This window comes from Motacilla alba, chromosome 11 (genome assembly GCF_015832195.1).
Source record: "Motacilla alba alba isolate MOTALB_02 chromosome 11, Motacilla_alba_V1.0_pri, whole genome shotgun sequence".
NCBI classification, from domain to species: domain Eukaryota; kingdom Metazoa; phylum Chordata; class Aves; order Passeriformes; family Motacillidae; genus Motacilla; species Motacilla alba.
In genome coordinates, this window is record NC_052026.1 from 13237353 (window position 1) to 13513806 (window position 276454).

The window sequence follows — 276454 nt, forward strand, 5'->3', positions numbered from 1 at the left end:
AGGGGTTGCGGGGCCGCTGAGAGGTGGCGGGGTCCCCTGAAAGGCTGCGGGACCGCCGAGGGGCTGCGGGGCCGCTTAGGAGGTGCTGGAGGCCGGAGGGGCGGCGAGGGCCGTGGGGGCCGCAGAGCCGCGGTGGTCCCTGAGGTAGCGCCTCGTCCTCCTGAGGCGACAACGGCCGAGGCGGGGCCACCGCGCGTGCCGGAGGAGGGGCCAGAACGGGCCACGCCCCCTCGCCAGGAAAGGGGCGCGTCCCGCTGGGGCGACGTCACGGGCGTGCTGATTTGCATACGCCGTGCGTGCCGCGGGGTGGGCGGGCGGACGCCGGAGGTGGCGGATCCAAGATGGCGCCGTGCGGACGTGTCCGGAGCCGCTGCCCGGGCCCGGCGCTGCTCCTGCTGCTGGCGCTGGCGGCGCGGCCGGCGGCGCCCAGCCCTGCTGCCGGCATTCCCGGTCCCGGCGGTGCTCCGCCCGCAGCGGGGCAGCCGGGGGGGCCGGCCGCGGCTGCCCCGCGGAGCGCCCGCGGCGGCGGGTCGGGCAGCGGGTGGAAGCTGTCGGAGGAGGCGGTGTGCCGGGAGGACGTGGTGCGGCTCTGCTCCAAGCACAGCTGGGCCAACAACCTCGCCGTGCTCGAGTGCCTGCAGGATGTCCGCGAGGTGAGGGTCGGGCCCGGGGCCGGGCCGGGCCTGCCCGCGGCGGCGAACAAAGAGCCGGGTCCGCGCCCCGCCGCGCCGCCGCCCCGCGTTCCCCTCACGGTTTGTGTTTAAAAATCGGAGTTTGCGCTGCGGAGCTCCGTGAGAGGAGCGAGCTGCCGGCGGGGTGGCCGTGAGGGCTCCGGAGAGCAGCTCCTCTTCGTCTGCACCTCGGGGCTCCGCGCTGCCGCCCGCGCAGCGCCCTCCGGGCAGGGAGAGCTCTCGGGGGATGGCTTTGTGTTCCGCCTCTGGTGCCTTGCGGGGTTATTCGTTCCCGGAGCTGTGGGGGAGCCCAGCCCGCGCCGTGCTCGCAGCAGCAGTGACCTGAGATGTTTTTTTCGCGTTCAGGTTCACACCTTCGCCTAGAACTCGGCTGCAGAGGCAGCTGCTTTCCCGTCCTCGGTTGTGCATGTATGAAACTCGATGTATAATCGGTAGACTTAGCTGACTTTAGGGGGAGGTTAACGGGGCAATCTGTGTTGTTCCCAAACACCTGTCGTGAGCAGTTTTAAGTCCAGTTCAAGAAAAAACTGAGTTGTCTCCTCCGAGTTTTCCAGCTCCATCTTTTCATTCATTGCTGGGCTCATTTTGAAGCAGCCTTTAGGGGACGTGCCTTTAGTGAGCTGTCCTGGTCTCGAGGTCTGTGAATTCTTGGCTTCTCTGCTGTAGAGTCCGGGAATGCCAGGCTGGGTCAGTTTTAATGGTGTTTTGCACAATAGGGAATGTGATTAGGAAAAGCCTGGGCTCGTTTCTCTTCCGTTTTTATGGGGACAGCAGATGGCAGTGGCAATGGCTACTCTAATCAAAGGGAGTCTTGAACCAGTGAGTGTCAGTGATTACTTCTGGCTTAAAATGCAAAGCTAATTTCGATTTTAATCTAACTTCACGTTTTAATTTTGGGTGGGTAGTTAGTAAGACACTGTAGTAGGTGTTTTCAGTAAGTCCTGCTGCAACATCTGTCACAGGTGTGAAACGCTCCCGTATGTGCTTTATGAATAACTCGCCTCTTGCTGTTCCTTTTTCCTGTCTGGGATCTTTTGGCCCCCTTTTAGGTAGGCATCCTGTCTGAGAGGATCTGACCTCACAGGCAGTGGCTCACAGGCTGCCAGCCTGCCAAAAAGGCAAGCTCTTGTTGTTCCTTTCTCTCCAGTTGCATAGCCCCTCCCTACTCTTTTCACTGTTCCAGTGCTTGTTGGTTTTCTGCCATTTTAGCGAGGTGAACCCTTTTTGGTCTAATTTACCGGTTTTCTGCTGGAATAGTTTTGTCATTTTCCTGAGTTAAAGCACAGAGGGGGGTGAGTGCAGGGCTGGTACACAGGGCTGTGCAGGGAGAGGGATAAGATCAAATCGAAGGTGAAGGAATGTTTTGCATCACGCTTTATTTTCAGCAAGTACAAACCCTTATGTTGGCTCTGCATATCTCCTGAGAACTTTGAATGTTATGTCTACTTGTGGTTTTCCTTTTCCCGTTCCTAAGCCTGCCTCGATGTCAGCAGTTTGCTGGCTGTTGGTCTTGTCTAGCTGTAGTGCTGCCTGATGCCCAGTGCTGAAGGTGAGTTTTTTCCTGGGTGGCATCCACAGGACATCTCAGGGCTCTTTTGGATTGATTTTTTTTCTCTGCAGGTGCCACTCTGTGGCCTTGTCCTTATTTGTCTGTCAGCCTGCAAGGAGCACTGTCAGCTGGTCTTAACTCTCAGCAGTTTGCCCCCAGTAACACCGATGTGATGGGCTGCATCCTGACGTAAAAATGACTTCACAGGGTGCTGCTCTGAGAAATCAATTAAAATAGCTGACTTCTGTGTGTCCCTACTGTTGAACACTTGATATTTGGACTGTGAATAAAAGTCATGAGTTGTGAACATTGGGTAGTATTTCAGCTGAGTGGGAATGGGGTCAGATGTTGTCTCAGACGTTTCCTTGGCATTGGAGGTGATGGCAGAGTGAATAAGTGAGGTATTGGCTGTTGTTGATATAACTTTTACTTTTGACTCTAGAGCATCTGACCGCTTGTTTGGACAATACCAGAAAAGGGACAATTACGTTTTAAAATGGGTGAGGATCTAGTCTGAGTCATACAGCCCACTTAAAACCAGTCGGGCTACAGTAAGTGGAGATTTGGGGGAGTTGTTTTTTGTGTGATACTCTCAGTGAGGACAGTGTGTGGACGCTGCTCCAAGGAGCAGGTAAGAGTTTTAGATGCAGTTAGGCTGCAGAAGCAGCCTTTTTTTTTTCTCTGGGTGTTTAAGGTAATCTTACTTTTCTCCTAAGAAATGTTTCTCTAAAGTGGAGAAAATTCAGTTTGAAACTAAGAGTGTTATTATGAGGATTATCCATTGATTTTTCTTAGTGTGATACAAGCAGGCTAGGACACTTCAAAATATGAATAACAGGAGAAACAACTACCTGAAATGTTCTTTTTCAGTCCATAAAATACAGAGAAAAGAGAAGGTGTGCTTGTTTTGTTAGTCAGTGTGAGTGCAATCACATGGTTTTGGTATCTGCTGGTTTCTAGGAGTGGATGTCTTTGAAGTACATCTTCCCTTGCTTTCATTGGGTAGTTCTGAATCTGAAGGAGAAGGAGTGTTGAGTCAGTGGTTGACTGGTACAGGAGCCCAGCTTGTAAGCAAATGTTGAAAGAAGCAGTTTAACACAATTATTCAGTAAAGAACAGTCTGACACAAAGAAAATAGTAAAAAACACCCCAAACTCCCCACCCAAAACCCTACACAAATGAAAAAACCCACCCAAACCAAACCCCCAAATAGTAAATTTTAAAGTTTTGGTTTTGGGAGGTTATTGTTTGACTGTCAGTTTAAATTACTATCAAAAGAGTTATTTAAGCCCTATGTATTTTTAGAAATCTTGAAGAAAAAATAGTCAGATCCCCAGACTGATATAAAATACTTTTTACCACTGATTTTTCCACTGAGTCAAAGAAATGTTTAATTAATGTAGTGCAGAGTCCTCTTTGCTTTTGTAGTACAAGGATGCTCCTTGATTGGAGAAGGAAATGGTCCTAGTCAGAGCTACTCAGCTTAAGCATTTTTGACCATAATCAGAAAATAGAGTAAATCCCATTTTTTTTTGGTGCACTTTGCAGATGAATTAACTTCCTTGTAGTTAGAACTATTAATGCACTGGATATATTACAGTTTTGAGTGACTTAAATTCTGTCATCAAGATTTTAATTATTATTCACATCATTCTATGTCACGATGTAAGAAGAATAGAAAGGGGTAGGGTATATGTATATTTTTAAAAATTGTGTTCCAAAGTACTTTTTTCCTGAAAGGATTCAGGTTGCGAGCCTGTTTCTGGAAAGACTTCAGAGCTTGCATTTCACTGAACATAGGCTGCAGCCTTTAAGCCCTTTTGTTGTGGGTTGCCTGTTAAACTGATTTGCATGATGGTTAAAGCATAAATAAAGCCATGAAATATTAATATATTTGCTAGGTAACGATTTTTGCTTGATTAATGATGATTTGCATTTGATGCATGACCAAGTTGTTGAATTTGAGGTGGGAAACATTAAAAGGGATGAAAATAATCTTATCCAATGTGGGTCTCTTATCTGGTTTACTAGTGGAGCATAATTTTACTTTTAGAACCTACATTACATCTGGTTAATTGGTGAGTGAATTTGATACCATAATCGTTGAGCATTGCCCTTATAAAGATTGTGCAATATTTATAGCATGATATTGTTCTGTATAATGTTAATGCATTAAAGGCTAAGTATGTTTTCTAGATCAAACAGTTGTGGTTAAGATGGGATTAGAGATCAAAGTTTTAGCCTCCTGCTACTTTCTTCATCCTGAGTGGTTCCGTTTCTTTGGTAACACCTTTATGGCAAAGACAGTGTAATTGAGCCTTAATGCTCTGCCTTCTGGAAAAAATAGGACTCTCCTAGTGTTGCAGATTGGATTAAGAACAAAACAAGTTATCATGAAGGCTGTGTATTTCAAGAACAGTATTTTTTTCTGCTATTTCAGTATTGTAGTTGGTGTAAAAGGCCAGAAAATTCATTTGATGTGATTTAATGGGCTGGGGAGCGTGTACCATTTGACAGGCTGGGAACTGTCATATTTCTTCCATTTAAATGTTTTATTCCTCACTCTGTGTGTACCTGAACTCCTTAAGTGATCTGATAAAATAGTGTCAGTGAAATTACTTGCTTTAAAATTATAGATGGAGAATAGAAACCAGACAGTAATGCGTGCTTGGGGTCTTCATCTCTTTGGGTTATACTGTAATTGTAGGAAAAAACTGTGTGTTCCCAGTCCTCGTTCTGGTTCTCTAGTGTTCCTGCCTTTTTGGTAAATGGATTGGAAATGTAAAGGCTTCCCTTAATCTTTTTGCTTGCACTGAGGTAGATGACTGTGATCTGTCACAGTAGCTCATTTTACTTTATTTTTCCTCTTTATCTCCCTAATTTATTGAGTTCAAGGTCAAAGGTTTTGTTTGACTCAACGTGTGGCATTATGTTATATTTGAGCGTGTACTCCTGTTATTCCATCTCTCTCAGTTTTCCTGTGCACTGGTGGAGGCTGGCATTTAAAATTCCCTTTTTGAGATGTCTCATTTGTGGCAGCAAATGACTGGTTACCTGTCCAGAGCTCTAATTGAGGGCTGTGGATTAAACATAGCGTGAAATGCGTGGTGAAGGCACTCCTGGCAGGGTTGACCATCTCTTTCAGCACTTATGGGCTTTTTCCCCAAAATCTCCAGGCATTCTCCCTGGCCTTCAGGTGAGCTGTTTTAAGAGCCTGCCTGTTCCTCGGGTTGATAAGTCTGTGGTTGTGGGATGGAGGCTGTTCTGCTTCTCTGATCATTACTATTGCAAAGGAGCAGGCTGTTAGTATTCCAGTGGTACTCTTGCAGTGCCTACAGCATTATCATCTGGTTCAGATACCAACGCTCAAAGGGTTGGGTTTTTTTAAAAGCAATGATCAGAAACCTGAAAGATGTACCTTAAGCCTTGCCAAGGGCTTTGCTTACATTTTCCCTCCTTTCTAAAGGATATTGACCTGGTGATCATTCACAATCTGAAAAGGACACGGGAGTTTAAGAACTGCTACTTTGCTGAGAAAAATAAAAGAGTTCTTACCAATATAGTTGGAGTTGAGCTAACTTAAAGGAAAAATGTGTTGCAATTTTAAGAGATTGAGTTAATTATTGATCTGTAACTTGGCTTTATGGGTTGAAGCCTGTGACATCTGAATTAGAAATTTTCAAATACAGTTCTGTCTTAAACGGAATTTAATGAAGAATTTACAATGCTTTGTGGTATATGCAAATTAATTTGAATTGTGAATATAGTCCCTCCTGCTTTTAAAATTCATGAAATGGAAGGTGGACTATCCAAATCAATGGAAGAGAATGGCTGGACCTAGGAGAAAGGATTGAGATGATTAAGTTTTGAAAAACACATGAGCAACAGGAAGGCAAGGAGCACTGAAGGTTTTTCTCCTGAGGCTTGGCTTCTTACCCGAGATTAGCTGCATTTTTGTTCTGAGGTTCTCTTTTTCCCTTGTGTTTGGATAGTGTAAGCCCAGTTTCCTCCTGGCTTTTGTAGTTAAGTCTTAAAGTAAAATACTAAATATACTTTAAAAGTTTGATTTGTTTTTAGGTTGGTTACTTTGGCATCAGCCGTTGGCTTCATCTCAGGATATAGCAATATTTAAAAGTACTCTTTTTTTCTTGCTGAAGCCATGTGTGAGCTGAATAGAGGGGAAGATGGTCTCTCTCATTCCAGGCGCTGGACTGAATGTCTTGTGAGCAGAGCATTGAGCACAGGTTCTTAGTCCTCCATATCCTTTTTCTTATCAAAGAGAGTTATTTTTGTGGGGTTTTTTTGGGGGGGTGGATTTGTTTTTCTTAGTTCTGTGCTGTTCTTGGCAGGCTGGTGTTTGTGGTAGCTGGTTGTCTATCAGTTTGGCCTGGGATATTTGGCTCAGTAAAAGAGATTATCTTACAGGTCTACTTCCTCCAGCAAGCTGGCACTGCTGGCCTGTTGCAGCTCTGCATACCAAGGAGAAAAGGAGTGGAAATACAAGGGAAGAAATAAAGTTTGATGCAGGCTGTGCAGCCTGGGCTTGGCTCAGGGTGCAGTGAGAAAGCCATGCTGGGGGAGGTGATTTCCTGAGCCAAATAGCTGAATATATTGAAAAGCAAAGACTTGGTCAGTTGTAGCAGTAGAGACAGGTACAGCTAGGCTGTGTTTTGCATGCACTCTCTCCTTCCCTTGTACTGGAGGAAAGGAGATCTCTCTGGTGCTGCTTTGGGTTGTCATGGTTGGAACAGAATGTTTTGAAGAGGGATTATTTGTGGCCAATAAAGTCCTGTATTTGTTTTCTAGTACAGAGATGACTAGGTGTTCTTTATAGTGTAGCTTTCCTGCATGCATGCACCACTTTTCCAGTGGATTCTGGTTCTTTGGTCTTGGGAAAATGCACACTTGCTTTGGAAAAAGCTTTGCAATTATTCTTCCTAATAATATACCCCAAAGAATTAGTTGAATAAAAGGGCTAGGTAATTGCCTTTTTATTTGAAATCTTGCTTTAATATAGTTTTTTTCTTTTTGATCTTCTGACTAATTCAGTTTTAAAGTCTGTGAAGTTGGTTGCTATGGCACTAAAATTTTTCAATTCTATTAGCTGATAATTTTCTCTTATCATGGGATACCTTGATTTTCTGGATGCTCAGTTTATCAGTATCCATCACAGTGGATTAGGTGAAGAGCAGAGATCCTATTTTCCCTATTTTTATGCCAGCTTGTGGCATAATTGCAACCTTTTTTCATCAAGATGAGATGAAAACCAATCCTGTTCCACTTCTGAGCAGGGGTGACATTCATAAAAACTGTCCTGGAATGCTGGTGTCTGAATGTCTGCAGCTCTGAGCTGAGGAGTCTCCTTCAGGAGTTAGAGGTGTCTTTTTTCTCTGTGCTGTCATGTTTTGTGCATGAGTTTATTTAATTTTTTTTTCCTTTACATAAGTGTGTCTTGTAGATCTTACAGCTTTGTGAGCTTAGATTTCACCTTTTAGCATTAGAGTGCATTTCTTGTTTGTAATGTCTACAATTTTGCCTTAAACTGAGCATCTGATGCCTTTAGTGACAGTAGCTTAGGGACTAGTGGTACACATGGAAGTCCCTTTTGCCAAGTAACACCATAGGGAAAAATGACCATCATCATGCAGGACAGAAATGACTGTATGCTGCATTTGGGGTGTTTTTTGCATCTTTACCTGAAGCAATGCATTGCTGAGAATTGCTGATGTGGCAAAAGGTAGTGAATGTAATATGTTTTTCTGGTTTCTCTATATACCTGGAGCATTTTACCCCTTTCCTTGCAGTAGAACTGTGTGTTCTTTTGTGTAGTTTCCTTAGTTGATTCTCAGGAGTTTTGAATCTCTTTTAGAGAATGCAAGTGGTTATGCTGATGTAATTAAGTACTTATATGTAACAGTGTGGGTTAATACCAAATAGCTCTTACAGCCCTTCTGTGCAAAATCAATCAGGCAAATGTGCTGTCTTTTGTTTAAAAAATAATGACTAGCTTAATCTGGTAGCAAGTTTGCTGTCTAGATCTTTTGAATCTTAATAGGAAGCTCACCAGCCTTCATCATGCTCAGTAGTTTGCTAATTGAGGCTTTCTTTTCTACACTGTTCTGTTATTGCAGGGTAAAATACTTTGCACCAAGTGAACTGCAAAACAAACTCAGCAGAGCATGCATTCTTCTAAGTGTTGAAGTAATTGCCCTACAAAAAGGTTTTGATGGAATTAAACAAAAGACAACAAACCCAAACCTGCTTGGCTTATAGACTTTCTGTGACAGTCCAGACTTGATTTGAGCTGAGTCAACTTCTGTTAGGCTGTTCTCAGCTGAGTTGAAATAACATCTGGAAGAAACTTGCAGTAAAGCTCTTTCCGTAGCAAGTTGATTTTTGGGATTATATCTGTCTCTGTGGCCTATGTATGTTGCAAAATCAGAAAAATTAGCTACTTTCAAAGAAAATCACTGCAACACTGCAGTTGTTATAATTTGCAACAGGAATTGTTCATGAGACTGCAGTTCTTCAGCTGTCTTCGTGGTGGTGATCTAAACAAATCGATATTAATGTGATCCTCTTGTAAAATTCAGGCTAGTCAAAGTTGTCTCCATCTCTACAAGGCCCTGATTAACTGCAGGTTAACAGCAGAGAGCTGACAACTCTAGTTTTATTTGTCAAGCATTTTATTTTGTTATTCACTTACGACATTGTGTTGACTTGGATGCTTTTTTGGTCATAGAATTACAGAACCATAGGGTGATTGGAAGGGAGCTTGTCTCATGGACATGGACACCTTCCACCAGATCAGGTTGCTCCAAGTCCCTGCATGATTCCAGGGATGAGGCAACCACAAATTCCCTTCAACCAACAGCCCCAATTCCTTTCTTGACTTTTCCTTTAGAACTGCTTCTAGGAACACACTATGCTTTTTGCTTCAACATCTGAGATGTGTGAGGGGTGGATCTCTGTGTGACACAGGTATTCAAATTTGTGTTGACATCTGTCTTAACTTTCTGAAGCCTATAGAGCTGACTCTGCAGCAGAGGTCAAAGATTTTGTGAATGCAGTAACATTGCTTACTTTTTAACAGAAGGCTTCCAGGCAGTGATCGACAGCCGTCTTCAATTGTTTCTGATCAGTTGTGTTGAAACAACACCAGGTTTTAAAGCTAAAGAAAAAAAAAAAAAGCTGGAACAGTTTTTTATGTTGTAAATCTTTCCTGCATTTTTATGAAACAGAGTACTGGAATGGGACTCCCATGGTGAATGCTTGTCCTGTCTCTAGGAATCACGTGGGAAGGGATGCTTCTAGGGAGCATTTCCCTCAACTGATTCACATCTCTAAAGATGTACCCTCATTTTAATGTTACTGTCAATAGCCTTAATTAGATGTATATGTCCTACTAGCTGTAGGAATGATGGGGTTCTGTACTTCCCTCACAGAACACAAAGCTTTGCAGTGTTTCATGTTTTTGCTTTGAGGTCTGTGCTGTAGCAGGCATACACATATGGTGAACTATCACTGATGATGCTCTCACCTCTGACTCCAGAAATAGCAGCACTGTGTTGGGCAGAGTTGCCTGGACTAATGCAGGGTTTGTTGCAGCTCAGGCACTCAGCAGTGTGGCTTGAGCTTGTCCACATCAAATCCTTCTCACGTGCTCTGAGGCTATGTTGGCTTCCTTTCCATGAGCAACTCACAGGTAACGCTTACACAAAGTGGAAAAACATACAGCAAACCACAAACTACAGGGCTTTTGGTTTCCCTCCCCTCCTCCAGGCATTTGTGAAGACTTCCAGCATCCTCTTGTATAAAACCATAGTCTAAACTTGTTCTGCCGGGGAGGGTGCTGATGGAATTTAAATGCTTCTCTTTGTATGTCAGGTCTTCCCAAAGTAATTTCCCCAAATACTTTCCTCCCTTGAGGCATTCCAGTGAAACCCATCAAAACTTTGTGATGCTCTCCAAGATTATTTAGTAAATGTTATCCTCTAATGTCAGTTTTACTCACTGGGGTTCACAGTATATTAGTCTTAGAATACTTGAAGAAGACATTTTCTGAAAACTTTCTAAGAATGCTGGAGAGCTCAGGTAGGCTGTGTGGTGCTGGTATGAAGCCGGGAGGAGGATTCAACTTGAATTTCTCTGTTGTATAGTTGGAAGAGAAGATGAGAATCATATCATTCAAAGCAGCAATCCAAAGCTATGCTAGTCAAGTCATCTAATTAATACTTTCCAGAGCAAAGTATGGGAACAATCATTCCAGCTTGTTCTTGTCTGGAAAGTACACATTTTCACAGAAGTAGATTGTAATATTTCTGATAACACTGATAAAATCACAGAATTGGTGGTGATGGTAAAAGCAGTAACTAGAAAAAAAATTGTTTTGCAGAGAAACAAACAAGAGGCTTTGATTAGAATTTCATGGATCTCATAGCATATTGCTGAGATTTTGACCGTGGAAGGATTTATCTTGAAGTTCCAAGGTTTTAAGTTGGACATAGTTACAACAGAAGGATGTTGCCTTTCCTTGGAAGAGGTACACGATCAGGTGAAACTTCCAGAATAACAGTGAGAGTATAGGAAATCCTTTCTGTCCTGGTGTTCCAGGCAGTGCTGGTTGTTAGCTGCTCCCTTCCTACAGCACATCTTGCACCTTGCTCTGAGGATTGCCACAGCTCTGGTGTGAGCAGGAGAACAACGTCCACATCAGTTACCATTTCTGTGGAGTTTCCTGTCGAGCCATCCAGTTTGCCTGGATGAGAAGTGTGTTAGGATCCTGCGACACTTTGGGAGCTGCTGGTTCAAATAGCTGTGCTTTGGTTTCCTGAGCTACAGCACTTGGCAGCAGTGGAATGGTGTACAGGCTGAGAGCGTGGGCTGGCAGCGAGTCTGTCTCCCTGCCGTGAGCAGAGGTGAGGTTTGGTTGAGTGTGTTGTTTTTGCTTTACAGCATGATATGTTCTGAAACAGTTGAGCTTTGCCCTGCAGTCTTGGGAATGAGTAGCGTCTCTTCTTAATTGTGAGCAGATTGCATTGTTTTTTTTAATTAGTCTCTCACCTGAATGATTCTATAATTCTTTGTTTGTTCTTCCTTACAATAAAAGATATGAACACGTTTAACGTTCGCTTGCAAGACTTGCTGTATCAAAAGATAACAGGACACTGTGTGTCAGTCTGAGTAACTCAGTGTTCCACATCCTTTCTTACAGTCTGTTGCTAGCTTTAATCCACGGAAGTGCTTTGTAAAAATATGGAACGATTTCTTTTCCCTGTAGCATCTTAGAGGCTTAAAAACATTGGGGAATGAAATGGTGCTTCATCCTTCTTTTAGAGCAAATGTGCTGCATATTTTAGCCCAAAAGGAATTTTAGGACTAAAAGAGTAGTAATATGCTATTTCTGTGCGAAAATGCCCAAGGCTCTCATGAAACAGCAATGTGGAGGAATGTGTTTGTTCTTAGTTTTGATACTCACATGCCTGGTAAATATTTAGGATTTGATTTCCATAGGCATTCTTCTTTCCAGAAAACTGCAACTCCTTTTAATGCGACAGAGATACCCTGGGAATAGTTGTGGAGGAGGGAAGGGGCACAGGCAGCTTGTCCTCAAATTCTCTAGACGATGTGTCTTGCCAAGTTTCTGGCAAATGTTTATGAAGTTGCATATAACCTGCAGCAGTTGAAGGATCTACTTGGGAGTGTAAGAGCCTGAGGTTCATGTGTGATGAATACTGCTCATGACTTCGGGAATTCTGCAGTGCTCCCTTGGCTGTAACACTGTGGATACATTTGGGTAGTTTTATCAATGAAACTCCCTGTTGAGAAGAAAGTGCTTGCTGAAGCAAACAACAGATAAAGTTACCAAAATAACCCTTGCTCCCTGGAGAGCAGCTGGAGGAGGGAAGAGTCTTGTCAGTCACACTTGGATTTGAATAACATGACATAACATCCTATCAAATGGTTTAGGGTGAATGGAGCAGGGGGGCTGCACTTCCAGTCCCTCAGGCTTGCTTTGTGTTCAGAGCTTGGTTGCTTGGGTAGGATGCGTGGGATGGGAATGTTAAATTAAGTGTAATAGTTTTAAATCTTGGCATGTGTCAGCCTTGTCCAAGATTAAATAAATTGAGTGCAGAACTAAGATGATGTACATCTCTTATGTGGATGTGCTGTAGTTGAGTAATTGGTACATATGTGAGTGGGGCCCAATTTTACATAAGGTGTTTGATTTTTTGCAGAATACCCTTGTGAACCTGAGTATATTTTCTTCCTCTGAGTTATTAAACAAGTTGTGAGTTATCTGTTCCTTTTTATTTCTTGAAAACAAAAAGACTACCCAGTTGACTTTATTTATGCTGTTTGACCATTTACTTTTTTTTTTTTTTTTTTGAGGAATGTGTGTCCTAAATGGTGATTTTGGTGGGTGTTTCCAATAGTTTATACTGTAAATCTGAGGCAGTACTCTTGTAGAGAGCAGAGGCAGTGATTCTGTCTGCAGAATGAAATGAAGGGCCATATTGGTCCATCCAGTTCAGCTGTGAGTTCTGTGGCAGGTGGGGAATATATTCTAGAGATGTGTCAGCAGTTACAGCTAAAATTGGCCTTTGAGGATTTGGGATTTCCCTATTCCCAGAAGGAGAAACAGCTTTAGCTAGGATATCTTTAGTAACAGTCTTTCTTTTGTTTGTTTAGGGAGCGAGCTGACCTGTCTGGTCACTCATCCAGAAATGTTTCAACATAAGTTTCTGAATGAGGTGATCAGCTCTTCTCCTGGGAGTGATTCCTCTGGATAAAATGGCGCGTGTTTGGTACAGCTTTCAAGTATTAGATGCAGCTCTTGCAGCCTAAGATCTTGCTGCAGTGGTTTGGAAACAAATGAGGCAAATCTGTTTGGTCACAGAGCTTTTCTCTGTTCTAATGCTTATTCTTGAAGAAGGGGTGGTCTCAAAGAGGTATTTTGCTGGTTTGGGGAAGGAGTGGATAGTGCTGTGTTTCAGCTGACAGAAAATGTAGATTTTCCTCTTCTAACACTGCACACCGTGTCATTCAGTAGTGCCAGTAATAATATGGTCCAATTGCAATTTTTCCTTTCTGAACCAAGTATTTTGTTTATCCTATATCAGGGCAAGATGATTAAAAGCTTCTAATGAACTTCTGGAGTTTTTTTCTGCTTTTACTAGTGCCTTGTTTGTAAGGTCAGCATTCCCTGGAGGTTTGCATGTCTGAGCCAGCCCTTGATACAGGTTTGTTGCTCTTGTCCTGCTTTTTATGCTGTCTTTGTGATGTGTTAAAACCTCTGCAGAGTGCTTTGAGAGAGCATTCCTGGGAAAGCCATGTCTGGCTTTATTCTGTCATGCCTTGTGACACTTCTAGGAAGAGTGTTTTTGGGAGAAGCTGAAGTGTGATGGCTTACTGGCTAAGTCAGGCTGCTTCAGGTGTTCACCTCTCTTAAGGTGAGGTTAAGAGTCTTGGAGCTGAGTGGATAGAGCAAAATCCTCTAAAAAAAGCGTGTTAGCATGAGCACCCATACTCTGGAGGGGAAAGGAGGCATGGTGTTAGGATCAGGCATTGCATGTTACCATCATAAACCATGGTGATGGGTAACAGTTGGATGCCTGGGCACCTGATGGAGTGAGCACTGATCTGACTCAGAAGCAGATTAAATCCAGGAGTAATAAATTTCTAACAGTTTTCTGCTTCACTGCTAAAGGCTGCTGCTCCCCTGGCCAGGGCAGCTGAACAAAACAACAGCTTTTGTTCAGGGAAAATAGGAGGGGGTTCCAGCGCACTTGAATGTGGGTGCCAGTGCTTAAGAGCAGCTTCAGGTGTTTCAGTAGTCCCTGCTCCAGATAAGCTCATCCTTGGAGAGATTTGAACATCCAGGTAAATAAAACCTGGGTGGCTGAAGTTGCAAGTCAAGACCTTGTGGGAGGAATGTGGTAGTAAAGTCAAGGAGATGTTTCATTTCCATGGAATGAAAACAGGGCAAAGACTTGGTGAAGCCTTGATGGGAAAAGATGTCCATATTATAGGAAACTGGGCTTAAAGGGGTTAAATTTTTTACCTGGGGCACGTGTCTGGGTAAATTAATTCAGATTAAATATCTAGGGAAGCTAATGAAAACATGTTTTAATGAACCCTGGATAATTACTCTATTTAAAGTTCTTGATCAATACCCAGGAGATCTCACACTGCTTGCAGATTGTTTTTTAAAAAAAAAACAACTGCACATATATGTATTTTAAATCTTCTGCATAAAATCAAAACAACTGGAGTCACTTGCTTTGTAGAATTCTGGTTCACCAGGGCTCTCTAATATTTGGAGGTGGTCTGTAAATCAAAGCTGAAGTCTTCAGCATTTTCAAAAGTATTAATTGTGGATTTTCAGTGGGAAGTGGAAAAGAATAAACAGGCTTAAGGGAGCAGATACTAGGACAGAACAGAATTTCTGGAATAATCAGTGGTGTAAGAGTGTGGCAAGGCAGCTGGGTGTGGTTTCTAAGAGAGGAAGGAGTTCTTGGAGATACTTGCTGGTGCAAGTGACCTAAATAAAGGCCACCTCTTAATCAGAACCTTCATTTTCTTTAGAATACTGTATATGAATTTCAGTGGACTCAACATTAATATTAACTAGAAATGTCAGGCAGGCAGCCTTACCCTGAAGGGATAAACTACTGTCTTTAAATTGGTTCATATTAAGGAAGTAAGAACATGTTTAGTCTTTTCTGATTGAGCTAATTAGCAAAACTGCATTGTGTGTTCATAGTTAATACATCCCTGCGTGTGCAAATGGATAATGAATGCATAACCGAGCTTAGGAAAGGTAACTCTTCAGCAAACAACCTGCAGCACTGTCTCCTTGAGGCTTGTGCAGTCTCCTGGTGTTCTGTGACAACTGCCAAATCTGTCAGACAGAAGGATTTTATTCCTGTCTGTATTCAACCCGGTGCAGCTTTTGGTCTCCTCTTGGTAGCAACACTGATTGTATCAATGGAAACTGTCTTTGCACCCTGCTTTGAGTGGCGTGGTGAGGGACTGGCTGTGCACGGGAAGGCTTCAGCAGCTGTCAGATGCACTGATGCTGAACCGCTTAAAGCCTCACCCTCTTCTGAGCTTTGGTTGCAGAGGGGTCCAAGGAGCAGCATGATCCTTGAAAAAGGAAGTTGGGAGTGATCCCATTAAGGGAATCCCAGGTAGCGTTCTCTGTATTGATGAAGGTCAGGTCACACTAACTTAAAACCACCCACAAACTCCACATTGTAGGCTTTGATGAAGACTGTAAACCCTCACAGGCTCCCACTGAAATGATTTAGTGGTTATTGGGCCGACTGAATGGATTCTTTGCCTGGGAGCTTTTCAGAACTGAAACTGGCAATTAATTTGAGGAGCCATTTCTGAGGTATGAACAGTCTGCTCAAGAGTTTTTTAATTACATCCCAAAATTTGTTATATGGTAGAAAACTTAAGATGGAAGTTGTCACTTGCAGCCGGAGAAACCAGAGCTCAGCTGGGTCTTTATCTTTGCAAGAGGGAAATTCCTGCAACAGGCAGTGAGCAAACAGGGGCAAGGGATAACACAGAAATCATGGGACTTTGTGGCAGAATCCTGTTTTTCCCCCTTTTACAGAAAACCAAACACACCCTTCTCATAAATTTCAGATTCCCCATTCTGTGCTATCTGAAAGCTGCAGTTGTGTAATGATGTGTTAGCATACTGTTTCCTTGAAGTTCTTGGAAAGATCACAAGATTGAAAAATAGCCAATAAACATGGTTCTCCATATTTCTCAAGAAGAGAGTGGGATAGTTGGAATACTTCAGTGTCATTGTAGAGTTGGTTTTCTGTGTTCTCTTATCTGCATTTAATGTTGTTTTTGTGCCTAACTCTTGTCTTTGTTTCATCGCTGATACATCTCCTGTTTAAATAAGGAAAAAACCCCTGTTACTTTATCGAGAGATTGCTCAAGCATGACTAGAGATAAAATTAACTAACAAGTCAGTTCTCTGCGCTTTGAGGAGTGGCTTCAGATGATGGCTCACATTCCTGTGCTGAAAATGACCTGAGGCAGTGATATAAAAAGACGAGGGGTGGGCATGGGATATCAACTGGAGTGAAACCTTTCATCCAGTGGTGGACACGAAGGTGGATATCTAACCTTAACCAGAAGATGTCTTTCTTTGTATGCAGAAGTTTAACAATTCTGTGACAATTACCATTCTTCTGGGCTTTCTGTGCTCATGTAATTGAAAGCCGGCTATGGCCTTTATGGGGCCTTTATGAACAGCCTCAGTAAATGATTGTAACCACAGTGATTGTTTCCTGCAGTCTTGTTAGTCTCAAGCAGGAAGGTGGGGATCAGATACAGACTGGGTTCTAGCTGCTGGGATTACTGATTTTCTTTTTTTTTTTAATACCCTTTTCACCTCAATTCTCCTGGAATTTCTGAAGGCAAAGAAGCTGCTGTGCAGCTGTGATCACATCAAAGCCTTCAAATATACCAACAAATCTTTTGAGAACAGGCAAATCCATTCAGTAGTTTTAGTGCAGTGAGTTCCTATTGTAGATCCCAAGTACTGGCTGAAGGATTTTCTCTCTGTGTGATTTGGTGTCTGCTTGGATTTCCAATGGCAACTACTGTGCTGGTAAAAAATCATGTGTCTACTTGATGTCTTCCTAGGAAACATGTAGAAAAGGCCATAGCCATTCAGACTTCCTAGGAACAAAAGTGATGAGTTAGCATAGTAATAGTATCTGTTTTTTATCCTTTACTGCTTAATTTTCTGTAGATCTGTGACTAATAATAGTACAGAATTGTACATTTTTCCTCAACCTCTTAGGTAGTTGAAACAAATGTTTGTTTGTTTTTTTTAAATGGGTCATCTACTGGCAATTGTATTCATTGATGTAAGTATTATTAAAGAGGCAACACAGCTGGTGGTCCACAGGTTGGTATACTGATGGTTGTGTTCAAATATCCGCTTAATTCAGTGTTAAAACCAGATGTCTGGATGTGTCCCTCTATGCAGACTACTTTGCAGGTTGTCTGCAAGTAGTTCAAAAATTGGTGCTTCTTAAAATCAAAGAATCTTGCAGTCTGCTCAGGTGGTATAAGATTTTCTTGAATTCCACAGCAGCTTTACATTCTCTTGCAAGGTTATTGTGGATCACATCTTTGAGCTTTAGTTCATTCAACTAGTTTGCCTTTGCATGCAATAGTTCCTTTGCTAGTTTTTGAGGTTCTAGTGCCATGTCTTGTTGCTGTGCTTAGTTCAGCCAGTTTAGCTGCTGGCCGGACCATACTTTGAACTGAACTCCTGATGGAGCAGAAGGTTTCAGGGTGGACCCAAAACTTTGACTGACCTTTAACTTGAGCAGCCCAGCTCCTCAGGCAGTGGCCCTGGTGATGGTGTTCAGGATGAACAAAGATGGGGATGTGTAAAGAAAGGAGCAGAGTGGATCCTAGAGCCTGGTTTGAACTGCTGTGCTTCAGTGTGTTTGGTCTCCAGAGCAGCATCCGAGCCCCACAGGCAAAATGAGCAAGGAGCTGGGAAAGACTTCTTAGATGAATCTTAAACACTTCAGAGTGCCTGTTAGAAGCACAAAAGTTGTACATGAACCTCAATATCTGGAAGTCTTTATTCAAGTCCATCAGCTTATGGATATACTGAAAATTGAAGATAACAGTGCAGTGTTAAAATGAGGTAGAGCCTTGTAGTAGTATTTCTGTCTGTTTTGAAATAATTTGAAAGTTATTGTCTGTTAATGTCAAGTGATCAGTCTTGGAAGTTCTGGAGAAAATTAAATGATTTCTCAGAAGCTGAGGTGCCAGTGAGTCTAATGTATGACAAACAGCAGCCGTAATTCAGTTTTATTAGGCTTGGCAACATAGCACCTCTACAACTAAGCTGAAGGGGCATTTGATTTAAGCATAATACTCTAAGTATTAGCATATAAAAGAAGATTCAAAGAGAGAGGATGCTGCAGAGTGTTTCTAGGAAGTTAAAATGTCCATAACACCTTCTTTGCTTACTGCCTCCTGTGTTAATCCTGCCACTGCCATTGAACGTGACCGCTGAGCAGAACTGGATGAACGTGCAGACTTGAGAGCTGCACAGACCTAACCAGTTGCTAAGCTTTCTCTCTGGCATACTCTAACAATGCTTTTCTTTCAGGCTTAGTCTGTTTAATTTTGTACTGTGGTAAAAGGAGGCTTTCTGGTTAGACTAATTTACCATTATTTTCTCTAGCATTGTACAGACTTGCATATTGGTTTTGCTCATCTCAAAATGTCTGCTATTAAACCAGTTTTATTTTTTCCAGATCTGAGGTAGGCATGTGTTGAAATGCGTGCTCAGTCAGTGAAGGGATCACCCTGAAATACTGTAAACTTCTGGATGGGAAAATGTCCTTAAAGGAAGGATATAGACTTCATGGAAATGTGTCGTTTTCCTTTCCAGTCAGTACAGAAAGGTTGTCTGGTGCAATTTTCTGGTGACCTGTTTCTAATTAACATGCAAATGAACTGCTGGAAATCAGGATTGCAAATCCAGAGTGCTAATATGCGTTAGGCTGGGAAATCCCCGGCATCTGTTCGGGCTCCAGCACTGTCTGTCTGCCTTGGGTTTGCCGCTGCCTGCAGAGCGGTTCCCTCTGGAGAAAGAGCTACTGCAACCTGCTGTCAGACGGCTCCTTTGTCTCACTTGAAAGAGAACAGGTTTTAATTTTATGATGTTGATGCTTATTGCCTCACGTAGGGAGTCGTTTGAGTGTACTTACAGCCGTGGTTCACCAGAACTGGCTGTCGTGAAAACAAGTCAAGATGAGCTACTTCAGTTATTTCCCCAGAGGAATTGCAGTGTTTAATGAAATAACTTACTTCTTTGTACTAGTGTTACAAGTGCCAACTAAATGAAGAAATTAGCATATTTATTAGTGCTGTCATCACTTAAAATTTGGGTTTTTATTAAATACAGCTGTATGATTTTGTATCTAGAAAGTGACTTTGATCTAACAGGTAGAGATGATTAATTTAGTAAAGGTCTGGTCAAAAGTAGGGTTAAAAGGTGAAAAGTACATTTCTCCTTGAAGCATCTGTTTATTTTCATGCTGCAAAACATCTTATTTTTCCTCTTCAGCATTTTTGTGCCAACATTACCTACTACCAATGATTGTAACAGCTGATTTAGTAACACATTTTGGCACAAGCTGTTTAAGGTACAATAAAACTCCACTTGATTTTTGCATCACAGCTTGTTTCTAGCGCTGGCAGTTGAGAGAAACCTTTTGTGCAAAGTGGGCAAATTTCAAGTGGAAAGAAAATGAAACAAGTGCTTAAAACACTTTTTCTTCATCAAAATGCAGCTGAAACTTGAGCTTTGTAAGAGAATTATGTTGAAACATCAAACTGTCCGTAAAATTTGGTCTGTTTTTAAGTGGAGGAAAAATCACTTTTAGTTGTGTAAGTCAGTTCAAAGAGTTAACAAATGTTTTGTTTGCAGACTCAGCTCTCTGAATTCTCCTAAAGCATGTTGTTATCCTGTTTCCTGCGAGCTGGCTCTGGCAGAAACAGTGGGAGTGTGTGTAGTCAGTCCTAATCTGCCCCATCCCAAGTATCACTGAACTGTGCCAGTAAAGGTGTCTGGAAGTCAATCTGTCTGAAATTTTGTATTAACAAGGTGGGGCGAAGTAGTAACAAAATTACTTCTGTAAAAAAAATGCAGCTCAGATTAGCGTGGAGGCTGTTAATGAGCCTAAGTAAAAGGAAAGACTTCTGAAAAAACCAGCATGAATTACTTTTTAATTCAGGGGTGTTCTTGCCTAGACTGTGCTTTTTTTCAGGAGATGCTATAAATCTGCCCGAGAAGAATGAAAGCATTTCAGCAAACAGCCTGTCTGCACTTTGCACTGTGCTGCAGCTGTGTAAAGCCTGAACACCATGCACCTTTTTGGCTCTCCTGTCTTTACAGTGCAAAGCCTCACTCTGCTAATCCTGCTTCCTCTGAAACTTTAAATAGAAGATGAGGAAGAGGGATCAAGTCTTCAGTTCGAATAATTATGGATTAACTCCGATTTGCTTATCTCAGAGGGCAGTAAGAACTGGCTTCCAGTGGTGAGCCCCACCTGCGTTAGTGGGATCTTGCTTGTCCTGACAAGGTTTCCTGCTGCACAGTCATTGAAGGAGGCAGGCTTCCAGAAATGTGTGGGAAACTACCTAGGAGTTTTAGATGGTGTCTTACTCCAAAAAGTCAGCAAACTTAGTGCCAGGTATGTGCAATTGGTTTTGTAGGGAAATTTCCTCTTCCAGATGTGTGATAATTCCATGCTGAATCTTGTCCTCCAGTTCTGAAATTGAACGGAGTACTTGTGATAACTTGCTGAGTTAAAAATACACAGCTAGTATTTCCCCTTAGACCAGGCAAGGCATCTTGCATCCACCTCTCCCTTTCCTAAAAGCAAGCCACAATTAATCTTGGTTTCCAGAAGCAATTTTTATTTATGGAGTTGCAGAGCTCTCATTTGCCTACTGCTGGTTGCATGTTCATCAGGTTATCCTTGTTCAGCACTTCACTAGGAGTGGGAGGCCGTGCGTCAGTGAAGGACAGATCACTGGAAAACATGAGAGAAAAATATATGTTTCAATTATTCTTTATCTTCCCAATTTTTTATGTGCAGTAGCAGCTGGTTACTTGAGGAAATAGGACCACAGATTCTGCAACAGGGTAGCACTGCTTGTACTCAGAGGAGCAGCTTTGCAAGTTGCAATGAGCTGAATCCTCAGATATCTTGAATTACTTGCAAATGTGTGAATCTGTGGGAAACTACAGATCTAGTGCTTGTGGTAACAAGCCTGGGAGCTTAGTCAGAGCAGAACTGCCTTTCTGGCAGTGGTTTAAGTTGGATTTGGTGTAGGGTCTCCCTTGTGGTTTTTGCATGTTTTTTACAACTTGGTGGTTGCCTGCAAAATGTTGGGTTTGCAAGTCTTATGTCCTAAAATGTAATGACAAACATAACTGATGAGGAACAAACCAGCTTTTTGGCCACGTAGTACATTTAGCACAGGAAGGTGTGTGCAGAGCAGTGAAGACTTCAGAATAAATCCTGAAACACATTAATCCACAATTCACACTCATTTCTCATCCAATTTGCCTGAAGAATTGGCAGTCACTTTGGCACGCTGGGCCTTTTTTTTTTTCTTTAATTAATTAATTTATTTATAAAAATGACTCTGTTTAGAGTCAGACAAGCTGTTCTGTCAGTTTGCAAGTGTAACTTCCTCGCAGGTTTGTGATCTTTGGTTTCTTATGGTAAGAGCTGCTCTCAGGACTTGAGATGGATAATAAAGAGATTTCTCTTGCTAGATTCTAGCCTGCTTTCAGGTTGAGCTGGGCCTGGGGATTGTTTTTGAGGGCGCAGGTTCATGATGGCTCAGGCTGATCCAAGTTAATACTGTACTTACCCTGTGTCATCCTTTCCCCCAGCAGCACTGACCCTGGAGGCTGTTGTGTGTGAAATCATCTCAGTGGAAAGCAGGAAACCAGCAGAAAACTCCTTACAGAAGTTTCTAAGGAGAAGCAAGGAGAGTGGTTTGAGGATTTTTTTGGATCCTCCCTCACCAACTTCTGCATATTAAAATTCACCAACTATTAATTTGTTTCCTGAGTTCTGACAGACTTCACTTAAGTATGTGTAAAGCCCCAGAGACCTTTTGCTTTGTAACACAGATGCAGTGGAGAGCTCTGTGTCACTGGACAGGACTAGATGGACATTTAATTGTGTTGCACCTTTGTGCATTGTGAACCTTCTGTTGCTGCTTGCCAAATGTGGGTGACAGTGGGATGTCAGTGCTTCAGCAGCTTGAGAGGTGTGAAGATTATGGGCTTGTCAAGTGCTCTGCCAAGCAGTTGTACCACCTTAGTTGTGTAATACTCTTGAGTGGTTTATTTTGAATTTAATTGTTTTGAGGTTTGTCTGGGGGAAAAAGAAAAGATCATTTCTTGTGCATAAATAGATGAGAATCAAAGTTATTTCACAGGATTCTGTTCTTGACCTCAGTGTTTAGGCTGGTTTGTTAATTTCCTAGATTATCCATTATAAAAATATCCTTGTTAATCTGGCTGCCTCAGGTAATCTGGTAGATGCTACGTGATAGTCAGAAATGTAAACCTGAATCTCCTAAATTCAATTTTGCAGGCTTCAGGAAACCTGAAAATGTTACTTTTGGAATGCCTGGGTTGTGATTAAATGAAAATTATCTGATCATGGCAGTTCTTAATTTGCTCTAAGGCTTTTCTGTCCTTGCCTCTTGTTTTGGAGGGCAAAGAGGATGGAGGTAATTTGTTGCTATGTGCTGTAGTCTGGGCAAAGAGCACTGAACCACGCGTGTTGATGCCAAGCCTGGCACTCACCAGGAGCTGCATATTTGAAAATGTAGCTGATAAAAATGCATACATAGGAAAAGAAAAATCTTTAAATGACCTTTCCAAGTCCAGACAATTCCGTGATTCTATGATCTTGCTCTCACTGTGTAAGTCATCTCTCTTCCTTATTGTGCCATGTGAGTTCAAAGTGAGTTTGTATAAGATTCTGTGTGATAACTCTGTAATTATTGGAGGATTGGAAAACCCCTAAGAGCTGTCTCTGAATGCTGAATAGGTACTGGAGACAATTTTGCTCTTGAATTCCTTCTCCATCTGCTCTTGTTTTTTTTAGAAGCCTCAAACTCTTGTTGCTTCTCGTTGGGATTCTTACCCAAGTGATTCCATTGGACCGGTAAATGCTCACTTTTAGTATATATTTTGCTAAGACTTAATTTTCACTAAAAACATAAAAGTAAAATCATCAATGTCTCCTAAGAGGTAGTATCTGTTCTTGTTGTGCCAGGTATTCTTTCTTCATACACATTTATCAGGCATGCTCCTACTTCTTAATGTCATTTGGAAATAATCTGACTTCTTCCTGAAGGAGATCTTTTTGATAAATCTCATACCTGTGGTGCTCTGGGGTTTATCTCTCCTTAAAAACTGCCTTGGAGAAATTGTATGTCCATCCTCTACTCAGTATCGTGTGATAATCCTAAAATGCAGAGATAAGTTAATAATCTGACAAGTACATTTTAAAGTTTAGTTTAGCTTTTGCAGGGAGATTGACTATGTTTTTCAGGCAGACAGATTTGATTCTCACCCTGAACAAGAACTCCTAAAGGCTGTTAAAAGACATCTCAAGGAGACCAAAGCAGGTGGTTTTTGTTGCAATGTTGGCCTGTGCTGACAGCATTCAGATCTCACCTTGCTCTGAAAGTTGTGCTATCCCAACATTTTTTCTTGTCATGCAGATAGGAATCTGCATGCAAGAGGTTGGAAGGCTCACATGGGGTGGAAAACTGCTTACCTGAGAGTACTGTTGTTACCTCTTCCCCTGAATGTCTCCAGAAGTATGCCAGTGCCTTTTTGTGGACGTGCAAACCACATCAACTCCACGTGCCACATGGATAAGAACAGATTAAAAATTTGAAGTCCCGTTCTCAAGCATTATCTGTTGGGGAAAGATCTTTATTCTGCTCATTGGTTAGGACAAAATAATTTTCCCACATTACCAGGTTCTTCAGTGAGGATTGTCTGAGCTTTACCACCGGCTTACTGGAACTAATCCTGAAAACTCAGTATTGCCTGTTGGGCATTTCTCTGCCTTTAGAGATCAGAGATTTGCAGTCATGTTTATTTCTTCAGCCACCAACCAGGCCTCAGAAGTTCTGTACCTTGCTTGGGTGTGTATCTTCAGGTAGTTAAACAGTGTGTGACTATTGAAACCATCACCATTGACCAGAGTCTAGAATGAAGTGTTTTAATACTATTAAGTGTTAATTGTTGCTGACTGAATCCTTAAACTTTGAAGTTCTCTTTTGGACAGAACAGAGAACTCTGTTATAGCAAGACAGCATAGTACTGCCTCAGTACTCGCCTGCAGCCCTTCCAGCCTGCCCCAGATTTTAGGTCTTTATTCCTGAGCCTTGTAATTGATTTTATTGTTTGTCAGGAATAATGGTGAGAGAGAATAACCAGCTGTTTCTAGAGCAGTTGAATTGTTGATTTAATTCGTGTGTTTTGACAGGTGAGAATTGTTCAGCAGTGATGTTGGTGGTGGTCCTGTGCAGAGCGTTGTGCCTTGTGTTGGTACAGAGCTGTGGCAGTGATGAGCTTATTGCTGTTCTCCCCTCTGCCTCTCTCCCCCATTATTTTCTTTCTGTCGTTATTAGCAGAAAAGCTGTAGGTGTGCTCAGTCTTTTTAATTGCAGCTTGTCTTTATTCATAGCTTTTAAAGTAGGAGTTATGGAAACAGTAATTGGGAGGATTTGCAGGCAGGTGTCTGGCTCTCCTGCATCCCAGTAAGACATTTTTCTACTAACGTTGCTTTCCGGAAAGCTCTTCAAGCTCACTTCTAAAATCCAGCATCAATTGTGGCTTTTTTTTTTTTTTTTTTTTTTTTTTTTTTTTTTTTTTTTTTTTTTTTTTTAAAGTTGCTCATCTGTGCAAAGCTAGTCAGCTGTAATTTCTTTGGCTTGAGGGGAACTGATACTGACCTGGCTGCTTACCATGGTATCATTTTAAATCCCTTGAATTACCATTACAGTTCAGAATTTTCAAGCAAAATGCTTGGTTTTATGGCTCTATCAAACTATTGAGTTGAGCAGTTCAAGCTGAAAAACCCTAGTGCTTTTTGGAAAGGAGCTCTCAAAACCACAAAATACATTTAAAACCAAGCTTCTATGGCAGAGTAGACCAGTACCTATGGAGAAGTGTGCTGCAGCTCAGTGCTCTGGGCTTCTTCTGGGAACAAGGTTAACAACTTAAACATGTATCTAACTTTGTGAGGAACTGCAAAGCTTTAAATAAGAAGATTTATGTACAATTTTCTTTATTTTTATCCTTTATTCTGTGTTGAGAACTGAAGAGAGGTACTTGGTTTGGTCCTGTAACAGGGCATATTCTGAAGGCAAGCAGAATTTTTATTTATATTTTAGACTATTTTAGAATATTTGATTTTATATTTTAGAATATTTTATTTTTATTTAATCCCATGGAAACCTTGCCCTAGCACTGGCTGTAAAGACTTATTCATCTTCATTTTTCTGTTGAACAAATTCGAAGCAATTTTATCCAGGGTTTGCTTTTCTTCTAGTTATATAAAGAAAATATTATGATTTATCCAGGTGAAAAGTTCTGCGGCTGTGTACAGCACCCTGCTGGTCCTTTGCTTTTGAGGAAATTATACTCAAGCAAAGGTGGGAAAAAAATACATTTACTTGGCATTTCAAAAGTAGTCTCTTAAAATGACTCGTGGCTTGCATCTGCCTTTCCCCTGTATTCCATGCACAGATTCCTGAATAGCCAAAGTGTGCCATGTGCTATGAATCAGGCCTGCCAGTGGGTTGATGACTCATTTCCTTATTGGTGCAGATGTGTATAGTAAATGTTTCTGGAAAACTCTTTTCATATGAAATGTATCTCCTCTGTGGGAAATGAACACACAGCAATGGCTTTCATCAGGTGTGGACAGAAACTTCATCCTAAAAAAAAAGCTCAAATGGCTTTTCTTGGTGAAGAAAAGGTTATCTTGGAGCAGTGGTTGAATCTTGGAAACTGCTGTGTGATCCCACTTGAGGGTTTTTTCTTTTTTTTTAATCTTGCTTCTCTATCCATCTTCAAAACAAGCTGCCTTTTATACCAGCACAATTCTTTAGGTAAATGCTGTAAGTATTTATTTCAGTTTCAATAAGACTCCTTTTGAGTGGCATGTTCTACCTTTTGGCCAAGAAGGAATGAAGCACTACTATATTTTTCATGTCAGTAAAGGCATTAGCACAGCAGGTTGGCTGAAAATTGTTTTAGATAAAATCTAGGTGTGTATTGCTGAAGTATAGCAGAAATTAGGTAGTAAAGTAAAATAAAGTGCATTAGCCATGTGGCACTGCTGGAGTCTCCAAGAAGAAAAATGGCATTTCTGTTTTGGTGCTGGTGCTGAAGTCTGTGACTGAGCACTGCACCTGGCAGCCCTGCTGTGAGTCACTGAGCCTGGCCGCCTTCACTCTCCAAGTCATTTATAACTTGGTCTGATGTTGTGATGTATAATCTGTCTGAATGCAGAATGCCTAATGATGTTGTGAATCAGCTGGTTTCATCTTGTCTTTCTGGTCTTTTTCTTGTCATGGCTCATGTGAAAGGAGAACCAGACACTAGGGAAATCAATTTACCACAACAATTTGTGTGGCTCCCAGGCAGATTGATTTAAATAAGCAAGAAGCTTAGATTTGAATAATTTCAGTCTTGCTTGAACACTCTAGTAATCTTTCTAGAGCTTTCTAGTTTGGTGATACTATTTTGCAGCTAATCTTAGCTTTTATTGCTAAGCGTGGTATGTTTCCTGAGTAAATTGATATGATCTGTAATTATTTAAATGCTTGCATGTTAATGTTTCTATCTTTTTAAATAATGTTTTAAACTGGCAAGCCATTATCTACTGAATTACTTCTCCATGTGTTAAGCTGCTTTTGGATAGAAATGGAAAACTTAATTAAAATGCAGAAGATGAGTATTGTTGAAGTAGAACTAAAAGTACTCAAATACTGGATCAGAACAGTTGTTTTACATGGAAAAATCCTTAATACATCAGTCTAGCTTTCCTGGTCATTGTGACCTTTGAGACTTGGGAACAAGGAATTAAAAAAAATTCTTAATTATTAATTATTAGAAAAAATTACTCTGTTAATTCCTGTTCAGAGTCTTATCTTCAAGGCATTGATGTGAGTGCAGTTGTAATTTGGGGTCTGTTTTGTCTGTAGCTGTGGAAAGGGCTCACTCATTTGTCCGAAGCTGGCAATGAGCTCACGGAGCAGGAGAAGGGTTGCCCTGGAAGTGTGTTAGCAGGTTCCCAAGTGGTGTATTTATGGCTTCAAGAGCAGAAACACCCTCTGTGAGTCCCTTGTCACAGAGCAGTCCTCCAGGATCCTCATGAATTTTCATTTTGGTACACCTTGCCCAGTCTAGTGGATTGATGGTACCATCCTTCAGGTAGTTTTGGTTCTCCACTGCAAGGAGAAATGACTCCAATTCTGGTTGCTTGTGAATCCTTGAATTTCTTCTGTTTCTTGGTCAGAGGCAGGTGGCAGGTACCTCTGTATGACTAAGGCTTCAGTTGGCTTGTCCTCACCAGTGTTTTTTTGCCTGATCCAGAATACATGTATCTAAAATTCCTTTTACTGAAGACAATGGTAAAAATGGTAACTAGAACTGTTAAATTGTGTGTACAACAGGATGGACATTCTGCCTGATTGCCTTAAAAAGAGTTTCAAAACTTTCTGTTGAGTGCCTTCTAATTTTATTTATAAAGGATGGTAAATTTTAAAATTGATGGTAGGTTGTTTTCAGCTATTATATGGGAAATGCAGCTCCGTAGTGCCTTCTGAAGTGCAGGATAGCATAGGGAGCAGGGTTTATTTTGGATGTGCATCTCATGGGCAGCTCTTCCTGTATGGGAAGAACTTGAAGTGGAAGCGGGGCATTGTGCTCTTTCTAGGACTCCCTAAAAATAGCCTTCAGATCTTTCCTGCTGAGTACAGCAGGCAATGGTGAGAATCCAGCAAAACAGATCTCATGGGGGAAACTCATCCAGGGTTGGAGAAATCCTCTGGACTGCTGAGGCAATGTCCTAATTCTCTGTTGCAGGAGTGATGCTGCTCGCAAGCTGCTGTTGTAGGCTGTGCTGTGGACCTTAATATATGTTAGCCCTTTGTGCTTATTTGCTTATTCCCACTGTGTACAAGTACAGTGTTGTTCCTTAAGTGAATTTATCTTGGCCCCTCTAGTTTAATGGACTGCTTTCTTTTGAATAGCCAGAAAGTTCTCAGCGGAGAAGTTGCTTTGGAAGAATTGGAGAATGAATAACAGAGCAAGTCAGGCTTTTTCCTGGTATGGGGTGGTCTCTTAAAGTATTTTAAAATCCTGACTTCTGGCCGTTATTAGTTATGTCAAGTCAAGAGCTTGTGTGGCTTTTGACTTGGCGTGGCTCTTCTCAGCTCCCATGTTATGTTTGTCATAATGAACTTACGCTGGGACGTGTCCTATCAGCGTTTTCATTGCTGTCACCATAGCCCTCAAGTTGCCACTGGATTCTCTCGGCAGCTGTGCAATACCTGCGGCTTTTCCTGTGAGCTTGTGAATGTTGTAATAAAGGATGGGCTCAGCTGAGGAAGGGTGGTGGCTGGCCCTGGTCCTTGAGCATGTGTCAGGTTTTTTTTGGTGTTTGAATAGCACTGTGATCAAATTGACACATACAGGCGATGATAAAGTCAGTGATTGTAGTTAGCATTTAAGTGAGAGGAGAACGGAAACAGTTTATTTTAACAGCAGGGAGTTTCCCTGCTCGGGACTCATGTTCTTCACCTGCTTCTCACTGCAGCAAAGAAGCCAGTGATGTGCTGGGCCCCTGCAGATCTTCTGAGGAAAATTCCAGTGTTGTATTTCAAATCCAGCTGATAGGAGTGTCTGCACTGGCTGTACTCAGGGTGCTCCTGCTTTTGAGGGAGACTTCCCCATCACATTTCCTTTCACAGGCAGGGTCCAGGAGACTTTGTACTTTCAGGAAATCTCTTGCAGTGTAATAGCACTGGAAAGCTGGTATGTGGGGTCCCTTGTAAATCCTGTCCCTCTTGTTGGCATTGCCAGATAACAAAACTGATGTTGAATACTGCATGGGAATTCTGGGCGACATACACCATGCAGAAGATTAAAATAGTCCTGTTCTTGTGACAGCCAAAGACTAGTGCTGGGTGTTGTGTAAGAACCTCTATAGGCCTGTTCATCCATGTGTAATGTAATATCCGTCATGTTTTGGAAGTAGTGATGTTAAATGTAATTGTTCCTCTCACCACTGTCCTGAAGGAAGAAGGGAAGACTTCAAAATAAAATTATTCTTCTTGTGGTTTGTGGTTAAGGCTGAAGTGGCTTCTCTGAGGCGTTTGATTTTTATTGCCTCTAAACAGAATAGCTGGCAGGAATTAAAAATAGCAGAGTCTGCTTCCCACCTGTTTGGATGCTTGTCTTATTTTGGTTTGGAGGTGGAATGCATGAATGTAAATCGTTTGGATTAAAGCAGTGCTGCTCATGCCCCTGAGCACGGGCAGGAGATGCTTATTGCGCCTTGCTGAGGATGGGCGCCTGATTGATGTGACACATGTGCCTTGCTGGAAGAGGGGGAGGAAAATGCTCCTGGGGAGGGATCCTTGGGAGCGCTGTATGGCTTTCAGTGTGGAAAATTGGAGTCATGAGCCGGCTTGTTGAATAACAAAGATAGATATGAATATTGGCTGGTGGAGAGTTTAGAGCATTGTTCATTCTGCTGAATGAAGCAATAGCCCTTGGCAGGGGAGCCTGCTTCTGGTTAGAGGTGCTCTCCAGCAGTGATGGTGTAATGGAGCTGCCAGCAAAGGGGGGGATGTCAGTGCTTCTTGGCTTTGCTCTGCAGCACAGCACCCCCTCCGCTGGGTTGGGGGAGTGGGGTGATGAGTAAGCAGCCTTTGCTCTGAAACCTGCACTTCTCTGCTTTGGTACATGGAGCTTTTGGTGTGCACTGTTTTCTTAGCTCCTGTACAAAGCTAAATTATAAAGGATTTCTCTGGTTCCAGGCCATGTGCAGCCAAAACATGGTTCTCTGAAAAACAAAGCATGGTTAGAACACAGTTTTCATCTTAGGAGGCAGGGGCTTTACCACTGCATGTACAACAGCCTTCTATTTTGTGTAAAACTGAATATTGCTTGTGAACTCCTAGCAGCTTTTTGGAAGCTTTCTATAAAGTTAAGCTCAGCTTGGGGTACTATGGGATGTATACTGTCAAAAGCTGTGGGGTCTCTGTATTGAGAATAAGTCACAGAATTTGACTTTAAAATATTATTAATGTAATTGATAAAAGCTCTTCATTGGCTGCTGCACTAGAATTATGTTTTGAGACCTCCATTTCTTTCTTGGCTCATTTGTCCTCTGCATCACCAGCGGATGCTGTGCAGTACTGCCAATACGTATGCTATTGATTTTGCCTCTTTACTGGAATACTCTAAAGTTTATCTGGGATGTATCTGGTTGCGTTTAAGGCAGAATGCCATCCAAAAAGGTAGTTGAAAGTAAAGTTGTCTCAGCATAGCTTGTGAGCTGCTTAATGCTGCAGGTGGAGATACCACTGTGTGTTCCAGTAAACTCAGTGATGCTCTGAGGATTCTTCCATAACCCCATTTGTACTAACCTGGCAGAAAACTCTAAAATGACAGTTTTCTGTTGGTTTGCTGAGTTTTGGATGGCGTGATGGGCTCGAGTCAGCTACAGAGGTGAGGAGGACAGCAGTCTCCCTGTCACAGCTCTCCTTCCCTTCTCCTTTTATCCTCTCTTGTGACTCTACCAGCATCCTTGCATGCCTTTTGGTCTCTGAAGCTTTTTGCTGGCATTGTGAGAGAGCTTTCCAGGAGCAAATCCTGAAACCTCCTGGCAGGATCTGCAGCTCAGTGTCGGTGCTATGCTTAGCAGCAGAGCTCTGTTGTGGAGGAGTGTTGTGGGAAACATTATATCTGGTAGCAGTGCTGCCAAACTTAGGTGGCAAACCCATAATTTCAAGGTCTGTCTTGTTCCACAACTCTTTGGGACTGCCTGGAAAGCCTTTGAGAGGAGGAAGAGAGGGGACTAAGAGAAGAACAACCAAACATCTGGGGCTAATTTGCTTTGATTCTGCTGACTGTTGGAATATGCTCTGATGTGTGGATCTGTGTTAAAAAGAGAAAGGCTGAGAGAGCTCAGGGGCTTTAGAGTCCCCTATGCAGGGAGGCAGAAGCAGCAGGGACAAGAATAGCGGGTGTGAGAAGGCTGTGGCACTTCCAGCATGGAGCAGCTGTGCAGCCTCTGAGCACCCACCCTGCAGCTTTGCACGGGTGGCAACAGGCAGCTCAGAGAAAATGATTTGCTGATAAGAGCCAGCAAAGGTACTTGCCCAGTCAGGCAAATGGAATCTGTGTTTCCTTAAAATTGCACCTTGGTCTGCGGTCACTTCTGATGCCCTGGAATTAAAACTTGAACATTTTTGTTGCTTTTCCTGCCTTTGGTGTTTGGCCATGGAGGGGTCTCTGCTGTGCAGGAAAGGTACACAGCCTGTTGAGGACCTTGCTTAACGTCAAACGTGAAACAAGCAAAACCACTTTTGACTTCCTATCAAAGCTACAACGGAAAGAGTAGGACTTGCTGGGCTTTCTTGATGTTTGAAGCAGATACAGAACAGTGGATCCACAGAGTGTCAGGGGACAAGGTCTGCTTCATCCTTGTCTCCTTTCTACGTGGCTGCTGAGCCAGAAGGACGTGCATGTTGTGCTGGGGTTTTTTGATGTTGCTTTGTGCTATTTTTTTCTGAATAAGCATACTTACCTTAATAGTGTCATACCCCTGGAGGATATAAAATGTCAGCAAAGGTGGAAAAGTTTGTATGAATGTAGAATTCAGTTAAAACAGTTTTTAAAAGTAGCAGAATTTGATGTTTGGGGTGATGTGCCGCTTCTGCTGTGTGTGTGCCAGGTGACTAAAGAAATTGCTGCTGGTCCTGACAGTTTGTTTTTCATGCACAAAGTTCTGTGTATGTTTTGGTGTTTGTGTGTAACTTGGGCTAATACATCTACATAAACTAGGAACACCTGACCAATGTGGGCATAATTATTCGGTAAATGATTTGCTGCATTGCAGACTTTAGCTCTGTTTGTAACTGAGAAAAAATATTTAAATGAAATAAGCAAAGTATATGGAAACTAGGAGCGAATAGCTTTGGTGCATGATATATCCACAGTTACCATGCTTTAAAGTGGCTCTTTTCAAAGCATGGATGGTAAAGATAAAGTGTTTTTGCTGACATGGCAACATGAGGTTTGTTTTTAGTACTAAGAGTTCACTGGCATTAGAGAGTATTTCAAGCTTGGCTTAACAAGTTTAACTTTTCATTGCTCACTAAATGTGTAATTGAGATACAACATCTTCTCATCTGTTTTGAACCTAAATTATCACTGGTTTTAACTTTCCTATCACACATGACTTTTTCAGGATTGCAGGATGTGTGAAAATGGTTTACTGTAGCCATATGCTTCTTGGCCCAGAACTCTGCGATGTTTCAGTAGGTTTGAAGCATGGGTGGTTGTGTGATGTGTGGTTTTTCTTTTACAAAAGCTGTGTTGATTCTTGCCTAGACTACTCTATCTCCTCATGTTTCCAGAAATTCTTGTGCGGAATATTTTCTAGTGGTTGCATTGGAAAGGGATCAGGTTTGCAGGAGGGTGACTCACCAGATGTCTCCTTGATCCCTACCTTGCATCTGGCCTGTGCTGTTTCCAGGTGTCCAGCAAGTCTACCTAGCTTGATACCTGAGGATTTAATTGCTTTATTGTGAGTTTGCTGTCCTGGCTGGGTATTTTTGCTGTGAAGAGATGGCTGTTACCTGTGGGAAGGACACAGCTAAGAAGCCAGTTGTCCCTTTATCAGCTCTCTGGCCTCCTCCTTAGATGCTTCTTGGTCAGCAGGCCCACTCTACTATTTCTCTACAGATCCTGGTGATAAATGTGTTTGTTTAGATCAAAGTGTAAAAACCGAAACATGAGCTGCGTGCACTGTGTGTCTGTGTGCACCATCCTCTGTAGTGTAATTGGTGAACTGGGGACCCCCTGCAGTACCCTCTCTTTCATAGGAATGTAGCTGCTTTCAGTAACATCTTTTCCTAATTGACTTGTGTGAGGTTTTTGCAATCTTCCTGAGTTTAGGAAGAGAACATCTACTGGGTTCTTCCCATCCATAAGCCAATTGCTTTTTTTATTTTGCTGTTTTGCTCCATGTTGGTTCTCGATGGCTTTTGCCTGAGCAGGTCCAAAGTCTGTTGTCTTCAATGTCTGAAGATTATCCATAGTTAGTATTTGAGATATGCCTGGTTCTTGGTTTTCAACAAGTTCACTGTTATTCTTGCCTTAAAAGAATATTGGAAATGTCTGCCATCATCCCCACAAGAACAGTGGAAATGTCTGCTGTTATCCCATCTTCTGCTCTCAGGAGGGATTGAATTCTGGGAATCAAGGCACTTGAGCAGTTGACTTCAGACTCTTTCATTTACATGACTTTTGCAAGGAAGCAAAGGAAACTTAATGCTGGATATCTAAAATAATTCCTGCAGAGTTTTCCCAAGACCTTGACTTTCACAGAGCTGTAGAACAGTTTGGGTTGGAAGGGACCTTAAAGGTCATCTCATTTCAACCTCCTGTCATGGGAAGGGACACTTTCTACTAGACCAGGTTGCTCCAAGCCTCATCCAACCTGGGCTTGAGCTCTTCCAGGGACAGGTCATCCTTAGCTTCTTTGGGCAGCCAGCCTCACCATTCTCATCCACATCAGTTGGTCAGGATACTTCATTTGCTTCTCAAAATCCCATGGTGTGAGTTATTTTTCCTTAGGATGTGATGCAGTTAAGACCAAATCAAGTGTGTTTTGTATACCCAGCTGGAAGGGGCTCTGACTGTCACTGAGGGAGTGGCTGTAAGTGCACCCCAGGCCGTGTGCTGTGCACTGGATGGTGATGCATGACACTGGTCAGTCACCATTTCCTGTTCCTTTGGCTCCCAGCATGATGATGGTCCATTTCTGCTGCTAAAGCACCAACACCTGGTGGCCCTTTGGGCCTGGGTAGTGGTGGTGGGCTGCTCACCTTGCTGTATAGTTTTGACCTAGTTTTATACTGCTGCCAAAGCAGTATAAAGAGAGATTTAGAGAGGGATGGATGACTGTCATGGTTTTCTTCAGTGAGTTGAGATCTGGTGGATGGGAAAGGCACTTTTAAACACAGCGGTGTTGACGACTTCAGTTTGGTGGTGACAGGGCTTCAAACAAACCTTTGAATTTTTCTGTGGAGTTCATAACACTAATGCAATGTGACTTGTGGCTGTTGTTTGTGGTTGTATGGAAGAAAATGCTTTTTCTGTTCAGGTTTTCTTATATGTGGTACTTGTTCTAAACTCTGCTTTCCCAGGGAGGTGGGAAGTGGTGCTTGTACTCTGGAATGTGAGTGTTAGCGTGTGAAGGAGTTTGGAGAACTTCTTAGAGAACTGTAAAGGGAGGCAATATATTCCCACTGAAGCTGCTAAACAGCAAAAGCTTCTGTGAGCCCAGAGGCACACACATTTTCTGTAAAGGCTGTTTTTAATCCTGCAGTTTGGAGATGCATGAGGAGTCCTGCTCTCTTGCTAATTGGTGGAATGTCCTTGCCATCAGCTTTCTCTCCTAAAATGCCTTGACTAGCATGTGGTGCTGGTCTAGGCTGCTCTCTTCCTTCCCCTTGCCCTGGGGGTCTTCTGAGCATCTGTGTTCCACAAGCTCACCATGTGGGACTGACACAATGCAGCTTTTCTTGCTCTTCCACTTCCCTTAGTGGTGATTTGAAACTTACTTTTTTTTCATGACTTACCGCATGTAGTTCTGAAAGTGCTTGCTCGGAAGGTTTCTGGGGTGGATGTAGTGCACAGAGGGCCACAGGCAGAACCTGTGTGGGTTGCACTGGGCGTGTTTTTCTTCCCCTTCTTCAAACTCAGTCCTTCAGTTTATCAGACAGAAACTGAAAGGATTGTTTTTCTCATGTCGCTTCACTCAAATAGGAAGAAGCAGGTCAGCATTGCATGGACCCACCTCTCCAACACTTCCAGTGGAAAGAAGGAAGAAGGTTCACAGCTCTTAGCTAGCAAGGGGTCATCTTGTTCCACATTGAAAGGATTATTGGCTAGATAATAGACTTTGCATGTTTAAGTACTGAGCTGTGAATGAATGCAGTACTAAAGCTTAGTTAAGGTCCCAGTTAAGTTCCATTACTCTTCTCTGAAGAATAAGGCTAGATTTTGTTTCACAGAGCTGAGTTCTGCTACAGAGCACAGGAAAATCTGGTATTTCAATGTGTAACATTTTATTGTTGTGTATTTCAAGAAAAGCTTGTTTAAGCTTCTCAGGTCAGTGAGAGCAGGTATGTTATATTTTTGGGCTCATCTTTCCAGAAAAAAACCCTGAGCTTTAATCTTTGGAGGATCTGAAGCAAAGGTTAACCAGGTTGGAGGGTGCAAAAATAATTGAAGTGACCCTGAACAGTTTTGTGGGAGTGCTCTCTGACCCTTACAAATTCTCCTGCCTGCAAATGTGTTAGGAAGTCCTGTCCTCTAGAGCAGAATTCCAGTGCTAGCCTATATATTTTTATAGAGAAACTATCCTTGACTAAAAGACTGAGACAGCAGTTTCAGTGGGGGGCACTCTGCCTCCCAGCTTTTGAAAGTTGTCTAAAACCTTCATCTGTTGCTGAAGGATGTGGGATGAGTGCAGAAAATTAAGGAAAGTACACTTTGTAAGTCACAATACTGTTGGTCTTAAAGGCTGTTGTAAAATAAAACAATTTGGGTGGCATCTTAGTTTTCAGTTGAAAGAATCAGTTCTGCAGTCTGAGGATAACTAGCAGACATCTGCTTGTCTTTTTAAAAAAAATTGATATCCAAATTTTCCAATTCATAATTACTTTGGGAGATACAGTTTTAGATCATGTCAGTCTGACCAAACTGCAATTAATTACTGTAATCCTTCAGGTACCATTTTTTATGTTCAAAGTGGAGAGGTGATTTCTGCCACTTACTGCTATGAAAAACAAAAGTGCTTTAGTTAATAATGACTGTAATTAAGAGCTTCAAAACGTTTTCCAGGCTTGCTTTTTTTCTTCATAAACTTGTGTTCATGTTCCCCAAAGCACCAATGGTACAAGTGTTGGTGTAGCAGATTGTGCAGCAGCAAATGTTGCACTGAAAAGCTCTGCTTGCTTCAAAACTGCTGAAATGCTGGTTCTCTGATGTCAGATCCCTGAGGTCTGACATTGTAATGTCAATGATGTGTTTAAGCTTAGAGTGGTTTTGTGTCTTGTGGCTCTTAAAGCGTGTCTGGCATTTTAAGTATCAGTAGAAGCAGAGACTTTGTGAGTCAGGGTTGACTTTCCTGTGGGTGTGACAGCCAGGTGATTTTGTCCTGCCTTTGTGATGTTCTGCTGTGGAGAAGAGATAGGAGTTTGTGTGATTAACTTTTTTCAAGGAACTCTTCATTGTGAGAGCTACTCAGGCTGAAAGGAGAATGGGATGGTTTGCACTCAGAGTTCTTTCCAAAGGAACTCCCCAGGAGAATATAGTGAATATTTTGAAATGATGTATGAATATTGGATGTCATCAGTTCTCACAGTTGAAAGTATAAATCCTGGGGCTGCTTTGAACCAGCTCTTTTATGTACGACTGAAAGAAAAGATGTTACTTCTCAAACGGGGAATATGAACATTTCAGTCTGGGGGAATGGAGTGAGTCCTACCATTCTCCTTCAGTTGTATGCACCAAACTAATTTTTCTTTAAAATCCTGCTCATACTTACTTGTTTTCCCAGAGGTGCTTTTTTGCCTTCTTATTTTGGACAGTTGTGGCAGATGCCAGTGCATTCATTATGTTTTGTAATGTCTACAGAAATGCTGCTACTCTTGTGCTTTTGTTCTGTTAATACACCATAGTGCCTAAGCTACCTGTTCGATTTTTGGTAATTAGATATCATCACTCTTGTGATTCAGCTTTTAAAATTTCCTGTCAATTGTGTCAAGTTGTTTATTACAGTGGAAAAGAGTTGACAGTATTTTAGTTTCAAAAGTTTAGACTCTTTTCTGTTAAATGCATCACATTGGTAGTAAACTGACACTCCTTTTCTTTCTTCTTTCAGCCAGATAATGAAATCTCTTCAGACTGCAATCATGTAAGTATTGTTTTGTTTATTCACTCTTTAGCTCCTATCCCTTGTGAACCTGAGGTATTTTGCGTGTGTGGTACTTGCAAAGGCTGTTAATCACAGCACATTTGGGTTTCTGTACTGGCCTTTGGAGGAAGAACACAAGGTGACTTCTTTAACCCAGTATAACCACACTGGTCTTAATGGAGACTTGAGAGTGGAACATTTTTAAGAACTTTATAAACTGTTCTTCTGTATCAGGGGAGGATAGCAGACGTCTTTCCTGTTTTATATTTGGGGGGTGGTTCCCGTGAGTTACTGGGAGCAGTGTGCTGTGTTCCTTTTGGGAAAGATGTGAGCAGTACTGAATTTAAACTCTTAATTTCAGCTGTTGACACCTTCTGTATTACTTTCACAGCTGCTAAATTCTTAGACTCGTTTGAAAATGCTGTGGGGGTGTGATATTTAGAGGCAGTTTGAGACACTTGGCTGGTTTTAGAACAGATTTCCTCTCAGAACTGTGTTTAACTGTGAGCAAACTATTAGCCAGTTTTTGGGCTGTCAAGCTGACTCTTCAAATCCCAAGACTCTCAAAAAAAGGATAAAATTCATTGCTGAGGTTGGTCTTAGGTTTCTTTTGGTTTTTCTCATTTCTATTCTGTCAGCGTACACCGTATCAAGATCCTTAATTGCTTGGTTAGCCCTGAACACAGACAGACAAGTGCATGCCTCAGTGACAGTCTTGATTTTGGATGCTTGAGGAGCTGTATTTTGTTTTATTATTGGAAGATATATTCCAGAGATGAAGCCCAGTCATGCTGTACAACCAGTAATTTCCAACTGTGTTTATAAATTAACCTTTAGCACTGCCTGACTTCATTGGCAGCTGTAATTCTCTGTTGTGCAGGGTTGGATCAGATGAAGGGCACAACATGTTTCTGTTTAAGTCCTTTTGAAAAAGAGAAAACTCCAGTAATTGAAATGTATCTGCCTGACATTTAAATGTGCCACCAAAAATTACCTGAAAGAAGAAGAAAATTAGAATTTTAGAAGTCAAAGTTGGATCTTTCTTCTGATGGATTAAGTGATGGCATCTCTGCTTCAAATGTTGGGTGGATGTGGATTATGGAAGCCATTCACAAATAGGAACTGTGGGCTAAGTCTCATTTTCCCAGGCAGAAATTGAAGGAAGGTGATAAAAAAACTAGACCACAGAGAGATTGTCCAAATGTTTTCTCTGCCTCTCTCTGCAATACAGTTGCTGATTATCCCCTGGAAAAGACTGCCTAGTGCTAAAATCAGGAGTTTTAAGCTGCAAGTTTAACCTTCTTTGTGTTTGTGGGGAGGTTCATTTGGAGAGCATCAGGTTTTGAGACTCTCCAATGTGTGAGATTGCAAATGCAGAGATGTATTCTCATCTTGTGTCCTCTTTGCAAGGACAGGTTCCCCATTCATTCACTTTTACCTACTAAACCTCATGTTTACAATTTACTCCATCTGTAACACCCTAGTTTACCCTCACCTCCTTTTTTAACTTTTCACAGCTCCAAAACCATAAGAGGTGTGGAAGGTGGTGCAGTTATGCTGATTCTGATTTTGGTTCTCTCTCTTTGCTTCCGCCCTCCTGGAGTGGGTGTGAAACTCATGTAGAGCACGTGATTGTTTTGTGTACAATTGAAATGTCAAAGTAAAAGTTTGACCAAATTTTATCTTTTTGATATTAATTTATCACAAAGGCAGAGTTTTTGAAATGAATTTTTACAACTTCTTGGTCTTTAAATTAATGAAAAATGTTTAAATGCAACTTAAGTTCCTGGAAAAACAGATGATCTAATAGAGCAATCAGGAAAGACTTCAGCTGTTTGTTGAGGTTTCACGACCCTATGCTGTATTTTTACTTTATGGTGCCTCAGGAGGACATCTGGGATGTGTGTATGTATCTACCGGGTGTGACTTGCCCAAGACTGATTCTTGCACAACGATCCTGTGCATTGAGGCTCCTTCATGAGCTCATTGCTGGCTCCTGAAGAACAGTTGTCCTTTCAGAGGCATTTTTGCAGTCTAAGTTCTAATGTATCGTTTTGCTTAGCAAGAGTGAACCCCCTGTAGATTTGAAATATATCTGCATCCAAAAAGTTGTCTGGTCACAGCCCCCACAGAAAGATCAAGCTACTTTGTCTCCTGCCTTTTTTGCTAGGTTTTTATAAGGTTTTCAGCATGACATCTGCTCATTTTGAGGATCTAATTTCTTCAGTTCACTTGCATCAGGCAGGCACACCATGGCACACAAAGGTGTGGTGGGCTAAAGGTGTTGCTAAGTATGCGGCAGGTAGCAAGATAAACCTCTCATTGTTTTATCCTCTCAGTTATGAAATATTCTTCATTTGTTGTCTTTGCTTTTAATGAGTCAGCTCATGACCTTGCAGAGATTTCTGACAGCCTGAATTTGTTCAGTATGAGAAAATTATTGCAGAAATGAAGGGACAAAGATGTTGTCAAGGAGTTGTTATTGATCATTTGTTTGAATGTTGTTATTATTAATCATTTCACTGTAGAAGGATGATGATAGAGATTGGGTATAAATGATGTTTCATTGTTTTCTGAAGCAAAATATTTGTTATTTTCCACGGAAAACTCTTAAACTCCCTATCTGCAAATGCTTTCTCTATAGCTCTTGTGGAACTACAAGCTGAACCTGACTACAGATCCAAAGTTTGAATCCGTGGCCAGAGAAGTCTGCAAGTCCACTATTGCTGAGGTAAGCCAGGAGGAAGGCATGGCTGCTCTTGTGGCACTGAGACTTTTCTGTTTCTTTGTGAATTAATAGCTAATTCACTAATTAATAGCAAAATAATATATGAATAATGATTTGGGAAAGCTCTAGGATCATATACCAAATTTGTACTGTAATTAATTCAATCTCCTTGCTGAAGAAGCCAGGTTCCTTACTGGTACGAGGCAAAGGGATGGGAGAAAGAAATGCTGAACTAACAACCCACCAGCTCCTCCCAGACCTTTTGTTAGAAATCTGTTGTGCATTGGATTTGTCCCCTCTTTATCATGTGTTTTACATTTAGAAGTGTGTTGTTGGAGCAGGCCTTCTGCTAAATTTAACGTAAGGCTGGTTTTGGACTGTGTCTTGCTAGCAGAAGGGGTAAGCACGCATACATCAAATGGTAATCAACTTGAGGTTTTTTTTCAAGTTTTAAAGGGTAGTTACTCCAAGGAGAGCATGTTAAGAACTTCTTTTTAGGTTGTGCTCAGAGTTCATGCTCTGTGTCTCAGGCATCCACTCACTTTGGTACAGCTTCAAAGATGACTTGATCAATCATTTCTTTCCTTGTGCTCATGCTCGAGCTCTTGAGGCTGTGAGTTTATGCAGGAGCTAGCTGAGCTGAGGTCTCTTCCCCTGTTTGTGGTGGTTTTCAGCTAGACTTTGGGCTAGCAGTGGAACCAAGGCTCTCTGCAGCTGTACAGGCTTCAGCTGACTTAATTTAGTCACTGAGCCATGCTCTCAAAAACATGGTTTGTATCCACCAATATAATGGGACCTAGCCATAAACTTGCCATTTAAAAAACATTTAGTCTGCTCTAGTGTAAGTTGTTTAGTGTAAGGAGAGATCACAAAAATACTTATTAGAAGAAGGCTAGAAGATCAAAGAGTGGAGGACAGCTTGCATCAAAAGATTGTGTTGTAGTTGGAGTTTGCTACCTCCTGAAAGCAAACACTGCCAAATCTGTTGAATCCCACTTTTTTTCGGTTATAGAAAGGAAAATGTTTTTCTGGTTTTTGTCATATGGTGCAGCACAATTTTTACATCCGAGGCATTCTTGAAAATGCTCTTTTAATAGTCTGTTAATTACCATTTTTATACAGTGGCAGTCTGGCATTGCTGTAAACGATGCCCTTTTGATCTCGGATATTACATTTAAAAGCAGAGGAAAGAGTATACATAATTTCAGAATTTTGCCATTTGGTGAGTGGTTTTTAATTAAAGAAAAAGGTTCAATAAGGAACACTAATCTCATGTTTGATCTTCTGATGTTTAATACTGAGGCAGGCACATAAACCATTCCTCTGATATTTTTTAAAGGTAGTTCTACAAAACTCTTTTAAACAGATATATAGTGGGCATATACTCTTCCCATACAATATTAGCCTGTTCATATATTCTTTAAATTGCCACTAACGGGTATAGGTGACTTTTTGGGTGAATCAGCACTGTCTAAAGTATTGCTCTGCACTAAGAACAAAATACAACTAGAAGAGCAATTCTTAGAATAAGTCATTTGGGAAATGGTGTCTGACCCAGCTGGGTATGGGTATGTTCTGAAAAGTGCACCTTTAATTTTATCAGCTAAATACAGTTTAAAATTCCAATTTATTTTCTTCTCAGCTGTTGTGGCTTTTATGAGTTCTGGCAAGAGCTTTAACCTAGAATTATAGTTGGCCACCAGATAACAGTGGTTGCTTTAGAAGTGGCCTGGCAGTAACATGTTCATTTGGTCTTTTCTGCAGTTCAGGGGCTCATGCCATGGAGCTCTGGGGCAGTTTCCAAAGCCAGGCTCTTCCAAAACCAGCATGTTGCTGTTGTGTGCTGGTTTGGCTCACGGTGCTTGAGCTGAAGTAGGGCCAAACCAAAGATGCAGCTTTCTCAGAGAGCACTTGCTCAACTCTGTCGTGTTCACCCTGCAAGGATCCTATGTATTTTCACTTTAAAATGTATTTTGCACCTTATCTGTAACAATTACATTGACTTTAGTAACTGTTTTTCTAGTAGCTATTTAGATTAAATATAAACTGTTTCACCAGCCCACATCTGCCTTCATATAATGATGTTTAAAATGTTGAATGTTTTATTTGTCACACAGAATTAATGGCCTCATAAGCTGAGGCAGAGATGTGTTTTATTCATCTAGTCAGACCTGTGTGAGTCTGTCACAGGGTGCCCTGAGTTATTCTTGTTTGAATTAGAATATATCTTCCTAGAGACAGCTCTCCATTTTTTAAAATTTCCAGTATAAATATTCCAACTTGGTATTTGAGAACTGATAAAATGGTTTCCTGCCTGTTCCCTTAGCACTGCCCTTGCTTGTTATCTGAAACTGCCAGAATTATTGATTGCCATAGATCTTCCTTGAGATTGATGAGCCCTTCAGTATTTTTACAGGGACAAATCTTTGATGCAATCAAGTCAGCCCATGTATCTATTCCTTGCAAACCTGTCAGCACTAAACTTTAGTGTCTGCCTGCCAGGGGTTCTTTCTGCAGCATTATGACTGCAGTTTTCAGCACACTCCTGAGCAGGGGCCACCAGAACTGTGCAAGTATTTCAACACGGGCTTGCCAGGGTTAAAGAGTTGTGCAGTCTGTGCTCCTTGGAGTGAGGCACTGCGCTGCTCCTGTTGAGTGATTCCTCCAGGGACCATCCTAAACTGTGAAGTAACCATGTTTTCCCCTTCTCTTGGAAAGACACTGTCAAAACTGCCTGCATCTTTTACTTCCAGAGGTGGTGGGTCTGGCCTGTCTGCTTCCCTGAGCAGTGCAGGCTGTGATTTATATTGGGGACCTGTCTGTCCTTGTACGCTGCTTTTCCAATCCCCACACAGCTTTCAGCTTTGGTTAGCTGTGATTTTTACTTTTTTTAAACCACTGAGTAAAAAGGTTTTAGGACCAACAATCAGTTAATGCAAGAGCCTCATAGAAAAGAATTTGATGAGAATTTTCCTTTATAGTATTTTTCATCTCCTAGCAAGTTATAAACAGTTCCATAAATAGTGATGACTTTTGAATCAGTCTCACTTGTGACCAAAATCTTATATTGTACGAGGTCAGGTGGCTAATGGGGGTCTAAGTGTGATTTAGAGATGTTGTAATATGCTCAGCTCTCTAAATAAAGGTTTGTCAAACTAGCATTTTTCCTACAAGTCTACTTGATTGCAGGGGTTCAGTGTAATTATAAAAGACGATTATGGAGCAATAGAATTTATAATCCTCAAGGTCGCTGTGTTTGCTTTTTTTGGATGCTGGCGCACATGAGATTTCTCATTTCTGAAATATTTTCAATTATTCTGACTTACTGGAAATCAAACTAAAGCCTAGAGGGTTTCTTTGCTAGCAGATTTTGAAGCTACAGATTCAAGTTTCTTTGAGGATTTTCTTATAAGGTTAAATTTGTAAGCTGCAGCCACTGTAATTTTTTTTTTTTTTTTTTTTTTAACAGATAAAGGAGTGTGCAGATGAACCAGTTGGTAAAGGGTTCTTGGTGTCATGTTTGGTGGATCACAGAGGCAATATCACTGAGTACCAGTGCCATCAGTACATCACTAAAATGACAGCCATTATCTTCAGTGATTATCGGTTGATCTGTGGCTTCATGGATGACTGCAAAGCTGACATCAATCTCCTGAAATGTGGCAGCATTCGACCTGGAGAAAAGGTATCTGGAGAGCATGTAGATTGCCAGTAGACTTGTAAAAGTTATTCACTTCAGGAAACTGATGTGGAGGCTCTGCAATAGTATTACTGTCTTACTTGCAACTGAGAAAATACATGGTGTATCTCATCTGTCTGAAAAGGGTGATGTCCTGATTGTTTGCAGTTCCTTTTTAATAAATGTGCATTCGTTCCTCTGTGAGGAACTGCTATGCAGAGACTTTCATTTGTCTTTCCACACCCCACCACAGGTGATCTGGCAGGTAGTTGTCTCTTTGATAAGGCCTTCTAGTGCTTGACTCACTACACTGAATCCAGACAGTAAATTTAAGCAGGCCTATTACTTGGCTTATTTCAGAGTCTGGTTGGGTCTGGCATGAAGGTTATCAAGGTGGTGATGCCTGTGCTAAACCCTTTCTGCTTTCTCAGGCTGTAGTTGATAGACTGGATCAACAACTTCTAGCTGTTTGATTCTCCTTTCCTCTGCCCCTGCAAAATCAGCGGAAGGGCACAGGGTGTGGGGTATCACATTTTAGTAGCACACACTTACCAGTACTGTCCTGGTTTTACTAAATCAGTGTTCTTTTGCCTGTGAGACTGAAGCAGATCAACAGTTTATAGTGACTGGATGTGGGATTCATTTCAAGGGACTCTCTTTCCCTGTCTACTTCAGCATAGCTAATGCAGGCAGCAAATGTGTAGTGCTGCAGGAATGAGTGACTTTTTCTATGATAAGTTTTTATGTTTAGGGATAAAGTTAAAATTAGCCTATCAGCTTTTTACAGTGCCTTTTAAATTATAGCCTTTATGCTTATAACAATTAGTCTCATAAATGAGCTATTAGTGAGGGGGTTTGCAATAAGATACACGTTTTTTGGTTAAACAAAGAAGCTTTCCTAGTTGTTTGAGATATTCACAGCTATTAGCAGCTAGTACCTTAAATTTAATTTCTAGTGTATTCCAGAAAACTTAGCTGAGCCACAGAAAGCACAAAAATAAGGACTCATTTCTGGAAACAAGAACAAAAGCAACCACAAGCAGCAGGACCTTGGGTGCACTATAGGTTCAGACTGGTAACAACTGAGTAACTTGCTTTCTCCATTAAAGGCTCTTTTCTAATACTGGGCTGAAAGACCTCATGAAATGAGAATGAGAAATTGCTTTTAGCAATCAGTATGGAACCAGAAGTGTAACATGAATCCTGCGTCTCAGGTCTGCATTATTACCTGTGGCTTGACCAAATTTAAATAAATTAAAATACTTATGGCAGCACTGAAGGGATACAGCAGAGGGGATTTTGTAAGCACAAACCAAATCTCAAATGGTGGGAGTGAAGCCAGTGTGGGCAGGCCTGTGTGGGTAACTGTGCATAACCCACTGCACTGGTCGGTTCAGGCAGGTGAAGGGAGAGGATGGCCAGGGTGGCTGAGGTCACAAGGCACCAGAGAAAGGGAAACTTTGGGTCACCAATTTTCTACGGGCTAGCAAAGTGATCACTAACCTAACTTCTATGGGTTTTACTATGGCTCATGCATATCCCTCTCTTTTTTGGTACCCAACCCAGAATATTGTGCCTTGGTTTGAAAAAGCATTGCAGCCTGTCATATATCTTTTGTTATGCTGTCATCCTTGGCACTTGGAGCAATTGAAGTACTCTATACTGCTATGGAAACAGCTATAAATGGCTATGCAAGCATTTCTTTTGTTGGTGTTCTGTTCTATCCCTTTGCTGCTTCAGAGAAATCTAATTTGCTTCCATCAGATGCTGGTTAAGGTTTTATTTCCGCGCTGTAGCTTCTGAGAGTTACCTGTCGAGAAACAGTCATTACCCTTTTGTATGACTGAAGGTAACTATGAATTTCATAAATAGGACCTGGACACTTGAGGAGGAGGATGGGGAAAGAGATTCTCTCTCTTCTTTTGTGGAAATAAGCACAGCTAGACCATGAACTCCATCAGGCAGCTAGGGGATTGCAGTGTGATAGCTTCATCAGAGTAACTGGGATAAACTGGCATTTTTAACTGTGAAAGGCACTTAGGTTGGTAATCTGGAATTACCGTGCCCCTTGAAGCTCCTCTGCTAGCTAACCATGTTCCTTTTCTATGCTTCCTTTTTTTGTTAAAACTTGCTTGATACTTCCTACAATTAGTATTCTGTTCTTACCGAGTTCGTTGCTTCTGATGTGGTGGTTTCTGTGCTTTCTTCTCACACATTTCTAGTTGGGTTTCTGCTCTGTAAGAGCAATAAAGTTCAGTTTAGAAGTCTTGATCTGACCCTAGACTTCATTTTGCTATATGTAACAGAAAGGCTGTAGATGTGTCATTTTGAAGGCATTAAGTTTTCTAACATGCCAGTGTTGGGGGGGTAGGGTATGTCTTCACCTTCTCCCAACTAGTGGAGAAACATTTAATGGTAGTTTCAGTCACCTCTCCATGTGGCTGTTGTGTTTCATAATGAATTTGGTCTCCTGGTATTTTAAAGTTGTTTTATCTCCATGCAATAGGGATCTAATGTGAAATTGAAATGGGTAATTGCAGCAGAGCTTCTCTCCTTCAGCTGCTGATTGAAATGAGCTATTTTCCCAATCCTGGGAAAGGACCAGGATTGCATCAAACTCTCGTGGGTAGTGTGTAGTTGCCAGGGTGCTATTTAGCTGTGATGTCCAAGCTGTAGCTGATTATTTGCCATAATGAAGGCTACATAAGTGTCAGTTGCACATCTCTTGTAGTACTTTATCCGTTAACAATATTTTTCCTAAGGGAGGACACCTTAGGATACCATTGTTTTCTTGGTTTTGTTTTGTTTTTTACCTCTAAATGCTTTGAGTACAGTTGCTCTTTTTCCTTAGTTTGACAAAAGTACTGGACACAGAGGGAGCTGAGTCTAGATGGGAAGAGATAACATTCAGCTCAGTCTTTGTTTACTCGGTGTAGTAGTGTAGCAGTGTACTATTATCTGAAGTACTGGGAATTAGCTAATCCAAAAGGCATCCCAGCATCCCTGGTGTGTGGGTTAGCCAGGTGGAATGCTGAACTGGAGCTCCCAGGAGATCTCTTGGGTGCTTTACCATAGCCTGGGTGCTCTGGCTCCAGTGGTTTGGCACAACTGTCCAGTGCAGGGTGCTGTGCTGATGAGACAGGTTATATTTTACTTTCCTGCCTGCTGCTGCTTTTTACTCTTCATTCTCTTTTGGTCACTTTTCTAGCTTCTCTCTGCAAGGCTGCAGCTGGAACAGATGTGTACTTGAGGCATGTCAGGTTTCAGACAGGGTAAAATCCATTCTGAGAAACGTCTGAAAAATGACAAAAATCCCCAGCAGTTGCAAAGCCTAAACTATATTGGGGGGAAAGTGAAACTCTAATGGAAAATGAATAGTAAACCTAATGTTTTTAAAATTCTGTTTTGGCCCAAAGCTGAATGCCTGGAGTTTGAATTTTAGTCATAGGAATTAAAATCCCCCAGTGTTGTGCTGAAGGGGATTTGCTTGGGCACATACATTTAGAAATAAGTTTCATTCCTCTGTGGCTCAAAGTGCTGTGGGTCAGTACTGGAAAGCTGCTTGTATCTTTTGTGGATGTAGGTATATCCTTTCATAAAGCTATGAAGAGTTTCAGGGCTCTCCAGACTAGATAATGATCTAGTATGTTTTACAGATATTTGCAACTTTCAGTTAAAATCCTACATTTAGCACTTGATAGTGGTGGTAAAGCTATGTTCCAAGAATCACGTGTGGTTTTGAGATATAATCTCTTGTATTTCAGTGTATTGCTCCAGAAAAATGAGGCCTAGACTTTGTCAACAGGCAACAGTTTTGTGGGAGGCCTGACTTCTGGAGTGGGCTTAGAGGTTTTCAACTCTGCAGTGGGGTTTTTCTGAGAATGGGTCCTGGATAGAGGAAAATGGTTTTTAGGATTCATTCCACAGCAGAGCTGCAGCAGGTGTTTCACCCTTGTACACACCAGGCAGCTGGTGCTGGAGCAGGACTGGGAGAGCTCATGCTGTGGGATGTTGACCCTTGACTTTGGTACCTCTGAAGCTGAGCTGACCACCCAGGACTGTTGGCACATGGGATGCAGCTGGGAGCAGGCATCTCTTGAGGTGGAGAGCTGGGTGGTGATGCAGGTACCACCAACGTGTGTCAAAGTTGTCCTTGGGATGAGCCTTGGGCCATCCTTGAGCCTTGATTGCCAGCTGCTTTAGGGTGGCTGAGTGCAGCTGTACACATTTGTTTTCCCTTCCAGTCTGCAATAAGGGATTGTACAATATTAAATACAGTAGGTGTTACCCTATAATTAAAGCTTGAAGTGATATTTCTCTAAACCATGTTTGTAGAGTCCCATGCTCTGTTTGGCAGTAGTGTGGGTGTCTTCCTGCACTTTTGAGGAAATGAAGAGTCAGGCTCTCCTTAAAATTGCTTAACTAGTCAGCACTAGCACTCCAAGGACCTGATCTGCATGAAAATGAACCCCGGATTAGGCCAGTAAATCTTCCAAACAGTGTCATGTGGGAACAAGAGCCTTAAGGGCACCACAAGGAGGTGTGTAAATGCTTGATGGTTGGAGGAAAGGGCGTGTTACAGGGGCCAGATGGATTTGTTTGTGTGTGTTTCTACTGAGTCTGACATGTTTTAAAATTGCTCTAACACAGAGCAGCAGAGTAGCCAGCACTTCAGGATGATCTGCCCAAATATGAAAGCTCCATTACCAAAGGAATGCAATAAATGAGCCATTTCAGGTTGTGTCCTTAAAGTGTAGCAGCAAACATTCAGAATTCAGCAGATGGAAACTGCTTTCCAGATTTCCTATTAAAAATAGGTTACTTACATATATGACTCTGACCAGGAGTCTAAACCCACACTGCAATAAACCAGGAAACTTCTGATTTTCCTAGAAGGAAAAGTTTGCCTTCTGCCCTTCTTGCTAGCTTGCAAGGGAAAGCTGCAGATGAGTGAAAGTAACCTTGTTCTGCCTTGCCTCCCAGCTGCCACTTCACTTAGGCAGGAGCAAAAATGTGCCACAGGAGCTTAAAATGGTTGTTTTCAATCATTCACACTTGACATCTTCTCAGCTGTAGTTAGCACCTGTGACTGACCATGAATTGGCAGAACAGTGTTTGTGTTTGATGTGGTTATGGATAAATGGCAATTTAAAGTGACGTGGCAAACTTACTTCTGAGTACTATTCCTCAGAATCCAGATTTGAGGATCAGTCCTAAAGGGACTGTTGATATATAATTATATTTCTTCAAAGATACCCACTCAGCATATGGGATTGGCCAGTTCTCACTCAAAGGAGCAAACCAAAATAAGGAATTTTGGGAGGTGTGGGTTTTAGGTTTTCTGCTTTCTTTTTTTTTTCTTTTTTTTTTTTTTTCTTCTTCTTGTAGGGGAAAATTGCTTTTAGCCTTTTTAAACTGGTGATATTTCTGGGTTGTGTTTACAAGTTAACAAGTAATTAACTAATTCTACTTGTGCTCCAAGCGTAGCAGAACTAAGACAGGAATCAAAGGCTGCCTGTGTCTGCAGACAGGTCAGAACAAAAAGACTGGGGAGAGTTGGGTGGCTTTGTGTAGTCATGGGCATGTTTTCTGGAGACTGCTCTCTTACTCATGCTCCTGTAGCAGCAGTGGATGATCTGCTTGACAGAGCAAGCTGAAGGGATGGCTCCTAAATGGTGACTGCAAATGCCAGGCTGGGTGATTCAGCTGAATGTGAGCATGCATGCCTTGTTGCATACTCAGACAGTGTAAGTTTAGTGGCAATATCCTCTCACAGCAAAGCAGGGTAAATTAAGGTGGCCTTCACATGAAAAACTGGCAGAAGCCTTGAGAAATTTGTACCTGTAGAGTCCTTTAGAGGAAACAGACCTTCTACAGAGGTATGGAGGGGGCATGGTTCTCTTTCTAAACACATAATGAGGATATAGGAAATTAAGTGGAGCTTTGCTGAGCTTTGCCCTGTCTCTTCCAAGCTTTTGATCAAAGCACAGGCTCTCTGTGTTTATTGGCAGTGACTGCTCGTAGTCCAGTATTGTCTCCAGGCCTGCAGGACAGTGGATGTGGTGCACAGCACTGGGTCAGAGCTGCTTTGTCAGAGACCTCTGTCTAGTCTTGAATACTTTGCATTTTTTTATTCTCTTAGGGGAGGGATTGAGAAGCCTAGATTGGTCAAAGCTCCTTTGCGGCTTTTTTTTACTTCACAAATTTTCACCACCCAAACTGAATGCCTGTCTCGGCATGGCAAAACTATGATTTTTCTCTCCCCAAGCATTTTCTTAATGTGATGCTGATCCTTGCTGTTGCCATGGTGCCAAGAAAGCTGTGTCAGATTAAAGATAATTTGGCTGTTTTGGTAAACTGCTCTGAGCAGTGTGACTAAGTAGTGATAATCTCATTAAGTCACATTAAAACAAGCCCAGAGCATTGGAGGGGGGAATTTCATGGTGACCATCAGTGGGATGGTGATGCATAAAGTGTGGTTAGTACAGGTCTTAAATGTTGCCTCCTCTGAATTTAAATGGAGTTTAGGCTGAATGTTGGGAAGTCTCTATGTAGACAGTTTGTTGCTTAATTAATGTGGTGTTTAGCCAGAATCACAGCTCACTTGATTATGTAAAAGCTTGGTTACAGGTGTCTTATTCTCCCGTAGGATGCTCACTCACAAGGAGAGGTGGTGGCATGCCTGGAAAAAGGCCTGGTGAAAGAGGCAGAAGAGACTGATCCTCGAATCCAGGTTTCTGACCAGTGTAAGAAAGCAATTCTTCGTGTAGCTGAGCTCTCTTCTGATGACTTCCACCTGGACCGCCATCTCTACTTTGCGTGCCGAGATGACAGAGAGCGATTCTGTGAAAATGTGAGTGCTTTCCTCTTCCTTTCTACAGTAATCCATTAAAAAACCCCAAAACCTCCCTGGAAAGAGCAGTGAAGGGAACTGTGGACTGGAGCCTGAGTGATATTGTATGATACTAAAAATAGACACCCTGTAACTGTCATTTTGCAGTAATTCCAGCATGAATTCATTCACCCAACAAACACACATTGTTCCCAATGGGTTAATGAACTGAATTGGCATAAATGGTTTAAGGGGCATGAGAGCTGGTGTGGCAGGGAGTGGGGGAGGAAAGGCAGAGGTGAGTGACCACTCCTTTCTGCAGCTGTGAGCTGTTGCACAAAGTAAGCCTGGTCTGACTGTACTTGCAGCACTTTTTATGCCTAGCATGAGCTGCATTGTTCAGTCTCAGTTAGCCTGTATTAGCTGAGAATTGTTACACTGAAAGAAAGGGTGATGAACATGACCAGATTTTTTTTATGCAATAAAATTTAAAGAATTTTTATTGCATAGAAGCTATTGCTGTAATTTTAAATATTAACTCGAATGTATTATTAGTTTAAAAAAATTCTCTTTAGGTGTAGTACAAGTATTATCTTTAAAGGTAACTGTTACTGTTCTGTTTCACAGACTCAGGCTGGGGAAGGCCGAGTATACAAGTGCCTCTTTAATCACAAGTTTGAAGAATCAATGAGTGAAAAGGTAAGTATCCTGGTGAGGCAAATCCTTACTGCAGAAATCCTCAGATCACTCCTCAGTCCAGACTGCATTATTCTTTTCCAGTGTTAAGGAAAATGTCATCTTCCTAGCCAGATAATCAGCTAGTTTAACAAATGCTTTTACTTTGATATTTTTTGTGTTTCAAGTTTCAGTCTTTCAAGTAAAGGATTTAAATAAATCAAAGCTTTTGGGTGGGTAATTTGGAGAGGCGAGACATGGAGCTCAAGTGGTAGCATTGTGATTGACTGTTTAAAGTAGCAGTCACAGCATGCTGGGGTAAGCCTTGGATAAATGGTGTTCTAATTGTACAGATGAAAAACAAAAAGAAGCCGTGTTTCTTTCACTTGTGTTTTTAAGGCTGGTTTCAAGCATCACATACTGTGTGGGAAGGATGCACGGTTCAGTGACTGAACAGAAGTTTTCCTTCTGGTTTTCTTGAAGATGTGGTTTTCAACAACAGCAAAAAAAATTGTTCTAGAAAGCTAGTTCTGAAAAGGTTGTATTGGTGTAGGTGCTTTGTTAAGGCAGCGATGCCTTCAGTGATTTTGGAAGCAGCATCATAGTGTTTGGGATTATACAGAATTGTAATCTGTTGGGAAGGATGTGAAGATGAGTATCTGCAAAGATCTCCTCAAAGAAGATCTCCTGAAGGGATCAGACTAATTTCTTTTTTGTTAATTGCATTAGCTGTCTGACAGCTTGGTTCCAATTAACAAATTCAAATCTGAGCAAGTGATCTCTGAGGGCTTTATAAACAAAGCTCCATTTTGTAGAAGTGTGTAACTGAAATGAACTGCTGCTGTTGCTTAACCTCTTTAGTTATACAGAGACACTGGTAGTTTTTGAAGGGTGTTTTCCATGATCAGCTGACTGAGGTATGAATGCAAGATGCAGAGAGGTTACACCAAGCTGCAGCAGATGACTTCATAGAGAGAGAGAGGGGTGGATGCTCTGAGGATGCAGTTTGCAGAGCAGAAGGAGCACTAAATGTAGTTCTCACTCTTGTAGCTGCCAAGGTTGGACCATCTGCAAAGTTGCTGGTTTTGTAGAAGCTGTTACCCAGCAAAGAGTCCCTCCTTGCTGGCTGCTGCATACACATGTAGCCAGCAATAGCTGCTGGTGGGTGGCTTGCTTTGTGTCATCCAAAACTGGCTCCTGGGCTGTATCGAGCCTTTCCCTACTTCAGGTGATGAGCTATCTGCAAGCCTGTATCTCCCTGTGTCCAGAGTTGTAAATTTGTCCAGTCCCAGGGTCTGGGGCTGCACAGGAGGATGAAAGACAGAGTGGGAATATCTTGGAGTAGGGCTTTCCAGGTCCTCAGGTAGGTGTGGGAAGGAGGGGGCAAAGTCAAAAACCTGATGTTAGAAAGTAAGGGAGCAGGTTCTAGGACTTTCCTGTTCCTTGTGCCAAGATTGCTCCCTCTTTCCCCTACTCTACATATTCACTGTTTTCCTTCCTTTCAAGTGGGCTGGGAATGGACAAATTTGCTTGAGCTATTCTGAGTTATCTGCTGCCCTCAGATTTAATTTTCACATCATTTAAACCAAAAGCTATGAAGTGTAGCTGTGTTTTTACAGGTCCTTTTTTGGTTGAAGTTTAGAGCGTTGTTCTTGCAGCTGCTGGGTTCAGGTTTGGCTGCAGCGCATCCTCATGAACCTCATCAGTTGTGGAAAATGGCTAGAAATTCCCACGGTTAGACAGTTTTATCTGCTATCATCTGCTCAGCGCCTTGCGGAACAAATCCAGGAAACGCATTATTTTGTAAATGCAACTGGAAAAAGTTATTTCTTGAGGGCACGGGGTGAGCATGTACCACAGCTGGGATAAATGTCAGCAACTGCTCCTAGTTACCACGAATGAGTCACGCTCTTCACAAAAAGCTGGATGAATGTGCAGTTCTGAGAACTGCTCTGCAGAGAGCTGCTCCCTTTGAAACCCCTGATCTGTTGACCTCGGTGTGCATTGTTAACTGCGTGGTTTCTATGAGACAAATGAAATTTAGCTGCAGTCCAGTTTAAATGCATGAATTTAAAAGTTATCGGTTGTTTTCTGAGATGCAACTCGAAAACCTGACAGCAGCTGGTCTCATTCCACCCCCCCACTGTGTCTCCTGCAGTGTCGTGATGCACTGACCACCCGCCAGAAGCTCATTGCCCAGGACTACAAGGTCAGCTACTCGCTGGCCAAGTCCTGTAAAAGCGACCTGAAGAAATACCGCTGCAACGTGGAGAACCTGCCCCGCTCGCGGGAGGCCCGGCTCTCCTATCTGCTGATGTGCTTAGAGTCTGCTGTGCACAGAGGTAAGGGCAATTCAAGACTTGCTGGGACCTTCATTTTAGAGACCTTCAGCTTCGATGTGTATTTACAGTCCCCTTCTCTTTCCAGACTTTGTTTCCAAGGCAAATTTCCTCATCGTGGTGCTTTCATCGCTGTTGTTTTGATGATCAGAATAGCTGAGTAAACTCCTCTGCCACTGACTCCTTTTGTGCAGACAAGAAGTTTAAAATGCAAAATAGCAAATCCCACTTGGACTGCTGATGTGTAGTTGCAAATCCTTCTATTCACTGTGAATTCAAGCAGCTCTTTTCCTCCATTGTGTAGTAAGCATTAAATATGCTACAAGGTTAAAACACAGAATAGAGAACCTGTTTATCCTCACTCAGGGAAAACCAGGGATACTAAGTCCTCTGCCTGTTGTAAATAATGTCTTTTCTTGCTGTTCAGAGGCTTGAGTAAATGCCTTAATTTCTCTGACTCTGATTTTTCCCTATATAGAAAGAAAGTGTGAGAATATTATTTTTGGTCATTTAAGTTAATGTAAGCTGGAGGTGTGCTAACATCAGCTTTTGTCTCCGAAGGCATTAGAAGGTTCAGTGCAGCTGTACCCTGCTAAAGGTTCTCTGTGAAATTGCCATAATGTGAAACAATGTGTTACATCCTCTAGATCTGCAATGGAGAACTGCTTGTTTTTCCTCCTGGCTTGCAGCTGGGTGGTTTCAGAGTGAGCAGCAGGGGTGCATGCTGCAGTGCCTCTGGCATGGGATGGAATGGCTGCCGTAATTCCATAAGCAGTCTGCATTTGTTTGAGTTTGAATAACTCTTTGCTTCTGATTGATGTGGAAATGATGTGCTCTGTTTGTAGAAAAGTTGTGGTTTGGGGTGTTGGGTTTTGGGTTTTTTTTTTCACTTTTCCCTGAAGTAGGACAGGTGGTTTCCTGAATTGCATGCAGAAAACTGCTGTTCAGCTATTCAATTTCATGGTGGAACAGGTTCTGCAGTGTCTCATGCATGAGGCATAGCCCAGGAGGAACACTAATTACTCCACACAGCACCATGTACATGTGTTAGAATGCCTGGCAGCCCCTGTTGGGGTGCCCTCTGTTCCATGGGATGTTGTGCACATACAAATAGGTTGTGATGGGGACTTCAGGAAAGCTTATAGCAGATCTAAGCATTTACTACAGCAAAATTTCTGTGCAGCTGCAGTGCTTTGTTGGACGCTCCATATACACTCTCGTTTAAGTCTGAGTTTTGGCTTCCTGAGCATTTATGTGCTATTGCCCTGGAGAACCTTTTCATTGGAGAAAAGGTTTAACCTGCTGTCCAAACAAATTCCTCTCCCAGGTTCATACCAAGCTGGTGAGCCTATCAAAGGTGACTTCTGCAGTGGAAAAAGGAACCCTTGAGCATATGGGGAAAAGCTGACTTGTTCTACAGAACTGCAGATCCATGAGTGCTTTCAGCTGTTCTTCAGAAGCCACTCCTGTAATGTGAAATCCAAAATCAGATCCTGCTAATCTTTCAGGCATTCTTTTTCAAAAACTTGTGTAAATTCATAGACTGGCTATATTTTATAGGGTTGTTTAAATGACAGGAGCTACCACAACCACTGGTTTATTCCCCAGCACGAATGCTCCAGCACATTTCTCTTAGTCTGGTGTCGTTCAGAGTGTGGACATTGTCCCCGCTCTTCCAACACGCTGGTAGCGCAGGTCAAGAAGGGCTCTGCTAAGCATTGAAACTAAATCACATCATCTTCTCTTGGTTCAGGTCGACAAGTGAGCAGTGAGTGCCAGGGTGAAATGCTGGATTACCGGCGCATGCTGATGGAAGACTTCTCTCTGAGCCCCGAAATCATCCTGAGCTGCCGCGGGGAGATCGAGCACCACTGCTCCGGCCTCCATCGCAAGGGCCGCACCCTGCACTGCCTGATGAAAGTCGTCCGCGGCGAGAAGGGCAACGTGGGGCTCAACTGTCAGCAGGCAGTAAGGAGCTTTCTATCACTTCACTTACAGTTTGCTCACTTGGTAGAAGCACTGATTTCTGTCAACGTTTTGCCTCGCGATGGAGGTTCTGCTGAAGTCAGCCTGGCTCTGCTGGGTGCACTGAGTGCTGGAAGCAGTTGTGTAATTGCCATGCTGTGAACTTGGTGTGTAGCAAGGGTAAGGGTGGTGTTTTTCCCCTCAAAAAAATACATTTTGGATTGTTGTGCTCTAGGCTTTTTATTGGATCTTCCGTAGTTCTTCTCCACCAGTAATGGAGTTTGAAGTAATGGAATTCCATTTCAAGTAATGGAATTCTCTCCTGGGGGCAAGGTGTAGGGAAACTTGCCTTTTATAATTCTTAAACATTCCTTGTTCTTCCTTTTTCTCTCTCTCCTTCTCTTTTCCCCCTGTGCCCTGTCCTTGGAAGTGCACAAAACCTTTCAAAGCACCTTCCCACTCAGTTTTACTTTTGCTATTTCATTCAGCTTTAATGATGGAAATGGAACTTGGGGACAGGGAGGTACAGCAGACTGCTGTGTGTTGATGTACTTCAGCCACTGAAGGAAATGCCATTTTCCTCCAAACTACCTCTGTAAAACAGGATATTTCTTTTTGCCTTTTTTAAACTCCATTTTGGCCCAAATACATCCTGCTTATCATTTCTTTAAATTGAAAACAATTTAATTTTTATACAAACTCATTAGTGTTTTTTTTAATATGAAATTACATTTTTGTACTTAATACTTGCTTTTAATGACCCATGAGCCCAAAAAAGTGACATCAATGATAAAAATGGCAAGGGAGTGTTGTGCTGATGTTGGAATTTGGGGAGATGTGTGCTCTTGACTTCTTTTAATAAACAGACCCACTGTTCTGTACATTTTTGTTTTAAATGTAACTTAAAACTTGAGCCTCAAATGATGCCAGTTTGTGTGTATTATCAAAGATAAATTAATAGCTGTTAAATTTTTGTAAGTCATAGAGTGCTTTTATGATGAAGCTTATTTCTGCATAAATACCAGGTGTACTGGTGCAGCAGCTTTACAGTTTGAGTCATTCCTGCAGGGATCTGTACTGCATGACTTAGACTTCGCAGCCTTTGTGTGAAAAACTGAATATTTGTTTCTGTTTACATATGAAATTGAGACTGCTGCTTCAGAATTTCATTACTTGCAAATATTCTTAAGATCAGTTAATATTGGATATAACTTTTAGATCATGACATGCAGGTTCAAAACAAGTCATTAATCAAAACAGGAGGACCCCAAAAGTGATACGGGATTTGAAACTTTCAGAGAAAAATATCTTTAGAAATTTAGGGCAAGTTTAGAGGTTTTTTTAGTTCTCTTATACTTAAGCTACTGCTTTATTTTTTTTACAGTAAGTTGATGCAGTAGTAAATAGGATTGTCCCTGAGTCCACTTCAAGTTAAATGTGTTTTATTCTCTTGGCAAAGGACAGGAGAAAGCAAATTAAGTGTTGATTTTATACCTACATTTAGCTTGTCTGGATTTTTATGGGCAGGAGGAAACAGATGATTGCAAGAACAGGATAAACATTCCAATGTTCTGAGTTTCTGAAGACTGACACAGTACTACTATATAGCTGCCTACATCTTTTGAAGTACTAAATAATTTATTGTTCTTAATCTTTGTATTTGAATGGTAAGGGTTGTCTCGGCTGTCAGAGGCTTTGTTGTGTTTTGACTTAATGTGTTTGAGTGAGCTTTCTGCTTCTACATTTAAAGGTAGATAAATCATCTTTGCAAGGAAGGGAATATTGTGTGAAACTCTTACAGATACTGTGCAACTTGGGCTAGAGGCTTCAACTGCTTGTCACATGAGGTTGGCCCGTGTGGCAAGGCCTGAAGAAGGGAAGTTAGAGATCCATCCTTCAGAGTAAGCTGGGAACATTTCAGTTCTTTTTGGGTACCTAGAGAGCACCTTTGGTGTGTGATTCTGGTGTGGCTCTTGATGGTGGAGCAGTTGTCTGTGGTGCCTCTTCATTTTCACTTGCAGAAAGAGAGGAAAACAGCATAGGTGCTCTGGGATGGTCCCAGCAGAGCTTGCTGCAGTGCTTTGGGTCCATCTCCAGATGTTGTCTTGAAGAGTCAAAAACTCACATCCTTGTGCTTTTAGCAGTATCATTAGCTAATGCTAATACAGCACCTTGATTTTTTGTCTAACTCAAAGCAAGAGGTGTTGTCCTGAAATTCTTCCTTGTAGAAGCTCTTTGACCAGACACACCTGCCTAGGAAGTTTGCCAGAGGCAATGGGAAGGGGAAACATCTGTTTTGCATCTGGTTTTACTTCCTGTCCCGTCTGTGAAGGTTTGCTCTGATTCTGCTTGTCCTATGAAAGGAAGACATTAGCCCATCTGCCAGAAACAATATGAAAACTCCTAAAACAAGAAAACACAACAAAGAACCTCCATTTCATTTTCCTGCAAGAGCATTGACTAGTACCCTTTCCTGCAGGTGGATTATGAGTGATTATTTGTATTTAAAATTTTGAACAAAACGCACTGTTAGGCATTCTCAAACCCCAGTATTTTAATTTGAGAAGTTCCATTTCTTGTGAGACACCTCAGCCAGAGTGATCTCGCCTGTGGGAGTCTGTGCTCACACCTAACTGCTGTTGTGCAGGAAGCACATCTAGACCCAAATGTCAGAGCTGTGTGGGGGTTTAGTCTCAGTTTGGATAGTGAACTTGCCAAAATGCTAAAGCTCTGTGAATGGTAGAGGAACAATGGCTTTCTGTAAGTTTACAAGTTTCACAGTTAGAAAGAGAACCCCTGGGTGTGTGCTGAGCCTCATAAAGGATCCTGCCCACAGGGAGGGTGTGTGTGCTGTGGTAAGTCATCAGATAGGAGATAACACTTAAGTGTGAGCATCAGCCCTTCAAAGGTCTGCAGCTGTACTGGCAGGGTCTAGCATCTCTGGTGTTGCTTGGTGGAAGCAATATTTTATATTAGACCTGTTGATAAATCATTTTTCAAATATGTGGCTTTTATGTTGCCCTGGTCTTACGTTTGGGGTTTTAGTTCAGACATTTGAGTGTATAAAACTCCAATCCCTGCTTAAAGGGCACATAGTTCTTGCTTCCAACTTCTAATACAGCTGTTGGATTGGTAGTTCTTTGTAAATTTAGTTCCATGCCCAGGACAAAAGTTCAGAGCATTGTAAAGTTTATCCAGCTGCTTTTCAGCTGAAAAGGTTTGTTGTGTGAGGGAAGAAAAATCCTCTACAACCTTCACTTCTATCATTGGTGCCAAATTGTTCCTTCTTCCCTGCAGTTAGGGCACCTGGCTTGGTGCTGCACGTTGTGCGTGTGGTTGAGACTTAAGGTCAGGAATTCTGCAGTAGTGCCCAAAATAGGGAGGAGGGATAAGGACAGGCTTCAGTGATTCTGAGCCGTTGTACCTGGTGTGCTTTGGCCTCTTCCACTTGATAGCAATAAAAATATCAATTACCTGAAACCTGAGAAAGTATCCTGCCTACTTAATGCACTGGGCAGTTTATTTAATCTGTGTGTATAAGAAAGTGTTGGGTTTGAGGTTCTGTTCACCCATCTTTCTGATAGGCAAGTCACCTGACTTGAAGTAATCCCAGAAGTTTACACACAGAGAATATTCCCCATACATGCAGGCTGCGTGAGTTTCTGCACCTGCAAAACCATAATATTCTTCTTCCTCTTGCAGTGACTCTTACAAAGTTTGTAAAGAACACATCCAGTTATGGTATGACCTTAAGGCTCTGTTAGACCACTGTCAGAGATGTATAAAAGGCTTAAAAGGCTTCTTTTTTTTTTTTTTTTTAAATGAAAATATCGCAATAATTTTTGATAAATAGTGCTCTTCTCAGCTGCCTGTATCCCTTAGAAGCTGAGGCTGGGCATAATTAAGAGCAAGACGCAGGAAATCCTGTCTTCCTCCCAGGCAATCTATGGTCTCTCCTCATGACTGCAAATTTCCTATTGGATAAATAGTGCTAGCTTGTATTTTCTCCAGGTCTCTGATGCTTTTTCCTTGCCTGTGTTTTGTGACATTAGGGTTTTGCCCCTGAGAGTTTCCTGGATGGTGTTTAGGTGCGGACTTTGAAAGGTGGAGGATAAAATTGTAACTGTCCTTTTGATTTAGTTGGGCTGAGGGCCAGTGACAAAAATCATTAACTAAGTGCCAAGATGTTAAGAGCGTATAGACCATTTGATGGTGGCATGCAGTTGCCTTCTCCGCAACCTCTCTTTTTTTTCCCCCCTTCAAATTTGTCAGCTGAAAATGTTTGCCTGCTAAATGATGACACCAGTCTGCCTTCCATCAGTCTTTGGAAATCCATAGCTTGATGGAAAATGAAGTGGGGCATGGGGATCCTTGGCTGAGTTAAGGTCCAGAAGCTACCCTTGTCCCAAAACTGAGATTTACCCAAATTCTCTTCCTCTGGCTCAGCAGACACCTCCCAAATTAATGTTCAGATGATATGGACTGTATCCACATTTGATTTGTAACAGAGTGTTAAATATGCTAAGTGATGTGTCCTTATTAATAAGAGAATTGTTTTTCTGCAGCTTTTGTCAGAATACTTGTTTCACAAGAAGAAAAGACTTGATGGAACTGTTCATACTGTATTTACCTATGACAGCTGAAAGTATTTAGAAGTCATAAAGGGAGTGCTGGGATATCAGCTTTGGGTTGCCACACCTCATCTCTAAATCTTTGAAATATTTTTGTTTTCATCTTTCACTTACACTATGACTTCTCCTGAGTAGTTAAAACACGGTGTCCTAGATTTATTTTGTATCTTGGACAGACACACACACACACACACACACACACACACTAAAAAAATGTGTTCTACAGACCCTGACTTCCAAAACCTTGTGCAGGCATCCCTGAGGAAATGTTACTTCATGGGACATCAGAACAGGACATTTTATCCTGTATTTCAATAAAACTTTTTGTCCTCTCCAGGCAATTAAAAAACTGGTATATACTTTGTAGATAGGCACACAATCTTTAGACATTGATTCAGGTTTCAGTTGTAAATAATATTTGTGAAAATACAAAAAATTTGTGTGTTTGGTATTGTCAGCCTTACGGAATGAGGCTACCATCAAAGCTTAAGATAGATCAAAAATACAGTAAGCAAATCAAATTTTACCTGTCCTGTTCTGTAAATTGATATGTAAGTAGTCCAAGTTCACAGCTGACCTTCAGTGTGTAACTGGTCTCATACAATGTTCCTGGGCTACTTCATAATGATAATTAGGGTCCAGCAGTGCTGGAGTTGGCAGCACAAGCTCTTAAAATAAAACACTGCAGAGCAGAGTTCATACATCATGGTGTTGTTACTGGCATAGAATTACCACACTGAGAGATTGTAAGTAGTCTCATTTATGTCTTTAACATTTGTTTTCCTGTCCACAATTCCTTTCTTCAGCTTCAAACCCTGATTCAGGAAACGGACCCCGGTGCCGATTATCGCATCGACCGCGCGCTGAATGAGGCCTGCGAGTCGGTGATACAGACAGCCTGCAAGCACATACGGTCTGGAGACCCCATGTAGGTACCTCTCAGTCAGAACTTGGGCTTTTTTTCCTGTTGGGCATTAAGGTTGTGTGGCTGACCAGTAGAGACACTAAAACCTATCCAGACTAGTTACTCCAGACCAGTCATACAGAGCTGCACTGAGATGTCTCTGTTCTTGCTGTACAAGCAGGCCAGTATTTTTATAGGAGGACTGGTTTAGCACTGGTGAAGGATGTAGCTTTCACAGGCACTTAGCCTTAAGTTTGTAACATTTGATTTGCTAATTTCTTTAACCATATAAGTCTCAAGCAATATCACAAAGTGACAAACCTGGGAAGGCCAGATGAGCAAATGCATTCTGCAGAGAAGGGTGTCTCCTTTGTCTTCAGTCTGATAATGTATTCTCCCCTGGGCCAGATTTTCCATGGAATACTCCTTATGATTTTGTTATATATCAGACTTGCTGAGATAACTAAAACAATGGAACATAACAAATACAAATCTGATACACACTTGTTTTAGATGTAATCTTTTTGAAGGAAGAGAAAGATCTTCACCAAGTTTCAACATCTTATCTCTGGTTCACTGGATGACTGATTTGGCAACACCAGCTGTTACAGGGAAGCTCAGCATGATTTTAAATCTGTGGCCTGACTTTTTCTTGTTTGCAGGATTCTGTCTTGCCTGATGGAGCACTTGTATACTGAGAAAATGGTAGAAGACTGTGAGCATAGGCTCCTGGAGCTCCAGTATTTTATATCTCGTGACTGGAAGTGAGTACTGTAAAACAAGATTGATCTTCACTTGATGTTTGTATTAAGTGTTTGTATGCATTAGCAGTTTCTTGTAAAATAGTATAGCTTGTGGTTGTTCAGAAGAGGACTTTCAAGTATGCCAGGTCAGTAGGGTGTTAATGCTTGTGTAGAACACTAAAAGAAAAAGCTGCTTAGAAAAGGTGTGATGCCTCTTAAATCAGGTACTCTTTTAGAAGTGATGCAGCCTTAAAAATTTCTCAAGTTTGAGCTTTAAAATTCGTTGCATCTTTAATTAAACAATTCTGTCTGACCATATTGAAGCTGGAGGTCACTTTCTCTGCAGGTGGCAGCCAGTTGTATCTACTCCAAGTGCTACAGTACGGAATTTAAGGAAACCAAGTTTTTTAAGTATAACAAAGACTCACTGTGTGAGAAGCTTCCTGCCTCCATTTCTGCCTTTTTTCAAATTCTCCTAGTGTGATTACAGCCTGTAGAGCAGATGTAATACCCTTCAGAGCACTGCTTTTCCATCTTTCTCATCCAGAGATGGCAGTGCTTTATTTTAAATACATACAAAGCCCCTTGTGTCAGTGTTGGTTAGGATGAGGAGAGAATAAATTTGATAAACGTGACCAGTGAGGAAAGAATAAGTGTTTGGCTTGTCTTCTAAAGAAGATTGAGAGGTGAGGAAATAGAGTACATTAAATGGGGTTGCTGCAAGGAATTGAATAATTGTTCTCAGTGGCCACAAAGAGTGTAAGGCAAGAAGTCCTGGGCTTTTGATTTGAACACTCCTTGCAGTAACCAATGTTGAGAAAATCTTGACTCACAGCAAGTCACGTATTTAGGGACAGCATTGTCAGTAGCTGAGAGCTGATGTGCTCTGTGAACCTTCTGCTTTTAAAGATGGGGCTTTATGGACCAGAGAGTTTTAGGCTTTTTGGCTGTTCATTTAGTCATCTCAGTAATTATCTCCATAGGTAGACAAGAATACCTAATTTTTCCCCCCTTCCTGTTTGTCTTCATTGCTGGGTCTCCTGCCTGTACTGTTTCCAGCAGGTAATCCATTGTTTGAGTCAAACTTAAATGATTGGAAGAAGGAAGACTGATTTTTTGCATTTTCCTGGGAGTAAGAATAATTCTAATTCATAATGCAGGCTGGGCAGCATTTGCTTATCTTCATTTAACCACTGTTCCCCAGAACTGGCTTATGAATCTGTTGCACTGACTGTGTGCCTCAGACAGATACACAGAGTAGAAGGAATTTTGTTGATACCTTTATCATTATCTATATAATTGTGTCCAGTGAAATCACTTGATTTTTTCTTTGCTCTAGTGTTTTATAAATACGAAATTTGCATTTTGGAAGGCGAGCAATATCTCACTTAGCTTTCATGTAATTAGGCATCATCTTAAGAGATCTGCACTTATATGCAAAGCAGGGGGCACTGAGTTTGCAGTTGGCTCAAATCCAGGGCAGACAGAATCAATGCAACTCAGATTTTTATGGAATGGGTATTTCAGAATGGCAGCAGTACAAAGTAAGCATAAGATATGACACAAGCAAAATGTGGCATGTACCTGCCTTTCTGCTGCTTCAGGGCATCAGGGAGATGATTTCTTTTCTTATGTGTCAGCATTTGGCTGGCATACTGCAGAAGAAAATGGGAGATGCTTTAAGAAGTGTTGAAAATTTGATCTGTAATTAAATATTTTGGTGTTATTTAGGGAGTTGATTCCAAACTGAGTTAAGGCCACCTGTTGGTTCAGTTGGTCAGACAGTGCTGCTGAATGGTGTCCTGGTGGTGCCTGAAACTTGAAGTGGGTTTTCTGCCTCCGAAGCATATTTTGGGATATGAAAAACATTCCGTGTTTGAATGAAGTGCCAATGATAACTCTTGTTTGCAGGTTGGACACAGTCCTTTACCGCAAGTGTCAGGGGGATGCTTCCCGCCTCTGCCATACCCATGGCTGGAATGAGACCAGTGAGCTGATGCCTCCAGGAGCTGTTTTCTCCTGCTTGTACAGGCATGCATATCGCACAGAGGAGCAGGGAAGGAGGGTGAGTGCTAATGGTCATCTTGTTGCTTGTTGATCTGTGGTAGAAGGGTTGCAGATGTGTTTGGAGGTTCGACATGCAATGCTTTTTAAAACTGCCAGAACTCAGACAAGCTACTTTAAATCATTTACTATAGGTGGAAGTTGCACTGCTTTGGGTGCCCAGCTCCTCCTCAAGGATGCCCTGAAGGTCTAGGTGATTGTTCTGGTAAGGCAAAGTAGGCCCAGCAGAATGACTGGCCCATGTCACAGGCCCGTGGAGAGAACTGTGTGCTAACTTACATTTCTGTTCAAATCCAGAACAAGTCCTCCCTCATGTCTTTCCAAAGAGGAATGTGATTCCTTGGAGATAGCCAGCATAGATGCAAAATGGGTTTTATGCAAAGAGGAGTTTCAAGATCAGCTTTCCTTGGCTGTTGCTACTTAAGTTTTGATTTTTGCCCAGCTTCAGATTATATTCCATTTAGTTCTTCCTATTGATATAATGCATCCTTCCAGTTCTTTGGAGCATGCTGTACTGGTAAATGTGCTTATGCTGTCTTCAAAGATGACAGTGGGGATCTGACTTGCTGCCCTGCAGTCTGGAGATCCACCTAATCACATTTGTGGTTGAGAGCTTCTCTTTTCAAGTTTGCTGCCCTCTCGTGCCTTTAGCAGGGCACTCAGATGAAAGCACCTGGGTACTCAGTTCTATTTCTTTTGGCACTGTAGTGTACAGAGTCCCTAGGAGTTGATGGGTTTACACAATGGCCCAGTTTAAAAATTAATTTCCACAGCTTGATTTAGAAGGTCTTTTGTGGCAGAGGTCAAGTATTGATTGAAAGCATCTCTTTTAGGAATAATTTTTTTTAATGCAGTTTCTTAGTCTGCTGAGTTGAGACTTTTTCATTCCATTTTATATTAGTGCTGACCAAAGAAATCAATAGCCACCCTGCAAATAATCTATCAGAGAGAGAAAAGGTTTTTTAATGTGTTTTTCTTTTGGAAAGTAGGCTAAGGGAGCAACTGTCATTTTGAAATGTAGTCTTGGAAGCAAACCCATGGGAGGTTAGACCTGTGTTTGTTCCCAGTGCTGCTGACAGAATGCTGGGCAACTTCCAGTGGTTTGGTTTTTTAAATGTATGAAGCTTTAAGCTTCAACTGGTGCATTTTAGTCAGATAAACACCACACCAGTATCCCTTGGTTTTCTACAGTTTGTTTCTTCCTTCTTGCAAGTGCTGACTCTGATGTGCTGCGGTGGGAATTGCTGAGCAGAAATTACAGCTGGACTACGTTGCCTTATTCTGGGCTTCCCATTTGGCATTAAGGGCATGAGCTACTTTGACTCTCTTCTCCACAATCAGTCTGTAGCCTTGAGTGAAGGTGTAGCAGATAGCCTGGGGACCTGGTCTGACATCTCTTTCATAAAGCGAAATAGAGGTTGAAAAATATAAAATTTAACTTAGTGGAATGAGAGGAGCATTTATCTCAACTAAATGACAGAGCTTTAAGCTCTTTGGGAGCCCTCTTTTCTTGTGGGGGCCGTGGCAGGCCTATGCTGAGCAGTGCAGGACTTCTGTGCCCTCTGGGACTGATGATGGCATTTGTGGTCACTCTCAGAACCTTACCTGACAGCATCCTTTTTGCCCTGTGTGGATTTAGGGACCTCATATGCCAAACACTCCCTGTTCTCTTTGCAGCTATCACGAGAATGTAGAGCAGAGGTCCAGAGAATCCTTCATCAGCGAGCCATGGATGTGAAGCTGGACCCAGCCCTCCAGGACAAGTGCATGATTGACTTGGGGAAGTGGTGCAGTGAAAAAACAGAGACAGGGCAGGTACTGTGCACAAAATCATTGCTACTTTGTTTGCAAAGCTGGATGAGTGGGAAAGACATAAAGGGGATAAAAGGATATCTTGCTGCCTCTTGATAGTGGAAAACGTGTTAAAAAATAGTGCAGTTTGAAAGACAATCTGCACCAGACTGAGACAGGTGGTGCAAAAAAGCTTTGCATGTTCAGATGTTAGTGGAATGAGAAGGGAGAAGGGGATAGTTTGCAAAAAGGGCTTTGAAGAAGCAACCCTACCTCCCTCAACCATCTTATTTATAATATTCTATTACAAGCTTGATATTTCCCACATAAACTTTATCCCATTTCCATTTGGCAAATACTGACATGCTTCCTGTGTTTAAACAGAACTGAACTAACATCTGCAGCTACTTAACAAAGTTTCAGCAGATACTTTCATGCCAAACTGCTGTGCCTGGAGGGCTGTAGTGAAGGGACCATTGCGCAGCAGATGCTGTAGACACCACTGTCTTTCTGAAGTGCCCATCATAGGCTGGGTAACTAACCTCTCTTTAAGGTTACGGAAAGGGCACATTAAAAGCACATCATGTAACTTTTGAGAACAAGTGGTAAGGTAACATCCTAGGCCAGCATTTTCAGTCATTACTATGTATGTGTGTTCTGGGAGTGCTAGTAAAGAAGTGGGATTAAATGAGATTTAGGACTTTAAAAAAAAAAAGGAGGGCAGTTTTACATGTGTAACAATGTTTTAAGCCCAGAATTTCAGCTTGGGTTCTTGGATCACACATTAAAATGTCTGCTTCTGTAGGAGCTGGAATGCCTTCAGGACCATCTTGATGATTTGGTGTCTGATTGCAGAGACATAGTGGGAAACCTCACTGAGCTGGAGTCTGAGGTGAGTGTATTTCAGCCTGGGGTAAAGGGAATAGATGAGCATGTCTAGGTAGGCATGCCATTTTAATAATGATGAAGAAACCTGAGGTTAGAGGAGATGTAGAAATGCAGCTAGGATCTGGCATCAAAATACATCCTTTTTACCCCGTACAGTGGAAGTTTCCTGGAGGTTCTTAAGGGAGAGAAATGAACAACAGTTCAGGGTTTTAGGCTGTTGTTGGCATATCTCCTGCTTTAAAGGTCACTTACGGTACTAAAACTAAGATTTGCACAGGAACCCAGTTAACTTTAACACAAGTCATGATATGTGATGGGACTTGAGATTTTGGTCTTGCTTGCAAGTGGTTGTGAGTACTGTATTGCAGCTTCCCTCCCAGTCACAAAAATTTGGCAAGCAATAACCACCAAGTACATCAGTAGAGATTTCCAGTGACTTTGGCAGCTTTGCTTCTTTTATGAAGCTGCATATTTGACTGTCAAGACCCAGACTGTTCCCCATATCTCTTAAAATTTACACTGCCCTAGGGAAAGATGTCTTCCACTGGTTAGAAACTTGGTTTTCTCAGAACTATGCCAAATCTTTAACTCCTGCCATGGTGTAAGGTGATTTCTAATACTCTAGCACCTAGTTTGGAGGAGAATGACTGAATTATCCAAGCCAGGACTTTCTGTGGAGACCAGGCTCTTCCCTTAAGCTGGAAGGCTTGTCTTGCATTTGCCATGTTGGCAAGAGTGAACCCCAGGATTTCCAGAGCTAAAGGAAAAAGCTGTCTGGATTGCAATTTTCAAAACCATGTAAACTGGGTTGAGTTTGAGTGGTTATCACAGTTTTTTCCAGAGTATTTTTCTCTTGTGCATTCACTATGAAAATGAAAAACTGTATTGTCTGCAGGACATTCAAATTGAAGCCTTGCTGATGAGAGCATGTGAGCCCATTATCCAGACATTCTGTCATGTGAGTACACTGTAATGTCATGTGAATATCTCTGAGCAAAAACTCAGTGGGAAAGGTTAGAGAGTTTTAATATTAGTTCTTGCTACACCTCAAAAGTACAATCAGAGGTAATCATTTCCAAAAGTCTTCAATTAAAATATCACCCTGAAATATAAATTCTTCATTCTACCTAATGTTTCTGCTGTTGTCAGAGCCTTGGCATAAAAGCTAGTTTGAAGATGAAAATTGCTCTGTAGTTGGCAAAAATCACTCTTTACAGTGAGTTAAATACTAGACTTTTTCCCTTCTCCTTTACATGCAGGCATGTCTAACCATTGTACTCTGTGCAGGTGCTCAGCACTGCTGAAATAACTTCACTGGTGTAGGGCTGAATAGTTGAGGAGCAGTGAAGGCACCTGATTATGTCATATAAGCACCGAGTCTTTGCGCTGTGTTCTCCTGAGTCTCAAGTGTGTGTGTTTCTGAGATGGTTCTTTCCTGAACTGTATAAACATAGCTGTGTGCTGGAGTTGTGTGGTGCATCTTGAGAGTGGTCAGTTAATAGTGAGCTCACCATGGAGAGTGGGACTGGAAGTTCCATAATTCCTGGTCACAATAGGCTAAAAGAGTATAAAACCCCTGACTTGTAAAAGCAGTTTATTTTTATGCCCTTCATCTCTTCTTCAGGAGGTTGCAGATAACCAGATTGATTCTGGGGACCTGATGGAGTGTCTAATACAGAACAAGCACCAGAAGGAAATGAATGAAAAATGTGCAATCGGTGTTACTCATTTCCAGCTGGTGAGCAACGCTTTTTTCTGCTATCAGTGGAAGCCTGTTCTGTTCTTTCAGAGTGTTGCTGGGAATTAGCTAATTATGAAATTAACTCCTTCTTTGAAATTGATTTTTCACTGTATTTATGTGAATTCAGACAGTTGTATTTGCATGCCTGGTCATAAACAGTCACTTCTGGAGATGATTTGTTTTCAGCCCTTCCTTCCTCTCTGGCATTTGGTATACAGGATCCCAACTTCTTCAGCAGTCCAGCATTCCCTTTGCTTCCATATTACTAAGTTTGAACAAAAGTATGTGCTAATTGTTAGATTCAACAAGTGTTCTTTTGGCCAGCACTTTGCTTTTTTTTTTTTTTTTAAACTCTGGATGACCGAAGTTGTTTTTCTCTTCATTTCTCTCTTTCAGGTTCAAATGAAAGATTTTAGGTTCTCGTACAAGTTCAAAATGGCTTGCAAGGAGGATGTGCTGAAACTGTGCCCCAACATCAAAAAAAAGTATGCAGTTCCTGCCCAAACAGCAGTCTGGTTGTATAAATATGTAATTAAGTGACAGGGTATTTCATGATAGGACCAAAAACTTCCTTTAAAGGCTGGTTAGTTTGTATGTGTTCCCTTAGTCACTGTGTTCTGCAGATGCTTAAGGTAGGAGGCATGCCTCTTAAAATTACTTCTGCTTTACTCCTGGATAGAATCCTGTCCTCTTTATTTTACTTGCTGTGAAATTAGCTAATAATTACAATTACTGGATTGCATGTCCCAGAATGTCTTATATCCTTGCTAGATTCATTGTCTTCTAAGAGGCAGACTACTGTCGTTCTGGTTGCTGATCTGGGAAGGGAAAATATCCCTCTTGTTTTATCAGGATTATTCACTGCAGTCTAAGGGATTTTTTTAAAAGTCCTCCTGCAATAATGTAAGGCTAAATTGCACACAAGGTCAATCCTATTCGTGGATAGCAAGACTATTTGCATTTTATGAGGTAAATGCCCTTCCCATAGTGTAAAAGGATTCCTTGCAATGCTATGTTGGTATTCACCATCATCTATTTCTGAGATGAAGCAAAGCTTTTCTGAAGTGCTGACATGACTTAAGAGCAGAAGTCTTGCTGGGCAGAGGGGTTGGTGGCATTTTGAACGTCTTCCTGTCTGCTGATCTAGACTCCAGTTTAGGTTTTAATCGTGATATAGTTACTCTACATAGAACTGTACCCAAAAGTAAGCACAGATGTGCAAGAATTTTATGCTGTGTTTGGATTATTGGAGTCAGTTTCTCTGGTGTGGTAATCCAATATCAACCTTGGCTGGTCTTAGTGAAGGGTGTATGAATAAAAAGCTGTTTTCTTTTCTGCAGGGTGGATGTGGTGATCTGTCTGAGCACAACTGTGCGCAATGATACTTTGCAGGATGCCAAGGAGCACAGGGTCTCTCTGAAGTGCCGCAAACAGCTGCGTGTTGAGGAGCTGGAGATGGTAAACATGTCTGAAACTCTTGTCCTCCCCACTCTTGTAGTGAGGTCCTTCAATTAAAGCTTCCTGGTTTGTCCACCTTTGGGGGGAAAAAAGGGAAGCTTGTTTGTAAGATGTATCTTATTTTTTTTCCCCCTTTTCTTACAAGGGTTCAGTTGCCCTTCATGGTGAAAGTACTGATGGTCTGCTTTAATGCCTTAAATATAGTCTCATGAAGGCTAAGGCAAGCTAAATGGTCATTGGAATTTCAGCTAGAAGTGATTATGTTTAGTGTTAGACAGCAACGTGCTACACATTCTGATGTCCTTAACATCCTCTAGGAGAGAACAAAAGCTCCATTTTACAGACTGAGGAAACAAGCACAGATGAAGCAACTCGACTCCAGCTGCTTCAAGTTGCTCAATGGATAAATAGGAGTAGTGTTTGTTCTGGTAGGCAAAGCTGGCTCTCAACTTCCTGCTGCAGTGCTTGCAGTAATAAACTCTTAAGGTCTTTGTCCTGTAGATACTGTTTAAGTGTCAAAGCTTCACCTTAAGTAGATCCATATCGGGAGAGGCAGCACTCTTGCCTTTGTGTGGAAGAATTCAGATGTTGGGAATCACCAAAAGCAGGAAACTTCATTCATGTCCTCCAGATCACCTATTAGATGGGTGGCTCTTAATATGTCCTTTAGCTTTCATGTGGAAAGATCTTAGTTGTCTTGGACAGTTGTGATGATGCCCTTCTTGGAGAAGCATTGGAAACAACTTGCTAGCTCTATAATTTGATTTAAACTCTTTCTTCAGTCTAAAAAGCTGAGGAATTGTTGCAGAGAATTCCAAAGTTGATTTCCTAACACCACTTCTCACATCCAAGACCCTTATATTCAAAGAAACTCAATGCCTGTTGTGAGGGTTGCTTACTTTTTGTGAGTAGAGGTCTTCAGTTAAGAGGTTAAAAAAGTGAAATAGTCTCAAGTCCTACTTTAAGGCTCATGTTGTAATTTTTCCTGCAGACTGAGGATATCAGACTTGAACCAGAACTGTATGAGGCTTGTAAAAGTGACATCAAGAACTACTGCCAGAACGTGCCCTATGGCAATGCTCAGGTAATGGAATTTATTAATAATTTACAATTTAATTTGTACTTTCATTTCAGAAAACTTTTGAAGAACACTTTTGCCCGTGTAAGTGCAGCTTGAGATTTTCATTTTGATATCAGTCAAATATTTTCGTAGTACTTCGGAATGTTGTTTCTTTTCCTCTGGCCCACTTGCATTAATACTGGGTGAATGCAATGCTGTGAGCCCTTCATTCTTCAGTTTATGCTGGTGTCAAGCTATTAGCAGCTGTTTACTGCAAATGTTGCTAAAGATTTTGTAGGCATAATGTCTGCAGGATGGGATTTGTGGTTCTGGAATAAGTCCAAAAGACCCTCTTCATCTCATTAAATCTTTGTGATAAAAGGTGAGCTTAAAGCACGGCCTGGAAATAAGCATTGGTAATGACTTGGGTAAAATCTAGGCATTGGGAACTTAACTGCCCAAATGAGATAAAGGTGGTCATTAGGGGAGCACGTGGCTGTGTTTGACAGAATTATATCAACAGTGTGTCCATTATGCCTGCAATATTGCATTGCAGATTATTGAATGCCTGAAAGAAATCAAGAAGCAATTGAGCACACGGTGCCACCAGAAGGTGTTTAAACTGCAGGAGACAGAGATGATGGACCCAGAACTGGACTACACACTCATGAGGGTCTGCAAGCAGATGATCAAGGTAATGGTAGTGTGGTCATTTAAGAGGGTGAGTTGGGATATAAGAGCTCTATCAGCTTTGAGCTTCCCATAAAGGCTTGTTACAACATTGCTGTGCTTTTTTCAGAAATATGATTGTATTTTTGCAAAGTAATCGGTTTCTTAACTCAGAATCAGGCTGAGGTTTCTTCAGGGCTCTTCTCTTTCAACTTCCTGATCAAAGCATGTGCATTAATAAATTTGTCTTCCCAACTGCCACAAGAATTGGTGAAGGAAACTGTGCTGAGGCTCCTAATACAGTTCTCGTCCAGTCAGTTTGGATTTGGATTGGCTTTTAGCAAGGGTGAAAAAGTTATGATTACAGAGAAGAGTAAAATCTTCGGTTTACTGTTGACCTGGTGCACACAGACTTGTATTGAACTGATAGGGCAGGCAAAATCATGTATAACTTCAAATTGGAAATGAAAGCTGGAAGTGGCACCATGTAGAAAGCAGCAGTGAATGTTCATATAAGACACTCTTTCACAGTAGCAAGAATTCCAGGCCCTGGAACACTAGTATTTGTGGTCTGTATGCAGTGACTCCATATTTTGGCTGATGAAGAACATCCTTAGAGTTATTTGCTTTCCAGTTCAGACACATGTTTTTAAAAAGAGATCTGTGTGATCTCATCAAAATCATGAGGATTTGAAAATGCTAAAGCTTTATCTTACACTCACAGAATTAGTTTCTAACAAAAGAAATTAGTACCTTGGTCTGAATTTTGGGTAAGCTGGTTCACTTTTGACTATCTGATTCAAGGTGGGAATGGGCTGATTATTGTCAATGAGCTCCTCTCTGCTTTCTCCTTGTGTGTGGTCTCAGTTTGTCTTCAGTGGTACTAATAAAGTCTTTACTGTTGCATTGTCCAAGCAGCATTCACACAGCAGTATGTGTATAGACTTAAAAGATTGGTTTTTTAGTTTCTAAAAGAAATGGGAACAAAAGTAGCTGAGTATGAGACCTAATTTGGTGGGTATTTCTTTCCAAGTGTACTGTTTTTGAAGACTAGAAAATAAAGGCAATTTGCTTTTGATAAGGCCAGTCAGGACTGTACAGCTCAGAGCTCAGTCCATAAGCAGACATTAATGCCCATAGTCAATTCAGAGAATAGCACTGAGATGTTGGAGCTAGGCAGGGTGGCTGTATACCTCTCTGTTAGGCAGGTGATTGTTCCCTTCCATGAATTGGAAGCTGGTGGTTGGGTTTGGGTTTTGTTTTTTCAAGTGCTTTTAGTGATGCAGCTTGTTGGGGTTTGGGGATTTTTTTGTAGCGGTTTTGTCCAGAGGCGGATTCAAAAAACATGTTGCAGTGCTTGAAACAAAACAAGAACAGTGAAGTGATGGATCCTAAATGCAAGCAGATGATTACCAAGCGCCAGATTACACAGAACACAGGTATCTTCTTCTGAAATAAAACCAGAACTTGCTTGCCAGAGGTGTTCTGCATGGCTGGAAGAGTATCAGTTTTGTTTTATTCTCCTTTGGTGTTTTCTGCGTACACACTGACCTTAGTCAAGTTCTTGAGGGTCAGCATATGTTGTTGAATCCTCCTTATTCCTTAAGCTCTTACCTCACAATTTGAAATTCTGTTATGAAAAAGTACTATTTTCCCTAAACATTTTGTTCCTTGATGGTATAATATCATCCAGGAGATTTCTGTCCCATCTCTTTTGGAGTGCTATGCTCTGTAATCTGAAGAGATGTGTGCTCTAATGAAGTTCTGTCATCTCTCCTGGTTAGATTACCGCCTAAACCCCGTGCTCAGGAAGGCATGCAAAGCAGACATACCAAAATTCTGCCAAAATATCCTGAATCGGGCCAAGGATGATACAGAGCTGGAAGGTCAAGTCATCTCCTGCCTGAAGTTGAAATATGCAGACCAGGTGAGTAGAACTGGTGCTTGATTGTGCTGATCAAGTCATTGAATAACAAATAAAACTTGGGCTTGTGGGGTGTTCAACGTATATAACAGGCTAAAGGGGCTTTTTATGTTCCTATAGAAATATTAGAGAATACAGGTTAATGTACAGGGTGGTTGATTTCCAAAGGTCATTGAATGAGTTAATGACTTTCTCCTCCAAACAGCGTCTCTCTCCAGACTGCGAGGACCAAATTCGAGTGATAATCCAGGAATCAGCCCTTGATTATCGGCTGGATCCCCAGCTTCAGATGCACTGTTCTGATGAGGTAGGAGAGTAACTCCAGAACTACTTTTTCAGGATGAAAGCTCCCTTTGTGTAACAGGTTTTTGTTTCTCAGAACATGCTTTCCTAATAAGTAAAACAAAAAAATCCCTTTGAGCTTCTAGCTAGTCAGATTCTTTGCTGTGATTTTTGTCCAGTGCACAAGAATTGCAGTTTCCTGTGCAGTGCTAATATGAAGTTAATAATTTCATCTGGGATCTTATACTTGTGGCTATGGAAAAATACTTCTTTCCAGTTGTCAAAAAGAAGTCAGTTCTCTGGTCTTGTCAGCCTTAACTGGAATACAGTCAGGCTTTTTGAGTTTTCACTTTTGGTAACAGAGTTGGTCATGCTTCAAGTGTTACTTATTTCATACTTTCACATTCTTTCCATGCTGTTTTTTTCCCTGCCCTCCTCCTCAGTACAGTGATATTGACTTCTTGCTGCTGGCTTTCAAAGGGTTATGCATATTGCATGAGCCAGGCTGCATTTGGCTTTGGGGATTTTGGGGGGGGAAGGAATCTCATCATGTATTCTTCATCTGCACCCTGTGATGAACTAACATATTGAGATATAAAAGCGCTAAAAGGCAAGGATGATTGTTGTGAACTGCTTATGTTAAAACACCTCTTTCAAAATAGATTTCCAGCTTGTGTGCAGAAGAAGCAGCAGCTCAGGAGCAGACTGGGCAGGTGGAAGAATGTCTGAAAGTGAATCTTCTGAAAATAAAAACTGAGATGTGCAAGAAGGTAAAGAAAATAAATTGGATGTTCTAAAAAGCTTCCATCCCTGTAGAAGTCTGTGATTTTTCCAGATCACAGCCTAGGTTATGTTCTAGCTAGTATGAGGCCAGAGTGCTGAAATTTCCCTATACATCTCGGTTCTGGCCTGCAGTGATTCAATTCAATTTCAATTTGCCAGCGAAAATTATGTTGAAAGTTTCTCCTTTGCAACTCCAGACTTGAATCCTTTCTTGATTATGGTTGCCAAAGGTTCTTGTTACTAACCTGTTTCTTGATGCTGTCTCCATTGCAGGCTTTCCTAGGCCCAGGCTGTGTGCTTGAGGGCTATATGAATTGTGCCATGACTATGGCACCTGATTTCAGCTCTAACTGAAGTAGTCCTGGCACACTGACTTTGTCTTTTAGATTAATATGAGTATTTTAAGGAATGTTACAAACCAGGACACTTAATTAATCCTAAACCAGCATTGATATTATGTTCTTATCCAAGGACAGTGGTGGGTTTTCTCACGATGCTGCATTTGAAAAGATGATACCCCTTTCAGAGACATTGATCGGCTTGAGTTTTGTTCTGTCTCCTTTTTCTGAGACATACTTGTAATTCCCTCCTCTGCAGGAAGTGCTCAACATGCTGAAGGAAAGCAAAGCAGATATCTTTGTTGATCCAGTGCTCCACACGGCCTGTGCCCTAGACATCAAACACCACTGTGCTGCCATCCCGCCAGGGAGAGGACGCCGTAAGTGCTCGTGCTGTACTTGTGTAACCTCTCAGTCTTGAGATACATAACCTGCCTTTCTTACCAGTGTAATCTTCCATACAAGATATTTCCACCAGTCATTTGTAGACAACAGGATGGGACGGCAGCAAAAGTGGTAGGTGAATGGGTGTCAAGAAGTCTTTCCTTGTGTCCAAGCCTGTAGCTTAGAGAGCGCTCTGCCTGCAAGTGCTTGAATTGACAGTTGTGCATTTAAAGTCTGGAGTTGGTTTAACTAAGTCTGTGGTCTGTTTGCTATGAGCTAAGTAATTCTTCACTGCAAAGCACAAAACATCTAATTAGGGGTTAGTCAAGTATAAAATAAATAAAAAATAGAAAATTTTATGTCTTGTGTCTTACATGGGCATTTAAACGAGCTTATGAGTTAGTTGGCCAAGCCCTCTGTAGGCACCAGAACACTGTGATCCCATTTCCTTTTCACAAAACTGTGTGAAAAGTCAGGAAGTTAAACCTTTCAAAATGTATTGTTGTTCAAAAGAAACGCCTAACAAGCCTAAGGAGGTAAGGCTGTGTTTTTTCTGAACAGAATTTGATCTTAGCTCTTTCTAAAGGCTGGTGGCATGGAGTTCAGAGTGTACAGCTCATTGAAGATGCAGATTTATAAGACTTCATAAAATCTCATGTAAACTACATGAATTATATATTGGATACCTACTGTAGTTTCTGTTTGGAAGTCAAAATTCCTCACATCTCCAAATGCAATACTGATCGTGAATCTTGGTGGAATTGGTAGCCTCAGGCGTTGTCTGCCGGGTCTGTTTAGAAAGCCTTGTAACCATCAGCCTCCATGAGAATGGAAGAGCCTCTCTCTGCACTATATTATCAAAGCCACTGTTTCTGTTTTATAACACCATCTTCTGCACATTACAGAAATGTCATGCTTAATGGAAGCTCTGGAAGATAAGCGTGTGAGGTTGCAGCCTGAATGCAAGAAACGCCTTAATGATCGTATTGAAATGTGGAGCTATGCTGCAAAGGTGAATATGTAAATGATTGCCATTTTTTAATGCCTTAGATCTCTCTGTTGCAAGGTATTTATGAAAAACTTCAACTGTAATGAAATTCTTGTTTCCAAATGAAGTTTAGTATTTTAAGTTTGGTCTGGAAAAACTGAAATCAGGTTGTCTTCTTGGAACTTACATCTTATTTTCTCTCGGATGTGTCCCTAACAATGCAGAATTAAACTGTCTTTTCTGCACACAGGGCTTAGTCTCCTGCAGAGAAGGTGTGGGGCAATGAAATAGGGGCAGGAAAACTTGCTGTTATAAAGGTGCCTCCTGAACAGCAGTTCCTTCAGGTGAATCATTGCAGGCCTGCTTTTTTTCTGCTTCAGGCCGGTTCTAGCAACAACAGGATGCCGCAGTACCAGTACCGGACACTAAAGCTGGTAAATGTCATGGCTGAGGGTTGCATGGAAAGCACAGCTTGGCTCATTTATTCCCTTTTCACCTCCAGGTTGCCCCAGCAGAAGGCTTTTCTGACCTTGCCATGCAAGTTATGACCTCTCCATCCAAGAATTACATCCTGTCTGTGATCACGGTTGGCATCTGTGTACTCTTCCTCATCGGCCTGATGTGTGGACGCATCACCAAGCGGGTGACAAGAGAGCTCAAGGACAGGTAGAGCCTGGATTGCCTGCTGAAGAAATGCCTGCCCAGTGCCCAGTTTTGTACAGCCCTCCTCTGTATAGTCTACCCACCCCCTCTTGTGAGAGGAGAATATAAAAAAAAAAAAAATTAGAAAAAAAAATTAGAAAAGCAGCAGGTGTTGGCTCAGTTTTCCCATCCTGGATCTCATCCATGGCATCTTCATCCTATGAAAGTTTGTGTGCAACATTGGCAGCCCAGCCAGCAGCTTTTGTTACCCCTTTGTTAGCAGACTCTCGTTTACCTGCCTGTAGACAAGTCTCTGTTGTACTGTTGGAACTGCCTTCACTCTCCAAATCAGACTGATATGACCTGCAGCTCAAGCAGTTTTTAAGTAAATTTTTAAAGACAGACATATTCTGCATACCGACTACATGATTTAGGTAATGGTTCATACTGAAATCTAGTCATCCTCTGTGGCTGGGTGAAGTTGAGGCAGGAAATTAAAGGGTAAATTGCATCTTACACCACAGCTGGCCTTGTTTTGGACATCTTGCTCGTCTGTGTAAAGCATCTTCAGAGCATAGTCTTGGACAACCTAAGGACACCAATCACTGGTGTCATCTCCTAGTGAATATCCTGCTTATGTGACTGTGGATTTTTTTGGCTGAAAAGATGTCCTTCCTTTCTTCCTCTGCTGCTCGCAAGATAGAATAAAATACTGACCAGGATTGAATACTCATGTGAGCTATACAACTTGTATTTCAATAGATCAAAGACACCATGTAGACACGAGGTTTGTAGAGCCTGTCAGTAGCGAACAGTGTCAGTGGGCAGGAAGTGCTCTGAGCAGTTACTCAGTCAACTTTTTTATTAGCAATGATGCAGTAAAATTCTAACACTCCTTTTATTTTACTTTGCTAAGCTGTTACCCTCCCTTAACTGCATGTAGATGGTACTGACACACTGGCAGTGCAGTGCTCCGTCAGTGATGCAGAAAGCACCAGAACACCCAGCATCCTCTCTCTCTGTGTAACGGCTACTCATGGGTTAGCACAGCGGTTTGTAACCACACTCTGGGTCTTAATGGTTTGCATGGTAGCACTGAAGAGTGGTTTTCATCTCCACAACTGCAACTGACGGTGATAACACCTGGCATTTTCCTGGGATGTAGGACACAGGTGCTGGTCCTGCCAAGCAGAAGCAGACTTAAGAATGGTAGTGTGGTATGAAAGGCAGAAACATCTGGATCTTTAAGAGAAGTACCTTTTAGCTCTTGCGTAGTTACCATCAACGTGTGCATTTGTTCTATGTATAGTTATACTTCCAGAACCTGACACACCCAAGAGCCCAGAGAAGGTGTTTTGGAAAAGCTGCACCAGTAGTTGTGGCCTCTTCTTACCATCATGTGTTCCTCAAGTACAAGGAGGTGGGGAGCTCGTCAGACAGGTGCTTTGACTGAAACATGGGGTCTGTTGATGCAATCTAGAAGAGGCTGCACAAGAGTCAGTGTGTACAGGAGGATATGTTTTATTCACCTTTAGGACATGCTCACCCATGGGTGCTGTGGTAAAAACCATGTGCCTGAAACTCTCCAACTTAGGCTGATGTTTGAACCATAACTTTATTTTCCCACTTAGCACACTCCTATGTAAGACTTGGCATTTCCAGTTCTCCCCATTGTTCTCTAGAAGAACAGTGGAGGTGGTTTTGAGACACTCTGGAGTGTGGACACCTGATTCTGCTGATGCTGTACACACAGAATGGCATATACAAAATACTGTGAGCTTTAGCTATGACTTTTTGCTGAGGCTTTTTTGCATACATACCTTCATCCTGCTCTGAGGATGGTGGCAAACTAGTATGGGTTCAGACTTGCTGTGCTAGTGAGTCTCACAAACACTTCTGGTTTTTTAGTAAAGTACTGTGAACACATACAAGCAGCAGTGAAAGCCTGAGCGATGAAGTTTCAGTGGAGAGTTAGTGTATGGTAGGATTGCAGTTAAGTGGTGAGGTAAAACTGAATTTAAGCCTGAATTCTTTCTCTTGCCCCTCCTCCCTGATGCTACGGGAGCTTGCCTGGCTGTCTGTCAGCATGAAGTGGAGCAGAAGAGAAACAATTAATTGGGTTATTTGAGGTAGCACAGGTGTGCAACCCCACAAATATTAGTTTGGCAATTAGAAGTGTGTGTTGTATCACTTGAGTGAGTGTTGAAATGACTGCTGTCAGGATGGGTGTGCTCACAGAGCTGCCAGCAAGGGAAGTGGGATCTCAGTGCAGCCTTGCTTGCTGGCACGAGTCCTACTTCTCCAAAATGTCTATCTAGCGTTATTAAATTGCCATTGGAGGGCTTTTTTTAAACTGTTGTGACTTTTTGAGAAGGCATTTTGTAACTTGATTAGCTTGAAAAGCCTAATTAGATGGTTTATTGTCTAGAAGTAGCATCTTCCACTAAATTCCACAAGACATTGCAGTGAAAATTGTAGGTTTGTAGCCATAGTTCCAAATGTAAACCCTGTTCAGCTCTGAAGGTGACTTTCTTTACTTTCAGATATAAGGCTTTCTGGGTTTTTTTTCCTTTTTAATTTGGAGGAGGTTATGGTAAGGGTGCCTGAAGCATGGCATTGGGAGTCCGTGCTCTGCGGTGTGTTAGTCTGTGCTTGGTGGTGTTTCTGCCTGTGTCAGGCTCACAGTTTGTGTGAGTGCGCTGTAACGGTGTTACAGGTTTGTGGCCTGAGGCCTTTGGAAGAAAAAGTAGGATACTAAATAAACCTTTTGTCACAGTAGACACAGACCCACCTTTTAAAGGTTGGCAAGGGGTCCAGGCCATTTTGTCATTGAGTATATTATCTTCTCATGTTTTAAAAAGGGGTCTTCTACCACTGGTGATGACCAAATCTGCTTTTTTCCCAACTAAAAATATACCAGTCAGTCTTGAAACATTCTCCTCCTTTTCATGCATACCTAAAAATCTAGAGGTTTTGCAAGCAGAGAAACCCACAGGAGTACTCTTCCAAAAATAACCTGGTTGTGCTGTTGCCAACACATCATCTTGCCTGCAGGTCATCATTTTCCACTGCAGGGAAAGAAGGAAAGAAAGAATCATAGAGTCATAGAACGCTTTTGAGTTGGGACCTTAACACACATCTCATTCCAACCCCTGCCGTGGGCACCTTCCACACTAGACCAGGGTGCTCACAGTCCCATCCAGTCTGGTCTTGAACACTCCAGGGATGGGGAGTCCACAACCTCTCAGAGCAACCTGTGCCATTATCTCAGCACCCTTGTAGGAAGCTGCAAGCAGTGGTTGTAAGAAACACTGCTGTTGCCTTGAATTCGAGAAAGCCTTTTTAACTTCTCTGTTTAACAGAGTGTTAGCAGTAGCTGCAGTCAGCCAGGACAAGTGGATTAGTGTGGAAGAGCCTGTGGTAGTCTTTCCTCTTCATGACCTTTACCTCTCCCTGGAGAAATCTGCCTCCCACTGAATGCAGTTTAGGAGATGGTTGTTGGTTGGGTTTGGTTTTTTTTTCTCCTGATCATCACAAAACCTCTTGGAGAGCTTATTCTAGACCTGGCGATGCTGGTGCTCAGGGCGTGGATGGAAGAGCAGGATGTTTGGGATCTGGCAAGGCATGCAGCTCTCCATTTGCTTGTTGCTGCTGCTTTGAGGGTAAACAAGGCTTCCTAAATGATGGCATGTGTGTGCACGTGTCAGGAACCGTGCATGATGTGCACCTCTGTACTCCACTCCTGCTAGCCTGTTACAGTTCATTCTCATTCACAGTAATAAGCTTATTTATTGTTTACCTAGTGAGTCTAATCAAATCCTTTTGAGAATTTCAGCTTGGGATTCTCCTGCCTCACTTTCGTCATTAGGCTACTGGAGTAACTAGTTTGGGTGGGAACAAAATTCCTGGCACCCGAAGTACTGCCCACCCAATTGGGTTGAGTATCCGTGTGTCTGTGTCACTGCAAAGGGCTGGAAAGACCCTAGTGAAGGTTGAATAATTCTGTAGCAAAATGTTAGCATTTCCTCCAGAATCTGACACTGTGATATAATCAGTGCTGCTCTGAGAGAATCCACAGTTAAGTGCATTGTATGGAAAATAACGGTTGTGACTGTCTCAAGTGCAGAAACTAACTGCAGGTAGGTACAGAGGGAAGAAATGTGGTGAGCTAGAGGGACTGCTGGAATCCCACAATGTTGTAGTGGAATTGTGTTGAAGCTGGATGGCGATTTCTGTTAAAACACAACGTTATTACTTAGTGAAAGAAGATTGTAGGGTTTTTTACTTTATCAGTTTTGTTTGAGGAAAAAAAAAGGTAGTTTTGAGGTATGTATGAGTGCACGAGTGTGGTATATGAAACCAGAATATTTCAGCTAACACTTCTGTCCCTATTCAAAGTACAGCTCTGTGGACTTAAATAACTATAGTGTGGGTTTGTGTAAGAGCACATTCCTCGTTCTGGGGTCAGATCCTCCAGGCAGCTCCCAGGTTCTGATCTTTGTGCAGTGTCTTTGTTTGGGAGCCAAGTCTGCCATTTTGCTTCCACGGATAAGTCGTGGTTAGGGGAGACCCAAATCACACATGTGCCAGAGAGAATTCAGCTGGCACTGCGCATTGTCCTGTGCTGGTGGAATCTGCTCCATTGAGTTCCTGAACGCTGCCTGGGATAGGGAGGAGTAAGTCTTTGCTCTTCACTAGCCAGAGGCAAGATTTTCCCCTTGCACAGCACCCAGCTTTGATTCAAAGATCCCTGCCAGGGTGAATCGCTGCACCCTGAGATCCCAGCCCTGCTGCCCCTGCGTTGACTGAGTTAGATAGAAGCGCTCACCTGGCTCTCGCCGTGGGAAATGCTGAACTAGGAGAAAAGGGAAAGGTTGCGTGCCGCCCTCGGGAGGGGGTCCGTGGCTGTGAGCAGCGGGAGCGCCGCACGGGCGGGGGCACGGGAAGGGGCTCCCCAGCCCCCCGCAGCGTACCAAGCAGACCCAGCGCATTCCTGTTGTACAGCAGATGCTGTTTGAACGTAGTCTCTTTTTTTATTATTATAATTATTTTTAAATGTGACATTAACGAGACTTTTTTTTTTTTTTGTAAATTAAATTGTTTACCCTTTCTGTGTATAAATCCTGGCCGCTCCTTGTTTCAGTTGAGGTTTTTTTTGTTTGTTTGGGTTTTTTTTTTTTACATGTCCATGCTGTGTAATTTTGAGATGTTACTGAACTTCTGAACATAATAATGTGCATTTTTTTTTCTGTACAGATGAAATGGGAGAATTTAATAAAAAGAGTCTGCAGGTTTGTACTTGTGGCGGTTTATTTCTGAGGGGACGCGCGGGGGGGAGGGGCCTCGCTTGGCCACGCCCCCGGGGCTGGTCGGGGCGGGTGGCGCACGCGCAGGGGCGGCTGTCGCGCGGCGGCCGCGGCCGTAAAGCGCGGAAGGTCAGGCCGGCCTCCCTCTGCCCCAGGTGAGGCGGCGCGGCCCCGCCGAGCCCGGCCCCGCTCCGCGACCCCGGCCCCGCCGCCGGCCCCGCTCCGCGCCCTCAGCCTCCTCCCGGCCGCCCCGCAGCGCGGGGTCGGGGGCGCCGGCGGGGGCGAGCAGGCCGAAGCGCGGGCCCCCCGGCCCGGGGCTCCCTGACACCCCCGTCCCTCAGGCTCCCGGCACGGACCGGAGTCTGCGGGTGGGGGGAAGCTCCGGTGCTGCTGCTCGGGGGGCTGCCGCAGCAAGGCCCTGGGGTAAAGCTTGTGGTAGAGCTGTTCCCGGAGGGGCCTCTCCAGTGCCCTGTGCCAGTTACTGTGACCACAGACTTCGTTTCCTTCTTCAGGTAAAGGCCTGGCAGCGTTAATAATCGAGCTTATTTGTGCCCTGATTACTTCTGGCTTTCGGAAACATTCCAGAGCATGATTTGTGCCTGATGGCCGTTTCAGCTCTCCTTGTCACTGGTGTGAGAGCTTTTCCACCTTTCGTGTGTTTTTTTGCTCATTGTCAGGTTGCACTGTGTCAAAACCAATGCTCTGTTCCTATTTCATGATCTAAGTTTAAATCTTAACGGCAAGGTTGTTGTTTCAGGAGTAACTGCCCTCCTGTTTGTTTGCTCATCAGCTTTCTCATGTCCACTTATACCCAGCACACCACGTGATGTTTCCTGCTGCCAGCCTTGTGTGTAATAAGATAAGTGGTGATGTGAGTCTCATCTTTTCCTTCCTAGAAGGAGTGGTACTGAGGTAACATCTGAACACATCTAGGTGGTGCTTTAGGAAAAGTGGCAAAGAGCAGCCAGGATGTTTCTCCGACTGCTGTCCGATATCCAGTGGCGGGCAGCTCACCCGAAATGGAGGAGGATGACCGGCTCCCAGCGAAGCACCTCCACCACAGCAGAGCCTCACCCGGTTTCCCTGCCAGCGCAGGCACAGGTTGTCATCTGTGGTGGTGGAATCATGGGCACCTCTGTGGCCTATCACCTTTCCAAGATGGGCTTTAAGGATATAGTCTTACTTGAGCAGGGCAGGTAAGGATTTCTGGTTAAAAACCCAACAAATTGAGACTTCTGTGCAGAACAATATCTGCTGTAATGTGTTATTTCTGTCTGTTCACCTGAACTAAAGTGAAGACCCGGAAATAGCCTTTTCCCTGGGGGAAATAAGGTTATCAGAACATTACTAACAACACTTAGTGCCCCTTCCCAAGCACAGGGCTGCTCTGCAAGGTGAAGAGTATCCCTTGTGTGATTGTGGTGGAGTAGCTGTGGCTCAAGACTCCCATGCAGCCATGTCATTTCCTTCTGCAAGACAGAGAGAAATTAAGCTGAGAGAACTTGTGGATCAGGATAAAGATATGGAGGTTGTACTGCCATGGGCAAAACACGCTTATCCTAGGGAGAATTGATGTAAAATAATGGCTTTGTTTGGTGACAGTGACAATAGATTCAGGTAGTGAGGAACAAAAAGCAAGCATTAAAGCACCACTTTTTTTTTTTTTTTGTCACCTTCACTCCTGCACTCCAGGACAGTGGAGTCTACCTCCCCACAGTGCCCTGAGCAGCATGGGGGTGACACAGTGGGGTGTGATCAGTACTGGGCTCCAGTGAATGTCCTGCATGTGCTGCAGTTCCCATCAGGAGAACTCTGCTCTGGTGTGGGTTTTCCATGCACCACAGTTCCTTTGGGAGATCTCTAGCTGCTCTGCTGTAATCACAGGTGATCATGTAAAACAATGCAGCTGGCAAAGATGATGGACCATTTTAAAAGAACTAAAAATCCACGTTATTCCTCAGCCCCTGTTGACCTCTCAGAGCAGGATGCTGTGTGTGTCTAAAGCATTACACAGCCAGCAAAGCTCCAGAGATTGCAAGAGGTTATAAGCAGGCATCACTGAAACGTTGCCCTGTAAGCTGGTTAAATGCTCAGATTATCCACTTTGGTGGAGGATTTAGTGCCTCTCTGTAAAATAGCCAAGGCTGTTATGGTTTGGCTGAGCAGAAGTGCCCTCAGTGAGTTTGGTCAGCTCTCTGTAGCAGAGCACAGAGTTCCTGTTGAAAGCTGCATCCCAGCATTTCCCCTGTTGTTTTAGATGTCCATTTCTGAGGGTCAGTCGTGGTGTTTTCATTAAGCAGTTTGGGGATCCTGGGCATGAGACCCCACTCAGACTTTATGGTTTGAAGAGGTGTTTATTGTAGCAGCTTCTAATGCCCTAAAGTGCTGGCCTGTATATTTATCATCTACTTTGGAGCTTCCCACCTGATCCTGCCTTCAGGAATAATTAACTGTGGTTCCTGGAGCCTGTGTGGCTGGGAAGCAGCAGGCTCTTTCTAGCTGCAAAGAAAAAGAAATTGAGTATTCCTATCTGAGGCCCTGTGAGTGGGGTCTTTCTGAGCCAAGCAGGATGCTGGGCTGTGTTTGCAAGGGAATATAATTTTTGCTAGCTTGGAGCAGGGTTTGAACAGCCCATTAAAGATCTGCAGTGAATTAAGATGCTGTGTAGGCTCAGTCTGTGCATGCTAAAGGAGAAGGAGGAATATTGCAGTAGCAGAAATGTCTTACAAGGAGCACAGCATGGTGAGACTGTGCCTCGGCTCTTTGGGTTGTCGTTGAGTAGGGGTGTAGCAAATGTTCCTTACCCAACTGAGTCTAGGTCGAATAACTGAGAGAATATAGACATGCTAGGCTGAAAGCAGTTGTGTCAAATGGAGACATGCAGGATGGCTTCAGCAGCAGCAAAGGTAACTTGGAATTGTTGTGGAAGCAGGCTGCAAGGGAGATGCTTAAATCTGATTGCCTTGTCTTCCCCTGTCCATGCTGCATGGAGTTGTGTAGGTTTCTGTCTCTAGAGCAGCTCTTCACCAAATAGCTCCATGGTTAAGAGACCAGAAACATGTCCCTTAGCAGTTGTTACAGGGTGAGAGGGACTTGCTCATACTATAGTCTTCAAAGATGCAAGACTGAAAACCAAAGTAATTTTGATTTGAGGGAAATCCTGCTTTGGAGAAGGAAAGAATCAGGCAGTTCAACTTAAGTGTAAGATTTTATTTTTTTTTTACAAAAAGTGCTTTCTTTAAAAATGTCAGTTTTTAGGACTTGTTAAAGAGAAATTGTCTTGGAATGCAGTGTGTTTTCAAAAAGTCAGCAAAAGGAGTATCATTCTAGAGGTCGTGTCAGCCCTGTATCATCCAGCTTAATGTTGTTCTGATGTGTTTGGGGGAGAAGTTGCTGTGTGGTTTGTGCTGCTAGTGGAGCTGCTGGAGCAGCCTGGTGTGGAGAGTGTACCTGGCAGCTGTATGAGGCCCTTCTCTGCCCCTTCTCCTGCAGGTTGGCTGCTGGCACCACTCGCTTCTGTGCTGGCATTGTGAGCACAGCCAGGCCCGTGTCCATAGAGCTGAAGATGGCACACTATTCAAACAAGCTCTACCAGCAGCTGGAACAGGAGACAGGAGTGCAAACAGGTACTTCAAATGTCATCATGGAGGAATCTTTGGGAAACTGAAGTAGACACTGAAATATGTGTGAATAAGTAACAAAACCACACTGACTGTGGATTTACAGTATCTTAAGGCTTGAAAGTCCTGTTCAAAAACAAGTCATATGGACCTAATCAGGTGCAAAGTGATGTCACTAGTGTAATCAGAATGGGGAGAAGAATATCAGATGGGCAAACTGAAGCAGACTACCTGCAAATTGTGACCGTTTGCGTGTTGCTTGTAACTTAGGCAGACACAGGAATTTTCACAAGGGCATGAAAAATACATTGCAGTGAACTGGAGCAAGTTGGCCTGTTCTGTGCACTGATTCACCTCTCAAAAAGAAAATGTGGTTAAAAGGAGCACTGAAGCATAGGCAAAGCTGTATCTCTTACTGCAGTCTAGCTCTGGAAATAACAAAAAACATTGTGTTTAAAGTCTCCTTCTCCCTCTAAAATGTCTTGGCATGTACCTGATAGGAAGAACTTGATCACTAAAAGTTTTCTTCTGATAAGAACTTGTCATGTATGTCAGATAAATGAGTACCTCAATAGAGGTTCATAACTATGCCTGCAATTAAGATGAATACTAATTTAGTGCAGGTGTTGGAGTGATATAATATCTGCTTTTAGTTGTTGAAGTTTTATTCTTCTGAGTAGTCATTAGATCACTTTTAACTTCTCTCTCTTTTAATAGCTACCATGTGTGAAATTCAGGGTTTTTTTTTATAAACAGGAGTATATGAAGTAGAAAGAGAACACAATTAAAAATTAAATTGCTTTTTTTAAAAAAGTTCTCTCATGCACTTTTTAATTACTAGCTCATAAATGTTTAAAGTTATTTGAGGATGTGGGATTTCCAGGCTCCTGAGTAGTGGAAGAAACAAGTCTGCAATTATACTAAAGCAGTGAGTCTGAGATGGAAAGAAATTCAAGATCCTGTCCAAATCTGACTTGACTTTGGTCATTGTCATAGGGTACATGAAGACAGGCTCTATTTCACTGGCTCAGACTCAGGACCGACTGATCTCTCTGAAGCGCATTGCTTCATCGCTGAAGTACGTATGAGCAGGAAATGCAACTCAGCTTCTGTGTGCCCCAGCTCTCCTGCAAGACCAATGACACCGTGTTTCCTCTGTTCTGTGGCAGTGTAATGGGAATACCGTGCGAAATTATCAGCCCAAAGAAAGTCTTGCAGCTCCACCCACTGATCAACATCCATGACCTTGTGGGGGCCATGTATGTGCCAGAAGATGCACTCGTGTCGTCTGCCAATGTGAGTCTGGCTCTGGCAACCGCTGCCTCACGGAACGGTAGGAGCTTTTTTTATCTGTAGAGTGCTCTCCTGCATGGTAGCTATGTTCTGCATCTCTTTTGATATTCTAACTGAGCACTGAAAACCAAAATTCTGTTATTTCCGTGAAGTTCAGATTCTTTAAACCTGTTTATTTCTGAAAAAGCAGGCTGATTTTTTTATGTGCTGAATGTTTACAGGTTTCCTGGGATAGTTCAAGCACCTGTTTGCTGTCCATAGTGCTTACATATTTACACCTGTTTGTTGTCCTTAGTGGTTACATATTTCTCTGAAAAAGCACACATTCTTTCCTTCCTAGAATTGACTCATAATTACACATCCACATAGTTAATTACCTACAAATGAAAAAAGAGTGGCTGAGCCTTGTGGAGTATTTAATTGAGCACATATGCTTTGGAAATAGGTTTGGAAGTGTATTAATAAGTGCTGTTTGACCAGTGTGTGGTTTAAAAGTAGGGGGAAAGGTTAAATAAGATAACAGGAAATAAAGGTCATTAAGGGTGAAAGTCCATCAGATCAGAAGAAGCTGCTTAGGAAGATACCTCTCAGTTTCTTTTAGCCCAGCTTGATTGCATTCTGCTTATTGATTTTTTTTTTCCCACAAAATTACTTATTTCCCATAAGAGAACCAGTCATGCCATCTGAAACTACAAATTTGTTGCATGAAGGAATTGTAATAGAAAGTAGTCCATAGCTAAGACTCTTTTTTCTCTTTTTTTTTTTTTTTTTTTTTATGTTGTTGATGCTGGGGGTCTGTTTATCACCCACGTTGTCACATGGGAAGAAAAACTAGCTCTTCACAGCCTCAGCCTGGACAAATTGTACATGTGATGTTTTACAAATGATAGGGTTTTGCTTAAGAATTACTGGGTCAAGAATAGAAATTTTGTCTCCAAGAGAAAATAACCATTTTGGTTGAGCGTAAGGGTTTCAGGCTAACAGTCTGACACATTAGAAAGAAGGCTCATGGCATACTGACTTTCTGACCCACTCCAGGTGTCCAGATTCATGAGCGGACGAGTGTCAGTCATGTCACAATCCAGAAGGGTCGAGTGACTGGAGTCGAGACTGACAGAGGGCGAATTCAATGCGAGTACTTTGTCAACTGTGCTGGCCAGGTAGAGTTATTTAAATTTTTTCTTTCTTATTTCTGTTGCTTAACAATACGTGCACTTCCCTCTGGTTCTTTGTTTTTGTTTTGTTTTCCTTTTGGGTTTTGTAGTGGTTTGTGCTTTGGCTTAGTTTGCTGGAGTAGATCAAATCATGTTACTTATCAGCTTATCCCAGCAGGATGAGTGAAGGAGGAAAAGCAGTGCTTGTCATTTGCTGTGTGCCAAAGGCTGGGTGTTAACCTGCTGAGCAGTACCTGCAGCTTGTTGGTACAGCTCTGTTCATGGTCTCTCTGCTGGGAGGTTCACCCTTCTAACAGGAAGAACTTTGCTTTGGCTGTTAGGGAGACAGCCCCTTCTCTCTCACTTCCCTCCCGAAAAATTTGTTTGCTTTTACTCCTAGTGTCGTGTCTTTTCTGCTGGAAAATACACCTGACAATGGCAGTTTCTCAGCTAGCAGCTCTCCCCCTTGTTAGTAAAGGGTCGTAGTTCAGGCACCTAAATGCTGACTATTCTGCTTCTAGGTGCTGAATCTAGTACTGACTGTGGTCTACACATCTTAGTTTGCTTTTGTTTTGTAAACTGGTACTTCCTAGTTTTGAGTTGGGGCCCCACTTTTCTGGTTATCATGTTAGGAACAGAAAAACAGTTCTAATTCTAAGAAAAGAGAAAAAAATCATGTCTGTTTAATGTCCCGGGCTCTGAACCAAATCTTGGTCTTTTATGAAAGCAAAATCAGAGAGGTGTTTATGTCCTGCTCTTTTCCTGAAGCTGCTTTTCTTTTCTTTTCCATTCTGACCTGCACTTTTTTGATTTCAGTGGGCCTATGAGTTGGGCCACTCTGGGGAGGAACCAGTCCATATCCCAGTCCATGCCTGCGAACACTTCTACCTCCTGACACATCCTTTGCAGGAGCCTCTCTCAAGCAGCTTACCAAGTAAGGATTCTTCAGCTCTTCTCACTTTTCTTGGTGAATTATACCTGCCTTTCCAAGGTGACCTGTATTTTGTGACAGAAAGGCCAACCTCGGGCTATCAGTCCTCAGCTCATTTGGGATTGTGAAGTCCTTCTCTCTGAATTGCTTTGAATATCCTTTTTCAGTGGTAGAAAGAATATCTTTCTTTACTCTTGGGGAAGTTTTTCCTGCAGAAAATGACTTTGAGAGTTCATCAGCTTAGCAGGAGAATGACCTTGGCTCTAGCTCAAGTAGTAGTTGTGTCTGAGTCTTGGATTGTTGCATTTCTGGGCTGGAGAGTGTGCTAGCCTTGGCACTATGTTTTCCTTGCAGGCTGCTGGCCCCAAATGGCCCATCTATTCCTTTCCTCCAACTGAAGCTAAGGCTTTACAATGGCATTTACATGTCTATGAGCTGTAGGGGCAACCAAACACTTGAGGTAATTGCTCCTCCCCCATGTTCTGGCTTTTGGATCTCTTAAAAAAAAGCCTTTGTGTTTGAAAACTATGGTTGAGATGTAGAAAGCTTTACTTATTTACTCTCAGTTGTTACCAAGATTTTCTGCTTCTTGTGAGTAATGTATACACTGTCCAGGGGATTGAGATCTCTGGATGGAGTCCAAGTGCTTCACTTTTATTTGACGAATTAAAACCTCTCTGTGTAGATATACACAGAGATATATAGATATATATATAGATGTAGATATATATATATATGTCTATATGTATGTATGTATGTATGTATATACTCACATATATGTATTCTCAGCTTTTCTGAACATGGTAAAAATTGCTGTGGAGCCTGTCAGGTGGAGTAGCATAAACACTTCAAGTTGGCACACTACCAGTGGAAGGAGCAATCCAGTCCTGACTGCTTGTCCTTACTGTGTGCTACCCACCTTCTTTGTCCTGGTGGCCTTCAGTAAGCTGGATCTGTTACAATTCAGCTGTTCTTAGAATAGGGAGAGAAAGAGGGTCAGTGCAGGCCATGTCTTGGTGGAAGGTCTGGTCTTGGGTGCAATTTCAGTGGAACTAAGGCAGTATAATAGCTTCTCAGTGCCACAAGGATTCTGAATCCCTCTTGTGTCCTCTCACTCCTGGGAGGAGTGTCCTGCTGGCTTGAGGTTTAATTCAGTTTACTGTGCTGTCCAGAAGTTAACATCATGCATGGCTGTGGTGGGAGCTAATGGTTTAATCTAAAGTGGCTCACCAGGGTGTTACATGAGAGCCAGAACGGTGTGACAACGTGGGGCTGGGGAACTGAGACTGTCCCGTCTCATGTTGGGAGGCTGCTGACTTGGCCTGGCGTGTCACTAGCCCTCCATCATTGGTGTTTGTGGGACAACAGCCTGAGACAGACATCCCTTCTCTCAATTCCCTTCTCACCTCTTCTCTTCCCTCTGCAGCTATTGTTGACCCCGACGGCAGGATCTACATACGCAACTGGCAGGGTGGCATCCTCTCAGGAGGCTTTGAGAAAAACCCCAAACCTCTCTTCACAGAGGGACGGAACCAGCTGGAGATCCAGAACCTTCAGGAAGACTGGGATCATTACGGTATGTTAGGGGAAAAAGGTTCCCACAGCAGTGAAACACGTGCCTTTAGCAGAAGGCAGAGTTCATGGCATGCCAGCTGTCATTGATCTATGGGAAAGATGAACGTTCTTTCAAATTCACTTATCTCTTCATTTGTCAGTAATTTGCTGAAAAACACTTTAACAAGGGGAGAGGGACTTTTGACAGAGAGTGCTAGAACAGGGAGGAACGGCTTCCAAATGACAGAGGACAGAATTAGATAAGATATTAGGAAGAAATTTTTCCCTGTGAGAGTGATGAGGCACTGGCACAAGTTGCTCAGTGTTTAAGGTCAGGTTGGATGGGACTTGAAGCAACCTGGTCTAGTGGAAGGTGTCCCGACCATGCTGGTTTGGAATGAGATGAGCTTTAAAATCATTCCAGGATTCTGTGATATCTGTGTAATGTTTAAAAACACCCTCTAATCTTCAGCCTGTATTACCTTCCTCTAGAGCAGCAAGGTACTACATCAGCTTCCCAGCACTGCTCTTCCATTTCAGTTGTTGACTGTCAGTGCCACATGCTGCTCCTCTTGTGACACAGTAGATCAACACTGTTGACCTGCCACATAGCTGTGGTATTTTGTTTCTGCAGCTCTCTTCTTCAGGGACTGACAAGTGCATTTCTATCAGTGGCAGTTGCTTTGTGGACAGAAGTTGGTATTGTGATTTTCCAGACTTCATCCCACCATTGACAGTGGTTTATTATATTCCAACTCTTCTGTCTTTCTTCTCATTTTATTTGATTCTGATTTTATATTCCACATTTATTTTTACATGGAGGGCTCTTTCTCTAGCAAAGAGCATAGCATGGTCTGTGAGTCCCTTTCTTCCCCAACCACTCCTGCCTCTTTGATACCTGGTAGGTTGGTATGTGTCCTCTCATCTTCAAATTTGCCTTATATTCAGGAATCCAGCTTTCCCTTCTATCAGAGCTCTCTGCATCCCTTGTGAATACACATACCTCTGTGACCCTAGGCACGGATGGAATTTCACTGATTTCTTTCTGCAGTCATAATATGTACTTCCAGCTGTGCTTCAAGTTAAATTGAATAATTTTACTTTGATTTCTGAGAGACACCATACTGGTACTGGAAAAGTTTGAACTCCAAGGGGCGAAGCCAGGATGGGGTGCTGTTTTGTGCTGGCATATGCTAAAGGTTTTTAGATCCCTAGATGCTTAAAGACTTGCTTGAAGATATTAGCTTCGGTAATGGGTTCCTCAAGCTCTGCACCCACTTCATTTTTGGTTTTCATTTGGATTAAATGAAAAGGCACTGCTCGCTGGCACCCCCAGATTGCCCAAGCTTCTGAAGCAGCTGCATGCTATGTTCCAGCTTTGCCCTTTTATCCATTCAAATGTGCTGAACAGTTGAGCAGAGTCAGAGCTAACTCAGGCAGTATTTGATCCTTTTCTAGGACCGCTGTTCCTGGGGTTTGAGCTCTTGTATTACTGCTTTGATCTTTGTCGTTGGAACACCTTTTGATTTTAAAATAGTCTGTGGAGTTGCTTAAATTGGACTGGGTATGAGAATAAATCTAGCACTGATCTCTCTTTTTATCAATAGAAAAATAGCCTGGAACACCAGGCTCTCTGGAATTCTAATGCTTGAGAGAGGGAAGAGAAAGAATGGGTCAGTTCTGTTTGTAGCTTCTTAGGTAATGTGAAATCTGATTATTTTTCTGCTTGTGCATAAAGCTCAGGAGTGTTCTTAGGGCTGAATCTTGAGGGCTTTTATCTGGAGTACTAAGCAGAGGTAACTTTTGGGCAACAAAAGCCGAGTAGATACCTTACCCATTTATTAATGCTCTCAAATGTCAAACTGTGAAGAGTTGCCGAAGGACTTTTCCAGCGTGACTGGGCAATGAAGCAGTGAGGAAATTCAACGAGGATAAATGTGAAGTGACGCAAATGCATGGGTGTGTGTGGGGATGGTCTTGTTTTCACCATGTGATGTGATGGGCTTTGAACAGACCTTGGGGGGTTGTATGAGTTCTGTTAGTTCTGTGAGGACGTCAGTGCAGCAGCAGTCAAAGCAAAAGACAAGTTAGGAATTACTGGGAAAGAAGCAGAAAACACAGTTCATTATGCAACACTAAATCCTTGTTTTGCCAGATGCTAGTTCTTGTTCTAGGCTCCCTGTTTCCAGAGGGTATCATAGGACTGAAGAAGGTCTGGTGGAAGAGCAGCAAGAGACTGATCAAAGCTTGGAATAGTTTCCAGGAATGGAGTGACTGGGCTGGGGAAAGGAGATGACAGAAGGGAAATAAACAGAGATCTATAGAATCTGGAATGAGATGGAAGGGGATTCCTGACCACTGTCTCTTCTAATGCTGGGAGACATAAAAAGAAATTGAGTGTGAGCTTTAAAAGAAAAGGCAGTGATTCCTCAAACAACAGATTTTAACACATGAGACTCCTTGTCTGTGTCTGTTGGATTTTTTTCACAAGGCTGGGAAAGACTGGTCTAGTACTTGAAAGAGTGACCAATTTATGGGTTTCTAAATGCAGAAACATATACCAAATTTTTAGGAAATCCTCTGAGCTGATGATAGGTTGAGGCTTGCAGAGTGCATGTGATGAGCGTCCTATACATTTGCCTGTTCATACTCCTCACTATGTATCTATTTGATGTCTGTTCCTGTTTCCCAAACAAAACTGAATAGTGCTTTTGTACTGTTGAAAATAATACTGAGCTCTTGGGCTGGATCAATATGGCTGCTTTTACTCTATGCTGTGTGATCCATTTTAAGTAGTGTGATTCCAGCAAGTAAACCATTTCTCCTGTGACTGTATCAAAACATGGAAGCACTTTCCACCTGAAGCAGCCGAAATGTGTTGAGACTATTTTTCTCTTTATTGTCTTGGGTCCTAGGGCCACTTCTGAGTGCCCTCCTGCGCAGGATGCCAGGTTTGGAGGCTCTGCAGATCATGCAGTTGGTGAACTGCCCAGAGTCCTTCACCCCAGACATGCGATGCATCATGGGAGAGTCGCCCACTGCACGAGGCTACTTCGTTCTGGCTGGCATGAACTCAGCTGGCATCTCCTATGGTGGGGGAGCAGGCAAGTAAGTGGTCTGTCACTGGTGTGTGTGTAAGTAAGGCTTTAGCCAAGAGACTGCTCAGATGATCCTCCTGTATAGAATGTTCTGGTTGGTATTTGTCATCTCCTCTGACAAAGACTCCTCTTTCATTTCTGACTTGAGTGAAGGAGAGGAGCAGTTGCTGTTTTCTGATTATGTTCTCCAGTGTGTCTTTAAAATCTGTGTTGGATTCTCCTCCTGTCCTGCACATCTCTCCTCTGGCATCACATCTCATTGAGCAGCTGGGGATCAAGTAAGCTTCATTAAAGCTATGTCAGAGGAGGTTTAGGCTGGATGTTAGGAAAAGGTTCTTCACCCAGAGGGTGTTTGGATACTGGAACAGGCTCCCCAGGGAAGTGGTCACAGCATCAAACCTGCCAGAGTTTAAGAAGCATTTGGTCAATGGTCTCAGGCACCTGGTGTGATTCTTGGAGTTATCCTGTCCAGGGCCAGGAGTTGGGCTCAGTGATCCTTGTGCATCCGTTCCAACTCAGGATATTCTGTGATTCTATGGTTCTATAACTGGTATGATTTTTTTTAAACTACCACAAAGAGATAAAAGCTTAGCAAAGCATATATTCCCTCATCTCCTGTGCTTCATGATCCCCTTTATCATTTGATTGAAGCCTTTAGATCATTGAAGTTGATACAGCAGTTAATTCCCCTGAAAGCAGTGTGAATCTGTTGCTGATGAAACACCATGTATGTGATGCCAGTGCTGACAGCAGTTTCAGACTGTCCCCTACAGTAAGCTAGGGGTGTAATAATTTCCCAGTAAAATCCAGTTCCTGTGTTAGTGCAGATTCTTAGACAGGCATTTAAGTGTGATCTCAGCAGCAAAGTTGCTGAACGATCATTTCTCCCTCTGATTGCCATTTAATTTTGGTGACTGAGCATTCCTTCTGCCACACAGCCTTCTAAAAAAACTGCTTGTTTTTCATGCTGGTGTTAGTATCTGCATTTGTCTTCACTAGTTTATGTCTGTTGTCTAATAATTTAACTCACCAGAGAAACAACTCTTTTTTTGTTGTTGTTGTTGTCACATGAAATACAGAGAATATTTTCAGTGAGGTTCTCTTGATAATCAAAGTAATTTCTGAAGATAAAAGCACTGTTTGTTCATTTGTTGCTACAGCCCCAAAAAAAACAGCTTAGCTTGCTAATGTAACTTTTCATGATCAGTTTCAAACCCCTTTGTTTCGTTGTCTACTGGCTGTGAACAGAACCTTCTGTTCTGCTAAATTCTGAGTTGCCTGTGTCCATTAGGTCTGGAGAATGCCTTCCTCCTTCACTGCTGGAGGTGTAGCTAAACATAACTTGGTTGGCACCTCATGCTAAATGAATGCTGTCACTGGTAGTTTGTGTTTGAGCCCACACCAGGCAATGAGAAAGCAGAAGCATTAAACTCCATCTGAAATGTATTTGCACCTCCTTTTGTATCAGAACCCAAGCATTTGATACAGTGTCAGCCAGGTTACCTGTCCAGGCTCTGGACAGGTAACCTGCTGCCCTGTATGCTTGATCCTAATGGGCAATTAGTAATTTGGAAATCTGGTGAATTAATTTTATAAAGGGATAAATAAATAAATAAAATAAAACTCTCCAGATTCTGCTGGTGTTTAGAATACCGTGTTAGATGTCTTCTCTCTTGCTATTGTAAGGAATTCTCAAGTCCAAACTGCTTTCCTTCTGATTTCAAAGCTACACTTTTTCCCTTAAGAACATTGGCTGATATCTGAGTCTGTCTTTATTTCTTCCATCAGGTACCTGGCAGAGTGGATAGTAAATGGGTATCCGTCGGAAAATGTCTGGCCCTTGGATCTGAAACGTTTTGGAACCCTTCAGAGCAGTCGCACTTTCCTCCGTCACCGTGTGATGGAAGTCATGCGTAAGTGAGGTCTCTGCGTTTAGCTCTGGCCAGGCTGTCCAAGATTTTGCCCTTTGCTACACTGTTTCTCCTCTGCTGTCACTCTGAGAAACATTTTCCTTCTTCCTGACCACCTTCCTGGCAATCCAGCACCTTCCCAGGAGAAAGGAAAAAATGAGGGGGTTTTTTGTAACTTATTAACTTTTCTAAAAAAATTATGTTGGTACCTTGCTCTCTGCTATTTCTGTGCTTTGCCTCTGACACAGGAAAATTTGTATGTATCTCTGTAGGACTCCAGCCTCAAAAAAGCAATGCCAAGGTCTTAACTGGGAATGTTACACTGTCTCAAAGATTGTTATTCTTTGCACATCATTACTGTGTGGCAATACCTTCACTTCCAACTTATGGCTGGGTGACCCAGTTATCTTGCATAATTCAGGAGGTCTTCGTAGACATACTGCTTTCTCCTGTCAAAGTTTGTGATAAATACCTTGCAGAATAGATTAGAGATGCCATTTTTCTTGTCTAAAGCCATGCTTTGTTTCCTCCTGTTGTTTGAATATCTGTCATATTGTCTGAATATTGTGGATGACTTTTTTTCAAGTTCAAAATAGAAGTACGAAGTGCTCCACAAGTTGCATAACAGGAACAATTACTTGAATACTAAAAGTATTCAAACTTTTAATACTTTGAATTAAAAGTATTAAAACTAAATACTTTTAGTTTTAATAAAGTATTAAAAGTCTAAACTAAAAACATATGTTCAGGTGAAAGCAGAGAAGCTGGGTAAAACTCAAGCCCTGCTATATCTGGGGAATAAAAACCTTATGCTGCTTTGACCTTCTTCCCAGAAAAAAATCACTTTATACTCTGGGCATTATTCTGCAGTTGCTTTCCAGTACAAACCTCAGTTCTGATAGCTGCAGAATCCCTCTAGTTTTTACAGAGTGAGCAATGTATTCTCTTTTTGAAGTGTTACGTTCCCATTCTAATCTAGTAGTAATCTAATCCAATACCCTCTCTTCAGGAGTACCAATTTGAGATGTTGCCAATAAATTCATTAAATTGTTAACTGTGAGACAGAAATTATGAAAATGTTCAGTAAGAGTTAGTTGGTTTATCTTCAATTTTAAGCAGTTTCTGACCTAGGTAGAATCTTAATATTTATAAAGTAGTATTCAAGCATCCTTAAGGTATTACTCTCCACTGATAACTAAAAAGAGGATGCTTAATGTTTATTAGGGTAACTTATTTTCTAAATAAAAATACTCTATACCAGCTGAACAGATAGGAAGCCATTTGGAAAAGCTTCAGTGATTACAAAAGACTGAATTGCCGGTATTTAAGAAGGCAAATGGGATGGTCCCTGTAGCTATAGGCTCTCTACCCCAGCATTAGCATTGTCAAAATATCTGATATAGTGCACTGCCAGGGAAGAGTCCTGCATAATTAATGCTAGTCAGCATGACTTCATGAAAAATAGAGTTTTTGTTATCTTGCAGAATTGTCATGAGACCATGAGTATCTATAAATATAAGTGTTCTGTGCAAATACTCTTACTCTGATTTTGAAGAGCTATAAATGGATCAGAATGGATTAGTGGATTTCCAAAAGTAGGAAAAGGAAGGTTGGAGCTTTATTAATGAGGGAGTTTTATTAATGGTTCACATATTAATTAGTACTGATAATCTGGAAGAAACGTTTAGATAAAGCCAATCACTTTGCCTAATAAAGGATCTTTATGACCATTGCAGCCCTCATGTATGATCTGAAAGTTCCCCGCTGGGACTTCCAGACTGGCAGGCAGCTGCGCACTTCCCCGCTGTACGACCGCCTGGATGCGCAGGGAGCCAGGTGGATGGAGAAGCATGGATTTGAGAGAGTCAAGTATTTTGTCCCACCTGGGAGTGGTGAGATCGTATTTTCCTCTGCCTAGTGCTTCCCGATTGGTCTATGTAAGGTCTTAATTAATCCAGTTTTATTAATTTTTCCTTCAATTTTTCATTGTATTAGATCTGCTGGATTTGGATCACAGCAAAACCTTCTACAAACCAGACTGGTTTGATATTGTGGGTTCTGAAGTCAAGTGCTGTAAGGAAGCAGTTTGTGTTATTGACATGTCATCTTTTACCAAGTTTGAAATAAGTGTAAGTACCTAGGAAGGGACCACCTGGTAAAGGTGACCTTTAGTTTATTATTGCCTGCTTTTGCAAAAAACTCTGTGTCCTATTGAGGATAGATAGAGGAAGTCACACTGTATGGCTAAATTCAGGTTGTACCACAGTATTTAGCACAGGTTGGGTTTTTGTCTGTCAAGGGCCCAGTTTGTAGAAATATCAGCTTAGTCTATACATAGAATTTGACCTCCGGCACTGTGGCGCTGCTGTATCCTGTTACGCTCGAGACGTCAGTGTCACAATCATCACAAATTGAAATAATTTAGGCCAGGATGTTGATGCGATCTTAAGCTGCCCCAGTGGATTTGTTTTACTCAGGCAGCTTGTCTGACTTTCTCTTCCTTTTGATTCATGTAGTCCACCGGAGACCAGGCCCTGGAGAATCTGCAGTATCTCTTCTCAAATGACCTGGATGTGCCAGTTGGGCATGTTGTGCATACAGGAATGCTTAATGAGAAAGGAGGGTATGAGAATGACTGCAGCATAGCCCGACTCAGCAAGCGCAGGTGGGTGTGCAGACAGCATCTTTAGCCGTCGTCCTTTTGGTGTTTGAGCATTAAAGGACTTCTTCATGATGACCATAAACTTTCGTCACCACCTTGAACTAAAAAGTCTCACTTTTCCACTAGTATTCCTAATTCAGTAACTCAAGTGAAAGGGAGCTTCTGAACTTAAAAACATTGGGGAAAATAAGCCTTTTTCCAGGATTACAGATGAACATAGATTTCCTCAAAATGTTAGACCTTTAGATGCTTAATTTCTTAATTGACATACAAACTGGTTTTAGCAGTCACTGGAGTTTATTAATTTAGGTAACCGTTTAAAGTGCAAACTAACTCCTGACCAATGTCCTTACTGGAATTGTGCATTTAAAATACTGCTTTTTGTTTATTTCAATTTTCATTGCAGTATATGTACTCTAATTCTCTAGTTCTGCAGTCTTTTATCATTCTTTTGTGCTCTCTCATGCAAGCTGACATGATCACAGGATTTTACCCTTATACTCACCAGTTTGGGCTCTCTTTGGCATCCGATGAAAAGCTTTCTGGTTTTTAAGAACTTCATAGCCTTGTCCCAGCTGAGTGTTGGATTTATTTTTCTGGATGGTTTTCTATGTGTGTTTTCACTGTATTGGCATAAAAGCATTTTGTTGCTTCTCTTTCAATTAGAAACAGCTTTTCTTTCTCTTCCACTTCTGTCTGCATTCATGTATTGCTTGAAAGTATTGTCCTCTCTGTGAAACCAGTAGCTTCCCTCCTTGCCTAATGATTTCTACAGATGTTGATGTACTTTAACTCACAGTTTGTATCAGACACACACACAAGCAGCTCATTTTCCCATATCAAGTGGAGTTCTGTTTTTGGAAACTGTTAATAATAACCACTATTGTGTGTGAAAAGACTTCTGCTAAAACAAGAAATTGCTGTGTGAACATCTCTACTCTGACTGTCAGAGTAAAGAGAATCACTGCTGGTGAAGAACCGCAAATCCCTTCTGCAAATCCGCTGTGACCTTTGAGATAGTCTGTCAACTTCCTGCAGAATTCCCTGTGTTCCACATCTAGTCACTTCTTGTTGCCAGACCACTGGTAATGCTTGAAGTGGGGGATTTCTTTTCATGACAGATGTAATGGCATTGATCCAGAGACTTGAGCTGTGGTTTTCACAAACTAGCTTGTTTTGATATCTTCTGTTAGCTTGGAAACTGCTGAATGGCTCGAGTAGTTGATGAATCAAGAATGAGCTGATTCACTTTGTGGTTGTTCTTTCATTGTTTCTTGGGTTTAATTTGTCTGTTCCAGCTTCTTCATGATTTCCCCTACTGACCAGCAAGTTCATTGCTGGGCCTGGCTGAAGAACCGCCTGCCTGACGACAGCAACCTGGTCCTAGAGGATGTGACCTGGAAGTACACAGGTAAGAAATCACTAAAAGCAGACCTCCTCAGACAGCTCAAAATCACAAATGGTGTCTCCTGATGCGTGCCAGTTAATTGTTTAAAGTGCCTGGAGATGCGATTTAGTCTCCTTTCCAAACATTTGGATGAAAACAGCAGTTCAAAGACTCCTTTTTGGCAAGCCGTGAGCTAGAAGACAGCATTCTTTTACTGTGGGCTGTTAGGAGAGAGTTTAATGACTCTCTCCTCTATTCATAGATCTAAACACACCTTTTGGTTCAATAAGACTTCAGAATTGGAGCAACACGTCAGACACCAGGCAAGACTTCTCCAGTCTCATCCTAATGCTGTCTTGTTCCCCTCTTTAGCTCTCAATCTGATTGGCCCCCGTGCTGTGGATGTCTTGTCAGAGTTGTCCTATGCCCCGATGACTGCAGAACATTTCCCCTCTCTGTTTTGCAAGGTGAGTGACTGTGCTTCTGTTCTCACTCTGCTAGGTTTTTCAAAGCATGCATGGAAGGAGAGGAAAAATGTTTTGGATAATTGGAGGAGAATTAAGATTTACAGGAAGGTTTACTGCAGTTACTGAGCTACGTTGGTAAAGAACTCTCTAGGCTCACTTGTCTTTGGGTTGTGTTTGCTAAATATATAGGTGAATATGCATTTGTTTTCAGTATTCCTCTCACTGTAGACTTCTCACCATTTGATATCTTGACGTGTTTCATATAATCAGTTGTGAAACTGTCAGAGGGACAGCTGGGATCGAGGACTCTGACATCATTGTCTCCTATCAGCCTGTTAAAAGGCTAAGCAGATAGTTGCTATTCAACTTGTGTCTTGTATCTAGAATACAGCCTGTGTCCTGACCTAGTTCCAGGGCTTATTACCAAGTGTCAAGGAATGACTAACAAGTCTGGATAATGTGACATCGCTATTTGAATTTGGAAATTTAAATTTGTTGCAAGTATGTGCAGGTGGCAAAGGGGAGAGAGAGCTGGGCAGTGTGGATGTGTTATGCATTGTGCTCCTTCTGGATCTCTGTGCTGTGTTCCAGTTTGGATGATTTCACCCCCTCTGATTCTGCAGGAGATGAGCGTGGGCTATGCTAATGGCATCCGTGTGATGAGTATCACTCACACAGGAGAACCTGGCTTCGTGCTTTATATCCCCATAGAGGTAAGAGTGCACTGCAGCCTGAGCTAATTAAAGCAGTTGCTTGCATGCATAAATCGGAAACATTTTCCACGTTGACTCCAGGTGATGAGATGTCTGATTTGCACCACAGGAAAGCTGCCTGCAGGCACCAGGGGGAGTTTTTCTGCTTAATATTGCATTCCAGTGGAGCAGAGCTCTCGTGCTTCAGTGGCAGGGGACAGCGACATTCCTGGTGGTACCAGATGCTGCTGCTCTCTCCCGGTGCCAGCGTGTTTCACCCTTCCATTGCAGTACGCCCTTCACGTGTACAACGAGGTGATGAACATGGGACAGAAGTACGGCATTCGGAATGCCGGTTACTACGCGCTCCGCAGCCTGCGCATTGAGAAGTTCTTTGCGTTCTGGGGCCAGGATCTGGATGCTTTTACTACTCCTATGGAGTGTGGACGCGAGTTCCAGGTCAAGCTGGACAAGGTACACCGCCTTCTGCGCTGGGGTTTGGTGGGAGAGCAGAGCTGGATTGAAAGGCTACCAGCCAAGCAGGTGGATGTGTTTTTATGGAGCTGTGTGCAGTAGCTGGAACATATATTCTTGTACTTCAGAAGGCTGCTAGAAATACAAAAATGCTCTGTTTTCCTTCTTCCTGGGCAGCATTCCCAGTGACCTGTGCCTGATGCTGCTTATGTGTGCAGTGCCCAGTGTGGCAGAGGTGCTCTGTACCTTACAGATGCTCTGAATTATTGCTTCTCTAAACTGTTTTCCCAATCTGATGAAGCAAAAGCCAGCCTGTGCACCCGGTGTCATTTAATGATGTTAAGTATGAGGCTAGGCACCAATAGCTTGTGTTCTCTATTTTTAATAAAACATGGGAGTTTGTAGAACAGTGTAGAGTTATATCACGCTTTTGTGGTAGCAGGTGTTGTTGCTATCACTGTCTTGTTTCCTTTCTTCCATCTTTGCATGAGCCAAAATAATTGCTTCTGTTGATTCAAGAAAAGAATGTAGTGACTAAGGATATAAATTTCATATTAGTTACAGTTTCCCTCTGGTTTTTAAAGAAGGGTAGACTTCTGGAACAAGAAAAATTAAAAAAACTGTAATGGAGACATGGTTTTCACTAGAGTGAAAATTAGAATGAGTTTTTCTAAAGATCAGCTTCACAAACATTTCTGTGTGTTTTAACATCTGGAGCAACAAACATGACAGAAAAGCTATCTGAGCTGGATTTCTTGTATATGGAGGCAGCCCATTTTGATAGGGCACAATTTCCAAGCATAAACTGCCCTTGTCGGCAGCCTGTTCTGCTGCAGCTCAGCAGCTGCCACGCTTCGTGTCCCTCACATCAGCTGATGCTCCCTTTTCCCCACAGGGAATGGAGTTTCTTGGCCAGGAAGTGCTGCTGGAACAGAAGCAGAACGGGGTGTACAAGCGCTTTACCATGTTCATTCTCGAGGACCATGACACGGATATGGACCTCTGGCCCTGGTGGGGGGAGCCCATTTTCCGCAACGGCCGCTATGTGGGCAAGACCACCAGCAGTGCCTACAGCTACACGCTGGAGCGCCACGTCTGCCTGGGCTTTGTGCACCACTTCGACGAGAAGACGGGAGAGGAGCTGGTGGTGACCACTGACTTCATCAACCAGGGAGAGTACGAGATCGACATTGCCGGGCAGCGCTTCCAGGCCAAAGCCAAGCTCTATCCCTTCAGCTCCCTCTTCGCACAGCGGCGCCGCAAGGATGAGGTGGAACTGAGTGGCTACCAGAGGGAGTAGTGCTGAGTAGACTAGACCTGCCCCTTGTCCCAAGCTGGAGTCTTCTCCCACCATCTTCCAGCCCTTTCTCCTCACCTCATATATTTCTTTCTTTTCCTTTCTTGTCTTGCAACTTTTAAACTTTTTCCAGTGTGTTACATTTTGTATATTTTAAAACTTTAATTTTCAAGCTTCCCCACCCCTGTCTGTCTCCCTCCTTCAACCCTTGCCAGGCTTCCCCATGCCCCAGTGGATGAAGCACAGTGCTGAACATGCAGGGATGCCTGTGTAGGAGTGAGTCCCACCAAAGGCCCTGGCCTTCTAGTGATGGGAAGGGTTGGGGTGAATCCCTGAAGACTGCACCCTTCCTCTCTCCTCTCCAGCATAAGGCATGGGACAGCAGGTCTTTGCTGCCTGTGGTTCAGGTGATGGCTGACCTCACCCTGCTCTCCACATACCATGTGTTAGAGGGGTTGGTGTGTCGATGCACACGGCAATAGAACGATCAGCTACCTCACTGGCACCAGACAAAGCATTGTGTGAGCACAGCCCAGAGACAGGTTTTGGTGTTGTCCAGCCTGTCACTGCCCTCCTTTGTCCACCACTTTGGTTTTTCCCTAGCAGGGAGTAGATTTAACATCAGAGTATTGAGATGACAGTAGTGTTGGTAAGTGCATTGTTGGTGGGATTGAATTTTTTGTGTGGGGTCACTGAAAGTAAATGGCCTTCTATAAATATAGTCAAAGATCAACATGTGCATTTCACTTCTATAAAGGAATGTTGTTTTTTTCTTTTTTATTAGCAAGAATACGGATTTCTAACAAGGATAGATGTTAGTGTTTAATGTTAAATAGCAATGTTGAAATGCTGCTTATGTTTAAGCTGCACAATATACAGTCTCTTTCTCTTTGGGGATTGTCTTTCACTTTGTTTATGTGACTTGGTAAAACTCATCTGGCAAGGTTCATGGAGAACTTGTGTTGGTTTGGGGAATTGAGCAGCAGGAGGGGGTATTATCTTGTCGTTTTAGCTGCCTGTGGTTATTTTGAAATTGTAGGAAAAGACACAGCATTTGTCTCACCGTGGTGTGAGAAACACTGGGTTTTCTGTTGGTGGTGAGAAAATGCTCAGCAGCTCCTGCTGGACTCAAGAATTTGTCTTCTGTTTTCCTCCTCAAATCTGTTGCACTTCTTTGTCTCTCAGTAGTACCTCAGCTGAAGGGATTGAATAAGGGAGTGAAGGGTGCATGGTATTGGGATTATGAAGTGCTTTTCTTCAGCACTGCTCTTTGCATCTGGCTTCTCATACAGATACTCCAGATGGTGCAGCTGGAAATTCACCCCTTCTTCAGGTGTCAAAATATGCCAGTTCAATCACTGATGGTAAATGGTAAAGAAATGGGGGAATGCTGAATTGCCTTGTGCACATTTGCATCATCTTTGTATTTTGAGCACAATCAAAAACCAAGATGCTTTTCATTTACTTGAAAAATATCTGTTAAATGTTTTCCCTGCCTCTGATACCGCATACTTCTCATGGTCTTTCTGCTTCACATCTGTTTTGGACTTCAGACACAACCTTGCACTGTTGTCTGCCCCGTTAGCTATGGTGAACATTTTCTCTATGGTCTAGAACCACTTTTGGACACTTTATTTTCCAGTTAAATGGTGAGCATCAGTAATGTAAATATGAGCTCAAAAGCTCCTCTGGTTCTTGTTTTAAGTTTGCCTTCTGCTGCTTTAGTTGCTTTAAGCTGTGCCTTCAGTTGGGTCTGTGGCTGCCAGTTCAGGCAACTGTAAGGGAATTTAGGATTTGAGCATGTTGGTATAGTAGGTTGAATGTAGATATCACTTCTCTGAGCATGCGTTCCTTTGTGGTGAGTTCCACTGAAATGTGTGGCTTCTTCCAGGAATTCAAACCTAGTTCTGAATTGACATGCAGAATTTTCTAGTTTCTGAAAAGGAATAACCACACTGGGGCAGCTTTTTGAGATCTGGCAGCCCAGAGTACTCTCTGCAGCTGCTGTAGGCGAGATTCCGCCTGCTTGTCATTTCTGCCAAATTCCCCTATTATTGCTCTCTGAACTGAAATTTTGCCTGGTATGTTAGAATTAATCACTTAAATGAAAGGTTCATAAAGCATCTAATAGCAGTTTAAATTCTGTAATTACTTCTTGCATATCTTTGCTGCTTAGAGAGATACCATGATCCCATTGTTCCCATGCTGGATGTGTGTACCAGGGAGGACCTTGGTCCTTCTGCGTTGGTTTTATGGGACACTGCTTCGCCTTCCTTATCCATGGAAACAGGCATTCAACCAAAGAAAGAGTTTTGTATGTGATATTTAGGATGTGGAGTAGCCCTTCTGTTTAGGGTTCTTAGAGCTTCTTAGAGCAGCCCTTCTGCTTTGGGTTTATTGACCATCTGTTGTGGCTGAGTAAGGCATGATACTCCTTCAGGAGAAGGCAAAGTATAGGGCCAAGGTGTGCTGAAGTTTGTATTGAAACTGCTGAAGAGAGATTGTAGCTTGAGCTGTTCAGTTCTGTACAGAGTTACAATTAGTTAAGACCAAACTGGAAAGCTAGGAGTATGCTGTCCTTTACCAACCACTCATTCCAGCTGCATTATATTCTTCCTGTGATTATTTTTCCTTTTCCCTAATTTAATGGTGCCTGCTAGTTCCTCAGGCAACTTTTCATACATGGATGTCTCTTCTCTAGCAGTTCTGACAGTAAAATTGTGTTTTATGAGCTACTTTTGTCATTATGTCTGCTAAGGTTTATTTTGTGTCTGAAAGGTTTATTTTATGTCTAGATCTATTGACTTTTCCATACCAAAAATAGAGAGTGGAAATAGTTTTCCACCATGATGGTAGATATAGCAACACTTCGGGTATCGCTGTGTTTGCTGTTTGAGACTTGGGTGGTTTGGTAATTGTCAGTCTTACAGCTCATTAACGCCTACTCCGACCTTCCCTGCCATGAATTCTCTTCTTGTTTTATATCAGAACCTGAGAGGCCTTTAACTGCTGTTCAGGCTTAGTCGATTTAATTTCTGGTGTAGCTATTTTTAAACTTACAATGCAAAGAGTAGTTTGCCTTTACCAACTTGAACACCCGTCAAGAGGACAATGGGATCACGTTTTAAAATAGTGATACCGAGTTGGAGGAAGATCCTTCTAGTGTAGTGTTTTCATCTTGAGGTGTTAAGCAGTGATGTAAGACTCTAATCCCTTTATCTGATGATTAAAGTAGAGTGCCTAAAAAAAGAACAACTAAATCTGTTGAAGAGTTACTACCTTTAGTATACCTTCAAATTAGAAAATTAAAAATCAGATTTTCAAAGCTGCTGTAGCATAGTCTTTACATCTAAGATGGTAAATAATAGGGACTATAAAATTCTACATCCCGATTCTCATCATTAAAACTACCTTAAAATGCTTTTTGCTAAAAAAGGTAGTTTGTTCTCATTCTGCACAGTAAGACTATGAACCTTGGATTGGGAAACGCAAAAATAGCATCTCTCTCTGTGGCAGTAGAAGGGGAAATGGCCTCATTCTGTGCTGAAGTCGCAGCTGCAGGTCTGCTCTGTGCACCTCGTGTGTATCAGTCACAGGGTTGTTACCAGTTCTCTGAGCCTTGCTGTCCAGAATGGGAACAGCTCTGTAGGTTGTATTAATGGAGGCATCTTTGCAGGGAAGGTAGCCAGTGAATCCATCTAAGTGTGCATCCATGGGAAGGGCTGGCATGCCCAAATGTCCTCAGGGAATCTTAGGGAAGACATAGCAATTCCTTCCATTAAATGATTTTCACAGAGATATCATATTGTCTCAACCTTGCTGTGTCCCTTCCTAAGTTATCCTGTTCTGTTAGTCCTTGAGTAAGTTATGCGAGACTTGAGTAAAACTGGTACTAGAAAAGCGGGAGTATATTGTTCATATTTAACAATCTGAGGATAAAATTAATAGTCTATTTCTAGAATTATGTTTTCTGTTTCAGGAGGATGTGTACAGTCATTTTCACATCTGTCTTTGCCAGATTTAATTTCTATTTCTTTTCTCCAGTATCTAGATTTGATAAACCTTGTTGGACAGTTTCTTATTTTGTGGCAAAGAAGGGAGGTTGTGTAAAACTTCCACTGCATCTCCATATCTTGGTGTAAGCTTGGATTCCTCCTTTCTACTCTTGCATGTGAGTTGCCATCAATCATGTTGCTTTTCCTATAGCACCTCCAAACTCTGCTGCTGTAGAATTTCTCATGCGCAAGGTTCTTCTCTTCCTTCTACCTGATGCGTTGTCATCGGAGCCAGGTTGGCTCTAGATCTGTGTCTCTGCATCAACTTAACTTATTCAACTTTTAGATGGTGCTGATACCAACATCAGAACTCCAGGCAGGTTTGTGGCTGCTGTAAATCCCACCATATAACCCTCCCTTTCCCTGTACCAGGATTTTCCCACTGTCCTTAACACTTCTTTAGTCTCCTTCCTCAGGTGGCTGAGTGCATTAGTCCTTTTGCCATCAGAGAGTGAGGTACAGCAAAATAAAAACTGGTGGAGGGATGATGGAGTGGCTGAGCTGAGGTGGAAGTAGAGGTGCAGTGAAGGTTTGATCCTTTGCTCATTATTCATCTCCTTAAGCCCAGCCTTGGAGGGGTGATCAGCTTTGATTCCCAGCTCAGGGAGCATCTTCCTCTGCAGCCTTGATGCTGGACAAGTGAGAGCCCTGGCTCTAGGCAGTCTTGGGACAGCATTAGCACTTGTTTCCCAGCACACATTTGCCCCTCTCATTGGAATAAAGGAAATGGTTCCACACAGGAGAAGTGGAGACTGTGTGCACTTGATTGCCTGGAGCACTTTTGTCTCTTTGGCACATTCTTGTAGCTGTAGAGATAAAGCACTGACATCACCAACCTGATCCTTCCAGCAGGTTTGAACAGAATGGTGACATTTTGGGAAGAGAGCTGTAAAAATGAGGTAGTTCCTGTGTCAGGGGAATGGGGAGTGGCTTGCAAGGGCAGAAGTAATTTTTATTTAAAACACAGCTCTTGGCTGCTGATAATGGTGAGCAAAATGTTCACAACCTTCACATTTGTCTTCCTAAATGAGTTTATTATAATACTGGGTCAGAATAATTTCTGCCTATTTTGGGATGCTTTCCTGTTTTAAACTAACTTTTCCTTAATTGGTTGTTTGGATTTCTATTTTAAAAAAAGGCAGTCATGGAACAAAACTCAAGAAGGGTGGAGATGGGTGTCATCTGATGACTTTAAGCTGTCACTAAAAAGCATTTGAAAATTTTCTTTGCACTTTAAACTTTCCTTAAGTATTATGGCTGTAGCAGTATGCTTATAGCCCTTGGCATGAGCAGTGCTTGCATTTGAGAGAGGAAAAAAGAATGAATATTTATAAATGCCTTAAAGCTTTAGGTGAGGTGTTTGGGCACTAGCTGTGCCTGCCATTTGATTTCCTTCCTGGAAAGCTGTGTGCTGTGGGCCCAGAGATGGTAATTTTGAGCAAGCACTGGAGGATGGTGGAAGCTGCTATTGCAGTATGAGACTGGAATTTGTATGGAGCTGGGAGCCCTTGTGCCTGTCCAGCTGCTGGGCTGACACTTTCCAGTTTGTTCCCCCCCCTCCCCCAAAATAGATTTATTCACTTTTTTAATGGGTTTCTTCTTTCTCTAAAGAAGCCTGGGCTGGTATAGAGTACTCTGTGGGTGTCCCGTTGCATTAAAGGAAAGAAAATTCTCTGCCTGAACGCTCCCCTGCTGTACCAGCTGACATTTGCAGGCAGGAGTCGGGAGAGGCGGGAGGGGAGGGGATCTGCTACCGCCTGTCGTGTTTGCTGAGATGGCTCTGAGACTTCTCATCTCCCATTTGTCTGGAAGCTGGGCTGGATTACTGATGTCAGGCTGGATTACAGCACAAGCCAGAGCTGCTTTGCAGGTGTGGCACGCTGGGCTGATGTTCTGTTAGAGATTCCACCTGCTTGGAATAAGGAATCTCAACAAAGAGGAGCAGGAAAGTGTTCACATTAATATTTACTGATTTGTTAATACTGCTAACAGTTGATCTTCCCACACAGATCCTTTACACCTGCTGCAAGCAGAGCAGATACTTGGGAGTTGTCAGCCATCCCAGCTAGGACCTGATCCATTTTGTGTGCTTTGGAGACAAAACTGTGCTGTTGCCTTTCACCATGACACCACTAAGGTTTTTTCCATGCTCAAATTCCCTCCTTTTCCCCTAGTGGGATAGATCTCACTTCTTCCAGTACAACCAGAGGCAGATTAGTATCTGAGGTCCTTGACAGGTTCTCCGGCGTCTCCTGGTCAGGCTTGCAGCAGGACACTCATCCAAACCCCTCTTCGTGCTTTTGTCTCCTGAGACCAGATTTTAAAAGGGCTGGGAAGATTTCTGATGCATGCTGCTGCTGGAATTTTAAGAACAACTGAAGTTTGAGCCTGTGAAAACACTCTTCTAGTGCCTTATGCTTGTGAATGCTGTGCAATGGATGTAGCTGAGGTGGGACAGAGCAAGGAGCAATGTCAGCAGCATGGTTCCCCATCCACTACGGCCGTTTCCCTCTGCCCTCGCAGGGCCTTGGCAAGCAGGTGCCAGCAGGTTGTCTCCAGCAGCACAGGGAGGCTCTTTAATCCCTTTGCAGTGTGGGGTCAGAGGAGGCTCATGCCAGGTACTCTTCCTTCGAGGGGAACAGTGGTCTCAGCTCTGCTGAGTTCGGATTTGGAGGGGTTTAGGAGAGACAAAGCTGCTCTGGTTGCCAGACCCTCTGGCAGAGGACATGGACAGTTGTTCCCAAGCGCACAAGTCAGGGTGAGTTTGCTGCTCTCCACTGAGGCCGTGTTGTCATGTATGCTGTATTTATATCATGCTTGATTTCATTTCATATTTTGGTTGGCTTAAATGTTGCTAGGTTTGTATATTAATAAAGAGGCATTTTAACTACTTCCGCATTTTGCTGTAGTTATGCAAGACCCTTGTGTGTCAGAATCCAAATGCCCCAGTTGTCTGGGTGGGATCCTGCAGGGACACAAGGCTTGTTGAATGGTCCAGCCCTGGGAGCTGGAGTGAGTTCTGGGCCTGCTGCATCACCCTGGGGAAATCCCTTCCCTGCCTCTGCCTGTATTCACGTTCAAAATTACGTCCTTCAACAGCTCATCCATGTCATTCCTGCTGCGGTGGTGGGGCTTAGGGACACAGGCTGCATGGGACCAGAGCCTCTGTTTTAGGGTCCAGAGTGGTTGGGACATGGATATGGGGTCTGGATGAGCCAGTGGCATCACCAACTGCTGGGCTCAGGCTGGAGGGGTTGTGCTGGGGCTCTGCTGCTGGGCACCCAGGCTGTCACGGGGCCAGGTCCTTCTCCTGCCCCAGTGAGGGGATGGTAACCACAGCCGGGGGCTGGTGCCCGGCCCAGGAGAGGAAGGGAGAGCAGAGCATCTTCCTGGCCCAGCAACCCTCTCATTCCCTTTCCCTCCTCTCCTGACCCCATTGATGCCCAGGATTGGGTGCAGGCAAAGGCACAGTAGACAGGGCTATCAGAAGAAAACCACCAAGTAGATTTGATGCATGATTTTTATTGACTTTAAAAAAAACCAGTTGGTTTAAGACAGTTGTGTGCAGAAGTACCCATGTACACAGAGGCTACGGGCCAAGCTGCCTGCCTTGCTCCTAGCCCTAGCTCGGAGCACTGGTCTCTGCCTCTCCCAGTGGGGCAGGAGGTGCTGGGATCGGGTACTGTGTGGTGCAGACACCCTCTGCCAGCTGGGCCAGCCCGGCCCCTCCTCCCTGCCCGTAGCCCGTGCCTCAGCTCCTCTGTGTACAGTACAGTGTGCGCCGGCCGAGCAGCACGCGCCTGCCTGCGGCCGCCCTGCCAGCGAGACACGAGTGGTCGCGAGTCCTAGTGGGACAGCTTAAATAAAAAACAATAATATAATAATAATTAAAACGACAGAGGAAAGGGGAGATGGGGAAGGAAGTTAGCAAAAAAAAATACTGTCAGGGCAGCCAGAAGCCACAAGCGCACCTGACGCTGGGTGCCAGTACCGTGCTGCTGCAGGGCTTGGTGCCTGGGTTTGGTACCCAACGTCGCCACTCACCCTGTGATTGTCAGGCCTGGCCCTGCTCAGCTGCAACAGGAGCTAGTCCAGCCTCATCACACTGGATTTGGCCTTTCTAGCCACCAGCGTGGTGGCCTGGATGTGTCCCTCTCTCCCAGCAGCACTGCCCAACTAAGATCCCGTGTGGTGCGAGGAAGGAAGTGGGTACAACTGCCAGGTGCACCGGCCACGTCCCTGCCACCAGCATGGGCACAGCCAGGCGTCACCGATGGGAGATGGTCAAGGCACTCATTGTTGCTCGTGGTTTTGTGGTTTTTAATTTTCTTCCCCGTAAAAAAAAAAAGCCACAAAACAAAAATCAGCAAAAACCACCCGGGAAGGTGGAGAGCGGGGCTTGCAGCAGCCTGTGTCCTGTGGCTCGGGGCTGCCTGCACCAGGGCAGCTCCACTTCTACAGACCAAAACCCACCACAAAACTCAGGGGTTTAAATCCCTGTGGACAGAAAAGCTGAATTTCCCCAGCCTAGGGGCTGCTGACTTGGCTGCTCCAGGTGACCAACCCACACCCTCGTGTTTTGCAACTGAAGAGAAACCTCAAAAAAATAAAAGAAAACCCTGAAAAACAACCAAAGCAAAGTGGAGAAACAGGTAAGAGGCTGCTACAGAAAAGCCAGATACAAAAGGGTAAAAAAATCTCCAAGCCCAAAAAACCCTATAGTGATTGTTCCTCAAATTAACTATTGCAACCAGCAAGGCAGCATGGGCAGAGCTTCCCCACATGGGCACTGCCCCACAGCCCCTGCTCCACTCTCAGCACTGGCTGTGCAGGCAGAGGGTCCCTCTCTGGGGGATTTTTTCCATGGTTGCCTTTTTCTTGAGCTTTTTAGCATCTCCTAAAAAAAAAACAAACCCCACCTGATTGACCTAAAGAAAGTGGTTTAATGACACCTCTGGGGAGGCAGTTTGCTTCAGCATCTCCCCATCCCATGTCATAGGTTGCCTGTCCAGCCCAGGGAGCCCTGGGGACCCTGAGGGCCCCGGCTGTACCAGACTGGTGTAAACCAAGTGCCACCCTGGCAAAAGGAGCAAAGACTTTGGGATTTCAGCTTCTCACCAGAGCTGTTGAGAGCAACACAAAGCAAAAGCACAGTTCACTCACCCACTAATCTCTGATCTGTTTCCTCCCAGCCTGAAAGCAAAAGAAATCCTGTCTCTTTGACCCTGCTGCATCCCACAGCCCCTTGAGCATTCTACAACTGCTCGCAGAGCTCAGCCAGAGTGACCAGGCTGCTGCTCATGTAGGTTTCTTAGCTGCCTCCTGTACAGTCATTCCTAAAATCCATCCTACCCTTCCCCCCAGTCCTCAGGTAGAAGAGCAGGGATGCTGCACCCCAAAGCCGAGATTCCTCTTCATCTCCCCGCACAGCTGTGCCAGCAGTTGCCAGCCTGCAGCAGAGTATCGGCAATGGTCGGCTGCCCGAAGCTCCTGGCTCCCCACCGTGGATCCGTGTGCTGGGACCTGCCTCTGGCCCAGGAGCCTTCCCTGCAGAAACGACGGCATCGGGTGCCCCGGAGGTGGGGGTAAAAGAAAAATACCAAAATAAAGGAAAAAAGAAGCGGCTGGTTCCACTGGTGAGGCTGCGCAGCCGCCACAGCTCCCTCAGCCCCCTCGGCCTGGACGCGATGCTCGAGGGGCTCCCCAAAGTCACGCGGCTTCGGGGCGGGGGCTTTGTCTTCTTTTAAAAAGAGCAGCATTTGGTTTGACTGTAGAGAGATGCAAGGCGGCCACCCCTGCCGCCTGGTCAGTCGCTGATTGTGTTTATAAATCCTTTCTCAGCTGGGTTTCTTAATAATAATAATAATAATAATAATTAAAAAAAAGCAAAAAGTCTCCTTTAGCTCTGAACCTGATTGGCTGCTGGAGGCACCGAATGCCACCACGGTGGCTCTGTCAGCAATGCAGAACTGCGCTGCCCACACGTGCTCATTGCCTGGGGCCACCAGGGAGTCCCTCACCCTCTGCCCCTGCAGGCAGCAGAACCTGCTGGAGCAGGGAGCCAGAGACTCAGCCCTCAGTTCCCCCGGTAAACCTCGATCTTGCTGGTTTTGGCCAGCATGTCGATGATGTGTGCCTCGAAGTCAGCATCGTGCACCCCCGTCTTCCTGAACTCCCCGGCGTAGCGGTTGTTCTCCCAGTAGTGGTGCCAGTTCCCCCGGCTGTCAGCACCGAACCCAAAGACGTTCACCTGCCGTAGCAAGGGAGGGAGTGAGCCAGAACCCCCCGCCAGCCTGGGACACGCTCGTCTCAGCAACCCCTGCACTGCTAGGGTGATTTTCAAAGGTGCCCATTCTTCTGCGCAGCCTTCCCACCCCTCAAGGGTGCCCATCACTGTGGAGTCAGGCAACCATAGTGACTGCTGCAGTTTGACCCAAAGAATTCACCTCCTGTCTTAACCCTGCAAGGTTCAGGACTTCAGCAAACCCCCTCCATGCCAGGCAGGAGCTGAAGGAGACATCACCCACCTCATCGCAGACATGGAGGGCAAAGAAGAGCACCAGCATGCCAGTGGAGGGGTAGCGCCCGTGGTGTTCCGTCCAGCGGTCGTGGATGTACTTGAAGAAGGCAGGATTGTAGATCTGCACCTGGGAGGATAGACCAAGGTCAGCACAGGAGCCCCAGCCACGCTCCCTTTGGCACCAGGACCCTGTAAAGGAGCACTGGGAACCCTGGGGAATGATGAGGTGACAGAGGCCGTGGCCATACAGGTGCTCCTGGCAGTGACAGGGATGTGCCCCACATACCTTTTCTTTGTCCACACGCAGAAAAGGCTTCACAGGTGCATACGTGCTGGGAAAAGAGCGGAGAGGCAGGTGAGTTCTTGGAGGTCCCATGCCCCCAACTCCAGCCTTGAGTTGCCAAGGGGGGCTCTTGGGGGGAGGAACAAATGAATCCCCATTACTCGCAGGGGAGCTGTCCTCGAGCTAGGTGAGCCACCAGCCTGGTTCTGCCAGTGCCCACCGGGTACTTACAACCTGATCTGGCCAGTGGAGAGGGCACTGGCGATCCAGAGCAGGTCCAGGGTTTTGAAGGGCACGAGCACAAAGCTGACATTGGCGGGCAGGTTCTTGGCACTCTCGGGATACATGAAGTGGTGTGTGGTCCGACCACCCACATCGCCCTCAAAGCCCACCGTGGGGGCCTGGTTCATCCTGGGGAGAGAGCAGGGAGGATGACACCACTGTCCCAATGCCCCCTGCCTCGCAGATGACACGGGTGATCCCCACGAGCTGTTGAATGCCGCCAAGCAGCAGTTTCCCGCCCAGGGCGAGGCTGGACTCGCTCCCACTCATCCCAGCACCCGGTGGTGCCAGCATCACCCCCTGTCTCTGTGCTGCCCGGTGGGCAGGGCCCCGGCAGTGCTCTCTGGCCCTCACCGCATCACGAAGTCGTGCCTGTCGATTTCCGGTCCGTAGCCAGAGCCGCGCAGGTTGCCCGAGTTGCCAACCACGGCGCAGCGGCGGCAGCGGCGCGGGTCACGGGAGCGGTAGGGATCCTCGCCCGGCACGATCTGGAAGAGCTTGCTCAGGACCTCGTGGGTGTTGTGGGACTTGAACTGGGGCTGCAGCATCTGCAAGAAGGGAAGGGGGCAGGGGGGAATCAGCCAGCGCCCCCTCCTTGGTGGAGAAGCGATCTGCCCCCCTCGTGGCAGAGCACACCACGGCGCTCTCGTCCCTGCGCTCACCATCCACCACCTCTGGACGTCGGGCGGTAGGTCCATGTTCTCCTTGGTCCACACTGGGGACACGGTACCGTCATAGCGCCCATCAAACCAGTCGGTGGCTCCGGGCTCCTCGGCCGGGCAGCGGCGGCAGGAGCAGCCCCGGGGGTACGGCCCCCCTTTGCTGAGCCGCTGCATCCCGGCATAGCCGGGCACCAGCTTCACCCGGTGGATGCCGCCCAGCCCGCCGGGGTCCAGGTAGGCGATGCTGTGGTGGGAGTAGGTGAAGAGGAGGGACATGACGAAGACGAGCAGGAAGGCGGTCGAGAGGAAGCAGAAGCGCAACGAGCACTTCATGGTCGTCGGGTGGCTGAGCCGGGGACGGCGCCCGCTCCGGCACAGGGCGCGGGCATAGGGCGCGGGAGGGCGTCAGCCGGCCAGCGAGGCTCCCTGCAGGAACGAGCGCTGTAACTCCCTGCGGCGGCGGCGCGGGGAGGGGGATGCGGAGCCTCCCAGGACCCGCAGCACCGGGCTCCTACCTGCTGGGCCGCAGCTTTCCATCCGCCTTGTCCGGCCGCGGCGAGGGCCCCCGGTGGCTCGGCGTGCCAGGCAGGGAGCATCGGCCGAGGGGTCCGGCACAGCTCGGCGCGCCGGCCTCAGCCGCGGCACCGCGCCCCGGCGGCTCCTCCAGGTCCCGGCCCCGGCTGGCGCTCAGCTGCGACGGTGCTCGTCATCCCCGGGGTTTAGCTGATCCGCTGGCACGCTGCCCTCGGCCGCTGGCTCGGGAACGCGGCCACCACGACACCGGCCTGGAGCGGGAAGAAGGGGACGGCGCGTCAAGGGGTGGCGATACAGGCAGCAGAGGAGGGCTGCGCCGAGCAGGCGGAGAGTGCTGGGGGCTGAGGACTTTATTCCCCTCTGAATGCCCCAAAATGCCTCCCAGCCCGTCCCAGGCACGGGGCTGCAGGGTACGAGCCATACCCGAAGGGGACAAGCAGGCGCGGGGCGCTGAGATGCCGGCATCGCTGTCGGCGCCCGGGGAACTCGCAACGGCTCCCGGACTGTGCCCTCCCTGTCTCTGCCAGACAAAGGCTCAGCCATGAACTCGCCTCCGGAGCCGAACAAGCGGCTCCTTTCTGTAGGCTAAATTCTCCTTCTCTATCACGCCATAAGCAGCCCTTCCAAAACCCTCCTCGCCGGCTGCCGCCGCCGCCGAGACAGCCGGGAAACAGCCGGGAAACAGCCGGGAAACAGCCGGGAAACAGCCGCTCCGCAGCCTGACGGGCACCCCGGGGACGGACGCTGGCACTGTCCCCCCGAGTGGCTGCGTCCCTTGGGGAAGGTCACTCGCTCGCTCGTGATCCTGGCGGGTAAAAATAGCCCGGGCAGAGGTGCCGGAGCCTGCGCCCGGGGAGGGGCGGGAGGAGCGGCCAAGCCCCCCCAGCAGGGGGTGGGCAAAGCCAGACAGTGCTCCTTGGCCAAATCAAAAAAAAACCCCAAAAAACCAAAAACAAACCAGGCTGAAAATTCCCTTTTAACCCAGTCACTGAGTAGGAGCAGGATCCAGAATCCCAGGGGTCTGGAGACATGACCTCCCCTCCAGGCCTTTTTGGGGAGGGGGTGACCCCACCCCCAGGCAAAACCCTGCAGAGGCATCACCTCCACGGCTCAGCCCTGGCCCCAATTAAACCAGGGCCGAGGCCGGCAGCAGTAATTAGGAGCTGGCAGGCACCACCATGCTTCTTCCCTAGGAAAAAACATCTCCTGGAAAACGCTAGCTTGCTTTCCAGGAATAGACTGCTAAGCCCCCAAAAACCTCCTTGTTGGGATGGGAGGAGAACATGGACCCCAAAGGCTGCCCCAGCCCATTGCATTGCCAGGCACGGACACCTCCTGCCCAAATCATTAACCCCCTGTCAAATATTTGTTCAAGTGGGGACAGTCTTTAAAGCAAAGAGCCAAAACCTGAAGGCACATCCCGGTTCAGGTGTTTCCCTGGGCTCTGGCAGGGAATTTTAACACGCCTACATGGCCAGCAGTGACTGCAATCAGTTCCTTGGGCTGCTGCCAGCAGAAAAAGCAGGATGGTTGTTAACAGAGGGTTTTTGCATTTAGGGAGTTTGAGATAAAGCCAGTGAAAAGCTGTAACACCCCCCCGCCCCCCAGATGCAAAACACTGGAAAGATTCGTAGGTAAAAGGCAATTTTGGGGCTTTCTTCAGCTATAATATGGCAGGGCCAGCAAGCAGCATGGGCTGATCCCCCTCCCCTGCTCCCGCTGCTTACCATCCCACGGGGCTTTTTAAAGGCTAAAGGAAATGAGCTATCACGTGCTTGTGTTATTTTTGTTCCTGGTGAAAGGGGGAAAATCCCTTTCCGGCTCCCCAGCCCAGCCTGGTCCTGCCTGATGCATCCCAGCCCCGACACCATCTGGAGCACAGTTTGCACGGCCCCCATCCTGGGGCCTCCTGGAGCTGCCCCCGACCACAGAGGGGGAGGAAAACCTCCCTCCAGCCCAGCTCATGTGCGGTAAAAGAAGCCTTGACTCCCAGCGGCTGGTTTGAGTCATCATTTTCCTAGCAGGAGCTGGCAGCTATTTCCATCTGCACTGGTCCTTACAGCCCCCAGCAGGGACAGGGCACCCACACATACAAGCACACCCCAGCAATATCCATGCCCTCCCTGCCCAGTCCTAATCCAAGCTGCCTCTACAAATAAAATCCCACTTGCAGGAGCTTTTGCACCAGATTTGGACGTTTCCTTCTTAAAATAATACGGGATTTCAGGATTTCTTCTGTGGTAAGCAAGCTTGGCAACTCATCGATGCCACTAAATACCCTTCCATTCCCAAATTCATCCCCAGGATCCTAAATTGCCTCCTGAGGACCATGTACTCATCAAACACAAGATTCTTTTTGATTGCAGCAGATAATGAAGCGAGGCTATTAAAAGGTCCTGGCAAATTGCTCTGCTGCTTTTACAGGTGGATGGTTTTTTCCAATCATATAATCTTTCATTACAGGATGAATGCTGGAGCGATGTGACCGACAGCCCCAGGGCCTGGAGGATGCCTGCCCCTTCCCTGTCAGACAAAACACCGCTGATACATCCCCACTTGGCATCTTTAGGTCTCTTTTATGATCATTTTTTAAGATATCCTGGGGTTGTTAGCATGAATTTCCATGCCAGTAAAAGGCAGGGTGGGCAAAGGAGGGAGCCATCACTGGGAGATGGGATGTCACAGTGTTTGGGGCAGGGAGAGAGGGGGAGTGGAGAAGCAGTGGCAGCACTGCTGCTGCTCTTCCCAGGGATGAATGGTCTGAAAATTCTCCCAGGAGTCTTTGGGAAATGCCACCCTGTGTGACCAGGTGCTACTCATCCCATGCTCCCTGCGTAGAGACATCACTTGTGCCACCACCAAACCACTGACCGGGTGTTGGAGCGGTGCAGGGCTCCTGCAGGCGGAGGAGGGGGAAGCACACAGGGCCCCCTTGGACTGGACTGGCATCTCTGTCATGGGTGGAAAACCTGGGAATTAGGGTTGGGTTTTTTTGGCAGAGAAGGAGCAGATCTGAGCCGAGTCTTCTCCCACCTCCTTCAATGCCAGACAGAAACAGCGAGTGGTGACCTGTCCTTGTTTCAGGCACGACTTCAGTGAGCAGGACTACTACAAAAACTCATAAAACCATTCAAATTTCTTTCTGCCCATGGCCCAAGCACTGCCAGAGGCTGCAGCCCCCGGGCAGAGTGCCGAGGAGCCGCTTGCCTCCGTGGGGCCGTCAGGTCGCGTTAGCTTGGAACAGCGAGCGGGAACCCGCCGGGGGCGGCGCGGGAAGGGACGATAGCCTGTCCCTCTGCATCACTGGGCTGCCAAAGCCAAAGCAAGGCTTGGCCAGAAAAGTGCTGTTAATTAAGAAGATCCTTTCCTGCTTCACGCATCTAGAGGGATTATATTTTCCCCTTGAATTTTTTTCCTCCCTGGGAGCTGGATGGGAGAGGGAGCAGGGAGCAGAGCCGGTGTTGGCACAAGGATGTTTCTCCCTGCCATGGGTGATGCCATGAAGAACTGATGGTTGGCAGTAGACAAGCACCAGGTATTAAGAGAAGAAGCCAATTTTAAGCATTAAGCCATCACCACATCCCAACAGCAACGAGGACCTGGTAAGTAATTCTTCATCCTTTTAATTAATCATACTCCTATCAGCCAGCTCAATCAGCTAATGGAGCCAAGTTAATTGGGTTTCCCATGTTTTAAACCCAACTCGCACCCCTGGCTGCCAGTGGCAGCAATTCCAGCCTTTCCTTGTGTCTGGCCTCCAGAGGGGTTATTTTGGGCTCATCCCTCAGCGCTGGGATAGGGCCAGGAAAAAGCGTGGAGGCCAAATCCCCAGCACAGAGCTGGGATGGAGCCAGCCAGGCTGGGGCCATTTCCTATGGCATTTAGGGGCACAGGGGAGTGCCAGAAGAGGGAGAACAGATTTGAACGCCCCCAGCCTTGCTGGCAGATGGGCCTGCAGGACTGGTCCAGCAACCTCCCAAAGCCCCTTGGCTCATCCACAGTGAGACCCTCAGGGAACTGCACCAGCCTGAGCACCCTGTGCTGCTCGATGGGGCAATGCTCTGGGCACTCTCCCCCCAAAACTCACACTGGCAGAAGCAGCCTGACAGATGCCTGTCCCTGCAGCTCACACTCACATTGGGACTACCCAGCCACATGTACCAGCTTATGCGGCTGATGTCCCTGAGCATTCTCCAGTGCCATTTCCTCCACCCTCTGCCAGCCATTCTGGGTCTCCCCAGGGAGAAAAAGGAACCCTGCACTCCTGGGGTGTTGATAAGCCCAAGGCCATGCTCACAGCACGGCCTTGTCACGCTCAGCTCCCTGTGCCAGGAGCAGCAGCTCCCTCCTTGAGGCAGGACAGGCAGGGAAGGGAGTGGAAATCTCCCCCCTGATCCTGATGCCTGTGGAACTGAGAGGCAGAGACAGCCCAGCTGCTCTGCACCTCAAGCACCCACCCCAGAACCCCCAGTTTGCACCAGCTGCCTCAGTTTGCACCAACTCAAGTACCAGCAGCTCAGGTGCCACACAGCTGGGTACCACTGAACCCTGGGTCAAGCACCACCACACCAGGCGCCACCAAGCTGAGTCCCACCGAGCAGCCAGGTGTGGCCAACCAACTCAGCAGAACACAGGAGGCAGAGTCTGGGGCTTGCCACCCACCACTGCCTACTCCTCTCTCCCATCTTTGCCCCAGCTCCCTGTGCAAAGCCATCTGGTCCCATGGGGAGCCAGCTCCCCACTGCTGGCCATATTTCTGCCTCCCCCTCCCACAGCTGCAGCCCGGGGTCAGCAGGGTCTGCCTGCTCCCCCTTCCTGCCTGCTGCAGCAGGGCTGCACCCCACAGACAGCCCTGAAGCAGTGTCCCTGCAGCCTCAGCTGCCTGCGAAGATGTGGCCACACCGCAGGCAGACACTGTGCCTGGGAGGGGCAGGGCCCCTCCTCTCCTGTCACCACCAGCATCCGGAGCCGCCAGCAGCACCCTGAGCCTCCCCGCCGGCTGGGAAGAAACCACTTCCCCTCCACGCTGCTGCTGTTTTTACCAGCCTGGACCCGATCGGTTCATGCCTGATGCCTCACCAAGAAAATATGTGCAGGAGCGTAGGACAGGAGGATGCTGCAGCAGGAGGCACTGCTGCTGGCTGTGGCCCTGCGCCCGGGGAAGGCGAGCTGGGACACGGGGCCCCTGCACTTTCCTGTCTTCCTCCCCGGATCTCACCTGCGCCGAGGATCGGAGGCGGTGGAAAACCAAAGGTTCTCCTTTGGCTTATGAGGGCTGGTTGATGGGTGCTGTACCCACAGCTGCCCTCTCACCCCTGGGGAACAACCCAAGCTGAGAACTGCAACCTCGGCACATGCTGCGGGTGGCCCATAAAACCACTCTGGTTTGCTCTGCCTGCAGGCAGCACTGAGAGGACATTGAACTCGTTAGGGAAATTGCACCTATGAGATTTCATTGCAAGGAAGTTACGAAAGGCTCCCCGGGCCGGAGGGCATCAATCCCAGCACAGCCCAGTTACAGCCAAGAACTCCCATTAAATGTAAAATTAGAGCAGCTCCACTGGCGAGAGCCCCTGACTTCTCTCCACTAGCTGGGGCTCTGCTCAGACACCTGGGGAGAAGGGGGAGCATTTGCAGCTTCCTAATTAGCCCAATTACTGCTGCAGATCAAAAGTCCTTTGCTGGGGACATGGCTGCACCCGGAGCAAAGTGACTGCAGCTTGTTCTGGTTTCCCAAGAGCAACTGTTGAGGGTCTTATTTTAGAGCTCAAACACTGAACAATCCATCCCGTAAGGAAAAAAAATCTATACAACACATACGCACATCTATAAATTATATAAATTTTTATACACATTCACCACTCATCCATGGGCAGTTTCGGGGGTATCTTTGGGAACTTTGCCTTGGAGTTTGGACCCAAATCACTTGCACTTTCAAAAAAGAGTTTTTGGAATATGCCAGCAGCAAAGAGCGACATGAAGCCAAGAGATAGCCCGGACCCCAGTGCAGAGCCCAGCAGGGCAGGGAGAGGAGGTTCCCAGCCTCTCCCATCACATCCCAGCCCCGCGGGGGCAGGCGGGCTCTGACAAATCCTGGCTCATGAAGAAGCACTGAAGCCGGCCAAGCCACCGGAGAGCAATTAGCAGCTTGCAATCGTGCAAAAAAGAAATGCAACGGGAAGAGATGAAAGCCATCGAGCTGCCGGGACCTCGGCACGCCAAACTGGGCGGCATCCGGGGTGCCGAGAGCCCGCAGCAAAACCACCGATCCCTCAGTGCCATCGGAGCCTTTCCCCAAAAAGCGGCAGTTTGGGGCTTGTTTGGGCAGGAAAATTCAAGCGTTCCCGCAGCATGCGGCAGCCGGGGCTCTCCGTGCCTGCTCTCCCCGCCTGCCTCCGGCGCCGGCGAGGCGTGGGCGGCGAGCGGAGCGCGCCCCGCCGTTCCCAAGAACCGCCATGAGCTCCCGGCAGGAGAGGGAAGCGCTTTGGACGGGCAGCTGCCGCACACAGCCGGCAGCGGGGCCGCTGTCGCTGCCAGATGGGGACAGACAGACAGACAGACAGACAGACGGGCACGCGCGCCCGGGGCGGGGGGCGGCGGGCAAGGCACCCCCAGCCCAACCCGCCCCGCTGAGGCCGCGACGTCAGCTTCTGACAGAAGGGGAAGAAAAGGGAAGAAAGGGAAAACCGAGCCCGGAGCGTTGAGGAAGTTCCCGTGGGCGCTCACCGCCTTGGCCGCGATGTGGCCGGGGCGGCTGCCCAGGGCCAGCAGAAGGAGAGCCCGAGACACTGCAGGGCAAAGCTGCCTTCACCAGCTCGGAGCCCACACGTCTTCCCGGAGGGAGGCTCAGCAAGTTTTGGGCTTTGGTGTGATTTGGTTCCCCCCAGCCACGTTTTATGATTGTTGGCGGCAGGCGGGGACGTGGCCCTTCCTCCAGTCTGAGCTTGCACGCTGCCCAAATGCCATCCTCCCCCCAGTGTTTTCCGGCTGGTATGGGAAGCCCTCACTCTAGGGAAATATTTGGGAGCTTTGGAATAAGTGCTCTGACCCTGCAGCTGGAGCCTGAGCAAACCTTCCCCCTGTGCCAGCAGCACTAAAACCCCCGGAATATGTGGGGACCCCTTGAATGGCCAGGCCCCGAAATACGGGCTCCGGTATCAATTTCCCCCTGGCAGCCGTGCTTCGGCCAGGGCAACACCCCGAAACAATGGGACAGGCACACCGACAAGATCTCACACCAGCGCCCGCCTCAGTGGCCCCACACACACAAAGCAGCAGGCAAAGGACATCCCCTGCTCGGTGACACAGTTTTCTACCCTGTCCCCGGGGACGCTCAGGCTGTTTGTGAAATCCTGGCTGCCACTGCCCATGCAATGGATGCCGTGTGTCACGCAGCCATGTGTCACACGGCTGCTGAGGGACCTTGCACACTGGCACTGGTGGGGACCGGGGCCACTCGCAGCCAGCCCTCCCACCCTCTCCCCCGGCTCTGCCCTCAAGATCCCAGGGCACAGGGCGGGAGGGGAGCAGCTCCAGCAGCTCCATCAGCCCCAGCCCCGACAGCCCTGCTAGGGCCAGCATCCTCCCCGGGCGAGCACATCCTGCCCAGGCAGCACCCTGGAGCTGCACACCGCGGCTGGGGCCAGCACACCCTCCCTGGGGACCGCTCCGCAGGGCCCGGGCCAGCATTCCGGACCAGCGGAACCTCCTGGGTCTGAACCCAACGCATCCCGGGTGGATGCTCCCGGCAGCCAGCACCCAGCACCGGGAGCAGCAGCCAGAACCGGGACCCGCACCCCTGCTCATCCTCCCAGGGCTGTTCAGCACCCACTGCATCCCCGGGGGATACTCCCAGCCCCGAGACCTGCACCCAGTCCCGGCACCGGCAACCGGCACCACCACAGCGGGGATGAACCCCCCGCATCCCGTGTGGGCGCTCCCCGAGGCCAGCTCCCAGCACCGGGACCAGCCCGCAGCAGCGGGGCAGCTCCCGGGCGGGCTCCCCCGCCGCCGCCCGCTACCCGCGCCGCCTCCCCGGGACCGGCATCCCGAGCCGAGCCGTGCCCGCATCCCCCGCCTGGGGCCCGCTCTGCGCCGCGGTACCTGGCTCAGCTCCGGCATGGCCCCGCCGCCGGGCTCACCCGGGCCCCGCCGCCACCGCCCTCCGCGCCGTGCGGAGCCGTGCCGTGCCGTGCCGCGCGGGGCGGGGGGGAAGGGGGGGACGGACGAGCCCGGCAGGCTGGGAGATGTAGTCCTGGGCCGCCCGGCGGGGCTTGTGGGACTTGTAGGAGGCGAGCGGGGCCGCCTGCGCCCACTCTCCCACCGGCATCTCAGGAATCCACCCCGGGGCCCAGCCCGGGACTCACCCCGGCACCCCGGCACCCCCAGCCCGGTGCCCAGCATCGGCACCCCCGGTACTCAGCCACCAGGATTCACCCCGGTACCACCGGGCGCATCGGCAGCCCCCTGAACACCTCCGGTACCCAGTGCGATACCCAGCTCGGTACCGACCCCAGTATCCACCCGGCGCACCCGCATCTCCGGACATCGGCACCCCGGTACCCATCCCCCGTTATCCATCCCGGTATCCGCCCGGCGCGCCGGCATCTGCCGCTACCCTCTCTGATACACACCCCGGCACCCACCCCGGGACGCACCCCAGTGCATCGACAGCCCCCAGTACCCCCCAGGACCGATCGCACCCCAGCACCCACCGGGCACCCACCCTGACCACCCACCGGGAACCGACACCCGCGCCCACCGCCCGGCACCCCTTCTCTCTGCAGAGAGCCCTGCGAAAAGCCAGACTCGAGACAGGGGTGACGCAGGGCACTCAGGGGCACGCACTGCCGCCGAAACCCGTTTGAGGGCAGAAACCGTCAGACCCCCATCCCCCTTCGCAAGCCCCCCGAGATGGGGGAAAGGGGGGAGCAGCACAAGGGTGCGCTGTGCCTTTAAGGGGTCCGGCCGCGCGGCGCACGCTGGGAATAGGAGTTCTTCAGCACAGAGCACCCCGGAGGGGCTTCGGGGATTGAACTAAACGTCCCAGCAGGCCCCGCGGCGCCAGGCTGGGGCAGAGGAGGCGCTTATGGCGGCGGAGTGGAGCGCTGTTCTCCTCACCTGCCGGCGGGGCCATGGCGGCGTGTCCGCCCTGCAGCGAGGCAAGTGGCGGGGCGGGCGCCCCTTCTCCCTCCCTGTGCGCGGCGGCGGGACCGGCTCTTAACGCCGCCCGCCTCTCGTTCGGCAGAGTTGGAGGTGCGGCGGCTGCGGGGCGGGCTGGGCCCGCGTCCCCCCGCGCTGCTCCTGGCCGTGGAGGACCCCTGGGCGCGCCTGGGCAGCGGCGGTGCCACCCTGAACGCTTTGCTGGTGGCGGCCGAGCACCTCAGCGCCCGGGCCGGATGCACGGTGAGAGGTGACAGCTTCTGGTGGGTCCGGGGAGGCTGCAAGTCAGGAGGGGACGCTGGAAGTGAGGGGGCGTGCCTGCCCTGTTTCCACTGACCCTGCTGTCCTCTCCCAGGTGGTGACCGCTGACGTCCTGAGGGACGCCCGCATCCTCATCTTGCACATGGTGAGAACCGGCCTGCAGCCCAGCCTGGGTCTTCTCATTGCACCCACCCTGTGACCCCTCCATATTCTCTGTCCCACCAGGGCCGCGACTTCTCCTTCGACGACTGCGGCCGTGCCTTCACCTGCCTGCCCGCTGAGGAGCCCGGCGCCCCGGCCGAAGCACTGGTCTGCAACCTGGACAGCCTGCTGGGGACCATGACACACCGGGTCTGTGTAGCCTTGGGATGGGGCCCTGGGGCTGGGTTTGGCTCCCAGCAAGATGGAAATGGTGTTGGGCTCCTGGGCTCCTTCCTTGCCATCCCTGGGCACACGGTCCTTCTCTTGGCAGCTCTGCGTGGGCTCCCCGCCTGGCGTCTGGGTCTGCAGCACCGACATGCTCCTCACCGTGCCCTCAACACCAGGTGAGTGCGTGGGCACCAGCCTTGCTTCCAGCACCTGCTTTGGCGTGGGATGGGGTTCTGTAAACCAGCAGCACAGCTCGTTCAGCCTGTGCTGTGCTCCCATGAGGGTGTGGATGCTCCGCTAGTGCTGTCCTGTGCAGGTTGGGAGCATCCATTGTGCCTGCAGTGAGGTGGCTGTGTCTGGATGCTGCTGCCACTTCTGCTGCTGTGGTCCAGGTTTTCAGTCAGTTGTGCCCAGTGTGAGTACATACACTGCCCCAGTGGGCACTGGTCTCTGTCCCTCCCCCCAGGGATCAACTGGGATGGCTTCCAGGGTGTCCGAGTGATTGCAGTGCCTGGGAGCCCAGCATATGCCAGGAACCATGGGGTCTACCTCACCAATGAGCAGGTTGGGGAAGCTCCCCCTTCAAGAGGCATCCCTTGGAGGTGCAGGGATTCCCAGTCCTTGGATGCTGAGTTCTCAGCACTGCTGTGGCTGCTTGACTTGGGGTTCCCTGAAGAGCTCACTGGGGTGGTTTTGCTCCTAGGGGCTGGTGCATGACATCATCTACAAAGGCACAGAGGCCCAGATCCAGCAGTGTGCAGGGCCAGGTGGCACCGTCCCACTGGTACGGCACGACTCAGGTGTTGGTGACCTTGCCAGCCCTGTCCCCTGTGTCACCACAGCTGCAGCCTCAGCCCTGATGTGCCTGGCAGGTCTGCGGGATTGTTTTCTTCTCCTCGGATGCTGCTGAGCAGCTTCTGGCCACCCACGTCATCCCTCCTCTGGATGCCTGCACCTACATGGGGCTGGACTCGGGGGCACCACCCATCCAGGTGACAGCTCTCTGGGGGGGACAGGACCCTTTGCCACACAGGTGTCACTGCTGGGCATCTCTGCAGGGTCTGTTGGCCCTCAAACTGCCAGATTAGGGTGGGAGAGGTAGTGGGAGGGAGCACCCAATAGCAGGGTGGGGTTCAGGATGGCTGGACCCAAAATGTCCCTTCTGTTCCCAGCTCTCCCTCTTCTTCGACATTGTGCTGTGCATGGCAGGGGGGATGACAGAGGAAGGTTTTGTGAAGGGTGGTGGTGATGCCAGTGTGAGGAGCGCCCGGTCTGTGCTGTGGACAGCTCTCCGTGGCTTCCCTCTTAGCATGGGTGAGTGCTCCCTTCCCACTTCTAGTGGAGTGTCCCTGCCCAGGTAGTTGTACCTGGGTGATCTTTAAGATCCCTTCCAAACCCAACCATTCTGTGATTCTGTGCTGCAGTGAGTACATGGGATGTGACCCCTTCCTGGGCCCTCTTCCCTGCATGGGAGGAGATGGGGTGGTCAGGGCCTGATGGTCATCTGTGTCACCCCACAGCTGCGAGTTCCCAGGTCTTCACTCCTGCCCCTTTAACCGGGCATGTTCAGCCTGGCTCACGAGTGTCAGACACACCCACTTTTTCTTTGTTGATGGGCTGAAAGCTCTCCTGTCCCCCCCAGCCTGCATTCCCAATGCATCCTACGACTACATGACTGCCTCTGCGAGCGACCACATCCGCAGCCTGACTCTCCTGCCTAGCTCTGCCAGCCACCTCCGCTTCTGCAAGACAGCCCATTCCCATGTGGATGTATGTCCTTCCATTCCCAGCCTTGCTCATGCGCATTTTTGGGGGGTTGCTCTGGGCTGTGTGCCCAGCCCCTGGTCCCACGTGTCTCTGTGCCCTTGGCAGCAGCCCTCTCTCCTGGAGGATGGCTCTTCGGTCACCAACTGCCTGCTGGAAGGAGCTGTGCGGCTGGCAGCTGGCAGTGTCATCCAGCACTGTCACCTCCAGGTACCTGACTAGGATGGGGGTGATGCACAGCTCCCAGTGCACTGAATGGGCAGCAGGGTGACATGTTGCTGCTTAGGATGGAGGAAGCACAGCTGTGAAATTTGTAGTGCCCTTCCTCTTTGGGGCTGCCTTTTGGCTGGTGCTGGGCACCTTGGTGGCTGTCACCCTCTGCAAACAAGGGGATGAAGCTGTCACTTCTGTCCTGTCCTGAGCTAGGAACCAGGGCACACCCTCTACTTTGGGGATTCTGTCACAGCTGTGAGCCCTGGAGGCTGTTGCCTGGCCTGAATTTCTGTAGTCTGTGTTTCTGCAGCCTTGTGACAGAATTGCATCCTGCCACCTGGCTTTTGCTGGCACCAGCTTGTCTGTCAGGGTGCTTGTCCCATTCCAAGGTCAGGATCTGGTTCTTATTTGGGGCCCAGCCATACCACTGTTGCTTCTTCCTCAGGGTCCCCTGGTGATTGGTCCTGGCTGCCTCCTCTCAGGCCTCGACGTGGGCTCCTCAGCAGCCCTGCGGGGCTGTCCCCTGCGTGATGTTGTCCTGCAGGGCCACCACGTCCGGCTGCGTGACCTGTCCTGTCGCGTGTTCACTCTCACCGGCCGCCTCGACGACTGGCAGGTGCGGGGGCAGTGAGGTGGCAGAAGGCTCCCAGCAGAGCCAAAGTGTGATCAGCCCCTCTGTGTCCCTGCAGAGCCCTGTGGAAAAAGCCACCTACCTGAACGTGCCCTGGGCTGAGTTTTTCCAACGAACGGGTGTACGGTAGGTGCCACGTGTGGGTGGGACAGGAGACCCAGCTCCTGAGGTGTCATGACCACCTCAACCCATCCCACATTCCAGCTCCCCTCGTGTAAGGTGTCTTTGAGCCCCAGGGCCGTGCTGATGGTTTCTCCCTCCATCAGGGAAGGGGACCTTTGGGATGCCGAGACACCACGGAGGAGCCGCTGCCTGCTCGGCGCCCGGCTCTTCCCGGTGCTGCACGCCCGCGAGGCGCTGGGGCTGGAGGATGTGCTGTGGCTGCTGGGCCCGGCCGCAGTGGCCAGTGAGCAGCTGCTACGCTGGCGAACGGCCTGGCGTATGTCCTGGCAGGAGCTGCTGCCCTGCCTGGACGTGGAAGCCGAGCTGGGCGCCCGCCAGGCCCTGTTCTTCCTGCAGGGCCAGCACAAGGTGCGGCGGGTGCTGCTGGGGCGCCAGGACAGCAGCCTCCTGCCGCTCGCCCGCAGTGCCGTCCATGAGGGCTACCACAAGGCCGTGCTGGGCACGCTGGATGAAGGTGAGCTGGACTCACGAGCTGCATCTCTCATTATCAGGACTGTTCAGTACTCCCCACTGCCTTCAATCATCCTCCCCTATTGCAGGGGTGTTCCTGCAGGTCATCCAACAAGCCTGGGTGGGTGCAAGCCATTCAAGTCCCAAGTGATTGGGGTGCAATGCAGCCTGGCTGTGCTTTGCAACCTCCTTTTATTTTATTTTCTAGTTGCCTCCACGGCCAGCGATGCTGGTATTGCAGCACGGGCACTTGCCTGTATTGCTGAGGTCCTGGGCTGCATGGCACAAGGGGAAGGGGGCTTGCGGAGTGGTCCTGCTGCCAACAGGGAGTGGGCCTCAGCTTTTGGGCGCCTGGAGAGTGGGGACATAGCTGGTGGTGTCCAGGAGCTGGCTGCTGAGCGGCAGAAGTGGATGAGCAGGTGAGGCTGGGGCTGGCGAGAGGCAGCTGCCCCATTCCCGTTCCAGGCATTGGTGATGTCATGGAGATGTGGCAGCGGGCTCAGCATTTCTCTTATCCCAGGCCGGCTCTGCTGGTGAGAGCAGCTCGGCATTACGAGGGGGCCGAGCAGATCCTCGTCCGGCAGGCAGTGATGTCCTCGTGCCAGTTCATCACCGTGGAACAGGTCGAGCTGCCGCCCTTGGGACACTGGGTGCAGGCGGTGTGTCCAGCCCGCCTGGACCTCTCCGGTGAGCACATTCCCTGAGTCACGTGCTCCTTGTCTCACCCCTGTGGTGCTGGGGGAGCAGGAGTAAGGGTGCCCCAGGAGGCTGATGGTGAGTGTTGGCAGGTGGCTGGAGCGACACACCCCCCATCACCTACGAGCACGGGGGGGCCGTGGTGGACGTGGCAGTGCTGGTGGATGGGTGCCGGCCCATTGGTGCCCGGGTGCGGCGCATTGTCCAGCCGGAGCTGCGCCTCGTCAGCCTCAGCGGGCCACCACGGGGCGAGGTGGTGGCAGAGCTGGTGTGCCGGGAGCTGGAGCACTTACAGGATTACTGCCAGCCACATGCACCAGGTGAGGGGTCACCCGCCAGCCTGGCTCTGTTCCTGCGGTGTCCCATTGGTGCCAGGATGGCCCTTTTTGGGGTCGATGGGATGAGGGAGCAGGTAGCACAGCAGGCATCAGCTTTACTTCTTTTTTGTTTTCAGGAGCCCTGCTCAAAGCTGCCTTTATTTGCACCCAGGTTGTGCAGTTCCCCTCAGAGAGACCTTTGCAGGCCCAGCTGATGGAGCGTTTTGGGGGTGGCTTTGAGGTGCACACCTGGTCCAAGCTGCCCCACGGGTCTGGCCTCGGTAGGTTTGCAGGGAAGGGGCTGGGTAATCCCTCACTGGTGGCTGGGAGTCTCTCCTGCTGCCAGCACCAGGATGGGGCATCCCTCTTGCTGCCCCGCAACCCCCAGGGACACAACAGTGCCTCACTGCCCTGGCCCCACCTGTCCTCCCTGCAGGCACCAGCAGCATCCTGGCAGGAGCAGTGATGGCATCCCTGTACCGGGCAGCAGGGAAGGCTGCCAGCACCGAGTCCCTCATCCATGCTGTGCTGCACCTGGAGCAGAGGCTCACAACAGGTAGGGCCTTGGGGAGCAGCTGACCCACAAGGTATCAGCAGTGACTGACGACCCTCTGCCCTGCAGGGGGTGGTTGGCAGGACCAGGTTGGTGGGCTCATTCCCGGCATCAAAATCGGGAGGTCGAAGGCCCAGCTGCCCCTCAGAGTGGAAGTAGAGCCGATCCCGGTCCCTGATGGTTTTACCCAGACTCTGAACGATCACCTGCTGCTGGTGTACACGGGGAAGACTCGCCTGGCCCGCAACCTGCTCCAGGTAATGCCTGGGTGCCTCTGGGTGTCACAGGCTGCCCTCTGCCCCCCCTGTGGCCTTCGGTGGCATCCCCTTCACTTGTGCAGAGCTTTGTCACCCCAGAGGGAGCTGGCACCCAAAGGCCATGGGTGCAGCACTACCTCCCCAAGTGCTGCCAGAGCCAGGAGGACAGTGACAGGGACATTCTGGCCTCTTGCAGGATGTGGTGAGGAGCTGGTACGCCAGGCTGCCCTCCATCGTGCAAAATGCTGACGCGCTGGTGAGCAATGCTGAGGAGTGTGCCCAGGCCTTGAGGCAAGGTGTGAGCCCCCTTCCCTAGGCCAGGTTGGCCTTTTTAACAGCTGAAGAAACACAAACTTTCCCAGGGAGGGGCTGTGCAGTCTCAGAGGGGAAGAAGGCTGGGGGGTGCAGGCTCTTGCAGCTGCAGAAGTTTCAAATCCTCCCCCGAGCTCACTCTCACCAGGCAATACCCCAAAATTCAGGCCTGAACAAAGATTTTGAGGACAAGGAGGTTAGACATGCTGAATCTGATTGATTAGCAGTGCACCATTGGTGACAGGGCTGGGGGCCATGCCTGGTCAGTGCAGTGGGTTTATTTGGCTGCTGCAGAGAGGAAGCTGGAGCATTAAAGCAAGCAAATCCTCCCCCTGTGGAGAATTAAAAATAGCAATGTGACAAGGCTGGGGTTGCCTGCTTGGCCGGCAGAGCTGGGAGGAACTGGAAAACAGAAGGCAGAATTTAGCTTGGGCTGAGCATGTTCCTGCCTTTTGGGTGAGAAACAGAGACAAGTAATTTGCAATATTCCCTCCTCTGCAGGTGACCTGCTGCTCCTTGGCAAGTGCCTGGACTGCTACTGGCAGCAGAAGAAGTGCATGGCCCCGGGCTGCGAGCCGCTGGCCGTGGGGCGCATGATGGACGCTCTCCGGCCCCACGCCTACGGGCAGTGCTTGGCTGGGGCCGGCGGCGGCGGCTTCCTTTACATCTTAACCAAAGCCCCTCGGCAGAAAGAGGCTTTGCACCAGATCCTGGCAAACACTGAGGTGAGCTGTGAGCCCCCCGCTGTTGCAGGCAGCTTGCAGCAGCCTTATATAGAGCATGAGGAGCATCTTTCCCTACCCCACATGGAGTGTGATTGCTTGTTGTCCCAATGCCCTCCCTGGGACCTTGGAAGTGAGAAGGGGTCCTTTGCTGGCTGCTGCCCCAACCTGTGACTCTTTTTCTAGGGACTGGGCAACTTCAGCATCCACAGCATTGAAGTGGACACGGGTGGTTTCTCTGTGGAGGTCGTGGGATGTGATATGAAGGATGGTGCTCACCCTGGAGGGGACAGGGCTGTGTGAAGGCCTTCAGCCCTGGCCCATTCCTGGCAGATACCCAGAACAGGTGCAGGGAAATCCTCACTGCTTTAGGGGAAGCTTCTTCAGCCAGCTCCAGCAGGTGCCTTAGGTCTCCATATGGCCTTTTTGTGCTGCTACTTGCCCCAAAAGCCAGAGCCTGGAGAAGTCGTGACAAATTGTGCAGGCAGGCAAAACTACACCTGCTGGGTGGTCTTGCTGGAGGGACCAGCAAGGACTGGGGCCTCCAGCCTGATTTTGGTGTTTCACTCCAGTTTTTACAGTTCTCCAAAGGGAACAAGCTAGCATTTGTAATGCTGAGTCTAGCAGGAACCTTCCTGCTCTTCCAGCAGCAGGGACCCAAGCTGACTGTTCAGCATGCAGTGCTCCTGCACCAAGGATGCAGCTGGATGAGGAATCAAGACCCTCTCCTGTCCTGAGGCACTGTTTCAGCAGTGAAATAGTGACTAGTGAAAGCAAGTTACTAGTCCATGCAGTCTGAATAAAAAAGCTTGTTCTCAGCATGTGTTTGTGCTCCTCTGTCCCTAGCAGGGCTGCTCTCTCTTCACAAGATAGCAAAGGCCCAGCATTGCATGGGAAAAGCTTTTGCAGGGGTGGGAATGGCAGAACCTGCAGGCAAAGGCTGGTCTTCCTCTTCCATGGCCCTGGCTGAGGTAGACAGCACAGGACAGGAGCCACAGGAGGCAGCCAGGCAAGACAAAGAAGAGCCTCTGGATGCCCTGGCACAGGGTAGAAGAGAAGAACTGGAGCAGAGCAGAGCTCTTGTCCCACATCTCTCCAGCTCCCTCCAGGTCCACAGCTGAACACACCACTGGAGACTGCAACTCAACCAAGCGAGGTTTATTTACAGAGTAGCTGCACAGAGCCAGCAGGGACACAGCCCCACTTCCTTCAGAGGCTTTCTAGTGATTTTCCAAGCACTTTCCCAAGGAAATCACTCCTTTTCCCTTCCACAGAACAGTTCCCATCACCACCAGGAGAGCCAGGGCTCAACATTTGTGACTCCAGTAGCTGACCCTTAAACTGGAGGCACAGAGGGAACACAGCTGCAGCAGCAGACCCATATTTGAACCCCACCAGCCCCCACCTGTCCTGGCCTGTGGCCTCCTGCAGGACAGCAGAGCACAGGGAGTCAGGAGCAGGCACTGGCCGGTGTTCTGAGAAATAGCATCATCCTGCTCTCAGCATGAGAGGTTCCTCTGGTGCCTTGTTTCTGCTCCCACAGAAGGATGGCAGGTCTTCTCACCGGGCCCAGGAAAACCCTTTGCTCCAAGGAATGCGAGCAGAAGGGCAGACGTCATCCCATCCCCACACCATCAAAGAGCCCCAGGACAGGATGTGGGCAGGCTCCAGGACTGCAACCTTCCTGCCCTTAGCTCCAGAGTGGTGCTGATCCAAGCACCGACCAACTACAGGCGCAGCCGCTTGATATCCTCACTGCGGAAGTCGATGCGGAGAGCCAGCACCTGCCGGACCTCGGCGGGGGTAAGGCGCCAGGTGAGGGGACCTGAGTTTGGACCCCAGTAATCCAGAATCTCTGTCACCTGGAAAGAGAGGGCAGCTGTAGGAGATGGCTCAGCACAGACTGTCCTCACAGGTAAGTTTGAACTTAAGCACCATCAGACATGGGAAACTTCTCCAGGTTCTCCACACCCTGTAGGTGCGATGACATCTGGATGAACTCAGTAAAGCCACGTGCAGTGCAGTGGTGTTCCCACAGTCCCCCAGTAGAAGCAGACCAAGTGCAGCTCACCCTTTCCAGGTTGAGGATGGTGGCCATTTGGGAAAGACGGGCAAACTTGTCACGGATAGTCCATGTGGTGACTGTGGTGAGATAGGCTATGAGGGACCTCAGCTCCTTGTCGAACTGCAGACCACCGAGCTGTGGGCACAGAGGGAGATCTGTTAACTCTCCAAGCAGACCCAGGGGTTGTGCCAAGACACCAATTAAAATCACAGGGAGGCAGGGGGAGGTCTCTGAGCAGGCAGGTCCCAGTTAAACCATTTAACCATTTTGCAGGTTGAAGTGGCTTATGTTTAGACCCACCTTTAAACCCTTATTGGTGCCAGCTCTTCTCAGTCCCATCACCAAACCCACTTTGTCCCTGTGGGTGCTGATGTAAAGGCTTCCCTGAGCTGGTCACTGGTGGTTGGAGAGCTTATAGGGTAATATTTGAGGGTAGAGGATAATATTTGCATCTGCCCTGCCCCATCCTTTACTGAGGGTTTGCAGTTAAGACAGACTACATGGTAGAGGAGTGTTTTGCTTACCCTGCTGAAGGTGGATTTGAGCAGCACTTTCTCCAGTTCAATGGCTATGAGACTGGTCATAAGACCAGTGAGAGTATCATAAATCACTGGAGACAGTCCAGCCTGGAAGCAGAAATCTGTGTCATTCCTGTCAGGAAAAACTGAGCAGAGGTCCCTAAAGCCCAAGGCTAGGAGAGCTTACAAATAAGGACTTGCAGGCTTGGCAAGTGGGGAGCACCACAGAAGTGATCCAGGTACAAGGGGCCTGCAAGCAGGCTTTGAGAATTGCAGGAGAAGGGAGTGACTGGATCCCTAAGAGCCCTGCAAGGCACTGGAGGCCACCTCTGCTTGCCACGAAGGAAAGAGCTGGAAGATGCCACGTGGAGGTCTGGCCAAAGCCTGGCAGGCTGCCACCTCCTCCTCTCACCTTGAACTCTGTCATCTGCTGTTCCAGATTGACGATGAACTGCTGGACCCAGGGATCATTGGCCTCATAGTCACTGAATTCCTCCTGACAGTGAAATGCAGAAAGGGTTGTTTATGTGGCCTGAAGTAAACCACAGCCAACAGCGCACAAAACAGGAAGGGAGGTCCCTCCTGGAGCAGCACTTCATCCCTTCTCCTCCTCTGTAGCCAAATGTCCCTTTCCAGGCTTGGCTGCAGAGCAAGATCTGGGTATTTTACTGATGCTCTGTGCCAAGGAAACAGCAGATAACTGAGGGGAAGGAAACAGTGGTTGCTCTGACTGTGCTGCTGAGCAGAAGACAAGAGAGTGCTCAAGTACAGCCGGAAGCAGAGAACACTGAGCCTCACCTCCTCGATGTTGTGGGAGACAGAGAGGAATAAGTTGATCCACGGCTTCACCTGGGGTTTGATGGCTGTGCTGTTGAGCTCATTGAGACCTTCCTGAGCGAGACAGCAAGAAGGAAGGACAGTGAGGCACAAAATCTTTACAAACAGACCGTCTTGATGCTGCTTCCCAGCTTGGGAAACTGGCCCACAGACTAGCACAGGAAACTGCACCGAGAAGGCCCAGATCCCACACTCTTCTGGTGCCGGAAGGCTCTGAGGACACCATGACAAGAAAAAGAGGAAGGATGTTGGCCCAGAAGCTGCTGTTGTGCTGACTTGTAGTGTGGTCTGAAGGGCTTGTGCTTCCCCACCCCATCCCACACAGCTGCAGATTTCCTGGCAGGAGCGAGGCACCTGGGGTAGGAAAAAATGCAAACTCCATTTTTTCTGTCTGCACCAGCCAGGGCACTGTGACTGAACTCAACTGATGCCTCCCACCTCCACTGCAGCTTAGCTCAGTAGGAGAATCTAAAAGGAAGATAAAAGCTGTAACCACAGTTAGTTCCCTGAATTAATCATAACCCCAGCACATGCCATCTCCCCTGAGCAGCAGGCTGTCAGCAAAGGCTGTTCTGTCCCCAGTGATGAGAGCTCCTAAAGCCCTCTCCTGCCAGCCACCCTTCTTTGGCTCAGCAAGGTGTCACGAAAGCTCACTCAGTATGAAACTGTGTTGGTACCGATTCTGACTGGCATTTGATAGAAGATTTTAACTAAGACTGGCATTTCTGAGAAGGCCCTGCTGGCAATTGTCCTTTTCTGAGGCAAATTCAGTGTGTGTGTGACTCAGGCAGCACAGGAGCTTCCTCCTCAGCCTCTAGATTGCTTTGCAGCCACTTTTAAAACCACACTAGAGTCAGACTGGAGAATCTTACCCCTTACTGATAAGCTCTTTGGTTTTAATACTGACCACAGTCCCCAAGAGGGTTTGCTGGCAGTGCTGAACAGAAGGCATCTGCCTGCATTGAACTAAAAAGCTAAACAAAAAAAAATCTGACCCCTCTGTGAAGTACAAAGGCAAACCTGGTTCAAAATATTCTCCTTTGCTTGGTTTCTTTCCACATGGGGTACTAGCTCTTCCTGCTTCTCTACCTGCCAGAGGCCAGCGGCATTTTAGGACAGCAGGCCCCAGCATGCCACAGGAGACTGGATTTAGCCAGAGAGTCCTCTGCTCCATGCTGAGGGCTACTGGCATTTGGGAAAAAAGGAGAAACCTGAGAAAAGGGCAGCTCTTCTCTACCAACAGCCTGTCTTCAGCATTACTTAGTGAGGCTGTGGACAACTTGACGATGTGCTGTGCCACGAGGGAGAATGGAGGAGATGGAAATGCTATTAACATTTCTTTTCCTGAAAATGCTGAACCAACTGCAAGTCCATGCTGAGTGAAGACAAATGAAGCAACATTCCTTCTGGCTCTGCAGCTGCTTCCAGTGCTTTTTATGCAGCTGCCAGCTGGTGTGGCTGTGTAAACGGGCTGGGGCTGTTTCTGTGCCTCAAAGCTGACTGATTTGCTCCCTCCTGCACCCTACCCAGCACTCCTGGAGTCAGACATGGCCTGGCCCTAGGCTGAAGTGATTCCTGCCAGAGTTCTCCCTGAAGACACCAGCAGCCAGTGTTGGAAGGCAGCAGCAATTTGGAGAGACACTCACCTGCAGCAGGTCACGGAATTTGTTGGAGACAGCAGCCATGTCTGAGAGGCAGCTCTCAATCTTGGCCTGTGCTTGCTCTCCCCCGAATCCTTGGCTAAGTAACTTGCTGCAGTCACTCTGCAGGGAAGAGATCCATGAGCAAGCTGCAAATTAATAACCTGGGCAGTTTTTATTCCTTTGTGTTGCCAATCTCTGGCTGCCCACCAGCATGTGGGCTAGGACAGGAGCCCAGCTCTTGCTCCTGCAAAGGCAGAGGCTCCTGGCTCCAGCTGAGGGGAGAAAGGACAGCAAGAAAAGATGCCAGGGGCTGTCTAGCCTGGCACCAGAGAACTGCAGACTCTCCATGATGCAAGGGTTATTCCTGCACCAGGTTAGTGAGGCTGGAGGAACTGGTATTTCTGGCTGCTACTATCAGCCGGAAATTGCTCTGCCAGCTCAAAATTCCTTCCCTAAGGCTGGAGGGCAAAGACCTCAGGAACATCAAACTCCAGATGGTTTACTTGACCCCCGCCTCCGCCAAGGGAGGATATTACACATTTAATTGAGGAAAAAGCAGTAAAGAATACAGACTGCACCTCCAAAGTCTTCTTTAGGGTCATGATGTTTTCACTGCAGACTTCCACATTGTTTAAGGTCACCTGAAAAAAAACCAAAAACAAACCCAAGCTGGATTAAATGGAATTTCCCAGCAGCTCACCCCCAAATCCACACATTTAATCCATGCCCTGCTAACAGTACAGACTGAAATGCAAGTAGTTAAGGGACAGAGTTGCTACTGTGAGATCAAAGCACTGCAGATTCACCGAGCTGCATGAAGCTAAACTCCAGCAACAGAGCACATGTGCTGAACCCCCAGCTAGTACAGAGTCCAAGACAGTTTACTGTTTTTCCTCATCATCCTTCTACACCAGAAGAGCCACCAGACCCACCAGAAAGGACTGCTTGGCCTCGTCCGTGCTTTCAATGCCTTTGGTGTCGAACTTGCCCTGCTGCAAGCTGCTGTGCATGATGTTCACAGCACTGGTCACCCCTCTCTGGAAGTCCTGGAAGGTCGTGGCTGGGAAGCCCTGCTTCAGCTTGTTGTACAGAACCTCCCTATAGGCAAGCAGAACACACCAGGGTTTAGAGCAAGCAAAAAGAAAATTATGCTCTGTGCCTTGGGAAAGCATTCTGTCTGACCTGATCTGACCTGAACAAGGTCTGAGATCTGACCTGAACAAGGTAGTGGAACTTCAAAGGGGAAAAAAAGGCTGGCAAGTATCTCCTGACAGCACCAGAATGCTGAAAGAAAAACCTAGCCACCCAGTTTCTGAGCTTTCCTGAATATCCTGCCTGCAGCTGCCTGCTGTCTTCAGACACAGTTCCTCACTCCCACAATGGAATGAAAAATAGCAGGACAATTTCTGCAGTGTCACCCAAGTTTGAGTCATAAAGTAAGCCAGAGAACAGCTAGGGGTGATCATGTACCCTCAAGCAGGGTAGTACCCCAATGCTACAAGGCAACTCCATCTCATAGGGATTGTGGGCCATGAGGTACTTTTCTCTATTTGTCCTACAGGTGGATCACTACTACTGTGAGAAAGATGCCCAGATCCAGCTTCCCACATCTGCTACTGCTTCCTGTGAGCATCTTCCATGGAGATGAAAATCCAGAGGTTCAAAAGCAAAGAACACAAGGAAGACCATCTGACAACAACCACTGTTAGCAGAACGTGAGGCGGAGGCACATTACAATGAACCTGGTGTGTTTCCTTTACCTGAAGTCAGACTCCAGCTCGGTGGTGGAGTGGTTGATCATAGCACAGAGACAGTCTATGCTGGAGCTGGACAGAGCACGCCCAATGCACTTCTTCACTATATAAAACACATCATCCACCATGCTGGAGGTGAGCTGGCCTTTCTCGTAGCTGTCCATGGCAACAGCCTGCAAAGAAAGCTCTCTCAGTGCCCTGAGCTCACTGAGCAATGCTGCCCCAGCAGCTGAGAGACTGAACGGCCCATCTGCCCACTTCCCCGAGTGGAACTGCACCCTGTGTGGCTGGCACCACTCAGACTAGTCTGCAGTAGCCCATAGACCTGGGGGATGCCTGGGGTATGTCTGAAGTCAGAGTTCAGAAACAACCACTTGCTTTTCAAGGCCAAGGGGAACAAAAGACTTTCCCAACAACTGCAGATTTGCCATGTATGCATATCCCTCCCTTGGGATGTTCAGCAGAGGACTCAAGAGCACACACAGAAAAGCATCTGAGAAGTTTTCGCCCACCTTGTTTACAGTCTCCCTCATGAAGTACTCCTCCATGGTGATGTAGTAGCCAATGAGCTCTTGCATGGTGCAGCTCAGCAGACAGTTGTTGAGGAGCTTGTCCAGGTATTTTTGATGCTCTGTGGAACAAAAGAGAGACCCATCAGCAGGAACCCAGGGCCAGGAGGCAGCTCCATCTAATCCCCTTGCTGTTTACCTCATGGGACCCAACAGACACACACCTGCCAAGCCCAGCCTATAACAAATCACAAGCCTCAACTGTGAAGCTGAAATTGCTGAGCTGGGTTTTGCAGGTGACTGAAGTGATTTCCAGAGCTCTACAAAGTACCAAAACCTTGAGTCTTTTTTTTTTTTTTCATGGCCTCCACCTTTAGGATTTGTGCCTGCACTGACCAAATGGCTCTTCCTCTCTCTGGGGACTTTACTCTGTTATACTCTACAATCATTCTTAATGTCCGTTTTCCTGTTAGAGGGGAACAACTAGTGCTGAAAACAGGTTTGGAAAGTCTAGGCTACACAATTGTCTTCCACAGAGCACTCCCAAAGTGTCTTTGCAGATCCTGTGTCACTCTGCTCTGCCACTAACTCAGGTATATCTCCATTTCTGGCTTTGATAAGCAGAGCCTATGAGTATTGGTACCCAAGGTGTTACCTTGCTTTACCTCCTCTGAGGCCATGGCATCGCCCACCTCAAAATCAGCTATTATTCGTCTCTTGATGAATCTCAAGTAGAGCTCACTGCGGGCATTCATCAGAGTGACTTCTGTTAAAATAGGGTCAAGCTCCCTGGAAGAAATAGCAAGAATTAAGACAGCAAGACTACAAAAGGAGAGGCACTAATTTAATTCAGTTAAGTAGTGTGTTCTCTGTTCCCTCACTATGAGATCAGTGCTGCCCCTTTCCATCTGTGCCATTGAGTGGCAAAGCTCAGCAGAATAACTGGTATGTGCAAAGCATGCACACACACACAACCAAAATATCCCCCAAAATCTCCCCCAGGAGGCATCTCTACAATAATGTTTTTTTCTCACAAACACTACTCTAAGATTTAGCAACACTCCCCCTCTTTTTTCTCATAGACGTGAGGACATCCACGTTGAAATCACGGTGGTAAGGACTGCAAGACTCAAAGCAACCTGATGTAACTTCAAAATGAGCCCTGTTTTGAGTGGGAGGTTTGACTAAAGATCTTTATCAGTCCTTCCCTACCTCAGTTTTGCTACAATTCCATCAGCCCTATGTCGCCAGTGTTAGAAATGCCTGGTCCCTGCCATCTCCATGTATGTGTTTTTGTGCACAGACTCATATGTTTCTCTGCAGATGATGAAGAATCTGTTTAAGCTCAACAGCTCAGGAAATGTGAGACAAAAAAAGCATGTTACAATGCAGAACACAGTGTTCAGATCAGAGACGACTGAAAAATAGAAAGACTGACACATCAGTTTTTTCATCAGTGTGCACAGAAGAATTTTACAAATCCTGCTGGAAGCCTCATGGTGCACAAGTGGGAGAAGGAAACACCACCTTCATTTTACAGATGAAAAAAATCTGAAAACTGGGATGTATGCAGAATTACTCAGAGCAAATAGTAAGCAGATATTACTGTTGAAATATTAATTATGCAGGCTCACAGACAGATCTTCCTTGAGGAACCTGTTTTCTTTCAAGGCATGTTTCTAAGTCAGGCAGTCCCACAAGGGCTGGGTGCACTTTCAAATGGCCTTGCTTAAAGGTTATGTAAATATTTACAATAAGAAGAAAAAGAGGAAGATTGAAAGCACTGCAATTTGTTGTCAAGAAACTGATGGTATGGAGTTGCTGCAGCAGCAGTACAGATAAGGGAAGATCCAAAGATTTATTCCCGTTTCTGTCATGAATTATCTGTCAAGAGAGCTGCTCCGTTTTGTGGGCTCCAAGGACTGTACTCTGGCCATGAAAGGGTAGTGGGCACAGGCAGTTAAAATCTCAGTCCTTCATGGGCAGTGATATCAATAATCCTCCAGGAATGCTTAGAGCCAAGGCTTAGAATTAATGACTAAGCAAAATAAAGCCCCACTACAGAAGCTTCCTTTATAGAAGGGCAGTGAAGGGCACCTAACAATTGGATTTTTTAAAATTAATACCCACAAAGCTTCTGGAAAAGTGGGAGAGTTATCTAAATGTTAAGTAGTGCTAATAACTGAAGAGTGAAAGGTTAGAGAGCATAAAGAGTTTTTCTTTGTACCTTGGTTCAATCTTCTCTGCAGAAGAACTTCTCATCATGCTATTCTGGACTTGCTGGAACTGCAATCAGAAAAGAAAGGGAGTCTTTGCTGATGATTTGTACTATCTGGGGCTAATAGGAATGCTTTGCAGGAAGCACTGCTAGAGAAGGGAATCGCATAAGTTCACTTCCTCCTCCTCCTCCTCCAAGGCAGAGCTCATCCCTCCAGGAAGGGTGATGGGATGGGACTTGACCAGAGGCACTCAGGTGTGTGACCAAGAGGCAGTAACAGCAGCCCTGCATCTACGCAGGAACAAGGCAGTGGGGAAGGTGTACTGAAAACATCCTACAGACCTGCACAGCAAAGAGTGCCCAGGGTGCATTTACCATGCTCCAAATGAATCCTTCTCTGCATCAGAAAGCACAATTACAGACTGAACCCCTTCAGCTATCAGGGTAAATAAGGAGTAAAGCAAGGATTCTCTCCATACACAAGGTCAAACTCTGCTGCCTCTCTGGCAGTGGGAGCCCCACAGCCAGCTGGCTGGAGGGCACAGCTGGCTGTACGAGGCAGCCTCACCCTGCTCTCACCTGCCTGTGATAGTCCCTCTCCTTGATGAACTGGTCCACCACCTTCTCCACCTGCCGGTCGCACTCCACCTGCAGGTGCTTGATGAGGGTGTAGAGCCTCCCTGGCCCGTAGTAGGTCTCCACGATGGGCTGGTGGGTCTCCACAATGCGAGCAATCCCTGCAGGGAGAGGAGAGAGACTCAACCAGCAGTTCCCAGAGCACAGCACAGCTACACAGGTCCACACACCAGACCTAAAAAAGATCATTCACTCCACAGATAGAGTACAAATCTGCTGGAGCAGAAGCCATCTCTCTGTCCCTAAAGACAACTCCTGCCATGCCCTGTGTGCCAGCTGCCCTTCAGCCCAGCAAGACACAAGGTATGAAGTTTCCCCAGGATGAAGCCACACAAGCTAAATCTGGCAGGGGGCACAACTGCCACCCAAATGCAGTCCCAGCTTTTAGCACCTGCAAGGCTACAGGGAAAAATCAGCCCAGGGATGGCTCTTGGGCACACACTTGCTGCAGGGAGCAAGCATTAGCAAAGGCAAGAACTCCTTGGAGGAAAAGCTCATCTCCAAGGCAATATTGCCTTCTTCTCACAAATGCTCTACTCCAAAAGTTAGCAACGCTCCCCCTGCTTTTAACACTACTGCCAAGAAAGCTCTACTGGTGGCAGGCTGGGAGAGTAACTTGGCAGGGCTGCAGCCTGGAACTAGAGCAGATTTCAGAGAGAAGGTGGTTAATCACCATGGGATCTCAAGTACTGTCTGTGGCATTCCCACAGAGCATTCATAGTCCCTCTTCTCCTTTCCTTCTCTGCTTTCAAGTTTCCGTGGTGCTTCTTGAAGAGCCTGGCCTGGAGGCACCAACAGCTGCTCATCCCTAAGGGATCTGATTTGTTTGTCTGGAGAGCTGCAAGTCTGAAGAAACCTCCAGGCAATACCCATTTGTTTTGAGGATGCAGAGAACAGGAAGAGTCTGATTCCTGGAGGAAGCCAACAAATCCTTCGCAAATGCACTTTGTGCCTGTACAAGATGTACACAGGAAAATGTGCTTCTTGTGATGCCCTCTCCTGGTTAGAATAAATCCTACCAGTTGTGTCCCTGTCCCTCGAGTGGGACACCTGTAGCTCAAAGGAGAATGAGGCATTTTGTGAGCTAAATTTAAAAGCATCTAAATTGATGGACAGTCTCATCATGGAATATTTGCAATCAATCAGGAAAGAGGAAAGGAAGATTACCTTCAAAGAGGAGTGTCAGGGTGTCTGCAAAGATGACAGCAGCTCGACGGTCACTCATGTCTGTCCCCATCACCAGCTGCAGGTTCTCTTCTGCTTTGTTGGCCACCTGCATGGCAACAGGTCCAGTCAGCTGTGGAAAACTCAAGGCTCAAGGAAAGGCAGAAACTTGCTCTTCTCTTTCCAGGCTCATTGGATAATTTTTAAGCAAGTTCAGAGCGCAGGACACAGGCACCAGAAAGCCCATCCCAGCATGCAAATGCAGGGAGAGATATGAACTAAGGCCAGTGCTATTTTCTAAGGTGAACAAGCCACGGCCAAAATCTTCTTCCACAACATCTGCTGACACAGACTGGGTTTTGCTTTCCCCTGGCTGTCACAGAGCCTGTTTGTTACCTGCTTGCAGAGGTACTCTGAGAACTTGCTCAGCCCCTCTTCATGTAAGCCTAGCAGAGGAAAGATCTTGAAGAACCGCTCCACCTGGGGCAGGTCTCCCTGCTTCATAGCCGTGTCAAATTTCTCTGTAACAATCGTCTTCAGACGCTGCTCTGCTTCCTGCAGGAGTTTCAGGTTGGCATCAATTATTCCCCCTGGTCAAAAGGACAGAAAAGAAAGGGAAAAGTGACAGCACAATGTTAATACTGTATCAAGGGCTACTTTTTTTTTCCCAGGAGAGAGACCAGCACTGTGCAGCCCCAAGCTGAGAAGGCAGAAGACACACTGGAATTCCTCTACAGGCACAGACAGACAGGTTGGTGCGTGATGTGATGTTGTGATTTTGCAGGAAGGATGACAACACATCCAGTGGGATTTTCCTCTTAGGAATCTAGCAATTTACTCCCTCATTTCCAGTTGCTCTGCTTGGTAGCACACTGTGACACAAGAACAATTCTTGACAGAGCCTTCTCCCTCACTTCTGGTCTGAACACTTTGTCCTTTTGTCCTTTGCTTAGTTAGCACCTGAAATACTATTACAGCTACGTGCCAGGAACTTCCTTCTCAATTAACGATAATTCTGGTGTAAAAACACCTCAAAAACCTTCACCCCTAAGTCAGTCTATAAAATACTAAGATCACTGGCCAGCATTAGGTTTTCTGCTTTGTCTGCTGGGCTGAGGCAACCCATGGGAAATGAGCAGCCTCCAGCTATCCATTGGAAAGGTGACTCATCAGCATCTCCTGACAAACAGTGCTCACCTTCCTTGCCCTGGCGACTGAGCTCAATCACTGACTTGTCCAGAGACAGATAGCGATGGATATGAGCTGCTGCTTGCTCATAGTCCTCATTTCTCAGGGCTGTCTGAACTCCATCCATGCAGAACTTCAGGTCAAGGATGTCATCAGCTCTCTGAATGGCCTGATAGAGTCGGTTCTGAAAGAAAGGCAACCACTAATGCTTCCAGCTGTGGGATGGACCAGGGAGAGGGAGCTCTCAGAAGACAGTGTGAGGGAAAAACAGACTGAAGCAATAGTTCTCTATACAGCAAAACTACTGTGTAAGCAAAAAATCCCACACTGCTTAAAAAGTGCTAAGATCAGTGGCTCCACAGGATGGACAGCATGTGTCAAAACTGAGGCTGAACTTGGAGGCCACAGTTCTCTGTGACAAACAGGCAGAGACCAGAGAGGACACCACACATGATGTGTTTGATCTGAGCAGTTGTGCCAAGTGCTGGCATCAACACTCCTCGGCCTGTTGCCAGACAAGGCATAGAAAAGCCCAGATGCCTGACCTGGCTTGGGTGACAATCTCGGCTGTCCTCAGCATTGTGTAGCCGCCAAGATTGCTAGGCACTCTATTCAGGGTATTCTACCAGGAGCTGTGTGGACAGAAGGGGATGCTGGAGAACCAGCTGCTGTATGGAGGAGCATCCCTGAAGTGCTCAAGGCCAGGCTGGATGGGGCTCTGAGCAGCCTGGTCTAGTGAAAGGTGTCCATGTCAACTGCAGGAGAGTTGGGAATGAGAGGAGGTCGTTCCAGGTCCTTTAAGGTCCCTTCCAGCCCAAACCATTCTATCATTCTACCAGTCTTATACCGTGCAATACCCAGGAGCCCAGAAAGACACGGCTAAAATCAAAAGCACAGCAGTTTCCAGCCCCGCCAAAGGCAGGGCACATCTGTTGTGCTGTGAGCACAGAACACAGCTGGGTGGTGACAAGTTCCAGCCCCCCTCAGCCCAGCTACCTTGGCAAGGTCGAGCTGCCGGACCTTGCTGCTGACGTTCTCGGCCAGGTTGCAGGTGAAGGTGATCATCCCTGCCAGCTGCTGGGCATCCCCCTCGATCAGCTGCAGCTTGGGGCTGGCAACACACAGAACCCAGCGTGAGACGCACACAGGAACCACCTGGACGGTGCGCAAAGAGCGTGGCTCTTCCTCCAGATACAGCTGGTCCTGTCACAAAACTCCCACTCATTTCATCCCCTTCCTCTGGGAGAAGAGCAGGAGAAAGGAACAGGCTGGCTGCTTTGGAAGAGGCTGCACAGACCAACTGTGCCTTGCTACCACACAGGGCATGAACGAGCCGCTGGCCCTTAGGACATTCTCCACTGCTGAGGAGGAGGTGAAGACTGGAAACCTTTGCTCTGAGTTCTGCTAGACACAAGGCCATTCAGGATGATTTTCCAGCCTGCCTGCACAAGTTCACCCTGAAAAGGCTGTGATATTTGTTCACACCTGCAGACACTTGATCCAACCTGGCAGCCTCTGAGATGACACTTTCAAAAAGCTTCTGAGCCTACACCAAAATGGGTGAGTCTGGGTGAGGGCACAGCTGTCAGTGCTGCTGAGAACAGCCGGGCACCTGGGCATGAGAATCCAGCTCGTGTTCTCCACCACAAACTGATTTAAAGTCTGGCATTTTCTGGGAATGGATGTGCTTCCCCTGCAACACTGAAAGGAGTATCGGGGTCCTGCAGCAAGGAGAAGGAAGGGGGGTTGGAACACTCACCCCATGCGATGAAGGGCTACCATCTTATTCTCTATAGTGCTTTGCTGCTCCAGGAGGGCATCCAGCTCTTCCTGCACGACTTTCTGAAAAAAATTTAAAAAAGGATGAAGGATGTGTTGCATGACTTAGCTCTCCTCCAGACCAGCAATTTATTTAACCAGACCCTACAACCAAGCCAAGGACACAAGGCATTTGTGCTTCTAAGAGCTCATATGACAAATAAATCCTTTCTAAGCTCTCTTTAATCCTCTAAATCTTTATGATTTTTCTATTTGAAAGCATCGGCTTTGGAATCCTCATCACGCCACTTTTAAGTCAGATAACCCACAAACTCCTCCCCTGGCCGGGCTTCCAGTGCAAGAGATCCCAGAATCTCCAGGCTGCTCGCGATTCAAGGATCCGCGGAGGAGACACCGACCGCCTGCCGGGTCCCAGGGGCGGCTAAGTCCGTATCAAACACTCCAGAGAGTATGCAACAATGAGGGGCACAGCGACAGCGGGGTATCCGCTTTTCGGGGTCTCGCTGCCTCCCATGGCCTGCTCCACACACCTCCTCCTCACAGAGCCGACTGTAGGCGGCCTCCAGGTCCGCCAGATCGGTCAGCGACTGGATCCGCTCCATGGACAGGGCGGAGGCGGCGGGGCCACCGCTCTCCGCCGAAGGCGCCGTGGCCGCCGCCATCTTGGCACACAGCTGACGCGGTCGATACCGCCGTGAGGCCCGGCGGGACCGTCAAAGGCGGTGCCCGAGCTTTGGCGCCGCTCGGCTCCGCCCGGCAGCGAGGGAAGCTAACGCTCCTGCAGATCCCCATGCTAGAAGGATGGTGCGCGTTTTCTTGGGGGGGTTCCTAGTGCAGGCGGCAGCTGCCGTAGCGCCGCGATCAATCCGGCATCTCATTAGGCAGCCTCCTCGCCACACTGCGCGCGCGCCGCACTCGCAGAAAGCCCCGTGGAGAAGGCGCGGGAGGGCAGCGCGCAGGCGCGGCGCTGATGGCGGAGGAGGCCGGCGGCGCGCCCGCCTAGGCCGGAGCAGCATCCGCCGCCATCCGCGCAGTGAGCGCAGCTCTGCCCGCCCGGCGGCGGCTCCGCGCCAGCGGCGGAACCCTGGTTTGTGGAGGGGGAGCGTCGCGGACCCCTCGGGGCCCGGGCCGGGTGAGTGCGGCCGGGCTGGGCAGTGACCTGTGGCCGGTTCCCGGGGCGAGCGTTCCGCAGAGCGCGGGGAGCTGCTGGCTCCGTGCCCTGCCGGGGCCTCGGCAAGGCTGAGCGCCGCTTTCCCCGGCCCGGGGCGGCCGGTTGGTGCTGGGGTTCCCTCCCGCCTCAGCCTCGGGAGAGGAGTCGGCCCTGAGCCGCTGCGGGTGGCTGCACTCGCGTTCAATGAGACGGCGGCGTCGGAGATGTGTAACGGCGCGGGCATCCCGGAGGGCTTCCCTGATTGTGTTTGGCTCCTGAAAAGCGAAAGCCGTGACTAATTAGCAGTAATTACTGCAAGTCCTGCTCAGCCGCCCGGCACTGAGGAGTTCAGCTGGCGCTCGGCACCCGAGACACCTTGGGAGAGCCTTTGCCTCGTCGCGCTAATAAATCCCAAATAGCGGGGTGGCAGTCGGGCTCTGCTGCGAAGTGATCCGTGCACACGTGCGAGGGCAGCGGTTCTCTCTGCTGGGTGAAAGGCTTTGCTTTTGAGAAGTTTGTTATTTTGTGTTACTTGTTGCAGAATTACCAGAGCTACGGTTAGCTGAAGCAGATCCGTCGCCAACATGTTTCTGTACAACCTAACGTTGCAGCGTGCCACGGGCATTAGCTTTGCTATCCATGGCAATTTCTCAGGTAATTTTCTCGTCCTTCTGCATGACTTGGCTTGAGGTTTTTTTGGGTAGTACAAGAAAAAAGAGGCGGTTTACACTTTGCTGTGGTACCTCTGGGTTTTTTTTTTTGCTGGTACACGATCATTTGCTCTTGAGTGTTACTTGAGCTGTGGTAGCTTGTGGATAGATTGATAAATAATCAACCCAAACTTCTTTCAGTCTGATTTATCTGTAGGTTTAGTTTAGCGTTCTGACTGATTTTCTGATGTGTTAAAAGGTGTTCAAACAATGGTGGTACGTAATGTGGTGAATAAGTTTCTTTGAGTTTCTCTGTGGTAGTCCTGGATTGGCATTTGGAAGCTCACCCTCCTTGCCTTGTAGCTCTTGTTGCAGTTGTGCGTTCTGTCGCTGACTTGTGCTGTGTTTTGGATTCTTCAGGAACCAAACAACAAGAAATTGTTGTTTCCCGGGGCAAGATCCTGGAGTTACTGCGCCCTGATCCCAACACGGGGAAGGTTCACACGCTGCTGACCGTGGAAGTGTTTGGAGTCATCCGGTCCCTCATGGCCTTCAGGCTGACGGGGGGCACCAAGGACTACATCGTGGTGGGCAGCGACTCGGGGCGCATCGTCATCCTGGAGTACCAGCCCTCCAAGAACGTCTTTGAGAAGATCCACCAGGAAACCTTTGGCAAGAGCGGATGTCGCAGAATCGTTCCAGGCCAGTACTTGGCTGTGGACCCCAAGGGCCGTGCTGTCATGATCAGTAAGTCTCTGTCAGCTTGTGTTCTTACTGTCTTTATCTTCTGTCTTGTGGATATTTATTTTGGAGCAAGTTTCTGCCAGGTGTAATTGGAATTATAATATAATTATAATGGTTTTAGGCTGTGAGCTGTGTCAAGGAGAACACAGGCATTCAGAATTGTTCCTTGATGCTGGTGGAATTGCACAAATAAATTGTAATGCTGTACTGAAACAAGTTGGAAAGAGACCAGTTTGCTTAGCAGTGCACAGAGCCCTGAGGTGTGTGTGTGTGGGAGAGAGGATGGGATTGCAGGCGTCAGTGCTGTAGTGTAGCCAGTCAGTTCCCATGGCCTGAAATGATGTTCTGAGTTCATGTCTCTTCTCTGAGATGTCTCATGGAGACAGCCAGATGCATTTCTGATCAGGCTTCGCAGGTAGAAGGACACTTGGGAGAATTTTTTTGGTAAGATCATGCACGAGGTGTATGGAACTTTCTCCGTTTGCTGAAGGCAGCTCTGTGCAGTGCTGATGGTTGTTTACCAGTAAACTGGGAATAGCAATAAATAACATTATTTCTTTTGTAACATGTCTGGTTTTCCTGGGTGAGAATGTAGCACAGTCACAGCTGTGCCATTCATGTTGATATTTGAGTGGTGTTTTTTATGGTGTGGATGTTGTGTGTCAGGCGAGGATACATTTTCTTAGTTAAAATATTTCTGTGGAAAAGTTGTTATACCAAGTGGCTTTAAATAGCAGAACATCTGGATGCTTCTTTCTGTTTGTCTTTGCTTCCTCGCAGTCTGTCATCTCTTGTGTGGTAAAAAGAGTGAGTAGATCTGCCTCAAGCCACTGTAGTTGGAATATTGGGCCAGGTGAATGTAGCTCACAGGGTCGGGCTTTGGCTTTAAAGGGCTGAAGTTGTCATTTTGTGCTTGCAGTCTGAAAGATTCCAGTGAGACATTTGAGGTTAATTGATGGCACAGAGATAAACACCAGTGGTGAACTTCAGGTGAAGTAATGCTGATGTTCTCTTTCCAAGTTACAGCTGGATTTTGGGCTGCAGGTATGGTGAGATTTGATTATCAATGGGCTTCACATGCTGTTGTCCTTTCTTGCAGGTGCCATTGAGAAGCAGAAGCTGGTGTATATCCTGAACAGAGATGCTGCTGCTCGACTCACCATTTCCTCCCCACTGGAAGCCCACAAAGCCAATACCTTGGTCTACCACGTGGTGGGAGTCGATGTGGGGTTTGAAAACCCAATGTTTGCTTGTCTGGAAATGGATTATGAGGTGAGAAGAACTTCATCTCCCTTTGCTGTATTTTGACCTTTGTTCTTATTCTGTTCTTCATCTCTCACTGGGGAACATGGGCTGCTCCTGCTGTCTGGGACAGTTTTCATTTTTTACAGGTCTACTGGCTTTTTGTCTTGCCTTCAGACAGAATGGGCAAATCTCTTTTGTCTTGGTGATTGATTCTTTTTGCTTTTCAGCTGAAAACATGCCTGTTTTCTTGGTCTGAACTTGTCTTGTGCAGCTTCCAGCAAGTCTTTTGGCCCCCATTCTGTTGCTACTCAAAACTGTTTCCCAACGCATCCACTTTGCTCCTCCTTTTAATCCTTTTTTTTTCAAAGACACCTCGATGTGTTCTGTTTTAGGAAGCAGACAACGATCCGACAGGTGAAGCTGCAGCCAACACACAGCAGACATTGACGTTTTATGAATTGGACTTGGGTTTGAACCATGTTGTCAGGAAGTACAGTGAGCCCCTGGAAGAGCATGGCAACTTCCTCATAACAGGTACCGCCCACAGAGTTATTTTTGCATGGGTCTGTGTGGTTCCTATTCCCCAGGAAAACACAGTCAATACTCCACATCTTAGGAGTTGTTTCAATTGTAGTTTGAGCCATTAGTATAAATTATTTAATTGACCTTGCAGTCAGGTAACGAGGGGTGGTTTACACATGGAAATACACAAGTATTCATAGAAGCAGCTGCAGTTTGAGAGTGCTCCTGAAATTAGCTGGTAGCAATGCAAAAGGACTTAGTTAATGTGTAGGTGCTGTTTTGCTCTCTTTAATGGGATTCCATCTGCTAAAGGCAGTAGATGAATCCATGGACTAAAAGCCCCCAATTTGAGGAGTTGGGTGCAAAGCCAGTACAACACTTTCAACCAGGGAAACTGCTGCAGGTTTCTCTCCAAGCACAAAAGGTGCCGAGCTGGGGGAGCATCTTTGTATGCTTGCCCTATTGCATCTCCTGCAGGCAGCTGTCAGACAGACACCAAGTATTGTGCTGAGTCTGTTTGATGATATGATTTGTTACACTGGGATCCCAAAGTATGATTTTAGAATGCTTCTATTAACTAAAGATTTTAATCCATCTGATGGATTTTGCTACAAGCAAACATGCCAGAAACCCAAGGGTTGTGTTTTATCTGACAAGTTGCTAGTGTAGCATTTTGGATGTGTCATGGCTTTCTAGATGAGGAAAAGCCATAAAACCTGAGCAATTGTCAGAAACTGCATCCTTCCAGATCCCCTGGTTCCATCTGCTCTTTTCTCATGGTGGCACAGGCAGCTGTACTCAGTCTTTTGTCTTTTCAGTGAGACCGGGTTCGTGTATGCAGGGTGATGGAGAGTATTGGAAACTATATTGCTTTAAAGAAAACCAAATGTTCTGCAGGCAGCCAGTCAGATCTGTGGTAAAGGCTTTTCTCCTAATAATTTTTTTTTTCAGTTCCTGGTGGTTCTGATGGCCCCAGTGGGGTGCTGATCTGTTCTGAAAACTATATTACTTATAAAAACTTTGGTGACCAGCCTGATATCAGATGCCCGATTCCCAGGAGACGGGTGAGAATTTTTTAAGATTATGAATGCTTGGAATTTGCCTTTCAAGGTTAAGAGCACCAGGAAGGTTTTAAAGTAAGGAAAAAAAGGAGTTAAAAACATGTTGGCTTATCTACATCACTGACTCTGTGTTATCTGGGAGGGAGGATGGAGGTGGGCGTAGCCTGAAGTGATGAGTGTGGTTCATGTCTCTTCTCTGAGATTTATACTGGAGATACGCCAAAGACTCTGATCAGGCAGCACTGTCAGTGCAAGATAAGATTACTTGAGATGTTGAACAGTGGCAGTTGTAGCTGCAGGTGAATTCAACAGCTGCTCTGTTGCATCTAAGGCTGCTTCCTCTCTTTTGGTATTAGGAATGTAGTGCTTTGAACACCTGCCAAGGTGCTCAAAACCAGCTGTGTGTGGGTTACAGCCCTTTCCTGTGTTTTTGGCTTTGATATGTGAGAGTTGCCAGGAGAGGAAAGTAAAACGGATGAGGGATGATGCTTAGGCACAGTGTCCCACAGCTGTATTTCCTTGTGGGACAGAGCTGTACCAAAGGTGACTACGGGTGTGACGAAGGGATGTGCTCTGTGTTAAAAACCTTCTTACATACTGTGAGCTCTTAAAGCACCTGTGAAATGGAAATACTTCAGTTAGTGAAATCACCTCTGTGCTTGTCAGGTAATTGCACCAATGACCTCCACTGTCTTTCCTGACAGAATGACTTGGATGACCCAGAGAGAGGTATGATCTTTGTCTGCTCTGCTACACATAAGACCAAGTCCATGTTCTTCTTCCTGGCCCAGACAGAGCAGGGAGACATCTTCAAAATTACTCTGGAGACTGATGAAGACATGGTAAGCATCACATGAATGCAGAAGCATTAATTGAGAGGAGTTCTTAGTCAGTTACTTTCTCTAAGGTGATATGTATTTACTGTTGTGAGCTTAACTGTGTAAGGGAGCATGCTTTGCATGATTTGTAAAAGAGTTTACCCACAGTGGTGACCAGTGTTTTACTCGTAAAGAGACTCGGTGCAAGGTTTGCAAAATCCTCTGAGGATTAAACTGCAGTCTGTTGAGCATACTTAAGATGTTCAAGAGGTGGTCTGTTTTTTAAAAGATGTAAGCTGTGGTCCATGAACCTCCTAGAGAGTATTTCTGTAAATATTCCGTGGAACTTAGCTTCCCTGGATTTCAGCAAGTACTCTCTAGTCTGTTAATTGAGTGTTTACATACTGCAATCAATATTTTTGCAAGATGAGGTAGCCAGCTTGGCACAGCTGGTCTGTGAGTTGAAATAACAGCCTTGCAGTGGCTTGCTGCTGCTTGTTTCAGTATTCTGCTCGGAGAAGTTCTCTGCTGCAGTGTGATTAGTTGGGTTTTTAGAGTAAATGTTGAATGTTAATTTCTTCATCTAAACATGTCATACTTGGTACAGGGGATGATTGTGTAGCAGGCACCAAGCCTGCCAGAGTTCAGGGAGTGTTTGGACAATGATCTCAGACTCATGGTGTGATTTTTGGAGTTGCTCTCTACAGAGCCGGGGGTTGGACTTGATAATCCTTGTCGGTCCCTTCCAACTCAGAATACTCTGTGATTCTGTTATGTTCAAGTGCCTGAAGATTGTTCTTGGGTGTTTCACCAACAGCTGTTGAGACCATATCAGATTTAGAAATTTGCTCAGAAGGGTTGTTTTTCTAGTGCTGGAGAATTGGTGGTGCTCAGTGAAGCAAATTTCTTTCCTCTTAGGCAGCTTGCTATTTTTACATCTTTTGTTTTCCAGATTGACTCAGTGTTACAAAAGGCAGAAAGTCTTGGAATAAAACAGCCTGGCTTGTGTGTTCAAATAGTCTGTTGGATTTTGTGATTTGTAGCCTGGTGCCCCAAGTACGGATGTGCTAAGCCTGGCCTGCTCTTGTTTAGTTCTTTAGGCTGATGTTTGTTATTTAATCACACACATGGAGCTCCAGTACTTTAACATCATATTCACATCTTCATCTGCTTTCAGGTAACAGAGATTCGACTGAAGTACTTTGACACTGTTCCTGTTGCTGCTGCCATGTGTGTGCTGAAAACTGGGTTTCTTTTTGTGGCATCTGAATTTGGGAACCAGTGAGTATACCATTTTACGTCAGTGTTTTTCCCCTGAAACAGAGTGGTTCTGTTCAGGCCTGCAGATTGACCCTTGAACTTACTGTGCATAGAAAGCCAACACCTCTGATTTAATGGGTAAATTAGTGCTTTGTTCAGAGGGCTTGAGAAGAGCAGCTGGATTAGACTATGAATGGGGGAATTTTCTTGTTGTTTGAACTCAGATTAGATGATGAAGTGTAGAGAACAAAAGGTTACTTGCTGTTGCAGCAGATTATGGAAAAATTGAGCACTTGCTGTGTGTGTAGGGTTCATCACATATCAGATGAATTACTTTTCAATTAGTTTGATAGTTTTGAACTTCTGTGTGTATGGCCCATTCAGAAGTAAATAGGATTTCTTATTAGTAGCTGTGTTCCTTTCCTTACTGGATGTGTACTTGAGGACTTAGTTCATGTTTGGACTTCTAAATACTCTAAAGGATCATGCACACCATTGGAGATTAGCTTAACTGTGTCTGAGGGAGGAATTCTCAGGAATGGAGCTTTTCCTGACTGTATCTGCAGTCAGCCACCTGAGGGAGCCCCAGCCAGTTTGCTGGACTGAATCTGAATTGAGGAAGCCATATTTATTAAAATCAGGAAGTAACTCAGTCTGTCTTTCTGTGGGATTTTTTTTTGTTTGTTTTTTTTCTTCTCTGAAGTTTTATTTGATTGTTATGTTATTTGTGCTCATACATTGGAATGGGGAATGTGGTTAAAGTAGTATGATTTAAAAGGTGAGAGTATTCCAATAAAATACGTAACTGTGGAGTTGAAGTCCTAGCCATTGGCCTTGCTTTTGGCCTCAGCTGTCAGTTGCTACTTTGGCTTAAACACAAGAATATCTATAAAGCTCAAGGGTAAACAAAATACTGGAACTCTGGGACACCTTGCTGGTGACACCTGCAAATGTCAAGGGCTGAAGCTGGGAGGTTGTGGGGGGTTTCTTGTTTGTGGGTTTTGGGTTTTTTTTCTTTGCAGGCCTCTGATTTTTTTTAAATATTTTGTAACCCAGAAGACAATCCTTAAAGCCAAATAATGATAACTGAATAATGTAGGGTCGGTTTTCTTTCTTCCCCACTACCTGAATATCTGGTCAAGTCTTACCTAAAGAAGGCTACACGAGCCTTGCTCTGAGCATGCTGACACACTTTTTTCTGTCTCAAGTTACCTGTACCAGATAGCTCACCTGGGGGACGATGATGAGGAGCCAGAGTTTTCCTCTGCCATGCCTCTTGAGGAAGGAGACACATTCTTTTTTCAGCCTCGACCTCTGAAGAACCTGGTGCTGGTGGATGAGTTGGACAGTTTGTCTCCTATTCTGTGTTGTCAGGTATGTTGCCATCAGCGAGTTCCTGTTTACCAGATGTGTTAAGTGGAGTCACCAGCTAAGCTATTCCAGGTTTCCAGAAATACTGCAACCGGTAGACTCATAGAGAGGCAAATCTGCAGGGTTCTCAGACAGCTGCCTGAGATTGGTACCTGGCCTGGTAGCTTTTGATTCCTGTGGCAATAAATATCTATCTAAACCCAGAGTGTCAGCCAGTGATTCTGTGATGCTTCTCTGTTGACCATCAGACCAGCTGTTTGTTAAGTTTTATTGAAACTCTTTGCGTTCAGGGCTGCAGCTGGAACACCCCATGGCATCTCCACAGCTTTTGGTGTTTGAAAAAACATTCTTAAAGCAGTAGTGTGATATATATATATATATATATATATATATATATATATATATATATATGTATGTATGTATGTATAGTTTTATTTTCTCGTTCCATGGATGTTGTTTTGACACTTTTTCTCCACACAGATAGCAGATTTGGCCAATGAAGATACACCCCAGTTGTATGTGGCTTGTGGTCGGGGGCCCAGGTCATCCCTGAGGGTTTTAAGACATGGACTTGAGGTAAGCACTTTCTTCTAAAGACCTGAGAGATGAGGGCAGTGTGGGGAAATCCTTGAAATAAAGTTGCTGAAATGAAGGGATTCTCCTTTTGCTGTAGGCTGCAGAGCTACTCTCTCTTGCTTCTTGATGAATAGAAGGCTTGTATTGTTTATTCTTACAGTCTCAAAGGCTTTTTGTTTACTTGACTTCAACAAAACCTGAATTTTGTTTCTTCTAATACTTGAGTGTATTGAGCTGGAACATTCCTGGTGTCTGCCAGCTGCTGCTGATCTCTGCTGGGGGTGGATGACCTTGTTTTAAAGCTGATCATCCAGAGCAATAATGTTGCCATATCATCGCTGACCATATTTTGCCCTGCAGCACATCTGGCACGGGCTGAGAGCATCAGAGTTGGGAATTGTTAGCTTTTCTGCCCGGTTGTGGGAAAGCTTAAAAACTACTCGTGGTTTGATTGCTTACTCTAGTAAAGTCTAAACATCTGTTTGCAAAAGAACCTTCTTCCTGTTTACTCTTAGGTATCTGAAATGGCCGTCTCAGAGCTGCCTGGTAACCCCAATGCTGTATGGACTGTGAGGAGACATGTTGAAGGTATGCAGTATTTTCCTGAAGCACAGGGAGGTCATAATGCTTTTGTGTGTGTTTTGTTTTTTGTTGTTTTCTGGTTTTCTGTCCAAGGAGGTAGGAATGGTGCTGCGTGGTGCTTGTGTGGCATCCTCAGAAATTGTGGTTTGAGTCAGCTGCCACCTGTTTGTCTTAAAAAGCCACCCACCCTCTGGTCCCCTTGTATTGTCACACTTCCTTTTGACAAAGAAGCATCTGCCTGCAGCTGCATCCATCACCCAGCATGCTGTGTCAGCTGTGCATTTGCAGCCTGAAGCTGCTGAACTTCTCATGCGTTCCCACTTCCCATAAGTTGTTGCCCATAAGTTCTTGCTCAAACATCCGCAGGCAACTGCTATTCTTGTTGTTGGAGTGTACTTACTATTCTTCATGTGTGTGTTGACAACTGCAGTAACCAGCTCTTTGTGAGGGAGTGGGATACAAATTATGGAACAAAGATGATAAATCAGCAACAGTGTTTGCATTTTATTACTTCCTTCTGTGCATATCTGTGAAAAAAACCACTCTGGACTAGGACATACTCTCTATTCAAAAGCCAGCAGTGTGTAGAAGGTTTGTGATTCCGGAAAGATTAATATTTTAGGTTGGCAGAATATACTGGATTGGGGGTTTGGTTGGTTGTTGGGTTTTTTTAAATTTCGTGGTCTGAAATAATAGCTTTGCTATTGCTAATGTTCAAGAGGAAATGTAGTACCTTTTGCCTTTCTCTTTATGTGAGAGCAGAATTCACAGAAACACCTAAAAATCTTGTAGGGAGTCTGTTCTGGGTGCTGGCAGTCTCAGGGATAATTTCCCAAGCAGTGCTTTCTTGAACTTTCACAAAGATTTCCCTAGGTTTACACCGGGGATCATGAAAGGCTAATTGTCGCAATAGAGGCCTTAGTGTGCTATGGTGACATGACACCTTGCCTTTAAGCAGAGTAGTGTGTCTTCCAGGGAACCAGTAAGCCTGTGGGAATTTCAGTGAGACCTGCCATGAATTCCTGTGCTCATGTCCTGAGATTCATATACTGTCTAAGCAACAAGGGAGGAACTTGGAGCATAAAGTGCCTTCATGTCCCCCAGAAGTAAAAGGGTTGAAAATATTTCCACAGTTTATATAAAGAAATACATGGTTTTCTAGAAGTGGCATTCCAGTTTGTTAGAAACCTTTTCTCCAGCATTCTGGAAAAGAAGTTGGTAAGATTTTCTCCCTCTGAGGACTGGAGGCTTCTGATATCACCTTACAGTTTTAAAATCTTTTCTCTTGGGGTTCCAGAAGAAGACCTTGACTTTTCAGGAGGTGAAGGACACTGATGATCTGCAGGAAGTGGGACCAGTCTCATTGCCTTCTCTTCTTTCCACCTTCCAAATTTTCCAGGTTTCAGCATGATCATCTCCATGATTCAGAAAGGCTGGAATCTGTAGTTGTTAAGCTGTGCTACTCACTGAATAGTTTATAGTTCTGTGAAACTGAATCCCAACTTCCAACTCTTGAAATTCAGAAATCATTTTAGTGGATTTTAATCAGAAAGAGTGCAGAACATTTTCAAACGTGTATTTAATCTTTAAAGTGCCCTTGAGGGCACACTTGGCAGTGTCGGGTTGCCCAGCTCTGCCTCGATGTTGCAGTGTGTGCTGCAGGGCCTCTGTAAGAAACACCCAACTCTGCAGTCTTGAGAGCAAATACTAACCTTGGCTGGTACGTGGTGATACTCACTACCAATACCAAGCCTTTTTTTTTCTTCCACAGGTGGCTGGTGGTGGAGGTGCTGATCACCACAGGTGTGTACCTACTGCTAAGGGCTGCTGTACAGGTTAACCACAGAGATCCCAGCAGCATGGGGCTACGTTTATGCAAAGCACTTCACTAAACAAATTCTAGAAACTGGTGTGTAGTTGAAGATTGTTGCCGTTGAAGTTGAGTAGCTGAGGAGTAGAAAGCAGATCCCAGTCCATCTTGCAGTTCCTTGGGAAGCAAAACAATCAGCTGTGTCTCTGTGGAACAGTCAGTTCTTGCTAAAATTGGACATGTGTGTTTTAGGGGTATTTTCAGCTCTCTTTTAGACCAAGATTAGGCTTCCAGCTGCTTTGTACAGACCTCCAAGAGAAAAAGATCAAATGTGCTTGGAGCAGTTGTAGGTATTGCTGGCATGGGAATGTCCTGTGGTTATGGAATTCATCTGCCTGTGAGACAGAAGTGGGTAGGATTTGCACCAGACTATTCCAGTTGAATGATCTGTGGGTGTAGGTGTGTGCTCTGCTGTGTTGACAGATGGAGCTGGGAGCTGAGAGCCAGCATTCCCTACCTGGCACTCTTGCTGGAGGAGCAGTGTGCCGTGAGTCAGCGCTGCGGAGTGGCCACGCAGTAGTAAACAGAAGCCCAGGAAAATGTGCTGTCATCCCCTCAGAGTCTGTTAACTGAGAGGGATCCTGAGCTCTGACGCTGCTCAGCAGTTTGCTCACTGAACTCCTCTGAGCTCGTGGTGATCATATATCAGTGCAAATTCAGATGCTGCAGAGTGTGAGAAAACTGTTAGAACTGGACTGGCGTATAAGAATGGAATTCTCATGGTCTAACTCAAACTGAATCCATGATAAATAATAAAAAGTGTAGTAGTGTAGAGTTCATGGACTGAAATGTCATGTTTTCATAACTGGTTGTAATGTTTGCATGAAGCTGCAGAAAACTTGTAATGCATGTGTAGGAGAATGAGTCCAGCTGTGGCTCTTCAGAGTCATTAAAATGTCTCTGTTACTCACTGAAAGGAGCTGACTGGTGCAATTAGTACAGTAATAAGCATCTCTGAAGTCTTGTGTCTGCATGCAAAATGGTATCTATCTGTTCAAAACTCTGGGGAGCCTGATGTTTTGCTTGGGATTGTGCAGAGCTAAGTAGACATCCTTTCATATTAAAATCTGTAGATCTTTTCTTTTTCTAACTGAGAACACTTCTCAGTGTGCCCTAGGGATTTAGTCCTCCTAATTTCAACTAGACTGCTATATTTTCTAAACCAAAAATGTATTGTTTGAACCTAGATGAATGTGTCTTATTCACTGACTTAATTCTGGTAAATCAAACCTTTTATTTCAAAAGCTCCAGCAGAGAGTCATTAAGCAAAACAAGACTTCAAGCAAAAGTGCACTTGTCACTATTATTGACACAGACTTAAAGGCATGCTCTAATATAAATGTAAGCCATGGAAAGAATGAGCTAAAAAAGTATTAAGAGGTAGGAATGAGTTTTCATTTAGATAGGACTAAGGGAATCTGTTTTGTTTTCAGATGGGAGTTCTTTGTCCTATGCCAAATCACATGCTTAGACCTCCAGCTGGGACACAGTGGTTTATCATGAGAATTGACAGCCCCCAGGGAGGAAGGCAGCAGCTCTGAAGTAATTTGGAAAGCAACAGTGGTCTTTGAAATGGAATTCTTAGAACATCCTGTCTATGGGATATTTATGAATCAAATGCTTAGCCTGTGAACTGCTAGAAACTCCATGATCGAGGAATTCTTGTAGACTTCTGGTGTTGAAAAATCTGTGCAAGTTTGTAGGAGAAGGTGCTGTGTAGAAAATAAGCAGTGTTTAAGTGTGTCTTGCTGAACCCTTATCATCTGCTGTTAATGTTGGAGGAATTCTCCTGTTTAGCCAAGGATTCAAGTCATTGGTGTTACTGATGGAGTTCTCTCTGCAGATTCAGTTCTTGCTTTCTCATTCCCCCAAATGGATCAGTTCCTGTTTGTAGGGTTTTGGAGCTGTTGGAGGTTATAGGCTGGGAGCAGTTAATAGAGAAGTAACAGAGTTTATGCCATAGACTTGTGTTGAAATCGCTGTAGTTACACAGAACTCTTCAGTTTGATCAGAGCTGTGGTCTGTGTACCAGATGTTGCAGAGAAGAATGATGTTTGTTTTTTTTTTTAATATTTCACTTGCATATTTTCAACTGTATGTAAGAACTTTTTGTTATAAACGTGACACAGCAGGTTTGGCAATGCTTCCATCTATACAGGGTGGATAAGAAAAGGATTATTAGTTCTTAAAGCATTTGTTTTGGTTAACCCAGCTCGGGTTCTTTAAGCTGCTGCATCATATTTTGTGGCATCCCATTTCCATCCCAGTGAGACTCCTTTATTTTCCTTTTCTATTAAAGTTATTAGCCACTTCTCTATGTCTCCTGTGTTTGAAAATGATGGAGAATCTCCTTTCAAGGGCAGAAACTGACAGCTCTTATGCCTTCACCTCCACTAGGTACCACTGTGGTGCCCAAGTCTGAGCTTTGGGTTGAGTTGGGTTAAAATGAGGAATTTTCTTTTTAAGAAATAGCAGCTGCATGACAGCAGTTGAAGTGGAGTTGCTTCTCTGAGGCAATCTTATTTCTCTTCCAAGGCTCCTGGCTCCATTTCCCAGTAGACTTCATTGTTTCTGTTGCTTTTGTTATTCTCTTAATGAGATTGTCCTCTTCCCCTCTTAAGACCTATTGCTTTCTGCAGAGTGAAAGCAGAGAGAAATAAACTGGAATTTTTGCTTTACCCAGTCCTACTGCCCTCATTTCCCACAAAGTTTCCCTATTTCCAAATGAGCTCTTAAGATTATTTTGATTAGCATAGCTCCTCCATGTCCAAGCTACAGGAGTCTCCCACGCTGTCCCCTTTGGGAGAAGCCAGTACTGGAGATAATAGAGCAAACACTGACCTTTTCTTCTATTGGGATAAATGACAGTATTGCAACTATCTTAAAAATGTAATTGTTTCTTATCCCAGGAGACTCTCACAGTGTGAATGGAAGCCAGTTGAGCTTCTGGAGGATGGTAGAGCAGGTTTAACCCTGAATTCTGCTGCAATGCACCCTAATGTTCTCTGCAGCCTTTTATTGTGTGGCTGCTAGATAGAGATTGTGGTCCTGCAGCCTCCTGTGTGCAACATCTGTGGTGTGGTTTCTGCAGATAGATTCCTTATGTTCAAATTTTTGAAGTACAGTATTTAGTTTGACTTTGTTGGGTATTGAATCTGGATTCAGTTCTTTGGGTGAGGGGGGACAACTGTCTTAAAGACTTCGAGAACTTGAGCGTTCTTTGAAAAAAATTTGCAAGAATCCTGCTTGCCAGCATCCAGAGTATTTTGAATTGACTGTGGATCTGCATCGTGGTGTGACCCCTGGCTCGGTGCTGCATTGTTTGGAGTCCGGCAGTGGCTGGCTTTTGGACAGCGTGTCCTAGAGCGAACTTGTGCAATACTGTCAGCAGCCGTAATTATCACAGGAATTCTGCTGAAGAGTAACTGCTAGACGTTTGTCAGACTGCTGATTGTGTTGGGAAGCCTTGCATTTATTAAATCAGCACTCTTTTTTTTTTTTCCCCTGTCTCCCTTGACCAGATGAATTTGATGCCTACATCATCGTGTCCTTCGTAAATGCCACGCTGGTGCTGTCTATCGGAGAGACTGTAGAAGAAGTGACTGACTCTGGATTCCTGGGCACTACACCGACCTTGTCCTGCTCTCTTCTTGGTGATGATGCTTTGGTACAGGTAATGGAAAGCTGCTTCTTACATGTCTACTGTCTGCCACTCTCAGCTTGCTGCACGGATGTGACTTCTGCAGTAGTGCAACACATGTCTAAAGGTGTGGATTGGCAGAGAAAGATGCTGATTCGGCCTTTCCCTTTTTATATCTTGCTAAGTGAAACTGGACAAGTTTAAAATGGTCGTAATCTCCTTCAGTAGTTCCTTGCTGTGGTTGAAAGATGCAGTTCTCCCAGTTGGCAAGTATTGGAACGTGCTGGTTAAGCCTGGTGCATAGTTCAGATCACTGGCTGCCAGGAGCGGTTCTTGCCTTTGGCTGCTGCTGAGTCAGAACCACCAGTGAAAGGGGAGTTGTGAAGAAATAAAAAAAATGCCACATCAATTCTGTATTTACTTTCTTCAGGTTTATCCAGATGGGATCCGGCACATCCGAGCAGATAAGAGAGTAAATGAATGGAAGACACCAGGGAAGAAAACCATTGTTAAATGTGCTGTGAACCAAAGACAAGTGGTGATAGCACTGACTGGAGGAGAACTGGTTTACTTTGAGATGGACCCGGTATGTGTGCTAATATTGTGAATGAGTTTGGAAGAGTGAGGTATGGGTTAATAAATTGTTTTAAAATTGTGATATTGTTTAGATAACAAATCCAAAGCATTGTTTAAAAACAAGGGATCTAATTAGTAAGTCTTCCGTTTTTCTTTCTCAGTCAGGACAGCTGAATGAGTACACGGAGAGAAAGGAGATGTCGGCTGACGTCGTTTGCATGAGCTTGGCCAACGTTCCTCCCGGGGAGCAGCGTTCCCGGTTCCTTGCTGTTGGACTGGTGGACAACACTGTCAGAATTATTTCACTTGACCCTTCGGTGAGTAGCTGCTCTGGTTTTACCTTCTCATTAGTTTGAAATGTTCAGAAGGATCCTCCAGAGGTGGACTGTAGCCATCCAAACTGTCTTTCCATATTCAGATGGGTGAGCAGGAATGGACAGCTTGCATGGTTTTTCACTGCTGGTTGGCAGGAAGCGTGGCCCTTGATCCTTCCCTCTGACAGATACTCCAGTTTTATTGAGAATCATTTATGCCTCTGGAGGTTCAGCTGACGAGTCACAAAATAATTTTCTTTTCTTTGTTTTGTTTTGGGTGGGTTTTTTCTTGGGTTTCCCCTTCTCATCTCCCTGTTTGTACCTGTACTAAAAGACTCATTCTGCAGGTGAGTTGGCAGCAAATCAAACTTACCATTTGTCTACCTGCAACAGATGAGGTGTTCAAAGCTGGTTGTAGTAACCTAAATTTTCCTTAGGTCACTCCATGCTAAATAGCAGCAAATGGTGCTAGAACAGTTTGGAAGAATCCAGTTTTTCTTCTCTAAAGGCCAGGCAGACTCCTGCTTGCCAAAATGCATAGAGCCAGTATCTGTTATAAATTCTTTTTTCTTTTTTTCTGTGACTAATTCCTTTTGGAAGATCTAAAAGAGCATCTTCAAACTCCTTAGGTGGGGCTTGAATCCTGTCTTGCCATGCCAAGCCTTGCTGACTGGCGTTGTCCCTCTGTCCTGTTTCCCCCAGGATTGTTTACAGCCCCTGAGTATGCAGGCACTGCCTGCGCAGCCCGAGTCGCTGTGCATCGTGGAGATGGGTGGCACAGAAAAACAGGATGAGCTGGGAGAGAGGGGCTCCATTGGCTTTCTGTACCTGAACATTGGACTGCAGGTGAGGGGTTCTTGCCTGGTTCTGGCAGGCATGTCTTGAGGAGCTTTTGCTTGAAAGTGGATTGTTAAAATAGCCCTGTCATCACGCAGTGCAACACAAAGTTTGACAGCCCAGACTGGGGAATTTGCTGTGTGACTTCACAGAGGTGTGAGTTTCCCCATACATTTTTAGACTAAAGTCTAATCAAAAGACAGTGTATTATACCAGATTTTATGTAGGACAGACTGTGCTTTTGCCATTCAAGAAGGAAGCATATTTTAAGAAATATTTTTGGTTGAAATGTTGAGCAGTTCTTTAAAAACTGCCTGTAGGGCAGTGTCAAACAAGTAACTGCCCACAAGCAGATGCTCTGCTCTAATAACTTTGCTGTTTCACAGCTTTGTGTTACATCCAATACAGATTCTCTAATCTTTTCCAAAAAAATGTTGTTTCGACAATTCAACATGTGGTAAAAATAATCATCACAGTTTAGGTTCTTCCACATGCCTCAAGTTTGACATCAGAATGCAATCTCTTTTTGAAGAGCATGAGTTTTTGGGTAAATCCTTTGTACCAAGAGGGATGAGGATCTGGAATTCACCCTCAGGTTTTTATGGCTTGTGTGATATACTGAAGTCCTCAGTCTGTGTTTTATTTTGGAGGCAGTCTTTCTGCCCTGTAGAACTGTGCAGGGACCTGTGCTTTCTTTGCTATTAAAAGTGTGGCTGTAGGGGAGAGTTGTACCAACAGCTAGGAAAACCAACAGCTAATACTTCAGAAACTGCCTCTCAATTGTTTTGAACTATGCACATAGTAAGTTACTTCTTACCTTCAACCTGGATCTTCTTGTTTTGCTGCTGTCCAGAACGGCGTGCTGCTGCGGACCGTCCTGGACCCTGTCACTGGCGATCTCTCTGACACCAGGACCAGATACCTCGGCTCCCGGCCTGTCAAACTCTTCCGTGTCCGAATGCAAGGCCAGGAGGCGGTAAGGGAGGAGAGCTCTTGCAGGGGTGCAGATCCACTCCCCAGGCACCACACCCCAGATTTTCTTATGGGTGGGCAGGGTGGGGAAGCATCCCTGCAGCACAGCAGGACCCTCTGGGTAAGGGTGGGAAGTAGAATGATTTCATATGGAGCTGCCTGGCTCACAGCTTGTTCTTTCACAAACAGCCTTCTCTTACTCCTCTTACTGCTGTGTAGTGCTGCCCTGCCTTCTCTGAACTAGGATTCATCTGACCCTTAGGCTGTGTTTACAGTGTGCTTGGAGAGGTGTGAGCAGGTTCTTGGGCTGAGAGATACATCTTGCCTGCTGTAGTGCACAGAGATGGAGAGAGAGCTCTGTGCAGAAAACTTACCCTTGAATGCTTGATGCAGTGAACGGTTGTGTCCTTGCATGTTGAGAATAGCTCAGCCAAGGGCTGGACAGCTGCCATACGTGGTTCAAGGAAAATATCTGCAAGATTTGGCATAGAAGGAAGAATGTGTTTCATCAGAAGTGCCATTTCCAGCCCTTCTGATGTGGCACTGGGGAAATCAGCCACCCCCTGCTTGACTCATTTTTGGATGACACCTTCAGAGTTGAGAAATATTGCTGATCAGCTTAGGGAGCTGGATCTGGGAATTTGAGCTCTGCTGTAGTGTTAAGGTACACTGGGTGAATCTCTTCAACTTGCTCCTGCCAGCTGTAACTTGGAGATGAGGAGCTTTGCAGCTCTAGCAGAGAGTACCTGTAGAACAACGGAGAATAATCTCTCTCTGCTTTGAGATAAGCTGTTGTCACTCAGGCAGAAACTAAGGTTGCACTGAAACTCATTTAGCCAAATGTATAAAGCTGAAAAGTTTGGAAGTCAGTTTGCTTCCCTTTTTCTCATAATTTGATTCAGGCTAGTGATGATGTTTAGTAAATTTCACTAAGAGTGCTACAGCATGTGGATTGTGACAAAATAGTAAATATTTATTTTAAAAGACCTGTTCCCATTAGAACAAGCTTATTAATAAAGAAGGAGATATGAGAGTGTTGTTTGTCTAGGCTAGGTAGTAGTAGATGATCTTGGCTTTTACAGTGGTGTCAGTGCACCTCAGTTGGAGTATTTGTTGTCTTGATCGTGCTTTAAAGTTCCTTTTCATGCCATATGCAATTTCCAGAGAAAGCTGAAAGTAAGGAGTGTCTCTTCAGGTGTTCTCTGAGCTGGGTGGAGTCCACCCACAAGAGTTCACTTGTTCCAGTGGGGAAGAGTTGGACACTGTACATGCATTCCTGGTGCATAAAGTGAGCTTGCCTCCATTCCTCGACCTAATAAATTTGCTGCCTGTGTCTCCCAGGTGCTGGCCATGTCAAGCCGTTCCTGGCTGAGTTATTCCTATCAATCACGCTTCCACCTGACTCCCCTGTCGTACGAGACACTGGAGTTTGCATCTGGTTTTGCTTCTGAACAGTGCCCTGAGGGCATTGTGGCCATCTCCACAAACACATTGAGGTAAGCAGCAGAGGGGAAACACAAATGCTTGTGGGCTGGGATGCTAGGCAGGTGAAGCAGTGGTGAATTCTACCTGACATTCAAAAGGAAAGAGGTAAAGTGACTTTGCTTCAAAAATGTTTTTTTTAATGGATAATGATTTGGTAGAAACACTTGGATGGGTTTCAGAAAATAGACAATTTAAGGAGTTATGCTGTCAAAAATAAATGGGGTGTGCTCCTCAGATTTTTATTTTCTAGCTTTTTAAAATAAGTAAGTTACTCTTCAATTCTCTGATCCTGAGAGAGGGAAGCTTTTAATAAATGTGGACCTGTTATGTATTAGGGTCTTGTGGTTTGTGATCTGAATTGGCTGCTTTGCAGGAAATACACCACGTGATTTCAGAAACCAGAGGCATGACAGGGATGTGTTTGTTGCCTTTTTTAAAGATCAGCTGAGATTCTAAAAAGATAAATGAAAATAATGGACCACAAATTCAGATGCTGTGCTGTATGCACTTGAACAGGCACTTTTTTCATATCTGTCCTCATTGAAATATTACAGCATTCATTGCTTTTAAAGGAGCGATTCTTTCTGGAAAGACTTGTGGTTTTTAGACACCAAATGCCAGAAGAACTGGCATTTCAGCTGGCAAGTCACAGGAAGAAAGAGCTGGCATTGCGTTTTTCATACTCTTTTTAACTGAAGTGCCTCTGAGGAGCATTTGATTATATGTCAAAGTCACAGTGTCACATTTAGATTCAGATGATGTGTTCCCCAAACGTGCACTTTGCTTCTTCCATGTGCTCTTTGTTCCTCTTGGAATAGACTTGCTTCAGCACCAGTCAGAACGCATCCTGGAACAGCAAGAGCCCTCGAAGACCTTGTGCTGCAGCGCATACCTGTCTCACACCATGGGCTCCCATTTTAGGATGTTAGTTTTGCTCTGCTCTCTGGAGGTGTTTGCTAGTTGCTGTCTGGCCTGAGAAAGGTGCTACTCCTTTCTTGTACTAGCCAGCTTCACAAAGAAAAGGTTCCATTCCGATTTCATTCTCTTGGACAGCTGTTTTTAGGTTGTCTTCAACACATGTCACATCTTTGTCCCCCAGGATTTTGGCACTGGAGAAGCTGGGAGCAGTCTTCAACCAGGTTGCCTTCCCATTGCAGTACACACCCCGAAAATTTGTCATTCACCCAGAGAGCAACAACCTGATCATCATCGAGACAGACCACAACGCTTACACTGAGGCCACCAAAGCACAGAGGAAGCAGCAAATGGCTGAGGTAATTGGGCTGGAGGACAGGTACACCCATCTGTTCCCCCGAGGGGACTTCTGCAGTTGGAAGTGCTCCCTCCTCACTAGTTCCCAGCTGCCATTACCTGCAAGGCTTTCTGCCCTGTGTGAATGCAGGGACTGGAAGAGGAGTGGAGATCTGCCTCAAAACACAAATTGCAGCAGAGTGCACCACTTCCCAGCATTCCTTCCTTTGCATGTTGTTAGGGCATATTTTAAGAACCACCCTAGTGGAGGACAGTCTTGCTTGTGTAACACTGTTCTGTGGGGTTTCTGTGGTTGGTTGAGGATGCTTGCATTTCAGTGGGTTGTTTGTTTTCTTCTCAGGGTTTGTTTCCAGGGTTGTTGATTTGGGGAAGCAGCTCCCCAGATAACTGTCACTGGGGCAGGGCAGAGCTGACACAGCCATGCTCTGAGCTGTTGAGGCTCCCTGGGGAATAAGCTCAGGCTGGGTGGAAGCTCTGGGACTTAATGGGGTTTTATGTCTTCACATGCAGTACCTTTCTCCAGAATACCTGGGCTTAGGCAAAACAGGGAGGCTGTACACTATGCAGAGCATCAGCATACTGGGAAAGGAAATCACTGAGCTGTTCTTTTCTCCTGTCCTTTAATGCCCTAGGAAATGGTGGAGGCTGCAGGTGAGGATGAGAGGGAGCTGGCTGCAGAGATGGCTGCAGCCTTTCTGAACGAGAATCTCCCTGAGTCCATCTTTGGTGCTCCCAAGGCAGGGAATGGTCAGTGGGCCTCTGTTATCAGAGTGATGAACCCCATCCAGGGAAATACGTTAGATCTGGTTCAGCTGGAGCAGAATGAAGCTGCTTTCAGGTAAGAAGCATTGCCAGATGCAGCAAGAGTCCCTGCTTGTGATGAGTCTTAGGTGTTTTTTTCCTTTTGCTTATCAGTTACTGAGCTGAAATCCAGATGGAACATATTATCAAAAGACTGGCTTGAAATTCCAGAAGTGATTTGTCTTGCCTTTCCTTCCCTTCCAACCCTAATCTTGTCCTCATGGGGCATTAAGAGCTTGTGGGGCTCCAAATGTGGTTGCTGTACCCCAGTGCCTAAAGAACAGCACAGGGGTGTAAATGACAGATAAGAGACCTAGGAACAAAAAAGAATGTGCTGTTATCTCTCACTTTTCCTTCTCATCCAGATAAACTGAAGAGAGATTAAATGGAAAGGGAAATGTTAGACTGGAGGGGAAAACCAACACAATAACCATGAAGAATAGCAAGTGCCTCAACAGGTGAAGTAGAGTTAGGTCATGTTAGTCCAAAAGGCTGACCTGCCGTTTCCAACCTGCCTGAGCTATTTACTGAGCAGGAAATAACACTGGAAGATGAGGAAGGTTATTTGTATATGTCCCAGTGGGAACAGCCTTTGAAAAACAGCTTCTAGTGGAGTTTTGCACATCACTAGGCAGTGCCCAGCTTGTGAAAATGTGAAGTAACACTGGGCATTGTGATAATATAAAATGCTTTGGGCATATGTGCCTGATAGAACACACATGGACAGTGTAGTGTGGAAGAATGAACAAATCTGCATTTAAACATTTCTGCAAGGAGGAAAAAGTGACCTCTTAAAAGGAAATGTCAGAGTTGAAGGGCTGGACTCTCAAATCTCTGCTGGGCAGGTGCAGGTTGTTCTGTCAGGGATCCAGTCTGGGCGTGCAGCATTGGTGTGGTGATGACACTGATGTCCTGGTGTGTCCTGTCCTTTCCAGCGTGGCTGTGTGCCGGTTCTCCAACACTGGTGATGAGTGGTACGTCCTGGTGGGAGTTGCCAAGGACCTGATTCTGAACCCACGATCAGTTGCTGGGGGGTTTGTCTACACATACAAGCTGGTGAATAGTGGTGAGAAGCTGGAGTTTCTGCACAAGGTGAGGGGAGTGGTGGGGTCATTTCCATGCTGAGTGTTGGGGTAGCTCTTACTTGCCTGAGTGCTGCAGTAATATTGCAATACTTGGTGCATCCTGGGCAAGATTGTCGTGCTGGTGTTACACACTGGAAGCAGCCTTGGAGAAAATTAGCTGCCTCCTACAAAATAATTTGGTACATCTTTTGCAGAGCTGAGGATTGAACACAGATCTCGCAAGAGTCCGAATTTTACCCATTTGATTGAGTAAATTGGAAAGGAGCAGTGTTTTTCATGCCCCTGTTAGGGAGGGGAGGGAAATGGCTCTGTTTGCTTTCTTGAATATGAGCTCAGAGAGCTGCTTAAGCAGTTGTTTACAGAGCAAATTCATACTTGGGTTACTTGAACCCTGGTGCTAAGACTATCGGTCTTTGGCTGACCATGTGCAGCTGTTGTCAGCTGTCATTTTGCTTGGATGCTGTTTGATTGTGTGTAGAAATGATTAGTGACCAACTTGTTTGATAGGTCTCAGGGGCTTCAGCAAAAGTTTCAGCTGAAAAATTACTGTTCTTCCCACATGCTTCCAGCGTGGCTGAGATTTAAGCAGATGAACACATGGAAAGGAATGTTGTGGCTTACTCACTTCCTAGAGTCCTGATGCAGTGAGTGGGTTCTGTCCTGGACCACGGCCTTTTCTGCTGCCACTGAACACCCACTGGGAAGTTGACAGAGCTGGAGTTGTGAAATAAACTTTTCTTAACCAGTACAGCCAAGCTAGGAATGCTGTAACTGGAAGCTCTGTACATGTTCCCCTTCTCTGCTGATCATTTTGGATTGATTAGTGGTGGGAGATTTCTCAGACAGTACCCCTGAGTTACTGAAATTGTGGACACACTGCAGTTCTTATTTAACACTTTCTTTGGTGGCAATGTCAGATGGCTGAATTACATTCCTATGCCTTGCTTTAAAAAGAGTCTGGGTAGATTTAGGCAAAGTCTAAAGTTTTTCTGTTGGATGTAAACCAAAACTAAGAATTGATGCAACCAGACTCTTGTCTTCTTTTGCTGCCTGCCCAGTATGGGGTTCTTACAGCAGTCCTATGCTTCAGTTAGCGTGCACTGCCAGCAGTGTATTGTGTGTGAGTGCCCATGGCTCTCTTATCTCTCTGTGTGTGACATCTGCTGTCAGAAGGCCTGTGAGGGACTGGCCTGTTGCCTCTCCTGTAGAAAAAGATTGTTATTAGTCTTTTACATCAAAAGCCTTGGTACAGCATAGTGAACTTCAACCATACCATTAGCTGAATCTGGAAATTCATGTAATGTTAGCTCTCTTAATGATGAGGATTTTACAATCTTCCTCTTCTCTCTCTAGACCCCTGTGGAGGAGGTCCCTGCAGCCATTGCTCCATTCCAAGGCCGAGTCTTAATTGGAGTTGGGAAGCTCCTGCGTGTGTATGACCTGGGCAAGAAGAAACTGCTTCGGAAATGTGAGAATAAGGTACTGCCTTCTGTTCCTGACCAGAGCCGTCCATTTGGAACAAGTAATACTTTCCAGCCAGAGGGAAACACGGGGTTTAGCTGCTATTCCAGCCCAAGTGTTTCTGCTTGGTCATCAGAGCTGTGTGTTTGCCTTGCTGTGTGCATCTATCCAGAGGAGTGCTGGACTAGACTGGACAGTTGTGCTGCCCCTCTGCATCCCACACATGCACCATTTTCTTACCACCTTTCTGACAGTAGTGCTGCAAGTTCCTTTTTGTCCCAGCTCAGTGCAGGCTGTTACTGACTGCGTGCAGGGGTCTGTGCAGACTGTTCCTTTGGCTGCTGCAAATGTGAGAGGTCTTAGTGGGATAGAAGAGAATTGCTGGAAATGTTTGATTAGTTTGGGTGATCAGCAGCTGGGGGACAGAAGCTGGAGGGTGCATATGGCCACCTTGTCAGATCCCCAGAATGTTGAAAAGGGGATTTTCTCCTTGAAGTAGGCGGTCCTTCTTGCTGAGCATCTCTGGTACGTTAGGAAAAGAAATTGCAGAGCCTGATTTTCTAACTTAATTGCTTGCTCCTCCCTCTCTCGTGCAAGTTGCAGAACCTGTGCCAGTAGCTCATTACTGAACAAAAGAACTCCAGCAAGCTAACAGATAGACTGGGAACTTGTAGGGGAGGTGGTTTTTTTTGGTGTGTGGTTTTGTTAGTTGTTTTTTTTTTTTTTTTCGTAAAACGCTACTCGCATGAAAAATTGAAGCTTTCCTTCTTGGGCCTTCCATGACCACATAGTGAGGAGACATGGAAGCAATGCCTGCTTGTAGGGATGTCCTGGCATCTCCAATCATGGGCTCACCAGCAGCACTTGTTCTCTGGATAGTGTTGTTATGGGGAAGGCTGTGAATGCCACGTGGTGCATGTTAGGTTGCCCTGTATTGATGATGTATTTAGAGTGAGACTGTATTTAGAGTGGGACCCTCAAGGCAGAAATGAGGGTATTTTTGGAGGAAATGATGGGAAGTGGGGAGTGAGTTGCAGTTCATGGGGAGAAAGTGTTTCAGCTGCAGTAGAGTTGTACTTCCCTGTTTGAAGCACTGAGGTTTTGTCCTTTCTCTCTCAAAAGCACATTGCCAACTACATCTGTGGGATCCAAACCATTGGGCACAGAGTGATTGTTTCAGATGTTCAGGAGAGCTTCATCTGGGTGCGTTACAAAAGGAATGAGAACCAGCTCATTATCTTTGCTGATGACACTTACCCCCGGTGGGTCACCACAGCAACTCTCCTGGATTACGACACTGTGGCTGGAGCAGACAAGTTTGGTAACATCTGTGTGGTGAGTGTGCTTTGCTGAAGTTGGGGCTTTTTGGACATATTTTCCCTTAAAACATCCATGATTTATCTTAAAAGAATGAGAATCTGTCATTAGCTGGAGACAACGCCCTGTACCATTGACTTGTTTTCATGGGGTGGCTCTGTCATCATAGTGGGTTGCAGTTTATCTGTTTGTTAAATGAAGCAAATAAGTTAAAGCATCAGCAAGTCATTAACGTATTTCTGAGGTGCCCAGTAATTTGTGTTTATATTGCCTCCAAACTTACTGTTAGTAAGCCTTGAAAGGAAGCTTGTTGCCATGAAAGGGCCCATGAGAACTTGAGTCAGGGTTATCACTCTTACTTTTTCTGACTAAACCTCATCGCTGGCATCGAGCTTTCTCTGTCACTTCCTCTTCACAGTTGGCTTTGTCAGCCAACACTTCCCGACTTGGCTGGATTTCAGCAAGGGATGAGGAAAGAATAGATGGTCTTTCTGGCAGAGCTTTGATCTCTCTCTGAAGCGTGCTCGGGTGCTTCGGAGTGCAGAGTTCAGCAAGTGTCAGATGCTGCGCCTGTGGGATTTGGCCAAAACACACAAATCAGTCCTCTTCAGTTTTCCTGCCCCACATCCATCAAACTGTTTCCTTAGTGGAAACCACCTTCAGATCGGTTTGACCATACCTCCCAGCGTGATCTGCAAGTGCCAGGCCAGGCAGAGGCTGGTTGTGAGGCCCTGCTTGTGCTTCTGAGTGGTGGGTTATTGGTCTTGCTACCACAGTTGTGATACAACTGTAAAGGCTGTTTTGGAGAGGCACCTGGATGATTCTGCTTTAAGTATAAAGTGGTTCTTGCAGAGTCCACAAAAGCAGCCTTTCAGGCAGCACAAGGGTTCTCCAGCGAGAATGTGCTGCTTCTCTGCAGCTTGTGACTCTTCTTCCTCTTTCAACACAGGTGAGATTGCCTCCCAACACCAATGATGAGGTAGATGAGGATCCCACAGGCAACAAAGCTCTCTGGGACAGGGGCCTGCTTAATGGAGCATCGCAGAAGGTAATACTTTGTGGGAAGCACAAGGTTATTGTAGGAAAAGAAAGCACTGCTTTTCTGTGCAGGCCTTTGCACTGTTGTCCGGGAGATGTATTGGCACTTCTGCTTCTGCACAATCTGCTGTGCTGTGGGCGATCTATTTTCACTGTTGCTGCAAGCCAAATTTCTGAAATCACAGCTGAAGCCTGTTTGGTGCGTCTGAGGGAAGCAGCTCATTTTCTTTTGCTGCTTTCTCTCATTACTTGCATCCGTTTGTCCAGCTGAGTTTTGCCATCTGGTCACAGGTGGAAGGCACTTCCTCTCTAGAAAGGCATTTCAGAACTAGCAGTTGGCTGAATTTATTCTGCTTTCCTCTCAAGCCCTTTGATGCTTTTATATAAGCTAAAGAAAAAACATGCTTCTGTGCTTGCCTTTCAGGCTGAAGTGATTATGAATTATCACGTGGGAGAAACGGTGCTTTCCTTGCAGAAGACCACACTGATTCCAGGAGGCTCTGAATCTCTTGTTTATACCACCTTATCAGGGGGGATAGGAATCTTGGTCCCTTTTACTTCCCATGAGGTAAGCAAGCCCAAGCATCAGGCTGCAGTCTTGCTGCTTTTTGTGCACCCATCCACAGCCAGTATATTAAATGTGCTGCATTCCCTGGAGAGCTGCACAGTGGTTGGAAACCTGAGCTACAGGAGAGCCTGTGGCTCCAGTGCAGAAGGGGAAGGAGTTTGTTGAGTTCTGTGTTGGTTCTATGAAGAGTTGAGAGCATTCCTTGTTGCACTGTTGTTCTCTATCTGTTTGTGCTTTCAAGGAGCTTTGGGTGATTCATTGTCTGAGGAGGGAGGAGTCCTTTGGCATACTTTGTGTAGCCTCTGAACTGTTGATCGTTGTTGGCAGTGACGTTTCAAGTCCTGAGGATGGTACTCTGTTCTGTATTTGCTGTGGCCTCTTGGAGCAGTGGATGGCAAGACATTCCCTGTTGGAGCTGCAGCTCCATGCTGCACAGCTGCTCTATGCCTCATTTCCTGGGAGGCTGATCAGGGTGGCTGCCTAACTCTGCTGTGGGTGCTTTCCAGGTAGAAGTGATGAGGGGGTAGCTGTGACTTTGGCTGCCATGTGTGTGCAGGGCTGCTCTGGCAGAGTCTGTTAATCATAGAACCACGGAATGGCTTGGATTGGAAGGGACGTTTAAAGATCATCTCGTCCAACCCCAAGTGGCCACATAATGACTGTTTCAGCCAGTGCAGGAGCACCTTCTAATGGATGTTGTCTTGCCTTGCTAGCAGCACTGATGTGTACCAAACTGTTCTTATCAATCCTTTATCTCCCCAGGATCACGACTTCTTCCAGCATGTGGAAATGCACTTACGGTCTGAGCACCCTCCTCTCTGTGGACGAGACCATCTCAGTTTCCGCTCCTACTACTTCCCGGTGAAGGTAAGCCCTGAGCGTGTGGGATCACCTGGTCATGGGGTGCAGAGAGTTGCTTTGGGGCACAGAGCTGCCTTGAGGCTGGCAGAAGCACGGCAAGGTTATTGTCTTGTACAATAAGAGCAAGCTTGCTCTTCAGTAGGGAGAACTGAGGTACTGCCAGTAATGGCTTGTGTAGTGCCTGTGGTAGCTGGCTCTTGAGCAGCAGCCTGTTAGGAGGACAGTACTTAGCACTTAATACATGTCTGTTTTGGTTTCTTAACTCTTGTAATGAGCCTCCCGAGGGTTGGTCCAAAGACCCAAGCCCAGAGGTGCTGTAGCTGCACTGCTCTACTTCCCACAGCATCTCCATTTTCTACCCAGAGAAGCAGCATTACATAGCTGTTGGTGTGGCTGGATCAAAATGAGTGCTGCCCTGGATGATGTTTTTTCCACCACCACTGCAAAGGAAAAATGCAAGTTCAGAAACAGCTGTTCCTGCCTATTTCTGCTTTTGAGGAACTGTTAGAAGCTGTGAACTGCTAAATGCTCTAATCAGACAGATCCTGGTGGTAGCTACTTCCAGAGTAATGAGTCTGGAGTCAGTCAGAATACTGTCCCAGCAGATGAAGCTCTCTAGGAGTGGAGTGTGGCGGTGGCCTCTGAGCTTGAGACTGATTTGCTGCATACATAGCCTCAAAGGTTGCTCCCAATTAATTGAAACTGCCTTTGTCATCACTTACAGCCTCTCCTGGCCTTCCCAGTGCAGGGCTCAGACTCAGGCTTTTCCTTTCCTTTCCTTTCTGTGGTTCTTCAGCTGCACCCAGGCCTTTTGGGTTTCTGTTTTGTTAATCAAGCTGGCCAGTAATTAATGTGAAGCTAACTGCTGCTATTCAGCAGATGAGGTCACCGAGCATGGTCTTGTTTCCAGGACAGGATTAAGAAACTCCTGGGAACAAACTGTTTGTGGCCATTTTTCCCTGTTTAGGCAGGGTTCAGTGCCTCTGTGTGGTTTCGATTCAGTTCTCTCCTCCTTGCCCCTCCAGAACGTGATTGATGGGGACCTGTGTGAGCAGTTCAACTCCATGGAGCCTAACAAACAGAAGAATGTGGCCGAGGAGCTGGACCGGACCCCACCCGAGGTGTCCAAGAAGCTGGAGGACATCCGCACGCGCTACGCTTTCTGAGTGGCAGCTGGCAGGGGCAGAAATGCTCGCGGCTCCTCTGGGTGCTCTTCCAGGCACCATCGGGAGGAGGAATGTGTGCTTTTTTCCCCCCCTTTTCAAATACTGGTTTGGTCCTCTTGGTTTGTGTTTCAAAGTAACGTGACTCCAGTAAATACAGTATCAGCTATTAGGTTTCCCAGCACATCCTGCTGCCTATGTGAAGGCTCCTGATATTCCGGTTTCTGGCCAGAGCAGTTCTCTCTTGGGAAGTGCCCAGGCAGCGCCTCCAGCTGACCCTCAGCCCCATCTCCTTGTCCTCCCTTTCGGATGGAGGAGTCCCAGGGGGTCTTCCTGAAAGTTCTGTAGGGCAGATCTAGCTGAGTCTTTGTTGGGTCAAGTGGAGTTTGTGATTTCCCAGAATTTTAGGAAAGGAAAGAGCTGTGGCATGATTCAGGATTACCAGGCTCCTCTTTCAGTAGCCAGTGGTGAGCTGCTCTGGGCTTATACTAGTCCAGGGAGCAGCCAATGGGAAGCTGGCTGTGGAGGGTGTAACTGTCACACTTGTCTTGAACGTTTTCTTCTGAATTGCAAGGGGGTTTTTTGGACTCGCCATTTCTGACTGTTTTCCCTGTAAATAGAGTTTTGTACAATGTTGACTCTCTTGGGGGTGGGGAAGAGCGAGGCCTGAGTCTGGGACTTGATTTGTTTCATAATAACTTTGGCAACAGAGTGTCTCCAAGCTGTGACTGTGAGCAGCACATGAAGAATAAAAGCCTGTTTTTTCACTACCCTGGTGCTGGGGCTCGTCTCCTTCGTGGCAGCTGCTGCTGACCTGGCGGGAGGAGGAGGAATACAGAAATGCGCACACCCTGAGCCCCTGTGCTCCTGCAGGCCCCTCACTGCCCCCCTGCCCTGTCTGGAGCTGGTTCCCCGCTGCTTGGTCTGCCCTGGGACGCACACAAAGCAGGCTGTGGAGAGAGGGAAGAGTCCTTTTTGCTGCCGTTCCAGAGCATGGCTGCACATTGTTGCCCAGTGTAGCAGCTGCAGCTCTGGGAGGAGCAGCTGGCTGCCAGGAGGGCTAGGGAAAGGTCCTTGTCCCAGAGGCTTGGTAACTGGTTGCAGAGGCTCCCAGTTGGAGTGTACCCTCACAGCAAGTGCTTCCTGGTTCTGCTGGGTTACTCCCTGCTTGCTTCCTGCTGCTGGGGACTGTCTGATAGCCTGTGACATCCCAGTAAGGATGCTGCTCCCCACTTGGAGCTTGGAGAGACAGGTTGTCCTTGATGCCTGTGCTCCCTTTGAACAGCTTTCACTTTCTCTGTGTGGGGTGAGGGCAAACACACCCTCCTGCCCTGTCCTTTGCACCCCCTCTCCCCTCCTGCCTTGTTTCAACCTCTCTGCCTGCGTTGGCAGGGGCTTGCAAGGCTGGACTGCACCCTTTGGCTCTGACAGCCCCACCCATCTGCTGCTGGCAGAGCAAAGGGCTTTGTGCTCCCTTCCCTGGCCTCAGTGGGGGCGGCTGTGTCAAGGAAGGGGCAAAGGGGACCTGAGCTTTGTGGGGTCCAGATTCTGGCTTGCCATAAAGTGCTCACCCTGTCCTCCCTGAGGGAGTGATGCTTTGGATCAGAGGGCCCTTCCAGCAGAGCTCCAGGGGCCCTTGATCTTTGTCATGCTGGTGTCCTGAAAGTGAAAGCTGGGGGGAGAATCTTGAAATGTTCCCAAACTGGTTCCAAGGGCAAGGTTTTACTTGCTTGGCTGTGCCTGGTGAATAACCTGCCTCCAGTAAAAGGCAAAGCCTGGGGGGGACCCATTCCTATCCCTAAGTAGCTGGGGGCTTGTGGGGAGCTGGCTGAACCCCCAGCTCCCCTTCACTGAGACGAGGAAGGTTTCTCTCAGAGCGAGCTCCCCCCTGCAGCCGCAGGGGATTGGGGTCCTGCCGCCGTGTGGGCGCAGAGCGCCCGGGGCTGTGCACGGGAAGCTGTTTGCCTTGGGCTCATCCCAGCACTGATTTCCAGCCCCGGAGCAGCCAGGGAGAGCAACCCGCCCCCAGCACAGTGCTGCGCAGTTCCGCACTTTCTCTTCTCTTCCTCGCCCCATCCCGGCTGCCAGGCTGATGAATACGTGGGCAGGGAATGCTATTAAATGGCTTCCTCCAGCGACTGCAGCAGCTGCGGGCAAAATCCCTGCGGACACCTGAATGAGGAGCTGGAGCGGCTCCTTCCTTGCTTAGAGCTGAGCATCTTGCCCCCGCTGAATGCTGGGAGGGAGGCAAGGGCCGTGCCCGAGAGTGGCCAGGACCAGGGGAAGCTTGGCAGGAGCGCGGCAGTGGCCCTGACTCCATGCCAGGGGAATCCCAGTGCGCTCTCACAGGCAGAAGTGCATTCCTTCCCACGCGTTTCCCTGGGAGCACTGACCCACTCTTTGACAGCCGATTTTCTTGCTGACCCTTTGGATGCTCAGCAGCCCTGAGCACAGACACAGTGGCTCTTCCAAGGGGCTCTTCAGGATGATGTGGGGGAGGACAATGTCCCATGTCCCTTGGCCCCTGCTCCTGGTAGGAGCTCAGCCCTGAAGCATCCTGAGAGGATGACGTGGGCTTGGGTGAGAGAGAGCAGAGTCCTGCTGGCCTGGAGCCAGCTTAGAATGCCTCAGCCCCTCTGAGATTAGTGCAGCAGTGCAGCCCTTCCCCGGGCGCATCCTGGGAAGGCACTCGGCTGACTCCCACTTTGATTGTCCCAAAACGTGCCCATGGGTGCTCAGTGTAGAAAGTGCCCTGGGACACCCAGCCAGGAAAGCCCAGCGCCCTAGAGGGGCCAGTGCTGGCACGGCAGAGCACCCTGGGGAGCCTAGGGCTGTGCAGAGTAGTCAGCTGGGCACCCCAGGGGCTATGTGGACACCTGACTGGGTTGGGTGCACACCCTGCGGGGACGGCTCAGCACCCTGAGGAGTGGAGGAGGCATTCACCATACTCAGACCCGCGCACAGGGTGTGGTGCAGCAACGTACCCCGAGGAGCAGGGAGGGACCCAGCAGGATCAGCCAAACACCCGGGAATGCTCAGCGGGATGAGCTGAGCACAGAGGGGTACCCTGGCTAGGTGAACTGAGCAGCTGTGCATCCCGGGATGCCCAGACACCTGCCTGGAACAGGGAGATACTCTCGAGGGTCAGCCAAGCACCCTGGGGACACCCAGCTGGCTGAGCCGAGTACGCTGGGGACACCCAGCCGGGGCAGCAAAGCACTCCGAGGAGCGGAGAGGTACCCACGAGGGTTAGCCAAGCCCCCTGGGGACACCCCAGCCTGGGCTACCTGCGTACCCTGGGGACACCTCCCGCTCTCGCTCCCTTACCCCGGGGACGCCCACCCGGCCGGGGCAGCCGAGCCCCCGCGGCGGAGCAGGACCGGACTCTCCCCGGGCCGTGCGGGGCGGTCGCTCGGTCCCCGCTCCCCGCCCGGCCCCCGGCCGCCGCCCCGCCCGCTCCCCGCGCCGCCGCCCCCCGCCCGCCTCCCGGGAAGCGCGGGCACGGCCCCGCCGCCGCCGCCCGCGGGTGGACGCGTCCCGCGCCAGGTGGGTCCGCGGAGGGCGCGGGGGGCGCGGGGGGCGGCCGGGCACCCACGGCCCCGCCGGGGGACGCGGCACGGGGCACACGCACCCCGCGAGCCGGCCGCGCTTGCCCGGGGGCGTAGCGCGGGGACACGGCACGGAGGTCCCTTCGCTGGGGATTGTGGGTGGCACCCCTCTGCGCTGGGACACCGCACGGCGCCTTTGCGCGGGGGCACGGCGCGGTGCACGGCACGACTGCTTTCCCTTGGGACATGGCATCGCGTGGGGACACTGCGTGGCCCCCTGGCACCGGGACGTGGTGTGGGGACGCAGATGGGGTCCCTTCTGTGCTGGGATATGGCATGGACACGACACACCCTCCTTCGCAAGGGGACGCGCTGTGGAACATGTGGCACAAGGACGTGCTATGATCCCCTTCCACAGCGCGGGGGCATGGCAGAGTCCCCTTCAGAGGGGTGGAGGGACACGACACCTCTGTGTGGGGACCCAGCAAGCGGTGGCTTGGCCATTTCACCAGCCCGGTCCCGCAGCGTTCCTCGGCTGAGGCCGGACTTACCGCTGGGATAATGGGGCTGGGTTGATCCCCCTCCTTCCCTGGAAATCCCCTGAGGGTGTCATCAGGGAAGCCCTGGTAGCCCTGCCCCAAGCGGGACATAGGCATACGCGGCTCCACGCCACCCGAGGCTCACGCGGGGCTGTCCCCTCCCCGTTGCCCCCGGGGCTCGGAGCGGATGTCCTGCCCTGGGGCTGCAGCCGGGGCTCTCTTCCCTCAGATTCCCTCTTGCAGTCCGGGGGTGCTCCTGCACCCCTGCAAACACATCCCTGCCACCACCCTGTGACGGCCCCGGGACCTGCTGCCTCCCTGCCACCAGCTGGAGAGGAGAAGCCAGCGGGGACTGCCGGGAAGGGGGACTAACCCCCCATCCATGGCAGGGAACAACTGCCCGGGGCTACCGGAGAGCAGCCAGTGCCCGGAGCCTACACCTGTCCCTTGTCCCCACACCATCCACGCCACTGCCCTGGAGGCTCCCGGTGAGCCCCAGCCATGTAGGCGCAGCCTGGGGCTCCACTGACGGCCGCCATCAACATGCAGCAGGGCTACGCTGCCGTCCTATGTGAGTACAGCTGGGGGACAGGGGGGATGGCCTCAGGAGTCACCTCACTGGGTGTCCCTGAGGGGGCTGATGCCACCGGCTTTGGCTGCCCAGGTGTCCTGGCTGTGCTGGGGCTGGAGGCCGCGGCGCCGGGCGAATGCGAGCTCACCCGCCTGCTCCAGGACAAGCTGCAGTATGAGATGCGCCTGCAGTACATGGTAACCCCAGCTTTGGGAGGTGGGGGGACACCTGGCATTGCGGGGCCACAATTTGCTCCAGGGGGGTCCTGGGTGGGGGGCGGCACCCGCTGCTCTACAGCAGCTGGGTGCAGGGTGCTGTGCTCTTTACCAGGGACAATTTATGCCAAATTGTGCCCAGGGCTACTTCTGCGGGGGGCTGACCACATCAAAGGGCTTTTGCACCGGCTCCCTGGTGTCATAAGGCTGGCAAGCACGTGCCCATTACTTTGCCCCTTGCCAGCCCCCATGCTCTTCCTTGCCTTTCCAGAAACACTACTTTCCCATCGACTACACAGTCCAGGTCCAGTACGAAGAGGTGCTGAGGCCGTCCAACATCACCCGCCTGGTAAGATGGTGGCAGCTCCCGTGATGGGAGCGCTCCAGGGACCCACGGGGGCTGCACGGCTCTTACCCTCTCGCCCTCCAGCGCAACGGGACAGTGTCGGAGGCAGCACTGCGGTACCTCTGGTTCCATGTCAGCTCCCAGGCCGTGCTGCGGATCCGTGAGGTGCTGCCAGAGAAGCACCCATCCCGGAAGTACACCCAGGAACTCTGCCAGCTCTTTGATGCCCTGGGCGAGGAGTACAGCAAGTACCGGCAGGTGAGGATCCCCCCTGGCACCCCAGCCCAGCCGCACATCTCGCACTCGCGTGCTGGGAGGACACGCACTGAGCCCCGAGCACCGCGAGGGGACAGCACGGGCGTGGAGGTTTTCCCTGCTGTGGGTTCTGCGGATGCTGGCAGGAGCAGGGCACAAGGACAGAAATGGGAGCGGGGTGCGGGGCCGTGGGGCAGTGCCCCAGCTTATCTGCACATCTGGCATTGGTGGTTCAGTGGTAGAATTCTCGCCTGCCACGCGGGAGGCCCGGGTTCGATTCCCGGCCAATGCAACAGCTGCATCTTTTTTCTTGCCCGTTACCCGTCCCCTTTGGGGGACCTTGATGACCTGGGAAGGGGAGAACGGGACTGTCCCGCACACCGACCTCCGTCACGGGGTGGCACTACCAGGGCCGGCGGTTGCGGGGGAACAGGCAGAAGGTGCCCATGGGTTCATCCCTGTTTTCCCGGTGACAGTTCTGCCTCTCTGCCTGAGCTTCTGCTGCCTCGATGGAGCTGCTGCACCCCGAGAGAGTTGCATCTGCGTGCTGGATGTGGGTGGCCTGTCACGGCTGTGTCACCAATGTGGACCCAAAGCGTGGCTGGGTTGTTGTGTGCCACGGGCAGGTTCTGCAGCCCCTGCGTGGAGAGAGGGAGCTTTGCTCCCATCTTTGCTGTGTTGTGTCATGAGAGGGTTAACTGTGGGGGCTGCTGCCGAGCCCTCCGTGGTGTAGGTGACGTGAGGCAGCGGGAGGGGTGCTGCCACGGTCTGGAGGCGCGTTGTGCGAGGTGTGTTGGGGTGGTTGGTGGGGGTGTGGAGGGCTGTCAGGGCCCGTCCGCGCTGTCCGCAGCCCGCTGGGTTTGGGAGTGTGGGGGAGGGCCGGGAGTCGGCGCACATCTGGCATTGGTGGTTCAGTGGTAGAATTCTCGCCTGCCACGCGGGAGGCCCGGGTTCGATTCCCGGCCAATGCAACAGCTGCATCCTTTTGCACCCTGCTGTCCTTTGGTGGCTGCCAGGGTGCCCATGGAATATTGCAGAGGTGCTCCCGTGGTTGCTCCTTTGGGCATCTCTGTAGAGTTTGCTCCCTCTGCGTCTCCCCTCGAGGTCGACTCTGTAGTTTGTGTGGGTGCTCAGGCCCCAGGGTGGCAGCAGCAGCTCTGCCTGCAGTGAGTATCCTTGGCTCGGTGGCACCGGGGAGCAGTAAGAGGAGACGGTTTGGCGAATGACCAGCTCGGCTGGGTGGCAGGGAGGGACACTGGCTCAATGACAGCAAGGGGTGCTGTGTCAGTGGCAGTGGAGGTCCCTGGCTTAGGAGCAGTGGGAGAGGCTGGTTCATGTCAAGTGTGCCCAGGCCATGCAGGCAAATGGCAGCTGTGGGCACCTCCACATCTGGCATATGTGGTTCAGTGGGACAATTACTGTGCTCCCCCTCAAAAGCCAGGGTTTGGTTCCTCGTCAGTGCAGCCCAGTGTCCTGACTTTCAATTCTGCAGCCCCCAGCCCCTCCACCTGACTTGGGCTCCATGCAGCCATGGGTTGCTTATGGCTGGGAGGTGCTGCTGCACCCCAGGGCAGAGGTGTTGGGGTGCTGGGTGTGGGTGGCCTGTCACAGCTGGGTCACCAATGTGAACCCAAAGCGTGGCTGGGTTGTTGTGTGCCACGGGCAGGTTCTGCAGCCCCTGTGTGGAGAGAGGGAGCTTTGCTTGTTGTCATCAGAAGGTAACTCTGAAGGCTGCGGACAATCCCTCCTCACTGGTGGGGCAGCAGAAGAGGCGCTCCCATGGGCTGGAGCCGCGCTCTCAGAGCTGTGGGTTGGGGGTGCCCTTTGCGTGTGTGTGTGGTGTGCTCACAGCCAGCAGTGCCTGCCCGCGTTGCATTCCCTGTCCCGAATTTGGGATGTGGGGCCGTGTGGGGAGGGTTCAGCCCCTGTGCACATCTGGCATTGGTGGTTCAGTGGTAGAATTCTCGCCTGCCACGCGGGAGGCCCGGGTTCGATTCCCGGCCAATGCATCGGCTTATCCTTTTGCACCCTGCTGTCCCTTGGGGGACCTTGGGAATTCTCCTGGGTGCCTGGAGGAATTACACACCTCTCTGGCACATCTTTCTTTCCCCCTGTGCAGATGTGAGGAGTGTCACAAAGCCAGGGCTCATTGGTGATCCCCGGGGGGCTTGGTGGCACAGAGGGTCACTGTCACTGGGCAGTGACAGTCCACGGCACACTGACAGTGAGGATTTCTGCTTTGGTAGCAGTGACAAGGGTCTTTGGCTCGGTGGCAGTGAGGCCCAGGGAATCAGGCATGCACGGGGGGGTGCTGCCCATCCAAGAGGGGGCTGTCTTTGCGCACTGGATGTGGGTGGCCTGTCGCGGCTGTGCCACCAGTGTGAGCTCAAAGCGTGGCTGGGTTGTTGTGTGCCACGGGCAGGTTCTGCAGCCCCTGCGTGGAGAGAGGGAGCTTTGCTCCCAGCTTTGCTGCGTTGTGTCATGAGAGGGTTAACTGTGGGGCTGCTGCCGAGCCCTCCGTGGTGTAGGTGACGTGAGGCAGCGGGAGGGGTGCTGCCACGGTCTGGAGGCGCGTTGTGCGAGGTGTGTTGGGGTGGTTGGTGGGGGTGTGGAGGGCTGTCAGGGCCCGTCCGCGCTGTCCGCAGCCCGCTGGGTTTGGGAGTGTGGGGGAGGGCCGGGAGTCGGCGCACATCTGGCATTGGTGGTTCAGTGGTAGAATTCTCGCCTGCCACGCGGGAGGCCCGGGTTCGATTCCCGGCCAATGCAACAGCTGCATCCTTTTGCACCCTGCTGTCCCTTGGGGGACCCTGGTGACAGCCTGGTGATCTGTCACTGCAGACAGACGTGGAAACGGTGGTGGCCGATCTGGTGAAGCTGATCCACAGCGCGGGCGCTGAGAGCCGGAGCAAGGCTGTGCGCCCCAAGGCACTGCTGGACAATTGCCTCAAGGTCATGCGGATGCTCTACGGGGTGCCCTGTGAGTTGGGGAGCAGGGTGGGGGGCCCGACCTTGGTGTGTGGGGCGCCCTGTCCCACACCATGGTGCCTGTTCCCTTTGTTCAGGTCGGTGGGAATCCACCTAACACTGTGGAAGATCCCTCACTCCACCCCTCACTGGACACCTCCTTGCCCTGGAGCCTTGGATGCTGCCTCTGTTCTGCTTCTCCCAGAGCCCCATGGTGGGTTCCCAAGGAAGCTGCAAAGGTGGGACAAATGCCACTCCTCCCAGGACCAAACACAACCTTTTCCAGAACTGTGGGACTGTTTATGGCTGTGGGATCTTGTCCATCTGAAATGTCTGCCACCCTTTGCATGGGTGTGGAGTCAGACACAGCCCCCTGTGGCAGGCGGCTGCTGGGGGGACACACAGCCCTCCCTGCCCACAGGGCAGGTGAGGGCATCCCCCTGTTTCTCTCCATTTGTATTTTTTCCTCAGCTTTGATTAAACACCAGTTAATTCTGTAGCATTGCAGCTCAGCTTCCGACTGGGTCCCGGGAGCCTCCAGCCTTACCCGAAATAAAGGACCAGCAGAGAGAACCCCACTGCCTCCACTGCCTCCTCTTTTGGGGTGTCAGCCACCTCCCTCACTGCTGCAGGGGAGAGACTCTGACAAAGGGAGCCCTGCCAAGCTGCCTCTGTCAGCCCCAGCTGCTCCCCAGCAAGGAAACATCTGGATTTGTTTGTTGTGCTTGGTGGCGTGGTGCAGGTGGCACACTGGAGGCTCTGGGGCTGCCTGGCTGCCTCCCCCATTTACAGCTCAGTTAATTACCTTCATCAGCTATTAGAGACCTTAATTGGTGTATTCCTGGCTTAGGCTCATGAGTCAATGGGCACTGTAGCATGAGTGGAGGAACATCTTCCCTCCTCCTCCTCCTCCTCCTCTTCTCCTCCTCCTCCTCCTCCTCCTCCTCCTTTTCCTCCTCCCTTCATGCCTAGTGATGATTCCTGTTTATATGAAGCCCACGCAGAGCTCATATAAAACTCACCAGTAGATCCACTGCTCGATAAGAGCTTTAACTAGAGGGCCCCTCTCTGCCATCCCTGCTGGCTTTAACTGAGTCCCTGTGTGGTCCAGGGACCCACCTGGGGCTGAGCCCCAACCTCCCACTCCCTGGTGTCAAATGTGGGAATGATCCTTCATCCTCCTCCACTGTGGGGAAACTGAAGCTGTCCCTGCAAAATGACCCCTGCCAAGCTTCCCAGAGCATCCCCGCAGCAATGGGCTGCGTGTCCAGCCCCCTTGAGATATTGTGCATTTTCTTCTGGTCCCTCTTCTGAGAGATGGCTTCAAAAACGACAGCTGAGAGCCTCTACAGGGAAGCACTCGCAGGATCAAGAATGGTAGCCTGTTTACAATATCCATGGATGGATTCACAATATCCAGGGATGGATTCAGGGAAGGTCAGTCCAGGACGCCCTGTCCTGGTCTCAAAAGACATCTTTAGGCATGTGCTGAGACTTGGGAGATCTCTGCTGTGAAACCCCCCAGCTGCTGGAACGGGAAGAACCTTTGCTGGCCTTGAACCAGCAAGGAAAATGCCTGGCAGCATCTTTGGGGTGGGCATGGAAAGGCCAGCTGGTTTTGGGGCTGGCTCAGCAGGAGAAGGGCTGAGTTTGGGGGCTGTCTGGGATGTCCCCATAAGCAGTATGGCTTCTGGCCCTAGAGTGAGGATAGCCATGGGGTATCCTGGCCCCAGGAGATGCTTTGGGCTCAGGAACACACTTGGAGCATCCTTCCTTATGCTTCCCTGGGACAAATCAGCACCCCGGGCCAGGGGGCCAGTGAATCCAACTCTCGTCCCCCAACCTGTGCATCCCTGTTTCTATTCCCCTGGCCATCCTGCCTCCCACCCCCGACTCAGAGTGAGCCTGGAAATGGCAATTAATTCACTTTAATTAATTATTTAAGCTCAGTGGGCAGATGCTGCTCTCACCAGGGCAGCCTCTGCCCTCTCCAGTCCCAGAAGGTGCCATTGTTGGTGGCTGAGAGCTGGGCCAGCAGCTGCAGGACACCTCTGACGCTCTCCTCCAGCGTCACCGGGCCCTGTCACACCCAAGGGCAAGGGAAAAAGTGAGCCAGGATTCTCCATCCCAACACCCCCAATCCCACCCATGGGATGCTGGAATGCCAGCTCTGGCTGGGTTCGTTTGGGAGCAGCTGGAGATGCTCCAACAGCCAAGGGATGTGGCTTGGCACAAATTTGAGTGCTGTAAGGATGGAGGTTAATTTCTTCATCCCTAGTTAAAAAAGTGACTCGTTTTTCAGTCAGAGCAGGGTAAGGGACAGCCGAGTGCAGGACCGGGGTGCCCTCTGCTGACACTTCATCAGGATGGGAAAGGAAATAAAATATAGGGAAGAAATTGGATGGTTGGGTGGAGCGCCTGGAATTGTCCCTTTGCTGTGGTGGCACAGCCACTGTGTGACCGAGGCACTGCACAGACGTGGGTGCCCAGGGAAGGGATGTCCGTGGTCAAGGATGCCTCAGGAAGGGATGTTCATGGGAAAGGGAGGCCCATGGGAAGAAATACCCTACGAAGAAGGGATGTGCCCATGGGAAGGGATGTCTGTGAGAACGAAAGTTTCTGGGAAGGGATTTCTTTGTGAAAGGATGACCCTGAGAAGGGATGTTCATGGGAAGGGGTGGCCTTGGGAAGGGATGCTCCTGGGAAAGGATGCCCCCAGGAGTCCCCAGGATACCTGTGGGACCTTGCTGAACTAGGACTGCATGCACCTCCCATCACTCACCATCCCCTGTTCCAAGGGAGGTGTCACGTGTCCGGGATCCACAGACACGCAGAGGATCCCGCTGCTCCCGTACTCCAGGGCCAGGCACTTGGTGAGCATGTTCAGAGCAGCCTGGGAGGAAGAATTCAGCTCCTTACCATCATGATCTGGCAATGCCAGGGCCAGTGCAGGGGCAATCCCCGAGGAGATGACTCCGAATTCCTGCCATCCTCCAGCAGTGGTACCTTGCTGCAGCGGTAGCAGATGTCCTGCCTCTCCTCCCAAGCCTCCGCAACCTCGATGGAGCCCAGGATGCTGGAGATGTTGATGATGGCAGCTCTGCTGCAGCTCATCTCACGCTGCCCTTCGGCCTCAGCCGCCTCCTTCAGCAGGGGCAGGAAGGCCTGCAGGGGATGGGATCTCAGGCATTACCATCCTCCTCCTCCCTTTTCCCAGTGTTTGGGGCAGGAGGTGCCCATGTCCTCACTTGGCTTGTCTGCAGGGGCCCGATGGTGTTGGTGGTGTAGACGAGGCTCATGTTCTCTGCTGTCTCGGTGGCCAGGGTGCTGCGGCGCGTGGTGCCCGTGTTGTTAATCAGGAGGTTGAGGCCAGCACTTCCCACCTCTGCCCGCACCTTCCTCACCGCTGCCTTGATGCTGTTGGGGTCTGTCACATCTGCAAGGGGACAGGAGGTTTGGGGACAGGCTGGTGGCCGTGATCCTGGCACGATGCTGTAGGACGTGGCAGGAGGCGCCTCCCAGCCCGCTGAGCATCCTCCTGATCCCATCGGTGACCTGGTTGAGCTAAGCCAAGCCAAGGGACCTACCTGCTTGGTGGCATTTCCTGGAACCACCCACGGCTGCAATTAAATCCTGAGAAGCTTCATCCCTTTCCCGCCCCAGCACTTACCTAGAGGCAGAATCATGACGTTGGGAAAGCCCAAAGCCACCTCGTTAACAGCCTAGGTGGAGAAAATGGGGCAGGGGGTCACAAGGGGAAGCTCACTGGGGGGGAGAGGGGGCTGCTCCGTGCCGGGGTGGGAAGAGGGTGGCCCCTCATGTCACAGCCGACAGGTTACAACAAGGTCCAGGGGGAGCTATGCGGGGCGGTCGCTGCTCCTCCGCGCCTGGCTGAGCCCGGCAGCTGCCGAGCTCCCCGCAGCCGTGCCCCCGGCACGGGGGCTGCCAGCAACCCCCCTGCACGCCCCGTCATGCACATACCTGCACCAAGAGATGCAAAATAAATACGTGCACATTTAATACATACATAGGTGTTTTTAATATTTAATGCATGTATGTGTATTTTTGGTTTATATATATATATATACACACGTATTTTTCCATACCATTCACCGTTCAGGATGCTGACACTCAGCGTCCCAATTTCAGGTGGGACTGTGGCATCCCCAAGCACCCATCCCAGAGCTGACTTCCCTCCTGTCCCCCCCGCACCGGTGCCCTCCCTACCTTGCCCTGGGGGTCCAGGCAAGCAGCGAAGATGTGCCGAGGTGGGCTGGGCTGCTCCAGCAGGCCCTTGAGCAGCCCCAGGCCCAGCCCGCCATCGCAGCCGGTCAGCAGGACACTGCCCACGCTGAGCCCCTCCATCCCCACCGCTCTCCACAGCCGGCTGTGCTGCCCCAGCGAGATTTGGCAATCGGCCTCGATAATCCGGGAGGTGGCACCGCTGCGGGTGCTGCTGGGATGGGTGGAGTGGGGGACACCGCCTGCACCTCCTCTTCTGGAGGGGATGGGGCAGCGGGGTGTTCTTTGCACCCCAGGGTCACCCATCACCTTGACCATGGGGTTGTTGCACTCCTCTGTACCCCAAAACACCCCCGTCAAGGCATGGGAACCCCAAAGGGGTGCTGGTACCTTCTCACCTGTTCTCCATTATTAACACCCACCCCCCTCAAGGCATGGGAACCCCAAAGGGGTGCTGGTACCTTCTCACCTGTTCCCCATTACGGGGGTGACCCCAGAGAACCAGAAAATCCATAGGAGCACAGGCAAGGCTATTAATTACAGTACAACCTTTATTAATACTGGAATCTTCACAGTGCATTCGTTACTTGTAGCAGTGACTATGGAAAACGGGGGAGGGGGGAAAGAGGGGAATTACCACCAGGAAAAAAAAAATTAAAAGAAAAGACGGAATGAAAGGAAGAGAAAGAAACAGGGCAGAGGGACAGGGAGAGGGGAAGCGGCGGCAGAGGCGGGAACACGAGGGGGAAAAATAAATTAAAAAAAAAGAAAAGAATAAGGACCAAGTTAACAACAGCACCAGAAAAGTTACTTCAGTCGAAAGACAGGTCAGTTTTTTTTCTTTTCCAAAGAGTTTTTGTTTTCTGTACAAAATAAGAGGAACCCCCCCTCCCTCAAACCCAAACATTTGTCACTTGGCCTCAGCGGTTGTGGGCAGGAGAAGAGGAAAGGGGGAGAACTAAATTGTTATTCCTAAGGGGGAGGGCAGAGGGGCTGCGATGCGACAGACAGCGGGGCGGCGGGGGCTATGTACAGCGGGGCCGGGGGGTTGTGCTTTCCTCCAGCCCCGGCAGAAAGCTGCTTTGCTTGGGGGGGCTGAGTCAAACCTCCTGTGCCTGGACCCCCCTCAGAGCAGGCCCTGCACAGGGTCTGTGGGTGCTGAGCGAGGGTGAGGGGGATTGCGGGGGGACCCAAGTGATCCTCGTGAGGGGGCGCAAAGTGGAGGTTCAGCATCCTCAGTCCCAGCCCCCTGGTGTTCCCCCAAGACAGAGAGGATTGCAGTGTCTCTACCCCCCAGCCCCCCCACCCTCTCACATGTCCACCGCTCCTTCGTCCCCCCCTGCACCCCCAGCCCGTTGCTTCTGCCCCCTGGAATGAGGCTGAGCTGTGCTGGCCCCAAGCAGGCAGCTGGGGGGGATGGGGCCAGGGCCCCCCACTCCCGGCGCTCCTGGGGCTCCACAGCTGCCACGGCCCTGTTGGCACCATCCTCTCCTGCTGCGGCTGGGGCCACCCGCCTGCGCCCGAGGGAAAGAAAACAGAGAGCAGAGGGAGAGCCAGAGGGGAACAGGAAAAGAGAAACAAAGGGAAAGAGGTGAAAAAAAAGAAAGGAAAAAAAACTAGAGGAAAATAGAAGGGAAGAGAAAAAGAGTTAAAAAATGAAAAGAAGAAGAGTTAAAAAGAAAGAAAAAAAAGAGTTAAAAAGAAAAGAGGACAAGAAGAGGAAAAGGAGAAAAATGGGAAATGAAGAAAATAAGAAAAGAGAAGGAAAAGTGACATAGAAGATCAAAGGAAAAAAGCCAAAAGAAAAAAAGCAGAAAAAATAGGAAGAGGAGAAAAGGAGGAGAAAGAGGACCAAAGAGAGAGCAAGTGAAGGAGGGTTGTAAGGAGAGGGCAGGGCAGGAGGAGACAGAGGGGCAGGAAGCAGGGGGCACCAGAGAAGGACAGGGCAGCGGGTGCCGGCGGGTGGGGGCTCCTGGGGAGGCGCAGCGGTTGCCCCCGGGGGTCCATGGGCTGCGGCGGGCTCGTCCCCGCTGGCCGGGGCATCATCACGATATCCGCGGGGCCGACCTGTCATTGGTGACGGTCCTGCGCAGGCGCACCCCGCGCCGGATGGCCACCAGCATGTCTTCGGCCGGGGGGTCCATGGAGGCCGCGGGGGGCGGCGCGGGGGTCTCCTCGCCGGGGCCGGACCCCACGAGGGCGGTGGGGAAGGGGAACTGGCCTTCCCCAAGGGCGTGGGCGCCGGCCACCAGCTCCCCAATCTTCTCCACCAAACTGTGCCGGTTGGCAGCCAGCTGTTGGTCCTCCTCTTCCTCAGCGGAGAGGTGCTGGCCGGCCCCGGGGTAGACAGAGATCTCCATGGCACCGCCACCCCAGGCGGTGTTGGGAAGGCTCAGCCGCTTGGGCGAAGCTTTGGCAAAATCCAGCGGGTTCGCAGAGGCGTCATCGGCATAGAAGACGCACTCTTCACTGCCCACCCGCGTAGGGCCGGCATAGCCAGGGGAGTCGGGCACCGTGGGGGTCTTCACGGGGACGATGGGGGGTCGGATGGGGATGGGGCCGGCGTTGGAGAGCGTGCGGCGGACCGAGGGCTTGGTGGAGGGCGTGCGGCGGATGGTGGCCACCCCCGGGGTGGTGCCGGCCGGCAGGTTGGTGCCGCTGGGCAGCCCGGCGGTGGAGGCGGGACGCTTGGTCTGGATCATCCGCCGGTAGTTCTGGGCGATGTTGCTGTTGCGTGGGATGGTGGAGGACTTGTCGAAATCACTCTGGGGGTCACACTCCACGTCACCGTTCACCGAGTAGCAGTCGTAGTCGGAGCCTGGGGAGGGAGCAGCACCGTCAGTGTGGCCGGGGGAGCAGTGGGTGGCCGGCCAAGCTCAGCCAAGTCATTAAAGCCAGCCCCAGCCTTCTCCATCACAGCACAACAACAACCAAATTCAACTACCATGATCGTGACACAACCACTACCGTCCCAATCTTTTCTGGCACAACGTGCTCACCATCAAACACAAACATCACCACTGGAGGGAAAGCACAGTCACCCCAGCCATCACACTGAAATCACAACCAAACCCAGCTGTCACCATCACAACCACCCCAATCGCAGCCATCACCGCACGATCATGGACAATCTCCACTGTCACCACCACATGCTCATAACTGGCTCAGCCATCATCATGCCAACATCACGACAGATGTGGTTATTTGATCTCCAACTACCAACTCTGTTGCCATCATCTACCATCTGCCACCATCTCCACCTGTACTCAACCTCTGTGCACAGACACGGTACCACGTCGCCTGTTACAGCACTTCCTGGCACAACTGCACCCACTGAGCCCCAGCTAACACCCAAATAACCAGGAAAAGCTGTGGTTATTTGTGGCACCAGTCCCTACACAGTATGACCATAGCCCGATGCTATGACACCCAGAGCACACAGCTGTGCCCCAGGATCACCAAAACCTCTGTTGCGCCCTTCCCTACTCCAAGTGCCATTTCAGGCGGTCCCAGGCACCCGCGGTGCCAGTACCTTGGGAAGGGATGGTGTCCTCAGAGCAGGAGGGGGTGGTGGTCTGCGTGCTGTAGCCGCTGGAGTACTGCAGCGAGTCCCGGCTGCTCTTCTGGTGCTCCAAGCTCAGCCCACGGGTCAAGACCATGGCCAGGTCGCTGGCGGCAGGGGACACCTCCTCCCCATGCTGCTGGGGCAAAGGGCACTGTCAGCACCCTGGTTCCTCCTCTGGGAGTCCCCAGGAGCCCCCACCTCTGTACCCTCCCTGCCGCAGCGGGTACCTTGGCGGCAATTGTAGCCGGCGACATCCGGGGCCTGGGAGCATCCTCGCCACCGCTGCCCGGGTACCCACCCGCAGGAGAGCCCATCTCGGCTTCCCGCAGGTGCTCCACGCGGTCCTTGCGCCGCTGCAGGGTAGGGACCACCGGCTGGTCATAGGGGCTGGCCTTGGACCAGTCCTGCAACGGGCAAGGCATGCGGTTCATGCTGGTGACACTGGGACCAGTGGCAGGAGAGGTCTCAAGCTGATGTCCCCCGTGTCAAGCCACGGGTGCTGCTCAGGATGCTCTGCCCCATGCAGGAAGGGAGGGGAGGGTCCGGGGGCTGAACCCCATGAAGTGAAGGGGGAACCACGTGTGAAATGCAACCCTGGTGGGATGGCAAGGACTAACCGAGGTGGGGGAGCTGCACTCGCTAACTGACTGGCAGGTTTCGGATGCCTCTGAGGACGCCGAGCTGGAGGACTTCTGCTGTGCCGTGACGAGCCGAGAGCCGGAAGGTGAGAGAAGAGGCAGTTAGCAAGCAAAGCCAGAGCCATGACCCTGGTTAGAGCAGCACCCACAGCTCCCTGGCTGAGCGAGGCCCCCAGCACTACTCCCCTCTGGCGGTGGCTGCAGGATGGTGAGCAGGATGCGACCTTGGCAGCGGGGTCAAGAACTGGGATGATGCACTGCTCCAACCCTTCCCCCTTCTCACCCCAAGCCATGCAGAGCCAAGAGGTATTTTGGGAGTAGGGACCTCGCTGGGTTGGTGAGGTCAGGTTAGCATGGACAAGTGGGAATGGCAACTCCCTGGGGATCCTGAAGCATCCTTGGCACTGGGGATGGTGCAGCATGAAGGGGAAGCTTTGCTCCATGCTGCCTGGTGGGTGGCACAAAATGGGTGTTACGGGGCTGTGGTGATTGGGAAACACCCTGTTGTCCTGGCACAGGGAGAGGGATATCTGGGCTCCATCCCTAGGGTTTCTCTGCCATGTGGCCCAGGATGCCCACATCTATGGCAGGCACACTCAATATTCCCAATATTTATTTCCCAGGATGCCAACACAGATGGAAATAGTTCTGAGGGTGGGTCTCATCACCTCTGGACCCTCGTGTTGCACCCAGCACCACCCACCCATTCTATGGAAGAGGAAACTGAGGCATGGAGGTTGGCAGCACGGAGCACCCTCCCTGTACCTGGCTGGTGATGTCCGAGGGCATGGGGGAAGGTGGTTTGGAATAAGCGGCGTCCTGGGAGATGAAGCCGGAGTCGTGGGAGGAGACGCTGGAGAGGCGGGTGGTGGCGGCGGGGGGCTGCGCCAGGCTGCGGTAGCGATAGGTGGAACTGGGTGAGCAGGTCTGAGCCCCGCCGGGCCACGCCATGCCACCCTTGGCACTGCTAACGCTGCTGGGGGGGCGCCGGCGGGACAGGGACACGCCGGTGGGGAGGACAAAGGAAGGAAAAGAGAATTTAAGACAGGTTTGGAGGTGGCAGGATGGCCAGCGCCCTGCCACACATCCCAACCTGGGGAAACTGAGGCATGGAATCCTCCTGGGGGTGTCCCTTTGCTCCCTGGGGTGGCCCTGTGGCAGGGAACAGGCTGGGGAACATGACAGAGGGGGTATGCTTGCCCCCAGACACCCGTACACGGCACACATCATCCCCAGACCCTGGAATAAAGGGCATGTGTCGGGCCCCCATCCTGTTCCATAGGTCCACCAGCCCTGCCCAGTGCACCAAAACCAGTTCCTCCATATTAATGGGAGCCACCTGCCTATATGGACACGAGAAGGTGGGCATGCACCTTGTGAGCATCCCCAAAGGCCATAAGCATCATTGACCCACTGAGGTTAACGAAGAGGGCTGGATTTCCTGGCTGTGGTTGGGTGTGGAGCCCACCTCACCATACCTGCACATGCTGGACTTGCGGGAGCTAGAGCTGCTGGGCGAGGATGGAGGCGTCTGGTAGGACCAGCTGTAGTCAGAGCCCTTCAGGTCCTTGATCACCTGCAGGAAAGATGGGGTCTAAGTCCCCCCAAAGATGCTCCCCTGCTCCCCTGACCCCTGGCTCGCCCCTACCGACCTGCTCACTGGCGGGGGGCAACTTGTGGGGCTCAGCGGTGAGCACCACCAGGTCCTCGATGATGCCCTGCAGGTGGGTGATCTCTCCCAGCATGGTGAGCTCCCCGTTCTGAGGACAGACAAGAGAGAGCATCAGCATCCATTGGGCAGAAGGAACAACCCTTGACCCTCCCAGCCCCCACCACTCACCACCACGGGCTGCAGGAAGGTGATGAAGGTGCAGAAGCGGCCCCGCTCCTCGATGAGGGCTTTGCGGACCGCCTGCTTCTCCGTCTCCTCCAGCAGCAGGTACATGTCATTGACGTCCTGCAGCGCGTTGTCCAGCTGGGGCTGCAGGTCCCCCTTCCCTGAGAGATGGGGCACTGTCAGCACTGGGCTCCCCTGACACCCTCCCCAGTCTGCTGGCGGTGCCACTGCCAAGCCGAGGCCATTCCCCAGCTTGGGGACATCACCCCATCCTCACATTCCAGCACATACCACAGGTCTCCCACTCTGCCCTGGAAGGTCCAGGAGCACCCTCACTCCACAGCAGCCCCGGGCAGGGGGCTTCTCTTCCACCCCATCCCCATCCCTGGCACTTGGGACCAGAGGACCCCTTGGGCTGCCCCACAGTGAGTCTGGCATCACCTCAGGATATGGGGTGCAGGCTAAGCTAAGCTAAAAGCAGGGTGAGGCTGGGAACAGGGAGCGGATGGACGGACGGACAGACAGACAGAGGCTGGGGAGACTGGGGGGAGTAGATGAGGAAGCAGAGAGGGGGCCGGTGGTGGGGGGCATCGGTTCACTTACCAAGTAGCTCTACAGGAAGGATGTGGAGGGGAGGGAAGAGAGAAGGAGACAGAGAAAACGTGTGAAAAGAGGCCGAAGGCTGGGGCGCATGCCCCGCCTCCCCGCCACCCCCGGGGCCGTGCTGGCACCTCCCTTTCTACAGGGGGGCAGCAGGACCCCCCTAGTGCCCACCCCCCAGTTGGCAGTGCCGGGATACCGGCCCTGGCTGGGGGTGCTGCGGAGGGGCTGGTGGGGGCACCCCCCAGGAAACCCCCTCTCACCTTTGCGAGCCTTTTTCTGGAGCTTGAGGGTGTCAGAGGACTTTTTCTTGATCTCATGGCGTGCTCGCTTGTACTCTGGGGATGCAGAAGTGCTGTCAGAGGGGACCCCTGCCCAGCAGCGCAGCCACCCTGCACGGATCCATCCTGTCCCCCTCGTACCTTTCGCATGGTCCTTGTCCAGCTGATTGGCAGTTTTCTTCCAGTCCTCAATCCTGTCCTGCAAAGGGTTTATCAGGCTCTCCATGAGGGCACTGGAGAGGGAGAGAGAAGCAGAGAGTGTGGGACAGTGCCGGAGCCAGGGGGGAGCCATTCCCCCATCCCATGCCCAGCCAGCACCCAGCATCCCCTTCTTCAGCGAGGGAACGAGCCTGGCCAGGCCGTGTCACCGAGGGAATGAGCCTGGCCAGGCCGTGTCACCGAGGGAACGAGCCTGGCCAGGCCGTGTCACCGAGGGAATGAGCCTGGCCAGGCCGTGTCACCGAGGGAATGAGCCTGGCCAGGCCGTGTCACCGAGGGCCGTGGGTTCGGAGGCAAAGCTGATCCTGGTCCCGCTTACTTGGTGAACTGCCGGAGCTTGGCCTCGATGCTGCGGTGCCGCATGCACATCCGGGTCAGCGCCGAGCCAATGTCCCGCGTGGCACCTGGTGGGGAGCAAAGGGCTGCTGACAAGGGGCAGGGACACCCCCACACCAGTCCCAGCCCAGTTTGTACAGTGGGAGCAGGGTGGCTCGTGACAGGGACGATCAGTGCTGGGATGCACTGGGCACTGGGGACACTTTAGGCAGGGGGTGGCCTGTTTTTTCCCACAATAAATCCGCAAAATAAATAAATAAATCATCATCCACTAACTAATACATGAAGCACTAAATATCTCTTCTGGAGGCTTTGAAATTAGAACCTGTTCCCATTTTTTCCTGGTTTGTCTCAAATGTGGCGCTGGGGGGGGCAGGGAAGGGAGGCGTTGAGGTACCCAGGCTTAGTTCCGAGCAGTCAGCTCTGTCCCACACCTCCAGGCACAATCCCGAACGGATAAAAAGGGAGCCCAAACTCCCCAGGGGGGGGATATTTGCCAGCAGGAGATAGCAGGAGCATCCTTTTTAGGTGAAACCGCTGAAGCCTAAGGATGGCCACATGGTGGCAGTGCTGCTGGCAATTCCCACAAAAAACGGCATCAAAAATCCTCGGGTGCAAATTAAGGAGTGACATTCAGCCTTTCTCTCCCCTAAAAAAGCCTCCAAAAAAACCTCCAACCCCTTTACAGGAGTTTTGGATGTCCCTCAGGCCCCCAGTGCTATGGAAATAGGGGGACCCATGGGCCACGGCCTTCTCCTACACTGGGGCAGTCTCCTAATGCAGCTCCTAATGCTCTTATCCCAGCTCCTGCTGCTTCTAATCCGATTCTCATGCACTGTGTGCAAGGCCAGCAGCCAGCCCCCACCCAGTGCCTCAGTTTCCCCATGCTGCTGCTCTGCTGCCCACCCTCCCAAAAAGCCCTGCAGGCATAGCAGCACTACAGGGTGACACTGAGTCTTGTGGTGCTGGTCCCAGCTGTCCCCAGCATCGCTCCTGTGCCTCCTCCTTGCTTTGACTGCTCGGGCTGACAGGGAGCTGGAGGAGCCCTAATCCCCCTGGTGCAGTGGGCTAGTGGGTTTGGAGGCAAAGCTGATCCTGGCTCAAGCTGCTGCCTCCACCTCCTCCTCCTCCTCCTCCTCGCGTGGCTCCAGATGGCCTGGATGCCGCCAGTCTGCAAACCAGCCCGGGACCATCTGCTTGGCAGAAGCCAAGCGGTGGGAAGTGGCTCCTCGTTGCCAGCGGGCACCCGGAGAGGGTCCGGGGATCCTTCCCCCTCGCTCCCCAACAGTAAGGGGGACAGCACATGCAGCCTTGGCTCTTCAGTCACCTCCCTGGTGAGTTAGGGTTTGTTCCCAAAACACTGAATCTCCCTCTAGCTAATTCCCCTTCCCTGGAGACCCCTGGAGCAGCCGGGACCCCCTGGAAACTTCCCAGATGAGTGCCAGGGACAAGGAAGGTGGATTCTGCATCCCGGGGGGCAGAGAAGGGTGCAGGAGACCCTGACGTGGGGCTGAGCCACCCTGAATGTCCCAGCCCCACCAGAAAATGTGGCTAAGCACCCATGGGTGGTGAGGAGCAGCACCCACATGGGTGCCCACCTCCTTCCCACTCCCTACTCCATCCTTCCAACGCTGCTTCCCAGGGAATGCTCCACCTTGGTGTGGGAACAGGCTGGACATCTCTCTGTGGATGGTGAAGCTGCTGCTTGAAGTCCACCCCAGAAATGTGGGCAGGGGACACCCCACAGGGGACACTCACCACCTGTCCCCCTGCCCAGACAAGCCTGGGCCCACCCCTAGGAGAGAGGACCCTACCTCGGGTGTTGGTGGCCATGTCGGCCACTTTCTGGAAGGCATCCAGGAAGGCAACTGCGGCCAGCACCGTGGTCCTGAGGCAGAGAGAGCGAGGGGGGAGCTCAGTGCATGCGGGACACTGGGGATGTGCCAGTGAGGAGGGGGGTCCCGCGTGTCCCACCCCCGCTTCGGCCACTCACCTGAGCTGGGAGTGCAGCTTGGTGGCCTTCGAGTTGAAATCCTCCCATATGGGGTAGGAGCTCTGCAAGGAGGAAGGGTGAAGGTGAGAGACAGGGACCCTCACCCCCTGCACTGCTTCCCCAGTCCGGGTAGGTCCCCTCCTTCACTGGTGCAGAGAGTCAGGGAAGCTCAAGAGCTTCTCTGATGGCTAATAAAGGCTGAGCACAACTCTTTTCCCTCCTGATTTTTTCCCTTTCCAGTCTGGCCACCCAAACTTATGGACCATGGAGACCTCAGGATTTTGAGTGATTTCTTCCTCATTGAGGACATGAAATGAAAAATCTTTACGACTCTGGCCAGCAGTAGAAGAGGCACCCCCAGCAGCAGCTTCCCCCCAAAGCACTGATGGCCAAACCCACCATCATGGAGAGCTCCGGTCCCACAGACGGGAGCCCCAGTCCTCACCTCCCCTGAGCCCAAGGACCAACAGGGCAGGAGGGGAGGTTGGGGTCCCTGAAGCCCTGAAAGGGGCAGTTGTGTGGCGACAGGGACAGGGCACAGGTGCTTGGGAGGCCACCCCAGTGCTGTGCCAATGAGGCCACTCTGGTGCCATCCTGGCAAGGCCATCTGTGCGAGACCATTCCCACTGCCCTCGTGGCGAGGCTGTTCCAAGGTCTGTCCTGGTGCAACCATTCCAGTGGAGTCATCCCAGGGCAGTCCCAGTGCCACCATCCCAGGGCTGTGGTGCTGCCACCATCCCAGCAAGGCCATCCCAGTGCCACTGTTTCAACAAGGCTATCTCAGCGCTGTCCCAGTGAAGCCAGTCCCAGCAGACCATGCTGGTGCCATTCCAATGAGGACTGTCCCAGTAATGCCAGCTGCAGCGCCATCCCAGCAAAGCCACTCCGGTGCCATCACAACAAGGCTGATCCTGATCCACCATACAGCCGGGCTATCGCAGTGTCACCATCCCAGCAAGGACAGTCCATTTTGTCCTGGTGAGATTAATCCTGGTGCTGTCTTGACAAGGCCATCCCAGCGTCACCCTTGCATGGCCAGTACTGGTGCCATCATTCCAGTGAAGCTATCCAGGTGCCACCATCCAGGCAAGGCCATACCAATGCTGTTCCAGTGAAGCTGGTCCCAGTGCTACTATCCCAGCAAAGCCATTCCAGCAGGGCCAGTCCTGGTGTCATCATCCTGGTGAAGCCATGCTGGTTCTGCTATCCTAGCAAGGTCAATCCTGGTCCTGTTGTCCCAGTGACAAAATCCTGGTACTATCCTGGTGTCACCATCCGATGGCAGTGACAGGCATCTGTAAACTCCCCTAGAGCAGCCACCAGGCTGGGACACGTACATTGCCACACATCCCCATGGGCACTATGGCTTGGTGGCAGCTTTGGGGACAAGGTTTGCACTGAGGGGGCATGAGACCAGCCCAGCATTTTCTGGGACCCTGAAAGCCTCTATTTCCTCATGAGTTAGCGAAGAAAGGGTTTGAGGGTGCCACTGCACACATCACTTATGGCAGTGAACCCCTGGCTGTGGGTGCCCAGGGACTGTCATTGCCAGAGGGCTGGGCCACCATTGCTGGGCCACTGGCTTCGGGCCACCTTCCTTGGCCACCCTGGGCAGGGCAAGTGAGGCTCCCCTGTAGAAAGGAGCAGGTTGTGATGCCCCCAAAACCCTGTGATGCCAGGCATGAGGAGGATAGGGAAGAGGACAATGGGCACAAGGACATGCCAAGGTCATTCAGGGACACTGAGCACATGAGCAGAGGCAACAGGAATGAAGCCAGCTTAGGGACTGTCACCAGCAAACAAATTCTCCCCATCACAGGCTAAGGGGTGCTGAAATAGCCATTCACCACTAAAATAAGGTCCCTTTGCCCTGTGAGCAGCACAGGGGTCCCAGCCATAGGACCCTTCAATGCCAGCAGTTCTTCAGGCAAAGAGTTACTCGTCCCCCAGTGCCCGTGCCAGGACACCCACATGGCTGGGAGATGGGGACAGCACACCCTCAGGTGGCACTGGCACTCAGCCGGGGCTGTGCAGGGCACGGGCTGAGGCCCAGCTGTAGTGTGGTGGGGTTTTCCTCCTTTTTCATCATTTTTCTTTAATCTTTCCTACCTTCAAATGGCATGAAACTGACTCCAGCCCAGTCTCCTCGGGTGAGGGGTTCCCAGTCCAACCGTATCCGGATGGTGCTGGGCATGTCCCTGGGAGGTGACAGCTCTGGGCTGGCTTATCCCCTCTGAAGCCTCAGCAGGGGAATGGGGAAACTGAGGCAGGGGCTGCCCCCACCTCCCCCCTGGGGGTGTAGGACTCGGCCAGGCTGCCTGGAGAAGGTGTTTGGGGGAGGGAGCTGATCAGCCCAGCACCCGTTTTGCACCAGCCCTGGATCCCTCTGTCCTGGGGAGAGTTGGGATTTTCTCCCCAGAGCTTTTCTCCCAGCCCTGAGCCAGAGTCCGGCTGCAGAGCCACCACTGCCCCTTGAAGGGGTTAATCTCCTTCCTAGCAAGGCTTTTATTTTTTTTTTATCCCCCCTCCCCTGCTTTGGCAATGACAGCATTGTCTGGACGGGTCTGCAGCAAGAAGAGAGGAAGAGGAGGAGGAGGAGGAGGAGGAGGAAGAGAGCGTTTGCCTCCCAAAAATGACTAGGGCTAAACCCCAGTGCTGGAGCTGGCTGTGGGAATTTCGGTCCCCCGAGATGAAGAAACATGGCTGATCCCCTCCTCCCCACTCAGCCCCTGGTCAGAAATGCCCCCTAGCATTTTTAATTTATTTTTTTGAAATTAAAACAAACAAACAATCAGGTTTTTTTAAACACGGCCCCATCCTGCTCCCAGAGAGGGTGGAGGCAATATCCTCTTCCCGGGTTAGGAAATGGGATCAAGGAGCTCGGGGACCTTTTTGTTCCACTGGTGTCAACCCCACTGGGTCTGACAGAAATCCAGGCTGGGCATGGGGCAGGGGGGACAGGGACAACATGATGCCTGACGTGGGTGGCAATGCCCGGTGTGGGGCCAGGGGTACCTGGCGAGGGGCAGAGATGCCTGGTCTGTGTCACCCGACAAGGGGCTCAGGCACCTGGGGATGGATACAGGGCTGATATGGAGCCAGGATCCCCAGGATGGGCTCCAATGCCCAATGCAGGGCCCCGATGCATATTATGGGGTTGATGTGGGGCTCTGGCACCCAGTGCCACGCTCTGACACCCAGTGTGAGACCTTGATGCCCGACATGGAGCTCTGATACCCAGTGAAGGACAACGGGGCAGATATAGGGCTGCAACACCCAGAACGGGGCTCCGACAGCCAGTGACGGATCTGGGGATGATGTGGGGCTGCAATCCCCAGGATGGAGCTCCAATACCAATGCTGGATATAGAGATGATGGGGGGCTGCGATCTCCAGGGCTCCGATGCCCACCACAGAGCTCCGATGCCCAGTAAGGGGCTGATGTGGGGCTCTGGGAACCCGTGCCGGGCTCTGACAGGCGATGTGGGACCCCGACACTCGCTGTGGGGCTGATGTTCGGGCTCCGATACCCGACGCGGGGTTCCGATCCCCATCTCGCGGCTGGGCAGCAGAGCCTCGGTACCCACCGCGGGACGGGCAGCGCGGGGGCTGCCCGGGGAAGCCGGGTGATGGGGGGATGGTGCGGGGGGAGCGCTGTCACGACAGCAAAACCGGGGCGCGGGGGGGGGAATCCCCTACCTTCATGTCGTTGATGATGGCTTGGAAGAGGCCGCCAAGGGCTCCGCACTCCTTCTCCGCCGTCTCCATCGCGGCGCTGCGGCAGCCCGGGGCGGGCGGCGCCGCCGGGGGAGGCCGCGGCGGCGGGCCAGGCTCAGCGGCGGCGGGGGGCGGGCGGCGCCCGGGCGGCGGCGGCGGCGGGGGGGGCACAGCGGCGGAGCGGCGGCGGAGCCGGGCGGGGCATCGCCCCCCTGCCTCCCTCCCTCGCTCGCTCGCTCGCCCTCCGCGGGTGCTGCACGGACCCGCCGCCCCCTGGCAGCGGCGCGGAGCGGAGCGCGGAGCGGGGCGCGGGGAGCTCCGGCCCGGGGCGGTGGCGGGGGCGGGGCGGGGCGGGCGCTGCGCGGCACATGCGCCGCCCGCCGCGGGGCCGGGGGCTGCGGGCGGCGGGGGGGACGATCGGGGTCAGCTCCAGGGATGCTCCGGGAGCCGCTGCGGGCTACCCGGAGGACGCGCAGGGATGACGGAGCGGGAAGGGGGGGCAGCCCCGGTGGTTCTCGGGGATGCTCTTGAGGCGGGGGGACGGGGAGCAACACCGCGTGCCCCAGGACTACAGCGGAGGGAGACCCGAGGGATGCCTGGAGATGTGGCACTGCTGGAGGCAGCATCGGGGTTTGCTCCCGTGGCGGCGTAGGAACCCCCAGGGATTATCCTGGGGTGCTGGGTGAGGAGCAGGAGAGCCCAAGTGAGTATGTGAAGACACTGCACTTGGAGATGCCATGGGATGCACAGGGGCATTCCCAGACCTCTGGAGGCACCGGGGGGGGATTTGCCTCTCCCCAGAGGGTGTTTGACCCCCATTGCCTTCCTGACCCTCCAAGATGTGCTGGAGGGTGAAGTCCCTCTGCAGTAGTTACACGACAGCTCTGAAATGCGTCCGTGCACTCGATTATCAGGGAGCCATGGGAAATGCATGGCCTGTCAGCAAACCCTTCCCACAGGCATCCCGAGGCCCCAGCCCCAGCCTCCCGGGATCTGGGGGTGCCAAGCTGAGCCCCGACAAACCTTCCTACCCTCGTAGTGCAATGACGCTCAGCTGGGCAAGGGTTTCAGCCCGAGTCACCTATTCCCCCTCCTGCCAGAAAAGTAGTCTTGATCCCATGCTGATGATGCTCTCGCTGCTCTGGACGGTGTTGGTCAAGAGCCACCCATAAGGAAACAATTAGGGCTCAGCACTCCAGCAGCCGGCTGGAATTTCTCTCCATAAACCCAGTCCCTCAGTGTGGAAAGAGGCTGCTCAGCAGCAATGAGCTCAGCAGGAGTGAGGCAGAGCCCACCCTGATAATAACCCAGGGGTCCACCAATAGGTACCCCCCAGCACCCTGAGACATCGGCTGGCTTGAGAAGCCACTGCTCACACATCCTCGAGGGCTGGCTGTTAAAATTAACCCGCCGTGACTGGGTCTGGAAAGCCCTTCCCCGGGAATGACAGGAATGTCTTTATCCTGGCCAAAGCAGCCCGGTATGGGGCTGTTTGGAGAACCCACTGCCAGAGACAGTCTTCCCTGTAAACAGGCCAGAAGCCATAAAAACTCCACAAATTCCTCCAACCGCCCTTTTCCTGGGATCAAGCGAGGGCCTGAAACATGCAGGGGATGCAAAGGTGTCCCCCCAAACCGCAGCAGCCCGGCACGTGCCGGGGCCCCTTGGTGCCACAGGACAGGATGAAGGCAACACTGGTAGCTGCTGAGGGCCAGGAAAATGCCTGTCACTGTGCTGTGGTTTCGTGACCGTGGCCTGGAAGAATTTCAGTGGCGTTTTTTTCCTGCTGGGAAGAAGAGCAGGCGGAGAAGTTCTGCTTGCTGGCAAGCCAACGTGGCAGGGCTGGGCCAGCCCAGGGCACAGGGTCAGGCAAGACGCTCCATGCCATCCCCTGCCCTTGCTGTGTTTTTGGCTCCACTTGAGAACAAAACTATGATGGGAAGCCCAGCAACAAGGAATGGGCTGTTCTGCATTGCTTGTTTATTTTATCATGGGGAGCTGAATGAAGGAGTAAGGAATGGAGTCTGGGGTTAGGTCCACTGCTCCCCATGTCCCCTGGTGCCGGCTGGGAGCTGAAGCTGTGCAGTTGTCCCTGCCAAGAGCTGGGGACTCAGAGAGGATGTGTGAATGCAGGGAGGGGGCCAAGTGTCAGGCACAGGAGTGTCTCCCCGAGTGAGATGCCACCTCCAGCAGGGCCTTGGAACCAGAGGGTGGAAGTCAGGGTGGTGGAGGTGGCTGGCGGCCCCGCATGCTTGTTTTCCAGGGCGGAAGGCCAGGGGTTGCTCCCGTCTTCCCTCCCCTCCTCCGGTGCTGCTGGCAGCAGGCTGGGCGCTCAGCTGACAGTCACGGGGAAGGCATTAGCAAAGCAAAAGGGAGTTCCCTCGCCCCACTGCAAGAGAAGATGAGGTGCTTTACCCCGGCCCTCTCCTCGGGCAACACTTCCCCATGTCCCCCCAAGCATCCACAGGAAAAGCTGGGCACAGACTGAGGGTCCCCCCTCGTCCACACACACAGTGGCGGGGAAAACCAGCCCTGTGTTGAGCGCTTGCCCGTCTCCATTAAACCCACCAGATCCTCCGGTGGCCAGCAACCAGTGTGCCTGTTCCCTGGTCTGTGTCCCCTGGTCCCTGCCCCAGCAACTGTGCACACCCGCGCGGCCGCAGGGGTGCTCAGAGGACCACCCGCCGGTCCAGCTGCTCTGCCCGCCCGGCTCGCTGGTGTCTTGCTTCAAGGTGCTTGTTTTGGACCTTCTCAAAGTGCTGCAGCAGCTCCGTGTAGTCGATGTTGGAGGCTGCTGTTCTCTTGAAGCCGGTGCTGGGCTTGGTGTTGTCCCTGCAGGGTGGGAAGAGAGAGGGTAGGAAGGGGATGGGGATGTTTGGTGTTGCGACCATCCAGCACTGGCAGCACCACAACCTTGTCCTGAAGAAGCCAAGCTCAGCAAATCCTAAAATAGTAATGCTGGTGCCTCATAAAATAACCCCAAAGACATATTTTCTTCCTCTAAAGGTGTGAGATAGAGCCCAAGAGGTCCTGGGACAAGGAGGGGACACGGGACATCTGCATCTTGGCCCCACATGGGGGGTTTAATCTCTCTGACACATACTCCTCTCTATCCCAACCCATTGCAGTCAAGAGCAGCGAGATAAGGATGCCAGGGTCATATGCCTCAGTTTCCATGTCTGCTTCTTTAAGCGAGCAAAAAACATCCAGTGGCACAGGGACAGTCCTCAGGGATGAGCACTCATGGCTGGAGCCTCCAAATGCAGGCTCCCTAGGGTACCAGCCATGGATGCTCATCCCTGTGCTGTCCCCATGCAAGGAAGCAGCAGACACCAGCCACAGGATGCCCATGGGAAGATGGCAGGCAGCTCTGGTGGCCCTGGTATGTCCCTGGGGAGGGGGCAGCTGGGACTGGCCGGTTATGAAAGCCGGCTTCGGTGTTTGAAGGAATGTAGGTCAGAGTTAATCAGATGCTCAGGCTGTCTGACAGCTCGAAAAACCCCCACTGCCAGGGTTAGTGGGGAGAAAAAAGGAGGGGGAAGCACATGCATGCCCCTCTCCGCCCCCCCAATTAAATATCAGCGCTGGGCTGTGGGTAGGAGCTCAGTGCCGGAGGCCATGAGGGATAAAAGCCATCCCAGGGAAGCAGTTAAAAGCCAAGGAGCGACAACAGCAGCAGGGGGTTAATTCAGAAACCTGCCCATCTTGGGAGCTCTTTTTGTTCCCAGGGCTGCGCCAAGGCAGAGCCAGCTTTATCATCAAGCCCCCCCACTACTCATTAGCTAAGGGTTGGAAAGCAAATCCCACTGGCAGCACCCCTGGGCAGGGAGCATGAGGATCTCAGCTGGTCCCCAGGGAGATGCCGCCCTTGCACATCTCACGCATCCCCGAAGGCCAGGAGTGGGAATGGAGCAGCCATCCGGAGGCTTTAGCAGGATGCCAGGCTCCTTTTGGGTGCTGTGAAGGCTGTCCAGGCTGCAGGGGGGATGCTTTGGGAGCCCCCCCCCCCCCAGCTGCTGGAGTCTTTCTCCATAAACCTCCTTCCCAGCTCTGCTCGTTTCCATAGCGACCCTACAAGTGAAATTTTCCATCCCGGATGCCAAATGCCTGTGGATGAGGCACAGCCCTCCCAGGGTTACCAAATATAGACACAAAAAACCCCCCTGGCCAACACTCCCGGCCATGGGGACAAGGAGCAGCCACGGCCGCAACGGAGCTGGGGGGTGAAAGCCAGAGCATGGGGCTGAGCCCGGGATGGGGGCTGAGCCTGGAATGGCAGGGATGCTCAGCTGTGGGGAACAGCTGATCCAGCCCCGATGCTGATGCCGGTCCGTCCCCCCAGCACTTACGTGGTCTGCATGAGCTCTGGGTTGGGCACGCACTGGAGGCGATGGGAGAGGAGCTGGAAGGCGCTGCTCTGGGGCAGCAGCATCAGCAGGCCATAGAGAGCCTTGATCAGGTAGGGGTTGTTCTTCACATCCAGCAGCTGCAGGCGGAGATCTGCAAGAGGACAGAAGAGGATGGGAAGGCAGGGAAAATGCATTTAATCTCCAGCTGCAATAGCAGGTTCCTCCCACCCCCTGTGATAGCCTGAGCCTCTGCCAGCCAGCCCAAGGGGCACTTGATGGCACCCCTCTCCCCTTTCATTAACCCATCCATCTCGGTGTCCCACGGTGCCCCAAAGTCCCTCTCCTTGACACAGCCCCCTGGGGCAACTGGCTCCCCAGTCTGCCACTCCTGATACCACTCATGCCTGAGGCTGTCCATGCTGTCTGCCTGAGAACACACACGCAACACGGGACTGCTCCTCAGCTTCTCCAGATTTAGCAGAAATACCCACCCTGGAGCATCACATCCAGAGGGCTGGGTGACACCCTCCTGGGGACTCTCTGGAGCAGAAGGAATCCCCTCCGCTTGGTTCTGAGGGTTACATGTGCTGGGCCTCAGTTCTGCTCAGAAGACGAAAAACAACCCTCTGGCTCCATCCCTCGCTGTGCTCATGGAAGAAGTCTTCTGGAGCCCTAAATACAGCTGAAGGGGCAGCCCAGGAGATGGGGCAAAGTCTGTGTCTCAGCATCTCACCTCCTGGTTGTCACTCGTACTGCTGGTGTCTCCCAGTGAAGGGAGCCATCACCAGGGATGCCACTTTATGGGGGACACGTCTATCCCCTACCCTGAGATGTGCAGACTAAGGTGAGTGGGCTGGGGAACCCTCGATGAATAATTTTGGGGCATGCAAAACCACCACAGAAACGTGGGTGCCTCACACATTGGGACAGTCATCCTGGGAATACGGGACAGGGTCTGCAAGAGGGAGCATGAATGAGGGTCTCTACTGTCAGCCACTCTAAACCTCTTCCCTTAAATATTCCCCAGTATCACCCCGGACCTATATAGCTGCCCTACAAAGTCCTTTCCCAACAGCCTCAGTGCCCTGCTATACCTTCAATGCAAAGCCCAGGGGCAGCAAATTGACATCATGAGAAATCCTCCCACAGCCACAGGTCACCCTGCCACATCCCCTGCCACCATCCTGGCTCCCAGTGTCACACCCCTGAGCCTCTGGTCAGGCACTGCTGCATTACTCAGTGGGGGACCCACATTGCTGGATGCTGGAGAAAACATCAGCTTGTTTTTTAGAGCTTAACTCTTCATTTTCAGAAAAAACCCCTCCATTTTTCTCGCTAAGGGCCTCAGCAGCATCCACAATGCCATCCTGTGCGCAGAGGGTGGCACAGAGGGTTTCCCCATCTGATGCCCTCTTTGTGCACTCCTGGAGATGCTCAGTGTGATCCAGGCCCCTTCCATTCCTTCCCCCATCCCTTTTGTTGGGTGCCAGTGCCGCTCGCTCCCTTAACCTATATCTGGGGGGCAAGGCTGCCCCCCCGTGCTGCCAGCGTGCCCTTTTCCCGGCGGGCAGCTCCAGCGCTGGGCAAACCTCCCGGCAAGAAGTCTCATAACTTCTGCTCTATTTATTCGTGCGGCGGCTGCCGCCCGCGATGGAGGCGCGGGGAGGGGGAGCCGCGCGCTGCCCCTTCCCCACGCGGGGTCTCCTCCTTACATGTGAATATGGGGCACTCGATGAGCTGCACCAGCTTGTCCACCTCAGTGAGGAAATCCACGGTGACCTCCAGATCCCCGCTGGATGTGGCTGTTAAGGATGTTACCTTGGAGAAAGGTGGCCGGGCAGCAGCAGATGGCTCACGAGGGCGATGCCTGGTGCAGACCGTGGCTTTGCCAAAGCCTCCCTGCGTCCTCAGCTCCTGTGGGATGTGAGCAGGCAGGGAACAGGCAGGGCTTGCACGCAGGCAGGGCTGAAAGGTCTGTAGGGTGGCCAAGGGATGACAGAGGGAGACAGATGAGCAGGCGAGGGGAAGCAGGTATAGGGGAAGAGGCAGGCTGCCCAAAAAGCTGAGAGCAGGCAGGATGAATGTTCAGGGGAGGATGCTTGCTTTTACCCTCCTGGCCCACGGGGATGGTGCATCTCCCAGAAGAAATGCCAGTGTGCACTGGGAAGGGAACTTGAGCGTGTTATTGAGCTTCTTCGTTTGGAAAACTACTCAGAGAGGCTTGGGGTTTGCTGGCACATGAAAATAATCATTCTGCTGCAGACAGATGGTGAGCTCACCGGGGATTGTGCCGTGCTGGGCACTGCCTGCTCCTCACCAGGCCAGGAGGCCAAAGTCTTCATCTTCCTGGGAGGAAGAGGATGTTGAGGAGCCTCCCCTCCTGGGCAGGGGAAGGTCAAGGCTCAGTCAGTGCACGCCTTCCTCTCTTTTCACCACAAAAAAAGGGATGACACCAGGGCAAGGGAGCTGGCACACACCCAGCACAGGCTGCCCTGCCCCGGTAATGATGGGCTGCAGGCAGAAGGCTGGGCTGGCCTGCAGGGTGACCTTGGTTGCCACAGAGGGACTAAGGGCCAGCTCAGGCCCCACCCTGGCAGAAAATCCCCAAAGGATACAATTTCTGGATGAGGTCGTAGGCATGCTTATAGTTCTGGGTAAGGAAGCAGAGGGACACAGTCGTCACAGGGTTGTGACACCAGGACCGGTACAGGCAGCAGAAGAGGTTCCGGCTTTCCTGGGGAAAGAGAGAACCATTGGGGTTTGGTCACTCTGGGAGCACAGACATGGCATGGCCCCAGGAACCCAACACCAACCTGCCAGGCTGGCAAGTGCCACCAAAACACAAAGGGACGTTTCTGGACCCACCAAGTCCACCTGGCACTGGCATAAGCCTCAGCCTCAGGAGATGGAGACCTGGTGGGCTTTGGGGTGACAGCATGATGAAGTGGCACTCAGGGCTGCTGAGTCCACCACAGGATGAGGGGCTGGAGGACGATGCTGTCCCACCCAAGGGGACACCCCTGCATCACTGGTTTTCAGCAGGAGGAGGAGGATGATAAATCTTTCTTCTCTCCTTCCTTGGACGTCACTGGTGCTGGCAGAAGCTGCTCAGCAAATCCTGTGGGCATGTTCCTGGGAGTGACAGTTGAGGGACTGCAGGACTCTCCTCCTGCTATCACCTGTCCCACAGCCCATGGTGGGGGCAGACAGAGGGAGGCAGCAGCTGCTTGAGGGCTCAGTAAGCCCACTCCCATTCCAGGGAGAAAAGCAAGAGTTGGGAAGATCCTCCAAGCCCATCTTCAGCTGCTGAAGGGTGGATGAATAAAGAGGCTGCCCAAGCAGCCCAACCCTGGGACCCATCAGGCAGGGACTGAGCAGCAAGGCACACTCCCAGGTGGCTGCTAGGTCCCCACCACCCCCATCATATCCCTCCAGCTGCTAAGCCTGCTCCTGCAGATCATACCGGGGTCTTCAGGTCCTTCAGTTGGTTTCTCAGCTGGAAGAGCTCAGAGGATGTCAGCAGGATGGTATTGAGGGTGTGGACCATGGTAGAGGCGAATTTGAGATCCTCCTCCCTAAGCAGTATGTCTGCCATGGAGTGGAAGATGTTCTCTGCATTCAGAAGTAGACAAAGCTGCCTGTGTATCACAGAGGAGAGAAACCAGGGGGAAAGGATTGTTAATGAGCACAATCAAGACTCTGATGTGAGCCCACTTCTCCAGAGAGGACCAGGGAGGAGATGTGGGTGCACCAGAGGTTGGGTGAGTGTGGTGGCACCAGAAGGGAGATGCTGTGGGGCAATACAAGGCTCTGCATTTGGAGGATGCAGTTATTCACACCAAGACAAGAACAAAAAAACACAGCTGGGCTAAGACATGTCCCTGGTCATATTGCTTTGGGACCTTGCTGGCACCCACTACTATGGCTTGTGCCACCTCAAGCCTTTCCATGACCTCCCTCAGGAGCTTTCAGTGTCACTTTCCAGCCTGACCAGCACAGTGAGTGTGCAGGAGCATCATTGCAGATGGCATGTGATGGTTTAGTCAGACCAGTATCCCACTGACACTGGGGAACATCCCAGGGAGTGCAGCCAGTGGGGCAAAGCAATTCCTCCTGACGTTGTGCAACCCGCAGTCCTGGAGCCAGAGGCTGCTCTTTGAACTCCTCCATGCTCCAGCTGCCACGAGATCCGGTGCTGAGTGGCTCCGGAGATGGAGCTGGTGAAGCTGGAAGATGTCTCTGTTCCACTGGATATCCTGCCAGCAGTGCTTTCCCCAAAACAGTGTAACCGCCACTGCGGCCCACGCTGATCTGCCTGGCTGGGTCACAGCAGGAATGTCCTGCTTAACAAACCTTGAGTCATTCCCAAGATTTTCAACATTTTTTTAGTCCAGAAACAAAAAAATAAAACCATCAGATTTTTTTTTTTCTCCCACATTTGTTTGGATTTGGGGATTTCCTGTTTTTCTCCAGGCTCTTGCCTTCCTGGGCAGTTTGTCTGAGGACACCTGAAATGCTGCCCAATGCCAGCTCAGATCCCCAGCGTGGGGATTGGAGTAATACAGGGAAGCCCACCTAACTCCCAGCATCCCAGCTTCTCCTGAAACTGGGATGCTCCCTGGCTCACCACATTTCTCCGTGGGCTGACAGGGAACCTTGGAGGCAGGGCATCCCCCAGAGCAACTCTGCATTCCCCCAGCTCCTGCCAAACACAGTTCCCCACCAGATATTTTTAGCTGGATTCAGATTTTCCCCTGGAGGCATCTCTGAGAGGATTAAGAGGCAAAACATAGATCAACTGCTTGGGCTGCTGGGTGGGAGGTGTTCACTAGCTACCTGGTTTGGCTTGGAGGCAGGAGGTACACCTGAATATCCCCTGCCTGGAAGTCATGTTTTCACCTCCTGAGGAGGAGGAAGGATGTGAGTTTCCAGCCCCTGTTCCTGTAAGGACAGACCAGAGGAAGACTATTTGACTACAGTCAGACTTCAAAGACCATACCCTAAAGCTTGGTGGTTTAGGTACGCAGGAGGAGAACGAAGAAACAGATCTTCCCTCCTCAACATGCGGAGGAAGAAACCCCTCATCTTCCTCCCACCTCTTTGTCCTGCCAAATAATCCCTTCCCTCCTCACCCAGCCCTGGCTGCTCTCCACCGGCAGCTCCCGCATCCCGCGTGGCTGCCACCGGACAATGCGATGCTCTGTGCGGGATTTTATGTAACCCAACCCGGCGATCAGCCCTGGACCCCGCTAAAATGGAACGGGCTGTGATAAATAAGCTCATTTATCCCAATTATTCTTACGTAACCAGCTGCATTCATGGGGATGAAAACGCTTCCCTGATTTCTTGCCACTTGGACACAGGCTGGCTGGAGGAGGGAGAGCGGTGGGAAAGTGAGGCATGGAGGGAGGAAAGGGGAAGGCAGAGGCTTTTAGTCCAATCTGATGGAGCCAAAAGCAAATCAATAGCTCAGCGTTGCAGGCAGGATCCAGTCACTACCAGCTGCAGCAAAGCAGGACCAAGCCCGGCCCAGGAGTAAAGGTGGCTCCATGCTACCCTTCTCCAGCAAGGGGGGATAACTGGATGCCCCAGCCTTGCCAAGCTGTCTCCAGCAGCCATGCTGGGCACTTGAACCATGAAGTGGGATGGTTTAATGTGCCCAAAGAAGGGATGGATTCTCCAGGGACAAACACTGGGATAGTTTTAGTCTCAACAGTGAAGTGGTTGGTGCACCAGTACAGCTGGGACTGGCTGCAATGCTCATGGCTAGTGGGGAGCTGGTGTTTTGCACCTTCCAGGCAAGAAGACTATAGCAAGAGCTTTAACAAGAAAAACAGTGCCAGGGAGCACTGAGAGCAATTCAGTAACCTCCAAAGCTCCCCCATGACAAAAAGGATGCCTTTCAGGTTCCCCCTCCACAGGAAAGGAAGGCTCTCACTTTCCATAAATAGGAGCTCTGCCATTTGGCTGGTGAACACCATGCTCACAGTGAGCAGGGGCCTGAATGCGAGCTGCTTTCTAATTTCAGGCCTGGTTTTGATTAGTGGGGCAGGGTTGGGATTCTCCCCCCTCCTTTCAGTGGCACTGGGGAACTGGAAACTGTCGGGGTGTTAGAGAGGGAGCTGTGTGGAGACTGTCCCTCTGCCTCAGAGCCGTGTCACCCCATGGGGATGCTGTCCCGCTTGGGCACCAGCCCCTCCAGCTGCCCCCAGGTTCTCTGGGATCCACCAGCACAGTGAGTTTGCCAGTGCACAGCATCCTCCTATGGCAGTGGCAGAGACCTCAAACTCCCCTCCGTGAAGCCCCTTGGTCGGCATATCCCAAAAGCAGTCCCCAAAGGAGGGGACAACTGGCTGGTCCTGCAGCTGCTGGCCTCCGTGACAGCAGCAAGCAGCTGAGCCCAACTGCCAGCACCAGGCGGCTGTTGGTGGGGTGGGAGGGTCCCCAGGAGCCCATTCCCTGGGAGGCTTTGATGGCATGAGGGGAACGCCAGGCTGGCTGGGAGGAGGCAGGGAAAGGGGCTGAACAGAGGACAGGTGGCTTCAGAGTGGCTGTGGAAGGGAACAGGGCAGAGGGGACAGAAAGTGGGAGCCATACCCCTTATATGTACACACCATAAATATATCCTGGATATATACATCCCATAAATATGTGTGTATATATATACATACACACACCCCTTAAATATATATCTCTCCCCAGAAATACATGATGTGATGACGAAAGGAACTGGCTAATCCCCCTGAAGCATCATTCCAGCAAGATGTCTGTCCCTGGAGCTTTCCCTGCATGGGTGATGTGCATCCCCTTGCCCGTGGGGATCCAGAGAATCCCCAAGGATCTCCTGGCATGGAAGAAGAGGGCAAGAAGTGTCCCCAGGGAGGCAGGAGCCGCAGAGCATCACGGCACGCGTTGGTTATGTTACGCAGCCGGCAGTGCAGGCACATGGTGATAATGAAATGTTGTATCCAGGCCATTAAAATTTAACTCCTTAAATTAAAAGGGTTATTCAAGCCTTTCCTACGGAGCCAAGGAATGTGGCTGCAGGCAGATGGGAGGCAGCATCCACCTGCAGTGTGATGATGCCTCAGGGACACCTCAAGCCACCGTGGGGCTCCCAAGGGACCCAGCAGGTCACCTCCAGCCCCTGCTGCAGTCACAGTACCCTGCCCATCCCCTTGCCTAAAGGACTCCTCGACAACACGAGGCTGGCCAAGGGAAGAGCCACAGCGGTCACCGCAACCTTTGCGTGCCCATGCCACCCTAGGGTCCCCCTGTGTCTCTGATGTAGCAGCCACCAAATTGCCAGCACAGCAATGTCAATCACAATGAATTCTCATCACACAAATGGTCGGTGGGGTGGGATGAGGAATGGGAACAAGCAGAACAGGGATCGTGCAGGGGCAGGGAGCTGCTGCAGGGCAGCATACTGGAGCCCAGAGGATGTTGGCAAGATGGGGTGGCTTTAGAGCCACATCTCCAATTAAGGACAAGCCCCGGCGTCCCTCCCAGCCCTCTTGCTTTGACAACTCGATGCCTGGAAACCGGCTAATCTAAACATCATCATTTCAGGGAGCTGTCAGAGTTCCCATCCTGCCCGCTTGTCCCTTTAACCACTTCAGCCCCGTCCCCTGCCCCAAGCCACCATGCAGGAACAGGGTGGCAGAGGCTCAGGCCACACCAAAGCTTGCTTGAAGAGGGCGAACGTTTGTTTTTCCCTAAAATCTAAAAAAAGTAAGATGAGATCCAGTCTCACTGCATAACCGTCTCCTCCTCTGGGATCTGTGGGGTGCCTAGGGGGAAACACTGGTCCCATCCTGTTGCCTGGCCATGCTGAGCACCCTCCCGCTGTGTTCAATTAAGCAGGTGCTTCTTCATTAAGCACCAGTGATTCGCTTTATTAGCTCTGGGCTAATAGACACGGGGCCCCAGCAGGGAGAGGATCATGTCTCGTCCCACTTCCAGCAACTGGGACAGAGCCTGAGCTGTGGAAGGAGCTGGCTGAGGCCTGGCAGTGATGCTCTGAGGGGTTCTGCTCCACTTTTCTGCTCACAGGTCTCAAAAAAACTTCCACATCTGTGAGGAGGGCAGAGCCCCTCCATACTTCCTCCCAACCCTCCTCTTCCTCTACTCCCTTCCTCTCTCCTCCCAAAGGCTATCCCCCACCCTTCCTCCACACCCCACGCTCCCCAAGAGATGCCCTGGCTTAACCCACCTAACCAGGAAATCCACAGCCTCTGTGATACCCACTGTCCCTCCCCATCCCCCTGAAATTCTCCTGCCAGCAAAAGCAACATCCCCAGCCTGCCCCAGCAGCTGGGATCCTTTAGGAATCTGCAGAGAAAGCATAGATAAAATTAGGATGTGAAGGGGAGAAGAGAGCAAGTGGGGAAGGCAGAAGGATGTCATTGTCCCATCCTTTCTCTCCATATCAGCAAAGAAAATCCCAGTCTTCCATTTTAATCCCCCCTTTCCTGAATCCAGGCTCCAGAGCTGCTCCTCTGGGCAAGGGAAACCATAGCAACCCCAGCAGCTCCTGCTTTACAAAATTCATAGCATTTTATGTAAGGGATTTTGAAGGGTTTGTGAGGTTTAGGAGCAGGGGAGCTCCTTCTGCAGGAGGCAAGTCTGGGGAGGGGAAGGACCCTCATCAGCTTTGGTTGCTTGGAACGGTTATCAAGCTCCCCAGGGAAACTTGGTGAAAGCTGCAGACCAGAGATGTGCATAGCCTGGGAGGAGATGTGTGGATCTGGGAAGGAGATGTGTGGATTCTGGGAGGGAACGTGTGGCTCTCGGAAAGCCGGAGGAGACAAGCCCTGCGATGCCTTCGCTTGAAAAGGGAAAGGTGCAGAGTGTTTCACTGCAAACAAGAAAAGCCTCCCACGGAGTGTCTGCTTGGCAGCAGCCGTCAGTGTGACAACTGCTGAAGGAGCTGTGGTGCCAGCTCAGCGCTGGGCCGCGGCCGCCTCAGCGAAAGGCACTCCCCAGGGATCCCTGGGGATCCCCACAGCAACCAAGACGGATGCCTGAGAGGAACACGGCACAAGTGCACGTTAGTATTTCAGGCCAGCTTCAGCTGGGGAAACAGCATCTTGATCCTGCAGAGCCTCAGCCCGTGGCTTCTGCTCCTCTTGATGCTCCTCCTGGACATCAGGCCACTGGGAGGTCCCTGTCCTGGCTGGCTGCCCTGCTGCCCACTAAAGCTGACAGTCCAGCCTGAAGCTGGGCACATCCACCTTGACTTGTGATGAATCCAGCCTTATTCCCACCTTGGACATAGAACAGTGCTCTTCAACGAGATCATCTTGAGCTCTCCAAGCAGATATCCAACACCTCTGGACATTTTTATGATCAGTGAGATACCTGCAGCTCTCTACCAAACAGGAGAGGGAAACAGGGTGTAGCAAGGAGAAGGAAGAGTCAGATCCTTTGGACTGGGCCAGAAGCTAAAAGACAACTAAACGTGGCCTGATAGTCCACTCAGCCCAAGGTATGGCTCAACTTTTAGCACAACACAGATCAATGTGACAGCTCCTCCAAGGTGAAGCCTTGGTCTCCAGCTGCTCAAGCTGGTGTGTGCCAGGACTTTCCTTGAGGAAACTTTATAGTGACTTATGGATAAAGCTATCCTGCCCATAGAATTCTGGGATGGTTTGGCTTGGAAGGGACTTTAAGAACGATCTCATTGCAAGCCCCTGCCATGGGCAGGGATGCATTTCACTAGACCAGATTGCTCCAAGCTCCATCCAACCTGGCCTTGAGCACCTGCACTGATGAGTCACTGACAACCTGCAAAGCTTACCAAATCCTGTAGGAACAGCTGAGCATCTACAAAAGGCTCACTTGAAAAACAAGCAAACCTCCCCTCCTAAACCCTCCAGGAAAGCAAAAAACTACCTCCCCAAAGCACTTATTTTCTAACTTTTAAACTTGCCAGTGACTTGATGGCAAAACGGATGGCAAATGCAAGTCTTGCCCTGGGCTCTTGGGGCTTCAAGGCCCAGGCAGGAGGCACCAGCAGCAGCATGAGAGCACGTGCCTGGCTCCAGCCACCACCACAGCTGACCCTGTCAACTCATGTTCAAGTGAGCCCTCCAGAACCTGTTCCCAGAGGAGTACTTACACCGGGCACTGATGTTTCCAGACAAGCTCTGTTGGGAAGGGGAGGAAGGGCAGGAGCTGGCTGGGGAGTGGGGGAGAACTGCAGAGCAGCAGCAGCAGCAGATCCTTCCTTCGAGACGTCCGCTTCCCTTTCAGGCTGACAGCTGTGGCCTAATTTTCAAGAAAACTGACAAGCGCCTTATTTCTCCCCCTATAATTTCTCATCACTGCAAATAAAATAGGTTAAAGGAGCGGGTACAAAGCTGTGGCAACAGGAGCTGGGAGAGACTGATCCTGTTCAGTGTGTGCACAGTTTGTACACAGATGGGAGCTGTGCTCACCCTTCCCCATCACTTTGCTTTATGGCAAAGAAATAAAAGAGCTTTTGCTCCTAAAAGCATGACCAAGGAGCAGGTTGCTGTCCTAGAGATGGATGAGCCTTTGGATGTCCATGTAGGGAAGGCAGATTTGAGGGAAAACTGTCCTGCTGGCTATCTCTATCCCTCAGAAAGCAGGGATAGACTATGGCAGGAATAAACTCTGTGTTTGAGAGTGAAGCTTTCCAGAAGGAAGGAAAAGAGGGGCTGGGAAGAGGTGGCAGTGTCCCATGGCTCAGGGATAAGTGTTCCCTGGGGTGGGAGATGAAGCTGCCTTGTCTCTTCTGCCAACAACTCAAGCACATCCTGGAGCTCAGGGAAGGAGGTGCCCATAACCCACTGAGCTCTGCTGCACTTCCTACTCAAGTGTCAGCTGAAAAAATACACCATTTATGCCATGGTTTAGACACCCCAGATTCTATTTCAGCTTTAGTGCCAGTCTTGCCTCCATGCCTGCTGCCTCTCAGCATTGCATTGGATCACAATGCCTGCCCTGCCTTCTGAGCCAGGATCCCTGGAGGGATCCCAAGGAGGGATGCAGCCTGAGGAGCCTTGCTCCCCCAAACCCTCCAAGGCCCATAGATGCATGAGAGGAGAGCAGATGGATGCTCCCTGCCCTGCCAGGACCCTAAAAGAGCACCCAATGCTTTGATGGGACCAGCTCCAGGTGCAGCTGAACACCAGGAGCAGCTCATGCGTGAAGGGAAGGAGCACTGAATGGCAGGAACTCCAACCAAGGTGGCTTTTGCACAGCTCTATGCTTTCAGTGGGGAGTTAAAGATGTCCCATCCAGAGATATCTTATCTGAGGACATCCCATCCTGGGAGCAGAGTGCCCAGCTGGACCCACTGGCTGAGGTGAGCGCTCTTTTTGTTTTTTAACTGAGTGTGCCCTGCGCCTGGGGGATAACTGAGCAAGATCCCCTGGAAGACAGGTGGGGGGAAAAACACTGTTACTCAGTCTGATTTCCTGTTCTGGCTCTTCCCTCCACAAAGATGAATAAACCCAGTTGTCACAGCTGCAGAGCCAGAAAAGGAAGCACCATCAGAAGACCCGAGCCCAACCAACAGGATCAGACAGGTTAAGCTGCTTCCCCATGATGAGGGTCATCACCCCATCAGCCAGGCAAAGAAAATTTGGGAGACACTTTGGAAGCTGCTTGTGCTGAATCCCTGCTCTGCAGAACATGACAGTCAGCAAACAGGGAAGCTGTGGGCTCCTCTCCCCACTGTCCAGTTTGCCTTCTCCCAGCTCCCTCCTTCCACAGCCTGCTTTTCCACAGCATTCCTGCTGTGATCCTAGGGAAAGTGCTGGGAGGAAGCAGATATCCCTACCAGGGGACCTGCCCTGTGAAAGAACTTGGCCATTTTGTGAGGGTTTTCCTCTCCTACGCACATTTCCCCTTCCTCCCCTCCACCCTCTCACTGACCCAAATTAGTCCCAGCCCACGCCGGCACTGCTGCTCACATGTGGTTCCCATTTTTCTACAGGAAAACCCATCAAACCCTTCCAAGCAGCTCCAAGTACGGCTGCTCCTGGTGCAGCTTTGGTGGGTTAGCACAGCAAACTCATTTCCAGGACCTGGTGCAGCCCAGCTCATCCAGCCCCTGCGGCTCAGTGGAGGCATCTCCTGTCCTTCCCTGGGGGTACAGCCCCAGGAGGGAGCTGGCCAGGGCTGACCCAGCTCCTGCTCTCCCAGCAGGGATAATCCTTTGACAGGGCAACCAGGCTCCTCCCTTGTGAAGGTCATGCTGTTGCTGACTGCTGGGGCATTGTGACTCCAGAGCTAACCTCTACTCTGGTGGAAACTGGGTTTTCCCTCCTCTGGCTCCTGCTTCATGGGGCTGGGAGGGTATCAGAGAGTCCAGAATGATGTCCCAGAGCCTCAGTGAATTAAAACCTCAATAAGCACATGCTCCTGTGGGCTTGTGGGGCTCACTGTGCAATGTAAAAGAGAGAATTTGAGAGCTGAGGGCTTTTGGAGGTACAGTGGGGTTGCTGGCTTCCTTCCAAAATCCCATAGGAGCCCGAGGAGACCCTGGGAGGGCATTCACGGTGCAATCCTGGAGCAGAGGGAGAATGCAGGAAAGCAGAGCCTGATTGCCATCACATTGCTGTAGCACTGTTCTGGATCTCCAGGCATGGGGTTTTACACGGCAAACTGGGGAGAGAAGGCTTTGGGGTGCAGGGAGAATTAAAAGGAGGCACAGAGGAATGGGCTGGAGAGATGAGTGAGGAGGAGCCCACTGACCTCTGCAGAACTGGGCACGTTCACCACCCTGCTCCATCACCCTGTGCCTGGCCGGGGCCTCGGGTGAGAGGGAGTCCCTCTTTCTGCTTTGCAAATGGACAAAAAAACCACAAACTCAAAAGCTTTCTCCTGTTCCTCCTCTCGGTGAGGCATGAGGAGGGGGATGGCGAGTGCACAGTTCATTAAAGCCGGAGGGCAGGCGGCCAGCGAGCATCCTGGCAGGCAGAGCACTGGATTTTCGCAGGCTCGCTGCCTCCCGACACAGAAGCTTCCCTTGTAGCACTCACAGCTGTTTGGATTTTACCCGAGTTCATATCACAGTTTATCAAAGAGGCTCCATTTTTTTCCCCCTTCTTTTTTTTTTTTTGCACTTTGCTGAGTGCAAGCCAAATGGTTCCCGCAAAAACAAACGCAGGTTTTGTTCTGCATTGCAGTGGCACGGAGGGTGGGAGAGAGGAAGAGGTGACACGTGTCCCCCCTCCAGCCCTGATTCACTTGTAGAGGGATTTTCAGGGCATGGGTTTGGCAATGGGAGCTGGAGGGGGCACAGTGGCATCAGCACATCCAAAGGAAGGAGGAGGAGTGGGTCTTGCAACCCAGCACTGGCTGCCTCCAGATAATCAGGAGGTACTGGGGTGTTTGGTCAAGGAAAAAGTGTGTCCAGAGGAGCTCAAGAGCATCCAGGCCTGGGAGAAGAGGAGGGTTTTGGTTAGCCCCAGCTCCTGAGCCTCTCCCAGTGAGGGGCTGGGAAGTGAGGACAGCACAGCAGGAGGAAAGGATAAGGTTAAGGATGAGGTGGGAGGCAGGATGGGGCTGGGGGGACACTGGCTCACTGCAGTATAGAGGCATCCTACGGTTGTGGCACCCCCTTAACACCAAAACAAACAGCCACTGGCTCTGTACAGGATCCCCAGTGCATTCCTTGCTATCCAAACCTGCAGCTAAACCCCCATCCCACTCCCTCCTGACAGCCCTGCTCACTAGGGTGCTGGCAGGCAGCCCTTCCCTTCCCACTCTCCCAGACAGAGAGCGGGGCCCTGGGAATGCCAGGCAGGCCAGTCAAAAGTGATTTAACACACAGCTCACTGCGGGCCTGCCAAGAGCATCGGATGGATGTCTGTGCTCCATGCTCCTCCAGCCCTCTGCTCCCCTCCTCTCTGATTCCCCATCCTGGTTAGCAGGTTCAAACTCACTTTGTGTCTTTTTCACTACTTTTTTTTTTGTGGAGAAACAGTCAGCCTCAGCCTCTCAGAGGCAGAAGAGCCCTGTCAGGCCCCAAAAGAGGGACTGGCCACTCCAGCCCCGAGGGCATCATGTACAGCCCTTCATGCACCCAGTGTGGCCTGCCAGTCTTCGTCCTCAGCTCTGCCCTTGTTATCCAGCTCTCCACTGGCCTCATCCCAGCAGGGCTTTGAGGTCTCAAGAACAGCCAGAATTTCCAGCCAGGTGAACTTTTCCCGTCTGCTGGAAGTATAAATCTGTGGCCCCATCACGAGACTTGGGATTTTCCAGCTCTGCAGCTAATGCCATAAATTGGCTGAACAACCTTATATGCTCCAGCCTGTGTCTTCCAGAGTGGATGCAGAGCCAGCCAGCCCTCCTGGCCAGTCCCCACAGGGTTCAAGCATAACCCCAAAGGCCAAGGACCATCCTCATTCAAATGGGCAAGTCTCACCAGGTGCATCACACGCCAGGCGGTTGAAAAGTCATGCCAGGGCCTCTTCCAAGCAGCTTAACCTCAGAAAACACCCTGTGAGAAAGTGCCAGGCAGTGGGGAGGTTTGTTTAACAGCTCTATAAAACAAGCTGAGACAACCCCTGCGTGCAGGCTGTGCCTGGGGAGCAAAGTGCTGACTCAGGCGTCCTCTCTGCCCCAGGGCGCCACTGCTCTGCAAGAAAATGGCCTTGCTGGGCTTCAAAATTAAGCCCTGTGCTTCAAAGCACCCACACACGACATGCATAGGGATGTCTCCAGCCACTCAAGCACCATACCCCAGAGGGTTCATTTGCTGTGGCAAGGTACATCAGCCACGAATGTCTGAGCTGTTCCATCTCAGGAGAGCAGCAAAAAAGCCGGCTGCTTTGGTGCTAGGCTTGACTTAGCCAGTTGAACCAGCTCCTGGAGCTCAGACTGACCCTGGGGGCAGCACAGGAACTGCACAACCAGCCCTGGGGGCTGGTTGAGGAGAGAAGACAGCCCCTTGCAAGGACAGCCAGCCCTGTCCTCACACTGTGCTCTGAGCAGCAGCACTGATGTCCATGCAGTAGGGCTTAACCTCTCCCTTAATCCCCCCATCCCGCAGCGCTGGTACCAACCAACAGGAATTAAATCCAGCCTGTAAATCTCAGTGTGAGCTGAAAAGCTCGGTGCCGCTCTGCTGCCTGCCTCCTGACCGGCCAAGCAGCTTTCCCTCCACAGGGCTCCTGCCTGGAGGACAGCCGTGCTGCTCCAAGGAGCCATGTGATGCTTTGGAAGCTCCTCCGCATTCTTCTGCTGCTCCAAGAGGTCAGCAGCTGAATGGGAATATTTGCTTCTTGCTTAAGGGCTCTGGTGAATCCAGGACGGCCACGTGCCAGCCAGGGCAATTAGTGAGAAGGGTGGAAGGCCTCAGATGTGCTTATCAAGGCGGGAGGTTACTGATGCTCCTGTCTCTGACAACACTTTGAGAGCAACTTTTGAGCGTAAACATGCCTGGCTTGAGAGGAGAAGGCAGCACTTGATATTCTTAGTTTTGAAGGCAGACTGATTTTACTGGCTTCCAGCCTAAAAAAGGTCACAAATGACAGTAAGAGAGAATAGACCCCCAAAGGAACCCTGTCAGCTGCAATGCACAAAACTGATGCCAAATAAAAAAAAAATATTTGGAAGAGATCATGGGAGCAGGTTTCCCTCCTTCCTCCAGGGGAGAGGGGTGGGACAGCATGAGACTCTATGGGACTCGTACCACTGGAATCCCCTCAGCAAATCCCTTGCACAGACATTAATGAGATATCTAAATAGCTTTGAAGAGCCTTCTCCTGGATGTTGCTCTTCCTTTCTCACAGATCATAGATGACAGGGAGTTGAAAGGGACCCACAAGGATCATCAAGTCCAACTTCTCCTGCTGGGGCTCAACTGGGCATGTGAGCTCCACCACAGCCACAGGCTTTCTCTCTGTGAGGTCTGCTTGGGTTGAGGGGATCCTAACCCTAAAGCCCTTGGCACAGATGAGGCATCACACCATGGTTTGATGGGCATTGGATCCCACTCGGGAAGGCAGCAGACCGATCCATCTCTTTGATGCAACAAAGAGGGACCACGTGCCAGTGTTGGGTTATCCCCAGCCTGGTGCTCACAGGCAAAGGTGAAAAAATTCCCTGGATACTTCCTTATGAATGACAGAAGTTTTTGGAGCAGTTTCCCTGTTATTTTGAAGGAAGTTTGCATTTCCACTTAGCTCCATCCTGTCTTCTCTGGCAAAGCATCTCGAGATACCCACCTTGGGACTGGGGTTACTGATGGCGAGGCCACCCATCACAGCCCCTACCTCTGCCTGAGCCAGGCTTGGGGGGGTGAATTCTGCCAGTGAGGGCTGCAGGTACTTCTCCCACCCATCTCCCAGCATCAGGCAGGCTCTGGAGCAGTTCTACATGTGTTGGGGACCACAGGTCCTTACAGAGCAAGAGATGGTCCCACCTCCTGCAGAGATCACTGGTCAAACCCCACTCCCATCCTCAAGCACGTGATGTACTATAACCTCTATCTCTGGGACTCCGAGGACATATCAGGAGAGTGTCTAAAGTCCTTTCAGAGTCAGAACAGAAACCAAGCATGAACAAACTTGAGTTGGATTAGAAATAAACCACCTTTAACTGCAGATCCCCTTCGTGACCTCATGGACCTTTGAATTTGCCCACCAGCAATGTGACAGGGAAAACTGCTGTGCTTGAATAAAACCCCTGTCCCCCATTTCCCTTTTTTGTGAACACTAATCCTTCAGCTGGAAATCATTGCCTAAACGTAACAGGTCTATTTTCCTTCCCTGTTTCAGTGTTCCCAGGCCAGCCTGGGAAAGAGGCAGCAGTGGTCCTGGACCACACTTCAGCAGATGTTATCCCAGTCTCTCGAGCATCCCCCTTGCACTCTCCAGCTCAGGATGAAACATCACCAGCATCTCTCAAGTCTAACATGAGGCTGGCTTCTCACCCTGCTGTACAAAACAGCTGAGCTGGCTTGTGGACAGGGGAGGGATGTAATGTGGGAACGTGCATACGGCTTCAATTTGAAAAGTGGCTAAAAATAGCTCCATGAGGCTCCCACATTCACTGAGTCTCTCCGGCAAGAGATCAATCTTTGCCAGAGAGTCCTGTAAAAGTTTTCTCCTCTATTTTCATCTTGCTCTTTCTGGAAACAGCAGAGATGTTAGTTTACACCAGTCTTTTACCTGCCATCAGTAGGTTTCAGAGTTAACCACTGGTACCTGAGGGCATGGCTCACCCTCCCAGAACCACCACTTTGGCTCCAGTCCTGCATCTACCTCATATGAGCAACAACGTGACTTGACAAAGGACAGTCATCTATTTTTTAAATTTTTTTTTTTTTTTTTGCTTTACCAGATTTTTTGGGGCATGAGTCACTGTAAAAAGCCTCGGCTTGCTGAGCTGCTGTGAGCCAGTCCCACCGCACCTCTGGCTGGCTGCTGGGAAAGCTGGGCCTGCCAGCCAAGGCTCCTCCTGCCAGAGTGGAGGTGGCCAGGGTACAGGAGAGCTTTTAAATGGGACCCTTCCCAGGCTCACTGTCACTCTGGTCACCCTGCTTCCCTAACACAGCATGAGGCCACTTCCTTGCCAAGGTGGCTTATCCTAGGGGCTGTGGTAACTGGTGAAAGGAGAGTGGACATTGTGAGTGGGATATTGTCTCTGGGATGAATCCAGACTTGTGCAAAAACTGCTGCCCAAGCAGATACAACTCCACACCCAGCTCAGCCTAGCAAATTTTGGGAACTCTGCATGCTGTATTTTCCCACTGCAGTGATGGGACCTCTTCATCAGTACCTGGCACACCCCTGTGCCTTTGGAGAGGTGGCTCTCTTCTCCCACAGAAGCATGGATTCTATCTCATGCTGTCCCTCTGTTCATTTTGATGCCACATCCCTGAAAGCAAGGGAAGAAAACCCAGGGTCCTGCCAGCTGATTCCACCAATCTCCTCACTGATTTTTCAACCTCGCCTTGACCATTAACCCTGTTATTTCCCAGCGAGCTGAGGAATGGCTATCCCTTGCCCCAGATTTTACTGCAATAAAGATGACTGCCTGCCAGCTGCCACGACACTTGGCATTCCATCCTTCACAACATTTGGCTCTCCAGCCTCCGCCACAGCTCCTTAAAAAGCTGAAGCAAAATCTCCCAACTCTATGCATTGGAACACATGGCTTAGGATGGGCGAGCATCTCGCCAAGCTGGCTGGAGGGATTCACTCAGCTTGGCACTCTGAGTGCAAGCCTGTCTTCGTGCTCCGGCTGGTCTAGCTGCTTCTTAACAAAACAGGCTCTGACAACATTGTTTAATAAGGAGCCACTTTGCCTCCGGGGATGGCAGAGAGAAATATGGTGCCTTGACATGTGAAAGGCAAATCCCGCTTGCTCCAAAACCGTTTGTTGGACAGCGAAGGAAGCTTGAGGAAATGGTTTGGGCTCCGAATGAATGTAGTACTTGGGCTGCTTGACCCTGCCATCCCCGTCCCACCTGTTCCAGGGGTGCTCAGGGGCTTCTGTGAGGCTGGTGGGGTGCTCTGACCTGATGATGAAGGCTCCTCTGGTTTCCAGGAGTTTCCGTTCACTGCTGAAGCGCTTGAGCAGGTTGATCATGAACTTGTAGAAGTAGGAGTTCATGGTGGGGGTGGAGGGTGAGCATTCCAGGCCTTTTGTAGCTGGGGAGGCAATGGGAGAGCAAATTAGAGCTGCCAGGGCCCTGCTGCCAAAGCCTTGATGAGAGAGCAGACACCCTTGGTCCCATGGTCACAGCACCGAGATGACGAGGGCAGGGACATGGAAAGATTTTCAAGCCTCATATAACCACATCTGCTTGGTTCAAGCAGAGCCAGCCCTGTCCTAGCTCTCTCCAGCCATCTTATAGTGGTCACAGCTCCAGAAGCAGCACCTGGGGTTAAAATGGAATTTTTGGCACTTCATCTCGGAGCTATTCAGCTTCAGTAGCTGCTAGAAGAGTGCCTGAGGTTCTAAATTGAGCCAATCCCAGCTCCTCAGATATGGCATGTACACTCATCCCAAAACCACCAGGCTGCTGGTGAGCTGAAGAGCCTGTAATCCAACCCCATTAGCCACAGCTGCCCCAGCCCAGTGTGCATGTAGTGGCAGACACACATTCAGCCCCGGGCCACGGCACAGGCACTGGTTTACACTCAGTGATGTGATTTTCCCTGAGCAGGAGCCACTTGGTACAAGTGTCATATACAATGTGCCCCAGGGCTACCATAAAGTACTGGTCAAACCACAGCAGAGCTCAAGGCTTAGGGATTGTCCTGGTCTGAGACTCTTGGCAGGGAGGGCAGGGAAAGGGGCAGCTCCCAGCTCAGGGAAATATCCCCTCCAAACACAAGAGCAGAGAGCTGGCAGGTAAAGATTGCTTTTCCCACAGTGAAACCCCAGGGGAGATGGTTTATTTAGCAGGACAGCGCTCAAAGCAAATGTTTGGAGAGAGCATTTCAAAGGCGACTTCGCAAAAAGGGGAACTCTCTTCCTTAATTTCTCTTTCAGAAAGGCAATGTCTAACTGTGGTAAGGAGGGAAGCCAGCACACACGAGCACCCCAAGGTTACTCCCCACACACTATTTCCATCAGATAACCAAAGGAAACCTGAGCAGTTTGATTTATGGATGTTGTCTGCTTCTATGGACACTCAGCGGAGCACGGAGCAGCCAATTAAAGATGTAATTAAGCTGCCAAAGCCCAGGAAAGCTGATGGAAAAGCTGCTGGTCTGCTTTCTATCCTGCCTCTCCCAATGATACACAAGAGATACATGCAGGGCAGTTTCCCCAGGTTCAGATTTAACATCTAAGAGAACATACAGAGCCAAAAAGAAAAGGAAAATGAAATACAAGGTCATCCTGACCAGAACCTGGTGTCCTCTTCCCGCTGGAGCTGTCTGTTCACCCACCCCTTGGTATATCTGTAACCCCAAACCAGGCTTTGAAGCAGGCAGCTCCTCGAGCACAAGTATTCACCATGGCATCATGTTTCCCCTCAGCTGCAGGGAAGATGATCTGGGCAAAGGAGAAAAAAAAAAAGGGATCCAGCCGAGCCAATGTGCTCCAAAACAAAGGTGTGTTTGTTTGAAGGCAGGGAGTACCCAGTGTGAAAATGCAGCCATGCCCCACGTGTTGTCACTACAGCTGCTCAGCACTGCTCAAAAGGGAGCAGAGACACGGTCTGAAGGTGACATGGGGCAGATCTGCCTTCCCACTGTGCCTGCCTGCAGCTCAGCCTCGAACCTCCCAGCAGAGCCTGGGAAGGCAGGTGAAGACCAGACAGAAGCTGTCTTTCAAAGATGCAAAGTGGTATTTTTGCCCATATTCTCAGCAAATCCGAGACACTCAAACACATCCCAAAGGAAAAACAGGAGGAGGCAGCAATTTTTCTCCTCCCTGACACGACCAGCACTTCTGCTGTGCACAGGACAAAGCTGTATGGAGCTGTATGGCTGCAAGACAGACCAGCCACAAGCACCTTTAGATATGTGCTCTGAAGTGGTGCAGCATCTCCTGCATCTTCATCTGGAGACTGGGAACGACCTGCTGGATCAGCTGAGTATCCAAAAGTCAGAATTGCCTTGGAGATCAGATCCCAGCTAGTCTCCAGGACCTTCAGTACTGCTGTTGTCTTCCATCGACTGGTTCCTGAACCTTGGACCCTTCTGCCCAGCCTGGAAGCAAGGAAGGACTGGGATACAGAGATGGTGAAAACAAGTGTTCCCTGTGCCCTGTTTTTCCTAGAAGAAAGCATGTGAGTCTGCCCACTCCAGGGAGACTTTTCACCATCTTTTGCCTCTGGGAGCACTAAGACTGAACTTCAGAGGGATCATTTCTCCATCCTTTGCCCACCTGGTGCACAGCAGCTATGCCTGCACGTTACTAAAGAAGGTTTCTACTGTGGCACACCATGCCAGAGCAGCCTTGCCAGTGCTCTCTAGGGCTAATGGTGGGAGTGAGAAACCAGGGTGTCAGAGTCTGCCAGGCTGTAAAAGGCTCAACCAAACCTCAGATGGAGCTTAAACAGGCAATACTTCTTCCAAGCAGGCAAAGCAGTTCTTTTCCAAAGCCTCCCAATCCTCCGAACTTCCCGTTCTCTCTGTTTACAGGATGTCTAGGAAGTGGCTGGCACCTTGTGTGCCATGGTGTAACCCTTCCTGGCATAGCCCAGAGCTCAGCTCGCTGCCCTGCGGGTTACAGCTCAGCACAGTGGCATTCCCAGCCCGACAGATCTGTAGGAGCAGCTTGTCAAGTGTTTTCTCTGAAACACGAGAGACAAGCAGGAAGAAGTGTTAAGAAAACTGTGGCATAATTAATTGAAGCTTGCACCTCTCCCCCTTTTCCCTGAAGCAAGACTTTGCAGATCCGTAACCTGCCAGATCTGCTGTTAATGTAGCTGGGGCTGGTGGCACGTCACAGCTCTGCTGCTTTTTTTTTTTTTTTTAATCTGGCGTGGAGGAGGGAGCTGGAAGAAGAAAGATCTGTGCTCAGAGCAATGATGAAACTCAGTCCAGACATCCACTAGAATAGGAACAAATGGGAATTTTGGGCTCAGAGGAACATCAGAGCAGTGAAACATGACAAAAGGCATGTGGGAATTGCAGCTATATGGCCACAGTGAGTCCACATCAGCCTGGGTCCTCATAATTGAATCACAGAAGAGACCTTAAAGCTCATCTAGTTCCAACCCCCCTGCAATGGGCAGGGACACCTTCCACTAGACCAGGTTGCTCAAAGCTCCTCCAATCTGGCCTTGAACACTTACAGGGATGGGGCAGCCACACCTTCTCTTGGCAACCTGTGCCCGTAACTCATCACCCTCACAATAAAGAATTTCCTTCTAATATCTAGGCTAAACATATTCTGTCAGTTTTACACCATCATCCCTTGTCCTACCAATGGCCACAGCAACCTTCTGCAGCCCACCATGCCAGGCTAACAAATCCTTTCCCCAGATTCCCTTCCCAGACTGGGGTAGAGCCAGGGACACCAGCAGGCTTCTTGGATCATCTAAGTCAATACCAACATCTGTTCCCCCAGCCACGAGTGCCAGCTCGAGCGAGCACAGCGAATGTCTGCAAACCCCCGGTGCATCCCTGAGCGCTCACCAGCGGCTCATGCTGTTCCCATCGCCTGCGTGGCCACACTATAAATCAACCGAGACAGGCAATTAGGGATCTATATTAAGGCCCTTATAAATATATATTGTACATCACCCTGGAACATTCAGGCTGTCTGGCTGCTTGATGGGCTGAGCTGTGTCGAGACCTACAGTATCCAAAGCGTCCCCACACTGCTCCGGGTGAGCCTGGCAGACTCTGACACGAACTCGGATTTTCCTATCTCAGCCACAAAGTTCTGAACTTCACCCTGGCATAAAACATAACTTCTATTAATTTACTATAATTGGTTTCAAACTAGTCTTAATTAAAACCGGTGTGGACTTGCTTAACTCCATTGAAACCAAATTGAAATAAGATTGGAGCAGAATTGATTCCTTTCCGAAGCGAGCTAAAGCTGGGTAAGCTGGTTAAAGAGTATCCACAAGGGTATTTGCGGTGGTTTAGCTAAAATGATTTACCGCAATCTCTAATTGAAGCAATTTCAGCTCGGATATAGGGAGGGTAAGCTACGACTTGGCGAGGCCAAGCATCCTTCCCACCCGAGCGCTCTCCCCAAGGCATCATGTTTCCTGCTCAGCCCAGAGAACGATCTCCCTCAGCTCTTCTGGGAGCAACAGGGATAAACCCGGCGGCAGCCGGAGCTGGTCCGTGAGCCTTCAACCCGCCCGAGCGCCAGCGGCGTGGGAGTCGGCACTGCCAGATGGTGCTCGGCGAAACCCCGGGCAGCGACGTGGGAATCTGCGCAGCGTCTCCCCCCGGCAGCCTTCCCCAGGATGTTTTGAATTTTAGCTTTTGCAAACACGGAGTGGTGAAGCCTTGCGGAGCAAGATAAAAATAGAGCCGTAAAAAAGGCAAATCCTCCCCTCCTCCTCCCAGAAAGCCGGCGCAGGGCGTAGCTGGAAACAGATGTGAACATGTCGGCAGCTCAGCTGGGCTCTGGAAAACCTCCACTCTCCCCTTTCCAGAGCACAGGATGCTGCTGACGAAACAAAGCCACCAAAATTTTGGATGGCACAGCCAGGGGCAGTGCTTAGCCTGGTTTTGCCTGGACACACGTGGATGTTTCTCCCCTACCTACCTGGCTAAAGAGCCATGGGTTTGTAATTCCTGAGACTTCAACATCTCGACAGAAAGGGGGTCCCAGACATGTTGGGGTACATATTTTGATGCCAAATGAGGCTTTTGCTGCTCCTTGTTCTCCCCACCTTATGCAGGGTCTGTGCTCATGGCTGCCTTGGAGGAAGGCAGCAGGCAATGATAATCCTGATGGTTTTCCTAGTAAGGTTAGCAGTTCACTACTGCCCCATTTTTCTTTGCTAAGGTAAATCAATAAGCAAAAATGCAGCAGGGGTATAGCTCTGCCACTGTTCAGAAGACAAAGTACCCAGCAGAGATGCAAACCAGGATGGATAAGCCTCATGGTGAGCTTAGAGCAGGTTGAGGCTCCTGCATGGAAAGGTGAAGTATGTGGAACACAACCTGAAGGAATGAGCAGCAATGGGGTATACTGGGCCATTTTCACACCAATATTCATTCTGCTAGCTTGTTTTTCACCTCATTCGTCACCTCACCCTACAAATTCCTCACAACATCTTTGGGAAACTGAGGCAGCCCAGCAAATTAACTCCAAAGGATGCTTGGCTATGCGTGATTTAGCTACACCATCAACTTCTCCTTTGTCCACCACTACAAGTCAGTAATCCCAGCTGTTATTTGGGAATCCCCAGGCTTTCTGGCTGGCTGTATGCTGTGACCATCTCAGGAGGGATGGATACCTGGAGGCACGCCAGGCGAGTTAACACTACATCTGGATGGTCTCTCCTGGGGCTTTCCACGGCATCCCAGCTCCTCTATTACACTGCATCCAGGAAAACAAACAGATCATCCTTTCTTTCAAATTCCTCTCCTCCCCACAAGGCAGAAGAATGTTTTTGACAGTCAACACTCGTGAACAGCTTCATGCCAGTAGCAAAAGAGATGCCATAGACACAACCATCAGGAACCAGAGTGCTGAGTTTGGAGCACTCAGGACAGTCCTGTTTTCTCTTGCCTGCTTGGCTCCTCTGCTCCCTGCTGTCACACTCCTGATTCTACAAAAACTGTTGGAAACTGGCTTCTTGAAGAGCAAGTGGTTAGTGGTGTGATGTCATCTGCCTCACTGCCTTTTGTGGGGAGGATGAGTGAGGAAGGGTTTCACTTTTATCCTTCTCTAACACCGGAAATAGCAGTTTAGCAAATCTGAGCCATCTGACATGGCTCAGTCACTGAAGTCACCTTTTCTTTTCTACCTTTCATGGACCTCTTGCACACTACAGACTCTCACCTGATGTTTGCAGAGGCTGCCCTAACATTACACAGACTGTCTGGAGGTGGGACCTTGTCATACACTGACACCTCTGCAGATCTACTATGAAGCAACAGACAACAAAAAGGGAGTGGTGTGGCTCACTGAGAATAAAATCCCCCCCAAGATATGTCGAAAGCAAACCCCTAACATCCAGAATATCTCCACTCTGGAACGCTGCATGTTCTCCAGGGGGGATACAGCAAGACTGAACTCAAGAGACTGCATTTCTCAGGGCCTTCTAGCAATCTCCTCCAGAGTAATCCACTGACTCCTGGTCTGCCAGTGGAAACCAGTGACCTCAGGCACATTAGTGAATCCATATATGGAGTCAGACTCCCAGTAAACATCCTATAGCGTGAGGTGCTCAGAGGGTGCAGCACTGTCCCCACCACCTCCGGCAGGAAGCCAGGCAGGAGAGACCGGAGCAAGCTGGAGAGGAAACAAAGGGCTGTAACTGCTTCACCTTACAAAGCTGTGCAGAAAGGAAGGAAGAGATGTGTGCAAGAGTTACCCTGTGCAAGGCAGCAGCTGGTCTGGCATCCTTTTGGAATGAGCTTTTGTCTCTCATGCAGAGCAGAGCTGTAGATGAGGCTGGAGGGCTTCCACCTACGGTATCACGGAATGGTTTGGGTTGGAAGGGACATTTAAAGGCCATTTAGTCCAACCCCCTTGCCATGGGCAGGGACACCTCCCACTAGACCAGGTTACTCAGAGCCCCATCCAACCTGGTCTTGAACACTTCCAGGGATGGCACTTCACATCTCTGTGCAACCTCCTCCAGCGTCTTGCCATCCTCACAATTAAGAATTTCTTCCTAATACTTAATCTAAAATCACTCTCTTTCAGCTTGAAGCCATTCTCCCTTGTCTTGTCACTCCATGCCTTGTCCAAAGTACCTGTCCAGTATTTCTGGAGCCCTTTCAGGCACTGGAAGACGCTCTAAGGTCTCCCTGGAACCTTCTTCCACGCTGAACAACCTCAACTCCTAGTTTGTCTCCTTAGCAGAGGTGCTCCAGCCTCCGATCATCTCTGTGACCTCCTCTGGGCTTGCTACAACAGGTCTGTGTCCTTCCTGTGCTGAGGATGCCAGATCTGGATGCAGTCTTCCAGATGGGGGTCTCACCAGAGTGGAGTAAAGGCACAGAACCACCTCCCTTGACCTGCTCACCTCGTGACAACAACTCTCAGGTCATCTGCTACTTGTCTCAACTTCTACAGGGCTGGAAAAGACACTCCTAAAGCAAAGCAGGCATTGGATTCCCATTGTACTGACCAGACTGGCACTTGCACAATCACTCCAAAGACTGGGAAGCTCTTGGGCACAGCCCTGCAGCCCTTGTCCCTGAAAAAGTGGGCAGAAGGTACCAAGGCGACACTCCTGGAGGCCAGAAGCAGCCACCCTCTCCCAGGGCAGTCGGAGCAGGTCAGGAGGAGATGCTGGGTCTCCCTGGCAGTGCTGGGCCAGGCTGGCCCCAGTTCATTGTGCTTGGAGAAGGCATCGAGGGCAGCTGACCTTACGTAACCGGAGAACAAAGTGGCTAAATAAAAACTGGAGCTGGGAATGGGCTGCGGAAGTGGGACACGGCTTTCCTGACTAATCAACCAGCATCTGAAGGAAACCGAACTCAATGGCAGGGAAACAACTGCATAAACACATCCCGAGGGAAGAAAGGGAGAGAGAGGAAATGCGGGGAAAACCATGGGGGCACTGGCCCCTTCGACCTCCACTCCTGCCCTTGCTGCTTGGCTAGCAAAGCCTGGAGCTCCAGGGCAGAGAGCACAGCAGGAAATCTGCCACGAGCTCAAGGATTTCAAAGGGTGACCTTGCTTGTTTACCTGCAAAGCCACCAACTGCACATTTGGAAGGGCCCCTGGGATAGGAGAGGATTTGGGCTGGGATAGCTCAGCAGCTCTCCTCCCACTGCTGGCTTCAATGGCAACTCAGTCTGAAGTGGATGAAGGGAGTGGAAAGATTTAACCCTTGGGGAGAAGTGCTGGGACCCTGCAGCTCCCACTCTAATGGGGCAACAGCATCCATCCTACTGCCACTGTCTGAACCACAGCACCCTAGGGAACCATCCCATATATCCCAGTACAAAACCAGTGACTCCAGAAAGGGGTACACCCTCTCTCTGTTGCCAGCACCTCATGATTTTTGCCTGGGAAGGGCAGAGTTTTGGCTCACTTGCTCCTGCCACCTGAGACCACGCTCAGACATGGGGGTTTCCACTGGCCACTGTACTGCTCCAGAAAGTCCTCCCTTCAAGCAATCCTCTGCCAAAAGGAGTATTTTTCAGGAGCCTCTGATTTTCCAGGCATAATCCAGGAAGGTCCTGGCCCAGCTCTGACCCTCAGTTTCCCTGGGGGAACTCCCCAGCAGCCCATCCGGTCTCAGCCTTGGGTGGTCAAAGCCAGACGGGACTGGGGCCATGATAAACGCCCAAGGCCAACGAACCAGCTCCTTTTTCCCCTCCCCAAAAACATCTGCCTTTGGTTAAAAGCCAATGACCCTGCAAAGTTCAGCTCCAAATAAATTCTTAAGGAACAATTTTCTGGTGCATTATAGGGAAGAGGAAAACAGGTGAGGAAGCCAGAGCCCACTAGGACCTGTGTGGGGGCGAGTTGTCCCACCCTGGGGCAACGGGAGCTCTGGCTCCAGCAGATCTACTCCAGGAGGGGAGAGCCAGACTCTTTTTAAAGGTTACACTTGAGTAAGTGAAGCCAAGTTGCTCTTCCAGATAGCTAACAGGGGCCACGGCAGTCGTTAGGATCCACGCCATCCAGCTTGCTATTTTTAGATCATCCAGAAGGAAGGAAACCTCAGACAACCATCAGTGCGAGCTGAACTGCAGCTCCTCAGCTGCTTGGCCAGCGCTGCAGGAGCCGCTCCACCCAGGCAGTCTCACTTCTGACAGTGGGAGGATGGATGAGACTTGCAGAAAGCTTGGGGAGGTCACCAGCCCTGCAGCCCTCACCTCTCCATTGCAGGGATAAAGCTACCAGCAAGAAACAGGTAGATCCGCAAAAAAAACCCCACCCTGAACAGCCAAAGACCTGAGCTGGTGCTGGTGCAGACATTTATAAGACAAGGGAGGGGTGAGTGATCCAGGATGTTCAGAGAAAACAAAGCCTGGGGATGGGAAAGCAAAGCCTCTCTGGTGGTGATTTTGCAAGGCCCTGTGGCTGCATCCTGCGCAGGGAGAGGCAGCCTTGGCTCAGTGCTCGGGTTGCAATCCAAAGCTCACATGAAACGTGCTTTTGGCTAGGACGACCTGGCCTGGGGAGTACAACATAAATAGCAGCAGAGGAGGAGAAGGAGAAGCCAAGCAACTGTAAAGCATGAACCACAGACAAGGGAAGGTGAAAAAAATTTCCCCATGTGCTGGGATAATTAATGAAAGGTTGTTTTTTTTTTTAATATCTCAAGTCCCCAGAAAATAGGATCGTCTCTCTTCATCTCTCTCCTGAGGTTTTGCCAGACACTCAGAGCAACATAACAGTTCATAGCCAATGTGGGCAGCCTGGCACAGGGATCCCTCTGCAGATCTATGGATGTTTTGGAGATCTGGGATTGCAGCCAGCATCTCACCCTGCACTGATTCTAGGGCTCTGAGGACTTTTACAAGGAGAAAAAAGGCTGGAGCCCAAGATCCCACAAAAAATAGGACAACAACCACATCTCTCCACACTGGCCTCTGGGGCACACTGCTGCTAAACTGAGCCCTAAATCCCCAAAACACAAACTACGGGAAAAGGCAGCAAATATAAAAGCAGCGCCCTGGTCTGTGCCGTGGCAGACTTGATTCCCAAACTATGCTGGGTAGGGATGAAGACATTGATTTATTACTGTAAAATAAGCTTCTCCTTTTGCCTCAGCAAACCTGACTGGTGCCATGGAACACGGAGAGAGCCCAGGAGCAGGGAGGCACGGAGCTGTGGCACAAGGGCACTCACTGGAGGAGCTCAGCTGGCCAGCCCTGGCTGGGACATGAAGCTCCACGGGGCCAGGTCGCACATCGGAGCCATCGGAGGGACCATGACCCTCCTCTGTCTGTCCTGCTGGGGAAGAAGCGATCTCAGCCAGCAATTCCAGGTCCTTCAGGATAACCTGTGGAGAGAGGGATGGTGCAGGGTGAGCTTTCCTTTCCAAATCCACATACAGAGAGGGTGAGATGGGAAGCAAACACCAAATCCCAGCGCACCGAGAAAGGTATAGTAAAAGAGGGCTACCTACAAAATTCCAAGTGGAAATTTCAAATGTTTGCAGAGGGGATGGGGAAGGAAAGACAAAAGAGAAAAAAACCCCAGTTTCTGCTCTGAGAGTCCTGAGGAAGCATATGAAATTAAACCAGATTTACACAACCAGGAATAGGGCTTGCTTTCCCCTTGTCCCACTTTGTGGAAGTCTGAGATTTGCATTCCCTTCATAACTTCAGATTTGGGACAATCCCAGCAAGAGCACAGGGATGTTTTGGGGGCACATACCAGCCAGCTCCCCTCTGCAAGGCAGCATCCCAGGGAAGGCTCAGCTCAGGATGTCAAGCCAGAGCTGCCATTCAGATTTCACAGCTCTTTCTTTCCAGAAGTCACCAAATTGGTCTATATATAGCACTTCTGGAGAAGTTATTACTCGGTGCGTTTTTTTTTTTCCATCCCCAACCCTTCTCGAGTCTCAGGCTATTTTGGGTCCCCCTTCATTCAAACGTCCTTGGGTCGAGATGTTTCATCAGCCGTCCCTGATGCTCTAAGTGCAGCGGGGCTGTGCAGAGCAAAAAGGCTGCCAAAAAGGGTCAAGTGCCATGTCTTTACTCCTCAACATCTGGCACAGCACATCCCAACCACCCTCTGCCCAGCAGCACAGTATCCCAGGCTTTCCCTGTGCTCTCACAATGCATCTTTCTGAAGAGCTGCAGCTATATAGGAGTTTTAGTTTCTGAGCTAACATTGAAAACCCCTCCCCCTGAAAAAACAAAAAGCCAATTATGGTGTTTTTTTTTTCTTTAAATCATGCTGGAAAATGCAACCGCTGAAAATAAGAAAGATTTTCAGGAGCTCCTCGGTTTTTCTTTTGCACAGATATCTCAAGCTGAGTGCATTTTTGGGGCTTTTTTTTTTTTGTAATTAAGGCTGATTTTAAAGCCCCCAGCAGCCTCAGAGCAGGCAGCGTGGTGTCTAGGCTGTGTATGGTGTAGAGGCAGTGGTGAGGAAGCAGCCTGCCACAGGCACCACAAGGCTCCAGCACGCTAGGGAAGACCCTGTGCCTATAAACATGATTAAGTCTCAACTCACAGCTCCCAAAGGCAGGAAAAAAAAAGGACAACTTGGACTGCTGTCCCTGAAGAATACAGCACCTCTGTGATGCTGTCAAGGCTGGGAGCTCACTGCCAGCATGGGAGGACCCTGCCATCACCAGCCTTCATCCTCTTCCAGGGAGAGGAGTCTGTGGTCCCTGGTAGAGGGCAGACCTTGGTCCTCGCTCCCTGCTTGGATTTCAAGCATCTGTGGCTCAGACAGAGTGATGTGTTTTGTTTTGTTTCAAGTGGAGGATGTCCCTGAGCACAGCTCAGGGTGCCTGGTCTCCTGAAGCCCTATGTAGGCTCTCCAGTGGCTAATCAAGTTCAGCTGTGACTCAGCTGAACTTGCAGCCTTTGAACAGGCACCAACTTGGTTACCAGGCTCTCACAATGGGGAAATAACCACCATAAAGGTTTCCAAGTCATGTTGGCTGAAACTGGCAAAGGGACTCAGGGCTTGGTTATGAGGGCTGGCAGTCAGGCAAGAGCCAGGATTCTCATTCATGCGGTGCATTTTGCCAAACCCAACACAACCAGGAGCTGAGGCCCTGTGTGGTTGATGTACAGCATGACCTGGCCACTCATGACTGCCTTCCTGCTGCACTCACTGCTGCCCTGGTGCCCCCACCCAGCCACATCATCCTGCTTAGTTTTCACCAGCAGCTCTGACAGCTTGAGGAAACATGACCAAGGCCCCAGGCTAGGCAAGAAACAACCCTGCTGCACCCCAAAGCTTTCAGAGTCATGCCTTGAGGTCAGATCCTTAATCCAGCCTCTCAGAGCTGTGTCATGAGCCCGATCTCTGAGATCCTGCTTGGGCTCAGGATGCTCTGGCCAGGGTAGCCAGGGCAGTAGTGACCAGCAGCACTGGAGGCTATGCATGGAGAGAATAGCTTTGAAGAGGTTCAGGAATATCCCCTCTGTTGTAGGTTACAGGCAGGAGGTGGAAAAAGCAACATAGGCTGAATTTTGCCACTGAAAAACATGGAGGAAATAACAAGCAGGAGGGATCGGTACATGAGCACTGGGAGGAAGAGCAGGCAGCAAAGACCTGGGGTTTTCCAGCCGTGGGAAAGAGGCAGGAAGCTCCAGCTCCCGCTGATTCTTCCCGCATGCTCTGGAGAGGGTTCCCAGCTGGGGACAGAGGAAAGGCAGGAGTGCTTGGTATGCACTGCACATCCCTGTGCTGAGCAAAGCTGGAGCTGGCGGCTGGCTTTGTGTGAGCCAGGAGGCTGTAAGAAAGCAATATCCTGCCATTGCCATGGCAACGGCCGGCTGCGCCAGGAGCGAGCCGGTCCCATCCGTCAGGAGCCCAGCGCCCTCGGACCCGACAGCGCTGGAGCACGAGGGCCAGAGCCCATCCCAGCTGCCAGGCAAAGGTGTGATCCTGACAGCCAGCCTGGAGGATCAACCCCCAAGGGCGTTCTCCTGATCCCGAGGGGATTTCTAGGAAGGTTTTTCAGTGGTGATGAGACATAGGACAGGGTGCCCTGGTGTAAGCAAATGTGTGCCTGGTTAGTGTAAATAGAAAGGAGCAGGAAAAGCAGCATCATGATGGATGGGGAGACCTGTCCAATGTCTCAAGACATTCCCAGCACAGGGATGAAGAGCAGCATGCAAGAGGAAGAGCTCTGGGTGGCCGGGGAATGAGAAGCAGGTTTCCAGACAGTTATAAATAAGCAGCTATTTCTCCTCTCTGAGAATAGGCAAGATTTCTCCCTGCATTGCCTCCAGAGCACGGATTTTGAGGGCACACACAACTGTCAGCTTCTCCAGATCTAGGTCAGGTTAATTTGCTGCTTGTTCTGCTCGAATGGAGCCGAGACCAGCTCTGCTGGCGGTGGCACGGGGGGAAGCAGCCCCTGCATGGTGTGTGCCGGACGGGATGCACCTCCCTGTGCGTGCAAAGCGGTGCCTCGGTGCTCCTGGAAGAGGGGGGGCATCTGCCTCTTGTCAGCTGGCCCCAGCCCAAGGCACAGGAAGGGGAGGTGACCCCAAGTGTGCTGCAGACCCCTGGGAGTGAGACTTAGCATCCCACAGCACATGATGACTACTAGGACACCAGAGCAGGCTGCAGCAGCACCTCCTGGGACACATGCAGTGGCAAGGGTATGGACTGGCTCCTCAAGGTGTTGTCCTTGCTGGTATTTACAGATAAGCTGTGAAAAAAAGGAATAAATTAAAATGCCTGTGTGCAGCAGGGAGATGTTCCTGGGTGGCCTTGGATGTCCTAGAGGACATCTAATATTCCCTGGGCAATGAAATGGGGCACTCAAGATCAGGTTATTCTTGACAAGGAGAAGATGGGAAATCAGCTGAAGCGAGGTACTACCAAGACAGAAAACAAGAACATTAAGGGCTGCAAAGCACTTCAAAGGGGCCCAAGAATCTGGGAGGCTGTGGAAACCCCCATGGCATTTCCAGGATGGGCAACGCAGGTGGTGGAGAGACCCAGTGGGAACAAGGAAAAGCCAAGGATGCTGCTGGGTGCTTCCTCCTTTTCCACAACATAAATGCAACCCCATTTGTTTTATATTTTTCCTCCTTCCAACGCTTTTAGCTGTAGCCAGGGAAGGAGGTGAGCATGGGCAGGCAGTCCTGGAGACAGGAGTGGCCAGGAGCAAGGCTGGCCGAGCCCCAGACACACACAGTGTGAAAAGCAAACTTGCATCCCCCCCTGCCTCCACCAGCTTTAAAGACAGAAAAAGAAAAGAAAGCCCATCATCAATCTTCCCACACCAATTTAACCAAACCTCTTTTCAGGTCCCCGACACAGCAACTTTTATCCTCTGATCTTGCCAAGATCTACTTTTTTTGCCTTCCCAGGAGAGGATGGGGAGCAGAGGGAAGGCAGAAGGCCTGGGGGCTTCTCCTCTCCTCCCCAGGGCAAATCCTGCCAGGTCACGCTGACACATGCTCACAGAACCAGCAAATACAGCTGGCAGTGGGGGGAAGGCACATGGTAACAGAGCTACAGCCACCCCAAAACAAGCTGGAACCTGAAAACTCCCTGCCCACCCTCCTGCTTTTGTAAATTCCTCACTGTCCCTGCTGCTGGGGGTGTGAGGGCCAGGCCTGCAGGCCCAACACTGTCACAGCTCAGAGCACCCCTTTAAATGTGTTTAATTAGCACATGGGGAGCTTAACATGCCACCTGATGCCAGTCAGGGCAGGATGCCAAGGAGGTATTTCATAGAATCACAGAATCCCAGAATATGCTGAGTTGGAAGAGACCCACAAGGATCATCGAGTCATGGAATCCTTGTGGTTGAAAAGAAAAAAAAAGTCTAAGATCATTGAGTCCAACATGCTCACAACCAAACCATGTCCAAGTGCCACAAGTGCTATTTCTTCATGCATTGAAGGGCAGGGAAGGATGCAACACAGGTCCAGCTGGTGGAGTGGGGCTGGAACAGCCCTGGAGTACCCCTTCAGGCCATGCTGTGGGAGGCTGGATGCCTGCACAGTCCCAGAGCTCATGACAGGCAAAGGGTTCGCGTTTATTTGCTGTCTCCCACCCACCACTTCCCTCTCTGCATGCAGGGAACCAGGCACCCAAAGCCCAACTCACCAAATCTTGCATCTACATCTCCATCCCACCCTAGATCCTCTCTGAGTCAGCTTCCCAGGACAGAGATTGCCTGTCCTCCATGGCAGTCAGGGTTTCTGTGGTTTTAGTCTGTTCCATAACACCACCCAAGCACCACCTCAAGCCCAGATTGCCAGTTTACCCCAGTTGTTCACTGTACACATAAACTGCATATGCAGATGTATATGTAAGTTAGGAAATTGAGGTCTGAGACTGGGGCTAAGCCAAGAAGCTCCCTATGGATCATACTCCCCACAAAGAAACTTCCTATTTCTGCAGGATGCAGCACATAGATAATTGTTAAACCAGGTGGTCTTGAGTCCACTGAGAAAGCATCACCCCACTTCTGCTTACAGGCTGCTTCCACTTATGGCAAACCAGGCTAACCACATTTTCCACTATCCAAACTGGAATTACACACATTTCTTTATACCCCATTTCAGTCCCAAGCTCACCCTCAAAGTCCCTCTTGAAAACCAGTTGCCTCCTTGCTTCAGTACCTCATAGCTTTGAGTCTCCTTCCAGAGAAGCTTTACCACCAAAAAAAGTTTAAATAAAGTCAGGCATACATATATTACAGTTCTCCTCTTTGCAGTCCTTAGCTCACACCCTCTGCTTTGCATCAGGTCACAATATTTCAGCTGTGGCAGATGAAAGGCCAGGAGCTGAAGGACAGTGGCTCTAAACCCAACAGAGCAAAGCTCCAAACCAAGCCACACTGAGACAGCTATTTGCTTTGGCCTCTGTTCAGCGTCATTGTACTGGGATTGGGTGCGACAGGAGAAGTTCACCAGGATTCAGTGTGACAGCAGAGCTCAGAGCAGGGCAGAGACCTGGCTCTGAAACCCTGCAGGGCTGCAGCAGGACATGCAAAGGAAAGAGATGACTATCGGTATACCACCATCCCAGGGTTTTCTTCTCTCCTAGTTTAGTACTGGAAGCCCAAAAGAGGGCAGAACGTTTCAGCTTCTTGTGGGAAGCTGGCTTAAGGGTCATGTAGAGGTTCAAGTACATCACAGAATCACATAATGGTCTGGGTTGGAAGGGACCTTTAAAGACCATCTGGTTCCAATCTCCCTGCCATGGGCAGGGACACCTTCTGCTACATAAGGTTGCTCAGAGCCCCATCCAACCTAAACACTTTAATGGATGGGGCAGCCACAGATTCTCTCAGCAGCCCGTGCCAGTGTCTCACCATCCTCACATGGAAGAATTTCTCCTTAGTAACTCATCTAAACCTGCCCTCCAAAGTTAGCAGCAGCCAAGGCTTAGCTCACTCTCTCTAGAGAAGGTCACCAACTCTTGAAGAGACTTCTGAAGGAAGTGATTTTGTACTCAAAGCCTTGCCCAGCCACTGGGCAGGTTTTCATGTTAGCAGAGTGAGGAAGCCAGAGTCTATCCTGCTTCACATCAGACACCAGCTCCACCTCATGCGTCATTCCTGCATGACTCAGACAAAAGTCCCAGCACAACTTTCAACCCCCAACAAGATCGAGGGGAGCAGATAAGCAAACAGGAACACATTCAGCCATAAAGAAACCACTCCATTTTGAGGCTGGAAAAAGGAAAACGAAGCAAAGAAAGAAACCAAGAACCACTGCTTCACAGTTTTCTCAGAGATGCCTCAGCTCCTGTTGTGTTCACTTCAGCTCAGTGCCTGGCTCCATTCAGAATCCAGGGAACTCAAAGACTACATCCAAATCTGCCTTTGTACCATGAACTTGCAGAAGGAGGCAATGTGAAGAACATGTCTTCTTTTCAGCAGTGCCTATCAGCAGTGGTGCCTTTAGCCTGCAGGTGGAAAGGTCACACTCACTGCTCCCAAACAGCATTTCCTAACTCTTCATCTTTCCTAACATCAGCTTTTCAACCAGAGCAGAAAGGCTCCTACGGATGAACCAAGCAGACAGTGCAGAAAAACCCACTCCCAGCAGGATCCGGTTACGTCTCGTAAGGAAGTTTTCAAGCACATCAAATTTTAAGCAGGGCTTTTATAGATTGCCTTCAAAACCAGGTCTCAAACGCAGGACAGAACATTTCCATGTCAGGAAAGCACAGGAAGCAGCATGAGGTGACGCAGTGCAGCAGCACAGCATCTGACAGCCGGGAATCCTGGATCCCGACTTGTCTACATATCAAAGGGAACTGCCTGCTTCAGCCTTGCTCCAACTTCTCTGTGCTGCCTTTGTGAATCTTAACTAGGTCTCTTGACCATTTCTTTACTGGCACAGGAGAATTGGGTAGGAAGGGGAATAGGAGAGATGGCAGAGATGACTCAGGACACTGCAGATGCATCATGAGTTACTGGCCCCTGTTCAGCACAGTGGAGGTGGTGCAACACCCTGTGCTACTTGAATGACAAAAACAGGGGTGAGAACTTAAGGGGCATGGATCTGGCTCCATCCAGCATTGAGTCTTCCTTTGCTTTGAGCTTGATTATTTATGGCAAGTGCAGAGAGAGACTGAGAGCAGCTCAGCAAGACAAGACCTTAAAAACACGGTGCCTGAGTACAGTCGTTCAGTCTGATGCACAGACTGACACTGACCCTCCAAAGCCAGATTGTCCTTTGGTGATGAGCTGGTGACAAACTACTGCTCCAGGGCACATCAGGAGAATGGCAGGTAGCCTCCAAACTGTGTACAAGGGCCAGGGGAACTCTAGGCCCTACAGAAGGATGTTCAACCTTCTTGGGAATAAAGATGATACCAACACTGCTGCCGAGCAGGTTCCCTTAGGGAGGGCAGCATCACAGGACAAAGCACAAAAACCCTCTGAAGATGTGTGTACACCTCGTGCTACACCACACAATGTGCACAGCCCTGTCTGGAAAGAGGAGGGAGATGTTTCCTCATCAGAGCTGATGTTTAGCTCACATAGGCCCCCATGCTGACCAGGTGACCCCCAAGCTGTTACCCAGGAGCTTCGTGGGGGAGGGGTCACAGCCTGCAGGTGATGTGGGACAATATGACTGTGCACACAAATACTGCACTGGCTAAGCAAGCACTCCACATCCCCTTTCCTAACAGGCACTGACACTGCAGGTTAGTTAGCTCAGAGTGTCCTCATCATTCCCAAAAATGTCCAGCTCAAAACCTCCCTACTATTTCAGTCATTTCTATTTCCTCTGCAGAAGCAGCAAATCTGGTTGACAGCCAGCTGAGTGGTGGTGTTTAATAGATTGACTCGTCTATGGATTTCCTTAAAAAAAAAAAAAAAAAAAAAGAAAGCCACCTCCAAACATTTAAATAAATAGAAGCCAGGATTAAATAAATCAGCTTAAAATTACTTTTGAGCCATTCCCAGTTATGTCACATGGAGGAAATGCACCACCAGGGTCCTTTCTTCACTGTTTTTTTCAAATATTAATAAGCAGTGTAATTGCAACATGACTCACTGAGATCTCCTGCCAAGCTGGAGAGACTATCTGCAAGATGCAGGCATTCTAGAGCGTTGCAAAGGCAGATGTGTGCTTGGGGACTCTTTTGGAAAGGTCTGCATTGTAAGCAGCAGGGGATGGAAAATGGCCAGGCAGTTGCTTGCCTTTGCAAGTCATTCCCTTGCTTGCTCATTCCCTTCCCTCTTCTCTTAACGACCCACTCACACATGGGATTTATTGCAGGATTGGGGTTTGGTGCTCTGAGCAAGGCACAGCACAGCGTGTGATTTTTATTCCATGAGGAAGGTCTGGGATGAGAAACCAGCCAGGATCATCTGAAGTTCTGGGCAAGAGGATCCAGCTGATGGTGGAGGCTCTACCAGTGCCTGGGCCAGCTGTGGGCCATGCTGCTGGCCTCCCACCCAAGCACTAAAATGTTCCAGGGAACAACTTAGAAGGGGATAAGACAACAACAACAACAACAACCAAAACTGAGATGACTGGAACCAGAGAAGAAGGGCAAAAAAGCAAGACAAGGAAACAGGAAAATGGTGCAGCACCATGGGAGATGAAGAGCTCAACAGCAGAGCAAGCTGGCTCAGGCTGCTGCCTGATTATCTTTGCTCACTTCCAAGCTGAGTGGTTCCCAGCCAACCTGATGCAACTGGGCATCTACTGCAGCCCTGCCAGGCAGTGCTGCTGTTGCCCTCCAAGCAGTGGGTGCTGCTTAAACGCCTCATGAATATGGATTTGGCAGTGCCAGCTTGGACACAGTCCCCCTTGGATCTTTACAAAGGTTATTACCAAGCACCTCAATTCCCACTCAACAAGGATCTTACCATGACCCCAGCCCTACAGGTAAACTCCCATCTGCCTTCCCAGGCAGGCAAAAAGGATTCTTAGGAGCTGGCTTTGAAGGATCAACTCTCAGAGATGGAGAACAGTGTTTATACATCAGAGAACTCCCAAGACAGCAGGGTTTTCTGCTGGGCAAGTACCTGCAGGCTCTGCATTGGGTCTTCTTCAGTTTGGCCAAGAGGGTAAAACTCCTCAGTGCCAACACTGGCCAAGCCTCACAAAACACCTCAGTCCCACCAAAAAATCCAAAGCCCAGCTAGATGTGGAGACAATAAGCTTCCAGGATTTTTGCAGCACCTACCTCATCCGACTCATCTGAGAGGGTCCGCAGCAAAATGGGGAAGAGGCTGTCGGTGTGTCGGAACATCTGGAAGCAGAAGGATGGGTGGCATCAGTCCTACAGGCCTGGTCATGCCCAGACACAGGACACTTGCCCTGAGGGAGGCTGCCAAGAGCTTCCCCAGCACTTTCCATGTGAGCTGGAGAGCTCTTCTTCCTCAAGCTATGGGGCATCTGGCAGCCAAAGCCTTCTCAGAAAAGGCAGGTGGACACACATTTGCAAAACTACCAAGACAATTACAATTTGCACTGCTATCAAGGCAATGCAACTGGCTGGGAGCTGACAAGCTCAGTTGAATGCTGAGTCCCCAGCTTACCTTACGAGGAGTCTTGATGTACAAGTGGTAAAGCCATTTCAGGACTGCAATTCTGGTCATCATCCCAATGGAGGTATCACTAAGGTGGTAGTCCAGCACCTGAACTATTCCATCCAGGTTCAGGGTCACCTGTATCCTCTCACAGCTGCGTGGAAAGAAAAGAGGCTGGTTCAGTGTAACATCCAACCCATTCCTCCCATGGTGGGGAAGTCTACAACATATCTAACCTAAATCTCTCCTAGTTCAAAACTGTTCCCCCTTGTCCTACTGCTGTCTACCTATGTAAATAGTCACTCTCCTTTCTTACAATGCTTTGGAAGCAACAGAAATCTTCGGTGCTTTGAGTGTTACCACTTTTCCCAAAGCAGCTGGTACCTACACATGGGAAGGCCCCACTCTAAATGAGAACAGTAGCACGGCTATGTGAGCAACTGGTCCACAGTGCAGTTGCCAGATTTGGGGTTCAAAGATTAGAGATCCATAAAATGCAGTCAGAATCCACCTCGAGATTGACCAGCTCAAACACCTTCAGAGAACATTAACCCATGTGTACTCAAACTCCAGCCTGATGAAGGCATCCAGGTTCTGCTAATCCCAGTGGATTTGTGCTGAGAACTGCAGATGGTGCCCTGTCTGGCAGTGAGTTTGGGATGCAGCTCTCTGCTGCAACCCTGCCTTGAGACCTTCATCTTGCTTCCCAAAAGCCATCCCAAAAAATCAGGATAAATCTTCATCATAAACAAGGGACGAAAGGAAGTAACTCACTTTGTTCACCAGGACATTGTCTTTGTTAAAATTGACAGCTGCTGCAGACTCTTAGCTCTTGGTCTTCCAGTTTTTCTCCCTAATAGCTGGGACCAGCATTGGGACAGGTGACCCCAACACAGAAATTCTAATGATGTAGCATTTTTCTGTCCTGATTGTGATCCTGAAATCTACCTGATGGTTTCCCACCTCTTTGACAGCAAGAATATGAGAAGCATCACATCTCACAGGAGACTCATTTAAGGAGAGATAATGGTTAGAGCCAAGATGGTTGGAGAAGACCACCAAGGGGAGGCTGCACTCAGGAGCCATGTCACACCTCTCACACCCAAGCTACTGAATTATTCAAGGCTGGACCAGGCTCTTGCCGATTTTTCCAGCGTGCACAGAGCTGCCGTGCATCTTGTTTGATAAGAAATCCTAAGGGGCAGATTTCTCACGGTATAATTTGCAAGTAGAGCTGGGGCTTAATAGGATTTGATCTTCCCCAGGACACACGTTGTAAGGGCGAGACGAGGAGGCTGCAGCCCCTCAGAGCCCTGCGGGGATCTGACTGCTTGATCTTCCTCACATAACAGATGCTGGGGGCTGCAAATTGCATTTCACTTTGATGTTGAAAACAACAGCCGAGGGCGAAATGCTCAGACACACAGAACTGAGGGGAAGGAGAGACCCAGAGCAGGAGGAGTTTGGGAGAGATGTCCAAGGGAGCAGCATCCCAGTTCATTTCAGCCAGCCTGAATGAACACTGTATTTGGTTTTCCTACAAAACCATCTCGTGTGGCAGCTGCATAGCCTGCCATGCTCCCAGTACAGGGCTTCAGATGGAAGAGGAGAATGAAACCTTGACCCAGTAACACCTCCACACCAAAAAATGCATTGCCTGCACAGGATGGGGGAAAAGAAACCTTAGAATAATGCATGTTTTCAGAAGCAAGAGGCCAAAAGGACAGCACAGAGAACTGGTGCCTGAAGCTGGCCAGTTTGGAGGTGGCTTTGACGCTTCACATCCCACCAGCTCCATGCTGCTGTGAGATAAGTGGGCAGGATGCAGGGTGCCATGGGTTGCCACAGCACTGCTGTCTGCTGATGCTGGACTTCTAACAGCACAGTAGAAACTTGCTTCTACAAGCAATTTCCAATCTGGCTTGTGCCAAAATCACTCGTGAAAACCCCTTGTCCATCATTATTTGTGATGCAGTACCTGAGCAGAGCCTGGGTAGCTCAAGCCAAAACCCACCTGAGCGGACCCCAGGAGGTGGCTGGGAGCACCAGGCTGGCCTGGAGCCAGGCAGCCCCCAGCCACACTGTGTACCACTGCCCTGTGGCTCTGCTGGGCTCAGCTCCCACTAGGAGGGATTGCAGCTGGGAAAAGCTCCTCACCAGCTACCCTCTGTCCACAGCTGCTGAGATAAACCTTTTAGGGGGGTTGCTGGTGGAGAAGCAACTCCTTTACTCAGCACAAAACCCAGGCACCACCATGAAAGGAGAGAGGTCTGATCATGGGAAATTGGGCTAAAAACCTCTCACCAATCCTCTGGGATAGAGTGGCACCAGACTGTCATGGGCTACCCCGCCTTTGCAGGGGTTATGGCAGCAGCTGAGCGCTGCTGCAGCTCCAGAGCCGGGCTCGCAGCTCAGCCTGGCTCTCCCTAATCCCCAGGCAGGAGGGAGCGGGAGCAGCAGTAATGGCATTGCGTTAATGTGATCCTCTGGGCCTGCCTCGCTGGCTCCCAGCGCCGGCATCTGCGGCAGGGCAGATGTCAGATGCAATCACTTCCATCTAACCCACTACCCCAGATTCTCCGGAGGAGGATGAGCGTGGCCCTGGCACCGCCCCCGCTGCTCGCGTGTGACAGTGAGAACAGCTTTTAGGGCAAATTGAGCAATGATGGGGGCTGTGCCAGGCTCTCACCTCTGAATACTGGGAATCTTTGCTCAAGCTCAGTGGCGGGGCAGAAGACTCACAGAAGACCCACAGCACATCCCCCCATTTCAGAAAGCACCCTTCAGTATGGGAGCTGAGCTTACTTTCCCACTACATTCAACCCACAGCAATGCTTTTCACTCCATGTCCTTTATCAACACATTTTCTCACTTCTCCCCTTTCTTCAAGGGCTTCTGCCTTCTCTCTCCTCAGCAGTCACCTTTTCTCTGCCAATATCTGAGCTGTCATCTTTCTCCTGGCCTCCTGCCTGGCCCAGCTGCTTTCCTGACCCCATTTTCAGACAAGGTTAAGGTCCAGGCCAGGACCTAGCCTTTAGGCAAGCCCAGCAAAATGGCCTTGCCAAGGGTGGAAATATCCAGGTTCTTTCACTGTGGTCCAAGTCACAAGGGCAGCTCCCATACAGGCTGGCAGCTGTGCTGCTCAACGGGCTCGAGCCAGCGGCCAGGAGGTAAATAGCTCCTCTCTGCTATTGGTCCCACAAGCTGTCACTTTCTTGTCCTTCACTGCTCTCATTTCAGTGCTCTTGGCTTCCTTCTGCTCACTGCAGTTTCCAAGCTCTCCCGGGGAAGCAATGAGACCAAGGTCTAGGCAGAGGTATCCAGTCCAACAAGCTGGAGATCACTGTGACAAGGCCTCGGGCAGTGTGCCTGGGGTTCCCCTCCAGCTCACCCACCCAAGCATGAAGTGGGAGCAGCAAAGGGAAGCCATCTCCTCACTCCAGGCTGAAGAGAAGGGCCAGGAAGAGCCACCCTGAATCTAAAAGCTGCGCAAAACAAGGTGCTGGAGAATGGGATTCCAAGGCAGGCTTGGTGCCTTAGCTCAAAGCAAGCCATCACGCTGTTTTCAGCCAACCATCCCCTGGGTGCTGCAGAGCACCCAACACCATTCCTATCCTCCACCAAAGTTTTCCCACCTCCAGGAGCTCCCCAGATGCACCTTCAAGGTGCATCAGGCCCTGGGCATGAGGATACAGCAACTTCCAGCATGAGACAAGCAGCAGCTATTTTAGCTTTGTAGGAAGCACCAACTACCATTAAAAGCCTGGTTTAATTGCAGGCTGGGCAGCTCAGCCACGTGGCAGCCACTTGCCTCTTCTGCAGAGCAACACACAACTTTACATGTGCTGCTGACCACCACCTAAGGCATGAAGACTTCCTTGCCCGAGGAAGTATCACAAAGGCTCTTCTTGGAGATTTCATGTCCCTTATCTAGTTTGGTGAGGGACTGTGACCCCATCAGCCTTGTCCCATCATGCAGACAGCCTAACACTGACAGCTTCCAGTTGTACCAGACCCTCTGCCCAGTAGCACCATCAGGCAATTGTCTCAAACTGTTCAGGTTTTGTTTTGAAACACCAATGCAATTACAAGAGCCTAAAAAGCACTTTCCAGATGTTTTGGTCCACTGACGCAGGACAGACATCTGGATCTTCTCCTGTGGCAGCTCAGACCAACGGAAGGAAGCCCGGGCTCTGCTCCAGCAGCCATGCTTCCACCTCCCCTTCCTCATCCAGGCTCACACCAGCTAACACAGCAGCAGCATGCTCAGCCAGGCCATGAGAAGGATCCAGTGCCTTTGAAACGTGGTTCTGGTCCACTTCCAGTGACAGTTTTTGCAGAAGCTAGAAGAGGGGCCTCCCATCTGGATGGGGAACCCCAAAACCCCTTCGGCCCTGCATAGTCAAGTTCTTCCAGCAGCCAGATTCTGTCTTGGCACAGACACAGTGGATCCATCTCCTAGTGGATGCCAGGAAACTCCCCCCAAGGAAAGTTGGCAAATACTTGGGAAGAATTTTGGAGCACGTTTTAGGAGCAAGGGGCTTGCGTGTGTCAGTTTGTGGCCACAGGAATGTGCCCAGCATCCATGTGTTGAGCAGTCAGGTCTTGTCATCTTGGATGCCATCTTCCCAGAACACGGCCCTCTGCAGACACCAGGCCATGATCTCCTCTTCCCCCATCGACCAAGGTCCTCCCTTCCCTGCTGCAGCAGCACTGTCCCTCTGCAGCCAGCTGGGGAGGGCAGGGGAAGGGGGCGTGAGAGCTGCATGCTTGGCGCTCGGCCATGCTCCCTCACTTGATCGCTGGGGGAGGGGGGGAAAGAACAAAAACAGAAGCAGAGTGACTTCATCTTAAAAGGCAGCTGCAACTTCCTCTGTTTGCAGGCTTTCCAGCTTTTCCCAGCAACACGACGGCTTCCTGCAGTCCTGCCTTGACACCCAGTGGGCATTCAGCGTGCCGGCAGCTGCCGCTCTCCGGTGTGAATTATGGCTGCTGATGGCCACGGGTGCCAGCTCCCGCCTTCCTCCGGCTCCAGCGCCAAGCCAGACAGCCTGAGCAATGCATGGAGCACAGGGCAGATGTCCAGGGCTCCTGTCAGCCATGTACAGCCCTCCCCCAATCCCATGTCAGTCCCCCACAACAGATGCAGCGGTGAAAACGATTCAGGTCCCAACACCGGACCAGCAGAGAGGTCACACAGGGCAGGTAAACCCCATGGTAAAGCCTGAAGTCTCCTGCTGAAAAGGGCAAAGGAAGGCTCACGAAAAAGTCCCTCTGCAAAACCGGGTCTCTTAGAGATATGGAGGGTCTTGCCTTCTGTCCCAGATGGTTTTTCCTGGCGGTTGAGTTGCTGACAGAACATTTCAGCTTGAGCAGCTGTTCTTCCGGCTCTCAGTGACACTGGGACAAGTCATCCCAGCACTCCCTGCTTCTGACCCTCTTCAATTTTCACTCCCTCTCTCCGTCATGTACAAGATCTTCAGGACAGAGCCATGGCTATTACTTGTCCTCCTGATGCAATGCCTCTTCTTTTTCCTTCCCCACCCAGCTCCCCATTTCAGCCCAATGCACATCTACTTCTGCACTTGCTCACCTTCTAAGGTTGAGCAGGGTCAGGACAAACCAACCACAAAAAAGCCAAGGCAAATCATTTAACCACCATAAACCAACATTCAGGTGCCAATAAATGACCTGTACTTCTAGAGAGAAAGAAATTAAGGAGATCATTAAGACCAAGGAGTAGCTGGGCTGTGCAGAAATGCAAAAAAGGAACAGAGAGTACAGACCATCAACTTGAAAAGCTGATGCTTGCACTGCTCTGGGATGTATTGTGATGGGCATCACGCTGGTAGGATGCAGCTAAAGCAAGGCAATCCTATTTTGGGGATCACAACAACAAATAAAAATAAGCATCAGCACAATTAAAGTGTTGGAAATCACTACCTCTGAGTAAAGGAACTGCAGGCAGCAGGAGGAAAGGAAAGCTATTAGAACAGATGGATTTGTCCCCCAGTTCAGATAGCTGGATGGGAAGAAAGGTATTTGCAGGAGAGATCGTGCTGGGCAGGGCTGACAAATGCCACAAAAGGGTGGCAGGAGGCCAAGAGCTGTGCAGCCCTAGGTCCAGCCCCATAGACCTGGGCTGTGGTAGGCTGCCAAGACAGCAGCATGGAACAGGGTCAGTCTCTTCAGGGAATAAACAGCTCAGTTCATCATGCAGTCAAGACATTTTGGTGCAAATACAGCAGAGAGAAGCAGTCAGCTCCTAGAGCATCCCCAGTCATCCACCCTCCTGGGACCCAGGAGACCCCAAATGCCTCCAGCCCAGCCCAGGCCAGCCCCTGTCAGTCATTATCTGTATCCCAAGAAGCCTTCCCTTCTTCTCAAGCCCCTCTGAAGCAACAAACAGACCCTACCTGGTTACTGTGAAGACACCACCGTTGCTGGAGTCACCAGATGCATCCAGAGAACCTGGAGGCAGAAAAATAGGAGACACAGCTAGTGGGGTGATGGGGAAGGTAGACAGCAGGACTGGGAGGCTGGAGAGCTGCACCACCTTCTGCAAAGACATCACCAGTCATTGTCTGAGGGTCCAGGGACTGAAGGGATCCCTTCTGCCTGCAGCGAGCATTTCACTCTCCCTGTCAAGCCCTTCTCTGCTGCCAGACAAGCTGCTACAGAACTGCACTTACCCAGCAAAATGCAGATGGGCACAGCTTCAGACCACTGCCCCAAACTGAGTCCCCTCCTCTGTAAGAGAGATCCAGACACCCTGCTGACGGTTTCAAGATTCTCAAAGAAGTAGCTCAGAACTGCCTTTGACTCTCTTGGCAGAGCTGCCTTTGACTCTCTTGATTTCAATTCCTAAATATACCACGTGCACAGTGAAGCTAGAATCCAACTCAGGCCATCTCCACTTGGCCAAAGCCTGACTCCAGGTCAAAGCCAAGTGACTCAAACAGCTTTCCAACCTCTTCTTCATGCTAAAACTGGTCTCACAAGCACGGTGACAAAGCATTACAAGATGAACTTGACTCTTTGTGCCCCCTTGTGCCAACAGCCTCTACTCACACAAGCAACATCGCCACATCAGCACACCCAAGGAACAGAGCTGAGTTTTTCATTGAAAAGCATCATAATTTTATCTGATCCCGACTGCTTCAAGGTGCAATTTGACACCAGAGGGGCTGAGAATAAGGCAATTAAGCTTTCTGTTGATATTTTAAAGCTCTTCTGTGATAGATTTTAATACAAGATATACAATACTTCTGTGCTATGGCAGTAAATTTTTCTGCTTTATCTCTTCTAGTAAAAAAAAACTGTACAGAGGTAGGTAATGAAAGTTTTTGAACCTTTAGTGAAGACTAAGATGCTAATTTAGACTGGTATTTTGAGGTGCCTGGGTCCACGGTACAGATAAAAATAAAAAAAAAAGCAGTAGGAAAAAGCAAGTTGCATTGGCCGGGAATCGAACCCGGGCCTCCCGCGTGGCAGGCGAGAATTCTACCACTGAACCACCAATGCTGTCCTGAAAGCTCCCCCTGCGCTTGCGGTGTGCTCCTGCCATCCCAGCTGCTGCCCACACCCCACTGCCACAGCACCCTGCCCCGGCAGCTCCCCTGGCAGCTCCCAGCTTCCCCGCCTTCCACTGCTGCTGTCAGACAAGGAAATCCTTCAGTCTTCATCCCATCCTCCTGCTCCCTCTCACGGCAGGATTTTCCAAAAGCCACTGGTGGGTTTGGTACAGGAGAGCACTAGGCTGAAGGTGTAGCTTTAGAAGAACTCAGATGAGCCCTTGTGATTTAAGCATTAACACATGTTTCACACGCCTGGACAACAAAGATATGTTGTGCCAGAAGAAATCTTTAGTCATGCCAGGATAACAGCATCCAAGGGATGATGGAGGGCTAACACTACTGCTGTTCCCAAGCATTGATTCATGGGCACCACTTAGTTTCCTTTCACTTGAACCCTCCTTCAGGCCTCCCATCCCATTTGCAAACTTTCGCCTTTTACGTTCTGGAAATTTTAGGACTGGGACAACACCTGCAAGATGGTCTGGAGAGCACCATGAATCTGGAAAGGATCCAAAATTCTTCTCCTTTCTGTTTCCCACCCTTTCCCACCTCCATGAACGTGTTGATGCTCTCCCAGGACTAACACAGCTCTCTGAGTTTTTCTTTGGGTGATGATGCCTGCTCCCAAACTATAAATTACTTTTTTCAGGTCAGCGTGATGACTAAGTTGAAGGGGAGCATGGTGAGAGGATGGGGATGCTCACTAGGGCACACAGCAATGCAGCACCACTTGGGCTCTAGGTCAGACCAATGACCCTCCCATGCAGCCTGCAACAAGCATGTCTGTCTCACCAGAGGATCATCTGTGCAACATGTTTCCAAATAAAGCACAGAGGTCCCATGCACTCTGAGCTGCTTCAGGACACCAAACCAACTCAAGAACTTCTCTTGAGAACATTCCCTTGACCTTCCTTACACTTCTACTGGTCCAGACTAACTGGGACTCACCGGTGGTCACTGCCTCTGGCCTGGAGAGGGACTCCTCTGATGCAGGCTCTGCTGGTACAGTCACAGATGGCTTGGCCTCATCCATTTCATCATCCTCTGGGATGACCAGCTTCATCAGGCTCTGGTTGCACACATTTGCCACCTCCTTGATGTCTGAGTGAAGGCAGTGTAAGGAACACTCAGTCCCACACATGGGCAGGTGCTGGCCATGGAGAAGCCACTGCAGCCCCATCAGAGCTGCCCCAGCCCAGCTACTGCATGCCCCCTCACATCCAAAGGGCAAGTGTGGGCGCTAGCACTTGGTGGGAGAACTTTTCCTGGACCTGCACCCCAAGGGCAGGAAACAGGCACTGGAACAGGCGCTTCCCTGGGGGCTGCTGTAGCAGGAATGGAATGGGAGCAGCTCTGAGCTACAAGGATACTCTTCTTGCGATCGTCGTAGGACAGACACGGCAGGACGGCGGTCAGGATCCCTGAGGAGTAAGGCAGCATCACCCGGCCAGCCAGCTGGATGAACTCCCGCATCCAGCACATGGCTGTCAGCTGGATCAGGTCATCTGGAAGACATGAGACAAGCAAAGGTGAGGGAAAGGGCAGCACCAGCTCCACAGGCCAAAGACCACCTGCAAGCAAGGAGCTGCCTCTGCTCCATCCCAAGAGAAGCTCATCTGAGACAACTGAGTCCCAGAGGAGATCAGTGAGACCTGAACCTCCAGTGAGCCTGAGATTAAACACAATCATTAGGTTTCAGTTAACCCAGTTCAACCCATAATGCAGGTTTCCTCATTTTCAAGTATTCTGTCAAGCTTCCCAATGCATAAGGATATTTCTTCAGTCACACCCACTGCAGCTGTGTGTCTGGATCTAGCATCATTCCTAGAGGTGCGGTTTTAACAACCTTCCTAAATTCTGGAAAAGGCACCACTGCCATGGCACTCTGCTGATGCAAGACCAAATTTTAAGCTTAAACAGTGTAAATTCACTGCGAGCTAGATTTAGATAGTTTAATCAAGAGCAACCAATCTATACTTTTCTATATCCCAGGAAACCCACTCCTATTCAGCAATATTTAAAGAGCACAATGAGCAGAATTGGGGAACAAGATCCTTCCCAGGAAACACGTTCAGCTGCAGCTGTAACCCTCTGCCTACACAGCAGACCCACGGGAGCTATAGTGCAGCACTGGCAAACACCCTCACACTACACACATTCTAAACACTCTGACCTATGCACCAAGTGCCACCAGAGGTTACAGTAAGACCTTAAGGAGATCCTCCTAGAAGTGCTGGATATTCACAGGTGCCAAATATTTTTTAGGCCACTCCATTTTGGAGGATGCCAAACCTGTGTTGTAGCTGGGGGATCTGCAGTACAAAAGCAGTTGTGCCAACTACAGGAGAGCTGCCTGTTTCCTCCTTTCAGCAGGATTTCTATGAACAGTGACAAAAAAAAAAGTGAGTAGCTAAGCTGGTGAACAGCCTGCTGGAAAACTCCTGGCCTGAATCTATAGCTGGCACCACAAACCAGGAGGTTAGTGCTACTGCCTGGTCCTGTGCACTCACCTGCTGCCTGGCAGTGGATCACCAGGATATTGGCCATTTCTGCAAACTTCACACTGGAGGGATTCTTCTTGATCTCCTTGAGGAATTCCCCAAGAGCCACCTCACACCTGCGGAGAGGCAGAGCAGCTGGTCAGTGCTTGATCACCTTAGACAGAGCAATTAGGGAGAGCTTATGGAGACTGTCTTCTCCAGGTGCACACGGAGGGATGCTGGTGGTATGGCAGAAGTGTCTTTGCACAGAGGCAGGGGCAGGAAAGATGAGGGTGACAAGCTCACCCTGCCCCACAGCAGAGACTGTACACAGGTGCAAGGACAGAGGTGATGGCAGCACAGAGCCCCCCACAGCTTCCACAACTCCCCCACAGCCACCCAGGTTCTGTGGATATGGAGGTGCCTGGGATGGCGAGCAGTGGGGCATGTGGTACCCAAAGCTTTCAGTGCTTGTTCCTTGACATGTGGATGCTGGGAAAAAAGAGATAGGGAGGATCCAGAAGGGCTTTGCAGCAGGATAGACCCAAGCCAGTCTCACCACTTACTTATGCCCTACAAAACCAGTCCAGCCACTCTCTCCCAGCACAAAATGCCAAGATCCTTTGACTTCCCTGAGAACACGCAGACATGCCTGTGCTTCAAAATGCCTCTGTATTGGGACCAGCAGTGTATCTGTGGAGCAAGCTCCCAATCCTTGCTTCTCTTCTCCAGCCAAGAGATGCTGGGCTGGAGCTCTGCCTTGCCAAGAAAGTTTCTCATGCTGCAAGTTTCTTCAGAGAGCTCATGCCCATCCTAGAACCACACACGAGCCTCTGTGGCTCTGAAATCAGGTGCTGGGAAGGCAACAACTCAACCAAGCCAAAATAGTTTGTTCCCCAGTAGAGAGCAGGGCATCCTCCGTGACCATGGGACAGGGGAGACCCTTGCCAAGGACACTGTGATCCACTGTCCAAGCCAATTTGTCTCCCAGCACACACATGGAGCTTCACCACAGTTACACACCAGAGTTGAAAATCAATAGAAAAAGTGATGGGTGAACAGTGAACACGTCACAGTCCTTGCAACCAGCCAGCCTCCACACTCACATTTTCCGTATCTCCTTGCTGTTGTCTCCCAGAATCTGGAAGAGTCCATCTAGGATTTCTGGAAGGTAATCCAAGAGGTTGATATCAGGCACAGACTCTAAGACCAGGATCTAGATCAGAGAGGAATAGAAAAGGAGAGTTTTCAAGATGTGGACTAACATCATCAGCCCAAATGTGGCAGGACACTGAGGAATTCAGAACTGAGCTGTGTGGGATAGGGGGAAGGAAAAGAGGACACTGGAGTTGCTCATCTTGGGAAGCAGCACAATTAGCACAGCAAGCAAGCAATCAGCCTGCAGCAGTGCTACATTTCCAATCACAGCTCTGCTAAACAAAGCAGGGATCAGGAATGACTGCCAAGACACATCCAGGCAGACCTGGGGTGCCAAGAGTATCACTGAGAGGGGAAGCACAGGGGAGCACATCTCCCCAACTTCAGCCAAGCACCAAGAGCTCCTGCTTTGCACAGAAAGGAGACAGAATGTGGAGATCCCTTGCCTCCTGGAGAGCAACATCTCTCCATCACCTCTGCATGATGAAAAGCAGCCTAGCACTATCCCTTGGGAGACCGGAACCTTCTAGAGCACAGTATGTCCATCTACACAAGAAACACTTCGAGTGTACTTTTTAACTTGGTGTGCCATGTCCTGAACAGGATGGCAGAAGTGCACTGCCCTGTCCCTGCCACTACAACAACAAGGTGACAGGGAGCAGGCCTTTTAAAGAAGCATTTAAAAAACTCTGCTGACTTAAAAACCTGCCCACATAAATCCAGGTGCCTGAGCTCACACATCATCAGTGCAGTGCTATCTGCAGTTTGCCTGGACATGGGAAGCTGATGGAGCACAATGTCCTGGAGTTCAGAGTGGCAGGCACACATGGCACCCCGTGTACCTACCCAGGAGATGATGAACTGGCGGGCGTACTGGTTGTTGGAGTAAATCCTCTCACGCAGCAGGGGAATGAAGCCTACCAGGTCAAACTGGTTGCTCTCTGTCACGATATCCTGCAGAGCCCAAGCAGAGGGTGTTAGAATGACTGCCAGCATGCATCTGTGCAGCAACTTTAACCCAGTCTTTTTAAACCATGTGACAGGAAAAAGATGACAAGCATGAGTCTGCAGGTCAGAAGACCTGGAGAGAAGGAATCATGCAGTTTACCCAGGCAATGAGCTGGCAATCCCCCTCAGGCAGAGACTAATGCTGAGCACGACCCAGACAGGGATGCTCCTGCCTGCTGTGTGCCAGCCTAGCTGAACAGGAAGATGGGAAGCTTCTCTGATTCATGCCTCAGTGCTGTGCTGCACACATGAGCAAGCACTTCTGATGCAGCCACGTGGACTGGGGTGGGTGAGTCCCCTGACTTCCCTTTACAGCTCTTTCCACACGCTTGGTAGATTCTGCTGCATGGCCGAGTCCCTGGCCCTGGTGCAGTGGAGCAGATCTCCCAACAGGAAGGATTGCAGCAGCAAACTGGTGTGATAACAAGGAGGAAGGGCAGGACCTGGTAGGAAGCTGCTAACCTCTGAACAGCAGCAGGAAAGGAACTGGGAGGTCTGTGGCAGTAAAAGCCCATCAGCAGGCAGAACAGGAATGGGAACCAAGCCCATACCTTGAAGCAGCAGCCGAAGCTCCACTCACACCATGACACCCTCAGGCAAGGGAGAGACAGCAGAGAAGCAGCCCTCCTGCTGCCTGCCACAGCACTGCAATCCTCAGACTTAAACCTTGCTTCCACCAGCTCCCATGAGCTGAATGCACATATGGCACTGCGTTAACCCACCAGCCCCTGAGAAGGCCACCAGAGCCTGATCCAAGAGGCTGCAGTCAATGAGAGAAAAAAATGTTTTTACAGCAGCCACAGGACTGAGGTGGGATGGCTTTAGCAGCTGCAGCCTTGGGGACTGACATGTTCCCAGCCAGGACATGGCACCAGCTTGCACCAAGGACTCTCAGAGAGCAAAAATACCTTGAGGAGCCGATCAAGGAGCTCGGAGCCACTTTTGACATTTGGGTCAGGATCAGCAGCCAGCTGTGAAAGACAGAAACAAAGAAACATTGCAACAGTGGGTCCCAGGCCTGCCCCCAGCTCTGCAGCACAGCTCCCAACAGGCTCACAGGACTGTTACTCTCCTTTGACAATACAAAGAGAGATTTACAGAAGTCCCTTTATCTCCAACTCCTTATTAGGTTCTAAAAAATTCTCCTGAGAGACTTCCTAAGGGGGAGATCAAGCACACATCACCTCCCCAAGCTATGCAGGTTTTCATGGGCCAGCAGTCACACTCTCAAAGAACGGAGAAATGCAGGTAACCATGAAAATCTGCAAAGGCAGACACACACAGACAAAGTTTTGACACTACAGACCCAACAAAGCCAAAGTGCTGCAGAGCCATCTTGCCTGCAGCAGCTCTCTCAGGCTCATTTTCTAATATCATTCAACAAGGAGCAGGAGAATACATCCTGGAGGTGAGGACAGACAACAAGGTATCTTACAGTCAACTTCATACCCACAGTATCAGTGGCTACTGTGTAGAAACTGCTCATTTTGCTGATCCTTGTGGGTCCCTTCCAACTCAGAATATTCTGTGATTCTGTCCTTCAGACCTGTCTGGGTCAAAGTAAACCAGTTTGCTTGGAAAGAAAACCTTGGACAACTTCGTTTGACTTGGAGATGATGACAACTAGTCCTCAAAAAGCACATGGGGGTTAAGAGGAAGCTTCTTACCTTGCTGAGGCCATCAAAGAGCACATTGAAGTGTGGGAGGACAGAGCCCCTGGCCACTTTGACAATGTTGTAGAGAGCCTCACAGGCGTAGTACCGCAGCCGACTGTCAGCATCGTTGAAACACGTCAGCACCGGCTCGATCAGCTCCTTCAGGTACAGCCCAGAGTCCTGGGGGCACGAGGAGACTGCTTAGCTCAGGACCATGCCATAGAGAGGGGGAAGAGATGGTGCTGCCCTGGAACACCCTGCAAATACTCACGCCTGGGATGGCTTTAGTGCACCTATGCTGGGCAGGATTTACCAATGAATTTTGAATTTTATTACCTTATTTTGTTATTCAGGTACAGTGAGAGTGATCAGGTTTGCTGGGCATCTGCCTCATCTCCTGCCTGCAGGGCAGAGGGAGCCAGGGATGGGTTTCTGCCTGGGCCAGTGTCAGCAGTGCACAGCAGGAGAAGGAAGGGCTGCAACTCTTGTCAGCTCTTTTAACATAAACTAGCACCCAACCTGCTGAGTCTAGTCCTGCTGCTGGAAACTGAAGAGGGACAGGAGCCCTTTAACCACGCCTAGGCAGCTGCCAAGATGTAACCCAGGCCAGAAAGTGCTCCTGGGCCCAGAGAATGTGTGGCCGGGTGTGCTGGGGAAACTCCAACACAAAGCAGTTGTAGGATACAATGCAGGGAGGGAGCTGGGGAGCTGCAGGGCCAGCAGCCTGACTCTTCCTATCACACTGACCCAAGAGGAGCTGCTGTTTCCTCACCACAACCTGCACAAGCCAAAAAACCCCACCTTACCTACCTTGCCCAGGGCAATGGAGCAAGCAGCGAGGCCAATGAGTCCTCCTTTCCGGCTGTGGGGGTGCTGGGAGAGCGCAAACTCCTGTGACAGGATCTGGATCACGTGTTTGATCTGGGATGTGCTGTTCTGAGCCACAAACTCTCGCACCAGCCTGGGGAGAGGACACGGAGGCACACAGGGAGGTTTAGGTTCTGGCTGATACAAACATTGAGGGGCTTGGTGATGGAGACAGGGACTTTCAGACACAACAAACACCAGAAAAAGCAGTACTGAAATGGGGAATCCTTAAGGAACCCAAAAGTGAAACCAGAGCTCTCCCCTCCTCTCTGCTCACATCCACCAGCAGCTCCCTGCACTCCCGCTGCTTCAGCCTGCAGCCTCCAACGCTGCTCATAAACTCTCAGCCCATGATGTGCTCTCAAGGGCCAACCCAGTGCAGCTGTGTGCTTACACAGAAGGTACCAGGTCTTCAAACACCCTCTCCAACACAGCAGGTTATCAGGATCACTTACCTCCAGCATGGCACAGGATGGGAGCTCAGCACACACCCAGCTGGTGGCTTGGCAGGGAACTGCTGCCCACCAGGCTTGTGCACAGTGCCATGGTTTTGAACCCTTCCAGCCACTCATACAGTGCTTCAGCTAATACCCCATATATTTAACTTTACTACTAACAGTATATTTCAAGATATTCTTAAACAGCCCAATATTTAACAAAAAGCCAACAGTTTCCATACACAATACCTGCTTCTCCCCAGGAACTTCCAGCTCATTATCCAGAGATAATTACCACATCAGCTGTGGATGAAGAGATCCATATCCCTGCTCCTGCCTACAGAACTGCTTCCAAGTCCCAGCTTGCCCAGCCAGCCCTTCAGCCTCAGTTTCCTGTTGGCAGAGCTCTTGGCCAGGCAGGGAGGCGCGGGCAGCTGTGCGGGCAGCTGTGCGGGCAGCTGTGCGGGCAGCTGTGCGGGCAGCAGAGCATTGGTGGTTCAGTGGTAGAATTCTCGCCTGCCACGCGGGAGGCCCGGGTTCGATTCCCGGCCAATGCAGTGCTCTTTTCCTCCTTTTTCCTTGCATTTCTATCCATAATGCAGACTTAGGCACCTCGAAAACTCTGCCTAAACAATCATCTTTACCTAACTGCCAAAAAAGGTGCAAAGGCTTTCACTGCCTCACTCCACAGAGGGTTTCTTTGGCACTAGATGAATCTCGCACTCCTAAACAGGTGTCACCGACCAGTCTTGCACTTTATAATCCAGGAAAACCATTGCAGAAGATGTTTATGAACTTTCCCTCCCCAAAATTACAAACACCAGCTCTGCTCTCATCTCACTCTGAGCAAAGCAGCTGTTCCCTTTTGCCCTGGGGATACCAGGCAGTCCCTCCCTCACTCTCCCTAGTCCAAAGCCAAGTTCTCCAACAGTTACAGCCTGATCCACATTCACAGACTGCTTTAGGGATAATGGCTCCATTTCCAGTCCTGCTCCAAGAGAGAAACACACTGAGCTTGAGCATGACAGACCATTGGGGTGATCATTTTACTACCTACGTATTACAGATGCAGCTTTGTTAAAACAGGAGTAAGTTTACAGACTTCCTTCATGAGTTTAAAGGACTCAAGATTTAATTAATGAGGCAAAAAGTGCAGCATCAGAAGCTGTTCCTGCATCATCAGCTGAAGGAGGAGGTGGTTCTTTAGTAAAGAAGCAGCAAGTCCCTCCAGGCTTGATGCCATGGACATGGAAGTGATGTTACTTGGGCCATTCTGTGATGGGTTTTAGCTAAACTAAACCTGTGAAATCTGCAGAAAAGGCTGGCCCTTGCCTTTTTCCTCCTCACACTCTTCCCAAGTTGTATTTCCAGCTCGATCAGATGAACTGCCTGACCCCAAAGCAGACTTCGGTTGGTGTAAGGCCAGCATAAACCCTTAATCCTGGGGCAGAGTAAGCTGGAGCAGAGCTGCTTGGATAAGGCAGAGTATCACCCCTCACAATGCAGCAAAGAAGTTACTCAAGTACTCCTGAGGCTGGAGTTATGAGGACACTGCAAGAATCCCACCCTGCAACACTGCAATCCACCCACAACAAATTATTCCTATAGAAAGAGAGAAAATGAGAGAAAACTAAACACACCAACCAGCAGAAGGGGCTTGCTGCGTTGGGTCTGAACCAGAGTGCACACTCTCCTTGCCCCAGGTGCCATTTTTCTCTGCTGACCTCTCACACAGCACCCGCTGTGTGCGAGGCAGGCAGTTCCCACAGCACATCCCCCACTGAACTCTCAGCACAGCAACTGCATCCCCATGTCACCCAGTGTCCCGAGTGCCTGACTGCTCCCCTTGCAGGCTCACCATGGCCACATCTCCCACCCAAAACTCACCCACCGGTTTGGACCATCACCTCCAACCCCGAGGCGATGTTTCAGATCTCCTGCAGGAGCTGAGCTCCCAGGCAATGCTCTCAGGGAGGACACAGTCCTTCCCAAGGAAAGCTGTGACCAAGCACAGCACCCAGACCAGCACAGCGAGGGTGAAAACACAGGCAGGGAACACGAACAAGCAGCACCAGAGGGGCATGGCCGCACCAGAAGGCGCCTGCAGACCTTTGCCTGGCACGCTCCAAAAGGAAGGCCCCAGATGGGCTGGAACAGCAGCTGGGCAGGAAGAACCACGGGCAACACCCGATGGCCCGGGGTGACAGTAACCCTTCCCATCCCTCTAGCCAGGATCCAGCACGGGACAAGTTTGGGTGAGCCCTCGGGGGAGAGGCACCAGGACTCTGGACGTGTCGCAGCAGGGCAAGCAGTACATTTCCAAGGAATCCCACAGGGATGCCACTCACGAATTAACCTCGCACAGGGCTGTGCAACTGCAGCGGGCACCCACCGACAGAATGAGCCTTCGGCCAGGGGCTCTTGGCATGCGCCCGGAGCCAGCGGGCGCTCGCTGGCACCCAGGAGCTGGCACGCTCGGGGATGAGTTTCGGTGCCCGGTGGGATGGGGCTGGGAGACAGGGAGCAGCTCGGGGAGAGATCCCGCCTGCCCGAGCACCGTCCCCGACACGGTCACCGCGTCACCTCAGCCCCTTCCCAGGGCTGCCGGGCCCGCAGGGTGCCAGGCCAGCAGCCCGGTAGCCGGAGGTCGCGGGGTGATCGCCATCCCCGCAGTGCCAGCTCCCACCGGGCAGCCGGGCCGCTCCCTCCCGCCGCCCGGCGTACGGCCGGACCCACCCAAGCATCACGGGCCGGCTCCCGCCACCCCGGGGCCGCAGGGAGCTCCGGCACCGCATCACCTCACCCCGCCCTTCCCGGGGCACCGGGCCGGGCTCCCTGACCGCAGCACCGGCGCCGCCCGCACCGGCACCGCCCTCATTCCCGCTGCCCTCCCGGTACCCGGAGGCTCCCGCCGCTCACTTCTCTATCTCCAAGGCCGCCACCTTCCTCTTCTCGTAGAGTTTGTCGGTGAGCGCCCGCACCACGCCGGGCGTCAGCGGCGACAGGTCCCGCTCCGCGTTCATGGCCCCGCCGCCGCCACCGGCGGCCACGTGACCCCGCCCGGCAGGCGCGCGCACGTGACCCCGTCCCGCCGCACAGCGCCCCCGCGCGGCGCGGAGACGCGCTGCACCCCCGGCTCATTAACCCCCGGCTCATTAACAGGAGCGCCATTAGGGAGACACGCCGCCTCCGCCCGCACAGCCCGAGGGGCACGGACCCGGTCCTGGCCACAGGCTGATGGCTGAAAGGATTTAGCAGCCCTTGATCATTGATTAATTTGACATTTACAAAGTGATTCGACAGACTTCGCTGTAACCGTAACAGTCACTCAATTAAGTGTTTAAATTAAACTCACACATGCACCCACACGGACACACCGGCAGATGTTAGAAAGTGTCCCCAGCTACACCTATTAAAAATTCCCCTCAAGTGCCAGTGAAATACTTGGATCGAACGCCCCGATGTTCCTCAGCGGGTGAGGGTTGAGCCTCAAGGTGTGGGTGGCACAGACCGATTGTTTGTGCCTGCGTAAACATCTCCTTCCCAAAGGATTCTCCCTTTAGTGTGCCAGCACATCTGGCCACCTCACACTTCATAGGGTGCCTTTTGAAGGTGACCAGGACATCAAATGTCAAGCTCCCTGTGGAGTCCTTGGCACATCCAGCATGGAGTTACTGTACCTAGGCAGAACCAGAGAGTCCAGACTATGCAGGAATTACTGGCAAGGGCAGGACTGACAGCAAAAGGGACTGATGTGGTGAGCAGCTGTGCCAGGAATCTGCACCTCACTGTGGATTTATCTGAGGTTTGATAGAGAAAGGTAGGAACAGAAGATGCCACTTCCAAACCATGGAACTCTCATTCTATCTGCTTCCAGCCGGCTCCTGCCATATGAAAAGCTGAGCCAAAGAGGGATTTTGGCTTCTGCTGGCAGGCTATGGGCTCAAGGGCTGCCTGTGTTCACGCTGGTACCTTCCCACATGCAGCAAACACCTCAGAGAGTCCACTGATGTGGTGATAATCCCCCATAACCAAACCTACCATGTCTAGAGGAACAAAAAAAGCTTCCTAAAACTTGCTAGGAGGAAACCCTGCAAAGATTCCATAAGAAAAGCTTGGGGGACAGAAAGCCCAAGGAAGAAAACCACGTCTAATATTTGGCTGCTACTTGGCCAAGTCAAGAGCAGGGCACGTTTTCCCTCTCTGGATGATCACACTTCATGGTTAATGAATTTACTTTCTCCACAAAAGTCCTCAAAATAAACTGAGAAAAGGGAGCACAGAGCACAATGACACAGGTGTGAGTACAGGATGGCACGTGGATTGTCACCACAGTGCCACTGGTCCAGCACAGGGAACCCAGCACAGGGAATCCAGCACAGGGAACGCAGCACGTCTCCCTGCTACAAACACAACACTTAGCACAAAGGTCAAGTAAAATCTGACAAAAAAAAGGTACTGAAAGTAATGAGCAGAATGTAATTAAACCACAACGAAGTTTAATTAAAATGTAGTAAACAGGGATCAAATACAGTCTAATGAAACTGGGACATCACACATGCCCACAAGAACAAAATGTGAGTTGAGAGACAGGGCAGAAAATCCCCCACCACCTTTCCTGTGTTGTGTTTAGCTGAAGAGGACAGACTGGTCAGAAAATCACATTTCCAAGAAGAACTCCCTTCTTGGAGAACAGAAATCAGTCATTTGCTTAAAAAGAATTTCTGAGACCTGTTCCCAGGTCTGCCATATTTTGGGGAACCCTTCCTTCACGGGACAAGCACTGGTTCCCAGACCAGAACATTCCCTGTGCAGGTCCTCACATGGACAGGTGCGATGCCATGGTTGCAAAGGACCAGAGGGAGTTTCTCTGAATCCCCCAGCAGGTGCCTCTTGAAGCACAGCACAGGCTCTTCTCTACATTACGAAGGCCTGGGCACAGGACCCTCACCCAAGGCAGATGCTCCTCTCCACTGACAGTGAAGGTCAGGCTTTTGGCTTTAGTTCTGTGCGGCTGCAAGAGAGGCACAGAAATCATTTCAGCTGGCACTAAGCCATTTCCCACCGGGCAAGCAATGCAGCAAAACACCCACTGTGTTTTCCCTGGCAGGTGCTCCTGTACCCCACAACAAAGCCCTCCTCACCTCTCTCTGTCCCAGTTGATTTAGGGCCATTCACAAGAGGAATCTGCTTCGAAGAGGCAGAGCCTTCCAAAATAACACTTTAAAATCATTTCACTTAATTGAATCATGCAGTACAGCAGGTAAATAATGAGGCACCAGATGAGACATGGCAAATACCCTGGCTGCAGTGATATGAGACATATGCAACAAGCAGGAACACAGCATGAAAACAGTACAAAAGCAAGAAGGCAAAAATAAATCAACACTACCATCAGTAAAGATTATTTCCAAGGACATTTAAAAATGAATTTCTTATTAGGGCAGAAAGCTGACTTCCCTTGTTCCAATTCAGCCACTAAAAGGTTGGGGAAGACCAGATCAGAGTTCCACTACAGAGGTCCCAGGGCAGAGCAACTGGGCTTCTCTTGGATGAGGGGGCTCCAACCACTCCCTCAGCATAAAATAGCTCAATACATCCCAGGGAATTACCCAGGATCATCTCATTTTACAGAAGCAAGGAGGAAATCATGACTGCTGACTTGCTGGCACAGAAACTGCTTCATCTAAGCCATTGTCCTTGGAAAGCCCCAGCTCAGCTGTTGCACATCTCAAACACTTCCAGTTGGTTACCTAATGTTGCCCTGTCTTTATAGTGATTTAGACAGGCTAAAATATCACCCTCATTTTTCTGCTCTAACAGCAACTACTGCCTCTCAGACCATCTCATGCCAAGCACTCTGACATTTTGCTTACAGGTTAAAAAACAGTCTCATGTCTAAAACCACCCTCACTTTACAAAGTGACGCAGGAAGGGTGGGGAAGGCATTCAGGATTCTCAGCCACAGTGAGCCACTCTCCCACCTGCAGACCCATTTCCAGCTGGGTCTTATCAAATCCCAACAACTTTTTTTTTGTGTGCCCCTTCTTGATGCACAGCACCTTCATGAACAGACCCTGGAATGCAGAGAAAAGTTGCCAAAAGCAGGTGGAGGGAGATGGAGAAGAAAGAGCAGGGCTGTTAGCTCTGCTTGGAGGTCCCTGTTATCTTCTGCCAAATTAGATTAGGGTTTAATTACAACCTAAAGGGGAAATCTAATTTTGATGCTAGAACAATGCATATATTTTTCAATAACAGAGAAATAAGCACATTCCAGTGAAGTCTGCGAGGAATTAATTTCCTCTGGGGCCACTTGTTGGCCATTTGCCTGTTTCTCTCTATTCCAGTTTTTTAGAACCAATTTAGGCTTTTGGAAATGGGAATGCTGAATCAGTGTTCAGCTTTTAATCACCCCATCTCCCCCTCAACTGGCTTTGCTGGACCTGAGCCTGCAGGCACTTGCTCCTCCTGATGCTGAGTCACCTGAGTCTGAGGAGCTGGTGGCAGCTGAGGGTCCCAGGCATCTGGCATGAGAGCAGCCTCTGCTCCAAAGGGCTTGGCAGGGCCCTGTTGCTGCCTCTCTCCTGCTGAGGATGCTATGGCAGCTGCCTGTTCTGCTCTGCATGTTAATTAGGCAGGAATGTATTTTCTCTGGGTCCCTCAGCAGCCACCATGTGATTGTGCGTGGCAGAGCTGCAAATGAAGATGGTCTCCAAGCTATTAACACCTCAAATTGCTCATCAAGAGCCCAGCAGAAGGGCAGCATGTCAGATATTATTTCTGTCCACATTAAGAACTGTTGGTATTCTAAGGGATCAGAATAAACTAATTCAGTCTGACACCAAGGGAATCAGGTATCAAGACTGAGGAAGGTGAGATCAGTACAACTGAAGCATCCACACATCCAGCCTTGCTGGAGCCCATCAGCAGAGCCTCCCATCAGACACATCCATCAGACACACACATTAATTTTGGCTAGGAAAGAAAAATGTTTATTTCCTGCCTGGATTAGACTCTTGTGTGCTTAGATACTTTTTTTTCCTTCCAACTGTGCAAGCCATTTTTTCTTCTTCACTCTCTAACCACTAAAATGTCTTCCAGAGAAATCTCTTTTCCGTAGAAGAAGTTAAATCTTTGGGTTGTATCCTGGCCACTCAGCTTCTCTTCCTGTGGCATTACCATAATCTTGGCCTTGGTCAGTGGTGGTTCCATCTTGGAGCAACCTGGTACTGGCTTTGTCAGACATTGGGGAAGCTTCTGGCAGCTTCTCACAGAAACCCTTGTAGCCCCCCCGCTACCAAAATGTTGCCATGCAACCCAGTACGTGCCAGCCTTTCACTTATCTGTAATACTGCTCAGATTTTATGATTTGGCCTGCCACTATGTTTGTGTCAGAGGGGAACCTGCAGAGAAATCACAGTGGGAACTGCATTTCCTGTAATTACATTGCATCCTCACTGCTGGATAAAGTCTGCCTAAAAATGTTGTTGCAACTGCTGGTGTACTTCTATTTTTAATGTTGCTCTTTTTTTTTTGTTTTTAATGACATTTGAAATTAAGTTATTTTCTCCATGGGAGCTCTGGAGGTCTAGAGGTATTTTAACAACCCAGAAATATTCAATCAAAATAGTTTAAAAACTGAAGAGGATCTTTAGCCAGGCTGATGTGTAGGCTGGGATTTCTGTTTGCCCCTTTAAACCTTTCATTCCAAATTCAGTTCCACCTCTGAGAGATGGGTCATTTGTTATGTTTTGCATTCTCCTTGGGAATTGACCCTATTTTCTTCCCTCAAGGTTTGAGCTAACCCATGAAATCTAAGGCAGTCTCATGACTTTTCTGAAAGAGATAAGCTAAACTATTTTTAAATCATCTTTTCAAAAGTCTTTCTATAGAGAAAAGCCTTCCCCGCAGGGAAGGCAACCCAAGAAAGGAAGGGAAAGAACCCGTGTGCCTGGTGTGCTGTTATTTTGCCAGGCACTTTTGAATTTATTTTGTGTAAAACTCTCTTGAAGTGGCCTGTACATCATCAGGCTTCTGATATGGAGGCACCAAGTACAGGGGCATCAAAGTAATGCAAAGATGAGCACACATACTGTGTCTTGTGCCCCTGACTGGGATATTTTTTCCTCACGTGTTTGTTAGGCTGTGGTTTTCCAGTGCCACCTCCCACTGCCAGCACACAATGCTTTCCTCGATGTGTGCTAAAAGCAAGTCCCCTCTGCAGCCTTTTCCCTTTTTATGGACAGATACACAGAATTGTCCCAGCAGCTACAAGAAGATAACTATCAAGGTCTTCCCCTTGGAGGCAGAGGTGCATTTCTTATTTGAGGTGCATTTCTTGTTTGAGCACGATGGTAAAGCAGAAATGTTCCTTTTAGACCCCTCCAGCACGAGGCTGAAACCAAATGAGAAGCAGGCAGGGGATGGGCAGGCACTGTAGAAGTGCCCAGGCACTGCTGCTGCTCACTGAATGCTCTTTGTGGGTTTTTTTTTTTGGTGGAGACTGGTGCAGGAGCTGAGCATTTGGACAGACCCCACTTCCATTGGCCTCTTGGAAGGCAGACTCATCTGGAGCGTCAAGGAGAACCTCAAGCTGGTGGTCTTCTGCCTGTGCTGCCAAGGGATGCATGTAGAGCTGAGGGTCAGCCCCCAGGAGCTGTGTTTTGGCAGCTGCTTCTGCACAGGTCAATCATCCCACAGGCACACTTGTGACAAAGAGAAAATGTTTGACTCTGGTTTCAGAGGCACAGATGGAGCTGTTCCAGGGTGCATTCAGTGGTGATGCTGGTGTGACCGTCCTCCTGTCTCTGCAGGACACACAGCAAGACCCTGGTGCTAAGAAACCACACCCCACTGCGAGAATTAAAAGACACAACTACACCTGCAAAATGTTAACAAAGGACGCTAAAAAGAAAGCCTGGATAGTGTTCCAGGAACCACGTGTAAGAGATAGGAACAATTAGTTACAAGAACAGGACCTAGTATTTGTGAAAGGAAACCAGGCATACGTGGTGGATTGTCAGGTGAGATACAAATATACTGCAGCATCTTTAGAAGAGGCTGTGATGGAAAAGGTGAGGAAATACAAAACCTTCAAAAACAAACCCACAAACTAACAAACGCATTGTGCTTACAGATTAAAAAAGTCTCATCTCTAAAAACACCCTCACTTTGCAAAGTGGCTCAGGAAGGGCGGGGAGGGCGTTTAGAACGGCTCAGCCGCAGGGTCCCGCTCTCCCACCCGCAGCCCCAGCACAGAGCGGGCGGTGCAAAGCCCGGGCTGCGCTCGGGGGCCTCACACCGCACATGCCGCGCCCCGGCCCAGCAGCCGAGCCCTGCCTCTACAGCAAGCCGGGCAGGGCAGGGCAGGGCACGGCTGGGCAAAGCACGGCAGGGCAGAGCACAGCACGGCAGGGCAGGGCAGGGCACGGCAAGGCACAGCACGGCAGGGCAGGGCACTGTCAGATATGCCTGCAATCTGACACGGCAGGCCGGGCGAAGCCGCGCCGGGCCCCTGAGGGCGGCGGGGAAGCGCCGCGCCCGCAGGGAGGCCTCTCGCCGGGCTGCAGTAGCGGCGCTCGGCCACACGGGCGCGCCCTCAGGCCGGGCCGGTGCCGCGAGCTCCGGCTCTGAGGGCAGCGGGCGAGAGCGGCCTGGGCCGGGCCGGGCACCGCGGACGGGACACGGGGCAAAGCCGCCGGCCGGCCCGCAGCCGCCACAGAAGCGGCCGAGCTTGCTCGTTTGAACACAAGAGCGCGCAGCACACGGGCTCTCGCCGTCAGCCACGCAGTGAAATGCCAGGATGCAAGCGAGAGACTTACCTTGGCACCGGGAAAGGGATTTCTGTGGAAGGCATTTGCACAGTGGGAGAAGTGAACGCGCAAGTGAACAGCACTTGCATTATCTGGGTATTTATTGTCTCTCTCCCCACGGCGCTGTGACACAGCAGATGTTTCTTCGCCTCTGGAGCGAGTCCAGAGGAGCCACCGAGTTGATCACAAAGATGGAGTAACTCTCCCATGAGAAAAGGCTGAGAGAACTGGGATTGTTGAGCCTGGAAAAGAGAAGGCTTTGGGGTGACCTAATTGCAGCCTTCCAGTACCTGAAGGGAATTAACAGGAAAGACTGGGCAAGACTATTTACAAGAGCATGTAGTGACAGGGTAAGGGAGGAGGCTTCAAAGTGAAGGGGAGTAGATTTAGATATTTGGAAAAAATTCTTCCCTGTCTGGGTGGTGAAGCACTGGCACAGGTTGCCCAGAGAAGCTGTGGATGTCCCACTTGTTTGCAGGATGTCTTGTGGCCTCCTAGGGCTGGTTTTAAAAGAAACTTTTTCAGAAACAGAGATGTCTTGCACTTCATAGGAAAACACTCCAGGCCAAAGCTAGGACTGCAGGGAGGAAGGCAAGGAACAGAGAGCATCTCCTCTGCCTGCAGAGAGGACCAATCCCAAAAGAGGGGCCAAAGGGCTGTGGAAATGCTTCCACCAGCACTGCGGAGCTGAAACTACGCCTCCTGACAGAAGCAGGTCAGCCTGGAGCTGGAGGGACTGACAACACACTGTCAACCCCACTGTGTCGCTCTCATCCAACCCAGCCGCCCAAGACAAAATGCATCCAGGAACTAATGTGGGAATTTAATGGGAGCACAGGTGGATTGACACCAGGGAAAAAGGAATCTTTCCTAGAAGGGCCAGGACAGCCCTATGACACCCACTGGTCCCAGCCTCTGACATGTTACCCAAAAAAAAAAGTCTCAGCCTGTGTGCTGGTTTCTGAGCCTGCTCAGGACACAGCTTTACACCACTTCCCACACCCACCTCCCAAAATAGAGCAGATAGAAATCACACTGCTTCTGCAAACCTCATGTGAAGAGTCACATGGGATGACATGACCCTGCCAGCTCAGGCTGTGTAAGAGCCACCAACATCAGGACAGAGAGGTAATGATAGTGCCTGAAGTCCCTGCCAGCACTGAGCACATGCACCAAAAGCCACCAACCTCCTTCCACATTAAATGCAAGAGTTTGATGGAACATCCTGAGTTGGAAAGGACCCACATGGATCATCATGGCCAACTCCTGGACAGTCAACAGTGCTGATACTGCTTCCCTAGAGCAGGCCCCCAGGGACCACCCACTAGGCACAGCCAGGGTACTGTGTGAAAACCAGCCTCCCAACAAAGCACCAACTCTTTCCAGGTGATCCCAGGACAAAGCACGAGAGACCACCCACCCTGGAGGTATTTAAATGGCCTTACATGATGCACTTTGAATTTCTCCTCCAGGCAATCAGATAGAGATTAAAAGGGCACTTTGGAGCAAGCCATGGACAGCTAACGGATGTTTGCAAATTTGATTTTTGAGTTCACTCAGAGTCCTCAGCTCCTGCTGAAACCCACAGACCACAACTGTACCATTACTCTCAAAACCAAAAGTCAGGGAAGGGTCTGAGGCCCCTCAGGCTTCCAAACGTGGCTCATGCCTCTCCCAGAGTATTCCTATGGGATGTAGCTCATCCAATTTTTCGGGGTGCAGGTGCTAAAGCTCCTCAGCCACTTGCTCCAAGGTGAGTTGGACCAGGGCTGCCACAATCAGCACTGCAGGCTGGCACAGCAGGTTCTTGTACAGATCATCCTTAGGCAGCTAAACTTCCCTCTCTTGACAGGTTCTGACCCTGGAAGTAGTCTCCACTGACTTTACTGCGGTTATTCTGACTTGCACTGATTGTACAGATGACAGAAGCCATTAAATCTTCTCCTTCCTCATGCATTGCACAGCAGCCAGGGGATTTATAAGCATCAGGTGATCTCCTGATTCTCTATGAGACAGAAAAATGCTTCTCAATCAGACTGGAGCCAAAGGTCCTTCTGAAGAAATCAGCAGCTCTAACAGAAATACAATTTGTAGTCTTTGTTCAAAATTAAACAAGCCCCGACAGCTGTAATTTGGAGGTGCTATTTAAAGAAATCTGCACCAACCAAAATCTTTGCAGCTACTTCAAGAATCAGCTCTACAAACAGATGACTATTGACTCCTGTAATGGAGAGCAAAGGAGGAGAGATGTGTTCCAGCTGTCTTCGTGGCCAGGATCTGGATACTCACCATTTTAAGATGTCTTCATGGGGGCAGCTGCTGAGAGCTTGAAAACACAAAGAGTATGGCTGCAAGGGCTAGCAATATTAGGAAACAGTGGGAAAGCAAAGAACTGGTTGAGCATAACTACCTGAGAGCAGCAGGCTGCTTGCTCCTGGTTGGATCTGACAGGCAAGCAGAAGGCTTCCAGCCATGGAAAGAGAGAGATTCTCAATCTGTCCTTTTCTTAGGGCAAAGGCTGCAGGAGAGGGAAGCTGGATTTCAAAAGCTGAACCCTGAGGACAAGCTCACAGCATGGCCGGCAGGTTCCCTGCCTGCCAGCACTGCTGTCCTTCCACGGGGCCAAGAGCAGCGTGAGAAAAGGAGGGAGGTGAAATGATAGAGCACGTCCTGAAGTCCTCACCTGAGAGGAAACGTTCCCGCTCGTCTGAACCACTTCTGCTGACCCCCAGAAGGTGTCTCCACCGGCCCGCGCTGATGAGGCACAGCCCGGGCAGGCAGAGAAGCCCCAGCCCAGCGCACCCTCCTGATGGGATTCTGCAGCAGGTCGCCACGGGGCTCGCAAGGAGAAGGTAAAGCTGCAACGATAATGAGCACAATATGAAAAGCAAACAAAGAAACGCTCCAGTTTAATATACTTCCTAGGGTCAAATCCCAAAATAAATCAGACACTGAAGCTCCACCCTGCTGAGTATGCCGGCATTGCCATCCATCTCCTGCCCAGAAGGTGCAGGCATCCTCACCCTGGCAGAAATGAGATAAAGGGTGTGCGGGGCTTTTACCCCGTGTAAAAGCTGAGTTAACGTTGCTCCTGAGTTACTGTTGAAGGTCACTCACATTATACATCAGAATTTGTCCCTGCTTTACCTAGAACGAGGCAGGCATACTCCCAGGATGTGCTCACAGTCCAATGGTCCCACAGAGCTTCTGCAGATGGGAAAAGAAATGACCAGACAGGATTGACTTGGTCCAAGTGACACTGGGGACAGCTGGGGACAAGTGGGTGGTGACAGAGGCCAGCAAGGCAGGAAAGAGGTGACAGTTACCAGTGAGAGGGAACATGCAAAACAAGCTCCCAGTTGGAAAGGTTTCCTGTGGAGGAGAAAGATGACTCTCCTGAGGGCAGAGCCACTGAAAAGGCAGCTTTGAGTCAGGCACTGTTGAAAATGCATGGCATGGCAGCTGGGCCCAGAGGACCCCTCGGGTGCCCGACCCCTTGGAACTCCTACCTCCCTCTGCTACATGAAGCACACAGTGGAGAGTAAATCAATCCTTGCTCTATCCCACACCACTAATTCTGGGATGGGCATTTCTGTGGCTGCCCTGCTCTTTGGTGAACCCCATTCCATCTCCCTGGAAGCTGAAGCCCTCTTTGCTCTGCTCCTGGCTGCCTCCCGTTGCATTCAGGGCATATGGATCAATGGTGACACATCTCTAACATCCCAAAGTCCTCACACCTTAACCCAGCTGCTGCTGGTTCTCTGAGTTGGCAATGACAATACACAGTAAACTGTCAGAATTCAAGGAGCATCTGGATGATGCTCCTCATTATAAGATTTAGTTTTAGGTTGTGTTCCCTGTCTAGGAACCACATTGGGCTAGGAGGAATCAGCACAAAAATTCCCAGTGCAGACTTACACTAAAAAACACGTAAAGATTTGGCACCTGGATTCAAATTTACCACAAGGGGCTTGAGCCTCTTCTTCTAAGAGTTGAAAGATTTCTCAGCTATCCTCTGAAGACAGGGAGGCACCAGAAAAGAACACAACCATACTAGAAATGGCACTTTTTGGCAGAGCTGTGCCAGGGGTTCAGATGGGTTTTCTCTTGGGAAAACTGTTTGATGCACAGCTTGCAGGAAGCAGGAAAAGAATGAAGGGTGAGGAAAATATGGAAAAAATAAGAGAAACGAGGTCTGGGTCACCTTACCAGTCACTGACTCAAGCAATGAGGGCTGTTCCTACCAACAAACTGCAAAGAAACATACATGTTTTGTTTCATAAACAATAACGCCCTGTAGAAACAGGCCTTGAACGTCCTGCACCTCTTGCCCCTCCTGCCCAGAGGAATTACGTGCAGGAGCAATCCAGGCAGCACTAGCAGAATGACTTGGATAGAGAGAGGGATGCCCTTTGCAGAGCCCATGTACCTTGGGCTCCCCCTGTGAGCCTTGGCCAGTGAAGATGTGCAGAAAGCAAGGGCAGAAGCCGGCGGGGTTGGCCGAGCGGTTCGTGTGGGGAAGGGTTCCCAGGGTGGGGGTCCCGAGCTGGCGCCATGCCTCGGCCAGGGCCTAGGAGCTGGCTTAGAACTGGTGAGGACCAGGGGAATCCGACTGTTTAATGAAAGCAAAGCTTCACAAAGGCCTGAGGCGGGTGTTGATGCAATGTGATTTCTGCCCAACGCTCTTCGTCAAAAGCCCGTGGTGCAATGAAGGTGAGGGGCAGCTGAGGTGGGATCCCGGGTCTTGCCCGCAGCTCCCTCGCAGGGCCAGGGAGGTGGAGTGTGAGCATCCGTGCTTTTTTGTTTGCTTCAACACGCGAAGGTGGTCTGACATCTTTCACCACAAAAGATGGTGAACTGTGCCTGGGCAGGGCGAAGCCAGAGGAACCTCTGGTGGAGGTGCGTAGCAGTCCTGATGTGCAAATCAGTCATCTGACCCGTGCCTAGGGGTGAAAGACTAATTGAACCATCTAGTACCTGGTTCCCTCCGAAGTTTCAGGAGGGAACCAGCATAGCTGGCACTTGGCAATGGGCAGTTTTACCTGATAAAGTGAATGATTAGAGGTCTTGGGCCCGAAACGATCTCAACCTATTCTCAAACGTATAATGGGTAAGGGGGCCGGCTCTCTGGCATGGAGACGCACCGTGGAGTGCAAGTGCTCAGGGGGCCACTCTTGGTAAGCAGAATGGGCACTGCGGGATGAACCGAACACCGAACGCCAGGTGCCAACACTCATCAGAACCCAGAAAAGGTGTTGGTTGATCCAGACAGCAGGACAGTGGCAATGGAAGTTGGAATCCGTTAATGAGTGTGTAACAACTCACCTGCCAAATCGACTAGCCCTGAAAACAGGCTGCTTCCCAGATTTGCAGCTGAACAGTGCTGGCAGAGCAAGAAAAATGTTTGCTGAGCAAGAGGGTTTGCTGACTGGCTCCAAAATCAGAAGGCAATCCCCACCCAACATCCCCCAGCTTGATCTGGGCATGAATGACTGATGAACATCTCCCAGGCTTGGTCCTGATGGCACAGTACAAAGCCAGGGAGATAGTTAAGTGCCAGCTGGCAGCACTTGGGATGAACAGTGCTTTTCCCCTCGGCAATGCTTTCTCCTTTACCTTCTGTACCCTCAATTCACCCCTCCAAAACCCAGTCCAGTGAGGAATGACAGCTCTTAGGTTCTGCTACTCTCTGACCTGGGCAGTCGCCTCGTGATCCTCTGGCTAGCCCTCACCTCCTGGCTCGTGCCGAGAGTGGCTGCCCCCTATCCACCCCTCGGGTCAGTCTGGATGGCAGTAGAGCAGAGCTGCCCAACTCCCAGAGGCAGCAAAGCTGCTCTGTGCAGCTGATAGGAATCCCGAGTCGAGGAAGCCAGAACAAAGGAGACAAGAGGAGCCACTTGTGTAAGTTCTCAAGACGGTTTAATCTCCGAGAAAGTCCAAGGACAAAGTGACAAAGTCCAGTGACAAAGCTCCAACAGGGTAACAGGAACTTAAGACCAGGGGAGGGTACTAGGGAAGGATAACCAATAGTAGAACAGCAGGGAAGGAATGTAGGCAGGGATCAGATTCTAGGTAACCAATAGGGGATAACATGGGAGGGGATCAGGCTTGGCACACCAACGGAACTTCAAGGGAAGGGTGATAGACAAGGAAGCTTCTAGAGAAAGGGGTGGGGTTACATTTGATGAACAAGGGAAGAGGGCAGGATTGGTAGGGAAGTACATTGGATTTCCAGAAAATCAGGAAGGTGCAAGGGAGATTGACCTGGGGACTGACCTAAGATTAGGCGGGAAAATAGCAGTAAACAACTTCAAGGCAAAACCACTGGGGAAACTAACCAGGCTACATGGAACAAACCACTATAAACTCACAATAAGGAACACCTTAAGATTACAACAGAAAAACAATCTACTACAAGTCTCATGCGAAGGAGTTGGCTGAGGCTCCCCAAACCCAAGTGTGAGAGTTAAGTGACTCCCATGCAGCTGTTCTGGGCTCCAGCTTCCGTTGCAATGCCTCAAGTCAAAGTCCTCCAGGTGTGTGACAGTGGCTACCAGCCCTGATGCAGAAGAAGCTGCCTCAAACAAGCTGCAGTGCTCCCAGAGCAAAATCAGAAGGTGCCATGCGCAGGCCTGGGGGCAGGCTGGATGACTTGCCGGACAGAGAGCTGGGAAAAGAGCAGCACCATGCTGGAAGAGGCAGAGAGATGGAAGGTGCATGGTGACTATCACTGTGCTGAAGGTACAAAAGAAGTCCACAGACACACTGAACATAGGAAACTATCACCACCCATCTTTGTCCCAACAAGGCATCACTGTCCCACATCTCATGTCCAGCATTGTGTCTCTACTACAGACTTGGTAACAATACATATTCACTGACAACCCTCTCCTTGGCAAGCATCTTACTTTTCATTCTGTCTGAAGGAAGCAAGTAGCAAATTTCCAAGTCTCTTTTGCTTCAGCTCCCCAGTGCCTCTGCCTATGAGTACAGAGACTCTCTGCAAGCTGTTCATGGCAGTCACATGGCAGAGGTGATCCCTGCCCAGCACCCAGCACTTGCTCCAAGAGCCTCCAACTCTGAGAAATAGGAAACAACTTCTCCATTACACCAAGGAAACCGCTGCTCTGCTGCTGCCAAACCTCCTGCAGCTGAGGAACACATCAGGAGTGTCTTTCCTTCACAACTCAGCTTTTCTAAGTTACCCAGGGGATTTAAGCAGGGAAATAGCACCTGTGAGGCTACCAAAGCCCAAAACATAGGGCTCTAAGGAGCTGAGAGGACCAGGGGCAAGAAGGGGGTGGGCACTACTGTCACTCATCTGAGGCTTCCCAGCACCAGGGTCATGGGGGATAAATGCATTTCTGATGGATGTTCCCAATGTTCCTGCCTCTCCCTGCCAGTGGCTGACAGAGCACTGCTGTCAGATTTCTGCCTTGCACTCTTTTTCACTGTCTGCATTTTCCATTTCTTCCTTGTTATAAAAACAACAAAGCAAAATCCCATCAACTATAACACAGAATTGGTTTTTCTGGTCAGCACCAAGGCTGTGATCTGGCTTGCAGGTTCCCTGCAGTGACACCTGCCTGGGGACATGCAGTGAGAGATGACAGAGACAGGAGAAATCACTAATGTTGTAGGAAGAACCACTTGGGAGAAGAAAGGCTCCTGTTCACAAATTTTGGCCAAGAAAATCCTGAATGGGAAGAATCATTTTCTACATGTTCAGCTCAACAAATCCTTTCCCCAAATAATCTACTGGCAATTCATTACCCTGGATCTGTAGACAAGATATTCCCACTGACCAGAGATGTCAGATCAACACATGAAGGTGGTTTGACATGTGCCATGGAGGTGCAGAGCTCCCTGCTGATCCATCCTGGCACATGGACTGCTCAGTGCCTGTTAGCTCTGTCCCAGAGAGGGAACATATCTTGCACAGAGGGGACAAAGAGGTGCTGCAGGAACAGCAGTGATCAATGCAGATGACAAGGCATGGGTCCTGAATAAAGGATGAAAGCTCTCTAGAGAAAAGCTACATTTGGGGTTGAGCCTTTTGCAGCCTTTGTCATAGGTCTCTAAGAATATCCTTGTATATCCTTTGTATTGAATGTCTTTCTTTTGAGGGGAAACCCAAAGAAAGCTGAGGAGATGGTTACTGGCCTTAGAAAGGGGACAAATTAGTCTTTCAAGAAGAAACCTTGAAGGTAAAATATAGGGGAAAATGTTTGAATTAGATTCCAGATTTAGTGCTTCCTGTGGGGAGACTCTAAAGATCCATTCCAATGCTACAGAAAACATCTTGGTGCAAAGGCTTAACTCAAAAACCCAAGGGGCCAAGAGAGCCTGTTCTCATCTGGCTCTAACCCTGTAGACAAAGAGTAACCACAGGAGACTCATGGCTCCACAGCATCAGAGCACGGGCATGGATTGGACACGTCCAACCCCACAGCAACAGCTGGACTCTGCTGCTTCTACCTCTAAGCAGCAGCAGGGACTAGAGAGTGAGGAGGAAAAAATGGCTTGAGCAGTTGGAAGGAAAAATAGTATCTAAGCACACAAGAGTCTAATCCAGGCAGGAAAAAAAAAAATTTTTCTCCCCTGGCCAAAATTAATGTGTGTGTCTGATGGATGCTGAAAGGCTCTGCTGATGGGCTCCAGCAAGGCTGGATGTGTGGATGCTTCAGTTGTACTGATCTCACCTTCCTCAGTCTTGATACCTGATTCCCTTGGTGTCAGACTGAATTAGTTTATTCTGATCCCTTAGAATACCAACAGTTCTTAATGTGGGCCAGAAATAATATCTGACAT

At 48.9% G+C, this 276454-nt stretch overlaps 10 protein-coding genes, 1 long non-coding RNA gene and 8 other non-coding genes across 46 annotated transcripts in view; 12 read left to right on the forward strand and 7 right to left on the reverse strand.

Moving 5' to 3' along the window:
* Nucleotides 1–304: 304 nt before the first annotated feature.
* On the forward strand, nucleotides 305–77329 carry GLG1 (golgi glycoprotein 1). Its single transcript, XM_038148438.1, has 26 exons — nucleotides 305–653; nucleotides 37062–37094; nucleotides 39739–39825; nucleotides 43292–43507; nucleotides 50151–50354; nucleotides 50961–51032; nucleotides 53167–53350; nucleotides 55101–55315; nucleotides 60750–60871; nucleotides 61510–61611; nucleotides 63502–63655; nucleotides 65332–65469; nucleotides 66251–66337; nucleotides 67229–67291; nucleotides 67958–68071; nucleotides 68471–68559; nucleotides 69415–69532; nucleotides 70524–70616; nucleotides 71149–71286; nucleotides 72577–72700; nucleotides 73046–73188; nucleotides 73391–73492; nucleotides 74130–74237; nucleotides 74848–74968; nucleotides 75878–75984; nucleotides 76463–77329. The coding sequence occupies exons 1-26, from the start codon at nucleotides 342–344 to the stop codon at nucleotides 76628–76630; spliced, it is 3414 nt and encodes a 1137-aa protein (XP_038004366.1). The 5' UTR covers nucleotides 305–341; the 3' UTR covers nucleotides 76631–77329.
* A 4663-nt stretch (nucleotides 77330–81992) lies between these two features.
* On the forward strand, nucleotides 81993–109393 carry PDPR (pyruvate dehydrogenase phosphatase regulatory subunit). 3 transcript variants are annotated; one of them, XM_038148440.1, is made up of 18 exons: nucleotides 81993–82420; nucleotides 82808–83104; nucleotides 85401–85534; nucleotides 86525–86606; nucleotides 86698–86861; nucleotides 87860–87981; nucleotides 88792–88909; nucleotides 90333–90482; nucleotides 93376–93568; nucleotides 95347–95471; nucleotides 97205–97360; nucleotides 97464–97597; nucleotides 97985–98133; nucleotides 99429–99541; nucleotides 99890–99984; nucleotides 100608–100697; nucleotides 100968–101150; nucleotides 102046–102450. In XM_038148440.1, the coding sequence occupies exons 2-18, from the start codon at nucleotides 82878–82880 to the stop codon at nucleotides 102448–102450; spliced, it is 2640 nt and encodes an 879-aa protein (XP_038004368.1). In that variant the 5' UTR covers nucleotides 81993–82420; nucleotides 82808–82877. The 3 variants fall into 3 exon arrangements, with proteins under 3 accessions (XP_038004368.1, XP_038004369.1, XP_038004367.1); XM_038148441.1 differs by having other exon boundaries at nucleotides 82842–83104; XM_038148439.1 differs by having other exon boundaries at nucleotides 81994–82420; nucleotides 82805–83104; nucleotides 102046–109393.
* A 611-nt stretch (nucleotides 109394–110004) lies between these two features.
* Nucleotides 110005–123034, reverse strand: ST3GAL2 (ST3 beta-galactoside alpha-2,3-sialyltransferase 2). Of its 4 annotated transcripts, none has more exons than XM_038148442.1 (8): nucleotides 122887–123034; nucleotides 114765–115034; nucleotides 114250–114675; nucleotides 113942–114135; nucleotides 113537–113716; nucleotides 113309–113354; nucleotides 113030–113149; nucleotides 110005–112752 (listed from the first exon to the last, which is right to left on the reverse strand). In XM_038148442.1, exons 3-8 carry the CDS (start codon nucleotides 114580–114582, stop codon nucleotides 112579–112581), a joined length of 1047 nt encoding a protein of 348 aa, XP_038004370.1. In that variant the 5' UTR covers nucleotides 114583–114675; nucleotides 114765–115034; nucleotides 122887–123034; the 3' UTR covers nucleotides 110005–112578. The 4 variants fall into 4 exon arrangements, 3 of the variants coding, with proteins under 3 accessions (XP_038004370.1, XP_038004372.1, XP_038004371.1); XM_038148444.1 differs by lacking the exon at nucleotides 122887–123034 and adding an exon at nucleotides 120002–120230; XM_038148443.1 differs by lacking the exon at nucleotides 122887–123034 and adding an exon at nucleotides 115207–115490.
* Nucleotides 123035–123861: 827 nt separating this feature from the next.
* FCSK (fucose kinase) lies at nucleotides 123862–131538 on the forward strand. 8 transcript variants are annotated; one of them, XR_005258249.1, is made up of 23 exons: nucleotides 123862–123944; nucleotides 124031–124188; nucleotides 124301–124351; nucleotides 124432–124557; nucleotides 124679–124751; nucleotides 125042–125139; nucleotides 125279–125359; nucleotides 125448–125567; nucleotides 125748–125889; nucleotides 126218–126345; nucleotides 126448–126549; nucleotides 126998–127168; nucleotides 127242–127309; nucleotides 127450–127820; nucleotides 128025–128235; nucleotides 128337–128503; nucleotides 128605–128832; nucleotides 128967–129110; nucleotides 129266–129385; nucleotides 129452–129639; nucleotides 129836–129895; nucleotides 130453–130676; nucleotides 130860–131538. XR_005258249.1 is itself a non-coding variant. In XM_038148015.1 (23 exons), exons 1-23 carry the CDS (start codon nucleotides 123872–123874, stop codon nucleotides 130974–130976), a joined length of 3261 nt encoding a protein of 1086 aa, XP_038003943.1. In that variant the 5' UTR covers nucleotides 123862–123871; the 3' UTR covers nucleotides 130977–131538. The 8 variants fall into 8 exon arrangements, 6 of the variants coding, with proteins under 6 accessions (XP_038003943.1, XP_038003944.1, XP_038003946.1 ...); XM_038148015.1 differs by having other exon boundaries at nucleotides 129836–129935; XM_038148016.1 differs by having other exon boundaries at nucleotides 126451–126549; nucleotides 129836–129935; nucleotides 130860–131490.
* A 278-nt stretch (nucleotides 131539–131816) lies between these two features.
* On the reverse strand, nucleotides 131817–145611 carry COG4 (component of oligomeric golgi complex 4). Its single transcript, XM_038148021.1, has 19 exons — nucleotides 145515–145611; nucleotides 144965–145047; nucleotides 144202–144316; nucleotides 143215–143389; nucleotides 142414–142607; nucleotides 142021–142126; nucleotides 140797–140954; nucleotides 140227–140285; nucleotides 138655–138788; nucleotides 138003–138121; nucleotides 137497–137663; nucleotides 136669–136834; nucleotides 136315–136377; nucleotides 135740–135856; nucleotides 134055–134147; nucleotides 133669–133752; nucleotides 133263–133364; nucleotides 132745–132873; nucleotides 131817–132535 (listed from the first exon to the last, which is right to left on the reverse strand). Exons 1-19 carry the CDS (start codon nucleotides 145584–145586, stop codon nucleotides 132401–132403), a joined length of 2271 nt encoding a protein of 756 aa, XP_038003949.1. The 5' UTR covers nucleotides 145587–145611; the 3' UTR covers nucleotides 131817–132400.
* A 289-nt stretch (nucleotides 145612–145900) lies between these two features.
* On the forward strand, nucleotides 145901–174993 carry SF3B3 (splicing factor 3b subunit 3). Its single transcript, XM_038148014.1, has 26 exons — nucleotides 145901–146116; nucleotides 146676–146788; nucleotides 147205–147531; nucleotides 148628–148800; nucleotides 149166–149307; nucleotides 150247–150359; nucleotides 151061–151198; nucleotides 152352–152455; nucleotides 153643–153808; nucleotides 154286–154381; nucleotides 154897–154969; nucleotides 160355–160506; nucleotides 160904–161059; nucleotides 161211–161366; nucleotides 162066–162209; nucleotides 163054–163176; nucleotides 164514–164668; nucleotides 165757–165931; nucleotides 166562–166767; nucleotides 167666–167822; nucleotides 169169–169294; nucleotides 170399–170611; nucleotides 171543–171641; nucleotides 172056–172199; nucleotides 172962–173066; nucleotides 174086–174993. Exons 2-26 carry the CDS (start codon nucleotides 146719–146721, stop codon nucleotides 174224–174226), a joined length of 3654 nt encoding a protein of 1217 aa, XP_038003942.1. The 5' UTR covers nucleotides 145901–146116; nucleotides 146676–146718; the 3' UTR covers nucleotides 174227–174993.
* LOC119705828 lies at nucleotides 147857–147938 on the forward strand. The gene has a single exon (XR_005258338.1). It is a non-coding gene; the product is annotated as a small nucleolar RNA SNORD111 (small nucleolar RNA).
* LOC119705831 lies at nucleotides 150517–150596 on the forward strand. The gene has a single exon (XR_005258341.1). It is a non-coding gene; the product is annotated as a small nucleolar RNA SNORD111 (small nucleolar RNA).
* A 2628-nt stretch (nucleotides 174994–177621) lies between the features above and the next one.
* On the forward strand, nucleotides 177622–183461 carry IL34 (interleukin 34). The gene is made up of 7 exons (XM_038148547.1): nucleotides 177622–177769; nucleotides 178540–178881; nucleotides 178975–179078; nucleotides 179368–179445; nucleotides 179527–179700; nucleotides 182536–182674; nucleotides 182760–183461. Exons 2-7 carry the CDS (start codon nucleotides 178854–178856, stop codon nucleotides 182777–182779), a joined length of 543 nt encoding a protein of 180 aa, XP_038004475.1. The 5' UTR covers nucleotides 177622–177769; nucleotides 178540–178853; the 3' UTR covers nucleotides 182780–183461.
* TRNAG-GCC lies at nucleotides 179919–179989 on the forward strand. The gene has a single exon. It is a non-coding gene; the product is annotated as a tRNA-Gly (tRNA).
* TRNAG-GCC lies at nucleotides 180598–180668 on the forward strand. Its single transcript has one exon. It is a non-coding gene; the product is annotated as a tRNA-Gly (tRNA).
* TRNAG-GCC lies at nucleotides 181636–181706 on the forward strand. Its single transcript has one exon. It is a non-coding gene; the product is annotated as a tRNA-Gly (tRNA).
* On the forward strand, nucleotides 182393–182463 carry TRNAG-GCC. The gene has a single exon. It is a non-coding gene; the product is annotated as a tRNA-Gly (tRNA).
* Nucleotides 183462–183665: 204 nt separating the features above from the next.
* LOC119705564 (C-factor-like) lies at nucleotides 183666–187236 on the reverse strand. The gene is made up of 6 exons (XM_038148146.1): nucleotides 186889–187236; nucleotides 186332–186383; nucleotides 185910–186097; nucleotides 185668–185826; nucleotides 185444–185554; nucleotides 183666–184741 (listed from the first exon to the last, which is right to left on the reverse strand). Exons 1-6 carry the CDS (start codon nucleotides 187219–187221, stop codon nucleotides 184628–184630), a joined length of 957 nt encoding a protein of 318 aa, XP_038004074.1. The 5' UTR covers nucleotides 187222–187236; the 3' UTR covers nucleotides 183666–184627.
* A 1456-nt stretch (nucleotides 187237–188692) lies between these two features.
* Nucleotides 188693–200442, reverse strand: MTSS2 (MTSS I-BAR domain containing 2). 14 transcript variants are annotated; one of them, XM_038147998.1, is made up of 15 exons: nucleotides 200071–200438; nucleotides 196373–196434; nucleotides 196194–196267; nucleotides 194363–194447; nucleotides 193966–194057; nucleotides 193807–193881; nucleotides 193547–193555; nucleotides 192947–193104; nucleotides 192759–192866; nucleotides 192585–192682; nucleotides 191872–192079; nucleotides 191086–191163; nucleotides 190696–190872; nucleotides 190436–190601; nucleotides 188695–189721 (listed from the first exon to the last, which is right to left on the reverse strand). In XM_038147998.1, exons 1-15 carry the CDS (start codon nucleotides 200137–200139, stop codon nucleotides 188949–188951), a joined length of 2232 nt encoding a protein of 743 aa, XP_038003926.1. In that variant the 5' UTR covers nucleotides 200140–200438; the 3' UTR covers nucleotides 188695–188948. The 14 variants fall into 14 exon arrangements, with proteins under 14 accessions (XP_038003932.1, XP_038003928.1, XP_038003938.1 ...); XM_038148007.1 differs by having other exon boundaries at nucleotides 188696–189721; nucleotides 191872–191998; nucleotides 200071–200436; XM_038147996.1 differs by having other exon boundaries at nucleotides 188696–189721; nucleotides 191872–192082; nucleotides 200071–200436.
* Nucleotides 200443–202048: 1606 nt separating this feature from the next.
* On the reverse strand, nucleotides 202049–260886 carry VAC14 (VAC14 component of PIKFYVE complex). 3 transcript variants are annotated; one of them, XR_005258248.1, is made up of 20 exons: nucleotides 260751–260854; nucleotides 257338–257488; nucleotides 256540–256707; nucleotides 255781–255843; nucleotides 254711–254818; nucleotides 253813–253922; nucleotides 252737–252843; nucleotides 251597–251731; nucleotides 251175–251327; nucleotides 249066–249120; nucleotides 242659–242803; nucleotides 242304–242369; nucleotides 232839–232992; nucleotides 222943–223075; nucleotides 207901–208075; nucleotides 207053–207171; nucleotides 206150–206229; nucleotides 204438–204588; nucleotides 202657–202920; nucleotides 202049–202477 (listed from the first exon to the last, which is right to left on the reverse strand). XR_005258248.1 is itself a non-coding variant. In XM_038147995.1 (19 exons), exons 1-19 carry the CDS (start codon nucleotides 260852–260854, stop codon nucleotides 202758–202760), a joined length of 2340 nt encoding a protein of 779 aa, XP_038003923.1. In that variant the 3' UTR covers nucleotides 202049–202757. The 3 variants fall into 3 exon arrangements, 2 of the variants coding, with proteins under 2 accessions (XP_038003923.1, XP_038003922.1); XM_038147995.1 differs by having other exon boundaries at nucleotides 202049–202920; XM_038147994.1 differs by lacking the exons at nucleotides 202049–202477; nucleotides 202657–202920 and adding an exon at nucleotides 202927–204159 and having other exon boundaries at nucleotides 260751–260886.
* Nucleotides 250103–250173, reverse strand: TRNAG-GCC. Its single transcript has one exon. It is a non-coding gene; the product is annotated as a tRNA-Gly (tRNA).
* On the forward strand, nucleotides 258318–258388 carry TRNAG-GCC. The gene has a single exon. It is a non-coding gene; the product is annotated as a tRNA-Gly (tRNA).
* A 12659-nt stretch (nucleotides 260887–273545) lies between the features above and the next one.
* Nucleotides 273546–276454, reverse strand: part of LOC119705554 — a 47604-nt gene continuing 44695 nt past the window's right edge. The window contains exon 7 of the long non-coding RNA XR_005258262.1: nucleotides 273546–274332. This is a non-coding gene — a long non-coding RNA (uncharacterized LOC119705554). The remainder of the gene's footprint in view (nucleotides 274333–276454) is intronic.

What these genes read in the sequence shown, in the direction of transcription:
- PDPR (XM_038148440.1), top strand. Translation starts at nt 82,878, where the DNA reads ATGTTTCTCCGACTGCTGTCCGATATCCAGTGGCGGGCAGCTCACCCG. An exon ending in GTCTTACTTGAGCAGGGCAG is followed by an intron (nt 83,105 to 85,400) that starts GTAAGGATTTCT and finishes CTTCTCCTGCAG; the next exon opens with GTTGGCTGCTGGCACCACTC. An exon ending in GCCCGACTCAGCAAGCGCAG is followed by an intron (nt 98,134 to 99,428) that starts GTGGGTGTGCAG and finishes TGTCTGTTCCAG; the next exon opens with CTTCTTCATGATTTCCCCTA.
- LOC119705564 (XM_038148146.1), bottom strand. Translation starts at nt 187,221, where the DNA reads ATGGTCAAGGTGATGGGTGACCCTGGGGTGCAAAGAACACCCCGCTGC. An exon ending in TCTGCTACCGCTGCAGCAAG is followed by an intron (nt 185,555 to 185,667) that starts GTACCACTGCTG and finishes TCTTCCTCCCAG; the next exon opens with GCTGCTCTGAACATGCTCAC. An exon ending in CTCCCTTGGAACAGGGGATG is followed by an intron (nt 184,742 to 185,443) that starts GTGAGTGATGGG and finishes TGGGTGTGACAG; the next exon opens with GGCCCGGTGACGCTGGAGGA.
- IL34 (XM_038148547.1), top strand. Translation starts at nt 178,854, where the DNA reads ATGCAGCAGGGCTACGCTGCCGTCCTAT. An exon ending in CGTCCAACATCACCCGCCTG is followed by an intron (nt 179,446 to 179,526) that starts GTAAGATGGTGG and finishes CTCGCCCTCCAG; the next exon opens with CGCAACGGGACAGTGTCGGA. An exon ending in GATGCTCTACGGGGTGCCCT is followed by an intron (nt 182,675 to 182,759) that starts GTGAGTTGGGGA and finishes CCCTTTGTTCAG; the next exon opens with GTCGGTGGGAATCCACCTAA.
- FCSK (XM_038148015.1), top strand. Translation starts at nt 123,872, where the DNA reads ATGGCGGCGGAGTGGAGCGCTGTTCTCCTCACCTGCCGGCGGGGCCAT. An exon ending in GCGCCCGGGCCGGATGCACG is followed by an intron (nt 124,189 to 124,300) that starts GTGAGAGGTGAC and finishes GTCCTCTCCCAG; the next exon opens with GTGGTGACCGCTGACGTCCT. An exon ending in TGGGGACCATGACACACCGG is followed by an intron (nt 124,558 to 124,678) that starts GTCTGTGTAGCC and finishes TTCTCTTGGCAG; the next exon opens with CTCTGCGTGGGCTCCCCGCC.
- VAC14 (XM_038147994.1), bottom strand. Translation starts at nt 260,854, where the DNA reads ATGAACGCGGAGCGGGACCTGTCGCCGCTGACGCCCGGCGTGGTGCGG. An exon ending in AGAGGAGCCTTCATCATCAG is followed by an intron (nt 208,076 to 222,942) that starts GTCAGAGCACCC and finishes TGTGATACACAG; the next exon opens with GCAGCTTTGTCTACTTCTGA. An exon ending in CGAGTGCCCCATATTCACAT is followed by an intron (nt 204,589 to 206,149) that starts GTAAGGAGGAGA and finishes GTCCTCTTGCAG; the next exon opens with ATCTCCGCCTGCAGCTGCTG.
- GLG1 (XM_038148438.1), top strand. Translation starts at nt 342, where the DNA reads ATGGCGCCGTGCGGACGTGTCCGGAGCCGCTGCCCGGGCCCGGCGCTG. An exon ending in CAGAGGAGCAGGGAAGGAGG is followed by an intron (nt 63,656 to 65,331) that starts GTGAGTGCTAAT and finishes TTCTCTTTGCAG; the next exon opens with CTATCACGAGAATGTAGAGC. An exon ending in CCCGCCAGGGAGAGGACGCC is followed by an intron (nt 74,969 to 75,877) that starts GTAAGTGCTCGT and finishes TGCACATTACAG; the next exon opens with AAATGTCATGCTTAATGGAA.
- ST3GAL2 (XM_038148442.1), bottom strand. Translation starts at nt 114,582, where the DNA reads ATGAAGTGCTCGTTGCGCTTCTGCTTCCTCTCGACCGCCTTCCTGCTC. An exon ending in AGGCACGACTTCGTGATGCG is followed by an intron (nt 113,717 to 113,941) that starts GTGAGGGCCAGA and finishes CTCTCTCCCCAG; the next exon opens with GATGAACCAGGCCCCCACGG. An exon ending in TCCACTGGCCAGATCAGGTT is followed by an intron (nt 113,355 to 113,536) that starts GTAAGTACCCGG and finishes CTCTTTTCCCAG; the next exon opens with CACGTATGCACCTGTGAAGC.
- MTSS2 (XM_038147996.1), bottom strand. Translation starts at nt 200,139, where the DNA reads ATGGAGACGGCGGAGAAGGAGTGCGGAGCCCTTGGCGGCCTCTTCCAA. An exon ending in CGCAAGTCCAGCATGTGCAG is followed by an intron (nt 192,083 to 192,584) that starts GTATGGTGAGGT and finishes GCGCCCCCCCAG; the next exon opens with CAGCGTTAGCAGTGCCAAGG. An exon ending in AGTGCAGCTCCCCCACCTCG is followed by an intron (nt 190,873 to 191,085) that starts GTTAGTCCTTGC and finishes TGCCCGTTGCAG; the next exon opens with GACTGGTCCAAGGCCAGCCC.
- SF3B3 (XM_038148014.1), top strand. Translation starts at nt 146,719, where the DNA reads ATGTTTCTGTACAACCTAACGTTGCAGCGTGCCACGGGCATTAGCTTT. An exon ending in CAGAATGAAGCTGCTTTCAG is followed by an intron (nt 166,768 to 167,665) that starts GTAAGAAGCATT and finishes TGTCCTTTCCAG; the next exon opens with CGTGGCTGTGTGCCGGTTCT. An exon ending in TTAATGGAGCATCGCAGAAG is followed by an intron (nt 171,642 to 172,055) that starts GTAATACTTTGT and finishes CTTGCCTTTCAG; the next exon opens with GCTGAAGTGATTATGAATTA.
- COG4 (XM_038148021.1), bottom strand. Translation starts at nt 145,586, where the DNA reads ATGGAGCGGATCCAGTCGCTGACCGATCTGGCGGACCTGGAGGCCGCC. An exon ending in CAGAGTACCTCTGCAAGCAG is followed by an intron (nt 142,127 to 142,413) that starts GTAACAAACAGG and finishes GTTGCCATGCAG; the next exon opens with GTGGCCAACAAAGCAGAAGA. An exon ending in AATTCCGTGACCTGCTGCAG is followed by an intron (nt 134,148 to 135,739) that starts GTGAGTGTCTCT and finishes TGTCTCGCTCAG; the next exon opens with GAAGGTCTCAATGAGCTCAA.